We start from the raw sequence: 226,793 nt of genomic DNA on the forward strand, positions 1-226,793 counted from the left end.
TTGTAGAGTTCGAAGGGACCTAGTAAGGCCACCAATAATAATCGTTGCAAGAATCTAAATTATTCAGCATAAAATGGAGTGAAAATTCAAAGCAGCAAAAGCTATTGTGATTACATTTCATCAAATCACATCTATAAATATTAAAACTCTGCTCGTCTGTTTGTAACTTTGAGTACAACAGTGTAACATAGGGCAACAATTTTTGAATCAAGGTATCTAAAATTGGCTAACTTAAAGAATGCGTCCAAAATTCGGGACCCATTAGCCCTATGGGATTTAATTTTCAAGGATAGCACTATAGCATTAGCACTTAGACTTATATACCGCTGTATATTACTTTACAGCCCTCTCTAAGTGGTTTATAGAGTCAGCATATATGGCTCCCAACAATCTGGGTCTTCATTTTACCCACATCGGAAGGATGGAAAGCTGAGTCAATCTTTAGCCTTTGGGGATTTGAACTGCCAAATTGCCAGCAGCCAGCAGAAGTAGCCTGCAGTAATGCATTCTGACACTGCGCCATCACAACTCTTGTATTGTTTGTATTGGCAAAGTTGTGGCCACCACAGCACTACAGTGCTACCTACTGTACCATATTGCCGGGGACAGGTGATCATCTTTTCTGATTTCCCCGCCAGTTTCTCACAAGCAAAGTTAACGGAAAAGCCAGCAGGAAGTTGAAGGAAGTGTATCAAAGGCCTTTTGAAAATGTCAGCAAGATGACGTCTCCTTTACAGTTGTAAAGTTGAGGATCACTTATTCAATGATGCACATGCATTCCAAAAATCATAAGCACTCATAAAACTAGAGCTAGCAGTGACTGATGAGGAAAGAAATGTTGGAAACCTGGTAAATAATTCAATGAAGCTGCTAATGTAGTGTGCATCCAGTATCTTGGAGTCTTAGTGGACAACCAGCTAAACATGAGCCAGCAGTGTGCAGCCGCCGCCAAAAAAGCTAATGCAATCCTAAGTTGTATTAACAGAGGGATACAGTCAAGATCAAGGGAAGTACTAATACCACTCTACAAAGCCTTAGTAAGACCACACCTAGAGTACTGCATCCAGTTTTGCTCACCACATTATAAAGAAGATGTTGAGACTCTAGAAAAAGTACAGAGAAGAGCAACCCCGATGATTAGGGGACTGGAGGCTAAAACATACAACGAACGGTTACAGGAACTGGGCATGGCTGGTCTAGTGAAGAGAAGGACCAGGGGAGACATGATAGCAGTCTTCCAATATGCTGCCACAGAGAGGAAGGGGTCAAGCTATTTACTAAAGTGCCTAAGGAATAATGGATGGAAACTGAACAAGGAGAAATTTAACTTGGAAATAAGGAGAAATTTTCTGACAGTGAGAACAATCAACCAATGAAACAGAAGTTGCCCTCGGAAGTTGTGGGAGCGCCATCACTTGAGACTTTCAAGAAGAGATGGGACTGCCATTTGTCAGAAATGGTGTAGGGTCTCCCGCTTGGGCGGGGGGGTTGGACTAGATGACCTACAAGGTTCCTTCCAACTCTGATTATCTGTATCTCTCTGTATCTGTATCTATTTTTTTGACATCCTGGGTCTTGTGCATGCCAAAACATTTAGACCCAGAGAAAGTTTCCCCCCCATGCCATCACTCTGCTAAATGCATAATTCACACAGTGCCGTCCTATGCCTAAGGACAGAGGTGTCAAACTCAATTTCATTGAGAGCCTCATCAGGTTTATGTTTGACCTTGGGGCCCAGGTGGGCGTGGCCAAGGTGGGCATAGCCAGCTCAACATCACTCATGTCAGAGAGGCCTGTGGTGGCCCGAGCGCTATGTCAGCAAAAATGGAGCTCGGGAGGGCCGTATGTGGCCCTCCCAAGCTCCATTTTCACTGGCAGAGTGTTGCAGGAGGCCATCCCAGCCGAAAATGAAGCTTGGGCCCCAGTTCCGCTTTTGCTGGCAGAGGCACCACGGACCGGTCCTTCACTGTTTCCAGGGTGGCCCCGTGGGCCAGATCTAAGCACCCCGTGGGCAGGATCCGGCCCGTGGGCCTTGAGTTTGACACTCCTGCCTAAGAATATCTAACCATGTAGTAGTACTGTAGTACTATTATCCTCATCATCTTTCTTATTCCATACTCCTTATGTACTACACTTTGTTGGTTGTATCTTACGATTTATGATTGTATATTATGATTTATTACTTTGTTCTTTGTATGTACACTGAGAGCTTATATACCTCAATTTCCTTGTGAGTCCAATCACAACACATATGGAGATACATACAGAGTTGGCTGGCCAGCAGGCGAAGAGGATGCTGGACTAAATACGACAGGGGTCCGACTCATCGGAGCACCGTTTATGCTCTATATGTTCTAAACTTCCAAAAAAGCAATCATCATTTTCCCCCTACACTTTAATAATAATTCATCAGAAATTAACATAATTAATATTGGCACCCCACACTTCACATTAGACCAAAGTCTACCAAAATGAATCCATTGACTCAATCTTCCTAAATACAAGGAAGTTGCAACCAAACCATATTTCCATGGGCCGAAAACTCCAAGGTTGCCATCTCTCATTCAAGTCCCACCCATTTCAGATTTCTCACTGAGGGCATTGTAACGGTATTACAGTATTTTCCAAATATCATCCCCCTCATTTGCCCTTTTGCCATCAGCTAGACCTTTTTTGGCTTTGGTGCACAATGGTACATTGTGGGCATGAGAGGCTATTCTTGAAAAAGTCATACAGAGCCGTTTTTGTCCCTTCTCTGCCTCGTTGCCCTTTCGATTTTAAAAAGCTAATGGGGGAAAATCCGCGCCCTCTTTCCATAGATTGTAATTTATTTTTATTTAAAGATGTATTTAAAAAAAAAACTTTAATGCAGTACTAAGCTGCATCAACCAAAGGATAGTTTCAAGATCATGTGAAGTGATAGTCCCACTTTATACCGCACTGGTGAGACTACCTCCTTCAGTTCTGGTCACTGTGATACAAAAAGATATTGAGGCTTTAAAAAGAGTGTAAAAAAGAACAAAAATGATAGAGGCTAAACCGTACATGAACAATTGAGGGAACTAGGTGTATCTAGTTTAATGAAAAAAAGGACTGGGCTATGATCGCAGTTGTTAGGGATAACATTGGTTACCTAACTTAGTTTGAATAAAAATAATATATAAACTATGTTAGTGAGTTTAAGTGTATGTATCACTTTAAACTGTAAACCAAGTTTTTGGGTGCGGTTGTAAAATCACCATAAGAGGGAGCAAGAGAGCTCACTGTTTGCCCTGGCTTTTACTGGAATGCTGACAATGATGAATTGATGGTGATAACTGCGTGTTTGCTGAAAGAAGAAAAGGGGTTTGATTTTTTCTTCATATCTCTGACTGCAAAAGAGATATATCACCGGACTGATTGATTGTAAGTTTAATGAACTCTTTTTCAACACTGGACTTTGCAAACTGAATAACCCCCGGACTGACTGAACTTAGTGTATGATATATGGACTGTTTTGACTATGCTATAACTCTTGCTGGAATAAAAACTATTTAACTTGCACAGTGTATCTGTCTTACTGAGTGTAAGCTACAACAACGTTTTATCTCACACATATCTGCCTGTCTGCTAGACTGCCGTTGCACGTTCTCCTAGGGTGTATATCCCTAACAGCAGTCTTCCAGCACTTGGGGGGTTTATCACAGAGAAGATAGAGTAAACTTATTCTCCAAAGCACCTGAGGGCAGGACAAGAAGTCATGGATGGAAGACCGTTAGAGAGAGATCCAACCTAGAACTGAGGAAAAATGTCTTGATGGTGAGAACAATTTATCAGTGGAATGCCTTTCCTCCAGAAGTTGAGGGTGCTCCATCACTGGAACTTTTTAAGAAGAGATTGGACAGTCATTTGTCACCTTTTAGGGGAAACGGGAATACGCATGCACCGAAAAGGCACCAAATGCCGAAATTCGCATGCAGGCGCGCGCACCAGAAAGAAGGAAGAGCAGCTCCCGAGCATGCATGTGTACCGGCCACCTGGTCCTCTGGCTTCTAATGCGCATGCACGCATGAAGACCAATTGGCTGACCAGTTGCTAATGCACATGCACACACTGGCCAACCGGTCTTCGTGTGCGCATGCGTGTTAGAAATCGGAAGAGCAGGTGGCTGGCGCACATGTGTGCGCAAAGACCAGCTGGCTGGCATGCGCTGGAACCCGGAAGAGCAACAGGCGACGGCTGGCATGCCTCTGTGTGCCACTTCCGGCATGCGTGGCATAGGTTCGCCATCACGGGTCTCCTGTTTAAGCAGTGGGTTGGATTAGCAGAGCTCCCAGGTCCTTTCCAATTCCATTATTATATGTACCACATGGCTGTCCAGTGTGAACTGCGACTCTAGTCAGTGTACAGTAAATCAAAAGTAGAGCAAGATAAGAAATTTCATTGAATTCATTAATTCAATGGTTCTCAACTTTTTCTTCACCTTGGAACCCATTTAAATATCTTTTGTGGCCAAGGACCCCCAAGTCTTAACTCAAGATTTGAATCATAACTTTTCTTCAAGCCTTTGTGACCCCCGTGATGATATCACACACACCCCGGGGTCTATGGACCACAGGTTGAGAACCACTGCATTAACTGATATATCTATGACCAAGATTCATACTTCCCTCTAGACAGAACTCATCCTGGGCCCAACACCTAAAGGCCAGGTTTTTATTGCTTTTCTGAAAGCCAACAGGGTCAAAACCAAGTTTGTCACTCAAGAGGTTAGGCAGCACAATGGGAATATCATTGTCTCCCTGATCTATGTTAATTCTGTACAGTTTATGAACAGGTCTTCTTGTTACATAACAAAGTCTATTCTGTTTGTTTTATTTTCCTTAGAAATAAGGTGGGTGACAAACTGATTTTCAAACACTGACAGTTTTTTAGACACTGAAAAAGACCAGAGGCCTATCTGTCAAGACTCAAATCCTGATTCCACACACACACACACACACACACACGGTAAAAACAGAATCACAGGATCCTGTGTGAGTTTTAGCCTATTTCCATATTCATTTGAGCAGGATAAGAAAGGTAATTTTCAGAGCAAGAATTGCCACAAAACTTGCAAGAATGATGGTCCAGCTAAATGTGCAAGATGGAGGCTTTTAATCTTAAGAACAATGAATGAAAAGATTTTCCTAAGGAGCAACTTCAGTCCAAGAGATTCTTCTTCAAACTGCTAGAATGAAGCCATCTTCCTGGCTTTGTCTTTGGCCAAAAATAAGTCATTATAGATACGTTTCTGGTAGTAGCCAACATATCAGCAGATGGGCCAGGATCTGTATCTTTCCACGTTCATACAGCATGTTGTTATGTGCCAAGAGTCTCACTTGAGCATGTTGGTTTTAAATTTAGGTCCTCCAACTCTCAACCTATCCAGGATCCACCAGATAATGTAAAGGAGATCGGATCTTTCAGCCATATCCTCCTTTAATATTATTCCTTGCTCAACGGTCTCCTTCCTCCATCTTCTAATTTGATTTAGTTCTTGTGTGCCCTCAAGAATATTTGTTTTTGCCATATAGCTGCTCCTAGATCTGAGCTGGTGGGCTTGGGGCATATGTTCATTCAGAGTATGTTGAAAATCATTCTCTAGTTTAGTTCTCTTGGCATCTGCTGCTACTTCTCTCCTCCTCTTAGGTGTGGAAATGCCAGCGAGACGATGTATTTTCCCCACTGGTGTAGGTTTGAGACAACCTGTTACTAAGAGTACTGCTTCCTTAGCAGACTTCAGTTTAATGCATGATAATAAATTTGAGAATTATCTGCAGAACTTCTTAAATGTTCAATGTACGCACACACATATATCATAAAATATTTTATTGAAAATATCTGCATTTGATACTTAGGGACGATTCACCTCCTGGTCAGTATCTTTTCTCACTTTTACCATCAGGCAGAAGACACAGAAGTATAGCCAGCCAGCCAAGTAGGTTTAAAAACAGCTTTTATTCATGGGCTGTCAGATTCCTAAATACAACTACAATCACTCCATGCATACATGGAAACATATGACTGGTTTCTCCCTATAAGGACCATTTTCTGTATTATTTATGTTGTGTATTTTTCTTATGGATAGCACCAGCAAGAGCAAAATCAATTCCATTGTATATATGTATAATGACAATAAAGGTTATTATTATTATTTGCAAAATAAAGGGGGGTTAGTCTTGAGATTAGATTCCAAGGCAATTCATGCTCCAAATAGTTTGCAACAGCATAAACAATTGCAACTTTTGTACAAGGGAAAGAACAGTTGGCTTGCCAAACATAAGTTTCCTCTGATGGCTTGCACACATCATTTGAATCATACTAGTGTAGTTTGCTCAGGTACCAGCTATTAGGTTGTACAAATCCAGAAATTGTGGTTTATTAATAGCATAGAGTATAAACCAATTCAAATACAATCCAGCTTGATTAAACAATGCCTTAGCAACATGACTTAGCATCTCAATTTTTCCCTTTTGCCTTCATCAAGTTCCATTTCTAGATGTGGTTGTTTATTTTACACCATGTTTTCTGCATTCCTGAATTCTGAAACAGGATTCACTTTTCTTTGACATTTCAGTAAATTCCTAATAGTGACTTTTGTCAGGACACCAAACAAGGACACTTAAGAATCTCAATCCTAAGTGATTTTCCTACTGATGGCAAATCCGTTCCTTGATCCAGACCACAATTTTAAAATGATCTGGATATAAACCAGGAGTGGTATTCAGCAGGTTCTGACCAGTTCTGGAAAACTGGTAGCAGAAATTTTCAGTAGTTCGGAGAACCGGCAAATACCATCTCTGACTGGAGATTTTACAGTATTCTTCCCCTGCCACACCCACCAAGCCACGCCCACAGAACCGATAGTAAAAAAAAAAATTGAATCGCACCACTGATATAAACACAGACACGAGACACCCACCATAAACTGGCAAGACTGAACTTTGTAGCTGCAAACACAGAAGAGACCATGATTTTTGATGCTTGATATGGATTTAGAATCTAGTTTCTAGGAATCTAGAACAGTGCTCTCCTTTCTATGCAGATGAGGATGAAAGCAAATGTTTGTTAAGGAACCATAGTCAATGGAAGAATTATTTTGCATACTGAGGTGTTCCACTGAAAAAGAATTAAAACTGGCAATAGTGCTCTTACCAATATTTAGGGAAGTATCTAGCAGCTAGTAAGAATTTAGCAAATATTGTAATCTTATCAGCTAATGGCAGTGCTCCTTGAATGACCATTTGGTCAGTTACAGCATATTTTAAAGGACTGTAAGCATTAAAGAACAGAAAACTCCACTAAACTCAAAAGAATTTGAGGGTTGTGAATTAGTCAATAAACCATGTTTAAATAAATCATAGTTTAGCATAGTCTGTGAACTGGTTCACTAGTTGCATTCATATGTACAGTAGACCAGAATGTTAAAACGACAGTTTAGAATAGAATAGAATAAAATAGAATAGAATAGAATAGAATTCTTTATTGGCCAAGTGGGATTAGAAACACAAGGAATTTGTTTCAGGTGTGTAAGCTCTCAATATGCATACAAGAATAGTGACAAGCAACAAGTTATCGTAACTTTATTGAACAAACCAGTGTTTTTCTCAGTGCAACATGCTAAATCATTTTGAGAATGACATGCTAAAAACAAAGTTATGTTATCATGTAATATATGAACCAGACTATGTAATTTAAATTTGGTCCAATCTTTTCAAGACCAGACCCTTTCCTGCTAAATGCTTGCTATTTTTAATTTTAAAATTTACAACAAAAGAAAACAAAACAACCCCACCCCCAACTTTCAATCAACTCATGGACACATATACCAGTTTGTTATAGAGATTAAGGAGACCGTTAAGACATGGAAATCATCTGGGTGACTTTGGGCCAGTCACTCTCTCTCAGCTCAACCCACCTTGCAGGGATGTTGGCTTGTTGTGGAGAAAATAAGAGGAGTGTTCTGTGGGTTTACTCTCATAAGTTATTTATTAGAATAATAAACATGGGATTAAAAAAAGTCACTCCATTTTCTTAGCCTAATGTAAGCAAAATAAAATAACCCGAGATTGTGAAACTTGCTCTATGGAATATTATAAGTGGAAAGCAATAGAAACAGCCATCAAGAAAGGTGGATATAAAAATGACCTTGTTTATGTAAAGTTAAAGAAAGAAAGAAAGAAAGAAAGAAAGAAAGAAAGAAAGAAAGAAAGAAAGAAAGAAAGAAAGAAAGAAAGAAAGAAAGAAAGAAAGAAAGAAAGAAAGAAAGAAAGAGAGAGAGAGAGAGAGGAATGGATGGAAGGAATGGATGGAAGAAGAGGAAGGAAGGAATTAAAAGAGACAGAGAGAAAGGAAGGAAGGGTGGGAAGGAATGGATGGAAGAAAGGAAGGAAAAGAAAGGAGAGGGAGGAGAGAGAGAGAGACCCTTTTCTTCTCCCTGTAACCCCATAGGGAAAAAAAGGAGCACAATCTTCTGCAGGTTTCCTTAGAACTAAATCTCCTACATTTTGTAAACTTTTAAAGAACTTTGTCCTGGAACGGAATGCAGATGGTTGTTTTCCACCCCTTCCCGGCCTGAGATATATATATGTATATATTTCCCCTCCTTTCCTGCTTAATTTTTTGGGGGACTATATGCCCCAGAGTTACGGATGCCCTTCGTCTGGACCTTTTCTGATTGCGGGGATGGGCTTAATACACCCACCCCCGGCTCAAACCCCTTCTCAAAATATCTATATACACCAACGTTGAAGTCGAAGCCGGTCGAGGCTAAGCTTGGCGCGTAAACTGAGGAGGCCGAGGGGCTGGGCGCGGCAGGAGCCAACAGGGAAGGCCTTGCGGTTGGCTTAGTAACCCAAGAGCAACTCGGCTCGCCAGGGCCCCAGCGTGGGGCGGGCCAAGCGGGCGGGTAGAGAAGGGCTGCCGGGCGAGCCTGTGTCAGCAGCTTCCCCGCTGCCAGGGAGGCGCGAGCGAGTGGCGGCGGCGGCGGCGGCGGAGCCGGCTCCCAACCCTCCAAGAAGGCGCGCTTGCAGCCAGCCCAGGCGGAGAGCTCAAGAGGAGCCCGGCTGCAGGGAGGGCGAAGGAAAGCAGGGGGGGGGAGGCTTCTCATTCGGACCCTCCCCGCCTGCTTGCTTGTTTCTTAAGGAGCCCCGGCCGGCTTTGCAAGGAAGGGAGGCGGGGAGGCGAGAACGAGGAGGCTGGGCTGAGGGTGGGGTGGTGGTGGTGGGGGGAGAAGAAGCGGTTCTTGTTTCTTGCAAGCCGGGCGAGGGGGGCGTCGGAGCCGCCGCCAGGAGATGTTGCCGCCGCCCCCGCTGCCCCTCCGCTCCCAGCACTCGTGCGCGGCTTCCAGCTAACCTCGTCGCGGGGACTGGCGGGGAGCATTCCCACCAACACGCGTGTTCCCGGCACAGGGGTCGTCGTCTCCCGGCTGGTAAGTGACGTCTGCGGCTTGTAATGTATGTCTTTCGCCGGGTGGGTGAAGGATGGCAGAGGGGCGCTGGGAGGGGGGAGAGGAAGAGGCCTTTGTGTGCAACACTTGCGGGTCGTGTGTGTGTGTGTGTGTGTGTGTGTACGCGCACGTGCAGTAGGGATGTACCCGAATAGTTAACACCGCTGCTCCCAGTTCTTGGGACTTTTCAATGGGCTTTGAAGTCCCTTGCGCTGTTTTCTTGGTTTGCAAGAGTTCTGCAAGCTTTGAAAAGTTTCTGGGTTTTAATGCAAATTCGACTTTGAGGTTTTTTTTTGTTTTTTGTTTTACCAGTCAGACGACGGGTAGATCTTTATAGAAATGCGCTATTGTGAAAAGGGCAAAAAAAAAAAAAAAATTGTGATTGGGTGTCCATGCCTTATTTTACTGTGACAGAGAGAGTCGAAAATCTTTTTCTTAATTTTTTTCCTTATCTTTCCTCACTTCTTCTTTCCTTCCCCCACTCCCCACTTGTGCTGCTTTTCGATTTACTTTGTATTTTGCATTGTATAATTATAATTCAATGGAAAATGTGGACTGGAAAAGTTTCCAGGGGTTGAGTTTCATCCCTGTCTCCCTCCTTTCCAATTCCCACGGGATGGAACACACATATACACACACATACACACACACCCTATTTTTTTTTAAGTTATTGGAAATTAAAAGGGATGGGTTTTTTTTTTTTTTTTTTGGAAAGCATAAAACTGGGAGTGTCTTCAGACAGGTCCAGGGATCTCCAACCTTGGCAACTTCAGCAAAGTTGGCTGGGGAATTCTGGGAATTGAAGGCTTAAAAGTTGCCAAGGTTGGAGACCTCTGGGTTGGACTGTGCCTTCCAAAGTCCTCATCTGGAGAACATCAAGATGTGGGGGGGAAGGTTGTAATACAGGGTGCACGTCCAAGCCAAATGGTAGTAAATGGGATGGGCTCTTCTCTGCCATGGGAAAACCGTAAGAACCTCTCATAAGGGTGTTTGTTGTTTTGACAATGTGAAATGCACTGCTGTGCTGACCTGCCCGGGGTGAAAGTGTGCATGCATAATTCTGTCTCCCGGCTGTCCTAAGGGTTTCAGAGGTCAAGGTAAGGAGAAAGGCACTGCCTGCCTCTATTTGGAAAAAAGGCTGGTTACGTGCCTGTAAAATTGCAAATAAAACTGTTTTGCTATGCTCTAAGGAAGCTTTGGTGAAGATGAAAGTAAGACAGAGGTGAGGATGGAATTTCAAAGCCACTTTTACTTTCCTGATTCATTTTTTGGTGATCAGCCCTTCTGGGTTGAAATGGTTGTGGAAATGCGAGAGAAGGAAAGAAACAATCCTAACTATTTTGCTGTTGTTGTTGTTTTGACCTCTTTCCTGTGCGAAAACCTCAGGACTCTTGGGGGAACAGCTTTGCAAAGCAGCAAATGCAAATACAAAATTTTTTTGGAAAGCAACTTAAACATGCACAGTTCAGTTCTTTTTTTAAAATATTTTTTTTATTTTGAATACAAATAATACAAACATAGTACATATCCATCGAAATACCCCCAAAAAAAGGAAAAAAAGGAAAAATACAAATATTACAGTGCACCCCACCCCCAGAGACCATTTATATTTATATTTCTTTTTCTATAACAATTAAAAGATATACAATATATTCCAATTGTGCCCTTATCCCCTCCAAAACAATATATATTCCTGAGTAGCTTTATTCCCTTTGCCTTCCACCAACCCTGTTTTTATAAAATCCCCCCATATTTCGTTATAATTGTTTGCTTTAATCATTTAATTTCTGTTAATTTATCATTTGTTGCCATACTCCAAATTTTATTATGCCACTCATTTCTTTGAATATCCCAATTTCGTCCCCAATATTTAGCCATCACTAAATCTAGCTGCCATGATCAAATTTACAATCAATTCCTTTTTTGTTTCATTTATATCATGGTTCAGTTCTTGGGAGAGACCAGGATGTCCCAACTTTTGTTGAGGGAATGGATTCTCAGGATGTTGACATGTGTGATTCAGTCCACTTTGTGATCTTGTTGAAGTTGGTTAAGAAATGGAAGAGAGCAGAATAGTGCAGGGATAATAGTAAAAGCGGAGGAAAAGAAAACTTATTGGAGATAATACCCTGGTTTGATATTTCTCTTAATTCCAGTCAACACCTCTACAAAACTTTCCCGCACTGGTGAAGGTGTCATTCTTTTTAAAAGAAATGCTTAAAACAACAAAGGCAGTGACTTCACAAGAAAACTGCCAAGAGCTTCTCTCTGTACTGGTTTGGTTTGTTGGGCATAAAAAAGGGATAACCGGTTTTCTGTGCTGGGTGGATCGCAAGCATCCAAACTCTCAGCTGCAGCTCTTTGGGGAGTAAATATACTGCTTTTCTTCTGTGGTTGAAATAGGATATGAATATTGCTTGCAGCATAATGAGGTTTATTGGAGAGAAAAGGAAACAATTTCCAAGTGGAATTTTGACCATTTGTATCTGGAAAAAAAATGCAAAGTGTGCTTGTTGCAATATAAGGAGAGAGGGTACTTTGGAGTGGCCACAAAATGAGAAGGAGAAAACCCTCTGGAATATATACTTCAATTAAGAAGTGTTTTCATGCTACTGGTGAAATTATACTCTAATATTCTTTTTTCACAGGGTTTACTGATTTTGATAATCATCAGTATGAGTCCCAAAAACTATAATACACACAAGCCTACACCTTCATCCCAGCCATTACCTTTTATTGTATCTTTCTTGTGTGTATCTTGTATCTTGTATTGTATCTTTCTTGTGTGTATTTTGTATCTTGTATTGTATCTTTCTTGTGTGTATTATTGATTAGCCACTAGGCCACATCAAAATTTAGAATATAAAACAGAACATTCATAAAAGCCTATGTAAAGATGGAATAAAAGAAACAGATTAAATAATAAGAATAAAGCAAAGAATATAAATCATATTTCTGTGTCATCCCTGCAATTTATCCCAATCAGACTCACATATGGAGATCTCAACTGAATTGATTTATTCAAATAAAGAGTCGTATTACATATGATTTTTGAATTCAGACCATATACAAAATATGTTTTAATATAAGGATCCCAATAGGTTGTTTTGTGTAATTATGGTCTAAGGCCGTGATGGCGAACCTGTGGCATGCGTGCCAGAAGTGGCATGCAGAGCCATTTCTGCCGGTACACGAGCCGTCACCCGGAATAGATCCACTGCACATGCGCACACACTACCCACCAGCCAGCTGATTGTCGGGTATCTGCTGCGTACACATGGGGGGCAGGACGTGCATGGGAGATGCAGATGCGCAGGGCGGCAGGGGTCACGCACGCATGCGCAGGGGCAGGGGTTTGCACGTACATTGTATTATGGCACTTTTGGCACGCGACGACAAAAAGGTTAGCCATCACTGGTCTAAGGTATTGATTCATTTCTTTTATTTATTATTGACATTCAAATAATATGTGTGTTTTGTCTCCTGCCTCGGAAGTTCAGCAAAATAGGTAGTCCTCAACTTACGACCGCAATTGAGCTCAAAATTTATGTTAAGTGAGAAATTTGTTAAGTCAATTTTGCCCCATTTTACAACTTTCCCTGCCTCATTTGTTAAATGAATCACTGCAGTTGTTAAATTAGTATCATGGTGGTTAAGTGAATCTAGTTTCTCCATTGACTTTGCTTGTCAGAAGGTCGCAAAAGTGGATCATATGACCTCAGGACACTAAATCCGTCATAAATGTGACTCAGTTGTCATACTCCCAAATGTAAATCATGTGACCAAAAGGACACTGCAATGGTTGTAAGTGTTTCGGTGTCATCGTAACTTTAAACAGTCACTAAATGAATTGTAAGTCGAGGACTACCTGTACTAGTATGTTTCCATATTTAACCATTATGCCCAACTCATTACCTTTTAGAGATCATTTGTGCCTTTTAAGTCAGAGCTGCAAAAATAGTGACCCATTTTTCTTAGTTTGGGGCCCTCAAGGAACTAAATTAATATCTTAAATATCTGCAAATCTTAAGCCTTCCATTTCATTCCTTAATTTGCTCCCAAGGTATCAGAAATCTTGATCCCCAACCACATCCTCTGCTAGTTGCCCAGAGAGTAAAAGCAACGTAAGGAAATTTTCCAATCTCTCCTTGGTTCCAGCACCAGTGTCCTAGTTTTGTCCTCTTTTCCCCTCAAACTTTCTGGAGTAGAATTTTGGAGCCTGCTACTCAAATCTTTACATACAATCTCCTGCACATTCCTGGCAAGAAGAACACCGTTTTTGATATTCTCTTCCCTAACTCTTTAACTACTCACCCTTGCAGGATGTATAAAACTAACATTACTATACCGTATAAAACATTACTGTTTTGGAAAGCATACTAAAAGCACGTTATGAGCCAGGGTAAATGCTGTGAAAAGGTCCTGTCCAAAATGATGATGATGTTTCTGTTCAACATTTCCATTTCAGCATGATGTAAATACTGAGAAATCTTATGGTCTGGTAGTAGTGGGAAAGGTTGCCAAGGACTTTAGCATTATAGTAAGCTGCTTTATCTTAGGTGAGATCATCGGTCCATCTGTCTTGTCACGGTTTGCCTTCCCATTTGCCTACCTGCTGATTCTTGGAGATGGGATGTAGGACAAATTCAGAATAACCTCATGTGGCACTTGAAAGGGTTTCCCTTTTCCTCCAAAGCTTTTCCTCCAATAATTGCTCCCAGTCTTGTCCTGCCTGAATTGCCTTCCTGCAGCAGAAACAATTCATTCACTTTCTCTTGTTTTCCATGTACAGAAAAAGAAATGTGGAAGAAATAGCTATGGTTCAGGAGAATTTGAAGGTTTGCCTCTTGGAAGTGTTTGAGTAGAGTAGGGAGAAGCTGGACATGGTATTAGAATCTGATCAATTGTTTAGATTCCATAAGACCTCCAAATATAGAACGGTTGTTCAGCTGTAATAATAGGCCACATAACCAAGAGATGTGGATTGCAAATACGTGTCAACTCTGTCCCAACCTGGCTGCAAACACAGTGTGGGATTCAATGACACAAGCTGCAAACCTAGAAGTTTCCATCTCACTGGTTCATCTTCCAGTGAATACTATGTTGTTCTGTTCTTGATAATTATCTGGTTTTTTAAAAAATGTCTTCTTTAACACATCATATAAAAGAACAAACTGATGCAAAACTTTGGGAAATTATTGAGAAAAATTATTGGAAGCAAATTAAATCAAAGGATCCTTAACGTTGGGTTGAAAGTTGGCATGTTAGTTTGAGAAAGACACTTCAAAAGAGATTCTGTCTGCCAGCATTTTTCTCCATTTAGAATTTATCAGAAGGTCTTATGTCCTTCATTTAGGGTGGAATCAAGACATGGTTTTGTTTCACTACAGGAATTAAATGTGCACAAGAAAACTAGAGTTAATGTGTTAACTCTAATGTGTTAATGAATTATGCTTCAACTATTCACTATACCTTTCCGATACACCTGCTTGTGATTTACTAACCATCTTTGTAGACTGGAACCCTTTCATTTTCATGGTCAATTAGTTCAGTTGATTATATTTCTTAACACAAGCTCAGCTCCATTTGTGTTTACCTGCTGAAAATACTGTTCTGTCAATTTGACTGATGAAGAGGACTCTGGTTCGTGTCACATTAAACCTGTTAATCTTTCTGGTATCCTGAGGCTCCTTAGTAGGGACTTCAATTTAACTTCCTAAGTCTTTTATGCATTCCACGACTATCCTAGTATTATACAGATGTTTCACAAGGTATGAAAGACAGGCAGATGCCAGTTCCTAAACACATGAGAAGTCCTTCCATTCAACTTTATTCATTTTTTTCCTAGAAAGGAAACAATAACAAATCACAATCCTCTCTGGATCAAAAATATGGTTACTTCAAGTCTTAGAGAAGGAGTAAAAGGAGAATTGGGGGTTAGATGACCTTGCTAGCAAATAGATCCTATGAGCTCTGAGCTCACTTTGAAATAATCCAGTTGAGGTTAAATGACTTATTTACATATAAATGCGTGTCATAAAGCCTCTTGGTCAAAGGTCCAGGTAATCCAGTATTTTTAGCCAGGCATTTTGGAAACCCACAAGCAGAACTTAGATATAATTTGGTATTTGTTGCAAAAAAAGGCCAACTATTAAAGAGGATGACCAAAAGGTTTTTATCAATAAGATTTCAACATATATTTCCTTTGATGCATAAAAATCTTTTTTAGGCATTACTTTCCTCTGAATGAGACCCTCCCTAATATGAACATTTGAAATTTAATTATTTTAATAGCAATTGCTAAAAATGAAAAATTCTCCAGGAGATAAAAGTTGCAAAGGACAAGCAGCACTTTGCATAGTCTAACATGCTTTGATGAAGGGTTGGTGTCACACAAGTTTTAGAACAAGTGATTTAGGATAAAATTATTCCCATAGAGCACCTTCGTTCATCACAAAAGTGGTGCCTTAAAATCAAACATGATTAGGGAAACTTGAATTACCTTTGGAGTTATAGTAAAAGTCAGCCTTCCAGCTTCTGTTGTGTTTCCAAAACCAGTCAGCCCTATTTAATCAAAAAGTGTGAGGAAGTCAATATAGTTGTTTGTTGTGTGGCATTGAGCAAGCCATATTGTTATTCAGGACTCAGATGGAGTTTTTAAAATCCATTCTGGCTAAGGGAATGCAGTGGGGATGAGCCACTATTTTGGATCTAGTTCTGCTTGATAAACCTGACATAAAAAAATAAAAAGTACATCCCACAGAGCTTAAGGAAGACTATTTTGAATGCATAAATAAAAGTTACAGTTACAGGTAATCCTTGGTTTACAATAGTTAATTTAGTGACCATTCAAAGTTACAACAGCACTGGAAAAAGTGACATATGACCGTTTTCCATACTTACAAAATCAAAATTCAGACATTTGGCAACTGACTCATATTTATAACGGTTGCAGTCTTTAACAACAGTGGCAAGAAAGGTCGTAAAATGGGGCAAAACTGACTTAACAAATGTCTCACTTAGCAACAGGAATTTTGGGCTCAAATGTGATCGTAAGTCGATTGTTTTTAAGCGTCTGGAAAAGAAAAGAAAATGTGTCTTCAAATACTTTTTTTAAAAAGAAACATTTCAGAGAAAGGGTTCATGGATGGTTAGGAAATAGCATTTATCTCCTCTGATAATGAGAAGGTTGCAGCTTAGATTGTAGCTTTACTGATGAATAGAGGTTAAATGCGATGCTGCAATATTTTTGATTTAGAATGGAGATGAGCGACCTGTCAATTTGAATGGCCACGTCTATGAATCGTATCGGCTTAATATTCTTTTTTGGTTTGTTCCATAGAGCAAGCAAGTAAGATGACAGAGAAAGTATGTCTCTTGGATACCAGTAGGTGATATTGTTTCCCTAGAAGGACTAAGTCATGCCCACCTTAAGAGACTTGGAGTGACAGGCACAGATTTTTGGAAGCAAGCATTTCCACAAGTAATCTAGCCCTGTGTTCTGTAAAGCTTTAAAGACAAACCAGCATCTTGAATTGCATCCAGAAACTGACTGGTAGCCAGTACAGTTTGAAAAGCAGCAGTCCCACATGGATGAACTCTGGCATACTCCATGTTGTTCACACTGCTGCATTCTAGACCAAGTGAAATTTCCAAATTGATGGAAGGGCATCCTTATGTAGAGCACATTGCAGTAGTGAGAAACGACTTAAGGATGAGGGACTTTGATCAGAGACTCTCAATCAAGTGCCCAGAATGAACATATGGGAAATCTATTTATGATTGCCACCAAATAAGTAAGAGTAAGAGTCATTAGTCCAAAAGGAAGCCAAGTGACCCACCAGTTCTGCCTGGGGAAGTTCTGTCCCTTGGGTGTCAAACTTGATTTCATTGAGAGCCACATCAGGGCTGAGTTTGGCCCCAGGGGGGGGCGGGTGGGTGTGGCCAGGGTGGGCATGGCCAGCTCAACATAACTCGTGTTGGGGAACTCCTCCCAGGCTTCATTTTTGACTGTGATGGCCTCCTGCAGTGCTCTGCCAGCAAAAATGGAGCTCAGGAGGGCTGCACACGCTGAAGGAGTACTGCAGGAGGAAGTCACAGCCAAAAACGGAGCTCGGTAGGATCACGTATAGTCCTCCCAAGCTCTGGTTTTGCTGGCAGAGCGCTGCAGGAGGCTGTCACAGCCGAAAACTGAGCTCAGTAGGGTCATGAGCAGTCCCCCCAAGCTCCGTTTTTTTCTGGCAGAGCACTGCAGGAGCCATCACAGCTGAAAACGGAGCTCGGGAGGGCCATGCATGGCCCTCCTGAGCTCCATTTTCGTAGGCAGAGGCACTGTGGCCCAGTTCACTGTTTCCAGGGTGGCTCTGTGGGCCAGATCTAAGTACCCCACAGGCCCTGATCTGGCCCTCAGGGTTTGAGTTTGACACCCCAGTTCTATCTCATCTAGCTTTAAAGATAGATACGCCCCAATATGAGGAAACCCCAAGCCCACAGCCCATCAGTCTTGTCAGGGTTGAAATTGTAACCTAGTTTACCCCATCGGGACATTTACCACTTCTGGGTATTGGGTAATAATAACCCTAATGGCCTCACTTGCATATTCTGTGGCAGAGGTTTATAATTAAATATCATTAGCCTACAGGTGATATCTTAGTCCCTGATAGCAAACATCCTTAGTGATTTCATGAAGATGTTTAATAGAAGTAGGGGGAGAGTTGAACCCCGAGACACTGCACACATCAGGGATCTAGGATTGAACTTCTCCTCCAACTGGTACTAACCATGACAAACCACTGCAAAAATGTGCTGCCCAACTCCCAACCCCTCTGGTATTCTGTCCAGAAGAACACCAGAGTCAGACGTGGTATTCAGCAGGTTCTGACATTTTGAGTAGTTTGGAGAACCGGCAAATGCCACCTCTGACTGGCCCCACCCCCATCTATTCTCTGCCTCCTGAGTCCCAGCTGATCGGCTGGGTCTTCTTTGGTTGCCCTGCACAGGAGAACGGAGCTGGAAAGCAGGTTAGTAGGGTGGGGAGGTAATGGAGATTTTGCAGTATATCCTTCCCCTGCCACGCCCAACAAGCCATGCTCAACAAGCCCCCCACGCCACACCCAACAAACCACGCCCACAGAACCGATAGTAAAAAAATTTGAATCCCACCGCTGACCAGAGTCAGTAATACTAAAAATGCTAACATATCCGTGAAGACAAGAGTGGACAAATCACCCCAGTCCCAAGTTCCGTAAAAGTCATTCACAAGTGCAATCAATGTGGTATTGATTGACCTACTGGAAACCTCGGGTTTCAATCTTTCCTAGTTAGTTAAATTCATATTTTATAGTTCAATTTTTTTTCCTTCTGTGAGTTTTTAATTGAAGCCTTAAGGCAATTTTGGGGAAATACAGTTTTTCAGTGGAATGTCATTAGCTTTGTGTAATTCTGAAACAAAGAATATTTACAGTATCTCTAATGTGTCTGTCTGTTTGTGTATCTGCCTCTACCTACCTACGTACCTACACATTTTATCTCCCTCCCTCTTCTATTAAATTATCTGAGTGTATTATTTAGTCACAGTCATATTTTTTCAGTATACTTTCTCTTATTCAGAGCTCATTTGGAGCACAGGTTCTCAAAAATTTGGACTCAGATTTTTAACACAGTCTTCATTGTTCCTACACCTTCTTATCCCTTGAGAGATACACCTAAACTCATACATTAAAACCACTCCTAACAAGAGTTTCATCTCTGCCATCATCTATAAACAGTTGGCCAGTTTTCTCGTTCTACAGGTATGGCAGCTGTAGTTTTCACCTCACCCATCACCCAAATTTCTTGTTTCTGTTCCCATTCACATTATGTTAATTTATTGCATATCATTACATATGTTGCCTAATCATATGGGAAGGAGTAAGAACCTGCGCATAATTGGAAAGTTTTAGATGTAAGCTCCTGGCACAATTGCTTCTCTCTCTCCTTCTCTCTTCTGTTAAGGAGATGGATGGCTTCTAAATTTGATAAATAAATAAAATTTCAGAAATAACATTTTGATTTCTTGATAATATTTTTATTATTCCTTTTCTTTAAAAAAAAAATCACTGTAGTACCATCAGAGAATTAAGATGTGTGTTGAGATCAGTATTTGAACAAGTCAAGTAGGAAATGAAACCTTACAGCAGGGGTCTTCAAACTTGACAGCTTTAAGACTTGTGGACTTCAACTCCCAGAATTTCTCCTCCAGTCATGTTAGCTCAGGAATTCTGGGAGTTGAAGTCCACAAGTCTTAAACTTGCCAAATTTGAAGACCTTTGCCTTACAGCCACAACCGATTGCTAATTAAAGCCACACTACTGAGATTGCTGCCTTAAATACAGTAGTTAGACATCAGCTTGACAATATAATTTTTACAATGTGTCTTTTCGGTTGGCCAAAAGTTTGTTGTTGACCCCTGAAGGGAAGCAGATGTTAAACCTCAGGTTGTACAAACCAGTAAACATGCAATTAAGGAGATGGACAACCAAGTGGGGAAGAATCTTAGACTTCTTGGGATTAGTTCAGTTCATAATGGATCCTACCTCAAAGACTCTTAATCTTCCTGAGATAAGAAGTTCAGTTCATAATGGATCCTACTTCATAGCCTCCTTTCATTGATTCCTTCCAAAGAGGAAACAGCAGTACAGGTCGTTCTCGACTTACAACAGTTCATTTAGTGACCGTTCAAAGTTACAGTGGCACTGAAAAATGTGACTTACGACCATTTTTCACACTTACGATCCTTGTAGCATTCCCCATGATCATGTGATCAAAATTCAGATGCTTGGCAGTTGACTCATACCTATGACCATTGCTATTATCCTGGGGTCACGTGATCCCCTTTTGCGACCTTCTGACAAGCAAACTCAATGGGGAGGCCAGATTCACTTAACAACCATGTTACTTGCTTATCAACTGTGGTGATTCACCTAACAGCTGTGGCAAGAAAGGTTGTAAAATGGGGCAAACTCAGTTAACAACAGGAAATTTGGGGCTCAGTTGTGGTTAAGTTGAGGACTCCCTGTACTAATGTTCATCCATCTCTGGCTATACAAGGTAGCCCAGTAGTCTGGTACAGCAAACACACATTTTTATCTCTAACTCACTACCAGGGAGTAGTAAAATCTGACACTTTTATTTTCTAAAAATTAGATATATCCCAGTAGAGGCAAGGCTTACCATCAAACTACATTATATTCCTAACAATTAGGAAACATGCAATTTTGGAATAAATGGAAGATGGTTTTATCGGGGGGGGGGGGTGTAATTTGGATGAAATTAAGAAAGTCTTACAGACCTGAACTGGGGCAATATGATATGGTCTTTCAAAAGTGATTGGCACAGTTGCAGTTTTGAACCTGCTTCTGGAAGACTTGAAAAATGAGAGAGCTAAGAGCATGTCTGAACTTGTTTAGCATTTGTATGAGGCTGTCCTGTTTGAAACGCATTCTGGATGGCTGGTCTGCCCATTTATTCAGCACAGGTGAACTTTTTATGAGCTGTACACTGAAAATAGACTCAAAGTCTAACTAGAAAAGATGTACTGGTTTTTTTTTTTTCTTGTTAAAAAAAATATTTTCTAGGTCTCTTAAGGTGGGGTAGATTGGACAATTTCACAAAGCACAAAGTTCTAGGTTGAATTTTTTTCTCTTGGATCGCAGAAAATCGTGACTCTGTGATTGTGTGATGAGCCGCGGTGGCGCAGTGGTTAGAGTGCAGTACTGCAGGCTACTTCTGCTGACTACCATCTGCCTGCAATTTGGCAGTTCAAATCCCACCAGGCTCAAGGTTGACTCAGCCTTCCATTCTTCCAAGGTCAGTAAAATGAGAACCCAGATTGCTGGGGGCAATAGGCTGACTCTGTAAACCGCTTAGAGAGGGCTGGAAAGCACTATAAAGCAATATATAAGTATAAGTGCTGGTGCTATTGAAGAAACTATTGAAGCATGATCTGGCAAAATTTCTGTAATATTATTGAATGTCCTATATATTAATAAGCCAGATAAGTTTGCTCTGAAAAAAAGGATTATGATGGTAATAAAAAAAAGCAAGCAGGCTCATTGGTGCGGAAGCTAAATTGGAAACTGGGACAAAGCTCCTGATATGGATTTCTTGTGCAGCCTAGGGAAGCTTTTCATCCAATACCGCACTGCTACAATTTTTCTGGGGGGGATCAGGGGAATGTTTGCTTAGAAGAGCTGCTTTTATATCCAAAGGCCAACAATCTTTCATCCCGTGGGAAATACATGGGAAACTAGAAGGCTATAGTATATTTTCCTATTTGAAAGTAGAACACATCTAGTATTTTTCATAAACTTGGATAAAGAATAATGGATGGAAACTGATCAAGGAGAGATTCAACCTGGAAATAAAGAGAAGTTTTCTGTCAATGAAAGTAATCAACCATGGAACAGCTTGCCTTCAGAAGTCATGGGAGCTTCAGCACTGGAGAATTTCAGGAAGAGATTGGACTGCCATCTGTCAGAAATGGTGTAGGGTCTCTTGCTTGGGTGGGTGGGGGGTTGGACTAGATGACCTACAAGGTACCTTCCAATCAGGGGTGTGATTCGACCAATGTAACAGCTGGTTCAGTGAGCACATGCTTTGCAAAAGTTGATCACGTGACCCCGGAATATTGCAGCGGTCATAAATATGAATCAGTTACCAAGTGTCCAAGTTTTGATCATGTGACATTAAAGATGCTACTGCAGTGGTCATAAGCGTGAAAAATGGTTGTAAGTTCATTTTTTAAAATTCAGTTGTCATTTCGAATGGTCATTGAATTCTGTTGCCCTCTTGGCTTCTGTTCTGTTTTGGTCACATTTTGGCTCCTAACAAGAAATATGTTGCTATTTTAACAACTGATGAATAACTCTGATTTTGTGCCAGAAATTGAACAAAAGTTATTTCGGGGAGCACCTTGGGTTTGCACGCAGTTATGTGCAGTGTTGAATCCCATTCTAAAAAGAAACGTTCCAAAAAGAGACATTTTAATGAAAATGACAGTTGTTGCATGTTATGTTCAGTTGCATTGTGAATAGTTTTATCCCTGAATTTATTTATGTGATTAAAGCCTGGTGCCACAGATAGTCCAGTGGACACCAAGGCTGTTGATTTTTGGCATATTCTCTGTCTCTATTTTAATATATTATTTTTTATGGATAGAGAAATTTGCTAATAATTTCCTTCTTTGTGATTATAATAGGACTGTTATCGAAAAACCTCCTGACAGGAATTTTCTCATGAGATCTACCAACAGGACTAGTTTTACAAACAGTGAATGAGACGTATGGAGCTAAGAAAAAGGAAAGCTAAGGAAAGTGCTATGAAAATACTAGCTTTTCTGAAGAAGGTGGTTTAAATTAGCCTCTAGATGAGATGGCTGGCATACAAATTAATTGGATGGATGACTGGATGGATGGACGGAAGGACTCCTTTTCAAAAGATTCATTTAAAATTTTACTTTTTCCCTAAGATCAAGAAGTGCAAGGGCAATCTAGTCCAATTGGCTTGCTTTAGTGATTATTGCAAAGTTGTTGGAATCTGTGCAATTTATGCATTTAAGTCTTCTAATGGTAACAGATGCTAAGGAATATTTTCCAAGAGTCCATTACTGGGGGGATTTTCCCCCTCCCAGTAATGGACAGTCTTTTTTAATGTTATGTTTTCTTTGATTTTTTTAGCAAATTGTATTTCTAATATATTATGCAATCCAGGAAATTTTATTAGAGGGAGTTCTCTGACACTTTTGGCCAAACATTTTGCTTTCAAAGTCTTATTTTGGGATGGTTGTCCCCATTCCATCGCATCACAACTTGGTAAACAACTCTCGTGGTTGTATGCTGTTGGAGCAGTTTGAGTGTGCAATCATCATCATCATCATCATCATAAAAAACTCTACTGGAGCCACAGTTGTTATTCCCCACTGGGGAAATAGGTTAAACAGTTCTGTGCTTGTCTATTCTTGTGCCTGGGAAAATGGTGCGAGTAGGAACACTTCAGACTGCAGGAGTTGGCCTAGCAGTTGAATGGCTATGATGCTTTGAGCAAGCATTATTTGACTTAGCCTATTATCACCCAGATTATAGGCACTGTGCTTTGCAACTCCTCATTTCTGCAGTGAAACTTGTTCCCATCTATTAATTCCACACTCCTCTGGAGACATTTTCTTCCTTGCTACCAGATCTCTTCGGCATGCAGGAGGTTGAACTTAGGTGTCCTTCATTGACAAAGGTATGGCAGAAATATGAAGATGAAATAACCCAGATGATTGGTATACAGAGGGTTGAAATTATATAAAAGTGATGGTGCCCTGTATGTAGTTAATTAGTGCATTTCCTTTGCACACATGTAACAGTGTGCAGATGGGCATTGTTTAGTTGAGGTAATAGAAAAAGGAAAGTTGGGAAAGATCATTGGTTGTTTTTTTCCATGGTATTCCTGAAGTTCCAGAAAAAGATGTCAGTCTGATTATAAAGAATCATGTTAGAGACTAAATGTGTCTTAAAAATGCTGAATTTTTGTATCGTGTGTATCTGAAATGTCTACAAATGACATCTTTTAGGTATCTGTTAAAATGGTCTCTTCATCCAAGTCTTCCCTGAATGCCAAAATAGTTTTGTTTTCTCCTTCATTTACATGTTTTCTACTGTTTTAATGTACTAGTTTCATTTTAATTACTTATGGTAAATCACTTTGAAATTTCTAATAGCTGTAACCTGTATATAAATGCTGTATATTTAGTTTGTAATAATACCCCTTTAGGGTAAAACTTTAGGATAAATAATATTAGAGTTTTTTTTCTTGATAGACATTTTATTCCTGCAAAAAACCATGGAAAATGAAAAGAAAATGAAAGAAGCAGTAAAATAAAAACTGGAATAATGGAGTCACCTGTGGTGAAATGGGCAGCAAATAAATTTAATAAACAAATAAATAATAATTAATAAATAATAAATTCATCTAACCCAATCTTTCCCAACCAAAGCCACTTTAGATATATAGACTTCAACTCTCAAAAGTCCACACCAGCGTAGCCAATGCTGAAGATTATGGGGATTGAAATCCATGCAGCCGGAGAGAACTCAAATTGGAGAACATTAATTCAATTCAACCTTTACTGTTTATAATTAATAATTGCCCTAATTTTATTTAAACATCTTTAATGAAGAGCACCCTACCATTTCCTGAGGCAATCTGCCTCAAAGCTGATCAGCACTTATAATTAGGAAATTGCTTCTAAAGTTTAACTAAAATTTATCCCTGAATTTTTTTACTTGAAGAACAACAAATTTGCTTCATTCTCTTATTTTTTTCCAACACGTTATTTGAACACAGTTATTTCTCTTCTCAGTCTTTTAATCTTAGACAATCAGACTTTTGTTGTTTTAGACAAAATAAATTCAACCTTTTCATTAAGCTTTGGTTTCTTGACATTCTAAATTCAAATTATTGACAATTTTGCTCTCTGGATATGACCACATGTGTACAAGGAATTTTATACTCTTCCCTGTTAAGGACGTACAAATTTTTAAAGTTTTAAATACAGTATATCCATACATGTCCTATTCACCTAGTCCTGGTATCTGTATGTATCTGTATCTATAAAGAATTATATTTTATGGGGAAGGAGACATTGTACAAATTCCAAAACTGCCTCAGCCAACACATGTCTGATTTAAAAAATGCTAAGTAGAGTCAGGCGTAGCTCGGACTTGGATGGATAGAAGATCATGAAAAAATCTTAGGTTTAGGTTGGAAGTAAAAAATCAAATCCTGAAGACACGAATGGCAAACCACTTACCTACTGTCACCTAGAAAACAAAAGGTTTACATCAATAACCAGGGTTTCAGCCCACGAATTAACCCAAGAGTACCGCAAATATATCCAGTTAAACCAAGTGCCTTCACTCAACTCATTCCCCCATGTTGTGAAAGCTACTTTTACTCAGGTTTCATTGTTTCTGTGACTGAGATCAATTGCTAGGGAGATCATTTCATGTCTGTGATTGAGATCAATTGCTAGGGAGATCTTACAAAAACATGGCTTCTCTAGACATTGTGTCCTGGCAATTTTAGTGTTCCCATACCCTGTCACATGGCCACACCTGGCCAATTTGTCTGAAGGACCATTTTCTTCTTCTAGAAAGAAAATAACCAAGATATTGATATCTGAGAGAATTGAAAACATGGCCTCTGATTAACCAAATGAGTCATCCAAGTTCTTATGGTTCTGGCATACAAAAGTAAATTGGTTAACTGGGAGAAAGAATGGCGAATTTGATTGTGTCATACAAACAAGGCAGTGTTTCCCCACCCAGTGATACATCAGTCCGTCTCTTGAAGCTGCAAAGATGAGCTTCCTCCATTGGGAAGTTTTGTGTTTGATGTGATCATGGGTAAAAAAAAAACCTCTACAAATAGTGATATAAGCCGTTGTTGATCAAAGAGAGTGAATCAGACTTGAGCCTGACAGGGTTGTACCAGGAAATAATTTTGAGGGTTTTTCCTGGGCAAAGTTCTAAAAAATGAAGTCTTTATTTTTCTTATTGACAACCTGTTTGTAGGTCCAGATAGATACTAATTTTACTCGAGCATGTTATTACTTGAGCTTATGGTTCAGTCTGAATCTGCCTTAGAAGCCCGGTGCTGATTGTGTATCATTTATGTTCAGAACTGTGAAAAACCAAAGCTGTCTTTGTATCATCAGTCTTATATTTTAGCATAAACCCAGTTCTTGGTAAGATTTTTATTTTATGCTGCTGTTTCTTTTTAAATAATGATTAATAATGTAACCCAGTTATTGTCAAATCGTCTTGTCTTCCTAGATTTACATGGTTTTATCTGGGGGCGTCAGGATTGAATTCAAGACCCTTTGCATGCAAAATTGACTCTTGCCTGTGAACTACGCCCCTTCCCAAAACATTGCACTGTTCGTATAGAAAGCGTGGAACTGTATCGTATCCTCTTGATGACACGCCCAATGTCATTTCAGAAGCACAAAAAGGACTTTGTATTAGTGGAATGAAAATAACAGTTCTATTCTTTCACAAGTAACTTTCTAAAAAGCTTCCCATTCCTATTATATTTTGTTGTGGCTTATCTAATGTGGCGGTGGTTCCCAACTTGAGGTCCGCAGACCCTTGGGGCCCCTGCGATATCATCGCAGGGGATCTGTGAAGGTTTGAAGAAACGTTATGATTTGAATTTTGAGTTAAGTCTTGCGGGTCCATAGCCATGGTCTGTGGCCACAAAAGATATTTAAAGGGGGTCCATGAGGAAGAGAACTGCTATAATATGGCATTATGGGGATTCTGTATTTTCTTATCGTTTGAGGAAGCTAAACATGATGGAGTCTTAAGCATCTGCTAGGTGGACCAGATGAAGGTGAGGCCAAGCATAAAGTAATTATCATCAAACTAAGCACAGTCTGGATATACAATGGACTTTTAATTAAGAAAGCCAATGCATATTATTAAGAAAAACCATTAACATATACATTTCTTCCTTACTTTTCCAGTATACCTTTGTCTTTGACTTCATTCCCCTCAATTTTCTGGAGGCATGTAAAGGAGAAATTGCTGAAACACCTGTACTTGGAAACTGTCTATCCACTGCTTATTACTCATCCTTAGATCTAGTTCACCTACATCTTAATTTCACTTATGTCAGGCCTGACCCAGCAATCATAGTGACATCAATTGCCATTGAGTTAGAAGTGTTTCTCCTCCATGCTGCATCGATAGCCCAGGATGGGATAGGATGGATTGACTCCTTCCTATGACGTCATTTAGCTGAGTCTGTACTAAGATATAAAAGCCAGCCCCTGGGAGAGACCCCAGCTTTTGACTCAGCTCCTTTCAGTCAGTAGCTGTGTCTCTGAAAGCTTCTGTTAGATAGCACTCACCAGCGATCTTCAGTACTTTTTCCTCACTTCAAGCAGCTCCCAGGGATCTGGGCAGCTGCTCTTCCAGGAGAGCAGGGTTCTCTCTTCTGCAACGTTGGGAGCAGCGTTACCAGAGCTCTGTGCAGGCAAGCTGGGCAGCGTCCGTAGACCTCCCCCACGCCTGCGGTTTTGAGTGATCGTAAAAACGTTTGGCAAACTGATAAGAGCACAAGCCAGCTGATTGTGTGGCTGGTTGCTGCGTTTTTCCCTTGCTGACTTCACTCGGGGCTCTAGATAGCCTAAGGAGCAATTCTTCGATCTTGGAGCCTGTTTCCTCTAGTCAGTGGCTATCTTGCATTGAAGCCTTCCACCACGAGGTGAGCGGCCATTTTGTAAGCCCGGGGGCCATTTATATCTTAAGGGGCTTAATAGAAAAATTTCTAAACAGCTTCTTTCCAATGCAAGAGCCTTTATTCTACAAATGGAGCAAGATAAGACTCAGGCAGAACTTTCCCCCCCAATGGAACAGTCTCTTAAGCCCAATAAGAGAAAAAGGCATAGGCAACGCACCCAATCAGTCCAGAGGGAGGTGGCTGCTAAAATCAAAGCTAAGGCTCTAGCCCCTAAAAAGGCAACTCAGGCTGAGTTGAGGGCAGAGGAGTGCAGGCATGCAGCCCTAGAGAGACAGTTCAACACAACTATTCAACAGAACGGAGTGCAACTACAGCATGTTTCAGGTGATACTCGTGGGCCCCAACCAAGCCTTCCCAGGGGAGGAGAAGTTATCTATGAGCCTTTCCATCCTCCATCCTGGTCTCCTGAGGCTCTTGCAGTACAATCATATCCTCAGAATCTAAGCAGATCTGGGCCAACAGGCTTCTGGGTCCTATGCTCTTCCTCCTCCCTCCAGGCCTCGAAGCTCTCCTCAATCTAGGCCTGAAGCCACCTTCACTCCTACAGCAGCAGGCCTTCTGCCTTCTGCCTCTACCTTTGAGCATAGACCAGGAGATATCCAAGATGTTGTCTCATTAACCATAAGGCAGGAATTGGCTGAAGGCTTCAACCTCTTGGCAAATTCTTTGGAATTGGCAAATTCTTCAACCTCTGGAAAGGGTTCAAGCCCTTCTCCCTTCTCAATCTATAGGTTCCTTGCCTCATCACCCTGATTTACACAGGCCCCAGGACCTCAGGGTCCATTCTTCTCTACCAGAATGGGAGGAGGTTGATGAGGAAGGAAGGCCTTCACCATCTGAACACAGTTACTCCTCTCGTTCAGAGTGTGAAGAGGGCGAGATTTTTGACCAAAATCTTTCAGAGGAAGAGGATTCTCGCCCAGAGCAGACATCCTCTGCATTGGTCTTCAAACCTACTCTCTTCAGGCCATAACTCAGCAAGGCCTTGGTCACTGCCAAGCTGTCGCCAGATGAAGTGGCTCCCGAGCCACAGGGAAATCCCTCTAGCCAAGGGGCTTCGCTCTTCTCCAAGCCTGTAGCACATGCAGAGGTTTTGCCTTCTCCCATTTTGTTCCTGGACATGGTCAAGGAACAGTGCACTTCTCCCTCGGCAGATCCTCGCCCATCTTCTCTGGATAAGTGTTTCTACAATGTCAACGCAGCTCTGGACAATGTCCTGGCAGTGCCTTCTATTGACATTCCAGTTCTGGCCTCGTTCTCATCTTCTGGCACTCCCATGGAGCCAGAAGATATCCTGAAACTGGATGATAAACGTTCCGAACAGACCCTCAAGCGTAATCACCAGGCCGCTGCAAGGAGACCCTGGTTTGCGGACCTGGTCAACCTATTGGTGGCTTCTCCTTGGAGGATCCCAGCTCATCTAATCTCCCTTCACCAGGGGGACCTGCTCCACCCAGAGCCCCAGTGGTTCAAGCTGACCGTGTGGCACTTGAGCGGCAGCGGCTAGAGGAGGCTGATCTTCCAGAAAGGGTCATCCTCACTATCCTGGCGTCTCGCAAACCTTCTACAAGGCACATCTATGATGCCACCTGGAAGGCTTTTTCCCGATGGTGCCTCAGGGAGGGTCTTTCTCCTGCTTCAGCCCAGTTGGCAGAAGTTCTTAGCTTCCTTCAGCATAGGCTGGAGAAAGGTTTGGCCCCTTACGCAGGCAGGTTGTGGCCCTCTCCTCGGTCATTTCATGGGATTCGCTTCCTTCCTTATCCCATCACTCTTCAGTCAGGAGGTTTTTGAAAGGGGCTTCCAGCCTGCACCCTCCGGTGGTTCACAGATATCCTTCCTGGGATCTTCATATGGTCCTTAATGCCCTTACAAATCCCCCCCTTTGAACCCCTTAGAACAGTGTCTCTCCATTTCCTGACTCTGAAGGTAGTGTTCCTTGTTGCCATCACTTCTGCCAGGAGGGTTTCCGAGCTTGCTGCTCTTTCCATCAGGCAGGACCTTTGTTCCTTTCACGATGATAGGGTTGTTCTTCGTCTGGACTCCTCATTTATTCAGAAGGTTAACACCTGGTTTCACAGGTCCCAGGACATTGTTTTGCCTGACTTCTGTCCTCTCCCGCACCATGACTTAGAGCGGCAGTGACACACGCTAGATGTAAGAAGGGCTCTTAGAATATACATGAAGCGCACTTCCTCATTCAGAAAGTCAGAAGCCATGTTTGTTTCCTTTTTTCCTTCTCACTTGGGGCACAAGGCCTCTTCTCCTACTATTAGCAGGTGGGTCAGGTCTTGTATTGAGCAGGCCTACAAAGCTGCGGCCCTTCCGGTTCCCCGAGGTCTGATGGCGCACTCTACCAGAAGCGTGGCCACTTCTGCTGCCTGGGCGACCCAAGCATCCTTGGAGGAGATTTGTCGTGCGGCCACGTGGACATCCCTGTCTCCTTTCATCAGACACTACCGTCTGGATGCCTTTGCCTCGGCGACTGCAGCCTTCGGCAGATGGGTGCTTCAACAAGTGGTTCCACAGTCGGTGTGATGAGCCGGACGAGGACCCGCCCGTGGACATGCAAGCTTTGGTATGTCCCATCCTGGGCTCACGATGCAGCATGGAGGAGAATGGCTGTTGGTAGAAGTTACCATGAACGCTCTTTCTACCTATGCTGTAAGAGAGACGAGCCCCTCCCTTGATTTGTCCGGAGAGGGTAAGACATATTTCTGTATTCATTTTGGGCTTTCAGAGACACCTTTCAGTCTGTCAAGTATCTTCGCCAAAGCTGGGGTCTCTCCCGGGGGCTGGCTTTTATATCTTAGTACAGACTCAGCTAAATGACGTCATAGGATGGAGTCAACCCATCCTATCCCATCTTGGGCTCTCTTGCAGCATAGATAGAAAGGGTGTTCATGGTAACTTCTACCAATGCCCATTCTTAGATACTTGTAGAACAAAACTGGAAACTTAATGATTGGTCCAAAGGCAGAGTTTGATCAATTCTGGGTTATAACCAGTGGTGGTATTCTACCGGTTCAGCCCGGTTCTGCTGAGCAGGTAGCGATGAACAGCGGAGACCAAACTGATCCTCTCCACCACTCTGCTGTTGGGTCCACCCGCCCACCCGGGCTCCAATACTCACCTTTATCCTCTGAATTTGAAGCGCAGCTGCTATGCATGGTACAGAAGACTGCCACGTGGCAGCTGCTGAAGTGTCCGGGATCGTGCAGGCTTGCAGGAGGTAAATAAGAATACCTCTGCGCCTGCACAAAGTGCACATTCGGCACTCACACACAAAGTGTGTGCAGGTGCGCAAAGCGTGCCCACCAAGCCACACCCACCAAACCGGTGGTAAAAATATTTGAATCCCACCACTGGTTATAACATACCTTCTCTTTGCTCTTTTACTATGATACATCTTCTAATTTACTCAAATAATTGCATCAAGGGCTTGAGTTACCACGTTATTCTCATAGTATACAAATAACATTGATGATTAGAAAATGAAAGAAAGTTCATCCTTCATGTGGCATTGTTGAACATTTCCTCAGCAATCTATTTGAGGCCCAGACTTTTTAAAAAATATAGAATGCTGTTATTTTAATTAGAATGCCTCTTGGGATAATCCACTTAAGAATGTGCATGAAAACGATAGTGGGGCAAAGTCAGGGGACTTGAGCAGCTTCCCAAAATTGGCTTTAAAAGACAGTCTGTGGAAACTGATAATTTCTATGTGATCCAAGCAACCCTATACTTGCTGTATTTAAGGTTATGAATGGATACAATTGTCCAAAATTTAATGTTCTAATCTAAATCACCGAATGCTATGTTCCTGTCTTGATGCGCCTGACCTTTACCATTTTTGTCCTTAATAATGAACGTGAAGATAATTTGTTTATAAAAGAGTGACTGATGGGCCATGTTGAATGTTGAATTCATCAACTACATAGAATCTCCTCTTACGCGGTATCTTTGGTGTTAGATAATTGTGTCCTCCGTACATCTATATCTACCTAAGGTTTACCTCAGGGAGCAGTGTCGCAGAGACAATCCAGATTACATAAATTATGCTGAATGATTGCTCGTGCCAAGGTTATCGGTTTCATATTTTCTTTCCTTGGTTCATTCAACTTGGTTCATTCAACTTGGTTCATTCAACTCTGCAGCTGTCAAATATTATCTGATTCCATAATATCATGAAACAAATTGGCTGATGGCTGGTGATTCATTGTGGTATAATGCCAAGTTTGGTGTGATTCTTGGTGGAAGCCTTAGATCCAGTCCCAGTTTTCAGTGCGTTAAGGATTGGCAAGAATTCTCAGAAATAATATCTGTTCCATGATCAGGTCCATCTACGCAGGCAAATGTGGATGATATGATAGTGTCAGGTAGAAGAATTTAGATTTGTTATGCACTGTAGAATATTTTGGGAACAAGCTGAACCAGTACAAGAGAAGATGGATTTCTCTTGTACTGAAATACAACCAGATTGCTGGCAGATAACATCAAAAAGGTAGCAGAGCAGCTGTTTATACAGTCTGTGAATCTCCCTCCCACAAAGCATTCAGAAGATAATTGAAAATAGTTTTATTCCATCAAGACATCAGGCCTAATTAAGGGTCACTGGCATCTATCTGGGGAGAGGGAAAGATGTATATATTATAATAATATATTATTATAATTGTTAATGTGTTCTTACCTGCCCAGAGTCTTCTACTGTGTAGGTTGTAAAACTGTAAATAATTGGTTTCTGAGAATGAGCATCCAGTTTGAAAAGCTATAGATATTTCAGGAAATACAGTTAGTCCTTGACTTACAACAGTTCATTTAGCGACAGTTCAAAGTTACAATGGCACTGACAAAAGGGGACTTATGATTGTTTTTCATAGTTACGACCTTTGCAGCATCCCCATGATCATGTGATCAAAATTCAGATGCTTGGCAACTGGTTCACACTTATGACCGTTGCTTTGTCCCAAGGTCACGTGATCCCCTTTTGCGACCTTCTGACAAGCAAAATCAATGGGGAAGCGAGATTCACTTAACAACCAGCTTACTCACTTATCAATTGCAGTGATTCACTTAACAAATGTGACAAGGAGTGTCATAAAATTGGACACAACTCACTTAAAAAATGTCTCACTCAACAACAGAAAAGTTGGGCTTAATTGTCACCGTAAATTGAGGACAAAGCTTAATGTTGCTAATGGGTTGCTTAGTGGTTGTCTTTGTTGAGACACAAAGTGGCTGTATAAAAGACGCATTCCAACAATATTTGAAAAAAATGCTTCTAGAATAAGAGGGCCTGATTAAGAAATAGAAAGCAAAGAGTGGAAATAAATGAACAATTGTCTCAGGGAATTACTCTAGGGAAGTTAGATCTTCAAAATTATTTTTCAGGGCAACAGTGAAGTTGTTTCAAGCTTTTAATGTTGTTCTCTTATTTTAATTTTTCTTTGTGCTTATTTTTTCTGCCTTGAAAATTCCTCCATCATAAAGTGTCTGATTTTTTATTTTTCTGTGCATTTCCTTAAATGTTTTTTTTAATTTAGGGAGGCAGAAAAGTATTCCTTCTGTTAGCAATTTACTAACATAATAAAATGGCAAAATAGCAAGGCCAGATAATTAAAATAAATCTAGCCAAGATCTGCAGAATAAAACTGAATTTTACGATAAATGATATCATAAGCTCTTAATATGGCTCTGCACTATATCCTACAACACCTTGAATCTCCAAATACCTACACAAGGGTCCTCTTTGTAGATTTCAGTTCTGTATTCAATACCATCATTCCTGACATTCTTCTAACTAAATTAAACCAGCTAGCGGTACCTGAATACACTTGCAAGTGGATTATAAGCTTCCAACAGACAGGAAGCAGCAGGTGAAGCTAGGCAGAACCATGGACATGACTGCATCTCAAATGATCCATCTGTTAAAATACTGAAGTATGCAGATGACAAAACAGTGATTGGTCTCATTCAAGACAACGATGAATCCTCATACAGACAGGAGGTTGTACAACTTGCCTCGTGGTATAACCAGAACAATCTGGAACTGAACACACTCAAAACTAGAAATGGTGGTAGACTTTAGAAGAAATCCTCCCATACTACCACCTCTTACAATACTAGACAACATAGTATCAACAGTAGAGACCTTCAAATTTCTAGGTTCTATTATATCACATGACCTAAAATGGATATCTAACATCAAAAACGTCATCAAAAAAGCACAACAAAGGATGTTCTTTCTGCGCCAACTCAGAAAGCTCAAACTGCCCAAAGAGCTGCTGATACAGTTCTACAGAGGAATTATTGAGTCTATCATCTGTACCTCTATAACTGTCTGGTTTGGTTCTGCAACCCAACAGGTCAGACACAGACTTCAGAGGATAACTGGGACTGCAGAAAAAAACAATTACTACCAACTTGCCTTCAATCGAGGACCTGTATACTGCATGAGTCAAAAAGAGGGCTGTGAAAATATTTATCGACCCCTCGCATCCAGGACGTAAACTGTTTCAACTCCTTCCCTCAAAATGACGCTATAGAGCACTGCACACCAGAACAACTAGACACAAGAACAGTTGTTCTGTTCTCTTGTTATGGTGGCACAGTGGTTAGAATGCAGTATTGCAAGCTAACTGTGCCCACAGTTTGGAGTTCAATCCTGATCGGCTCAAGGTTGACTCAGCCTTCCATCTTTCCAAGATCAGTAACTTGAGGACCCAGATTGTTGAGGGCATTAGGCGACTCTGTAAACTGCTTAGAGAGGGGCTGTAAAACACTGTGAAGTGGTACATAAGTCTAAGTCCTATTGCTAAAACCAGTGTTTGCCCAACCCTCAAAATAAAAGCTAGAGATGTAGACCTTCAACATAGTGGCATCATGCCACATATGCTATACTTGCCCTCACTCTGCAGACAATCATGCGTAGAAAACTGATGTTCAGAAGGTACTTTCTGAAAATCTAGATCAGGATTAAGTCATATCAACTCAGGGATAACAAAACATGGTCTTTCAGATACTATAGGGTTGAAATTCAGTCTACTTATATTGATCATTTATGGGTATTGGAGTTTAGCGATATCTGGATGGTTGGCAGTAAATTTATTAAATGCTTAATGAGAAAAAAATTATCAATTTCAGTGATTTTTTTTCTGGTAATGAAGACAAGTAGTACCAATATAATTGACAAGATTTCATGTTTATTTTACGTCTCATCTTAATATTTTACATAATCTAAATTTTGAATATCCTTTAGTTTGCTGTTTGATGCCTGCTTCCCTATCACCAGTGCAAAAAAAGAAAAGAAAAATTCCAATAATGCTTTGATTTACTCTGTTTTGCCTGTAAGATGGTTTACTTATAGTTTGAAGTAATGTGAATCCTTTTAACATTGTATTGTATTCTCTTGTATCTAATTTGCTCTCCTTCCAACATTTTTTTTTTTTTTGGCTTACCTATATTTTCAACTAAGGAGAAAATGCAAATACATATTCTGGGTTATACGGCTTTTTTTTTTCTCCTATTGTGGAAAAGCAAACCCTGGCTGAAATTCTTTTTCACTGAGGTAAAAAGTTCATAGCCTCTTCCAGATTTTAACCTTAAGGCAAATAAAATCCAATTTCTAGTCCAGGTAAAGGTTTCCCGGATCAATCATGTCCGTCTCTAGAGCACGATGCTCTTCTTTGTTTCTTGGCCAAGGGAGCCTGCATTGTCCGAAGACAATTTCCATAGTCATGTGGAAATGGTCCACATGGTTACACACCAAAGGCACACAGAATGCTCCCACCAAAGTGGTACCTATTAATCTACTTGCATTTGCATGTTTTGAAACTGCTAGATGGGCAGGAGCTGGAGCAAGTAATGGGAACTCACCCCTTTGTCTCGAATTCAGGCTGTCAGCTCTTCAGCTGACAAATTCAGCACCTTCAACCTCTGAGCCATCCATAGGAAATATGGTACAGAATAATTAAAAGGTACCAGATTCTTTCACCTTGTAATATGTCTACATTTTTATTAAGGAGTAAGTAGCAAACAGTGCCTTTTATAATTGTTTAACAAGAGATTTGTCTATGTGTGTGGGAGAAGACTTCACCCTTAAACCTGGGAGTAAATCAGCTTAAATACAGAAGGATTTACATCTGAGTCTGCTTCCCCTGAAACTAATGGATTTCAAGCATCCTCATCCTTCAGCTAGCATCCTCAATTGTCCTGATGGCTGAGGACAATGGGAGTTTTTAATCAAGGCATGTAGAGGGTCTTGTTTCACAGTAAGTATTACTGTCTGGCTGTTTATATTGTATGCAGTTTGCTATATATAATAACCTAGTATATTTGTTATGCAAAGTACAGGTGGTCCTTGACTTAAAACCACGATTGAACCCAAAATTTCTGTTACTAAGCAAGTTGTGAGTTTTGCTTCATATTATGACCTTTCTTGCAACAGTTGTTAACTGAATCACTGCAGTTTTTAAGTTGGTAACATGGTTGTTAAATGAATCTGCCTGCCTTGCTGACTTTGTTCATCAGAAGGTCACAAAAGGTGATCATATCACAGGTCAATTGCCAAGTGTCCGACTTTTGATCTTGTGACCATGGAGTTGCTACCATGGTTGTAAGCCTGAAAATCCGTCATAAGTCACTTTTTTCAGGCTGTTGTAACTTTGAAAGGTCACTAAATGAAAGGTTGTAAGTCAGGGACTACCTGTATGTTTGCTTTCATAATAGCCAATAATTTTGTTTTGTAGGAAAAGGTTCATTTTTTGCCCGAATTGTGGTTAACCTAATCTCTCCGCCTATTGTACCTTGATGAGTAGTAACTGGGAAATTTACTCATAGGGCTTTCTGCCATGTATCAGTCTCCTCATAGCTTTTTCCCTCCAAATTGACATAGCCATTTCAACACTATTAGATACTCTCTTCCTAGTAGTTAGTTTGAGAAACTTAGAAAGAAATAATTTTATCCTTTTTTATTTTTACCCCCCACCCTGTAGCTGGATGATTGTTTAGCTATGCACCTGTGTGTATAATACATTTCTTTGTCCAGAATTTATTTATTTGTGTGTGTGTGTGTGTGTATGTGTGTGTTTGTCAAACATGTACAAGATAACAAGTATAGGTATGAACATAAATGTGAACAAAGGAAGTAAATACAGATAAACGGGGACAGTAGGACAGGGACGGGAGGCATGCTGGTGTGCTTATGCACGCCCCTTTAAGGACCTCTTAAGAATGGGGTGAAGGTCCATAGTAGACATTTTGAGATTGAAGCTGTGAGGGTTTGAGGCTGTAACAACAGGTTCCCGTAGAGCATCCCAGGCATTGACCATTGTATTGCTGAAGCCATATTTTCTGCAATCGAGTTTGAAGCAGTTTACCTTGAGTTTGTATCGATTGTTTATCCATGTATTATTGTGGTTGAAGCTAAAGAAGTCATTGACAGGCAAGACATTGTAGCTTTCTAATTTCTAATAATATGAAAGGGTTTGTTATCTACACCCTGTGAAGTATTTCTTGAACTCTGATTTTTGGGTTGGCAATTCCCATAGGAATATTGCCCCATTTGGCATTTCATAGGAATGAGTGGGTCTCCACTTTTGAGGGGTTGCCTTATTTCTCCTCCATGTGTGTTCTTTCTTCCCCGCTACCATAACTCTGAAGTATATTCTGTGGTTCTGGTTTTTTGAAGTATAGAAATATTGTGAATACATGTAAGAGGTTGGGAAGAAGGTATTTTTCCCCCTTGGATATTTTATTTAATGAGTAGAAACAGGAAGGAGCAAAACATCCGCATTTCTTGTTTTCTTCCCTTTGGGTATAATGGCTGGTGTTAGGCCCTGAGGGATAAGAAAATTAATGTACATTTATTTTAATTATTTGCATGCCCTCTGGCCTGCTGGGCATCTCTAAACAATGTTTGAAAATCAAATGAAAAAAATATATATCTGGTGCTACAAATCACCAAAGATGGCTATATTGATGTGCTAGAAGCTGTGAGGTGTTCTTTAGCATCTGTTCTTTCATTTCAGTTGGTGGGAAATTGCTATGAGAAAAGGTGTATTGTTAACGTTCATGAAATGGGAACCTTCAATAAGTACTCATCAGTGTGCTTTAAGCAATGCTCTGTAATTGAATTTTTGATCGCCTGAGGAGTCCCTCCAATTGAACTTCACCACAAAAAAGCAGGTTGCTTTATGGTAATGACTATGTTGACCTGAAAACTGTGGATTCCTGGGCTGAAAAATGTGAAGATGATGGACTGGGAAGAGCCAAGAACAAAGTGATAGCAAACAACTAGTTGCATAGGAAAAAGGTTGCTGAACTAAGGACAAATTGGTGGATCACTCAGAAAGAAATTACTGCCCCATTTGGCATTTCATAAGAATGACTGGGTCCCATTTTTGATGTTTTTCAATAATGGACAATTTGTACAATGCGGGTCCTTCAAATGCTGCTTGCAGAAATGAAATAGGACTTTGCCAACAATTGTTGTCACATCATGAAAATGAAGCTAAAGAATTTCTTTACAGCATCAGGACAGCTGATGAAACATGGTCATATAATATATATAATAATGATCCAGAAACAAAGCCCATATACCATAGAATATAATCACAAAGCTTCATTTGCAAAAGATTATTGTTATTATGTGCAGGTAATTTATTTTTAGATTCACAGTTTAAGACCTGTGGAAATTTAATAATTCAAGTCCTAACGAAAGAACAACAAATTATTAAGGTAGTGTCTAAGATTGTATAGGCAGTTCCAAGCAGGGTGGAGATTTTTGTAAAATTAGGATGCTCTTGTTCTGATAAATTCAATATTTCTAGATATTAAGGAAGTCCTTTAGTATCACTCTGAGGGCTTAGATCATGATTGGTATAACAATAGATTTCTTTTTTCATAAGTGTTCAACTTTGATCTGCAAGTCCATATTATTATTACATACACAACACTGTGGAATCACAGCTGCCAGTTCTTTAGTTACCATTGGCTTTAATACGCACTGAGTTCTTCCAAAGTACCTAGGATATCATAATATATCAGTATAATATATGTGCAGATCCAAGTAATGGGGCCTTTTATAATTAGCAAATGAAATGTTGTCAATGCATAGATTACCTAAGTGCCATCCAAGAACATGTGTGTCAATAACCACTGGGACCACCAAGGCTGGTTATGCTATAATATTTAAAATTTTATTTTGATCTTGATATTTTCTGATCTTCTCCAAATCTTTTTCTTCCATTCTACTATATCTGCTGGTATTGCCTCATTAATTATTCACACTTTCTTCTTTTCAACCAGAGTTAAATCTGGTGGATTATGAGCCAAGACTTTATGAGGCTATATTTGGAAATCCCACAATATTTGAAGCTGCTCATTTTCAACTGCTCTTTCAACTCCTATGTTCTCACCAATTTTTCATTATTGACATATGATAATTTTAAGAGATATTCCGATGAATCATATTAGCAACTGTACTAACATCATTGTTCCTAATCAGTTTGTGTGATATTCTTGCATGAGCTGAGTATCTGATCTAGTGTTTCATCTGCTTGTTCACACAATTTGCACAGTGTATTATGGTTGGTTACATTATCAACATGATGATGATGATGATTCTTCAAAAAATTCAAAACCCAGGCTTTGGCAGGAATTATCACGGTTATAGTTTTTGCTTACAAATGGTGTTATTCACGTAGATCCCTTGAACCTGGCACTGCCTCATTATCAGAATACTACCTTGCAACACTCACAGTTTGCAAACAACTATAACACAAAGTTGCCACCCAAAAGGCCAGTGTGCTTGTTGGATCTCATCCCATCTGCCAAAAAGTCCAGACATTGGAGGAATAACTTCATCAGTATCTGCTGGTGAAGGGAAGCAGGACTGGGCTTGAAGCACAGAAGGAAGAGCAGCTACCAAGGCAAGGGTCAGATAAGAGAAGCTTGAGCCCAGGCCAAGAAAATAACATGAGAAAATATCTCTAATAAGCCCTTCCCTAGTTCATAAGAAAGTAAAGTGAGGGATGGGAGATTTGCATGATTCTGTTACTATAACTAATAAAAGTAATCTTTACCTAACAGGCCTGTCAAACTAGCGGTCGATGGGACAGATATGTCATGCGCAGGCCACACCTACCCAGGAAAAAAAACATCGCGATACCTCATTATCTGGCCCATGATACGATCAAGTTTGACAGTGCTATATAGCATTGATTTCTTAGTCTGGTCTAACTTGTTGAGCTGACATTGTAAGACTAAAATGAAGAGGTGGAAATGGCTGTCAGGCCCTGATTAAGGTTGTTAATTATATCTTCAATGAAAAGTGTGGAAGTTGTGATAACTTTAAGAAGCTTACCCATTGCTGGCAGAAGCATGTAATGAATAGTGGTGCTTCTGTGGAGAAATAAATACAGGTAACAAAAGAGCTCATCCCAAAGATTATTTTTCTTTCTTGTTGATTAAAATATCTCTTTATTTAAATTAAGTTCCGGAGGTGGAGGCACTGCATTTCCTTCAACGCTTGTAAAAATTAAAATCCATTTCATACAACCAAACTTACAAAACATATAAATCAGTACAAATATTTGATTGTGTTAAAATACAGAAAATATATAAACCAGTGGATTTGAGCAGTAAAGGAGTACCATCAGAAGTTGTACTGTGGTAAGAAGTAACCAAAAAGTATTTATTTCTAACAAAATCTAGCAAAATTCTAAAGTCAAAATTGAGATTATGACATAAACCAGCCATAGGCCCCAGGGCTTGTTGGTATACTGAATGCGATCCCAAAAAACCTTTCATGGCACATTGAAAATACAGCAAAAGGTAACAAAAAGTAGGGTGGTATGGTGGCTCAGTGGTTAAGACACTTGAGCTTGTCAGTTGGAAAGCTGACAGTCTGGGTTCAAGACCAGAGCACCACCAACAGGGTGCAGGTAAGATTACCAACCTTGATGCCAACCAAAACCAAGCATTTAATAGTGAGTGCCATACCATGTGCATTAATCAAACATGGCAAGAAAGTAGGGGCAAGCAGGCACAACACAGGTTATGTAGACAGTAAACACAGTGTCAGACATTAAGATCTCAAGTGCCTATATACAAATGCACAAAGTCTAGGGAACAAACAGGGTGAACTCGAACTACGAATACATGAAGGTAAATATGATATAGTTGGAATAACAGAAACTTGGTGGGATGAAACCCATGACTGGAACATACTGATAGAAGGATACAAACTATTCAAAAAAAACCCAGACCCCATAAAAGAGGAGATGTAGTTGCACTGTTTGTAAAGGACCACTATATTGCTACAGAAATGCATGAAACCAAAGATGAAAACCACCTAGAATGCATATGGGTCAATATAAAAGAAAAAAAGAATGACATGGCCATAGGTGTATATTATAGGCCACCCAATCAAGCAGAAAATATAGATGTCCTTTTTGCCAGCCAACTAACAAACATATGCAGGAAACACACAACAATAGTAATGGGAGACTTCAATTATCCTGATATCAATTGGAAAACTAATTCTGCACCAAGTGAGAAATCAAATAAGTTCCTAACCAACCTAGCTGAGAACTTTGTTGTCCAAAAGGTAGAGGGTGAAACTAGAGGGACAGTCATACTGGACTTAATTCTTACAAACAGAGAAGAAGTGATAGAGGGAGTTGAAACTGCAGGAACCTTGGGTGAGAGTGACCATGTCATACTAGAATTCAACATAACACAAACACAAGCAACAGAACATAATGACGCCAGAGTCTTGGATTTTAAAAGAGCTGATTTCAATAAACTCAGAGATAACTTGGGAAAGATTCCATGGATGAAAATCCTAAAGGGAAAACAACTCAAGAATCTTGGGAAACTCTAAAAAGTATGATCATAGAAGCCCAGACCAGCACAATACCACCGAGAAAGAAAAACAAGAAATCCCAAGAAGAAACCAGCATGGCTGCACAAAGATCTCTCTGGCAAATTGAAAGAAAAAAAGGACAAGTACAAAAAATGGAAAGAAGGACATACAACTAAGGCAGAATATCAGCAGATAGCCAGAATCCGCAAAGACAAAGTCAGGATAGCAAAGGCTCTGAACGAACAAAGACTTGCAGCAAAAGTCAAAGATAATAAAAAAAGTTTCTTCCAACATATAAATAACAAGAAAAAAATTAAGGAAACAGTCAATCCACTAATGAGAGAAGATGACAAGGAAGTAACAGGCAACAGAGAGAAAGCAGAGCAGCCTAACTCATTCTTTGCACATTCTTCACGCAAAAAGAAACTATAGCTCAACCCACCAAAAACAAAGCTGTAAAAGACAGACCAGAAATAAAAGTTAAAATAAGCAAAAAATAGTAAGAGAACACCTGTCTGATCTTGATGAAAACAAATCACAGGGGCCTGATGGATTACATCCCAGAGTTTTAAAGGAGCTGGCAGAGGTCATCTCAGAACCACTACACTGTATCAAAAATCCTGGAGCACCGGGGAACTGCCAGAGGACTGGAAAAGAGCTGATGTGGTTCCCATCTTCAAAAAAGGAGGGAAAAAAAACAGACCGAGGAAACTATAGACCAGTCAGCCTAACATCAATACCCGGGAAGATACTGGAAAAGATAATAAAAAAACAGATCTGCCAACATCTAGAAACAAGTAAAATAATAAGTAGCAGTCAGCACGGGTTTGTTAAAAACAGATCATGCCAAACCAATCTTATTTCATTCTTCAACACAGTGACTAAATTAGTAGACCAGCAAAATACTGTGGACATAATATATTTAGATTTCAGCAAGGCATTCGACAAAGTAGACCACAACCTACTTCTTAGTAAGCTAGAAAAAAGTGGAATAGATAGCACCACCACTAGATGGACTCACAACTGGCTGGCAAACCGTACTCAACGAGTAGTCCTTAAATAAGTCTACATGGAGGGAAGTAAGCAGTGGGGTGCCACAAGGTTCTATCTTAGCCCAGTACTCGTCAATATCTTCATTAACGACTTAGATGAGGGAATAGAAGGGGAACTTACCAAATTTGCAGATGATACTAAGCTGGCAGGAATAGCTAACACCCAAGAAGATAGGCTCAAGATCCAGATGGATCTTGACAGACTAGAACACTGGGCCATATCTAATAAAATGAAATTCATTATAGAAAAAAGTAAAGTCCTACACTTAGGCAAGAAAAACCAAAAGTATACATATAGACTGGGTGAAACCAGGCTCAATAGCAGTAACTGTGAGAGGGATCTTGGAGACTTAGTGGACAACCAGCTAAATAGGAGCCAGCAGTGTGCAGCAGCAGCCAAAAAACCTAATGCAATCCTAAGTTGTATTAACAGAGGGATACAATCAAGATCAAGGGAAGTATTAATACCACTCTATAAAGCCTTAGTAAGACCACACCTAGAGTACTGCATCCAGTTTTGTTCACCACACTATAAAAAAGATGTTGAGACTCTAGAAAAAGTACAGAGAAGAGCAACCAGGATGATTAGGGGACTGGAGGCTAAAACATACAACGAACGGTTGCAGAAACTGGGCTTGGCTAGTCTAGTAAAGAGAAGGACCAGGGGAGACATGATAGCGGTCTTCCAATATTTGAGGGGCTGCCACAGGGAGGAAGGGGTCAAGCTATTTTCTAAAGTGTCTGTAGGCCAGACAAGGAATAATGGATGGAAACTGAACAAGGAGAGATTTAACCTGGAAATAAGGAGAAACTTTCTAACAGTGAGAACAATCAACCAATGAAACAGCTTGCCCTCGGAAGTTGTGGGAGCGCCATCACTTGACACTTTCAAGAAGAGATTGGACTGCCATTTGTTAGAAATGGTGTAGGGTCTCCCACTTGGGCGAGGGGTTGGACTAGATGACCTAAGGTCCCTTCCAACTCTGATTATCTGTTTGATCTGTTTGTTCGAGCTCCCATTCTCGCCTCAGTTCCTGCTAGCTTAGCAGTTCAAAAGCAAAAAAAAAAATGTGAATAGATAAATATGTACCACTTCGGAGGTAGATAATAGCATTCCATATGTTCATGCCCTACCACATGACGATGGAAGCGCCTCTCAGACAATATAGGGGTCCCTTGGCTGAGTATTGGAGATGAGCACCGCCCCCTTGAGTCAGTCACAATGGGATAGGGGAAACCTACCTTTTAACAAAAGTCACAAAAACAAGAAATGTCCAGCATGGAGAATATTGTCATATGTTCTGCACGAGAGAAAAGATTCCATTCATGCTCGATGCAAAAAAAAAAAAAAAAAAAGACATCTTTTCAAGAAACAATTTGGAGAACTGCATAGAAGTTTTTTATGGTTGAACTTCTCTTTTCTATGTCCTCCTTTCTTTGAGAAAACCTATTTCTTTTGTGTAGACTATATCACTCTTTCTGCCAGTGAGTGACCCACTTGCATTCAGGATATGATTTACATTGCATAACCAGCTATATTATAAATACCAGATTTTTTAAATGTTCTTTCTCAGTAATATATAATCTAGACATAAGCACTAGGATAGCCCTAGGAACCCCTTTTGATGCCCATGAGGATTTCTATCTTCCTGACTATAATTTTTTAAATTAAAATAATGGGAAATTCATATACCAGTCTCTTGCGCATTCTTTAGGAACTAGCATACACCTGAGCTCTGCCCATATCTCATTCTTAATAAATAAAAATATTAGATGGTTGGTTGTTTATGGAGATTCTCGATCATTCAGGTCATGGTTGTGTGCTATTCTGCTCGTAAGTTTAATGGAGAGTGCAAAAAATAGAAAATAAAGAAAAAGTAAGAATATAGGAAATGAAAATAAATAATAAATAAATGACTTCTTCGTCACAACAAGTATAAATAATTTTAGTAACTTTATCACTCTCAAAGTACAACAGATGTCCTGTTCTTTCCATATCTCATCCCTTGTCTATAGAGAAATTCTTAAAGTCTCATCATTCCATCCTGGTCAGCAAAAGTCTGTTCAAGGCTACCAGAATAACAACGTATCTGTTTCAACCTGGATTAAATAAACTAATTGTATATTCCTTCCCTTTACTTTCTCTTCAAATAATGTCCTAATTTTCATTTTTTTTCTTTGTCCGTTCTCACAAAATTCTTTGACCCTCTAATAAGTATCTTTTGTATAGTCAATATAGCAAAGTTATCCAGGCCATTCTTTAGTTTGTTATTTCAATTTTAATTACTAAGAGATCAGTCACTTTCATTTGTATATCTGGTGGAGCATCTTTTTCATTCTTGTAGCCTGTCATTTTTAATTCCACTTTCAAATCCGTCTCAATCTTGTTCAGTAAAACTTGTTCTTCCTCCACTTTTAAATAGAAGACAATGGACTTCAAATTAGTTTTAAGGATGTCTGTCAATAGAGACTGACTATGTTTAAAATATGAACATATATTTGACATATTTTAAACATAGTCTGTCTCTAATGATAGACATCCTTAAAACTAATTTCTAAGTCCATTGTCCACAAATATTCTTCATTACAAGCAATATTAAACTCCATTCTGTATTAGTAAGTCAAATTTAAGTGTTGATCTTCTTCTTTAATTGTAATCTTTAATTGCTTCTGGTTCCCTCTAGTGTACAACCTTCAAACTTCCATTGTATAATTTTTTAAAGAATTCCAAACACCAGCATTTTCCCAGGGGAATTAATTTCAAAATCTTATTTCAAATTCATCTGGACCCTTAGTCCATTCTTAACTTTCCAAAATCAGCATTTTGCTGTTTGTTTATTTAAAAAAAAAGAATTTGTAAGTCCTTAAACATGTATTTAAAACTTATTTCACTAAAAATTTAAGTTTGGTGTACTAATTAAGGTACTGTCTTATAAACCAGGAGACTGTAAGTTCTAATCCCCTTTAGGTATGAAAGCTGACTGGGCCAGTTACTTACTCTCTCTTAGCCAAATCCACCTTACTGTGGCGAAAATAGTAGGAGGGAGTGTTGTAAATGTTCACTTCATTCAGTTATTTATAAAGTAATAAAGGCAGAATAAAAGAAAAATCTAAATAAAAATAAATAAACTCATCCACTAAATGTTATAAAATTTGTTGATCCAAAGATTCTTAATAGTAAAAAAGCAGTTAAGTAATTTCCAAAAGTCATTAAAAATGAGGCTTTAGGAAACCATACATTCATATAGGCTACATTATGACTGTGAACTAATTGTTATTCCTCCATTCCCAGCTGCTTGATTCATAAGTCAAAAAAATAAAAATCTCAGTTCTTGTGTATTCACAAGGAGCAGCTACCTAGAATGCATCTGGGTAATCTCACAATCTCTCCTTTTTCCAGGGAGGTTTTACTGGCCAGAATTCACTGTTTGGTGGCCGTTCTCTGCCACAATGTTGTCCCCGTTCCTTCATGGACATCTAGTTTGCCATGAATCCTCACTAGAAATCAAAAAAAGATTCAAAAACATATTTAAATTAAATCATGGGTTAGTTGCAATCCTTATAAGAGGAGTGAACAAAATCTGAGGCTTGCAAATCTCTTCCTTTTTCTTCTTTATCATTGAGATTAAGCAACTAGAGCCTATAATTATAAAGCTAATTCTTTAAAACTGGACTTGAATGGAGTTGAGTAGTTTTTTCACACAAAAATCTACTTTTGGTTACTCCCTGCTTTGTAAATTTCAGTAGATTGTTGTGGGATTTGAGTGTTTTCATGATACTTTTATTTGGAACCTTGCTGGAACCTTTGCCAAACTACAGAAAATCATCTATGTTGGTTCACTATAATTCTTGTCCACTCTTACTTTATGATAGCCATTATGATGGGCTGGAGGATAAGACTTGGCACAGGATTCTTATTGCTTTAGTGCCAAATGAGAGACCTGCATAAAGTTATAGGTTAATCATAGACTAGTCTTCTAGTCAACTCTCTTAATTCCTTTGAAAGACTAGGTAATTATGAGAATTGATATAAAGTACCTAATCTGCAAAGGGTGACACTAAACTAAACCAGTTTGTCAGTTATCTTGGAAGGCAATAGCTAATTTTGTGAATTTGCTCTTTCATTTATGCATAAATCTATACCTAAAATTATATGCTACTATATTTAAAAACAGTTCTTAATATATAAGAACTTCTTTGTCTTTTTAAATATCACTGCATATCCTATATATATACACACAATGGAAATCACAACTGAGATGGGGAAGAAACAGTAAATTGGACTCAGCTGAACAAAACAATGAGAAGACCAAAGCAGAGGTGTTATTCAGCAGGTTCTGACCAGTTCTGGAGAACTGGATGGTGGGGAATTGGAAGAATTCAGTTAGAGCTGAAGAAGCTTCTTGGATGAGAAGCAAAACGTCTTCAAAGAAAAACAAAGAAAGTCCAGTTGCCTCTTGAAAAAGCACCTTTGGGACAACCGTGACCTGGATGACTGAGAATCTCCATAGACAATGAGAAGACCAGCATCCAATACCAGATAATTTTGGAAATCTGGAAACAGACTATTATTCTGTCTTTGTGCTTATATGTGAAGTACTTTTTCTGACTCATGTTCTTATATGCTTATGATTTTTAATTTGGTGAAATTATGACTCAATCTTTTGAATGGGGTTGAAGTTAACCTCAACTCCTGGTGTTTTCAACCATCCATCCATCACATTTTCTTGGCAGACGTATAGAACTGGCTTGGCATTGCCATATTGTGAGATGGTTTTCCAGCTTCACAGTCTAATCCACCCCTGAGGGTCTTCCATCCAAGGAGTAAGGAGTTCAACCCTCCTTAGTTTCTAAACCAGGTGCTGTCATTTGTTGAGACTCTTCTTTGGATTTGGCTTAGAGCATGTTTTGCAAACAACATTTAGAAAGCAATCTTTTGACTACAATTGAGCCCACAATTTCTGTTGCTAAGCAAAACAATTGTTAAGTGAGTGTTGACCAATTTTACAACTTTTATTTGTTGTTGTTCAGTGAATCACTTACAGCTGTAAGTACTAAGTGTAAGTTAGTAACATGGTTGTTAAGTGAACCTGGCTCCCCCATTGATTTGCTGTTCAGAAGGTTGCAAAAAGTGATCCCAAGACACTGCAACCATCATAAATACGAGCCAGTTACCAAGAGTCTAAATTGTGAGCATGGGAATGGTTGAAAGGATGAAAAATGGTCATAAGTCTTTTTTTTTCCCCCAGTGCTGTTGTAACTTCAATAACTAAACGAATGATTGTAAGATGAGGCCTACCTGTTTATATGCAGCTCTAACTCAACTGTAGGTTTTTTCCATTTATGTTATGGGTGAAAATATGGTGTGTGTTACTATCTCCTTGATGCCTTCTTCCCAAGTCAGTAAATGCTACTACAGGCCTTCCATGTCTTTACGGTAACTATAGAACATTTAGTAGTATAACAACTCTGGAATGTTTTTCTCTCGGTGCCAGTATGATAGGCATCAGAGAGAAGGGTGATTAGAGTTCTACTTGAGACATTTGTTTGGTGAACCCTTGGGCTATTTGCAGATACCACGATGCCTTTAAATTTATGCCTCCTTATGCCTTTAAATTCTCCTTGTCACTAATGAGGGTGAAAATTTCAGATATGTCTGCAGGATTACTCTCTCAAGCTAGTTGCAACTTGCAAAGTGAGCTGTTCTGTGTAAGATAATTTTATACGTGTCATGTTGAAAGGACTGGTTGGTAGCTTGGGTTCCCTTGCATAAGGGAAGAGTTGATTCCACAATCTTATTCCGTCTGGCAGCATAACCCAAGTTGTTTTAAAAGGCATGTGGATTCTTGATGCCAAGCTGTCTTTGCCCTTAAAACCTCAGTCAGATTTCTAGGGATCCCTGTTATTGACAATGGCAACCTTTTCCCAACGGACCTTGAAACGATTCGTACAGCTTGATCTGTCCTTCAGAAAAATCTCAATTCTTAATGCACCAGGAAAAAAGAGGGAAGAAAGCTTTTGAACGGGGCTGAAACAGCTGTGTGATCTTAAGTCTGCAGTCTCTGTAAATGCTTCAACAGATTAAATGGGTAGGAAAGTCCGTTCTTAATTGTTACGGATTTATAAGAATCCGTAATATTCTGTTATCAGGTAGAAGAAGTGAGTCAAGGCCAGGCACTTAATCTTCCTTGGAGGCATACAGAATTTTTTTCCTAGGAAGCTGATTCATCATAGGTCATCAGTGGGATACACACAGACCATTCAGGGAAATAAATATCTTATCACGGACAGCAATCGGTTTTTGACTGGGAGGCACATTCCGAATTCTGAGGTCATGCCAAGTATCCAAAATGGCTGCCATGGGGAAGTTGGGAGTTTACAAAGTAGTTATCAACAAAGCAACTATTTACTAAGAAGTGGGACGTCTCTACCAATTTGCCAGCATCCAAATGCTTTCTACCATCCTTTTTTCCCCCCTGAACAAGTAGGGTTTTTAAAAAATTCCTCTGGTTTACAGCTAACTATCTTTTGAAGAATACTGTGTTTGGGGTGCTTAGAAATCTTCTATATACACTGCTCAAAAAAATAAAGGGAACACTTAAACAACACAATGTAACTCCAAGTCAATCACACTTCTGTGAAATCAAACTGTCCACTTAGGTAGCAACACTGATTGACAATCAATTTCACATGCTGTTGTGCAAATGGAATAGACAACAGGTGGAAAGCAGAGGCAGTTAGCAAGACATCCCCAATAAAGGAGTGGTTCTGCAGGTGGTGACCACAGACCACTTCTCAGTTCCTATGCTTTCTGGCTAATGGTTTGGTCACTTTTGAATGCTGGCAGTGCTTTCACTCTAGTGGTAGCATGAGACGGAGTCTACAACCCACACAAGTGGCTCAGGTAGCGCAGCTCATCCAGGATGGCACATCAATGCGAGCTGTGGCAAGAAGGTTTGCTGTGTCTGTCAGTGTAGTGTCCAGAGCATGGAGGCGCTACCAGGACACAGGCCAGTACATCAGGAGATGTGGAGGAGGCTGAAGGAGGGCAATAACCCAGCATCAGGACTGCTACCTCTGCCTTTGTGCAAGGAGGGACAGGAGGAACACTGCCAGAGCTCTGCAAAATGACCTCCAGCAGGCCACAAAGGTGCATGTGGGTGCTCAAACGGTCAGAAATAGATTCCATGAGGGTGGTATGAGGGCCCAACGTCCACAGGTGGGGGTTGTGCAGGACGTTTGGCATTTGCCAGAGAACGCCAAGATTGGCAAATTCACCACTGGCGCCCTGTGCTCTTCACAGATGAAAGCAGGTTCACATTGAGCACATGTGACAGACGTGACAGGGTCTGGAGATGCCGTAGAGAACGTTTTGCTGCCTGCAACATCCTCCAGCATGACTGGTTTGGCAGTGGGTCAGTAATGATGTGGGGTGGCATTTCTTTAGGGGGCCACACAGCCTTCCATGTGCTCGCCAGAGGTAGCCTGACGGCCATTAGGTACCAAGATGAGATCCTCAGACCCCTTGTGAAACCATATGCTGGTGCGATTGGCCCTGGGTTCCTCCTAATGCACAACAATGCTAGACCTCATGTGGCTGGAGTGTGTCAGCAGTTCCTGCAAGACGAAGGCATTGATGCTATGGACTGGCCCGCCTGTTCCCCAGACCTGAATCCAATTGAGCCCATCTGAGACATCATGTCTCGCTCCATCCACCAACGCCACATTGCACCACAGACTGTCCAGGAGTTGGGGGATGCTTTAGTCAGGTGTGGGAGGAGATCCCTCAGGAGACCATCCGCCACCTCATCAGGAGCATGCCCAGGCATTGTAGGGAGGTCATACAGGCACGTGGAGGCCACACACACTACTGAGCCTCATTTTGACTTGTTTTAAGGACATTACATCAAAGTTGGATCAGCCTGTAGTGTTTTTTTCCACTTTAATTTTGAGTGTAACTCCAAATCCAGACCTCCATGGGTTGCTAAATTTGATTTCCATTGATAATTTTTGTGTGATTTTGTTGTCAGAACATTCAACTATGTAATGAACAAAGTATTTAATAAGAATATTTCATTCATTCAGATCTAGGATGTCTTATTTTTGTGTTCCCTTTATTTTTTTGAGCAGTGTATATAAAAGTGAAATACCACATATCTTCACAAAATCTCCAGGACTGTAAAGCCTACAGATTTGAAATGTGGCATGTATGTTCCTCTTGGCTTCTAGGTGCTCACTAAGAAAGGATTTTTCAAAATGACCATCAGAGCATTAATATTTCATGTATTATTATTAACACGCTCTGATGCTAAGGAGTTCTACTTCCCCTCCCCACCTGAAAAGAAATCTGTTCCAAATGCAAAACACAAGCAGAGGAGTTTCAGTTTTAGTTTCACAGCAGCAACTAGCTTTAGTACAGAACAGTTGAGCTAAGCCACGCCCAGGCTCCTTGCTGTCTCCTTGCTCATACAGCAAATACTGTTTCAGTTTCTAAGCAGCCCTCAACTCTCTCACACACGGACAGGATGCTAGCTTGATGAATACTGATGGATGCTGGTAGGCAGAGGCAGAATTTTCCCCCCTTATTTTCCTCCCCAAAAACTAAGCCCGATCACATAGTTTCATAGCAAAGCACGGCTAGTATATAAGAAAATAACAGTTATTCTGGTCTTAGCAACCATTAGAAACTCCAATAGACCTACTGGAGGGTACTTACAACCTGGATTCAAAGCTCTGATGGTCAAGGCCTCCCCTGTAGTTGCTTAGTTTGGACACTCAGAATAAGGCTGCATTTATAGCCACTTGCAGCATCGCCACAGTCACATGACCATGTTTTTAAGTGATTTTGCTGAAAACTGGCATTTACTTCTGGCTTTTGGCAAAAATGTGGCTGTAGGAAACCATTGGTTTGCTTAACAATCATGGATTCATTTAATGACCAGCACAAAAAAAAAAAGCTTCATGTGAGAAACTTGCTTAACGACCATCATGAGTTTACGTCATGATGGGTAGACCCCATTATGGGTCTCTGTAATTTATTTAAAATATAGATGGAACGGAGAAGCTGATGGACACTATATTTTTTAGATACAGTGGCAGCATGTTGCCAGTCTCTAGTCTGTTTTTCAGATCTAAGTGTCTTCCCATTGACCTAACCAGACACACACATACACACACACACACACACACACACACTTATTTATTTATTTATTTATTTGGCTTGTTTGCCACCCATCTCTTACCTAGAGGCAAGTTGCACAACAATCTGATGAAATAAGAAATAGCTCATAAAATTTTTGCCTTTCAATCATGTTAGTTGCTCTAAAATGTTGCTAACAGACTCCTGGTTTTTGGCTACTGTAAAGCTTTCTTCCCACAATGACATTAGTTTGAGTAATTCCATGGAATATAAAATGACAGTAGCAAAGGATACTAGGCCTTCTAATTGCAATTTCAGTATTTTACACAAAATTGGTTTCTTGTTAAACAGTATTGTGACTTTGAATTGGCAGTGAGCTACGATCAGTTAGAAATGAAGTGAAACCACTGTTTTTGTCGTCCAGAAATCCTCACATCTAGAGAGCGAGCAGATGGGAGAAAATAGAATATTTTTTAAGTGCTTGTGGCATATTAAAAGAAAGCTTTGCTACATGGATGAATCAAGCTCGTTTCGTTCAAATCTCAGTTATGAGCAGAATCAAGAAAGGGTTGTGTGATTAAATATTATTAAACAAACGACATCCTTGTCATAATTATTTATTGACCATTGACAGTTATTAACGCTAGTAAAGAAATAGTAATAACTCTTCAGGCCATCCATTTATTTAAAAAACAGCTACTGGTGATTATGAATGAAATTCTGCTCATCACTTTTATTGATTAATGAGGTTTATTATTAATTCTATTATATATAATTTTAAAAAGTAAGGTGGTAAGGAGCAGATAACACATCTAACAGAACAAGTTATATGGAGAAGACTGTTAGCTGGCCTATTTTTACATTCATACCTAAGAATGGAATCCATCTCTTAATATAAAGAACATGAATCAAGAATTGTAATTATTTAAGGACCATTCTTGCTAACAGGGATTACAGTACAATACAAACCTTTATTACACTCATAGCTGTGCATAAGAGGGATATAATACAGACAATTAATTTAAAGAGTATTTCACTTGTTATGAGTAATTTGTATTATGATAGCTTTAGTTAATCATTTATTAACTTTGTTTTTTATTTTTAATATTTTATCCCATTTTATAGATGTAGTTTTTAAAATGTGTTTATCCAGTTCTATATTTTTTAACATGTTTTTTTTTAACTTTGTGTACTAGGTTTTAAAATTATTGTTTTAATAGATCACTTATGCTAGTTTACAATGGTAATAAAGATTTGTATTAAGGAATTAAGCTTCCTTCTCATGTTTATCTATCAGGCCTCAGCAAGGAAAATAGCTGAATTCATCCTCTGAAGAAGGGTGTGTTGCAAATCTCTCTTTCTCTCTCTCTTTTTTTCTTTAAAAGGTTTGATTGCCATTTGTGCAATGGGAGATTGGTTTGGTTTCACAGGATACATCAGAGAAACAAGTTCAGCTGGTTGAATCTGGGAAGGGAAGAAAAAGAGGTGTGGTTTGTGGAGGAGAAAAAATATCCATTGTGAAATCAGTTTGGTGTGAAAGATTAAATGATACACCAAGCAGAAAACTTGGTGAATTTTGACAGGCAAAAGTTGAGCCATTACTTGGAGTCACCTCACTATAACATTTAAAGCATTCAGAGTCTGTTTACATAATAGTCAAGGAAACTAGCTGATACAGACAGATTAACAGAGTTGGAAGGAACCTCGTAGGTCATCTAGTCCAGGGGTCGCCAACCTTTTGGACCTCAGGGACCACCAAACTCATAATTTTAAATCCTGCGGACCACTAATATGAATTTTGACTAATGGTGGCTTGCTGACGTTTTCCCACGGTCTCTGCAGAAAGCAGCAGAGACCCTGGGAAAATCCCCCAAAAAGTCTGCAGGAAAATTCTCCACCCATTTTCCTACCAATCGATCATTCCTTATTTGAGATCACAGGATACCGTCTCCAGCTCTGTTCTCAGGCGGGGAGAGAGAGAGAGAGAGAGAGAGAGACTTTTGGCTTCATACAAGGAAAGCAGCAGAAGTCTTTCTTTCTCTCCCCCAAATTCCACCAGAAATGAGTCTTTGTGGGGATAACATTTCTCTGCAGACCACCAAAATTTTCTCATGGACCACCAGTGGTCCCTGGCTCACTGGTTGGCGACCACTGATCTAGTCCAACCCCCCGCCCAAAGCAGATCCTACACCATTTTTGACAGAGGGCAGACTAGTCTCTTCTTGAAAGCTTCCAGTGATGAAGCTCCCACAACTTCTGAATAAAAGCAGTTCCATTGGTTGATTATGTTTTCTGTCAGAAAATTTCTCCTTATTTCCAGGTTGAATCTCTCCTTGATCAGTTTCCATCCATTATTCCTTGTCTGGCCTTCGGGTGCCTTGATAAGTAGCATGACCCCTTCCTCTCTGTGGCAGCCCCTCAAATATTAGAAAACTGCTATCATGTCTCTTCCGAGCCTTCTCTTCACTAGACTAGCCATGCCCAGTTTCTGCAGCCATTCATCGTATGTTTTAGCCTCCAGTCCACTAATCATCCTGGTTGCTCTTCTCTCCACTTTTTCTAGAGTCTCAACATCTTTTTTATAGTGTGGTGACCAAAACTGGATGCAGTATTCTAGGTGTGGTCTTACTAAGGCTTTATAGAGTAGTATCAGTACCTCACATGATCTTGATTGTATCCCTCTGTTAATGCAATTTAGGATTGCATTGGCTTTTTTGGCTGTCATTGCCCACCATTGGCTCATATTTAATTGGTTGTCCACTAAGTCTCCAAGATCCTTCTCACAGTTACTGCTGTTAAGCCTGGTTTCACTCAGTCTGTGTTTGACAAATGGTGAAAGGATTTCTTTTGCTACTCTCATGGCATGGAATGTCTGGATTAAGGACCTTTTCAACCCTCCATTCATTACAAAAGCAGTAATCCAGTGGTTCTTGGTATAACTAAGGAAAAGATAACAAGATGGTAATAACTAGTTTTAGATTTTAGATTGGAGAACATCTTTCAAAATTGAAAGATTAATTGTACAGTGCAAAAAATGTTTTTTTGTTGCTTTCAAGAGCAGAACTCAGTGGGCAGCATAAATATGGGTGACTCTGGAAGTTTCTAAAAGTAGGACCCAATGCAGGTGATACTAAGCTGGCAGGAATAGCTAACACCCAAGAAGACAGGTTCAAGATCCGGATGGATCTTGACAGACTAGAACACTGGGCCAAATCTAACAAAATGAAATTCAATGTAGAGAAAAATAAAGTCCTACACTTAGGCAAGAAAAACCAAAAATATACATATAGACTGGGTGAAACCAGGCTCAAAAGCAGTAACTTGCTATTGAGCCTGGTTTCTTGATTGCGAGGGATCTTGGAGTCAGCCAAAAAAGCTAATGCAATCCTAAATTTCATTAACAGAGGGATACTATCAAGATCACGAATAGTATTCCTCTAGATTCACCCCACACAGGAACCAGCTCAAAAACCCATGAGTCTAATTCTCCCAGGAACACCCATCAGTTTTGAAGTCAAAAGACAAGTCTACGATCCGAACACAAAGCACCAAACCCAAAGGTTTAAGGTGATCTTTTCTTTTATATACACTGAGAGCATTTGCACCAAGACAAATTCCTTGTGTGTCCAACGACACTTGGCCAATAAAGAATTCTATTCTATTCTATTCTTTCTCTTCCTCACCTTCCTTCCTCTTTTTGTATTCTTTAATTGCATCTTTTTTGTGTTTACTTCTAACTATCTGCCCGCTTTTTGTTCCTTATGGTCTTCATACTCTTTCTAAAGCCGTATATTTTGTATTGTTTGGGAACTAAGCTAAACTACATTTGCTATGAGATGTGTAAAAACAATAAATCTCCTCTTTTGAAATAAACAAGTGTGGACTTTTTTTACCCAGGGTAAAACCCATGTGATCATAACATATTTTTTGAGCAACAAATCCTGTTATTGGCATCGTTGGTTCTTCTGGCATTCCGCAAGATTTGGCGGTTCCCCACTACGATCATCCTGCTTTAATCATTTCCTCATGTGCCACAGTCCTGCTGTAAACTACTTATCCAGCAATAATTAGCTTTGGGAAGGAATTCCTGCTGACACCAGCAAAATCTTTCTTCCTCTGGCTAATAACAGTCTGGGTAGCATACACATTTCTGAAAGGATTATAGTGGATAGGGAAAAAAGTAGTCTAACCCAACATGCCTTGCTCCTAATCTTGTTCATTTCCTTTCCACTGCATCCTTTTAAAAAGTGCATGTAAAATTTTCACATACAATTAATATTGCATACAGTTTGGCCCCGGACATTTTTCTAGGAATCATTTCATTACCTTTCTTACAGTAGCCATTCAGCCTTTTTATTAGATTTTCTGTGTAGTTTGACTTCCCCTGATTTTACTTGCCTTTCATGGGATATCCAAATGTCAGCTAATTTCTGGAATCCTGAAACCATGTTACATTACAGCATCACAGTGCCTGTCTTCGTTTAAATATCCTGGAAGGAACAGGGAAATTTGTGTATCTATGGGGCGGGGGGCTCAGTGGCTAAGACGTTAAGCTTGTCGATCAGAAAGGTTGGCGGTTCGAATCCCTAGCACCACGTAACAGAGTGAGCTCCCGTTACTCGTCCCAGTTTCTGCCAATCTAGCAGCTTGAAAGCATGTAAAAATACAAGTAGAAAAACAGGACAACTTTGGTGGGAAGGTAACAGCATTCCGTGCACCTTCAGCGTTTAGTCATGCCGGCCACATAACCACGGAGACGTCTTTGGACAGCACTGGCTGTTTGGCCTTGTAACAGAGATGAGCACCACCTCCCTAGAGCTGGAAACGACTAGCACGTATGTGCAAGGGGAACCTTTACCTTAACCTTATGGGGCGGGGGACGGGGGGGGAATAGAATACAATTTCATGACATATTTGTGGATTTGACAATGATGAACTTGTGCTTTGGAGATCAGAAAAAGTATGACTGCAATATTCTGAGGAACATTATAAAGATAACACTCTCTTCTCATTGTGCAGAGTCTGATTGATTTAGGAGTATAAGAATGGGATCATACCAGTGGTGAGATTCAATTTTTTTTACTACCGGTTCTGCGTGCGTGGTTCTGCGTGCGTGGTTCTGCGTGCATGGCAGGGGAAGGATATTGTAAAATCTCCAGTCAGAGGCGGGATTTGCCGGTTTTCTGAACTACTCAAAATTTCCGCTACCGGTTCTCCAGAACTGGTCAGGACCTGCTGAATACCACCTCTGGATCATACTATCCTCCTCCATTTTCAAGTCACTTTTGCCCTTCAATTTTCCAACGTTTTCCTTGTTTTTTCTCCAACAGCATCTGTAATAGCCGAGATTATATTCTACTATCTGTATGTGTTTCTTTCCTTGAATTTACTATCGGAGCAAATAAAACATTGTCAAAGTAAATTTATGGATTAAAATGAAAGGTTCTTAAGAAACCACTGGCACTGTCAATTTGATGTTTTTATCTCCCAGACATCTGTACCGCTACGTAGTTCTTTCTGCAGGTCTACATCTGTGACACACAATTCTTGGCAGTTCATATTGATGGGATTACAACTAAGTATGAAACTGCTTCAGGCATTTTTAGTGAGCTCGAATTTTTAAACAGAAGCTTTTACGTGTATTTTGTTACATGAGCTTAACCTTTTATGTTGAGAAATACCAGAATAGCAGGATCCAGCCCCACAGATTCAGACAGATTAGATAGAAGCCTCTCACTCCCAAACTTGTGTAAAAAAACAGAAATGTACCTTCAAGTGCGGTTGTGTCAGTTTTTACAGAAGCCACTGCAATAACGTTTTCAATGTTGTGTTCCATTTTTTTTAGAATATCCGAATCTTTTCAGTATTTCACAGTTACAGGACATGCTGAATTCTCATTGGACTGTTTTGGATTCTCTATCCCTTTTACAATATGTTTTGATTTTTTTAAAAGTCCATGTTTACGCTTATTCTTCTCCTAATCCTTTTGGCATTTCTTTCTGACTCCTGTCATTATGTAAGAAACTCAGCTAATTTTACTGTGAGCATATAAAGTTGAAGTCCATTAAGATAATTTTTCCATTTACATTTCATTAGTTGTTTAAAAACTTGTATTACATGTGATAGGATATCTTCTATCATATGCATATATATTTTTCTTCTAGTTGTATGGATTGGGGATTTCTTATATACCCACAGGGTCTTTCTTCTCTGTATATGTATATGTTTCTTCAACATATAACTACAAAGATACATTTACAAAAGTGTATGATAGAAAATGATGTACAGGTACTCATCAGCTTATGACCACTAATTCAGTGTCCTTTCAAACTTATGATAGTATTGAAAAAATGGCAGTTACAATGGGTCCTCAGAGTTCTGGGTGTTGTAATGTGCCCACAGTAACATGAGTGTGAACCATGTCCTGCTTCTGGTTTCAAATATACATAATACGTGGGGTGAATATAGAAATTAGCAGTTTACTCAAGGTCAAGGAGGTAATGGCAGACAAGGAATGTAAACCAAAACAGAGTCTCTGAAAAAATAAGCTTACCTGAATGGCTTTGCTTTTAACAGGAACATGCAGAAGAATAGTCCCAACCCAGTCCAAATTTCAAGAGCCATGTCAAGAGTTGTTAGCCAGTCCAAGAGATCAGAATTTCACAAGCAGAAGCCTCACAAATGTTACATAAGACCCAGAGATCAGAAGGTTGATTTCAAGAAGAATCGTAGATCAGGCCTAGCGCTTAAATCATACTGCAGATTTGTGATAATCATAATATTATTCTTATAGTTTCTGAACTTATGTGAGAGCTTTGATGGGAGAAAGACTAAATATATATGTAATGATTATAAATTTATTGTGGAAGTAAGGCGAGTTGGAGTTACAGTTGTGTCCATCAAAATGACTGTTGCCTTAGAACAGAGGTATCAAACTCGATTTCATTGAGGGCCGCATCAGTGTTGTGTTTGACCTCATGGGGGGGCGGGGTGAACGTGGGCAGCTTGATGTCATTTGTGTTGGGGTGCCTGTGGGTGGCCTGAGCGCTCTGCCAGTGAAAACGGGCTCCTGAGTTCCGTTTTCGGCTATGACGGCCTCCTACAACCCTCTGCCAGCGAAAACAGCCCTCCCAAACTCTGTTTTTTTCTGGCAGAGGCACCACAGGCTGGTCCTTTGCTGTTTCCAGGGCAGCCCTGCGGGCCAGATCTAAGCACCCCATGGGCTGGATCCAGCTCTCAGGCCTTGAGTTTGACACCCCTGCCTTAGAGTATAATTTGTCCTACATTTAGTACAAATGATGAATGGAAAGAAAGTACTGAAGCCTTCTTGAACAGGGATTGTCTTGTTTTGCTTTCTCAGATAAAATGCATGTGTCATTAGCTGAAGCCCTGGAAGTTCGGGGTGGACCACTACAGGAAGAAGAAATATGGGCTGTGCTGAATCAAAGTGCTGAAAGCCTTCAAGAGTTACTCCGAAAAGGTAAGGCCTAGATTTTAGCTTTAAGGTGGGTGTGTTGGAGTAAGTCCGCATGGGATGGAAAATAAAGGATAGAAAATTTGAATAAGTGATCCAACGTATGGACATGGTTATGGTTAAGATTAGGGTTCAACTTAACTGTTACCTGCAAAATTTAAATTCCTTCTTAAATGGAGAAGAAATATGCCAGCTACATCCATCATCTCAGTAACTATGTATTAACCAAGATTTGGAATAGAACAAATTCCTCTGACCATGTTGATAGCATTCTTTCTGATTATCTGAGACCTTGTTTTGGCTTTAACTTCATTGATTCCTACCACACATGGTCACTTTACAGGGAGTGCAGCACCTGCATGTCAAAAAGAGGGCTTGTTTTTTTTTTGTTTTTTTTTTAATGAAATAGGGAATGTTTAAGGAAGAAGTTTGGATTATCATTTAGGAGACAAGTTCATTTAACTTACCACTGGTTGAAGACCTGAGTATATTAGAGAACATGGAGAAGGTCAAGGGATGAACTAGTAGCTTTTAGTTCCGGCTTTTTAAAAAGGTGCATTGAAAAACAAAAACAAAAACCAAGGTTGTACATTCCCATATAAAGCTTTTGGAAATCTGACATACCGATGACACTTTTTGGAACACTTTCAAGAAGCAAAGCCTAAAGCAACCACACCTCCTTCTTTAAACTTTGTAATGTAAAACGTAGATTCAGAGGTCAAATTCTTGTATTCTTTCTGTCTTCTCCACGCCCCTGCCCAAAACTGAAACCCCATAACTTCATCATCTTCTATCTGAATGTAGAGGTGAAACGTTGAGGAATCTGTTCCTTGTGCATATAAACACAACTGTGAACATTAGAGCAGAGTAGAGCAGAGCAGAGCAGAACAGAACAGAACAGAACAGAACTCAATTCATTATTGGCTGAGTGTAATTGGATACACAAGGAATTTGTCTCTGGTGCATAAGCTCTCAGTGTACATACAAGCAACATAAATTTTGTTTTGTGAACTGAGCAAATATACAAAATTAATTTCCAGTTGAAAGTTTTATTCCTCATTTTTTTAAACTTTATGCTAATTTCTCTATTAAAAGTTGGCATTGTGCTGGCTATTGTACCTGCTTTGGAAGGAAAGTTTGGAAGGAAAGTTTTGGAAGGAAATCAACTGCCTCGATCTCATCTTCTGCAATAGTTTGAATTTAATTTACGGAATATAAACTAAAGAACCCTTTTCCAGTAGTGACCACAATATGATTGACTTTTGTCTCAACATACGTCCACACAAAAATCACCACAATGATGTAATCCCCAATTGTAACTTCAAAAAAGGCAACTATGATCTTATAGACAACGACCTCTCATCCCTTGATTGGCAATCTCTATTCACTGGATGCAATACCGTTGAAGACCATTACAACATATTTTTACTTGAAGTCAAAAGAGTCATCAAACTATATGTTCCAACAACAACTCCCAAAACAAAACAAAAAAGCAGATTATCCATATCAATAAGGAAACTTCAATCCAAAAAGAGATCACTCTGGCGGAAAAACAAATCTGGTCACGTTGCCAATTTCAAAAACCGATACAAAAATTTATGCCACCAGATAAAGACCGAATGCACCAATTATCACATTAAACAAGAGGAAAACCTTCTAAGCACCAATTCCACCCGTGCTTTTTACAATTTTGTAAACAACAAACTAAAAGACTCAAGGTCCATCCCTCCCTTGATAGGACCTGATGGTAAAGACTGCAACGACGACACCATTAAAGCCAACATCTTTAACACATTCTTCGGCTCAGTATTTGTAAACAGCAATGGATCATGCCCAGTATTTCCTAGCTGAACCACAGAAAAAAGGGAGACCCAAGCCTAGTTGAAAATTACAGGCCAATCTCCTTATGCTGCGTCACCTGTAAAGTCATGGAATCAATTATTAACCAATCCATCATCCTCCACTTAGAGACAAACAACCTACTCTCCAATAAACAATTTGGTTTCAGAAAAAAAACTATCCTGTAATCTGCAACTCTTACACTGCAAAAACATATGGACGACACAACTCGACCAAGGCAAAGCAATAGACGCAATCTACATAGACTTCTGTAAAGCCTTTGATTCAGTGGTACACGACAAACTACTCCTAAAAATAAAATCCTATGGTATCTCTGGACAACTGAATAACTGGATAGAAGCATTCCTGTCAAACAGACAACAAATGGTCAAAATCGGGAGCGTCCTATCAAATCCAGTACCTGTCAATAGTGGTGTCCCCAGGGCAGTGTTCTAGGACCAACTCTCTTCATACTCTCTACATAAACGACCTCTGTGATCATATTAAGAGCAATTGCGTTCTCTTCGCTGATGATGTAAAGCTGTTCAATACCACAGACAATACTGCTACCCTACAAAAAGATCTTGACTATGTATCTGAATGGTCAAACAAATGGCAACTTCAAATCTCAACAAATAAATGCTCTGTCCTACATATTGGCAAAAAAAATCAGAAAATAAAATACAAGCTGAATAGCCAAGATCTTGTTGATGACCCAAGCTCTGTAAAGGACCTTGGAATACTCACCTCTAATGATCTAAGTGCTAGAGCCCACTGCAACTACATAGCCAAAAAGGCATTAAGAGTTGTTAACCTAATCCTACGTAGCTTTTTCTCTGGTAATATCACACTACTAACCAGAGCATACAAAACATTTGCTAGACCAATACTCAAATACAGTTCATCAGTCTGGAACCCTCATTACGTATCTGATATTAACACAATTGAGAAAGTCCAGAAATATTTCACAAGAAGAGTTCTCCACTCTTCTACTCGTTGTAGAATACCTTATGCCACCAGACTTGAAATTCTAGAACTTGAAAACCTTGAATTACGCCGTCTTCGGTCTGACTTAAACATGGTATATAAAATCATACATTGCAATGTCCTACCTGTCAATGAATACTTCAGCTTCAACCATAACAACACAAGAGCACACAATAGATACAAACTCAAAGTAAACCGCACCAAACTTGATTGCAGGAAATACGACTTCAGCAATAGAGTGGTCAATGTCTGGAATACTCTACCCGACTCTGTAGTCTCTTCCCCAAACCCCAAAAACTTTAACCTTAGACTGTCTACTATTGACCTCACCCCTTTCCTAAGAGGTCTGTAGGGGCGTGCATAAAGCGCACCAACGTGCCTACCGTCCCTGTCCTATTGTTTCTCTTATTCTTTTATTTTTCTTATATGTACCCATTTCATGTATTCACAACTATGTATACACTTATACTTATTATCTTGTAAACAATTGGCAAATCAAATAAATAAATAAATAAATAAAAATAATATTTAGAAATATTTCTCTAGGCTGTAGCGAGGAGAGGTAGAGTAATCATATTGTATAACACAGAGGTCCCGACCTTTCCTGCCTGGCAGAGGGGAGGGGAGGTGGGATGGTTCTGTTACCTGACATTTCCTTTGAAATTCCCCCTCTGATAAGATCCAGCAGGAATGACATGTTCCAGATCCTCTCAATTAAGCAATGTCATTTTAAGGATCAGGTGATGTGCCATCCCTGTTGCTGCATTGCCCTAGGGATTAGCATTTCCCCCGGAGATTCAGAGGCCCTGACTTTCATAAAACCCTGAAGACCTGGTTTTCTTCCAGGCACTGGGTCAATTGGTTTTGTGAATCTGATTGGATTGTTTTTTAGGATTGCTGAATTGCCTCTGACATAATTGTTTTATGCCTTAATATATATTTCAATAGGGTTTTTTTTTTAATCGTGTTATTTCGGTTTATCCTTACGCCATCCTGAGTTGGAAATCAAAAGGCTGGCTATATTCAGTAAATAGATTAAATAAATAAATAGCCAAGTGCACCTCAAAGTTATCTTTCTCTAGGAGAATTTCATACAATTCCGATTTGATTTGTCTCAAGCTTTGTTGCTTTGCTTCCTAAATCCAGAATTTTCAACACCCAAAGCAGTATTCGATTGACAGGAATGTCTCTTGAGTAGATATGCCAAGATTTAATATGTAGTGCACATGAGTAAATTCAGAGTATAGGCCACAAATCCTTTCCTTAAAACTTTTAAATGGCTCTCAGAGAAGTTATTTTCATCATAGTTTGGACATATACGCTTAGAGATCTCTAGCAGGCATCATTATTTGTAGCAAATAAGGTGATGGGCCAACTTCTTCAGGTGTTTCTGAGACCTGCTCTTGAGTTAATAAAACAGTTGCTTATTGCTCTCTTCAAAGATTCAAGAGATAAGAATAAAATCAGTCCTGGCTCTTGGTATGGTTCACAGGCAGCACCTCACAACACTGAGATTTTGACATATTTGATGTTCATAATTATAGTTATGGCTTCTTGCCCAGTATTGATGGTTTATGTCAAATTGAATTGATTTGTCCCTTTTTCACTGAGATGAAGCTAGATGTTTTGCATCTTTTGCTGTTAACAGGAAAACAGTTTTATTGCATGATTGAGTGAAGCAAAATCAGTTATGCCTTTAGTTTTAGAAATTATAAAAGTAGGCCTCTAATTCTTTTTAAATGAGAAAGTGTCTCAGGCATTGATTTTTTTCCCCCGTCCTGGTTGGTGCTCAGCCATGAACCTCTTAAGGTATTTTGGCCATTCAGCTTCTATTCTTTCATCTATAAGTGAGATTTCTAGGTAGCTTCTTTGGAATGACTGCCCGAGATCTTAAATCACCTTTTCCAGCCAGGTGTTTTCCAATTATGATTGACCTCAGAAGTTGTGGGAGCGTCATCACTTGAGACTTTCAAGAAGAGATTGGACTACCATTTGTCAGAAATAGTGCAGAGTCTCCCACTTGGGCGGAGTGGTGGTGGACTAGATGACCTACAAGGTCCCTTCCAATTCTGATTATCTGTTATGATGAAGAATTCCAGCTCTCATAAGGCTTGGAAATGGCTAGAACAGGGGTGCAAACTCAAGGCCCAGGGGCCGGATCTGACCCATGGGGCTGCCCTGGAAACAGCGAAGGACCGGCCCGTGGTGCCTCTGCCAGGAAAAATGGAGCTCAAGAGGGTTGCATGCAACCCTCCTGAGCTTCTTTTTCAGTAGCAGAGTTGCAAGAGGCTGTCGCAACCAAAAACAGAACTCAGGAGTTTAATTTTGCTGGCAGAGCACTCAGGCCACCACAGATGCCCCCGACATGAGTGATGTCGAGGTGGCCGTGCCCACCCTGGACCCCCATGGTCAAACACAACCCTGATGTATCCATCAATGAAATTGAGTTGGACACCCCTGGTCTAGAAACTCTCAACTTCAATTAATATCCAGTCAGTTTTAATTAATTAGCATATTTGGAGATTGAACAATCTTCCTTAACCACCCTGTGGACAGACATCATTAATTCAGAAAGGATTATTTTTGGTGGCGCAGTGGTTAGAATGCAGTACTGCGGGCTACTTCTGCTGCCTGCCAGCAATTCAATTCTAACCAGCTCAAGGGTGACTCAGCCTTCCATCCTTCCGAGGTGGGTAAAATGAGGACTCAGATTGTTGGGGGCAATAGGCCGACTCTGTAAACTGCTTAGAGAGGGCCGTAAAGCACTGTGAAGTGGTATATAAATCTAATTGCTCTTGCTGTTATTATAAGGGTGCCCTCAGGGAAGGCAACTTCAAAATGGCGGGCTCCACTGGGTAGTCAAAAAAAACCCCTCCTCTTTACATCCATGTGATGTTATGAAAGACTGTAGATCTGGTCTTGTGAAACGGGAAGAGAGTAATGCAGTGTTAAAGGAGGGGGAGTGGCAGTTGTGAAAAAGTAAAAAGTGTGAGAAAGGAACTCAAATCTATCCCCGACGTGTTTCTGTTGGGCATAACATGAAACAGAAAGAAACTTTGACAGGCTTTCAAGGTTCTATAAAAATACAGGTAATCCTTGACTTATGACCATAACTAGGAGTGGAGCTTTCATCATTAAGTGATTCAGTTGGGTAGATCTGAAATGCCTCTCCTGGGTTAATCTTGGTTATTCCTATTTGTAAGTTTCTGCTTTAGCACTTGTCATTCAAAGCATGTAGACTTCATCTTTTATTCTTGTACTGCATGGAGTTGCATGCTGAATCTTGCATTCTTCTACCATCTGAGGTCACAAACAACAAGTATTTCCAGGTCTTTTGCATGTAATGAGTTTCTGTATATGTAGAAAAGTGGCCTTCCCTTTTCATTGAATTTTTAATCATTTCTAAACTGGGTAAGTAAAACATGTTGAAGCTGGTTACTTTATAAAATGGTATCTGTCTCTAAAGTTTGTAAGATCGATTGCAAGATCTGATGGGTATAAAGCTTCAGTCACAGTCCTTTATTCATAGTGAACAAGAAAATCCAATTAAACTGAGACAGTTAAGACTAAAGTAACAATCGTCTAACCCAGTGGTGTCAAACTTGATTTCATTGAGAGCTGCATCAAGGTTGTCTTTCAGGGGTCACCAACCTTTTGGACCTCAGGAACCCCCAAACTCATAATTTTAAATTCCGCGGACCAGAGACCCTGGGAAAATCCCAAAAATAGTCTACAGGAAAATTCTCCACCCCATTTTCCTACCGATCAATCATTCTTTATTTGGGATCGCAGGATACTGTCTCCAGCTCTGTTCTCGGGGAGAGAGAGAGAGACTTTTGGCTTCATGCAAGGAAAGCAGCAGAAGCAGCAGAAGTCCACCAGAATGGTGCAGCCTCTTGGAACAGGATGCCTATCAGGGTCCCAAAGACTCATTTCTGGCAGAGTTTGCGGGAGAGAAAGAAAGACTTTTGCTGCTTTCCTTGCGTGCAGCCAAAAGCAGAAGAAGAAAGAAATGGAAAGAAGCAGCCTGGTGGCCAGGCCAGGTGCATGGGGCGAGTGGGGCAAGTTCCCCCCTCTGTCCTTTCCCCCCTCCCCTCACTATCTTGTGTTGTTCACAATGCAAGCGACGCAAGCCTTGTGTTCCTGCAGGCCATCTGGGTGGCGCAGCCTTATGTTCCCGTGCAGCCTGGATTAATTGCTTTGGGGGTGACATTTCTCTGCGGACCACCAAAATTTTCTCGTGGACCGCCAGTGGTCCCTGGCCCACTGGTTGGTGACCACTGTTGTGTTTGACCTCTGGGGGGGGGGCGTGGGGGCATGGCCAGCTTGACATCACTCGGGGGGCGCCTGTGGTGGCCTGAGCGTTCTGCCAGTGAAAACGGGCTCCTGAGCTCTGTTTTCAGCTGTGATGGCCTCCTGCAACCCTCTGCCCATGAAAACGGAGCTCAGAACGGCCGCACACAACTCTCCCGAGCTCTGTTTTTGCTGACAGAGGCACCACAAGCCATTCCTCTAGTGTTTCCAGGGTGGCTCTATGGGCCAGATCTAAACATCCCATGGGCCAGATTTGGCCTGCGGGCCTTGAGTTTGATACCCATAATCTAACCAATCTGGTGCTTCATGTGTGTTGAATTTCAACTCCCTCTACAGTAGAACCTCTGGTCGCAAATGCTTCCATTCACGACCAAATCGGGTGATGACCAAATTTTTTTACTTCTGATCATGAATGGGTGCTCAAGTGGCGACTAAACAGCCGTGGCAATTTGTCCTTCCACGCCGCACCTTTTCTTTTTCTTTTTTTTACGCACATGAAGTTTCAGTGACAAACAAATTGGGTGACGACTGAATTCATGGAATGGATTATGGTCGTCACCTGAGGTTCTACTGTATTCTGAGGCACATTCAATAATCAAGCATCATCCTGGCTGGAGTTAATGGGGTTTGATATAGCACATCTAGAAGCATCAGATTGGAGAATGCTGCCATAATCCTTTGTTTGAAAGTAAGCCTTATGGATCTCATGGGAATGTATTCTGGGTTATGCCTTGTAAACCCAAAGGAGCTTTTTTCCAAAAGGCAACTGGATTTTCTTGTTTTTTCCCCTTTGAAAACATTTCACTTCTCATCCAAGCAGATTCTTCAGTTATCAACTTGGATGAGAAGTGAAAAGTTATGAACCGAAGAAGCTTCTTGGATGAGGAGTGAAACATTTTTAAGGAAAAAAACCAAGAAAATCCAGTTACCTTTTAGAAAAAGCAGCTTTGGGACAAACTGTGACCTGGGTGATTGAGAATGTCCATAGACAATGCCTTGCAAAGTATAGTAAATATAGAGGCTGAACTGGAAATTGCTTGCTACTTGAAGCTAAGTAAGTGTGGATCTGATCAGTCCTTTGGAAAGAAGATCAGCAGAAATCCTGATAAAATTAAGAATAAAAGCATAATAATTAATACGTTCATAAAAACATGCAGTGCAGTGTTCAGGAATGGGTAGTGTTGGAAAAATTACAGGAAACATTTAGCTTAGTAGCATTAATATTATAATCTATTTATAATATTACTTAGAATAAGGAGATAAAGGTAATCTTATGTTGGCCACTAGTAACCATCAAACAGATCTTTTAGGAATTGAAAAGTTTCCTCTGTTCATTAGGTTCATATAATTGCTGGTATCAACAACATAGTCAAATGATATTGCATATCTAACCATTAGTCACAAACTACAGTATATATTTTTGTGACATTTTGAGTGATATCAAATCAGTGCATAATCATTACAGTTGAAGTTTTTACAATTAGATAGAAGATACTAGGGCCATGATGGCGAACCTATGGCATGCGTACCAGAAGTGGCACACAGTACCCTCTCTCCGGGCACGCCAGCCATCGCCCGTTGCTCTTCCGGGTTCCAGTGCTCCCGCCCACGGGCACCCGAGAGCTGGTCTTCCAGTTTCCGGTGCTCCCCTGTGCTTGCACATGCTCCCGTTTTGGCACTTGGTGCCGAAAAGATTTGCCAACACTGTACTAGGATATTTTTCCTCTCATGAAAAATAAGATTCTGTCCTATATACTACATATCTAGTAGAGCAGAGAGATTTGGGCAACCAAGATCTAATTAAGGAATGGAATAATAAAATAGAGTTGGTCATGTTTTATTCAAGTTTTATTTTATTTTTTAGCTCAAATGATCTAGTTTGGATTGTTTCAAAGTTTATTTCTTTGGGATGAGTCCAATCTCAACTCAGTAAACAATCTAGTACATTTAAATGTGTATCAAGATGCACAATTGCCTTTAGCAGTGGGCAGATGATGAATTACCCTTGGCCATAAGGAAGCTAACAATAATGGCATAATTTTGGTATATAAATCATATTTGCAATTCTCTCAATTAAAAATACATTGGTAAAATAGTTAAATGATACCAAACTTGTTGAAAACTTTTCAGTCAAACAAACCAACTTAAATTAAGTTCTGTCAGTATTTCTAATGAATAGATATATGAAGTTAGATATGAATGGGGAAAAGAAAGATATGAATCTATGAAAATATATGATGAAAACTATTGGAGAACCACTATCTCAGAGGGCTCAAGCGGGAAATTAGTCTGGAATCATTATATAAATACAAGAGGGTTGACACCCACCCCAATGCCTTTGAACCTTATTAAGTCTTTCTCAGGCAAAAGTCTGAGGAGATTCCTGTACAATAGGCATAGAACAATAAAGTAGCAAATCCAGCGTATCCAATGGGTAGGAGCTATTTTGCTTTTTTTCTGCTGGAAAACCTGTTACCCAATTAGATATTTGTAGCAACTACAGCTTTTTTTTGCACCTTCCCACCCACTCAGCCTCTTATGGAGACAACAGCTAAGGATTGTAGTCTATTGATCTGATGAACTCTCTATGTGTTTTGATTACGTGCCTTCAAATTGGTGTAAATTTTTAGTACCCAAGCAATTTTCTCCAGGATAAATACTGCATGTACTTAAGCCATTGTAAATGAATTTACTTATAAATGACACACCACAACCTTTCTCATCATTATTAATTGCACTATCATTTCAATAGTAAACATAATCCTCCTCCTCCTCTTCTCCTCCTCCTCCTCCTCTTCTTCTTCCTCCTCCTCCTCCTCCTCCTCCTCCTCCTCCTCCTCCTTCTTCTTCTTCTTCTTCTTCTCTTCTTCTTCTTCTTCTTCTTCTTCTTCTTCTTCTTCTTCTTCTTCTTCTTCTCCTCTTCTTCTTCTTCTTCTTCTTCTTCTTCTTCTTCTTCTTCTTCTTCTTCTTCTTCTCCTCCTCCTTCTTCTTCTTCTCCTCCTCCTCCTCCTCCTCCTCCTCCTCCTCCTCCTCTTCTTCTCTTCTCTTCTTCTCTTCTCCTCTTCTTCTTCTTCTTCTTCCTTCTTCCTCCTCCTCCTCTCCTCTTCTTCTTCCTCCTCCTCCTCTTCTCTTTCCTCCTCCTCTTCTTCTTCCTCCTCCTCCTCTTCCTCCTGCTCCTCCTTCTCCTCTTCTTTTTTCCCCCAGAATAGCATTTCAGAATAGCAGTGTATTGCTTCTATAAAAGAGACTATTTAAAAACAAAACAAAGGAAACCAAGCTGCCTAGTTTTGGTTTCTGCCATTCTACTCTTATGTTCTTTTGACCAAGCAGCATAGTTCTAGATATAGGTCATCAATCTGCCGAAAATGATACAGAACTGACCAGCTGCCATATAAAAAAATAAAATCCAGTGGTCCTGGAAAGAAGTTTAAAACGTTCTCTTTTTGGGGGGGTGGGGGGGGGGAAGGCTTGAACATTAGAGGTGGGGAGAGAGAAAAGGAATTGAGATTTGTTCCACTTTAAGATGAGATCTTCCTGAGAAACAAAAGTGGGACTCTCTTTGTGGACGAAAGAGTTGTTGTTTTTTATGATTGGGAGAATCCAAATGGCAAAGCATTCATCTTGACCTCAGACACTTCTGAGGGTGTGGTGAGGCAAAGTACAAAAAAACCCAACCAGATGGTTTTTCAGACATATTACAAAAGAAACATCCAATGCTTAATAAGGCTTAGCTGGGTTAAAAAGCACCACTGTCTTGTCGTGTCTGTAACCGTAATAGGGAAAAGGAACAGTGGGGTGGTTCTTCCAAGGGAGAGTCTGGGGAAGAAACTCAGCTCTGGACAAGAGGCCAGGAAATGGAGGAGGAGACGAGAATCTGGCAGGAAAATACCAGTGCTGGGCCAGGAACATAAACTATGGTTATGGCAACTTGCAAATCATTCCTTTGTTTGAGATTGCTTATTAGTTTATTAGCCCAGAATGAATTTGCTGATGGGAGATTATAGTTGGAACATAACCTTTTTTTTTATTTAGTTAACAAAAATTGGAGAAGATCCCTTGTGTGTGTTTTCTCTCTCTTTCTTTCTCTCTCTCGCCCACTCCTTCTCCCTCTCCCTTCTTCCCTCTCTCTCTCTTTCTCTCTCTCTCTCACACACACACAAACGCTAAGGCAAGGAAGCTTGTGGGATACAAATATTTGTGTACCCCGTAGAGATTTCTGAGCTTTTGAAAAAGTAGGTGGTAAGGCCTCTTCATATAAATGAGTAAGAAATATGTGTTTCAGTGCTTCGCCGTAGCGAATGGAGACCAATAATGCCCACAGAAGGCTCTATCCAAGTTTGTTCTCCTATCCGGTAACTTTCTCTATATACGAGAATGTTCACTTTGCTGATTATGCCTTGATTTCATGCAAGTCTCCATCTCAGACTCCGTATGAGTAAATTATGAAAGAGTTGGTTTTCATGCTACTTCCCCCGCCTTGTCTTTCACATTTTTCCTATTAAGATTCTTTGTAGTTGTTTCTCAAAAAACTTGGCACTCGGTTGTGTTTATTTGGCTGATTTTAGTTTGGCAAGCAGAAGAAACCTCACAGTGCAACTGCTGGATCTCTGAATCCCCAAAAGCTTTTGTTGTCTTTGTTGTTTCTGCCAGGTGTATTTAAAAAACAAAACCAAATCCACGTCTGTATGCAGTTTTTCGTAGCCTTTAAAATATTTTCCTCCAGTATGTCTTGCAGATACTGGTTTCGTGTACCCTTTTTCTTTTTAGATGAATGGCCATGGTCCAGTCAAAGTGCTATAATGCCATTTTCAACACAGTTTTGACATATGCTTATGGAGGGGCAGAACAGACCCTAAGTGCATTACGGCAAAGAGTTTATTTTATTTTGTGGCCTCCCTTTGTTGCTTCACAATCATCTCTGCATTTGCTGAGTAGGCTCGGGTCCAAACCATCCTCAAATTTGAAGAAATGTTTACAGGGGAAAACAGAATACTTTTAACATACTTTGCGGATTTACTTAGATGCCCCTTTTACAAACTATCATCCCAAAGGCCTAGAATTCTATAACCTTTCCATCTCTGCTTGTTCGAGAGAACAAAGGGACTTCATTAGTGTGTGTGTGTGTGTGTGTGTGTGTGTGTATTGACAATAATTGAGTCAAGCAGGCATAGACTTTCCTGTAGTGGGCCCATTTGAAATTTGGAAGCATATATGAACTGGCAAGTCATTTTTGTGAACAAAGATGGTATGCAGGACTGGAATTTGTTTTTTGCTGTGTGTTGTCGTATGTTTTAAATAAAAATAAAATGAAAAAAAAAACAGTTACATATTAGGTTGAGTTGGATGAGTGAGGGCACTGGATGATTCTTTTTGGTAGCCCCTGTAGAAAACTTATTTGATTTCAGGAGTAGGTTTCAATTTATTAAATTATGTTACGGATGCACCTTTTGATGATTAGTACTGTCCTGAAAAGACAACTTGGGCCATAAAATCTAGCCAAATATATAGACAAGCCTGAGTTTGCCAAAAAAACAAATTGAGGTTTGAGGCTATTTGATTCTCTTTGGCGTTTACCCTAATGTTAAATTGTACTTTCACACGGTGTTAGAAATATCAAATGTGTAGCAAGTCCTTTCACGTGAAAAGAACATTTTAAAAACACTGGTCTTATTTGTTTGCTTCAGGGTTCAATTTCATTGAGGGCCATATCAGGGATGTGTTTGACCTCGGAGAGCCGGAGTGGGCGTGGCCAGCATGACATCATTTGTGTCAATGGGCGACTGTGCTGGCCCGAGTGCTCTGCCAGCAAAAACGGGCTCCCGAGCTCCATTTTCGGCTGCAACAGCCTCCTGCAGCCCTCTGCCAGTGAAAACTGAGCTGGGGGAGGGTCATGCACAGCCCTCATGAGCTCCATTTTCGGCTGGGACAGCATCCTGCAACCCTCTGCCAGGGAAAACGGAGCTGGGGGGGGGGGTCATGCATGGCTCTCCCAAGCTCCATTTTCACTGGCAGAAGCACCGCAGGCCGATCCTTTGCTGTTTCCAGGGTGGCCACGTGGGCCAGATCTAAGCATCCCGCAGGCCAAATTCAGCCCTCAGACCTTGAGTTTGACACCCCTGGTTTACTTTTATCCTTCTTACCTACAATTTGGCATCCTACTCAACATAGGCTACTTCTTTAAAACAGCAAAAATGTATTAAGTTGTACAACAGTAGTTTGAACGTATGCATGTACCTCAGTGAAGTGATGTGGTTTTACCACTAAATGAGCATCCTGTTGTGTAATGCTCCTCGGGCAGCAAATTGACTTGCCTCACTGCTCTGATTCCGATTAATTGATTTAAAAGCATTAAATGACCTACCACAGAGGTGAAACAAAAGTTATTTTTATAAACATTTTTGGAAAAATATAAAGGTCAGCAGTAAGTTCTATCTTAAAAGTGCTATTTCCTTTTTCCTCAGATACAGGAACATGGTTAGTATCAAGCAGTCTACAAGTACAAATTGTACTTGTACAGTTTTTGCAATATATTAGATGCAGATGATTAATTATCTCAGAGACATACCATACCTAAAACCACAGAAGAGAACATAAAAACATCAGAAAACTCAGAGAAATCAACAGCTACCCCCAGTTAAATTACCTAATCTCAGATGACTTTATAAAGTTTTTACTTCCTGGCAGAAATTAAAAGTTGCTTAGTGGGTATTCGTAAAGAGGATATTTCCTAAGAGTTTCATACATTATTAAAGGTAACACATACGTGCTAGTCCTTTCCAGCTCTAGGGGGTGGTGCTCATTTCCATTACAAAGCCGAGCCAGCGTCTCGGTAGGTCATGTGGCCGGCATGACTAAACGCCATTTACCTTCCCACCAAAGTGGTCCCTCTTTTTCTACTTGCATTTTCCCATGCTTTTGAACTGCTAGGTTGGCAGAAGCTGGGACAAGTAATGGGAGCTCACTCCATTACATGGCACAAGGGATTCGAATCGCCAAACTGGCAACCTTTCTGATTGACAAGTTCAGCGTCATAGCCACTGAGCCACAACATCCCTTCATACATTATTACCTAGGATTAAAATGTTCTTATGAGCCAAGCAGTAGAGGTTTGATATCATTTGAAAGCCTTTGTGTGCAGGGTTGCCAGATCGCAGTTTGCCTCTGCGGCCAAACTCAAGTCAAAATACGGCCAAATTCGGCCAAATTATTTTTTGCGCATGCAGGAAGGAAGGAGAGCGCCAGAGGACACGCTTGTCCTCCTTTTGCTCATGGTGACGCGCATGCGCGAGGGAAGGAGAGCTCGGGATGGGTGGGGAAGCCGAGGGGCGTGGCGTTGGAACGAGCCGTAATAGGAATGGGTGTGGTGTTGATGGAGGAGGAGCCGCCCCTGCTCAGGTCACAGGTGGGAAGGGGGCGTGGTCGGGCGCCAAGGTCCCGAAGGGGTGTGTGACGGGAGTTGAGAGGAAGCGGGCGTGTCGGAGAACTGAGAGGACGCGCTTGTCCTCCTTTTGCTCATGGTGACGCGCATGCGCAAGGGAAGGAGAGATCTGGCCGATTTCACAGCCAAGCAACTTTCGTACGGCCAAATTTCCGGCCAAATAAATTTGGCCGGAGACATCATTTTTTTCACGGCCAAGCAGATAGAAATACGGCCAGATTTCTCGAATTTGGCCGGAAAAACGGCCAGATGGCAACCCTGTTTGTGTGTAAATGCAGAAAGAACAACCCTTTTCTAAAAGATCACAATATACAACTAATCCTTGACTTACAACCATTTGTTTAGTGGCTGAAATTTCAACAGCTCTGAAAAAAGTGACTTATAACCATTTTTCACACTGATTGCCTTTGCATGGTCACGTGATCAAAATTTGGCTGTTTGGCAACTGGCAGGTATTTATGACAGTTGCAGTGTCCTGGAGTTATGTGATAATCTTTGGCAACCTGACAAGCAAAATCAATGGGGAAGTCAGATTCCCTTAACCAACTGCGTTACTAATTTAACAGCTGCAGGGATTCATTTAACAACTGTGGCAAGAAAGGTTGTAAAATGGGGTTAACTCACTTAGGAACCGTCTTGCTTGGCAACAGAAATTTTGGGCTCATTTGTGGTCATAATTTGAGAACTACCTGTAGTTGTGTAGTTGCCTGGGAAAAGAGATTCATCACAACATGATGTAGAAATTGCAACCAACACAGTATTTCCAATTTCAGGTTCTTTGCATTCATTATGATTCTGACTACAACAGCAGAGTCAACCAGTGCTATGATAGAGTTTCTTGTACGTGGTTCAGGAGGCAGAAGATGGAACTTTCTCCTCTTGCTATGAAATGGTTTACATCTGGCTATGACCATTTCCCAGTCAATTAATCATATATAACCTATGAGCCAAACTTGATCTTCTCAGTACAAACCATCTGTTCGATTAAAATTCAAGGATATTGAAAAGATCTCTGCTGAATCAGAGTAAAAAAACAATGTCTGGTTTAGCATTTTGTTCCCCCAGTGAATGTGTCAAGTCTTACAAGAGGTCCACAGCTGGAATATAAATGAATTACTAACGTCTTAGTGGTTTTCTCCAGGAACTTGTATTTAGACATCTACTTCTTCTGAAACTTGGCATGGGGTAAAATTCCTCTAAGGCAGCTGATCTTATTCTGATTCTGTCCATTTGCTTTAAAGCCATTCAAGTTGGCTACCAATTCATTTATGATAGTAAATTTCGTTCTTGAACCACGTATTGTGTTAAAAAGTAGCTTTGTTTGTTCTGATTCTGCCATCAATTATCTCCTTTTGATGGCCCAAGATTCTGTATTATGAAAGGAAGAAACTTTTGGCATGTCTCAACAATGGATCATATCATTCCTCTAATACAATCAGGCACAGGATAATCCTTAGAAAAACTTATATGCCTCGTAAATAATGTTTGGTGAGTTCTATGCAAAGAGATTTTATTATTACAAGAATAGCCATTTTTCATGGTAGAATGTTGCCTGTCTTGAAAGGTCAAATGTAGGCTGCATTATTTTAGCGTTCGCTTTTCTTTATAGCAATATTATTCATGGAACATGAATGGTAGTTCTTTCTTTCTTCTTCCCATATATCTCCATTGCTCCATCAATTAAATTCTTTGTTTTAGCAAAGAACATCTCAGAAGCACCATTGTTATTATTTTTAATTAGTAAGTCAGTTTTAATCAATTTAATCCCTAAGATGATTAAATATGTAATTGAAAGCTACTGTATTAAATGCATATTATCTACCTTGTTAATGAAGAAATCTATGGCTATTATTTACTGAAGACAAATAAGCTGACTTGGATCAATGACCTGATTTATAAATAAGGGTACAAGACTCTAAAATCTAAGGATTTTAGAAGTTATCCTAATTCACTTTACGTCCAAATGAGCAAAAATTCCAGACTTTTGTAGAATTCTAGGTAAAACGAAACACAATTTCTTTAAATGTGTGAACTGAAATAAATATGGGTGGCATATAGATGTATGCGTCCTGAAAAAGGGAAGAATTTATCATCAAAACAGATTATTAGATGGTTACATGGGCAGCATTCCCCACCATCCAGTCAGAGCTGAAGATGCTTCTTGGATGAGAAGCGAAACATCTTCCAAGAAAAAACAAAGTCCAGTTGCTCCCTGAAAAAGCATTTTTGGGATAACCATGACCTAGATAACTGAGGAGACTTTTTGCTATGCAATTTGGGATGGACACCCTTTGAATAGTGTGGGAGTATGAACGGATTTTAAAAATAAATTGCAAACTACAGGAACCATTTGCACTACTCAGGTGACCCTGAGGACACAGACAAACCTCCAAGTGGCCTCAAGGATTCTTTAAAAGAATGCAAATGACCAGCTGTCTGCAAGGAATATAAATCCTTCCATTCCCCACTATTCTGTCAGAGCGGAAGAAGGTTCTTGGATGAGAAGCAAAATATCTTCAAAGAAAAAACATACACTAAAGTCCAGTTATCTCCTGAAAAAGCACCTCTGGGACAACCATGACCTGGATGATGGAAAATCTCTACAGACTTATGGGCAGCATATCAATTTATAAATAAATAAATTTTAATCCAACCCTTCTTGTCAGGGGGTGGTGGTGGAATTAACCGGTGCCAATTTAGTGCTGACTGTTAATTGATGAGATTCCTGTGTCTAGGCATGAGCAATAAATCAGTTTAACTGGAGCTTAACATGTGGTCTTGATTCTTCACGCCTGACAGAGATCTACTTATTAGATCTAGTTTTAACTTTAAAATTTAGCATGCTGAAGAATCTACAGAAGTTTCCAGATCCTGCATTATAGGCCATATCCCATTATTTTGACCTGATTCCATTGTTGTTGATGTATCAGAAATTATTATCAGAATTTGGATTCAAAGAAGCCAAATGGGTTTGTTGGATGGGTGTTGAAAAATGAATAAGTCCTGAAATTTTTGGTAGTGAATCATTGGTCTACGTTTTGGATATGTCTTTTTTTATTTTAATTTACCCTGTCTCTGTTGAATGAATACATAAAAGGAATCTTGATCCTGCTGTTTGAATTGCTAATTAGATCTTTCTGTTTTCCAAATACAGCTGATCCAACTGCTCTGGGCTTTCTCATATCTCCATGGTCTCTTCTGCTGCTTCCATCTGGCAGCGTATCGTTTACGGATAAAAATGTTTCTAATCAGGATCTGCAAGCCTTTACCGAACCAGGAGCTCTCCAAAATCAGTCACTGTTATCGATTTCTGATGTTGAAAAGGTACAGCATTCTCCCTCCTAATGCATTTCTTTAGACCGCACTTAGAAAAATGAGGAAACAAGGAAAATATAGGGGTTACACCAGGGGTTTTCAAACTGCTTTGGAATTTGTTAAGGCTGTGGAATTTGTTAAAAATTAATTTCTTATAACCCTTGATCAAGATGTAATGCTCTAGTAATAGAAAATTGACTGAGTGTGTGTTAATTTTTTTTGCCATCAGTCAAAAACAGCAACAACAACATGGAACACCAACAAGTTCTCACACAAAACCCAGTTGGACAATCCTGCCTCTTACCTTACTTTTTCTTCTTCTGTTAAGATCTGTTTTATATAGGAGTAGCCATCATACACAAGAGTGAAACTCAAACTCTGAAAACCCTCTTCCATGCTAAGCATAGAGGAGAAATTTGTTTAGTTAATTTTAGACTGTGACCATCTAATATCTCTTATTGAACGAATGCATAAATTAAAAAACATGTTATTCAAAATATAATGTCCTTCAAAGGCTGCGGTATAGTTTTCCAACATTGAAAAATGTATTTTAAGAAAATGTCTATAAAATGAACTTATTTATGAAAGCAATGCACAGTTGGCATAACGGTATATACAACACAAAATGTTTGCATAATTGTTTATGCACAATTCCCTAAAATAGGGAACATTTTGCATTTATTTCTTTGGAGAAATATGCAGTTACAGTAAATGCATATAGAATTTAGAACAGATTTTAAAGGGATTTTAAAATCTTTTCATGTTCAACTAAATTTGAGAGAATTACAAAAATAAGAAGCTGAGAAATGTAGGGGCATATACCCTTAAATAAAAATAAAAAATTGAAAGAAATTGAAACTATATAGTGCCCAAAACTACCTTAGGTAATGTAAAGAGACATTTCAAATGAAACAGTAGAAACTTTACAAGTAACCAGGATTTGTCTGAAAACATGCCATTTTTATGAAGATCTGTTGACAATTTTGTTACAGCTTTTAATTCTACTTGTGATACAATTGTAAAGAAAGTTAGATTTGTATTTTGAATAAGAACAATTCACAACCTTTAATCTGTTTCCTTTCATATTATATGACTGTGGGAAGTAGGGTGATGTGCATGCCCCAAATTTTCCCATCATTATTTCAAGCTTCAGGATAAAGTGTCAGCCATGTGAGGTTCTCCAGATAAGAACCACACTAGGGAATACTAGCTCTAACCTTATTGTAAGGTTATAGTAAGAGAATCTTGCAAATCTGAAAGCAGATTTGTCTCTCCTTGCCTTTACTAGGTAGGATCCCTTCTGAGAAGTTTGCCATACTCCTATTGCTTCCATGGGCTCAGCTGCCTCTTATCTAAATCTTGTTTAGTCTGCAGCTTTTCTTTCTATTTCCCAAAGTCATTCCTACACTCACTCCTCCTCCTCCTCCTCCTCCTCCTCCTCCTCCTCCTCCTCCTCCTCCTCCTCCTCCTCCTCCTCCTCCTCCTCCTCCTCCTCCTCCTCCTCCTCCTCCTCCTCCTCCTCCTCTTCTTCTTCTTCTTCTTCTTCTTCTTCTTCTTCTTCTTCTTCTTCTTCTTCTTCTTCTTCTTCTTCTTCTTCTTCTTCTTCTTCTTCTTCTTCTTCTTCTTCTTTTTCTTCTCTTCCTCCTTCTCCTTTTTGTCCTCCTCCTCCTCCTTCTCCTTCTCCTTTTCCTCCTTCTCCTTTTCATTCTCCTCCTCCTCCTCCTCCTTGTGCCATATCCATCATTGGACATTGGTGATCATGTCGGCGATCCTATTTTTATCAACAGCCGCACGAAAAAGTGCTGCTGAGTTTTGTCCAAACCAGTTCCTTAGATTTTGAAACCATGATGTTCTCCTTCTGCCTGGACCTCGTCTGCCTTCAATCTTTCCTTGGAGGATTAAGTGAAGTGTGCCATTTTTTCTTGGGTGTTGCATCACATGTCCAAAATAGTCTAACTTTCAGTTTTTAATGGTTTTGATGATATCCCTTGGCTTTCCCAGGTGGCTTATCACCTCTTCATTTCTGATTTTGTCAACCCAGCTTATACATCACAGCCGCCTGTAAATCCACATTTCAAATGCTTCTAGTCCCGTGATGGCGAACCTATGGCACGTGTGCCAGAAGTGGCATTCAGAGCCATAACTGCCAGCATGTGAGCCCTCGTCCAGAGCAGGTCTACTGCGCATGTGCGTGCCACCCACCCGGCAGCTGATTGTCGGGTATCTGGTGCACATGCGTGGGGGCGCGGGAGATGCATGCACAGAGACTCATGGTGCTCAGGGGGGGTTGTGCGTACATGCACAGAGACGCGTGGCGGGCACAGGGGGGGGTCGCATGCACAGGGGGCATGGGGAGGGACCCCTTTGCATTGCTTTCTGGGTACTGGCATGCGAGCGCACAAGCCCGCACGCAATTATCAGCACAGGAGCGCAAAAAAGTTAGCCGCCACTGTTCTAGACTCTTCAAGTGGCTTTCTCTCAGAGACCAACTCTCCGCTCTGTAGAGCAGGATAGAAAGGATGTAACATACCTTCGTATGTTATCTGTCTTTTTGTACCATCAATGTAGCTTGTGTTTGAAAATCTTTCTCCATTATCTTAATATATGCTGTTATGGAAAAGTAAATTGAATTTAATTGCATGCAGAAAGGTAGTCCTTGAGATAACAGTTCATTTAGTGGCCGTTTGAAGTTACAACGGCACAGAAAAAAGTGACATGACAGTTTTTCACACTTAAAGACTGTTGTGGTATCCCTATGGTCACGTGATTTAAAATCAGATGCTTGGCAACTGACTCATAGTTATGACGGTTGCAGTGTCCTGCGATCAAGTGATCACTTTTCACGACCTTCTGACAAGCAAAATCATTGGGGAAGCCAGATTCACTTTACAACCATGTTATTAACTTAACAACTGCAGGGATTCACTTCACAACAGTGGCAAAAAAGGTCATAAAATGGGACAAAACTCATTTAACAAATGTCTCACTTAGCAACAGAAATTCTGGGCTCAACTGTGGTCATAAATTGAGGGCTACCTATATATTATTTATTTAAGATATGTGCTTATATTGTTCTGAGATTTGGGAATCCACATACAAATATATTTAATTAATCATGAAAATGTGTAAATTTGTGTGACAGTATTTGTAAGGCAAGCTTGTCATTTGTAACAAGCAGTCCTCATCATATAATTTTTATAAGCTTAGGTCATGGCTAGGATGTGGAACATCCATAATGCAGATTAAGTTCTGTGTTTTTAGTGTGGCTGTTCCACGAGCAACATAGGCAGGTTTTGATAGCCAAGCCATAATTTGATCATTACATGCCAACTAAACCTTTAACTGGGCAAATTACATGTACATTTCCATTCCTTGTCTTTCATTTATTTGCATATTTTTCCACTGAAGTAGAAGTAGAATTTTTTTCTAACACTTTCCCAACAGTTTGCAAATTAAGATAAAATCACTATTCTAAGACAGAAATTTTTGTTTTGGCAAAATTAATACTTCATCTTCAAGCAAACTGTATTTTGCACTTAGTTTTTTTCCAGTGAAAAAATAGATTTCAGCAGAAAAATATGCTTATATGTAGATGTGTGTACCTTATACATAGACATGTATGTGTATATACATATGTCTGTGTGTGTTTCAATTTTTTATCAAATAATCTTTCAGTAGAAGTCTGCTTTATTTTCAGCTTTTCTCTTGAAATCTGAGCGTGTCCCACAAAAATGCTAGCCACTAAAACCAATTCCCATTTATAATCACCTCCAGAAACACAATGACAGGGTTGCATGAGTCTTTTGGTTAGATTCCATCTCCAAACCAAAGAAATTGTGTACTTGGATATTTTTCTGGCAGACTGCCAGTCAGACAAAAGAATGTATTTTTGGTCACTCTCTAAATTAGAACGGAAAGATAATAGGTTTTAAAATTAGTAAGTTTCTTGCTCCAGAAAAGAGAAAGATTTTTTTTTAAATGAAAACATTTGTGTAAGAACACGTTTTGTGCAGCAGCTGTTTCACATGATCCAATACGCATGTAGTTAGAAATCTGGGTGCCTTTTCAGAAACACTCAAATTTTTTTGTCTATTTCAGCCCTGTCATAAATAAATTCCTTCCTAGAATGTTTGCTACAACATGAATTCCATTGGTATCATTTTGGCTGTGTTGTGTTGCAGGTCCACATTTACTCTCTTGGAATGACCCTTTATTGGGGTGCTGACTATGATGTTCCAGAAAGCCAGGTAAGTAATGGAAAAATAAGATAAGTAGTTTATGATACAGAAACTGAGGACCCAATAATGCCTTACTAAGTTAACACACTTTTTTCCTCCTGTGGTACAAAGCAGCAGATCAGATTACTGAAGAAAAGGAGAAGGTGGAAAAACAACAATTAGTGTTTCTCCTGACCTTTGAACTCTTGAATAGAAATGGGAAGGACTGATTCCAAGCCTGGAAGTGGTTAAGGAAAGAAGGATGAGTCTATTAAAGAATAAGAGGAAAGGATTTCTTTAAAAGTGATATGGCTTCCAAGGAACAAAGAGATTGGAAATATAGCTGTCTAGATACATGATAGGGTGTGCTATTAAGGCAGGAGCTAATCACCTACTTTCAAACTTGACAGTGAAATACGGTATCTAAATTTAAATACTATGCATGCATAAAAATATTACAAGCTCATAAACATATCAGTTAAGGATACACCCGGAAGGGTTTGAATGAGAAGAATATAAATGTATACATATATTGTGTTTTTCCAGCAGAAAACACAAAGATCAGTTAGTAATTCCAGAAAAAATATTATGTAGTTCCAATGAGTATGAGAGCTGTCCTTTAATTGTAAACTCAGTTTCCTACAGATGTCCAGGCTATTTGTATCCTTACTTCTGGTCCTCTTTTTATAATGTTTCTGTATTATAGCATAGTATATCTTAAGAAAGCTCAAATTCATATACCATACTTGATTGTTCCAATTATCAACTGATAACTTCCATGGAAAAATAGTTCAGCTAGAAAATATTTGGATTTCCTAATAGGAAGATCAGTTACTGATGGAATTTGTGAATTGTTTGCAGCAGAGGTGTCAAACTCATATCATCACATCGTAGTCAGGCGATGTATCGAGTTTTTTTTCCCCTTTGCTAAACCGGGGGTGGGCGTGGCCAGCATGTGACGCATCTGGCCGCGGGCCATGAGTTTGACACCCCAGCTTAACAGGATATGTTCAAAAAGTCTATTAGGGATATTTTTAGTTGGCTTCTTACATGGAATAGCAATTAACCAGGTGGTTAATTTCCACCAATTCTATGGTTCTTGTGAGTTCACAATTGTTGTAAAGATTAGATTCAGCTAAGATTTATGGATTTTACCTTGCTGTGTTTTTTTGGTTGCTGGTCTTTATGAATTGCCAAGACCCACTGAGGTGAACCTCAAATTAGTTTTCTTCAAGTAAATAATCACCATAAACAGACCCCTTCCTGTCACCTATTCTTACCTAAGCACTTTTTCAGTAGAGACAACTTATACTTTCAGCTGACACTTGACTAAAGGCAAAATACTTTGTGAGAATCAGTGTTGAATTATTATTCAAGAACAGTTTTACTGAAAAATTTGTAACTGGGATTTGCTTAATGGCAAAGTATGTATTTGCACATGGAAATTGCCAAATTCAGTTTCTGGTATCTCAGATTAAAAGAATTAAGTAACAGAAGATAGGAAAGATTCCTGTGTAAAAAATTCTAAGAATTTCTGCTAGTGTACAGGTCAAGAATAGACAACTTTGTGACTGTTACATGCAACTTTACTGGTTAAATGCACTGATGTCTAGTACTATAAGTAAACTTTATATATTAATATATAGTGCTTATTAGTCTCTCTCCACCTGAGCTACAAAAATCTGACACAACATAACAGCAAAACTAGTTTTCTGAATTTCTTTACTTCTGTCTAACAGTCTGATGTATATTTGCAGCCAAGCTATAGTAGCCCTACTCCATCCTTATTTAATAGAATATAAATGACTAATTTTTGGATTTTAATTTTTGTAACAAAAATCTTAGTAATGTACATAAATAGCGCTGTTTCAGTGCCCATTGCAACAGATTGATTGATTGATTGATTGATTATATGCTATTAAATCACTGTTACACATAGAAGATGATCAAAACAGAGTGTACATGTGGAATTATGACCTTAAATTACAAAAGACAGACTTGGTTAGAAATTATAAACAACTTAGGAGCTAGTTGAACAATGGAATCCATTACCTAGGATAACACTGAATGTGTTCAATGAAACTCATTGAATTTAAAGCTGTTAACTCTTTTTAAATACAACTTTCAGTTATGTTGAGAATGGAGAGAGATTTCAAAATTCTCTTAAACTAATTTGGTTGAGTGTTGTCTTCCTCAGTCCGATGACTTCCAGATATCTTGGACTAGATGAGGGAAGTTGAAAACAATATATCTCAGCACACAATTGGGAAGGTTTCGACGAAATGTATGAAAGGGAGAAAGAAAATCAGACAAGGAGAGACTAATTGGATTTTTTAAATTATACATGTATTTTTTTTTAACTTCAGCCAATCAAACTTGGAGATCATCTGAACAGCATCCTTCTTGGTATGTGTGAAGATACTGTTTATGCCCGTGTGTCTGTACGGACTGTTCTTGATGCCTGCAGTGCTCACATACGGAACAGCAACTGTGCACCTTCTTTCTCATATGTAAAACAGTTAGTCAAACTGGTTCTGGGGAGTGTGCCTGGGGTAAGTGTTTACATTTCCTTCTATCTCCTGGATGGAGTTATTGAAAAGTTTGCCTTTCATTCTGAGGATTTTAAGGGACTTAAATTGGCAAGCCATTAAATTATGGTACAGACAATGAAAACACTGCCAGTTAACTTTAAAACCCCTTTCAAGAGCCAAGGTAAATAATTCTAATTAATATGAGCTAGTCCTGTCAACATTCTGACCAAATTCCCCCTTTATTTATGTTAAGAATCTATCACATTCCATCAGTAGGCTTTAATTTCTTTCAGTTCCTTCTTGAATCTTGCAGTTAGTATCTTTTTCCTTTCCTTTTTAATCATACGTTCTGCAAAGATGTGAGACTCTGGGAAAGAACTTGGCAGAAGCTGCGATTAGAGCCCCACCTTTCAGATAAGAGGTTGTTCTTACAGGTTTTGGCCGTGAATCACTGCTGTTCTGCACAACTGGTTTCTCACACCTTTCCAAATCACTCTGCCCTGGAAGTTCACCTGCTCATTTTAGTCTACTGAATGTGTGGTTAAAGGAATGTCCCCAAGAATAACATTTTTCTATTAAGTTGTTTGTAGGAGAATGACAGGCAGAGCTTGGAAGTGGAGTTAAGAGAGGAATCAGCCTAGAGCAGGGGTGTCAAACTCAAGGCCCGCAGGCCAGATTCAGCCCATGGGGTTGCTTAGACCTGGCCCACAGGGCCACCCTGGAAACAGTGAAGGACCAGCCCGTGGAGCTCCATTTTCGCTGGAAAAGCGCTTGGGCCACCACAGGCCCTCCCGACACAAGTTATGTCAAACTGGCCAAGCCCACCCTAGCCATGCCCCCTGGTCCCCACCCCCCACCCCAAGGTAAAATGCAACCTTGATGTGTAGCCCTCAATAAAATCAAGTTTGACACACCTGGCTTGGAGTCATTACATTTCCACAAGTGATCTAAATTCAGTCCATCTTGAATTCCATTAACTCTTATCTAGCGCCAATTTAGTACCGACCATTAGTGGATGAGATTCTTTGGGCATGGAAAATAAATCAGCTTATCTTGTGGTCCTGATTCTTTGCGCCTGACATCAACAAAGCAAATCACACTTATATGTTCCTGTTATTGATTTAATTTGTTATATTACAGCATGCAATATACAAAACAGTTAAAATGCCCACATTAAAAAGGACACATAATGTATTTACATAAATTAAGCAAAAGCCACAACATAATGTCATATTAATAAAATAGCTAACAAAATCCCATTCCAGATGGTGAACAGTCTCTCCCCGAGACCATCCAAAAGAATGTAGTTTTTACTACTTTCTGGAGGACCAATCCCAAGGACATCAGATTAGCTTCTAGAGCAGGGGTTTCAAACTCAAGGCCTGCGGGGTGCTTATATCTGGCCTGCAGGGCCACCCTGGAAACAATGAAGGACTGGCCCATGGTGCTTCTGCCAGTAAAAATGGAGCTCGGAAGGGCCGCCAAGCTCCATTTTCACTGGCAGAGGGTCGCAGGAGGCTGTTGCAGCTGAAAATGGAGGTATGGAGCTCATTTTCAGTGCCAGAGCGCTCGGGCCCCCACAGGCGCCCCTGACATGAGTGACACTGAGCTGGCCACTCCCCCTGGCCACGCCCTCCCTCCCAGGTCAAACACAACCCTGATGGGGCCCTCAATGAAATCGAGTTTGACACCCCTGTTCTAGAGAGTGACTGTTCCAGATTTTAGAAGCCAGGATTGAAAACCAGCACCTTCTGTAGCACAAATGGTTTTTACTGGGAGTATCTTTTCAGGTAGCTAGGCTCTGATAGAAGGCAGTCCTTTAAGTGGTGGTCCTTAATAAGTCAAAAGCAGCACTTTGAATTATACCCAGAAGGTCTGTTTACATAATTCATTGGTTCTCACAGACCTGTTAATTGCTATATAACACTTTCTTTAGATTTATATCTGCAAAAGTCACTGAAGTTAAGTATCCTCTCTTTCAGTTGCATTGGAAACATGCATCTAATATGATCAGATGTATTGCTTTCTGTTTGCTTAATTAGAAAATTAAATTAATTTGATTTCTAAATTAATGTAATTTAGAAACTTACTCATTCCAAAGTGCAGTCATAGCTCTGGCATTGTAATAGGAAAGTTACATTCTTTGTCACATGGTACACAGAAGCGTGTCATCCTGAGAGTAAACACAAGTTGTGTCCTTCCAGTATTCAATGTTACCCTTCAGTTTGGGTTCCTCAGTAGCAAATCATCGTTTTTGTTGCTCGATAATTCAATCATCATTTTAATTTAGACTCTATTTTAATTTATTTTTATATTCTGTTTTAAATTCAAATTTTGTCAATTCAGAGTAGAAAGGCAGGGAGTGATTAAATGAATGAACAATAAATAATAGGTGTTAGCTCCAAAGTGTGTTCTTTGCCAGTTTGTTCATTTTTTAACCTTTTTATATTTCTTTCGGAGACTCAGGACAACTTTCTTAGTGGTCTCCTCTTTATGCTCAGTTCTTCAGTCAGAACTGAAGAAGCTTCTTGAATAAGAAGCAAAATGTCTTCAAGGAAAAATAAAGACCAAGTTGTCTTTTGAAAAAGCACATTTGGAATACAATTTAGGAAGGAGTGCAAAAGGAAGGCAGACTGTGGCTAAATTTACTTAAGCTAAGCTACAAACCAGGCTCACTGGTTGAGGCAAACCATAGGTCAGGAAAAATTCTGCTGTTGCACAAGCCATGATGGCTAAGGCACTGCACAAATCATATACCTGTGGATATGTGGATACTGAAGAATAGTTTCATTAGGCTACCTGAGTTTTAACCGTTTTAAGCAGCAAGGATCTTCAAACTTGACAAGTTTATGACATGCAGACTTCATCCCCCAGATTTCCTGAGCTACCATGACTGGAGGAGGAATTCTGGGAGTTGAAGTCCACAATCTTAAAGCTGTCAAGTTTGAAGACCCCTGGTTTTAAGTTTCTACTTTCAGTGGATGGAAGAGGGTTCGTCTATTGAGTTTATGCTAGTCTGGCTTTTTCAGTTCTTCATTTTCTTCCTTTTTTTGTTGCAATAGGTAGACCAGCTTTATTGCACAGGTGAGAAAAAGCTTCACACAGACAAGAGCCAGGCCATTCGAGAGAGGCTGAGAGGAAAACGACTTCCCACAGGTAAAGGTTTATTTACAAAAGAAGGAAACATTAATGGAGTGTAAATATGGTTGGTATTTAATCTTCCGCCTCCCAGATTAATCCCATTAAAATAGCAGAGCTCCTCCTTATGTTATAACCAGCATCCTAATAAATGGCCTGATGATACGGTAACAATCTGAACATAACGGAAAGTAGGAACCATGAGTTGCGAAGAATTGGCCATAAAGCATGTTTATTGTTTTTCAGGGAGATAGCTTAGGAACAAAATAGATGAGATTTTTTTCTGATATGTTTTGTTAAGATAAAAATGGCCTGTGGAAAAGACAAGATAACCTTTTCTTTCACAGTTAAAAAGGTAAATGATGCCTTTACCCACCCACCCATGTCCAATTCTAGGGGGGCAAATAATTAATAGGAAGAAAGAATGAACATAAAAAGTAGGTAGAAAATTCTAGGGCTTTTTCAATTCTACTCTATTGCAATATATGTTGTTGCTACTCCATTGTTATTCTTTTGTATACCACCTGGAGCCACTTGGGTGAGATGGGTGAGATAGAAATGTAATGAATTCGTCTTTGGTGTAGCTTCATGGAGATCCATTATTTGCCTAAAACAGCTGTTGTGTTAATTTTTAACGTGGCAAAACCAACTTATTAAGAATATAGCTTTTGCTGTTTTCTTGAATTTTTAGTGGCGTCTTCCTTTACAGGCTAACTTAAGATACAGAGTCATATAGCTTCTACTATCCAAATCCTCAATAGCCATTTGATAATGTTTTCTTTTTATCTTCATATCCCCCAACCCCAAAATATTGAGAATATTTTTTAACCCTGAATTTGTAGTAATATGAATCCTCACCCTAAAGCTACATAAAAGGAAAATCAAACGAATTGCTTACTTACACATACCACCTATTTCCTTCATATTTTATATATTAATTTGGATATCTATCTATCTATCTATCTATCTATCTATCTATCTATCTATCTATCTATCTATCTATCTATCTATCATAATGTAACAAGACTTTAAGATAAATTAAAATGGCATGTCCTAAATCACTATTTCCCAAACTTGCAATTCTTAAGAAGTGTGGAATTCAACTTCCAATATTTCCCTAGCCAGCATGTTTTTTCTGAAGAAAATAAAAAAGAATCAATATAAACAATTTTCATGAGCTGAAAGTGAAAAATGCTGAAATGTTAGCAGAGAAAAACTTGATAACTTTCATTAACTTCATTGTGATTAGTCTAATGAAATTGAGAATATGAGATTTTTTTTATCATTGGTTGTTGCTAACCTGTAATGTGATTTATTAAGTGTTAGATAACAGCCTCAGCTGTTGATAGGTTTCCCAGTTGAGACATTATCAATAAAGCTATATTTGTCTCTTGGGCAGAATTTAATTTTGTCCTTCTAATGTATCCTTGGACTCTTTCCTATTTGGTGCAATATGAAAATGAGCAGATTATATTTCTCTGAAACACTATTTATTATGAAGAAGCCATCAGAATGAGATTAGGAATGCCAGGTGCAATGTGGTACTGCTTGAATAAATTCAAATGTGAGCTGGTCCATTTAAATACTTTGTGGAAAACTTTGATACTTTAATGTTGACATTAAAAGATCAAGAAGCAAAGCAAAGAAAGTTGAGTTGGTCCACAGGAAGGAAGGAAGGAAGGAAGGAAGGAAGGAAGGAAGGAAGGAAGGAAGGAAGGAAGGAAGGAAGGAAGGAAGGAAGGAAGGAAGGAAGGAAGGAAGGAAGGAAGGAAGGAAGGAAGGAAGGAAGGAAGGAAGGAAGGAAGGAAGGAAGGAAGGAAGGAAGGAAGGAAGGAAGGAAGGAAGGAAGGAAGGAAGGAAGGAAGGAAGGAAGGAAGGAAGGAAGGAAGGAAGGAAGGAAGGAAGGAAGGAAGGAAGGAAGGAAGGAAGGAAGGAAGGAAGGAAGGAAGGAAGGAAGGAAGGAAGGAAGGAAGGAAGGAAGGAAGGAAGGAAGGAAGGAAGGAAGGAATTAGCATTTAGCATTTTAAAGCCTGTGTTCATTTAACATTTTAAAGCCTGTGTTTTAAAGCCTGTGTTCTTCATGATAAAAACATGATAAAAATGTCATAATTAAAGAGAATATTATTTTAGATGCTACAGATGAACAGAAGCAATGTAATTTCTTTTGAATGCGCACATTTATTTTCACTGTTTTGATATTCAGCTGGTTAGAACCTAACTTAACTAAAAAGAAAACCTACCTGTAAGAGGAGTGTATATTCAATCCAATTCTAGAAAAAATGACAATTAAGAAGGGTTTAACTATAGCCATATCCAAGAGAGATTCTTCTCATTCTCATTCCAGGAAGAATGACTGATGCACCAGCTGGTTACCTAGCCCCACTTTCTCAGCAAACCACGCTTAACAAAGGGCTTAGTAAGTCAATGGAGTTCTTGTCAACCAGTAACTCACCTGGTGAAAAGGAATTTTCTCAAAATATTGCCTCTGATTACAATTCTGTCCATGAAGACAGTACAGATAGTTGCTGTCCTTACCGATTCAGAGCTTCCAACCAGGAAAAGAAAGCCAACAGTGATCCCAAACGCAAAGTATGGGCTTCTTCCTCTGATTTGTTGTGCGCAACTCACAAAGTCACAGAGGGGGACTATGTCACAGATTCTCCTAAGCACCATCATCAAGGCAGAACCATTTCAGGGCGGACTTCAGGAGCTCCCATAAACAAAGAAGGCAGATATTCTGATGGGAGCATAGCCCTTGATATATTTGGCCCTCAAAAACTTGACCAAATGCTTCACGTATCAGAGACCTCAACATCGGCAGCCTTATTATGTGCCTTTGACAGGATCAAAGAGAAGCAGAAGAAATTGCAGTTGCTGAGGGAAGCCATGAATGTAGAAGGTCAGTAGATTTTTCTGCATATTATAGTTGACATGTGGCATCCTTCACATTGTGAAAATGACATATGTTTGTGTGAGAGAGACATTTCCTATATTACATATTTGGTACTAGAAAAGGTAAAGGTTTCTTCTATCCAGTCGTTTCTGGGCTGGTGCTCATCTCCGTTTCTTAGTCAAGGGAGGCAGCCTTGTCCAAAGGCGTTGCCATGGTCATGTGGCCTGCATCACCTTCCCACCAAAGTTTATGATTCTCCTGCCAAAGTGGTACCTATTTGCCTACTCACATTTGCATGCTTTTGAACTGTTAGGTGGGGAGGAACTGAGGCAAGTAACGGAAGCTCATCCCATTGTACAGCACTCAGGTCTCGAACCTGGACTGTTAGTTGAGAAGCTCAGTGTCTTTAACCACTGAGCCACTGTACCCACTTAGTGGAAGGTATCTAAGAAAAAATAAAATCAGTTTTTAGAGGACGTGAATCCATCAGGATTATATTCTGGTTATATTCTGTTTTTTCTCCGTGATTCCTTTAATCTTTCAGCTTCATCAAGTTAACTAAGTATGACCTTGCAGAGGTTTCCAGATTGCAGTTCCTGTTAGACAAAGTAGAGAGACCTATGATTTGGGGTGGCAGGATTTCAAGTGTTGCAGAAATCTTAAGTTAAAAATGCTTACGTTTAGATACAATCTAGTTGAAAGACCATTTGCAAACATTGTATTCAATGCTTTGAATTCAACTTTGGGGGCTGTGTGGAGACTCTGGAGTAGCATGAACAAAAGCTTAGCTCTTGACACTGCCACTGGAATTTCAGAACTTCATCTAAACTCATGCAGCGAACAGCAGTTTTCCCCAGCTGATAATTCAACCAAGAAATGAAGAATAGCTTCCCAAGAACACAAAAGCTCAAATAAGTAGGTATTGTAGAATATATGTGTAACTGTCAGAAAAGCAAGTATTGTGTATCAAATACAAGCTCCATTTATAATAAAATTAATACTTAAAATTCTTGTGCCCAAAGAACAGAAAAGCATAAAAATGTTCTTTTTCTAGTTTCCAGCTGCCTCCCTTTTTGTTAACAGACAGATTTGGCATTAGGTTATTTACTTTTGACCATGTGAGAATTACCACATAATAATTCCAAATAATGACATTTCCTGTCATTCTGACATCAGCATCTGACATTAAAAGTGCAGTTAGTTTTACAATTACCTAAACTTTATTTAAAACAACCGCAAGAACAATTTCTGTTACAGCATTCTCAATAAAAATAAGATCGGCTTGTATTGTTTCAGATGGATCCCAAAGCATAATTGTACAAAATTCAAGTGTTTCCATTCTTACAAAGCAACATGTTGAAGCCAGAAATCAAAATGTAATAATTATCTTCTATAATACTTCTGTTCTATAAGGTTATCATAGAGAGCTACCTCAGAAGCTAAATTCAGCCCACAGAGATTCAGAATTGATCATGTTTTCACTGATTAACTTAACCTCAATGTCTTCAATGACTTCCCCCCCATAATTCTATGCTTATCTGCAACCACATGCCTCTCAGGTTGACCATCCCATGTTCTGATAAATGAATACATAAATAAAACCTGATGAGTGTTGCTTCTTTCCATTGCCTATCCTCGTTCAGGGGTAGTAGGTAGAGCTTGATGTTCTCAGAGTTAAGTCAATGCTGTAACATCACCGTGATCTTCTTTGTATCGTGATAATAATTTGAGACACATCGTACATTAGATCCAGGATTTAGCTAAACAGGATGCACAAGCTGTCATTACTGTGCTAATTACCTCTTCTGAATCTTTCATGCAAGCTTCACAATGCCCAATTACATCTGTAATTGCTGTCTTTCTATATGAAAATAATTCATGGTTAAACTTATAACATTATAATAATTACTTCTCTACAGCAGGGAATAATAAACAACTATTACTTTTTTAGCCTAACCATTCCCTGATCTTCACCAATAATTTAAATGTTTTAATTCTGTTTTATTTTAGAAGATAAATTCTCGGTTTCACAACAAGTTTGTGGTTTTTTTGCATGAGCAAACTTGACACTATATATTGCTTACCAAGCAATATTTTTTCTCATTAAATCCAGTGATTATTAGATCTGATTTAATGTGGTTTGGGCAGCTGTAACTTCAGACTTGGAATGTAATATATGGCTTACTGAACAAGCTGGCAAGATTGGAGGCTGTTGCTTCAGTTGTGTGGGAAGGATTTGGTTTGAGAGAAGAGAAGAACCTCTCATAGTTCCACATCTCGGAAATTTTATATGATTTTGGCCCCCTTGTAATATGACATTTATCATTAGAATGGATTTTTATAATATTGTAAATAACTTTATAACATTTAAAAATAACACCATTACTATGTTTTATGAACATATTTTTCTTCTTCCAGAATGTAAATAAACAAATGATTTAAAGCTTCATTAACTTAGCTATAAAGGAAATACATCTAAATTACAGTCAAAAGGAACCATTCTTCAAATTTGTTAGACTTGGATTGTAGACTGAGGGTCCAGATGGATTTAAAATGGGATTTTGCAATTAATTACAAGAATCCCTCCCATGGGAAAATGTTTTTGTTTTGAATTCTTAAAAGTAACATAAGATTTTAAAAATTGGACATTGAAGAGAAGTAGAAGTAAACTAAAAGCCATAATTAAAGAACACTTAAATTTGGACATATTGAAAGATATTTCTGAACAATGGACCCACAAGTTAATTTTAAAGAGCCTACCTCTCTAGATAGACTGTGTTTAAAAGATGTTATAGAAATAGGGATAAGTATTACCTGACAAGATTTAAAATGGATTTAAAAAGGACTGGCTGGAAGAGTGACATACAAAATAAATTGGGTAAAGTCTTAATAATTAATATACATATGATAAACCAAGAGAATGACCTGGGTAATTTTCATATTCATACTTCATATATGATTTACAGCAGAGGCTTGTTAAAACTTTGAGGAATTTTGTGAGAAGAAGAAACAAAAAAATTGAAAAGAAAATCTAGGACATTATTTGAAGGGAGTAAAAATCAAAATTGTTAGAAATAAAAGGACGAAATATAAAGTTGGTTTATTTGAAAAATTGAAATATATACTTGGTTGTCTCTGGTAACCCATAATGTACTTTTGCTGATATCAGGACTGAAACGATAACGTTTTTAGAATTTGTTTATAGATAAGAGATAGAATATGGGAAGAATAAATCATTGCTATATTTTAAGAGAAATTGTTTCTACTTGTTTCAATGAAGGCAAAAAATAATTATTTATTTTTCTTTACTATTTTTTCTATTTTTTGCACATCCTATATTTTTTTCTTCCTTTTCAGTTTATATTTATTTTTAATTGTTTCAATTGTAATTTTAAATACAATTACTATAAAAAGAAAGTGAGGGAAGGGATAAACATTTTTGCAAAGGATCTTTCCATTCCTTCGTTATTTCTAAGTGCCTCTGAACCTAAAATTCTCGTTCTAATCAGGTTTGAGAATGCATTATCATTTCCTAAGGCTTCTGAAAATTGATTAACTTTATAGGTAGGCAGCCTATATCACAAATTATTTTTTACAGAAAAATATTTTTTCCATCAAAGACACTCAATATTTTAGCACATGGCAGAAATCATAGTTTGCATTTCCAAACATAATGTTAGGGATACCAATTTGGGCCAATGTTCCTTCCTAGTTTTCGTTTAACTAGATAGTGAAATGCAGACATTATTTATGAAAAGATCACTCTGGGAAATATTTCCCATTTTGTACAGTGCATTATAACCCATGGAGTTCAGAAACAGTTTTCAGCACCACTAATAATGGGATGTACAATGCAACCCTCTACCTACCAGGAAAAATTATGCACTCCTGTTGTGGAAGAAAGTCAGTGACTGCATTAAACCCTTGATAAGCTTTGTTCTCTTCTGTTTCTTTACAATTCTTTCAGAGCACGTACAAAAATATAAATCTCACCATAGTGATGTATGCAGCACTGACAGTGAGGGCCAATCATTCATTTCTTCTGAGACAGATTTTAGACAAGGTAAGAATTATGTGGTAATTGGCCTTCAGTTGGTAGACTATCTGTGCTAGAAATGAGGCTCCATTGCCATCGGTGATGCTGGCAGTATTATTTTTTTTCATCTCTAAAGACGGTTTTCCATGGTTGCTGCTTAAGAATGGATGTAGATATAGTATATAGAAAGAGAAAAAGGCAGAAAGAGAAAAAATTAAATTGTTCTTTCGTCTTTCTCAAGCCATGCTTAATATTTTTGGGAATCTGAGATTGGCAGTAGATTGAATGATAACACAAATGTGAGGCTTCATTGTTATTATTTTATTTTTATACTGCTATTTCTTTCGGACGAGATCAGAGCAATTTACAAGAAAGGAGTACCAGTAGGGCTAAATAAAATTGTCATGATAAAATCAACAATTCTTAAAAATGATAAGTTCAAAAAATACAGCTCTGTGATTTAAAAAATCTGTCAGTGGGAAATCTAAAATATAATCATCTTTTAACAATCCCATAATCCCTTGCGGTGTGGAGTCTTGGCAAATGAACGGAGCTAAGTGTTTATTGGCCAGATGCCCTTCCTGTCACCAATGCAGAGTTTTGTTCAGTAGAGATATTTCCATTGTGCGCAGAGAAAGAAATATCTGCCTCTACCTAGGATCAAACTCACACCCCCTAAGGCAAGAGCTCCACCTCTAGGTCACCACACCACTAGATAATCTAAAATATAATCTGGTCCTTAAATTGACTGGTATCCTATAAATATCTGGGCAGAGATGAAAGTGAAATTGCTAGGCAACTGTCCCCTGATGTACTGGCATTGAAAAGGCTTTCCCATCTGATCTTGCCTCCATCTACTGGAGGATGATGTTTTATATATCCTAAAGCTCTAGCGTATGAACTGCTTTAACTTTCGCCTGTTAGCTTGCAAGCAGACTATCCAGTGCTTTCAGTCATTTAGCCACCTCACTTCACAGAAGACCAATTGTGTTCTGCCCTTGTGAATCATCTTCAAGGGCTGCCTCCTGCAGAGTGTATTGCTGTTCTGTTCTGACCCTGAGGGTTAGATCATGGATTACTGAGGCTACAGGTAAAAATCAAGAGCATCCCCAGTTACAAAATTCTCATCTATTAAAGCACTGTGCCTTAATCTTAGCAACTTTAAGGTGGTGTGGCCTCCAACTCTCAGAATTCCTTAGCCAGCATGCTGAGAAGAATTATTAGAGTATTAGAGGACAGAATGGTGAAGTTGCTCTCTGTTGCCATCTCCAGCAACTCCTAGAATGCTTTCCATCATCACTTTTTTCACCCTATTTTGAATAGATAGACATAATTTCAAATGAAACGTTGCAACTATGTTGTTTTCTAAGAATATCTACACATACTATATAGTGTGCATCCTCACAATATTCATTGAAAATGAATATTGAAAATGAATACGATTCTGGAAGCTAGCCTTTTGAAGCATGACCTTTTGAAGCCTGAGCCCTGGTAGTGCAGTGGCTACCTGCAGTTTGGCAGTTCAAATCTCACCAGACTCAAGGTTGGCTCAGCCTTCCATCCTTCCGAGGTCAGTAAAATGAGGACCCAGATTGTTGGGGGAAATAGGCTGACTCTGTAAACGGCTTAGAGAGGTCTGTAAAGCACTTGTTCAGACCCAAACTTTGTTCCAAGGAAACAAACACGACACAGAGGTAACAGCAAAACCTTTTAATGATTCTTTACGAATTCCGTTCCTTCATGGTTAAAAGGCTGTTTCAAATGAATTGATAAGAACGAGCCTTACCAAGGTTGTGCAAGGCTGTCAAGAATGCTAGATAAAGTTACTAAGAAATATTTTCAACACAAAGAAATACTTTCGACACCAATCAAGATATTCCGAACGTTCACAAGGCTTGAGTGCAAAAAATTCTTTGTTTCCTGTTTCTCAGCTGGCTTTTATCTCTTAACGGAGGGGCCATTACCTTACTCCCAAGTCACTTGTGCTGCTGCAGCTGCTCTTTCCTTCGAGCAGCCCTGCGCACACCCGTGCTGGGCACAGGCTCCTCAGGGACCTCTTCATCACTGCTGCCAGCCTCCACAATCTTCAAAGGCAGCATTCCACTCCCTGATGGTCCTGGCCCCATCCCTGCATCACACGCAGGCCCCTCGTCTGAGTCCTCACTCTCCGAGACCTCAGCCGTCCGTACCTGCTGCCGGAGAACCATAACACCACTGTAAAGTGGTATATAAGCCTAAGTGCTATTGCTATTTCCCTACCTTTCTCTTTAATTAAAATAAAATAAAATAAAAATTATGAAAACATAAAAGTTACTGGTGCCAAAAAAAGGTATCCATGGGTATTTTGATGGACATGAGTGGCATGTTACCAATATCTATTGGGTACTACATACTATTATTGGACAAAATTCTTGTAAATCTGCTGCAGATATCTTTTAAGATCTACGAAAAGATATAACTCTGTTTCTTTATTACTCTTTTCCTAGAATTTTGTTTGTTTGTTTCTTGAGATAAACAGTGTCCCATCCGGAAGTGCAGTTAGCCCACATTTCAATGTTTCTTGGTTAATAAAGTTTCTGTTTCCGTAGAAAAAGAGGGAATATTTCTAAGAACCACCAGATTTTTTTTTATCTTGCCACTGTGGACATAACAGTGTGAGTGGTCCCTTCAAAAGTAACTTTTTTCATCAGTGAATATTTATGTGCCAATAAAATATCCTCATCCAGCCTTAAATCATGATTTTTCTTCTTTTTCAAGTGCCAATGAGGAGGTATGAAGCTCTGAAAGATGAGTCCAGTGGTTCTTCCTTAAGAATAGATGATACCTCTTCATCAGGTCAAAAACCAGGACAAAGATCAAGGTAAAAAAAGAAAAGATGCAGAGTTAAAATGTTAACAGTTCATCTCCCGATCTACCGGCGTGGTTCATAATTGAATGCCTTTATATAAATAACCAAACTCTTCGAAAAAAGCTACTTAGATATTTATCCAAAAGAAGGATGATTTCCCTCTCAAAAGAAGGTGGATTTAAGCCAATCATTCACTTTCCCTAGCTGATCTTCCCAATATTTCCAACTCCAGCTGAAGCCAATTCTGAAAACCGTCCCTTCCCCCAAATGTTAGCAAAAACCAGGAAGAGCAGCTCCCAGCACGCACACATGCACCGGCCACCTGGTCTTTTAGCTTCTAACGTGCATGTGCATGCGAAGACCAGCTGGCCGGCACATGCATGTACTTTAGAAACCGGAAGACCAGGTGGCTGGCCAGTTTCTCTTGCACATGCGCGCTGACCTTGGTGCATGCGTGCGCACCAGCCACCTGGTCTTCATGCACACATACCTGTTAGAAACTGGAAGACCAGGTGGCTGGCTGGTTTCTAATGCACATGCACGCTGGGAGGCTGGTCTTCAAATGGACACATGTGCCAGCCAGGTGATCTTCGTGCATGCATGCATGTTAGAAATGGGAAGATCAGATGGCCTGTGCACTCCAGGAGCTGCTCTTACATTTTTTGGCACTCCCTCAAGTGCAAAGACCAGCTGGCCGGTGCGCATGCGCATACAAAGACCAGCTGGCCAGCGCATGCCAGAACCCGGAAGAGCAACGGTTGACAGCTGGTGTGCCTGGAGAGATGGCTCTGCGTGTCACTTCTGGGTAAAGGTCATTCTATATAATAATTGACTAATGGGTGGCTTCAAGCAAGTCCAATTTGCATTCCTAATATTTTAAGACTAATTTCAGATCTTGCTTGTTGTAGAATGGAGAGTAAGCAGAAGAACCCAGCCTTTTCTATTATGCACAGTTTCCATGTGAAACTCTTATTGCTTCTTGCTATCCAGTCTTTAATTGAGGATATATTATATATTATTTGCCTATGAGAGATATGCAAATAGTTTGTTTTGGGCAGTAAAGAGAAAGAAGAAAAACAGGAGCCAGAATGCGTTAGGACTGAGACTGAGAGATTCCAGTTCAAGTCCATCCACAATCCCCATCATGTCCTGCAAGGCTTGCAAACTCAAGAAAAAGAACCTCATGGATTTCCTGCATAACTTATCCCTGTAATTAAGGCAGAATTCTTCTAACTCTTTCTTATTCTTTCCTCCCCCCTTTGGACTTAAACATCTTATACAATATGTAATGACCTTGTTTCCTCCCTTAACTGTCTTGCTGTTTCTCTCTGGTCCTGAGATCCATAGGGGGGGTCTGAGGCCCCCAACTTTTTGGGCACCAGGGATCGGTTCCCTGGAGAGAGGTTTTTCCATGGACCGGAGGGGGCGTGGTTTCAAATGCTGCCTGCATCCCATGGATGGGGCTTCACTTGTTTGCGCGGCCCAGTTTCTGGCATGCCACTGCCCAGTGCCATGGCTGTTGTGGTGGGGAAATTAGAGGAGGGAAGGATGTGTACAGGTAGTTCTCGACTTACGACGATCATTGAGCCCAAAATTTATGTTGCTAAGCAAGACCTTTCTTGCTACAGTTGCCAGGTATTGTTCTGACCCAGGCTTCGTCCAAATTAAGGAAACACAAGCTGAGTGTAAAATCAAACCTATTTTAATGCAACGCTGGGAATTTCTTGCATTCCCAGCCAAAACTCATTAGACACAATTCTCTGAGATAAGCTCACGTCTTTCAGGGTTGTAGAAGGCTGCCAAGAAACAGAAGTCCAATTACTAGATTATAAATCGACAGAAGTTCCAGCAAAGACAAACCAGAGTTCACAGGGCTTCAATGAGGAATCAGAATCTAATGAATTTCTTTGCTTCCTGCAAAGAGCACATCACCAAAGGCTGACTTTTATCTCTTGTGGGAGGGGCAATCACCTTTCAGCCTTACTCCCGAGTTGCCTCCTCTGCTTCAGCTGCTCTCTCCTTCTAACAGCCCTGCGCACATGCGTACTGGGAACAGGCTCCCCAGGGTCCTCTGCTTTGCTACTGCTAGGCTCCAAAGGCAGCACCCCACTCTCAGATGGTCCTGGCCCCATCTCTGCATCGGATGCAGGACCCTCGTCCCAAGTCCTCACCAGACTCCCTGACTGATTCTCTTTCGTCCTCACTGTCTGATACCTCTGCCGTCTGCACCATCTGCCGGCAAACCACAACAGGTATCTTACGACCTGGCAACTGTAGATACAGTTGCCAGGTATCTTTACGCCCTTTCTTGCTACAGTTGCCAGGTATCCAAATTTTTATCATGTGACCATGGGGACGCTGCAATGGTCGTAAGTATGAAAAATAGTCATAGGTCACTTTTTTTAATGACTTATGACCTTCGAATGGTTATAAGCTGAGGACTATGTTGCTGGAAGCTGCTGGAAGAAAGATGGAATATACACATAGCAAAGAAATATATTCAATATTTGATATTGATATAGTCTATAACTTACAGTACTAGATTGGTTTGTAGCCTGCCACAGAAAGGTATGAATTTCTTTCAGGACTCCAGGTAGGAGATTCTACCAGACAAATGTGTTATATTTCCCAACTTTTTTCACGGTTAAGAAATGTGTCTCACTATCTCTCCTGCATTGGCTTTGCTCAGACTTGAAGTGCTCCTTGTTCCGCCAGTCTGAGGTAGAGACTACGGCAGAAATATTTGTGACTCATTCCCTAAGAAATGTGTGGGAGCGCAAGGATTTGTCTGCAACAGAATAGAGAACATTTATTCAGCCTACTTCCCTTCCTCTCAACCCCTACAATGAATACCCTTGCCAGATGACAGAAATAAAATACATGCCTGGAATGGGGAGGGCATTCCCAGGAGCCATAGATCACCTGTCCCAAATATTAGAGGCGAGCTAGGACCAATCTATCCTATGATAATTGCTCTGTCACAGCTTATTCACTCTGTTCCTTGCCAGCTTCTCTTCAAGTCTGCAGTGCTGTCAGGCTCCTGCTGTCAGGACTGTCTTTGCATTTGAACCTTGTGTTGGCAGCTTTGGGTTTCGAGCCAAGTCAAAATAAAAGTAAGATCCTAATTATGAATGCACACTCACAGTTTTGCGTGCAGCGTTGTTGCTAAAAGTTTTTGAGTACCCAATGCAAATTTACATCCATTGCTAAGGCCGCTTCTGAAATGAGGCTTTATTTCTAGAGCCCTCTCTGCAAACAAGACCATTTACCAATCTGAAATTTTGTACCGTATTCCTGGCTCCTGTGACACACTATAGCAGGGGTGGGCAAACTTTTTGGCTTGGGGGCCTCATTGACTTTTAAAATTTGACAGACGGGCCGGGTCAGCACAAGATACGATACATATAAAAAACTGTATTTGTTAACAGTTCCCCTTTTCAAAGCGAGGGGAGGAAAGAGTTTTGTTTTTTAAGCGGGAGAGACGCTTGCTGTACACGGGGTAGGAAAAATAACTATTTTTTTCTCCGAGACACCCTCCAAAACTCAAGTTTGGCGTCATAGTTAAATTCGCAGAACATGGATAGATAGATAGATAGATAGATAGATAGATAGATAGATAGATAGATAGATGATAGATAGATAGATAGACAGATTCTTCCGCTACGAATAAACGACTGTGTGTGTGTGTGTGTGTGTGTGTGTGTGTGTGTGTATGTATGTATGTATGTATGTATGTATGTATGAATGTACCCCTCAGTTTACACAAGTTGGCCACTTATAAGATAAAAATAAATAAACGCCCACCCCCAAAACATAACTCCTCCGGTGCCCACGGATAAACTGTGAACCACCAATTAGTAGCAGGGCTGACCCTTCCTCTTGAACCAACGTCTAATTGGGGGAGCAGACTGCCTTCAGTCTCTTGCGAGAAACTGCTGGCTAACCCTGCAAACCGCTTGCCAAGGTGTGTGTGGGGGCTTTCGCCTGCCTTTCCCCCCGCCCACCCAGCGCCCATCCTGCCGCTGCTTTTGCCGTTAAACCGCGAGTCCTCCCGGGCGCTTGGGAAGCTGGCTTGGCAGAAAACATCTGCGCGCCTCTCCCAGGACCTGCCCGCTCCGCCCAGCCAGGACGTCCACCACCGAGCGCGCCGGTCCGGCTGCGAGGTCCCGGCACTGGCACGCTGAGGGCGCCGCTGTTCTCTCCCATCTTACCACAGGGGAAGGCCGTGGAGGGAGGTGTGAAGTGCCTGCTGGTGCTCGGGTCTACGGGAATACGCATCACAACAGAGGGCATTAGGGGAGGAAGGAGGCGGCGGAGCTGCTCATGTTGCTGCTGCTGCTGCTGGCCGAGAGGCGAGGAAAGTTGCGCCCAGGGTGCAGCGAGCCAGATGCCCAAGAGCGCATGGCGGGCCGCTCCGAAGCCGGGCGCAGGAGAAACTGCCCCAGGCCCCCCTGTGCAGGTCGGGCCCTCGCCGCCACTGCCAGTCCTGGCCGCTCCGGCCGCCAGTCGCTCCTTGGGGCGCAGCTCTTCCCGTGGCCTCGTTGCGCTTCTCGTGCTCCTCGCCGCCGCTGGTGCTCGGGGCTCAGGCGCCTCGGTGGAGGGGATTCCCGGGACCAAGAGATCTGAGCCGCCGCTGCAGTTTCGATGCGCCTCCTCCCGCCGCTCGGCTTCGCCGTCCTGTGGCGCTGGGTTCCAGAGCACAGCCCCAAGGTCTGCCGGCCGCGGTGGGGAGCCAGGAGCTGCTCAGTGGGCGGTTGGCCGAACCCCAGAGCGCTCCTTTGGTGCCACCTCCCGCGCCCCCTTCCAAATCAAACGCGGCTCAGGCGAAATCAAGCTGGGCTCTGTTGGTGGCGGCCACGAGGCCAGCGCTCGGGATCCTTCTCCCGCAGTCACGACGGAGGGGTGGGGAGAGGCGAGCCAGCAGCATCCTGCGCTCCTCCTGGCTCGGCGGCTTCTCTCCCGCGAAGAGACTGCGGTGAGACCTCAACAGGTTTCAACTCTCTTCGCTCCGCCGGGCTCCTGCCCCCGCTTCCTGCTCCGCCTGACAAGCCCGCCAGGCGCCCTGCTCGCTCTCCGCCGCCCGCCCTCCCACCTCAACCGCCTCCTCTCGACGCTGCGTCTGAAAGCAGCCGAAAAGTGGCGCGGTTACATACGGACCAATCTTCAGCGGGCCGGATTAAAAAGACCAACGGGCCGGATGTGGCCCACGGGCCGTAGTTTGCCCACCCCTGCACTATAGGATTCCTGCAAGTCTTCACAAAATGAGCCAGTTCATTTCCAGTTCTGCTCACGCTCTTAAGGAAACACCCGAGAGATAGTTTTGCTACAATTCCTGTGGAGCTTTAGGGTAGGTCATTTGTACATGTGGTTCTTGACTTACGGCCACAATTGAGCCCAAGATTTATGTTGCTAAGCGAGACATTTGTTAAGTGAGTTTTGCCCCGTTTTACAATCTTCCTTGCCACAGTTGTTAAGTGAACCGTTGCAGTGGGTTAAGTTAGTAACGTGGTTGTTAAGTGAATCTGGCTTCCCTTTTCACTTTGCTGATTGGAAAATCACAAAAGTTGATCGCATGGCACACACACACACAGGAACTTTGCAACTGTCATAAATGTGGGTCAGTTGCCAACTGTCTGAATTTTGATCATGTGACCATGGGGGGATGCTTCAACTGTCATAAATATGAAAAATGGTCAAAAGTCGGTTTTCTCAGTGCTGTTGAACGATCTCTGAATGAACTGTTGTAAGTCGAAGACTATCTGTATTGGTAAAAGTTCCTATTTCCCTCTGTAATTTCCACATTCCATTTGTCCTGAAGTCATGGGTCGGTAGCATCTTTCCACCACTTCCCCATGCTTTCAGAGACTTTGGGAGTCAGCCTTTGCATGGTCCTGCAAAAAAAACAACACAGAAAAGTGTTGGCAAGGACAGAGGACAAGTTGTATGCTAGTTGTGGCCTTGTTTTTTTTGCTTCCTCAGCGGGCAGCAGAGTAGAGTTTCTGTTCTCTTTCTCGGTTCTTCTCAGCCCTAGAGAGGGTTGGTGAAGAATCTCAGACAATATAGCAAAGGTTCTACCAAGTCAACATCAACAATTATGTGGATGTGACATAGATATCATTATTGAAAGGATGTTAGATATTCATCCAGTGTTCCGATATCTCAGGGGCTGCCCCAAAGAAGAGGGAGTCAAGCTATTCTCCAAAGCACCTGAGGGCAGGACAAGAAGCAATAGGTGGAAACTAATCAAGGAAAGAACCAAGGAGAAATTTCCTGATAGTGGGAATAATTAATCAGTGGAACAACTTGCCTCCAGCAATTGTGAATGCAACTCTGGAAGTTTTTAAGAAGAGATTGGACAACCATTTGTCTGAAATGGTATAAGGTTTCCTGCCTTAAGCACGGGGTTGGATTAGAAGACCTCCAAGGTTCCTTCCAACTCCATTATTCTGTTTAAGTGAATGTCCAGGTTCAAGACTGAAGCTGATTTGATTTAACCTGCATATAGCTACAATCACAGCTTATGTTCAGTTAATGTGATTACTCACAATGCATTTAAAAACCTAATTAAACACAATAATTCAGGTGCCTTTCATCATTAAACACAACCTTTCCGCTTGTATGCAAGATTTGGAAGAAATGCTTTTGGATTCAAGAGTTCGGACCACAGATTTGGGCATGAATACTTTTCCAGGTTTGGTGTGTGGTTCTTTTGGTTCTTGCCTGAGCAGGTGGTCCAAGGTTCCTTTCAACTCTGTTATTCTACTCTACTCTACTCTACTCTACTCTACTCTACTCTACTCTACTCTACTCTACTCTACTCTACTCTATCCAAATTTTGATCATATGATCCTGTTGTGATGGTTGTAAGTGTGAGATCTGGTCGTAAGTCTCTTTTTCAGTGCTGTTGTAACTCTGAAAGGCTGCTGAACAAAACAGTTGTAAGTTGAAAACCACCTGTACCAACTTTACAAATTAACCAGTAAAATAAGCAAAATCCCCTTTCAAATATCATGGATTAAAGCCAAATCAACCAGCACTAAAAGTTCCTTTCAAGTTGCTGTAATAAGCTTTTGAATTCTTTTTAAAGAGAATTGTCCTTGATTGGTACAAGCCAAGTAAAACAGAAAAAACCAAACTGAGACAGAGATGGAGGGGGGAACCCCTCTAGAAAAAGTACAGAGAAGAGCAACCAGGATGATTAAGGGACTGGAGACTAAAACATATGAAAAACGGTTACATGAACTGGGCATGGCTAGTCTAGTGAAGAGAAGGACCAGGGGAGATGTGATAGCAGTGTTCCAATATTTGAGAGGCTGCCACAGAGAAGAAGGGGTCAAGCTGTTTTCCAAGGCACCCAAAGGCCACACAAGGAATAATGGATGGAAACTGAACAAGGAGAGATTTAACCTGGAAACAAGGAGAAACTTTCTGACAGTGAGAACAATCAACCAATGGGACAGAAATTGCCTTTGGAAGTTGTGGGAGCTTCATCACTTGAGACATTCAAGAAGAGATTGGACTGCCATTTGTCAGAAATGGTGTAAGGTCTCCCGCTTGGGCGGGTGGTGGTGGTGGACTAGATGACCTACAAGGTCCCTTCCAACTCTGATTATCTGTTATGTGTTTGTCTTTTAGCCTTGTGACTCCTTTTAGAGAAAACTGTATGGTGGGGTGTGGAGGAGGGTTGCATTGTGTAAAAAAGCGGGAATATTATCAGTGTGGTAAATTTCAAGATGTTGACATCTCTGTGCCAACATAAATAGCTTTAAGCAAAGGAGACTGCCGGGGTCTATTTTTTCTGCCCTAACATGCTGCACCTCCTTCTGTTATAAATCTTCCCACCCTTTATCCACCCACAGGAAACTGACATACTGGCTGCAACCTTTATTCCAATTCTTAATCATTTCTTTGCCATTCAGCTTCAAGACAACTGCAGCTTATGCTTCTCCTTTCACACCTTGCAACAGAAGGTTATTTCTGTCTTGCTCCAGTTCACGTAGTCTGAGATAAGATCAGCTTATCAGAAATGCACAGAAATGTTCTATTCATAAGTCACCATATAATATTCACCGTACCCCTGGGCCTCAACTGATTTAATAATCCCACGAAGGCCATTGTGCGAAAACAACTTTACAAGCCATATTGGAAAAAATCAAGGAATAGGGGAGGTGGGGGAAATGAAACCAAACAAATTAGTTTGGAATTGTGTGGAATATATCCCTCAGCTGTTAGCCATTTGCAAATTCATAAAAAAAATGACACTCAAGCAATATATTTTTAAATTTAGGTTATTCAGGCGTGCCTTCAGCATTACATGTAATTCATACAAATACATATTATAATACTTTTTAGTTTCAGGCTCAAGACTTCTCGGGCCATTTATGAAATGGAAATATTAGTTATACATGTATACATAAAATATTAGATGTAATCCCTTGGCTCACTGTAGGTTTTTTAAAGGCAATTTTCTGGAGGGGAGGAGGAGAGGAAGAGGACTATGTTAAATTAGAAGGCAGATAAAAATGTACATATCTAATTGTATGATGTAAAGGTTTTCTTACAGTTCATTTTTCATGTTAAATTGAGGCTCTTTCTTAACAAAGCATCTTTCTCCACCTTTATACAATTCAGATATATTATCGAATATAGCTAATGAGGTCCAAAATGTGGTGGATGTTTTAAAATATTTATTTATTTAGCTTGCATGACTGATTTGGGCAATCCATGTGGATATATTAACATAATATTACTGATTTGGGCAATCCATGTGGATATATTAGCATAATAGGTTAATAATATTAAGTATATTACTCTAAAATGCAAAGCCCCAACAGGCAGGTCTGCTCTACCTTAGTGTAATGGGCTGTGAGAATAACTTGGGAGACAGGAGGAAGAGCTGTAGCCAAGGCAGTGGTGGGAGAAGAGTCATGTGATCACCTTTTGTGGTCTTATGACAAGCAAAGTCAATGAGGAAGCCAGATTCATTTAACAGCTGCAGTGATTCACTTAACAAATGTGGCAAGAAAGGTCGTAAAATTCACTTAACAACTGTCTCATTTAGCAACAGAAATTTTGGGTTCAATTATGGTTGTAAGTCAAGGATTACCTGTATTGCACTCACTGATGACAGAACCAGCAATATATAGCTGGCAGAACCTGGTGCTCTTTCTCAGTTTAAATCCTTCTTGAAGCATAGGACTAGCATTTTCTCTACAACCAATCCTTTTTTTCCCCAAGCAGAAGTTTACTATTTTTTTTCAAAAGAACACTAAATGCATATTTGAAATGCTGTCTTAGCACTTTTCCAGAGAAGCGTTAAACCTACTTCCATAAGGAGACTATGTAAGATCTGACAAGCATTTGGTCAGTCCACTGTCAAAAGCCATTGTGGAAACTCCTGCAGCCAAAGCCAAAATAACTACTGAGGGCAGATCTCAAATCTTTGACTTCATCATCCACCACATCACAAGCAAAGCAATGATAGATCATGTCCAAAGCTAAAATCCTGCTGGGAAAAGAGGAAAAACACAACTTTAACCTAAAGAAGGGTTTAAATTGCCTCAAATGTGATGCTGAGGGCAAAATCTGGGTTAAAAAACATGGCATAAAATGATTACTAAGCATTTTTGTACTGTGATTGGAGGGGCATAATTATCTTTTCAGTCTAATATCCTCCCTTTTTCTACAAATCTGAGGAAACAGGCCCTTAACCATCATAACTTAACATATCACTCCTTTTTTTAAACTGTCAGGTTTCAGTGCTGAATCGTGGATTTTTGCATGTGTGTAAAGTGGAGAAAATCTGAACATGCAAAGATTCTTTTTCTGCAACAGACTAAAGTTATATGCCCAGACAAGGGGTGTCAAACTCAAGGCCCTCGGCCTGGATCCGGCCCACGGGGTTCTTAGATCTGGCCTGCGAGGCCACTCTGGAAATAGCAAAGGACCAGCCCACAGTGCCTCTGCCAGCGAAAACAGAGCTCGGGCTGCAGGAGGCCGTTATGGCCATAAACGGCCCTCCCGGGCTCCATTTTTGCTAGCAGAGGGCTACAGGAAGATCCACTGAGCCCCGCCCAGGCCACCACAGGTGCCCCATGACACGAGTGACATCAAGCTGGCCATGCCCACCCCAGTCACACTCACCCCAGCCATGGCCCCCCGGCCCCCCGAGGTCAAACACAACCCTGATGTGGGCCTCAATGAAATTGAGTTTGACACCCCTGGCCCAGTGTGATTAATTTTTTAAATATATATTTGTATTATTGTGGCTTGCTGCATTGTCAGCCAGATGGTGAGACTGGATTTGGCATTTTTATCCACCTGTTGAGTCTTTCTTAGGATCCTGGGATAGGCAGATGTTTTTTGGTGGTGTGAAAGGTATGGCCTGCAGGATGTAAGATGTTCCAAGTAAAACTGCTTTTTCCAATTGATTGATAATCGTTTTGTTAATGCTGATGGCACTCAAATGGTGCCCCAGATTGTTTGGGATTGCACCCAAGGCACCTGTTACTATTGGTACAGTCTTTGCCACAGTCGTTCTACTTCTATTTTCAGGTCTTTTTATTTTTCTCCAGTTCTCTCTCTTCTGCTCTTTATTCAAACATGTGAAATGACAACCGCCAGGTCTTGCAATTGATATTGGCCTTCAAAAACATCAAATTCTTCCCAAGAAATTAGGATGTTGTAATGAATTGGTGTAACATATGTGTGGATCCAATTAGTGTGAATTATTATTATGGTTGGTCATATAGTCAGCCAGATGTTTAGACTGGATTTGGCATTTTTGTCCACCTATCAAGTCCTCCCCAAGGATCTGGGATAGGCCAGTATTGTTGTTTAATAATGTGAAAAGTATCATTGCAGAGTGTAAGGCGTTCTAAGTAAAGTTGCCTTTTGCAATTGACTGATTTTATTAATGCCAATGGTGTTCAAGTAGTGCTCCAGTTGTTTTAGGATAATACGCCTGATTACCGTATATACTCGAGTATAAGTCGACCCGAATGTAAGCCGAGGCACCTCATTTTACACAAAAAACTGGGAAAACTTATTGACTCGAGTATAAGCCGAGGGTGGGAAATGCAGCAGCTACTGGTAAATTTCAAAAATAAAAATAATTAATTTGGGAAACGATCTCACTATCATGAAAGGTTTAATTGATTCACTAACCCAAAAGAAGAAGATGATGATGACAGCGGGAGGCAGGAGTCACTCTCTTCCCCTCCCTCGGAGGCCCCCTGAGTCAGGAGTCACTACTGCCGGCGCGGCCCCAGTCCCGCCGCCTCGGGAAGGGAAAGGCAAAGCGCTTTTTGCCTTTCCCTTCCCGGCTGGGGCTGTTGGGAGTCGCTGCCGCCGGAGGCCGCGACTCCACACCATTTTTTTTTTCAGAGGGGAATCTGACTCGAGTATAAGCCGAGAGGGATTTTTTCAGCACAAAAAATGGGCTGAAAAACTAGGCTTATACTCGAGTATATACAGTACTATTGATACTATCTTTGTTTTCTATTGCCACAGTTGTTCTACTTCTGTTTGAAGGTCTTTGTATTTTGTGATTTTTTCTCAATTTTTTTCTCTTCTGCTTTTCTCCAGGTTCTGCAATCAGTGGTGGGATTCAATTTTTTTTACTACCAGTTCTATGGGCATGGCTTGGTGGGCGTGGCAGGGGAAGGATACTGTAAAATCTCCAGTCAGAGGTGGTATTTGCCGGTTCTCCGAACTACTCAAAATTTCCACTACCAGTTCTCCAGAACTGGTCAGAACCTGCTGAATACCACCTCTGTCTGCAATGTCTACTAACCAGACTTTTTTTTGGGGGGGGGGGGTCTGTTATTGTTTGCCCACCCAATTGTTGGGCAACTGCCAGCTAGGCTGGAATGAGGGGTCAAATGGGGGCCCAGCTTGGAATCATGGCACAGCCACGTTTTATCTTCCCCAAGATCCATGAAGCCTTACCGGGGGTGTTTCCAGAGAAAGAGAGTCTGGAGAGATTTTTATAACATAAGTAGAGACAATAAAGATGCTTATTCTAGCTGTTTATGGCTGGCCCTGTTTGCTTGCTTGCCCTTGACACAAATAATAATATTATTAGGCTGTGGGGGGAAATAATCAATGTAAGAAATAAAGGATAATTGTATAAGGTAAACTTTGGTTAATGGCAACGTGCTGAAGAAACTTCTGCTTAAAATATTCATGTCCCAAAAGCAATTGGTCTCTGGGATATTTCATTCTGTAGGTTAAATTTGTACTGTGTTATTCGGATATTTTGTCTTTCTGCTCGCTAAACTTTTGCTTCACTTTTTATTCTGCATTACCTAATTCATTCCTTAGCCTTGGTAGTAACAGTATATGCAACAACGCTTCAGTAAGTACAAGAGACAAATATTTCTTCTGCATATACTCATTTTCCAGCTGAGTGATAATCATGCCAGCACCAAGTTAATAAGTAATTTCTGTATCCTGATTTAAGGAAGCAAACCAAGAAGTTCAGGGGTTGAGTTGCATTTGTAGAATGACCTAAAACCCTAATCAAGTAAAGGAAGGCTTTTGAGAGATTTTAGAAGTTAAAATTTCATGTTTAAATAGAAGGAACTCCCATATATTAATTAACTTAGAACCACAGAAGGGATAATTAACAACTTCTTCTTCTTCTTCTTCTTCTTCTTCTTCTTCTTCTTCTTCTTCTTCTTCTTCTTCTTCTTCTTCTTCTTCTTCTTCTTCTTCTTCTTCTTCTTCTTCTTCTTCTTCTTCTTCTTCTTCTTCTTCTTCTTCTTCTTCTTCTTCTTCTTCTTCTTCTTCTTCTTCTTCTTCTTCTTCTTCTTCTCCTTTTCCCCCCTCCTCCTCCTCCTCCTCTCCTGGAGTAGCCATCATAACAGCAGATAATTAGTTTCATTTTTAGTTTAACTCTGTATATATGTTGCAGTGAGAAAAGCCACATGTACAGCTATGGAATTCATGGCATGGGTTTTGTAACTTCTTAAACCACCAGAAGTTGAAATATTGCATCTCTCATCCCAACTCTAAAAAGCCTTTGGCTCAGGATATGGAAGGTACACCTCTTCTTACTAAGCAAAGACACTTAGGATCTGCCTTTGATCAACTAAGGAGTTGAAGGAAGGTTAAAAAAAAAAAAAAGGTTCTTTTCCCCATATTTATCTCATTTCCAATGTTACTTTGTTCCTTAAAATGAAGGAAAAATTTCCTGCCTGTTAGATGTGGGCAATGGAACAATCTATCTGCAGGCTTGTGAGATCTCCATTTCTGGAAGTTTTTAAGAAGGGCTAGACAGCTTCCTCTCAAAGATAGTTTAATTGGCTTTCCTGCACATTGTCAAGGCTTGAACTAGATAATTTGTATGGTCTCATTCAACTCCACAGTTCTGTGAATCTATGTCTATAAGCTGAGTTTCCTATTAAACTCTGCTACAGAACCATTCATTCATTGTCGCGGCAATCCGTTCCCTTTCCTTTTCATCCACAGACAGTATGAAGCAACTCCTGAAGACAACCTGTTGAGCCAAGAAGTGATGTTGAAGCGCCAGGAGGAGGAGATGATGCAACTGCAAGCTAAAATGGCTCTCCGGCAGTCTCGGCTCAGCCTCTATCCTGGAGACATAGTGAGGCCGGCTGTGCTTGATATGACAAAGGATCCACTTAGAGAAATTGCTTTGGAAACAGCCATGACCCAAAGGAAGCTAAGGGTAATGTTAAGACAATGGTGGGCCAAGGGTTGCATCTTTTAAAAAAGCACTGTGCTAAGCAGACTGGAGAGGTTAACACATTTACTCTCCTTCCTTCCTTCCTTCCTTCCTTCCTTCCTTCCTTCCTTCCTTCCTTCCTTCCTTCCTCCCTCCCTCCCTCCCTCCCTCCCTCCCTCCCTCCCTCCCTCCCTTCTATCCTCCTTCCCTCACTATATAGCAATGTTTTGCTTTTAGCAATTGATTGACAAATTTCAGTGGTCCAGTTTTGGCCAGTCCCAGAAGTCCCAAACAATGATTAGAAACGGATGTGAGTTAGTTGCCAACTCTTATTTTAAGTGGTTGAGCAATACACTTGGCTGAACACAAATTAATTCTTTATAAAGGTGGACAGTCATTTCTAACAATACTTCAGTCTGTTCTGGTGTTAGCACGTATATTTTGTGTCCATGCTCGGAATAAAATGTGTTCATATGGTATGTATATTTGTGTGTGTGTGTGTGTGTGTGTGTGTGTGTGTGTGTGTATTTATATTTCATGGTTAATGTTTTGATAAGCCATTAAAGCCATTCTGTCTCAGAAAATGTTATCCCTATGGAGAGTCTTGAGCTTCTTACTACATGCCCCAACAGTAGCAGAGATAGTTTAAGCAAGTGTACCTAATCTATAGTGTCTAGTTTTGACACTAACATCGTGACCAATAGGAAAACAGTGACTCAATATCCTGGAATGTTTCCTGCTAATGCTGTTGACCTTTTTCAGATCTCTCCAATACAGTTAGGTTGCTCCTCTGACATTGCATATGTTTTAGAAAGACCTGTGTTTTTTTAAAAAAATAATTAATTATTTAATTAGAATGTTCTAATTCTGATTAAATTCTATTTAATTAAATATTCTAATCAACATTCTAATATGAACTCTAATTATTGTTAATATTCTAATTGATATTCTAAAATTCAGTTACAGTTTTATGTGTGTATCAAGTTTTCATGGCAGGAGAAATTTTTCCTGGTATATCATTATGCCATGGGAACACCATTCTCATTTGTCTCGCTAGCTTTTATCAAGAATTAAAAGTTATTAATAGAAAATCCAGCAAATCCTGAATGGCCTTTGTACTAGCCTGCAGAATAGACCCATATTTTTGTTCCTATGTATTAAAAATTTGAGATAATGTACAGGAAGGAAAATACAGGGTCCATCCTTCCTTGTCATGACAAAAGATGGCTGCTTGAATGACTATTGGTGTTTCTGTATTTCCTCATCCTGATGCTTATGTTGGGATTACAATTTCCAGAATTCCAAGATAAATTCTTGGGATGGGAATTTATAAAGGAACAGTAATTTTCCCAACCAATCTGGAAAGCAACAGGTTTCGCCAGGCAACTATTTAATTAGACAAACAACATTTATTTGTTTAATGTACAGAATGTTTATCTAATGGAGTCCTAGAAATGAATAAATTGGTTAAGTGTACTAAACTTCATTTGGAAGAGCTCTTTTCAGTTCTCATTTCCCTCTGTAATAACTATGGGCTTTATTCTTGTCTTCAGTTACTTATCAGTTTTTGGTGGCATGAATGCTGAATGCTAAAATAAGTTTCTCTAATTTGCAGAATTTCTTTGGTCCTGAGTTCGTAAAAACTACTATTGAACCCTTTACCTCCTTGGACCTGCCAAAATCAATTTTGGTAAGACCTTTGTTGTAAATGTACTATCAGTAAGTAGCATATAGCAATGATCTGATGGTATGGTGTGTGATGTAATGATCTTTGTGTTTTTCTTCTCCTATAAAATCTTTCCTATACTCTTAATTTGCTTGATTTCTTTTAGTGCAGGGGTGTCAAACTTGCGTCGTCACGGAGTCATCATGTGACGTATCAGGGTTTTCCCCTTCGCTAAACCGGGCGGGGGCGGGGCCAGCACGTGACGCATTTGGGCCATGAGTTTGACACTCCTGTCTTAGTGGATTCTTTGCCCTTTTTTTAGACAATCATTGGTTTAACTTTCTCTGAATGTTAAGCTCCACATGCAATATTTATCTGATAAGTTGTGTGACAATCACCATGAGCTTTCAACACCAGCTCTAGAGATTGGGAAGTTTGGTTTGTCTATCATATTGTCCAATTCAGATAACTCCCTTCCCTTGCCTTTCCTGTTTAAATTATATTTATTCTATTAAACTACTTTGCAGTTTGTTTCATGAGGATGATACAATTTTGTGCTGGGTTACAACTTTCTGTTTCACTTCCGACTACATAACTGATCCTTCATCCCCAGTGTCAGAATTTTCCTCTTTGTGTAGATTCATGTTTTCTTTGACGTTGTTAATAATGCAAGGAGGTTTTTTTTTAATGGGGGCTCTCTTCTTGTAGGAGATTATTAAATTATCAACCTGTAGTCTTGCAATACCGTATGGTAATACATTTTTTAACAAAAATTCCGAAGTTTGGGTCTGTGTCACTCCGACATAACTAGCTTGCTTTTTACATAATTTTTAGTACTTTGAAGTTAATGGAATTTGGAATTTTTTAATGGTGTTTCTATAATGCAGGTGATCTATGTGGTTACTGCTTCCCTTTCATCACACATTCTGTCGTAGCAGAAGCTATGTGGTGCATTTTTTATAAATCATGTTTTCTGACAGCAAGGTAACTGAAATAGAGTCATGATATCATTTAGTTGAACATTTGTTGGGTATTTGAGTATCATTTAGTTGAACATTAGTTGAGTATTTGAATAACTGACAGTGCCTTGGTCATATCCTCCTGCATATATTTAAGAAAAAGAATGTGGCAAGCAAAACTGCATATAGTTCTAGTTGATATAAATTCCACATTGCAGTATTGTATGTCTCTGTGTGTAATTTTATTTTCAAAAAATTAAATTTGATATTCCCCTCACTTCCCATTTCCTCTGTGATATTAGAAAAGTGGATATTTGTTTTTTAAAACTGATGCTTTTGACAATATATGGCCCTATGTGTATACAATTTTGTGTCATTTTTGACAGTCTGTGTTTGTTTGTTTTTTGAAAATCAGAACAAAAAAGGGAAGAATGAAGACAATCGCCGAAAAGTCAACATCATGCTTTTAAGTAGCCAAAGACTAGAACTGACTTGTGATACTAAGACCGTATGCAAAGACGTATTTGATATGGTGGTCGCCCATCTTGGTTTAATGGAGCATCACTTGTTTGGGTTAGCTTCTTTAAAAGGTGAGAAAAAATATTGCATTACCCTGGATATTTTTCATTTGATATCAAATGGTAACTGCTGTGTATGAATGAGTCATTACTGACCACGAAAATAAATTCCATATTTTCCTGGAAACAAACTAGCCTCTATAACAGAGATATGCAAATTCATCTTTCTTTCTAAATTTGTTTCCCGTCATAGAGACAGCTAGTTTGAATTGGAACAGGTTTGTAGGGAAAGGGGGATAATTATTATTATTTCCCATGCCATTTTCTTAATTAAAAATCCCCTGCTATTTGTCCTCATAGCAAAAACCATGCATGCCCATGTTACCACTCAAAATAGCATTTTCAGAAGAATTTTCAGTGGGGAAAATGGAAGAATGGCTTGGAAGAATGGTTTTTTTTCCTTCTTTGCCCCCATGTGAAATCTGGCAAAATATCCTGATCCAGATATTGTGGAAAGAATATTGTATAACCTAGAACTAAGGAGAAATTTCCTGACAGTTAGAACAAGTAATATAGGAGGCAACTGGGTGGGGAATATTTAGTTTAGTTTAGTTTATTGTCATTGCACTTCATACAACAAAATTAAATACCATCTTCAGTGTACATTATGACTGTGAAAACAAAACAAAACACACATCCTTCACATTCTATACATTGAACTGAAAACCCCTGATATTGCATTAATATTGCACTATACAGTAGGATTCAATATAGTTACTGCCCTGGGATAGAAGCTGTTTTTCAGCCTATTTGTCCTTGTTGTTATTATCCTGTACCGTCTGCCAGATGGTAATAGTTCAAAAGAATATGTAAGTAAATCTTCCCTAACCTGGGAATCCTTCAGTATGTGGACTTCATCTCCAAGAATTCCCCAGCTAGCAGATCAATCCTGAGGGTTCCAGGAAATAACCATCGCATGCATTAAGGGATGGCTCATTTGGGCCTCAGACAGCCATTAGAAAACTTTTACTTTTACTTCATCACCAGTAATACATAAGTATAGACAGGAATCTGTCCCTGCTCTGGCTCTCAGAAATTCTTAAATTATCCACTTTGCTTTGTTTTCCACATTGATTAAGAGAATCAGCTGATAGCTTAATCGTAGATGCAGCTGTTCACAGTTAAATTCCTCCAATGGAGGCTGATTTCCCTCCGTTGAACAAATAGAATCACATGTTTGGGAGACGACTTGTGGATATATCAGCAAAGCAGAGCAACTGAGCTGCGATGTCTTATGGATGTTCTATGTTGATTTATCTTTTGATGACAGAAAATGAGTACTTCTTCATCGATCCAGAGCTAAAGCTAACTAAAGTAGCCCCCGATGGCTGGAAAGAAGAACCCAAGAAAAGGAACAAAAACACAGTAAACTTCATCTTGTACTTCCGGATTAAGTTCTTTGTGGATGACATTAGTCTGATTCAGTGAGTATATTTGGGTTGTGTTTTAAAATCATTCTTCTCCCATGTCCACATGCTCCCAAGCAGTCTTGCTTTTCTACAAGTCAGACATAATCATGACCATCCTGTTCTAGTTTCTATTCTTTAGTGGGATAGAAGGGGAAGGGTAACAAATGGATGATCCCAAACTGCTCTTCTCTTAACAATATCCTGTCAGGAATTTCATATAGGCAATAGTGGTGGAATAGCTAAATATTTCTCTGCCAGCCCAATGTATTTTCATGCTGATTATTTATTGCTATTACATTTGAATCATCTACCACAGGGGTGTCAAATCAAAGCCCATGGGCCAGGTGTGGCCCACAGGGTGCTTAGATCTGGCCTGTGGGTCCACCCTGGAAACAGTGAAGGACTGACCTGCGATGCCTCTGCTAGCGCATGTGGCTCACCCGAGCTCCATTTTCGCTGGCAGAGGGTAGCAGGAGGCCGCCTAGCCAAAAATGGAGCTTGGGAGCCCGCTTTTGCTGGCAGAGCGCTCACAAGTGATGTTGAGCTGGCCACGCCCACCCCGGCCATAGCCCCCATGGCTCCCTGAAGTCAAACACAACCCTGATGCGGCTCTCAATGAAATTGAGTTTGACACTCCTGATCTACCAGGTAGAATTAAAAACCCAGTTCTTTTTTTTTTTAAAAAAAAAACAAGTTTTATTAATTTTTAAAACACACAAATTATCATTATTCATTACATGTTTAAACCTTTTTCCCTTGTAAATTTAACAAGTCAGATAAATTATGATTCTGTTTTAAACCATTTCCATATAATATACCAAAACCTCTTATTCAATTTCTCTTTACTTCTCTTTACTCTTATTCAATATCATTATTATTATTTCATCTGTTTCTTTCTGACTTAGTTACCATTATTCTCATTCTATATTTCTACAAGTTTTTACCAATTCTCCCCCCAAAAAAGACATATACACACAACACACAAAACATAAAAAAATATCTTTTGGAAAGTAACTTGGACCCAGGTGTCTCTCTCTTCATGGACTTCAATTATATTCATGCTCATCTTACATATCATTACTTATTTTATTTACCATTCTAAGCCTTCTATATTAACTTCTCCACATATTTCACACTTCTTAATTCTACCTTAATTAATCATCTTAGTTTAAATCATTATATTTGTATCTTTTGTCCATTTTTTATCATCCCTTTGTCTCATCCCTTATGAAAAAAAAGAAAATCAGTTTCTCCTGAAATCATTAATCAGAGTATGATGCCTTTCTATCTCCCCCTAAGTTAATCAAATTAATCTTTAAAATAATATCTAATACCCAATCAGATTTTGCTTGGTACATTCTATCTAACTAATACATCCAACACAATTAAGTGCATAATTAGAGAATAAATCCAAATATTAAAAAGAAATACTATAATAAAAATTTCATAATAACATCCATACCATAATTTTATTAAACTCTTTAATTAAAACAATATTCTAAACCCCTCCTATTATTAAGTTTTAAAACCAATCATTTTTAAACATTTTAACATTTTAATCTCTTATCAACTCTTAAACCATTGCAATACTACCATCTCATCTTATGTACCTTGCAAAATCTTTTTACTTTATCCATTATCCATAAAAAATTCCTTTTTTTCCATTTAATTTCAAAACGTTGTAGCTTTTCTCCACCTTTTCCCTTTCTTTCTTTTCCCAACAAACCTTTCTACCCCCCCTTCTTCTAGCCTCTGCCTTACCGGCTTCCCTTCTCTGTCGTATTTCTTTTCCCCTTTGTTTACAATCATCATATTGGTTTTGCACTTTATTTTTCCCTTTCTTAAATGTTTTTTTTAGATCTTAAGTCCTTAAATCCTTTAGTTTTCTTCTTTTCTCTTCTTTTCTTTTCTTTCTCTCTTCTTTTTTTCTGGATCAAATTCTGAGATTCATTAAAGATGGCTCCTTCATTTCTTTCTTGTTCCTCTGCTGTCTTCATCTGTTGTAATTTTTGTTGATAATTAGTAAGCGCCATTTCTAAGAAAAGGAAAGCTTCTTCCACACCATTTCTTAGTTCCTCAACAGAAAGAGCCATTATAAATCTTTTCTTTTCTTTTCTCCTTCTTTCTTCTTACAACAACCAGAATATTCAAAAGAAAATAAAAAAGATAAAACAGTCCCAAAGTTATCAATCAGTCCAAACCAAGGCAGAGTTCTCACTTTCTCCTTCTGGGGTGATATCAATCAAAGAGAAAGAAAGTCCAAATCTGTTTAAAGTCTTGTTACAATATATTCTAGTCTTCAAATCCTTAAGGCATCTGCTCCAACAAATCTTAGCATACAAATATTTTCTTTTTAATCCTCTCTCTTCCCACTCATCGCTTAAAACCAATTTCCACCTAAAAAAATAGGTTTCTTAATATCCAGTTATTTATTCCGTAGGAAAAGAGGGAAAGCTATCCTTTCAGCACCTTCAAGCAGCCGCTTTTTTCCTCTTCTGGCAGGTATTATTCAGAAAATCATACTTTTCAGGAATTTTATTAAATATGTCTTAGAGTCCTAGGAGCCAAGAAAAACTTTCTCCTCTCAATCACTTTCTCCACTTCCTCCTGCGCATTCTTACCCGGCTGCCAGCTTCTTTGTGGCGGCCATTACGGACCGCCGCTGCACGTCCTGGGAAAAGGGGTTCTGCCGGCCAGGGAGGGGGTCTGCAGCACCCCCAAACCCTTCTCCGGATCCCCCTACCTTCAGCTGCCCCTGCAGGGCAGCCTAGCTCCGTACCCGGCTGGGTCGGAGCCCCAAAAACGGCTAGCGCGGCAGGGATCGCGCAGCTTCGCAAATCCCTGCCGCTCGCGAAGCCGACAAACCGGAAGTCCCCTAAAAACCCAGTTCTGATCTGGAGAGTCTAGCCAGACTAATCTCTCTTGGGAAACACGATTATAAAATGAAGGTTGTTCCAAGTTTTTCAAAGTGGCATCATGGAAACCTGGAATTGTTGAACTTACCTTATGTTTGTTATGTGCTTTGAACATCCTGCAGTGCTGTAGAAATTACCTGTTACATGACCTTGATTCATTAATTGATTCATTTGTTGATTCATTCATTCATTCATTCATGTAATTTATAACTTAGGTTTCTGCTCAAACATGCACTATGGTATCAAACCGAATGTAAAAACATAATATAAAGGCTGAGACATAAAATGAAAACTAAAATCAATTAATGTTTAAACTCCTGGCAAAAGAACCCCTCTCACATAATGCATTCAACCTGTTCCCCCATGATCCAGTTAACCGTGTCATACAAAAGGGCTTTTGTATAAACGGGAATTGTCGCCTTGAGCTCTTCTGCATGCAGTTGTTATTTCCGCCTCCCATGACCTGTTTATTTCTTTTTTTCTTGATTTGCTCCAGGCACACGCTGACATACCATCAGTACTACCTGCAGTTAAGGAAAGATCTTCTAGAAGAGAAGATACACTGTGATGACGAAACAGCCTTATTGCTGGCCTCCTTAGCCCTCCAGGCGGAATATGGAGATTACCAAGATGAAGTAAGGATATTTTTTTCATTTGTTGGCAACCTCTCAATTCTATGCTTATTTTATAGTTTAAAGCATCTCAGTTGGTTTGGCTGCTACTTAAATGTCAAGGTTCAGTAGATGTGCAGTTGGGAAGCAGAGGATAAGAATTCAAAGGTTTTCCAAATTGAATTGGTTTGTAGCCATAGAACTCAGATCAATATCTTCTCCCAGTTAGGGTCTTGAAGCCAAAGTAATCCAGTTTTACGGAACAAATGTAATGGTAAAAGGACTGGAAGGCTTCCTGTTTATGTCATAAGAAAATATTAACTAAACATTAATGCACTAATTTAACTAATAATGAGGCAACTATTTCTCAAACTTCTGATTTCAGTCCATTTTTTGACATTCATTCAAGAAGCCGGTAACACAATGTTAAAGTTTCTGGTCCATATAAAGTAATAACTATTAAAACCATCATCATGTCACAGTTGCAAAAGCTCTCATAATGTCACTGAAAGTTCTTCAGATTCAGAGCATCTGGAAGAACATTCAGAGCAAGCAATGAAGCCTGACACTCCTAACCTTACTTTATACTAATAGTTAAAAATATTTTCTCTCTAAAGGAGGATATTTGTAGCTCAGGGTTGAAATGAGGGCTTGTTGGGGCTCTCTGAGCTTTTTTTGTTTTCTTGAAGACATTTCTTACCCAAACTAGGTAACCTGATGCACTTATGATGTTACCTAGTTAGGGTAATGAAGCGTCTGCAAAAAAACAAGCAAGTTCAGAGAGCACCAAGGACCCTTCAAAATGTTGTCTTTTGCATGCAATGCCCAGGACATGGACTTGTACAGAAATTCTCCAAATGATCTTTTTCAGATGAATGAAAGTTCTAAACACACCTGAGGCAGACACAGAGTAAAGTTTTGTGAATAAGAGTCATAAATAGAGATGTCCATTCAGAGATTTAGCCTTCTCGCTCTGTTGAGGATAGTTTAAATTTTAAATTCATCCATACACTCTGAAAATAGGAGTATCTTACCTGTACAAGTTATGCTTTAAGTGATGGTCTATATAGCCAAGCGTGTGGATTCTGGACCTGCCCTGAACATGATTTAAGAAATTTCTAAATCTGAATTAAATATTTGTGCCTGCCATCATGCACATACTCAAGTAGATGTGCTTTTGTTTTCCTGCTTCATTTAATTCTAACTACCACAACGATATACAAAGGAACTCACCAAGCATGGAAGATTCATAACTGCCTTGATGACTGGTTCAGAGAATACTAGCTATTGATAAGTATTTTGTCTGCAATCTCCATTTAGTTACATCTGTCGTTTGATTTGCTAACTTTCTAGCCAGAGAAAAGGTAAACACTGACTAGAAAAAAGCCTTTCCAAAGGCCACAAGCATCCTGATTCTGTCATCAGGGTATATTAAATTTTTCTGCAAATAGTATAAATACAAAAACATGTCAGAAGAAAAATGATTTCTATAATAGCTCCAGTAAAGTACACTCAGGAAGTTTTGCCAACTATTAACAGATGTGAACAGTTGAAGGAAGACATCAGCCATGCTGCTTAAATGTAGAACAAACATTGTACATGATGGTCTATTAGTAGAAGACATATTTATTCATTGCAGCATACCAACATCTATTTATTTACTGATTCAAGTAATAAATTGTGCATTCTGTTGAGCCTTTTTAACATCCCTGCAGTCAGTGTAAAAAATAAGTTCTTAAAAAGTCTATGCTTGCAATTTTCAGAAAGATCCGATCACTTTTTGATATCTGGATCTTATTTAATGTTATAATCATTATCTAGGAGTGATGATTGAAAATAGAACATAGAATAACAAGACTGGAAGAGACCTTGTGTGATGACTCAGGGTGTGGCACAAAAATAACAAAGGCACAAAAGTAGATAAATTCCTTTTAATACCTCCAACTTGGCCCCCAATGTCCAGTTATCCTCGGCTGGAGATCAAACAGACTACAAAGGGAAGAAATGCAGTCCAAACCCAAAGTACAGATAAATTAGAAATAAAAAAACCAACACAAACCACGCTGAAGTACACGACACGCCAGGATAATAAATTGCAGACTTCCAAAAGATAATGAAGCACACACAGTTGGGAGGACACCAAAACCTAGATAAGCTCGACAAAAATAAAGCACGCTTTGCTTCCAGCAACTTTGCCATGCACAGTTTGTCCTTTTAAACAGTCTTCCCAGCTGCAACCCATGAAGGGGATCAGGGCCCTTTCCTCCCCCATAAACCACGTTGCTCCCTTCTCCGTTCTTCCCTGCGTGCCCTAGGATGAAGAGGGGGTGGCCCTGGGTCTTCCTCTGAATGCCCAACCGGACTGTGCCCTTCCCCCGTTTCTTCCGGAGCCACACTCCCACTCCTTGTCAGCTGCTCAATCTCCCCTTCAGAATCAGACTCCAACAAGGGCATGATACCTTGGAGGTCTTCTAGTACAACCTTCACCCCTCCCCCCACTTGAACAGAAGACCTGACATACTATTTTGGGACAAATAATTGATAGAAAGGTTTTGGCAGTGGTATGGAGAACACCAAGGTAGCTGTCTCATATTCTGCATCACTTGTGATTATACTACTCAACCATTATTGAACTGGCATAGCATTCAGTTACAGGTAGCTGGGATCAGGACTATGGCTTACAGTGTTACTCTGGTGCTTCTGCTTGCAGATACATGGCTTATCCTACTTCAGAACAGAACACTATTTGCCGGCAAGAGTGATAGAGAATCTGGAGCTACCTAATGTGAAAGAAGAATTGCCAAAGCTGCATAGCACCTATGCAGGTGCTTCTGAAAACGAAGCTGAAATAGAATTTCTGAAGGTTAGAAATTCTGTGTGTTTTCATAAAAGGTTTTCCTATCCTAATGAAAGGGGGCGGGGGAAGCCAACTGGATCTTAAACCTCTTTCAGGAAAGCTGGGAACCCTCCAAATTAACAGGGCTCGGAACATGCATCTGTAATAATTGGTGACGATGTGCTTGTGTACAAGTTGTTGGCCACCCTCTCCTATAGTTTGCAGTTGACAAGGGGTCTCATATATATATTTATTCATTAAGATCTCATTATAAATATTGAGCGCACAAGCCCTCTTTTTCCACAACACGTGGAACAGTGGAGATAGTACTGCTTTTTCGAATGCTAAAAAGGGGTCAGTTGACTTCATCAGTTAATTATAGTTAAAGTAAAACTAGGTCAAAAACAGGGTAAGCTAACCTTATCTAGTTAAATCATGTCACAGAAACACTTAAACCCAGTCTGTTATTCCCTTTTGCCTATTTGGTTCTCTAACCAATAGATAAAGGAAAAAGGCAAATAAAAATGCACAAGTCGCAATGAATTTATCCGAGACTGGCAACATGGAATTCATTTCCCAAATGCTCATTGGCCAAAGTTTAGCGTAAGCCATATTTATCATTGCCTATCTGGTCAATGGATGGAAACTTTGTAGTGTGTTTTCATCCAGGTAGCACAACATCATAAAGAACTGAGTGACACCATATAGTTGGCTCAACAAAGAAAAAGAATCTATGGAGATTCTCAGTCATCCAGGTCATGGTTGCCCCAAGGGTGCTTTTTTCAAGAGACAACTGGACCTTCTGGTTTTTCTTGGAAGATGTTTCGCTTCTCATTCAAGAAGCTTCTTAAGTTCTCTAAAGAAGCTTCTTGGATGAGAAGCAAACATCTTCAAAGAAAAAACAGAAAGTCCAGTTGCCTCTTGAAAAAAGCACCTTTGGGACCGATTCATAATGTTGAAGTGGGAAGATTTCAGATTAACACGTTGGTGGAGATTCTCAATCATCCAAGTCTTGGTTGTCCCAAAAGTGCTTTTTCCAAAAAATAACAGTCCAGTTGCCTTTTGGAAAAAGCACCTTTCAGATCAAGTTTCTCTACTTGAATGCCTGAAGGCATCTCCATGTTTTAAACATTCTCCTGTCTATTTGAGCATAGTCCCCACTGTCATGTCCCCAAAGAGAAGACAAAATAACTAGACATTGCTGCCCCTTTTTTCTACTACTTTTCATTGCATACTAGGAGAGGACAAATAAACAGCCAGAGGAATCAAGGGGAACATCCCAAGACTAGGGACATGGCTGTGGGGATGTGGTCCATCAACAGCTACCCAAGAATTTCAGTCCCTAGCATTAGCCCTCCATTTTTAACTTTCTCAATATGGGGAGAGTTGTCCCATATTGGTTCTATCTAACGGGCTGTTATTCGTTAAAGGTTGGCTGCTGCAGCTTACAACTAAAAGCCATATAGAATCTCCAGAACCATCTTCTGGTCCTCAGAACTTCCTTTGATCAGGATTATTGAAAGTTAAAACAGGATACTTTCCCATCATTTTGTTGCAGGAAATCTGCCAAGGTTTTACCGTAAACCTAAAATAAGTTCAAGACTACGGTATCTAAAAGAAAATAGCAAGGAATAAGTAAATCCAAGTGATAACAGAAAATCCTTAAAAAGGTAAAAGGTTCCCCTCGCACATACGTGCTAGTTGTTTCCGGCTCTAGGGGGTAGTGATCATCTCTGTTACAAAGCCAAAGAGCCAGCGCTATCCAAAGATATCTCCGTGGTCATGTAGCCAGCATGACTAAACGCCGAAGGTGCACGGAACACTGTTACCTTCCCACCAAAGTGGTCCCTATTTTTCCACTTGCATTTTTACATGCTTTCGAACTGCTAGGTTGGCAGAAGCTGGGAAAAGTAACAAGAGCTCACTCCATTACAGGGTACTGGGGATTCGAACCGCCGAACTGCCAACCTTCCTGATCGACAAGCTCAGCGTCTTAGCCACTGCGTCCCTTTTCAGAAAATCCTTAAACCAGCCCAATTGTAGAAAAGGTCCTACACAATTTGCCTCATTGCCCTGCAAACTGCTGCATGCCCCAAAATATTTAAATCTGGCTCTCAGTTACTAAAAGGTTGCACAATCTTCTTTATCGAATCTAGAAATTAAGAAATAAAATGTGTAGCCCACTCCATTGTAATGTAAACTTCAAAGGCAACCTGTGATTGGAGCAGAACTAGTACCCTGTACTGTAAAACCAATCTGAAAAAATCATTTTGATCTCACGGTGTTCTCAAAATAAGCACCATGCATTTTTTCTCTCTCCCACTCTCTGACTTCTTCTCTCCTGTTTGGTAGATTTGCCAAAGACTGACAGATTATGGTGTCCATTTTCATCGTGTGCTGCCAGAGAAAAAATCTCAGACTGGAATTCTGCTAGGAATTTGCTCCAAAGGAGTTCTTATTTTTGAAGTTCACAACGGCACCCGAATGCCTGTCCTTCGTTTCCCGTGGAGAGAAACAAAGAAAATTTCCTTCAGTGTATGTTGGTCATTTGTGTGTGTGTGTGTGTAGAATGGCAGACTGGATCATGAAAGGCCTTTCCTCTCTTTCTCCCCACTCCAGCTGAGTTACCTACGGTATTAAAACAATGACGTGCCAAAAATAACAAAGAACCAGGATGATACAAGATGCTCCATAGTGTGCAGTAAATATGTTAGTAATAAAAACCAGATGATTCAAACCGTGATGAAGAAGCCCATTTTCAGGAGAGGAGAAATTTTTGCCAGGGCTGCTAGCTATTTGGACAGAATATGGTTCCATCTAAAAAAAATCTCATCAAGCAAAGTCAGTAATGGAGAAAGCACACCATGTGTTCCTTCTAAGATTGTCCCATTCGGGAATGTAGATACCTCAATTTTCTAATGTCAAAAATCATTGCTCAAATGTCATTGCTCATTGCAATGCAAATGTAGGCATTGGCCTTCTTAGTATACAGATAGGACAGCACTCCAGAGGGTTAAAGTCATTGCCCAGAGGATCATTGGTTGCCTTCTCCCCTCTTTGGAAGAGCTTTATAGCTCCTGCTGCCTTAAGAAAGTTCAAAACATTCTCAAAGATCCATCTCATCCTGGGCACCCTTTTTTGAACTAATACCATCTGGCAGACGGTACAGAATAATACAAACAAGGACAAATAGGCTGAAAAACAGCTTCTATCCCAGGGCAGTCGCTCTTTTGAATTCTGCTGTATAGTGCATATTAATGCAATATCGGGGGTTTTCAGTTCAATTGTATAGAATGTGAAGGACGTGTGTTTTGGTTTTTATTTTTATAGTTATAATGTACACTGAAGATGGCGTTTAATTTCATCGTACGAAGTGCAATGACAATAAAGTAAACTAAACGAAACTATGTAAATTTCTGCATAAAGTGCAGTAGTGTACTTTAAGAACTTCTGCTTTTCTTGAATATATAAAACACAATTAAACTAATATCAAACATACTTTAAAGAGCAGGGACATGATCCCTGGAAACATAGTTTAGTATATTTTTTAACAAGTCAGGTGGGCAAAGGTTTAAATAGAATAGTTCTTACATTTTCCCTAATTTACAGTTTCAGGTAACTAATATAAAAACAGTTCTTTAAGATTGCCTGGAATTGTACTTCTAATACATCTGTAGGTTGACTAAGAAATTTCATGTAGGTTTCACTTAGGTAACATTCTATAAAATGATTTGTACAGGTAGTCCTTGACTTATGACCACAATTGGTACCAGAATTTCTGGTGTGAAGGAAGTCAAATGTTAAGTGAACCATACCCAATGTTATGACTATTTTGCTACAGTTGTTAAATGAATCACTGCAGTTGTTCAGTAAAACACATGGTCATAAATGAACCCAACTTCCTCCATTGACTTTGCTAGTTGGAAACTGGCTGGGAAGATTAGAAATGGCCATCACATGAGCCCAGCATGTTTCAACCATCGTAAATATATGCTGGTTCTAAAGCTCAAATTTTGATCACATGACCATGGGGATGCTGCAATGGCCCTAAACATGAGGACCAGTCATAAATCATGCTTTAGCAAATATCATTGCAGCCGCTAAATAACTGGTTATAAATGGAGGACTACCTATATGGATAAAGCCATACAAATAGCATCTACTATTCCTAAGCATGCTCTGTACAGAACTGTGCTAATTGCAAATGTTTGTACCTTGTTCTGAATTGTAAAGATGATTGTCTATTGCCTAGCAGCATCCTTGGCTATGCTGACATGAGTGGGTGATGGATTGAGTGTTGGGCTTCTTTGTGGTGTGGTCTCTTCCGTAGGGAGGCGGCCACATTAGATTAGCTCAAATCTGGAAGTAGATGCGTTTCCGTACTTCAAACAGCCTTGTTTTAGCCCAGCATAACTACCAGGGGTGGGTTTCTACCGGTTCTGTCCACCTCTGTAGAAACAGGAGCTCTGAAGAGCAGCAGACATAGAACCGGTTTTATCTCTGCTGGTGTTTTTGCCCACCCGCCCACCTGGGCTCTTACCTGACCTTTATTTCCTGCTTTTTCAACTTCAGCTGCCATGCAAGGCACAGCTGCAGTTTAAAAAGCAGGGGAAAAGGGCTTTTTCAAAGGCTGCTTCTCTGCACGCAGCGTGCTGATGACGATTTACAGGCGCGCGCCAGCAGCGTTCAGGGAAGCACATCGTAAATCACCGAACCTCATAAATCACCGAACTGGTAGTTAACCCTGTCGGATCCCACCCCTGACGACTACTTAAACATTTTCAAAACATCCAAATTACGTATTTTTGCACACTGAGCAAAAACATTTAATTCCCCAGGCATGAGTGCACACAAGAATTTGATACCTCGGGTTTTCCTGCAATCAGTATTTTCAATGCATGCTCAAGCTTGATTGCTTTGTCTCTGCAAAGCAATTTCTTCCATTTGAACAATGTATCTTCCTCAAACTGGAAACCAGGTCCTTTTCCCCATGTAATATTCTATATTTGTCCTATTGCAGAAAAGAAAGATAACGCTGCAGAACACATCTGATGGTATAAAGCACACCTTCCAGACAGATACAACCAAAACCTGCCAGTACTTGTTACAGCTCTGCTCTGCTCAGCACAAATTCCAGCTCCAGATGAAAACCAGGCAAAGCAACCAGGATGCTCAGGAAATTGGTAAGAAACAGCAGCTGTGCATCTGTTATGACTGCAGTTTTCCTGGACCTAATTACACAGAGTTAATCTACGGCGGGGGTGTCAAACTCAAGGCCCGCAGGGCGGATCTTGCCCGAGGGTGCTTAGATCTGGCCCGTGGGGCTGGTCTGGAAATAGCAAAGGACCAGCCTGGGGTGCCTCTGCTAGTGAATACAAGGGGTGCCCCCCCCCGTGCCCCATTTTGGTCAGCAGAGTGCTGCAGGAGGCATCTGTCTCATCTGCCATCTGTCCAGAGGTGGTTATTCAGCAGGTTCTGACCAGTTCTGGAGAACCGGTAACGGAAATTTTGAGTAGTTCGGAGAACCGGCAAATAACCACCTCTGACTGGCCCTGCCCCCATCTATTCTCTGCCTCCCAAGTCCCGGTGATCGGCTGGGTCTTTTGTTGCCCTGCACAGGAGAATGGAGCTGGAAAGCAGATTAGTGGGGTGGGGAGGAAATGGGGATTTTACAGTATCCTTCCCCTGTCACGCCCACCAAGCCACACCCACAGAACCAGCAGTATAAAAATTTGAATCCCACCACTGAATCTGTCCAATCTCCCACCCACCCCCAGCCAGGCCTACAGAGGACAACTACAGTGCTGATCCGGCCCTCGAATAAATCCAGTTTGACACCTCTGACCTACCTAAGGGATTCTGATTGGAGAGAGCAGGTTCCAAGGGGGGCAGGAAGTGCGAGGCCTCACAAGGCTCTGCCCTCTGTTCCATTTAACAACCCATATGATTGCTTAACAACTGCAATGGGAGCAGCAGGAATTGAAGTCATTGAATGACGCAATCCCTTGGGCGCCTCACTTAAAAACTGTCACGTCTTGAGACAGTAATGGACAGGCTGCATTACGGCTGTATGTCAAGGACTATATCGTCTCGAGCTGTGCATTTTTATCGGAAGAAAGAAATTCAGGTAGTCCTCGGCTTAGTGGCCACAGTAGAGGCCAAAATCTCTGTTGCTAAGCGAGAAAGTTGTTCAGGGAGTTTTAACCTGTTTTACAACTTTTCCTGCCACTGTTGTTAAGTGAATCTGGCTTCCCCGTTGACTTGGCTTGTCAGAAGGTGATCATATGACCATTATAAATATAAATCAGTTATCAAGCATGTGAATTTTGATCATGCAACCACAGGGTTCCTGCAGCAGTCATAAGTGTGAAAAATGCTCATAAGTCATGTTTGTCAGTGCCATTTTCATCTTGAACAGTCATTAAATCATTAAATCAATTATTGTAAGTCAAGGGCTGCCTGTACAGAACAGTATTTTCTGTCGAATTATATATCTAGTAGTGTTTTGTCTTTTATCAGTGGTAGATCAGACAACATCAAATAGTTTGAGAAAATTATTTCAGCAAGACAAAATAAGATTTTATAGGTTTGTGATTCCCCAACTATGATTTAAAAATCATTTTTTCATTCCAAAATAAATATTTAAATACCGATCATTATTTTACTTTGTTCATTCCTATTAGAATTTTATTGAAATAAATATATGACCTAAAATAGGTCTGAGTTTTGTTTGTGTAATCATTTACCCCAAATAAGAATTCCCCGAATCCCCTCACTTTTTCACATGTTCAAAGGGTGAAGCAAAGAGATTTAGATGAGATGAAAAGAGGTTAAATAAAATTGAGTGCTATTTCCCTTTCACCTTCAGATTAACCACATGCTGAAGTAGTGATTTGTTTCCAAACACGTATTCTGTTTTTTTTCCTTCTTCACTGAACAATACAAAATGACATCTATGGACTCTCCAGGTGGTCTAACCATTAACCAGACTAGACCTGCTGAACTTGAGAACAGCCATTGTAAAACAAACCTTGCCAGAGTCAAACTGCCTACAGTCAAACTGTTGCTACATCTAATCCAATAGTGTCAATCAACTGTCAGCAGCTTTGCAGAGCCTCGGGCTAGGATCTTTTCCCGCTGTGCTATCAGGAAATGCCAGGGAGTGCATGTGACACTTGAAACATACAAACATCTTCTCAGCTCTCAGTTGAGTTGTAATTCCTCTCTGTAAGACTTATTCTTAAAATATGCATGACATATTTCTGGAAAGTAGACACTTGCGAAACCAAAATTGCTTGACACAGCAATGTCTGGCAAGGTTGTAAAAAGATTAGGGGAGCTGAAATCCACCATTTCTGGATAGTATCTATTGGGAAAGTAACCCTAGTCCCAGAAGACTAGGTAATGACTGACTTCCGGTGGTGTCCTCCTCGCTGATGGACTGGAGACCATGATCGTCCACAGCTTTGATATGTGCTCTCCCATCGGAGGACCCTGATCATCTGCATTTGGGGCCAGAACCACCCTGTAGGGATGGTGAAGAAGGGGGAGACCGCCAGCTGGGTTGAGGGGAGCCGCATCTCTCCTCCCTGGCTAGGCATTTTACTACCCTCCGAAGACGGCTGTAGCGGTGGTCAAACATGGCCACCCTGAAGAAGAAGAGCTGACCGGGACAAAGATTGTGCAGGAGCGGTGAAAAAGGGGACAGAATGAAATTAGGCTAACCAGGCACAACATTTAAACAAAAGGTACCCTGGAATTAAAATCCTAAGAAATTTTTAAGAGAGATAATAAAAGCGGAGACCAGAGAAAGTGAAGAAAAAAAAAATGACAGCTGAAAGTGGCTTTGAACTTTGAAAGGAGGAAGCCAGAAGAAGATATCTGTTTAAATTGGATAAATATATGTTTTTGGCACTAAATAGACATAATTAAAGGTGAACTTGAACGTGTCAAAACAAAAAATAAATGTAGCAGCAATTGATACAAATAAGTGAAACTTTGTTACAACAAAATAAGAGACCCTGGAAAGTGGAAATACTGAACATTAAAACAAAAGAAAGAAGCAGGAAGAAATTACCTTGGGATTGTTTGGTGATTTTGGCATAAACTTAAACTTATGGATATTGGACTATTTAATGAATTTGGAAAAAACCTAAAGAGGAATTAATAAAAGCTGATCATTGGAAATAAATTCTAAAGACATTTGGTCCTGCCTTACAATTTTTAGAAATGGAGATTTTAAAGTATGAAGAACAACAAGAAGTGCCAGAAGAGGAGAAGCTGATTAAAGAAGAAGCCATCTTAAATGAATAATTGGAGCAACGAATATTAAAGTGAAGGGGGGAAAGAACGGGAATTAAAACTTGGAGATTTGAGGAGGCAATTAAAAAGGGGAATGTTTTGAAAACCAAACAAAGTAAAAGGAAACAGCAGAAAAGGGAATCCCAGAAGGAAGTTTTAAAGAGGGAGGGGGATAAAAACTGGAGTAAGAAAAGGAGGGAAAAAAGAAGGAAAAAAGAAGTAATAAGACAAAGAACCAGGAAATAAAGAAATATGGAAATCAAACAAAAATGTAAATAAATTGTTTATTCAAAAGACATAGAGATAATGGTTAAATAAGGACTAAGAAAGGGGATTCTGCAAGGTGATGAGGTGTAGTATAAATGTATTTGAAGTAATAAATTATCTAGAAAGTAGGAAAATATAGATTTTTAAAATGGAAAGATTGGAACTGATACTTTTTTGTTATTAGAATGCTTGTTTTTTTATTAAACTATATATAGAGATAAATGGAATAAATGTGAAAAAAGAGAAACTATGATGAGCTTATTAACTATGTTTAATGAATTTAAGTATATAGTTGAAATGAATTATGAAGATTGCTGTAATGAAATTAATATCAGTTTTTATGATTAATTGAATAGATTATTTTTTCTTTTTGAAATTATAAATGATGTGATGTAACTGAAGGGGAAAGTGCCATGCAGAATCTGACGTAAACGGTATATGTATTAAGTAATTGTTAGGAGATTATTGTCATTAATTCTTAAGATGATAATTAAAAAACTAAAAGATTATTGGGATTTAAAGAGGAACTAATTAAATGATATAGAAAGTATAGGGGTGGCACATTCTAATTGGTAATTGTGGGGGGGAAATTTTTGAAATGTTTGAATTGAGATGGAATTTTTGAAATGATGAAATAAGAATACACGATGAAATTGCAAACCTGACAGATAAAAGTATAAAGTAAAATGAAGATGAAGATATGAGAATTATTTAAAGTTAAAAGAAATAGGTTAAGAAATGAATTGAAAATATATAAAATAAGTTTGAGGAAAGTATTTGAAAAAATTAATAGAAAATATGTAATGATAAGATATGAAATTAAATGTGAAAGATGAATATGTAATTAAGGTCATGTTTGTATGGAAATGTGAGATGAGATGTTATTGAAATGTGGAAAAATATAATAAAACTTTTTTACAAAAAAAAAAATGACTAGGTAATGACCTGCTGGATCAAGTCCACTTTTTTCTGAACCTAGAACCAAACGAACATATGACATTTTGTACCTGAAAAATGTCAGTATTCAATGAATGATTGATATAGATAACCCTTGGCATTCAGCCATCACTAACTGTTGGCACATATTGGTAGAGTACATATACATGCTAAAAATAGAATAGAATAGAATAGAATAGAATAGAATAGAATAGAATAGAATAGAATAGAATAGAATAGAATAGTTTATTCTTTATTGGCCAAGTGTGATTGGACACCCCAGAAATTTGTCTTCAGTGCATAAACTCTCAGTGTACATGAAAGATATAAGTAATAAATCATGTTCATAGTCATCATAAACACTTTCATCATGAATCATAAGATGCAACACTTAGTGACAGTCATAGGATACTAAATAAGCAATTAAAATCATACTAGAAAACTAAATAAAACAATATAAATCATAAAGATACAAGCAACAAGGTTATAGTCATAAGTAGAAAAGGAGATAGGTAATAGGAAGGTTGAGAAGAAGAATAGTAATACATTCTTAGTAAATAGTTTGACAGTATTGTGGGAATTAGTTGTTTAGCAGAGTGGTGGTATGTGGGGGGGGGATTTTCCTTGTGTCTAGTTGTTCTGGTGTGCAGTACCCTTTAATGTTGTTTTGAGGGTAGAAGTTGAAACAATTTATGTCCAGGATGTGAGGGGTCTCACATCCTGGACATAAATTGTCCAGAATAATATCATAAGTAATATATATAAGTATTATAAGTAATATCAAGATAGTATAAGTAAAAGGAGTCCCTGCAGATTTTACTCACCTGGAGCTCACCTGATGCTTGGGTTTTGAACCTGGGTTGCCAGCTTTCCAGCCGACAAGTTCAGCATCCTAACCCCTGGGCCAACGCAATACTGCTAAGACAGTACAAATAAGAAAATTTCCAGACATAATTTGTAATGGCTGATTAACTAACAAAGAAATAGTAGCTCAGATAAAAAGTTTAGCTTTGCATGTGCCTCCCTCTTTCCTACAAAAAACACACAGCCCAGGGAACAAGATAATATAGCAATATCACACAGACCAGTGGTGTCATAAACTGAAGGCCGAATTCGGCCCGCGGGATTCTTAGATCTGGCCCATGGGGCTGGCCTGGAAACAGCAAAGGACAAGTCCAAGGTGCCTCTGCAAGCGAAAACGGAGCTCACGTCCCCTTTTCTGCTGCGACGGCCTGCTGCGTGTGGCCCCTCTGGGCTCCTTTTCATTGGCAGAGGGTTGCAGGAGGATGTCCAGGCCGAAATAGGGCAAAGCGGGGGCACATGCAGCCCCCCCAGCTATGTTTTTGCTGGCAGAGGGCTATCAAAACAAACTAAAAAGAAAAAGAAATGTTTCCCCTTTTGCATTTGAGCATGCAAGAAGGGGCAGGAAAGGAGAAAGGGAAAGAGGAAAGAAAAAGAAAAGGAAAGAGCAAGAGAACAAGGAAGGAAAAATAAGGAAAGAGGGGTAGGAAGAAGAAAAGAGAAGGAAGAGGGAGGGAGGGAAGGAAGGAGATTATAATGAGAGTGAGGGAGGGTCTGAGGAAAGTCCTGCCCCTTGCAACTTGATCCTATGTATCTGCTCTGAAATTTTAGTTTTAGCCAAGTGCTGCTTACCGTAAAATGTGCTGTGCCATAAACTGTATTAATGTATTAATGTATTAATTTCAACCCAGGCCGTTGTTCAGAACCAATTTAGAGGCAGGGGTTGCAGGAGTTAGATTGCTGAAAATATATCAGGTGAAAACTTTTGATTAACAGTTGTTGTTTTAGCAGCATTGGCAAGCCACTTTGTGATGCTTCGCATCATAATTTCTGGAACCTGAAAAATGACAGCCTTTCACTTTATAAGCTGTTGAAGGATTTAAGAACTTCAACAAGTTCATCCTTGCCAACAATACATTAAAGGTTTTCCCACACATTTTTAAGTAGGATACTAAAATGTATGGTATTTTCATTCAACTTACTCCTTTTATATAAAACAATATTCCACAATGCTTTCAGTGGTGCAGGGGTCTCCAACCTTGGCAACTTTAAGACTTATGGACTTCAATTCCCAGAGTTCCTCAGCGGCAAAGTCCTCAAGTCTTAAAGCTGCCAAGGTTGGAGACCCCTGCTCTAATATCCTGCATTCACAGGAAAAGTTGGGAAAACACTCAGAGATGTATCTGCCTTCAAAGTAGCACAGCACTAATATATGGTGTATATTACTAGCAGAGTTCTTCATTTTAGTGTGCTGTGGGCAGGCATTGAAGCTCTGTGAAGGGCTGGCTTTTTGGTCGCTATCTAGATCTCTTCTGATTTGTCTGTTTAAATGACCGATACTTCATTTGTTTTATGTATGGCATGCATAAACCAATTCCATCTCCTTGCAGAAAGAGCTTCCCTGCGGAGTCTCAGCCTCCATCCAGATTCCGTGAAAGGATTTAACATGGGACGGGCCATCAGTACCAACAGCCTGGCCAGCAGTACGTTGAACAGGCTCGCCGTGCGGCCGTCGACAGTACAAGCAGAGATTCTCAAAAGACTCTCCTACTCGGAATTGTCCCTTTTCCAGCCTGCCCAAGGCTATTCCCAAGACAAAAACGAGAAGACGTCGTGGGAGGAAAGGCCCAAAATTATGAGCAAGTCTTTCCATGACTTGACCCAGAGTCAGGTGTTGGTCAGCCCCCTTCGGAAAAATTTTGTCACCGCTGGGAGTGCCTCATCCCGGAAAATGGAGGAATTGATGGAGAAGATCTTTCAAACAGCGCCAAAATCTGATCCCGAATCAGTAGTTGGAGGAGCAAAACTCAACAAGTAAGGATGTTTCTTAGGGATGGATTTTAACATGGCCGCCTTCACAGTAGTTGCTGAAAAAGTCTATTCTTCAGAGGATACAAAGATGGTTGCTCCTAGGTGTAGTATGCATAGTTCTGAGCCTCGTGGTAGGATTTCAAGCATTATTTTTTACTTTGGTGTAGTTTTAGACTCCTTTACTTAATATAAATTAGCGTTTGCATTATAATTTAAGAGTTTGATTAAATGTAAGCTATAACAGCAATAGCACTTAGACTTATATACTGATGTATAGTGCTTTACAGCCCTCTCTAAGCAGTTTATAGAGTCAACCTATTGCCCCCAACAATCTGGGTCCTCGTTTTACTGACCTCGGAAGGATGGAAGGCTGAGCCAACGTGGAGTTAATATGATACATTCTTTTACAAATATATTTTCAAATATATACAAATATATTTTATCCTAAATTTCATTTGTCTATTATCTCCACTGGTCTTCAACTGCAATAAATCGAATCGAAATGAGTTGATTTCAAGGGGATATCTGAGGAAATAAATTATATGTGAGAAAAATTTCTTTGCAAAATACTGGCAGTCCTCAACTTACAACCAAAATTTTTCTGGTGTTAAGTGAATTTTGCCCCATTTTAATGTCCTTTCTTGCCACAGTGGTTAAGTCAATCATTGTAGTTGTTTAGTTAGTAACATGTTAAGTGAACCTGGCTTCCCCATTGACTCTGCTGGTCAGAAGGCAATCACATGACCCTGGGACACTGAAACCATTATAAAAATGAATCCGCTGCCAAGCACCTGAATTTTGATCACTTAACCATCAGGTTGCTGCAACTGTCGTAAGTGTGAAAACAGTCATAAGTCACTTTTTTCAGTGTAACTTTCAATGGTCACTAAATGAACTGTTATAAGTCAAGGACTGCCTGTACTTGCAATGGAACCCTGGTAAACATTTTTGAGGAGCCTGTCCTGGTGGAAGTGGTAGCATTTAAATATATTGTGTGTTAACTGGAAATTAGTTATAGATCCTTTTTTTAGGAAGGACAATTAACTGCAGATATTGAACACAATCCAAATCTTTTATGGATATAAAAGCAGGAGTCTGTAAACTGTATTAAACAGCTGGCATTGTTAGGCCAAGGGCAAGGAAAGTTTCCTTTTTAGATTCATTTTTAAATAATAAGTTAGACGTTGAGCACTTCTGCAGAACTATAAAACCACCCATTTGTGGCTGAAATTTTCCTGATGTAGGAACAGGAGCCACTGTGGGGAAGCAAGAACTGCATTCATATATACATTGCAGGATCCATTTTCATTCCACCATACTAAAAAACTTCTTTTTGTGACTGCTTTTCATATTATTTTTTCCATGTGCTTTGCTTCCATGCACATAAAACGAACTTACCCACATTTCACAGATCTCTGCCAGCATGTTCTTTGGTGTGAGGTATGCATTTTTTATGCCAGTTTTCTGTTTTGTGTACCATATATTAGCTTGTATCTTTATTTTATTACATTTTCCTTTCTCCTCTTCTGCTTTCTATTTTCTTCACTGTTTTTCCCCCCACCCCTGTTTCTTCAACCATTTTTTTAGTTCACACTCTCATGCAGGTTTAAATGCCAGCCTAAAAAGAAAGAAAAATGAATCTGATTCTTCATCCATGGCAGAAGATGCAGGCCAAGCCTTTGTAATAGGTCAGCATTGTTTGCTTGAGTCCAATGGTACTGTGCAATTTAGAATCCTAAATGAGTTTCTAGATGGCTATTAATAACTGATATATACTGTACGTTGTGCATTTGTTCTGAGCTATTTGGGAGAATGCTAATGTTATTGAATGCTTTGTTTCTTCATTTATTTATTTTTTGAACCAAGAAAAAGAAACCGATGAGAATCCCTAAAGTATCACAGCTCTTTCTTACAAAAGGAAGACAATCAAATCAAAGTGACAAAATTTATTACAGTGGTAATTTTTGTGGTCTTCTTATATTTTAGCCCCATTGTTTGTTCCCTTAGCTCCGTAATGGGGAACCTATGCCACACATGCCAGAAGTGGCATACAGAGCCATCTCTCCGGGCACACAAGCCATCACCCATTGCCCTTCCAGGTTCCGGTGCACCAGCCAACTGGTCTTCACATGTGCCGGAGTCCTGGAAATGTGTGCGCTGGGAAGATGATGTGCACCAGCCAGCTGACATTAACGCACACATGTGTGCCAGAAACCAGAAGACCAGATGGCCGGTGCGCATGCGTGTGCCGGAAACCAAAAGAGCAGCCAACTCTGCTCTTCCGGTTTCCAGCACATGCACACGCTCCCGTTTCAGCACTCAGTGGTGAAAAGGTTCACCAACACTGCCTTAGCTTCTCTTTGCTACAATAAATATGAAGGCTCCGGCCTGCTTATGGGGCTGTTGTAAAAGATAAAAAGATGATATAGATATAAAAATAGGTATGTCTTTACTAAACACCCTTCCATATCACTGCTAATTACAGAGAACCTTGATGCACCTATCTTAAATAAGATTTCAGAATAAACATGGAGTAAAATCAAATCCAGAATATATGTACAAAAAGTCTGTGGATAGGAGAAATTGATGGCTGCAGAAGGACAAAATTAAACATTTTAAAGGTTAAAAACTTGCTTGAGAATGGGTAGTTATTGCACCAGATAGAAGAAACCATGGAGAAAGAAAGCTCTAGTTCTAGATCTTGATGAAAGCATTCTAACTAAATATTAACATTGTAACTCCAGCTATTAAGAGTAGCCTACATCAGCCTGCTGCTTTGCAGATATGCAAAAAAATCCCCATCATTCTTTGTTATTAATATCAAATGCCATAATTTCTTAAGGTAATGGGACTTCTACACATCAAGAGTGCTCTTGGATATGACAACATGCAAAAAAGTGTCATGGGTTTCTGCAGCGAAGCAAAGGGTTCAAATTGTAAATTGCACCATAATACAAACTGCTTGATTGTTGTTGTTGTTTTGTACTGAAGTTGTAACCTTGTACCCAAGTACTGTAGATAAGGATCAGAGCTGGTATAATGAGGTTATGAAACATTCTGCCATTTTCTTGCTCTGGACATCTCTGAGAAATGAGTTGTCCTAAGAGTGAAAAAACAAAATTGTCCCTCTTTTGACATGCCCCAATCCTAAAATGGGAAACTCTACGAAAACATAAAATAGAGTGTTCAAGTTTTTAAGGTTCCATGTATTGCAGTCAAGCTTGGTTCATTTATTACTTGCATGCTTTGTCTTGGGTAAGAATGACTCAATTTATTGTATTATTAATATTTAATATATTTTTGTTTAATATTTTATATAGAAAAAAGATATTTAATTTCTACAAATCTATTCTGAAAATGTCAGTGTAGAGTTGAAGTTTATCATTAATTCCTTTTGAATTTTGGGAAGAGTCAGATTTAATTATATAATGAAATGAAGCTTGATTTTTATGGCACTACACTCTTAAGAAATAAAATTTGTCTCATATTTCAGCATTTTTTTTTAATGTGCTGTTCCTTTGGTCTGCAGATGGTCTCCAAACAGAAAAGAATATACCGGTAGTGTCTTTACCAGAAAGGGAGATCAACTTGATCAATTTGAAAAAAGATGAAAAATATGGCTTAGGTAAATAGATGTTACTTTAAGAATTACATATAAATGCAGAAATCAAAAGAGCAAGTGGATCACATAGTGTATTGAAATGAGGTTTTCACTGTCAGAACTGTCCCTGAGATTTAAGTCATTAATACAAACTTATTGCTGTGATGACACAAAATATATTTTTTCCTTTCAAAAGAAGTTGATGTTTATGTACAGTATGTATGTAATCTTCCCACTCTGACTGACTCAGGATGGTGTGCACAAGGAAACAGACAAAATCATCTTGATAAATAAAAAACGCAGTAACAATATCATAAGAATTATAGTACACTAGTTCAAAATTAGTACAAATTAAAAAGCATTTAAGAAGTGGGCCTGCATTCTAGCAATCAATGAAGCAATCTCAAAGTAGGTTGGAATAGTTGCATTTTGCCCAAATAGTTGCATTTTGCCCAAATAGTTGCATTTTGCCCAAATAGTTGCATTTTGTTTTTGTTTGTTTGTTTAGTATTTCTCATCACAATCATAAATAGATCCTTGGTAGCTCAGACAATAATATAATCCCAAATGATAAAAAAAATACTCTACATACAGAGCCAAAAAATTAGGTCAGTGCACAAACACTGTCCAGAAAATGTCCATCTTCCGGTGTTTCCAGAAAGCCAATAATGTTGGAGTTAATCAACCCCCCACGAGAGAGCATTCTAGAGGTGCGTCCCCAATATGGAAAAATGGTGCCCCTAGTCTTCATTTCCTTCCCCAACCTCCAAAATTGGAGGGCCAACAACTGCTTCGATCACACAATCAGAGCAGTAGGGCTGAGTCCAATGGAAAGATACAGTTGTATATTTTGTAAAGTTAAAGCTTCCAAGTCATCTTCAAGAAGGATGATGCAGTAGTCCAGTCATCAAATTATGATTTTTGTTCTTTTCATTGAGAAATTTGAAAATTATGTTATTCCGATTTTCCCTAATCAGGGCTTCTTCCTACTGTTGTGAAATTAGAAATTATAATTTCTATCATTTCTGGCATCTGGATTCTGTTAAAGGAAATTGAGAGTTATGTTCTAAAAATCATCTGGATTAGAGGTGGCTGTTCATATCATGTTTTGAACAGTAAAGCAGTGATGATTGGCTTGTACCCAACACTAAAGATCTCTAATATATTTTGCAATTGGAATTTATATTCGGCCTTTTATGATCAAAAACTTCCATAAGCATGTCTAATAACTGGTATAAGCAATATTTGAACAGTCCAGTCCAGTACTACATAGAAAGGTGATGTCTCAGATAATTTCCTCTGTTCTTTCAATCATTATCCAAACAAGTCCTAAATTATTCTTAGATACCACCTGATAGTGATTATTATTACATTTGGTGGTGGTTTCCACAGTTCTATGATGTACAAAGAGCTAATATGTAACAAACCCAGCAATCCGGAGCCAATAAAATTAGAATCCAGATGTTTCAGTCTAGACATTCCCTTGTGTGGTATCTTCCAAATGTGTTTTGAATGCATCTTTCTAAAATTCTTGGCCCAAGTGTGGACTATGTAGTCTCTGGGTAACAGAAGAGCTCTGCATTGGGGAAGACAAGTATAGAGATCAACACTGCCCACTCATGCAGGAATTCCCTGCTAAGACAGTTCAACTGTGATCCATTTTAGTCTTAAGATATTTGAGGCCATTGTTTTACCCAGAAAAAAATATCGTGGCAAATCACCAGTAATAAATCAGCAAGCAATTGGTTTGTACAATATTGCTATGAGTAACCAAAAAGTTATTTTTAACAGGGTTTGAGATAACTGGCGGGGAGAAAACTGGAAAATTTGATCTCGGAATTTTTATCCATTCAGTCACTCCTGGAGGACCAGCTGATTTGCAAGGATCATTAAAACCAGGTGATGTCCCATGAAATATAGGAATTGACTAACCCTTTGGTTCTTCTTTTAAAATCAAGACAGAAGGATGAAAGCTGCATAGTTTTAATATTTTAATATATTTTAATTATTTTTCTATTTGTTTTATAACCTTTCACCCAGAATTGCCTTATAGGGGAGATGGGTGCCATAAAAATTTCAGGGGGGCGGAGGGAGGGAGGGAGAGGGAGGGAGGGAGGGGGAGAGAGAGAGAGGGAGGGAGGGAGGGAGAGAGAGAGGGAGGGAGAGAGAGAGAGAGAGAGAAAATAAAATTAACTGAATGTTTCATATTAAAACTTCCAGTGTCATCTCTGGTAATATTTTTAGCACATAACTTTAAACAATTGGTTATTTGTTTGAAATATATATTGAAAGATGCAGATAATGATAGTGATAAAGATACAGAGACAAGATAGAAACAGAGATTGATGCAGAGATCAAGATTGAGATATATTAATAAATACTAGGATTATTATAGCTCTAAATCACTTTACCAATTACTTGATTCATGGTGATATGGTTAGAAAAAGAATGAGAGAATATTTGTAAGATAAAAAGAAATGAGAATTGAACTATTTAAGTCCGTAGTCATGTCTTTGTCAAAGTTTTCCATTATATTCTTAGAGCATGGAACTTTTACTTTGACCTCATAAAAATCTTCATTCTGGCCTACTGGATATTTTGGGCTATAAAGATTGAAGGTGATTTTTTTTCTAATAATTTATTTGTATATCTTCAAATATTGAAGTTATTTAAACTGCCAGCGGACTCTTTTTTCATTTGTTAGAATGCTCATTTGGACTTTATAAGTTTCCACACTAAAGAGAATAGAGTTTATTGTTAGTAGGGTAAAATGAGGTTGTACAATGAGCCAGAACACCCAGTTATATGGAGAACGTTGGCTGCTGCCTGAGGCAATCTGCGCTCTGATTGGTTGCTGTGGGTGTGGAGAGGCAGTTTCCGTTTTTCCCCGCCTTTTTTCTTCTGTGTAAACCTGTGTGCCCTGAAGATTTACCTCATGATATAGTGATGTGCCTGACTACCTTGTTTGTTGTATATATAGATGTAAAATATTTTTATTTATATCAAACTACAAGTTCATGTCAGCATCTCTGACTCCATTTGGACCCCTGCTGGGCAATTCCCCGACACACCAATATGTTAAAATGAACTCCAGCTTGCAGAGTTGGTGAATCTCTTCTGGAAACACTGAACACTAGTAATCTGCAAGATAGATTGTATACTACTCATTCTTTCAAGCTCTACCATTCTTTGTCAAATTCTGTGATAAAAAATGACAATGTCTTTAGAAGGACACAAAGTCTATAGAGATTCTAAGTCATCCAGGACATGGTTGTCCCAAAGATGCTTTTTTCAAGAGGCAATTGGATGGACTTTCTTGTTTTTTTCTTTGAGGACGTTTCGCTTCTCATCCAAGAAGCTTCTTCTTCTGGGTCATTGAAATGTCTTCAAAGAAAAAATAAAGTCCAGTTGCCTCCTGAAAAAAGCACTTTTGGGACAACCATGACCTGGACGACTGAGAATCTTTACAGACTTTTAACTATACAATTTGGGATGAAAATACTTTGAATGGTCTGGGAGTAGGAATGGATTTCCAGAGAAAAAACTTGCAGACTACAGGAACCAGGAGCACCACTCAGGTGACCCTGACGACACAAATAAACTTCCAAGTGCTTCAACAACCCTCTAAAAGGATGCAAATAACCAGTTGTCGGTAAGGAATATAAATCCTTCCATTCCCCACTATCCTGTCAGAGCTGAAGAAGCTTCTTAGATGAGAAACAAAACTTCTTCAAAGAAAAAACAAGAAAGCCCAGTTGCCTGTAGAAGGACACATTCTACTAGTCTCATAAAGAGGCGTCATTCTGATATACCAAATACTGGTCCTGGTAACTATACTTTTGGAACTCTTATTCTATATAAGATTGGAGAATTTCAACTTCTTATAAGGGAAATTAATCATGTATATATTATTTTTTCTGTTACTAATGTGTGTAATACATTTCATAATGAGTTTACCATGTTTTGCTACTCCAGTTTAATAACATTCATGCTTGGAAGAATGTTTCCTTGCACAATGCAATGAATGGTAAACTTTGGAAATATCAGTAGAGGATATAGTATGTTTTAGAAACATCTATTCTGGGTTGTTAATTTCTGATTTAATCCATCTATGTAGGAGATCGTCTAATTTCAGTAAACAACGTGAGTTTGGAAGGGGTCAGCCATCCTGCAGCTTTAGAAATTATTGAGCATGCTCCAGAAAATGTGACCCTTGTTGTTTCTCAACCTAAGGATGGGTCAGTTAAAGGTATTTCCCAAAATAAAACTTTTTTTCCAGGTTAACAATTCATATATAGTAACCTGCAATTCTTTCTCTTCTGTTCAGTATTTTGCTTTTTCCAGATGCTTTTCTGTACAAGTGTGCTTAAATAAGCCACTATTAGCACTATGCACAGCTTTGGCTTAGAAAAAATAGTGCAGGGACATAGCACCTACCTGTTCAGGTAATCCTTGAGTTACCCAGTGGTAAGATGGGCAGCCAATAATTTTGATAATAAAATAAAATAAATAACTATAATGTAGTCTGCTCATTATGATGTAAGTCATAATGGTCATAAAACATGATTGACCTGATTTTTATGACTTTTTGGCGGTGGTAGAAATAGCAATAGCACTTAGACTTATATATCGCTTCAGAGTGCTTTTAGAGCCCTCTCTAAGCATTTTACAGAGTCAGCCTATTGCTCCCAACAATCTGGGTCCTCATTTTACCCACCTCGGAAGGATGGAAGGCTGAGTCAACCTTGAGCCTGGTGAGATTCGATCTGCCAAATTTCAGGCAGCCAGCAGTCAGCAGAAGTAGCCTGCAGTACTGCACTCTAACCACTGTGCCACCAAGGCTCATTCAATGAATACAATGGTTGTGAGAATACCAGTCATCAGTGAGAATGCTGCCATTGTTAAGTGAACCCAGTGTTCACTATGGCACAATTTTGCCAAACACTGGAAGTAAGTGCCAATTTTCGACAAATCTCTCATAAGCTGCAATCATGTGATATTGAGCACCCAAAATGTCTGATCATCAGATCATCAGTTCCCTTTTTCAGGTAAGTCAGTCACTAAACAACCAGTTGTAAGTTGAGACGTTCCTGTAACTCCAAAAGCAGCTATCTCTTGATAAGCTTGTGTAGCTGTCCTGCACAGCTATTAACGATTGCTGGAAAAGACAGGCTTGCTTTAATGAATTTCAAGCAAGTGCAATATTTATACCCCCATCTGTCCTGAAGTCCCTTTTTCTGTTCAAAAGCACTGTACAGCCTTTGTTACCATTTCTATAGGTAGGCCCTTAGCTATAGGTTCTACAGTATAAATCTTGACAATTAACAACTGACATAATCAACTGATAAAATCAGTTCCTAATGGAAAATTAGAGGGGGGGAAAGAACAAGATCATTCTGAAAGGACAGTCGGGATGAATAACTTCTTTCAAGGTGATGGAATCATTCTGTTATTGTTTTTTTTTCTTTGTATATCCAAATACTTGAACTCATCTCTATGCTCAGATGACGAGGGTAGGGATGTGGGATTGCCAGGGCAGGTTGTAATAATTTGAAACATACAATAAAATTCAAAATAGAAGAAGAATGGAATTAATAAAAGTGGAAAAACAAACACCTAGAACTACAGCAACTAAAATCTTCATATCAAGACAAAATAGACAAGATGGATCAAATTATTTTCATAGCCAGCTGAAATGCCATTAAGAAAAAAGTCCCATGTGCTTTCTAAGCATGAAAGACCTCTATAGATTTGGAGTAAAATTAATACTGAAATTCTCTGGTTTTCCAAATTTCTGGTAGTTCTAATTTATATTTGTTTTCAGACTTATAAATTCTCTTATTGACCCTTCCTTTTAGAATGAAGATTTTGGACTCAAAAACTAAAGCATGGGTAGAATTTATTTGGCTGATTCAGAGATATGTGCAAATGTATACATTTCTATTTCATATAGTCCCTTACCCTCATGCAAGATATAATTATCCTGGATTAATTATTACAGTGAATCAACAAATAATGGCTAGCAGGACCAGAGGAAAAAAACTTAAACCAAACCAAGTCATGATTTAGGATCTTCTATTACTAATAACCATAGTTCCCTAGTTAGACTAAAACTGAGAGCTTTGGTTAACAATTTCAGGAAATAATAAATCCTGTGTTTCCCTGAAAATAAGACCCTGTCTTATAGTTTTTTTGCCACCAAAAAAGGCACCAGGTCTTATTTTGGTGAGATGTCATCCACTGACTAACCTCACATGAGCCCCCCTGCCCGGCCTCCTTTTCGCTGTCAGAGGCCTTCATGAACTTCTTCTTTTGCAACCGGCAAGGCTTTCCTAAGAGCCTCTGCAGTGGATAACAGAGCTCTGGATTGATCCGGAGCTTTGTTATCGGCTACAGAGGCCTTCAAGAAAGCCTTGCCAGTCTTGCCGGCTGCAGAAGAAATGGGCCGGCAAGGCAGGTGTTGGGGTGTGCGAGGCCTGACTACAACTGTCCAAAGGTAAGTAGTAGGGCAGCTCCATCCCCACCCTAGCTTAATTTTTACCCGTGCACTCTGGAGTGGGCGTGATCTTAATTAGGGTTTACTTTGTGGGTAGGGCTTATATTGGGCACACATGTAAAAAATCAAGCTAGGACTTACTTTCAGGATAGGTCATCTTTTCGGGGAAACAGGATAGAATAACAAGATGTGCATAGAGAGGAAAACCAATATATTGGCTGAGGAATTCTGGGAGGCAACGCCCACCCATCTTAAAAGTTGCTGTAGTTAAGAAATACTGATCTCTGTCACATATGTGTCTTTACAGGTGATAATAACTTCATTATTGGTGTTTCCATTTATCCTTAGGAACATCCAGTCTCCTAAGAAAGGGATATTTTAAAAAATCTTCCTTGATGGCAGACCATGAGGCTGAGTCCTCTTCAGAGGAGCAGAACTGGCCAGTGAGTCACTGGAGACCCAACTCCGGAAGCTTATCCGGCATTTGCTCGAGCAAATGGGGTGGGAGTCTCAGCTCCCAAGACTCCAGGACTGAGAGTGCTAGCCTGTCCCAGAGCCAAACCAACCACAGCTTTGGCCACCATGTCAATGACCAGCAGGAATTGCAACGTTGCAGTAATCCTCTCCTGGGCCCTCCCAAATGCAGTGAGAGGAATGGATCTTCTTCAGAGGCCAACCTGATCAAAAGCAAGCTGACTGGCATGGCAGAGACCCCTGACTATTCTGACCGAGGAGATTCTGACATGGATGAAGCCACTTACTCCAGCAGCCAGGAGCAAACTGCATTGAAAAAGGTAATGTTCATTTCAGTTGTACGGCTTTCCCTCTAACCCAGGGGTCTTCAAACTTGACAGCTTTAAGACTTGTGGACTTCAACTCCCAGAATTCCTCTTCCAGTCACGTTAGCTCAGGAATTCTGGGAGTTGAAGTCCACAAGTCTTAAACTTGCCAAGTTTGAAGACCCTTGCTAGCCCCAAAGACCCAATGTTTATTAGAGCAGATTTGTTATGGTGAAAGGAAATAGTGTGCAGGGTGTTATGTACCAGTGTACTGTTGGCTAATTGCTCATGCTCTTAAGTTAACATTTGTGGTCAAGGTTTTCTCAAGGTAAAATACATGGTTCATATTATCGCTAGAGAGAGGGGAAGGGAAGGAGAGAGAGAGAGAGAAGGAAGGAAGAAAGAAAGGAAAAAGGAAGGAAGGAAGGAAGGAAGGAAGGAAGGAAGGAAAGAAAGAAAGAAAGAAAGAAAGAAAGAAAGAAAGAAAGAAAGAAAGAAAGAAAGAAAGAAAGAAAGAAAGAAAGAAAGAAAGGAAAGAAAGAAAGAAAGAAAGAAAGAAAGAAAGAAAGAAAGAAAGAAAGAAAGAAAGAAAGAGAAAAGAAAATGAAGGAGAGAGATTTACTTATTTACACCAACCTGGTTAATATTTAGACAGAAAACATTTTGGTAGTGACAATGGTTTTATGAGTTATTGTTAGGGTTATCAGATCTCTACCATAAAACCTCCAGAGATAGTCTGTTGTTGTTTTTTTGCAGATCTGATAGCCTAATTTATTGTGATGAATTTGGCTCCTAAAGATTTATTTATGCGACTTTTTGTTCTTTGATCCTTGACTTGCTGCAGCTCTCTGAGTTGTCTGTAATGATTTCTGTGTTCACAAATTGGTGGCTTTTCGCTTGTACTGAAAGCTATAAATAGCCAATTCACTGCCAGCAGCAAACTCGCATAAGAAGGTTGCTGGTATGAGAAGTCATCCAGCTCAATCCTCAAGAGAATTGGAGAGAAGCAAAGGGGGAAAGAATAAAGGACATTAAGAGGGAGAGAATCAACTTTATTGCCTGGCAACCACCATCTCACAAATGGGTCCGACTCAAAAGGATTTTTTTTCTGGATGGGTTGAAACACCACACTTCAGATACAAATTATATTAAAAATTATAGTGGATTGTTTTACCATAATTTCTTAGCTGAGCTACAGTGAAACGTTTAGTAAGGCTTTTGAGTGGACAGGAGTTGTGTATCTCTGCCCTAAACCATAGTGACAGGGTTCATATAATACACTTAAGGCAAAGCCAGTCCCACCATTTTTGTCTTAGCACGGTATGTGAATCTAGCCACAAGCCACAATCTAGCAAATTCTAGGCTACCAATTTTAGAGTAACCACCTTGACTTGCAAAACTCCAGGAGACAAGTGATATAGAAAAATTGCCTCTGTGTAAAAATGTTCAGACTTTTGCAGGAGTGTAATTTAAACTAATCAATTTTCCTGAATAATTCATGTAAATTATTTTCTAGTCAGATCACAGGTGATTGCAACAATCTGAAATTCTTCACAACATGCATGTGATGACATCATGATACAAATCCTATTCTACATACTTTTCTCTTTGATGTGAGTATGTAAGTAGCGGTATTTGCATCATGTCATCACATACATCTTGTCACTTGTCCTTGTTCCTTCTCCCAGATCTAAGTCAGGTGATTAACTTTCTGACCACATGATGTTATGTTGAACATCTGTCCATGTGTGGTGGAATTGAGTCCAGATTCTCAGGAAGAGAGGGTGTATTCCAGAGGAGCAAGAGACAGTTCAGATACTTTGTGTGAAAAAAAGAGGGTAAAGATGGCTTCTCTCCAATAGTTCCCACAGCATAAGCTTTATGGGGGTGTTAGCATGTTTTAGTTTGGCAGGATTCTGCTTGTGGATGAGGAGTAATATTAAAAAATCCACTTAGAAGAATCACAATGTGTCTTTCTTGGTTTTTGGAGTGTGACACTATGTGATTATAGCATGCTAAACTGTTTAGCAAAGTTTTCCTCACCTGCACAAGTATTGGCATATTGATTCCTTTGTTATAAAAATTAGTTTGTGTAAATGCATTGGCCACTGTATCCCAAACATCTTATCTTTATTTATCACATATAGATGTGGGTACATATGCTTATACTGGGGTGAATATGCTTATATTTGATTATATTGCTCTTTTGATATATATCATTGTGTTCTATGTATGTGGGATTTTTTTTTTTCTATTTCATTCCCTTCATTATCTCAGTACAGATAATCCTTGTCCAGCAACTGCTTCATTTAGCAACCATTCACAGTTGATGAAAAAATAACTTTGCCATGGGCTACTTGTAAATTCATTATCATACATTATTTTTAACAGGGTAACCTTTTTGCCTTTTTTTTCTTCTTATATAAAGGAACCTTCTTTGGTGAATTTCTTCAGCTCCGTGAATTCTAAAATGCCTCTTAAACCTGGAGATATCTTTGAAGTCAAACTGGTCAAAAATGAGAATGGCTTGGGCATAAGTGTTACGGTACTGTTTGACAAGGTTTTAAGCTGATTTATCTTTTTTTCTCCGCTCAAAGTCACCTGTTCAAATTTATGATTTACAGAGAAGCAGTGGACTTGAAAGAGACACTTGTCGAGTACTTTCTTGTTGCTAATCTTTATCTTTCTTAACCACTCTGCAGTTTTGCTAACCTGGGTATAGTTAAAAGATCTGTGCAGGGCAACTGAATACATAAAAACAAATCAGTTTTATGCAGGACTTTTTTCTCTCCCGCAAATAGCAAAACTTAATAAATGCAAGCAGTGTAGACTTCAGCCATCAACAGACACATAGACATAAACAATATTTACATTCATTCCAAAGAGACAATCAAGAAGCCAGAAGGGAACAAAAAGACCAAAATACTTCCTCTCCAACAATCAACTGCCAGATAAGCAGAGATTAACACCACAATTACCGTGATTCCCCAAAAATAAGACTGAGTCTTATATTATTTTTTGCTCTAAAAGATGCATTAGGGCTTATTTTCCAGTTAGGTCTTAATCTCATGGAAACACTGTAATAATAGACCATCAATCAAGTAAACAATGCCCTAATCAAGGAATTACCAATTCAGACTAACAAGCTAACAGTAAACAGCAGCCTAATCAAGCAACCACCAAGACCACTCCCACCAATACTGACAGGGCAAGCTACTAGTGTATAAACAGAGAGCAAACCCTACTCCTTTCTTTCACTGATGATGTTACCTAGTCAGGTAATGAAATGTTTTCAAGGAAAAAAAAACAAGCTCATAGAGAGCATTAAGGACACACATACCCCCGTGTAGACTTTGTAATGTGCATCTTTAAAAACACACACATATATATACACTGCTCAAAAAAATAAAGGGAACACAAAAATAAGACATCCTAGATCTGAATGAATGAAATATTCTTATTAAATACTTTGTTCATTACATAGTTGAATGTGTTGACAACAAAATCACACAAAAATTATCAATGGAAATCAAATTTAGCACCCATGGAGGTCTGGATTTGGAGTTACACTCAAAATTAAAATGGAAAAAAACACTACAGGCTGATCCAACTTTGATGTAATGTCCTTAAAACAAGTCAAAATGAGGCTCAGTGGTGTGTGTGGCCTCCACGTGCCTGTATGACCTCCCTACAATGCCTGTGCATGCTCCTGATGAGGTGGCGGATGGTCTCCTGGGGGATCTCCTCCCACACCTGGACTAAAGCATCCCCCACCTCCTGGACAGTCTGTGGTGCAATGTGGCATTGGTGGATGGAGAGAGACATGATGTCTCAGATGTGCTCAATTGGATTCAGGTCTGGAGAACAGGCGGGCCAGTCCATAGCATCAATGCCTTCGTCTTGCAGGAACTGCTGACACACTCCAGCCACATGAGGTCTAGCATTGTCGTGCATTAGGAGGAACTCAGGGCCAACCGCACCAGCATATGGTCTCACAAGGGGTCTGAGGATCTCATCTTGGTACCTAATGGCAGTCAGGCTACCTCTGGCGAGCACATGGAGGGTTGTGCGGCCCCCTAAAGAAATGCTACTCCACACCATTACTGACCCACTTCCAAACCGGTCATGCTGGAGGATGTTGCAGGCAGCAAAACATTCTCCACGGCATCTCCAGACCCTGTCACGTCTGTCACATGTGCTCAGTGTGAACCTGCTTTCATCTGTGAAGAGCACAGGACGCCAGTGGTGAATTTGCCCATCTTGGTGTTCTCTGGCAAATGCCAAATGTCCTGCACGGTGTTGGGCTGTAAACACAACCCCCACCTGTGGACATCGGGCCCTCATACCACCCTCATGGAGTCTGACCGTTTCTGACCATTTGAGCAGCCACATGCACATTTGTGGCCTGCTGGAGGTCATTTTGCAGGGCTCTGGCAGTGCTCCTCCTGTCCCTCCTTGCACAAAGGTGGAGGTAGCGGTCCTGATGCTGGGTTGTTGCCCTCCTACGGCCTCCTCCATGTCTCCTGATGTACTGGCCTGTCTCCTGGTAGCGCCTCCATGCTCTGGACACTATGCTGACAGACACAGCAAACCTTCTTGTCACAGCTCACAGCTCATGCCGTCCTGGATGAACTGCACTACCTGAGCCACTTGTGTGGGTTGTAGACTCCATCTCATGCTACCACTAGAGTGAAAGCACCGCCAGCATTCAAAAGTGACCAAACCATCAGCCAGAAAGCATAAGAACTGAGAAGTGATCTGTGGTCACCACCTGCAGAACCACTCCTTTATTGGGGATGTCTTGCTAACTGCCTCTGTTTTCCACCTATTGTCTATTCCATTTGCACAACAGCATGTGAAATTGATTGTCAGTCAGTGTTGCTACCTAAGTGGACAGTTTGATTTCACAGAAGTGTGATTGACTTGGAGTTACATTGTGTTGTTTAAGTGTTCCCTTTATTTTTTTGAGCAGTGTATATGGGGATATGGGTATACATGCATACACACCCTTCCAATCACTGATTGGAGATGAGAGTAGCTTCATGTCTCTGATGGTCCTCTTCCTGTCAGATCCTACATTTTTTTCCTTTCTGTGATCAGACTTTCATCCTCAGTTGCAAACATCTCCGCCTCCATCCTACTCCCATCTTACTTGCTTCTTGTGCCATCCCCAATATAGACAATAGCCAGGGAAGACATTCCCCATTCTTTTTCTACCCTAAAGAAAGTGGCAAGGGAAGGTTTTAAGTTTTCTGCTAGCTTTTGCCTTCTTCCATTGGCCAACTGTCTGGCTCCGTAAAAGAGCTGAGCACAGCAATAGAGAGTATTGTGCGGTGCAGCAAAACCGCTGACAAGGAAATAACAGGCAAAGGCAGTGACCCCCATGGAAGGCTGTAGACATTATTATTTTAATTGAAAAACTGTTTCTGCATAATAAATAAAATAGCATTCCTGTACATGCAAAGAAGCTTTAAAATAGCAAGGGAGGGGGGATGTGTCACAGAAAGGAACAAGGTACATCCAGAATCGTGTAGTAAGTTAAGACAAATCAAAAGTAGGTAACAGAGGCAATAAATATTTGAAGCCAAGATGAAGGTTTATAATAAAAATGTGTGTTTAGAGTGAATGCATCTGCTTTCTAAATGCTGGAAATACCAATTTGCCCAGGATAAAGCAAACAAGTATAGTCTTATAGCACCTTGGAGGTTAATCTTTATGGCAATGGGAACTGTAATTAACTTCCCCAAATGTTGGCAAGTATGTATATATACATGGCAATAAGAATAAGGGAGAAAATAGCAGTGCAACGCTAGAAAGGCAGCCTAAGAGGATTCAGTTAAACAATGAAAAATAAATAGTGCCATCGTAGTTTACAAAGGACATACTAATTTGCAAAACGGGTCAGAATTTCCATTTGCTTATGTGTGACATCCTTGTTCTTCGCTAGTGTGACTTTCCCCGCATACAGAACTAACTTAATTTACATGGAGATTATGCTCATGATTACAGTCTCCTAACAGATTGCTCAACTTTTCATCCCTGCAGTAAATCCATCGAGACCTGTAAGTTATTTATCCAGGTTTACAGTGTTTTTTAAGGACAGGTTGTTGGCACCCTGGCAAGAAAACAAAAGAAGCTAAATGAATTTTTCAGGCATCCCAGGAGTGCCTTCTAGTGATCAGAAAGCAGAATATCCGCAATATGTTATTTCTGTTGATACATAATCAACGTCAAAGATTCATTGATTACAATGCAGAGAGCTTTAAACTTTTTAAAAATATTATATCATTCCACTTTGTCTTTCTTGGCATGCAGGAAGTTTTTTATATGGCATTTCTGGCCTTCCATGTTATTTTATTGTATTTCATTTTGTATTTGATGGAGCTATAAGGCACTGCGTGCCAAAACAACTAGACACAGGGACAGATTTTCCTCTTCTGCAGTTGCCCTTATAAACATCGAATTCTCTCAGTGCTGCCTAATGTCTGTGTATATTAACCAATGTAGTTTCGCTGTAGTATTATTTTGTATCCTTATTATCTTATTTACTTCTCCTTTTATTGGTATTATTATTCTGTTGTTTTGCATGCACACTGAGTGTTTCTGTACTGGAGACAAATTTCTTGTGTGTCTAATCACACTTGGCCAAATAAAATATTTAATTAAATTCAGTTCAATTTGTTTCCAGTTTTAGAAAATGATAACCAACTTATTTTAGAAGTATGCACTCACTCAGGGGTGGGATTCTACCGGTTCTGTCTACTTCTGTAGAACCGGTTGCTCTGAAAAACAGCAAACAGAGAGCATACATAGAACCAGTTCTATGTCTGCCGCTGTTTTGGCCCACCCGCCCACCGGGGCTCTTACCTGACCTTCATTTCCTGCTTTTTCAACCCCAGCTGCTTTGCACGACAAAGCTGCGGTTGAAAAAGCAGGAAAAAAGTGCTTTTTCAACTGCTGCACACCTGTGTGCAGTGCTGCTCAGCTGTCCAGGCAGCTAGATGACGACGATATACACGCGCGAACCGGTAGTTACACCGGTCAGATCCCACCCCTGCACTCACTGTGTGTAGTACTAGACAGTGTCTCTTGAAAGGAAGTTCGAGAAGGTGATGCATGATGATAGCTTCTAACATTTACTGCTGCTTTTAAGTGTAGGGAACTGCTGTATTAATGCCTTTTTATATCTGTAGGGTGGCGTGAACACCAGTGTAAAGTATGGAGGACTTTATGTGAAGGCAATCATTCCTAAGGGAGCAGCTGAAGCTGATGGTAGGATTCAGAAAGGTGAGTGTTAGGTATAACATTGATACCAAATATGGTTTGGGTGAATAAATATATAAAACTTAGATATCATGGTTTAAGTGATTATCACTTTAAGCAAAATGCAGCAGGCAATTAGCCGATTAAGGGTGCGGTTAGAAGTTACAATATAAGGAAGCATTAGAAGCTGGAAAGCTGTCTGTTACTGTAACTGTGTGCTGCTGCGACTAACTGTGTGCTGCTGCGACTAACTGTGATTACTGACTGTGAGTGCCTGTGACTGAACTGTTATTGTTTGCTACTGTTTGCTGATTTACTGCGTAATTCTACTGAATATCCAGCGTTTGTTTCTCTGGAGAGTGAAACCGGAGAAGGAGAAGATATCTTTATCGGCTGATAAAGATATTGCAAGGACTCTTAACTTGGACTATACTAGTGAGTCTTACTGGATGGAAATACTGTGAATGACTTAATGGACTGAATGACAATGCTTAAACTCTAACTGGATTAAAAAACTATTTAAACTACAAACAGTGTTTGTGTTCAGTGTGTGTATACTCTGGGGCCCTTCCGCTCTCCTTTGGCTTCCTGGCTTGACTACTGCTGCAATACTCTTCTAGGGTTAATCTCCAAAACCCTAACAATGGTTATGGGCCCAGCAGCATAGTCTAACTAACCAGGATATAGCAGAGAGAGTTGGTGTGAGTTGCACATTACTGTAAAAACAAACTGTTTTAATTAGTTTAAAATAGTCAAAATATCTGAAGAGTAATGGCACAAGTAAATTTGTCACAACTGTCCATGATATCCAGGCTGGATGGAACAAACTATGTTTCATGGTCAATGAAATGTAGTTTACTTCTACGCAGAGAAGGTTTGTGGGACATTATAGCAAACCCACCAGATGTGAGTAGATGGGATCCTGCTAATGATGATGATAACGAAAAGTTACAAGACTTTAAACTGAAGAATGAGCAGGCTTTATGCATCATAGGACTGACTCTCTGTGATCAGCAGCTTGTCCATATTCGTGGAGAAGAAAATGCTGCAAACTGCTGGGAGAACCTCAGGAAGATTTATGTTCGGGACAGTGTAGGAGCACATATAAATCTTACACGGAAGCTTTTTCGAACGCATCTTCAGAGGAATGGAGATATGTTAGTTCATTTAAACTGTATGAAGAGCATTTTTCAAGATTTGCAAGAAAAAGAGCTTATATTTAATGAACTGCAACAAGTCTACATAATATTATCTTCATTAGATCAAAGCTATGATGACTATGTGACTTCGTTAGAGGTATTGCCAAAGAAAGCCTCTCATTAACCGAGATTACAGGCAGGCTACTAGAAGAAGCCAGAAGAAGGCGTGAGCGTGACGAGCTGAGAGAAGATAAGAAAGAAGAGAAATTATCTTCAAAGATTGAAAGAAACCAGCAAAGCAAAGTAAAGCACCGGAAGAAGAGAATTTATCTTCAACGGCATACACAATTGAAAAGTGTTTTAATTGTGGAGGCAGAGGACATTTGGCAAGGTTCTGCAAAAGAGAAAAAGCCAGAATGTAAAAAAGCCAAAGAAAGCATTTGAACTAGCCACGTTTAGCAACTCTGATGTGAAGAATAATTTATGGGTGGTTGACAGTGGCGCATCCCACTGCATCACAAGAGATAAGACAAAATTTATAAAAATGTCTACAAGCTCTCAACATATATCTCTTGCTAACGGCTGGAACCTGAAAGCGAAAGGTCAAGGTTTTGCACGTTGTCCGTACATAAACCAGGATATAAAAATGTTGTATGTACCGCAACTAAAGTTTAATTTGCTTTCAGTAAGGGTATTAGATAAATTAGGTTATGTAATTACTTTTAAAGATAATAATTGCATAATTGAAAAAGATAACAAAAGGGTAACTGCAGCTTTAAATGGAACATTATATGTCTTAGATAATAGTAAGAAAGGGGAGGCACAAACTGTATTTAATAATATAAAGCCTCATGATGAATGTATCCATTTATTGCATAGGCGTTTGGGGCATGTAAATTTTAAAATGCTAAAGCGTACAGTTGAGTTATCTGAAGGAATAAGGTTAAAACCTTGTGATAAATATTTGCGTTGTAATGTTTGCTGTGAAGATAAGAGCAAAGTATTGCCTGCAAATAGGCTAAATGGTTTCAAAACAAAAGAACCTTTAGAAGTAGTATTTGCAGACATAATAGGTCCAAAGAAACCCAGTATGGGAGGTGCTAGATATATACTGAGCATTATGGACCATTATTCTAGATATGGGTTTTGCTATTTAATGAAAAGCAAAACTGAAACATATCAACATTTTTCAATTGGCTTAGGTTTGCTGAAAGAAAGTCTAAGCGGCAACTGATAACCCTGGTGACAGATAATGGTACGGAATTTATTAATAACAAATTCCAGAACAGACTTAAGGTAGCTGGAATAGAGCATAAGAAGTCTGCTCCATACAGGCCAGAACATAACGCTTTTATTGAAAGAAGAGGCCAAACACTACAGGCAATGATTAGAACAATGTTAAATGATTCTGGGTTACCTGATTCTTTGTGGGGGGAGGCTACAATGTGTGCTAATAACATATTGAACAACGTTGTTAATACAACAACAGGTGAAATACCATTTACCAGGTGGCATGGCAGGAAACCTGACCTAAGTTACCTGCACACATTTGGTGCACCAGCATGGGTGCATATTCCTGCACAACTCAGAAAAAAGGGCAACATAGAGCTAAAAGATTTTTCTTCGTTGGTTATCAGGCAAACCATAGGGCATATAGATTTTGGGAGAAAGGCACATCTAAAGTGTTATGTAGTGCTAGTGCCCAATTTCTAGAACATGAAGGATGGGAGAAATTAGAACAGGATGCCAATAAAGATGTAATTATTGAATCCTATAGAAATCCCATTAGTTATCCCTGTAACTTTAAAAATAAAGTAAAGAGAAAAATACAGGATGAGATAGTGCCCATAAAGGAAGAAACAGATTCAATAGCTGAACAGGATGAGGAAGATGAACAGGTAGTAGTTCAACAAAGTCCTCCTGTAAGCCCTGTAATTCCCAGAAGAACTACACGTGTATCTAGACCGCCTGATAGGTACCAGGCTAACACAGTGTGCCAGATTAATCAAGTTCCTAATTCTGTTGAAGAAATTAAAAAGTATCCTACTAAGGAAAAAGAAAGATGGTATGCAGCAATGAATAAGGAACTGAATTCATTAAGTGATATGAAGGTGTATGAAAATGCCAAATTACCTGTAGAAATGAAATCCATTGGCTGCAAATGGATATTTAAGGTAAAAATAGATAAAGATGGTAATTTAATCCATAAGGCAAGGTTAGTAGCCCAAGGTTTTAGGCAGAATGCTAATGACTATGATGAGGTGTTTGCACCTAGTCTTAAGGCAGCAACCTTGAGAGCAGCTTTAGTGTGGGCAGCTAGTAAAAACTATATAGTTAACCATCTAGATGTGGAAACTGCTTACTTGCACGCCCCATTAAAACATACTATTTATATGAAAAAACCTGTTGGTATTAAAAGTGAAAATAAGAATAATAATGATTGTTGGTTGTTAAAGAAAAGCCTCTATGGTCTTAAACAATCAGGCTATGAATGGAACCAGTATATTGTAAAGGAACTAGACAATATAGGATTTAAAGCTGGTTTAGCCGATCCATGTCTGTTTAAGAGGGAGACAAATGGGAAAGTATCATTATTATTACTATTCACAGATGACATTGCATTGATAACTGAAACTAATGATGAAGCAAATAAAATAATAGCATCATTAGGAAAGAGAATAAAGATCAAGCAATTAGGGGAGATAAAGAAGTATCTCGGTTTGAATATAAAGAAAACACGGAAAGGTTTTAAGATATCTCAGGAAGATAAGATAAGCAAATTGCTAAAAGATTACAAGATGGAGCTTTGTAAGCCAGCTAAGACTCCAATGAGTCAGGAGTTTAGCAACACTGATGAACAAAGCCCTGAGTTTGATAAGGTGATTTATCAATCTTTAATTGGTAGTTTGAGTTATATTAGTAATTGGTCTAGACCAGATATTTCGTACTGCGTGAATCAGTTGGCTAGATTCAATTCTGCACCATGTGAAAGACACTGGATTGCAGCTAAGAGGATATTAAGATATCTTAAAAAGACAATGAATTATTCATTGTATTTAGAACCAAAGGGTGATTTAATTTTGAGTGCTTATGCAGATGCTAGCTTTGCATCAGAAAGAGACACTAGAAAGTCGACTTCAGGAACAGCCATAATGCTGGGTAATACATTAATAGGCTGGAAGTCAATAAGACAACAGCATATAAGTTTGTCTACTATGGAGGCAGAATTCTCCTGTTTATCTTTGTTATGTACAGAATTAATAATGTATAAACAAATGTTAATTGATATAGGTATAACTGTAGATTATCCTATAATTATACATGAAGATAATCAGGCAGCAATTCAAATGGCCACAAATATTGGAGTAAAAACAAGGAGCAAGCATACAGATCTAAGATACCTAAACGTGAGACAATCTGTAAGAAGTAAGATGATTCAGCTAGAGTACTGTATGTCGGAGGACAATTTAGCTGATAATTTTACTAAAGCCCAAGGTGCCAGTAAGCACCAGGAGAGTTGTGAAAAATATGGGATAAGATTGTAAAGGTATTATATATTTATTTCACCCAAAAGGGGAGTATGTTAGGTATAACATTGATACCAAATATGGTTTGGGTGAATAAATATATAAAACTTAGATATCATGGTTTAAGTGATTATCACTTTAAGCAAAATGCAGCAGGCAATTAGCCGATTAAGGGTGCGGTTAGAAGTTACAATATAAGGAAGCATTAGAAGCTGGAAAGCTGTCTGTTACTGTAACTGTGTGCTGCTGCGACTAACTGTGTGCTGCTGCGACTAACTGTGATTACTGACTGTGAGTGCCTGTGACTGAACTGTTATTGTTTGCTACTGTTTGCTGATTTACTGCGTAATTCTACTGAATATCCAGCGTTTGTTTCTCTGGAGAGTGAAACCGGAGAAGGAGAAGATATCTTTATCGGCTGATAAAGATATTGCAAGGACTCTTAACTTGGACTATACTAGTGAGTCTTACTGGATGGAAATACTGTGAATGACTTAATGGACTGAATGACAATGCTTAAACTCTAACTGGATTAAAAAACTATTTAAACTACAAACAGTGTTTGTGTTCAGTGTGTGTATACTCTGGGGCCCTTCCGCTCTCCTTTGGCTTCCTGGCTTGACTACTGCTGCAATACTCTTCTAGGGGTTAATCTCCAAAACCCTAACAGTGAGTATCAAGGTAATTCGGCTGCTGAAAGTATCAAAATGTGGAAGGCTTAGGCTTTCAAAAAAGATGCCTTAGTAGGCAGAAAGTAGACAAAATGGGGTCACAAGGCCAAATGTCTTCTCCTTGCCCTATCCCTTAGAGTATCAGAAACAAAGGGGAATTGGATAATGAGCTCTTAATTTCATTATAATTGACAAACTTCACATTATCCATGTTTAAAGAGTATGATGGTTCAGTGGCTTAATAATGCTGGAGATAGGCTTTACTCCAGCGGTTTGAGTCCTAGCACTACGTGGCAGGGTGAGCTCCCATCACTCGCCTCAGCTTTTGCCCTCCTAGCAGCTTAAAAGCATGTTCTATGCAAGTAGATAAATAGGTACCACTTTGGTGGGAAGACGAGCCGGTGCTTCGTGAATCCTGCTAGTGCTGGACCTTCCCAGTAACAACACCCTTTTGAGAAGTGGCTTTGGTGGAGGGAGAGGGCCCTGGATGACATTGCAGGAAAGCCACTCATCTTTCTTTCTGGTGTGGAGCTAGCTCACCCTCCTGTATAGCACTATGAATAGTACGCGACTGTGAACCAAACATGGTTAGCTGTCTTAGGCAGCCAAACTACCATTCTGTATTAGCATTGTACTAATTGTACTATATTAACCTCCTGTCTAATGTGACATCACCATAAGATGGATGGATGGATGGATGGATGGAGAGAGAGAGAGAGAGAGATGATAGATAGATAGATAGATAGATAGATAGATAGATAGATAGATAGATAGATAGATAGATAGATAGATAGATAGATAGTCAGTCCACGTTTCAGAATTCTGGCATATGTTTCTCTAGCGTTATACAATTCTGTGGATTCTGCCAGGAGGACTATCACAGATTGCAGAATCACACCTCCCTGTCTCATTTGAAGGTCTTTAACACAACTATTCAGACAACAAAATGGAAAATTTGCCTGCTTATTTATTAAATTGATTTATTAAATTTGTTTGCAGCCCATCCAAGTACCAAGAATAAGCATACTTTCATAGATTGACATCTCTGGGTGGCTTACAACATTAAAATGAAACCATAAATATATGAATAAATATATAAAATCACATTAAAATTACAATAAAATGCAAGTTAATGCTATTATTCTTTTTTTATATATAAAATTTTTATTTGGGTTTTCACAAAACATAATACAAGTAAAATTTCTTTTTTTTTAGGAAAAGTATGGTCCCAGGTTATCACTTCTCCATACAGACACAAATTCAATTTCATATTCATCTTTGTGTTTTATTCCCTATCTTATTACTATTTTTAACATTTTCTCAATAATTTTCCCTTCCCTTAATTTTCTCAATCTTACTTTTAATTATCTCATTCCTTTCTAAATTCAATTATATATATCTTTTTCTAAGTTTCAATATCTTTCTAGTCATCATAGTTATACTTTTGTCTGTCCTGTTTCAATTTCATAGTTTTTTTTTCTCATTAAACAAAATTTTCCCCTGTAGTTACTAATTGGAGTATGACACCTTTGTATCTTTTAATTTTTACCCATTTAACTCTTATTTAAACTTCAGTTTATGCAATTATAACATTTAATATAACACATAACTTCCAGTCAAAATCTGCTTGGTACATTCTTAAAATACGCACTAAGTTCTTAAAGAATATATATATATATATATATATATATATATATATATATATATATATATATATATATATATATATATGGATCTTTGGTTATTCGGGTTTTCTCCCGCGTAAGATTGGAAGTATCTAGGCAACGTTTCTATGAAGTCTCATTCATCATCTTCAGGCTTCTGTCTTCGGCTCTGTGCTTCTCAGAGTGATGTGAGCTTGCAGCTGCTTCTTCCTTTTAACTGCTAGTGGGGTGTGACTTGATTGGTTGGGGGCTTGGCTGTGTTCTGATTGGGTGGGGGTGTGTTCTCATTGGTTGGGGGTTTGGCTGTGTTCTGATTGGGTGGGGGGTTGGCCATGTTCTGATTGGCTGGAGGTGTGTTCTGTTCAGGTGGGGGCTTGGTTGTGCTCAGGTTGGTCTTAGTTACTGGGGGATTTGAGCTGGTGAGCTGTGATCTTGCTGTTTGGCTTCGAGTTCGTGGTCGTGCTGCATCTTCATGGTGGGGGTCAGTTCGCTTCATGTATGGCTCAGGGGGGGTTGAAGTGACTTATGAAAAACTTGAAGTCCAAAGAGCTTCCATTTTATGTGACCTCGCATTCCTATGCAACTGCCGAGATCAAAATTTAATTCCCACAAGCTTCTAATTGAAATTCCACACCAACACAGCAGCCACCAAACGCATCCTAAAAAGAACAGAATTGGCCCTAATTAGAAATGAACTTCACACAAAAAGATTTCTCCTAGACCAAATCAACAAAGATCTCCTCACACTTCACCTCAGACTCAGCAACAAGATTCACCCCTTACTTTGGGACAAATCCAAACAACTCGCTGTCTGGAGAGCCGAAACACAGACCACCCTCAAGACAGACACACACACCAACAAACTCAGAAAACTACAACAACGCCAGAAACCAACTCCTCCCCCCTCACAGCCACACATGAAACAAACAGTGCACAACATCTCAGACAAGATCCTCACCGAAGCCGAAACCAAGGTCCTTTCAAAAGGATTCAACTTTGCTGTCGTTCCCAAACACATCCCCACAGAAACCATCATATGCGGAGTTGAAACCAGCATGACCAAAACCAACCCTGATGATGCTAATAGAATCAGACTCGAAATCACCAACATCCTCTGCACTAGCAAACCACCCAAAAGCAACTTATCCAAAGAAGAACAAACTGCACTACGTAACCTGAAAGAAGACACCAGCATAATAATCCTACCAGCAGACAAGGGCAAGCGCGACAGTGGTTATGAACACATCTGACTACCAAACCCAAGTTAACCAACCTACTCCTAGACCCCACATACAAACCCCTAAAGACAGACCCCACCACCTACCTAGAAAAAACCACCAGATCCAAAATAAAAGCCTCCCCCATCAGTGAAGAAATCCAGCAAAGAATCATACCCAGAGAGAAATCATCCAGATGCCCGAAGCTTTATGGTCTCCCAAGATACACAAAGAAGGAACTCCACTTAGACCAATAGTCAGCTCCATAGGCTCACCTCTACAAAACCTAGCCAAATTTCTCGCCAAACAACTACAGCCCTATGCAGAATCCATCAACTCACATGTAAGAAACTCATTCCAGTTCATCGAGATCATAAAGAAACAAAACTTACAACCCAGCGACCTACTAGTGAGCTTGATGTCATATCCCTCTTCACCCAAGTGCCAATAAAAGAAGCCTTAACAGCCATCCAAAACAAATACAACCCCCCAGCACATCCTAGATCTGACCAACCACTGTCTATCCAATACATACTTCACCTACAACGGACAAAAATACAAACAAATAGAAGGAGCACCCATGGGATCACCCTCTCACCTGTCATCGCAAACCTCTACATGGAACACTTTGAAACACAAGCTCTAGAAAAATATGATCACAAACCCAAACTCTGGCTCAGATACGTAGATGACACCTTCATAATCTGGCCACACGGGAAAGAAAAACTGAACAACTTCCTCACACACCTCAACAGCCTACACCCCAAAATACAATTCACCATGGAAACAGAAGCTAACAATCAACTTCCCTTCCTAGATGTCTTGGTATACAAAAACCCAATGGCTCCCTAGGACACACCATCTACCAGAAGAAAACACATACAAACCGCTATCTACATGCACTCTCACACCACCACCCAGCACAGATCAATTCCGTAGCTGAGACACTCATCTCCAGAACAAAATGCTTAGCTGATGAACAACACCTAAAAACCGAACTAAACACTCTCACCAACGTACTACAAGCCAATGGATTCCAAAGAAAGAAGATTACCCACCTAATCCAAAAAGAAACCCCAACCAAAATCCAAGACAGAGAACAAGAGAAGCGGCAAAGCCCTCCTCCCATATATAAAAGGCACTACAGACAAAATCAGCAAGATCCTCCAAAAATACAACATTAAAACAGCATTCTGCACAAACAGAAAAATATCCACCATCCTAAGAAACCCTAAAGACAAAATCGAGTTAGAAAACCAAGGAGTATACGAAATCCTTGCACCGCCTGTCCCACCACATACATTGGACAAACTAACAGGAGAATAAATGCACGCGTTGAAGAACATAAGAACTCAATCAAAAAAGAAGAACCGACCTCTTCCCTGGTCCAACACCTCAAAGCCACAGGACATGAGATTGACTTTAAAAATACCAGAACTATCGCCAAAACCGAACACTTCAACAACAGAATAATCAGAGAAGCCATAGAGATAGAAAAACGCCCACACAGCATGAATAAAAGAGATGACACCTCCCGCTTACCAGCCATTTGGAAACCCGCCCTCATGAACAGGCAGTACCTAACATGATGAATGACACCAGACCCACACCCACGAGGGCCACACAAGATGCCACCACCACACTTCCACGTAAAAAGCAGACTCACACCCACACAGAAGATGAGACACGACCACAGACCAGAAGCCGCACTGCAGCTGCATCACTACCCACTTCAACCCCCTGAGCCATACATGAAGCGAACTGACCCCCACCATGAAGATGCAGCACGACCACGAACTCGAAGCCAAACAGCAAGATCACAGCTCACCAGCTCAAATCCCCCAGTAACTAAGACCAACCTGAGCACAACCAAGCCCCCACCTGAACAGAACACACCTCCAGCCCATCAGAACATGGCCAACCCCCAACCAATCAGAACACAGCCAAACCCCAACCAATGAGAACACACCCCACCCAATCAGAACACAGCCAAGCCCCCAACCAATCAAGTCACACCCCCACTAGCAGTTAAAAGGAAGAAGCAGCTGCAAGCTCACATCACTCTGAGAAGCACAGAGCCGAAGACAGAAGCCTGAAGATGATGAATGAGACTTCATCGAAACGTTGCCTAGATACTTCCAATCTTACGCGGGAGAAAACCCGAATAACCAAAGATCCACATACAAATACCCGAGAACCTCAGAAAACAAACACACACACACACACACACACACACACACACACACACACACACACACATATATATATATATATATAAAACAATGATAAATAAAATATCTATTCTATTCCTATTCAGCTCTATCATTAATGTTAGTTATAATCTTTGACATCTTTAACATTACTTTTCAATAGGATATCATACTTCTAGGAACACTTATAATATTTCCATACTTTTTTCATTTTTCTTTCATATTCCTCTTCACTTAATTTTTTTTAACACATTTATAATAATTAAAATGTTCCCCTCCTTTCCTAATTTCATTCTCTTTATTTCATTTATTTATTAAACATTCCATTACATGGAAGTATTTTACATGGAAGTATTTTATCTATCATTTTAATCACACTTGTTTCATATTTTCAAAGTTCATTTCTATTTCTAATATAACAATACTATCTTATGTACCTTGCAGAATCCCCCTTTCAATTCAGTTTTCACCCATTATCTCTGTGTCTTATATGTTTTTCCTGTTTCTCTATGTCAGAGGTCTCATTCTCGCTGCCCACAGGCCAATTGCAGCCCACAGGACGATATCCTGTGGCCCCCACCGTGATATGAAAGTATAATATTAGTGCAGCCCGCAGGGGGAATGGACCTCTGAAGGAAGTCCCGCCCGCCGTTCCTCTCGTGGCTGACATTCGGTGCTAGGCTAAGCTACACCGACTTCATGCACACTACACTTGTAACAACAGTGTGGCGGATGACGAACAGTCCGGTAGCAGTCGCCTTTTTTTGTGGTCGCCATTCCGGTACTTTCTACCATCAACAAATGCCACGATCAAACGCAGAGAAAGGCGACTGCTACCGGGCTGTTCGTCATCCGCCGCGCTGTTGTGACAAGTAGAAGCGGAAATGACATCATGCGTTGAGACGTTCTGCGTCGCTAGCTGGCTAAACACTTCTATGAAACGTGGAACAAGAGCGACGCCAAGTGGAATAAACTAAATTTTGTCACACCCTCATCATGTCTTTGTCAAAGCCAAAGCCTGCAGTGAAGAGAAAGATAGGTGACGAGCACAGACAATTTCAGCAAAGGTGGGAGACGCAGTATTTCTTTGTTGAGCACAGGGGCATCCCGACATGCCTTATTTGCGCTGAAAAAGTTGCAGTGCACAAGGAATACAACCTGAAACGTCATTATTCAACTAAACATGCTCAGGAATGTGCAAAATATCAGGTGGATGAGAGAGCCAACTGGGTTGCCAGCCTTAAAACATGTCTAGTGGGGCAACAAGATTTCTTCAAGAAAGCAACCAAAGAGAATGCTGCAGCAGTCAAAGCTAGCTATATGGTTAGTGAGATGATTGCTAAGGCGGGAAAACCATTCACAGAGGGTGAGTTTGTAAAAAAATGCACATTACAGGCTGCAAGTATAGTTTGTCCGGAAAAGAAAAGTCAGTTCAGCAACATCAGCCTTTCTGCCAACACAGTGGCAGAGCGCATTTCTGACCTGTCAAGTGACATTTATCAACTGTGTGAGAAAGCCAGATGTTTTGATGCATATTCAGTTGCTCTTGATGAGAGCACAGACATAACTGACACTGCTCAGCTCACAATTTATGTCCATGGTGTTGATTGCAATTTTGAAGTGACAGAGGAGTTGCTCAGACTAATTCCAATGCATGGCCAGACCACTGCTCATGAGACATTTTGCCAGCTGTGTGATGCCATTGAGAATGCCGGTTTGCCATGGAATAGGTTTGTTGGAATAACAACCGACGGAGCGCCATCAATGACGGGGAGGAAAAATGGACTGGTGGCACTTGTTCAGAGAAAACTTGAGGAGGAGGGTGTAGAAGAGGCTATTGCTGTGCACTGCATTATCCATCAGCAGGCCCTTTGCAGCAAATGCCTGAAGTGTGACAACGTGATGTCTGTTGTTGTGAAATGCATCAACCACATCAGATCCAGGGGCTTAAAGCACAGGAGGTTCCGTGCTTTTTTAGAGGAAATGGAGTCAGAATATGAAGATGTGCTCTATTTCACCGAGGTACGTTGGCTCAGCAGGGGAAATGTCTTGAAAAGATTTTTTGAACTGAGAGAAGAAGTGAAAGCCTTCATGGAGAAGGATGGGATGGCTGTTCCCGAGTTGAATGATCAGAAATGGCTCATGGACTTAGCTTTTCTTGTCGACATCACACATGAACTGAATGTACTGAACAAGAAGTTACAAGGCCAGGGGCAGCTTGTCAGTGCTGCCTATGACAACGTGAGAGCATTCTCCACAAAACTTGTGTTATGGAAAGCCCAGCTCTCAGACAAACCTTTGCCATTTCCCAGCATGCAAGGCACTTGTGGATGCAGGCACACCATTCAGTGGTGAGAAGTATGTTGATGCTATTTTGAAGCTACAGAAGGAATTTGATCACAGATTTGCAGACTTCAAGATGCACAGAGCCACTTTTCAAATTTTTGCAGACCCCTTCACCTTTGATGTGCAAGATGCCCCTCCTGTGCTTCAAATGGAGCTTATTGACCTGCAATGCAACTCTGACCTCAAGGCCAAATTTAGGGAGGTGAATGGAAAAGCAGACAAGCATGGGCAATTTTTGAGATAATTGCCCCCCAGCTTCCCTGAGCTTTCCCGAATGTTCAAGCGGACCATGTGCCTTTTTAGGAGCACATATTTGTGCGAAAAGTTCTTCTCCACCCTGAACTTTAACAAGTCCAAGTACAGGTCCAGACTTACTGATGATCATCTTCAAGCCATACTGAGGGTCTCAAGTGCCTCCTCTCTCAAGCCAAATGTGGCTCAGATATGTGAGAGGAAGCGTTGTCAAGTCTCTGGCAGCAAGGAGTAAGCTGGAGAAGCCATGTTCTGAGGAACTGTTCATGATCTTCATTCAATGTTCCATTCATGTGTTCAGGACAGTTCATGTATTGGAGAAATCATTAACTGTTGATGACATTTGAGGATATTTTTTTAACAACGTTTTTTGTGGAATCCCTTATGCGGCCCAGCCTCACCCAGACTCTGCCTCCAGCGGCCCCCAGGTAAATTGAGTTTGAGACCCCTGCTCTATGTCCTGATTCTGTCCTTTATATAATTCTTTTCCTTTCCCTCTTCTCCCTCTTCTTCTCCCTTCCCTTTTTGACCCCTTCTCTCTCTAATTCTGATTCTCTCTTCTGTAATCCTCTCTTCTGTTTCTTCCTAATGTTATAATTACTTTTCAAACTATTCTTTTTTTGAGTTGTTTTTTCAGATCTTAAATTTTTCACTCTCTTTCCCCCTTTTCCTTTCTTTTCCCCACATAGAAATACTTGGTCATTGAAGATGGCTTCTTCTTTGTCCCGCCCTTCTTGTTCTACAGGCATTTCTTGTTTCTCATAGTTCAGGATCTCCATTTCTAAAAATTGAAATACGAAGCCAAAAGAACCTCTTCCTTCTTGTGCATCTTATTTCTGTTTTTTAATTTCCATTCTCAATTCTTCCAAGAGTGATACCATTTTAAAAACGTTTAAACAACCACCCAATTGATTTTAGTCCTTTAGATCCAATAGCCAAAAATCCAAAAATCACGAAGTAATCCAAATAATCCAAAACTGTTTCTTCTTGCTTCTTTTTTCCACTTTCTCTTCCTGGGATTCTCTTCTCTTGTTACAAAGTTTCAGTTAAAATGTATCTTTTAGGAATCTTGTTAAAGTTTCACTGTTCATTCCTTTCACTTCCAGGTGGACTCCTCCCTTTTTCCAGATCCTACCCTTTTGTTTTTTTCCTTCTTTTAAAAGTTTTTGAGAATCCAGAAACCTTTATTATCCATTTGACATTTTATTTTCAGCTTAAATACCTGTTAATGTCAAAGTGGATTTTTGCCGATTTCTTGCTTAAATCTCTTAGTTGTCAATATAGGGAAGAAAAGGGGAAAAAAACCAAATCCTTTCCCTTCCCCCTCTCATTCGCAGCTTCAAAGTCTTCTTTGGGAACAATGTTGTTCTTTATAATTCAAATTCCAGGGTATCTTGTATTATTGTTTTTCCAGTTCGACCCGATCAGCCCAAAACTTTCTCTTCTTATCTTCCTCCTGCACATTCTTTTCCAGTCGAGTTCTTCTTTGAGGTGGCCATTTCTGACCACTGCTGCAATCGCCTTCGGGAAAGAGAGTAATGGCCAGCTGGGGAGGAGAGATGCGGTTCTGCTCGACCTTGCTGGCAGTCTCCCCCCTCTTCACCACCTCTATGGTATGGCTTAGCCCCAAAACCAGCCAGCTCGGGTTCCTCCAGCAGCGAGCACAGATCGAAACTGCGCACAGTCGCAGATTTTGGTCTGTCGCTGAAGAAGCTCAAACCGGATCCCTTGTTAATGCTATTATTCATCATAGATAGTCAGAGGGACCACAGCCTAGCGGTAGAGGATCTGAGGTGCATCCAAAAGGTTCCACATCAAATTTCTACGTAGGTGTAGAAAAATTCTACCTGAAAGAGTCACTCCTAGTCAGAAAGGACAATTCTCATGTAAATAGCATTTCTGTGAAAGGCAGCTTCAAATAGAGACCATAGCTCTGGAAGATCCCATGGTTTGAACATAGTCTGTCCTAGATTAAGCCATCTGACACTCTGGAAAGCTACTGCCACTCATTTGAGTTTGATAAATCAGTGCTTCAAGTTAGCTTCAGCAATGTTTCTAAAAAAAAATCTTAAGTATTCAAATTTTACATTATTGGAACCATTTGGGATTATCATAATTATATCTGCTTGTAAATATAGCTACCAAATTTGGCCTGCTTATACCTGGTTGAACAATAGATGACAGCAAAGCAGTGAAGTTTTCTGTTTCCTGCCCATTTTGCTACTATCTAGTGGTGGTTTGAAGTTTTGCAGTCCAGCTTTGATTATGAGGGTTCAGATTCAGAAGTACTCTTGATCTGTAAATGCCTTATTCAGATAAATGGCTATTGAATTAGATAAAAGATTGTGGCAGACCTACCTCTTTGCTTCTTTTTATTGTTATAAATATCTCTTGTTGGCTGTTAGGTGACCGAGTGCTTTCTGTTAATGGGATCACATTGGAAGGAGCAACACATAAACAGGCTGTGGAAATCATGAGAAATACTGGCCAGGTAGGAAATGACAGTCTTCTTGACTTTGGGCACTTTACATTATTATAATCCCAGGAACAAACAAGAAACCATATTGAAACTTATCCTCAGTCATATCAGCAATGCTTACTCTAGTTCCCCTTGAAAAGGCAATTCTATTTAAAATATATATCTGTGTATGAGCACAAAGCTTGGCTGATAATTCAAAGACTCCCACTGATTTACCAGTTTGATTCAAAGAGTGAATCAGTTGAATCAGCCATCTGACTGAAGTCTTGCTTAACTTTGGTGTTTTTAGGTAGTCATCTCCAGAACTGTTTACAGGTTGTCCTTGATTTATGATCACAATTGGGAGCAGAATTTCCATTGCTAAGTCAAGTGGTTGTTAAGTGAGTTGCACCTGAATTTACAACCATTTTGCCATGGTTGTTAAATGAATCAATATGTGCACTGGTTAGACAGTATATAGTTAGTTTAGGAATGAGAGCTGCTCCCTTAAGGGAAATGTAGTTAATGTCTCTTGGGAGATGTAGTTCATGTCACATGGTCACATCTGTAATCCTTATTGGTCACTGAATTGATCTCTGGTTGGACTGGGGGAGTTTTTGGGCATTCTTACCTGGACCCCAACATCATGCTGGAGTTTTCCTTTGCTATTATGCTATGGGATGAAGATAACCATCTTTTCACGCTCTTGAGGCAACTATTAAGGCAAAGATTGGACATTAGATGCATCTCAACATAATTGTAAATTATATCTTGAGGATACCTGATATAATCCAATAAATTATCTTTGTATGGAAGCCTTTGTAGTGTTGGACTGCTTGTCCCAAGCTATCCCAGAAGTGTGGGGTTTGAAAATATGGTTATTAAGCAAATCTAGCTTCCCCCATTAACTTTGCTTGTGGGTAGCTGGCTGAGAAGTTTTGACAAGGGTGATCACATGATCCCTGAAACATTGCAACTATTGTAATACATGCCAACCACCCAAATTTTTCCACCACCCAAACCATTCAATGCTTTTTACCTCTTATGGCAATGGGAAGTGTTCCTGTTGTTTGGAATTATGGAACAGACAGAGAGAATCTCAATGTCCTCACTTTTTAACCATTTTCAATTAATTCTGTAGGTTGGCCATCATACCTAAGAACTGTCTGATTATTAAAGCCCCACCTAATTGTGGTTCCCTCTGCAGGAGGTTCATCTAGTACTAGAAAAGGGCCAACTTCCAGCAGCCAGAATCCATGCTCCCACGACATCACAGTGCACACCTACAAACAATCCCGGTCATAGTACGCTCTTAGAAAAACCTGTGAAGAAGACTTCAAGTGCCAGAGAATACAACTTTGTCACTGATGGTGAGATTCTGTCCAAATACAACTGAAGCCTTAAAGGAAAGATAAGAACTAAGGTTTGGTTGGAGCAATAACAGTCTAATACAGTGGTGGCTATCCTTTTTTGGCTCCTTTGCCAAAATTATTTTTATTATTATTAATAACAAAATTATTATTTTATTATGCGCGCGCTTGTGCACGTGTACTCATGTGCCAGCACCCAGAAGGCAATATGCGTGCGCCCCACGTCCCCTGCGCATGCATGCGCAATTCCCCACCCTCTTACCTGCACTTTGCCTCCCAGCTGATTTTTGGCTGGTTTGAGGCCTTTTTCAGCCTCCCAGGCTTGAGGAAAGCCTCTGCAGCCTGAAAAATAGGCCCGTTTCATCACTTCCGGTATTTCCAGAAATACAGGAAATGATGAAACGGGCCTATTTTTCAGGCTGCAGAGGCTTTCCTCAAACCTGGGAGGCTGAAAAAGGCCTCAAACCAGCCAAAAATCAGCTGGGAGGTGCGCGCATGTGCAGTGAGGTAAGTTTGCCTGCGGCTCGCGTGCCGGCACAAATGGCTCTGCGTGTCACCTGGGCATGCGTGCCATAGGTTCACCATCACAGGTCTAATATAAGTCGTAATGTGGTTTGTTTCATTCTGGCTTAGCCTGTTGTACAAAATCTATTTGCAGTTTATTGAAAAAAAGCTACAAAGCAAATAAGGAGTGAAGACTAGTTATGCATCCGATCCAAAAAGGGGGTCAGTCACCGACTGGATCCTGCAACATTATTCTGGGACACATATATTAGCCTTCATTCGTGTTTCATACTTACACTCTGCATCACTACTGCTGAACCAGATTGTCTACTCTATTGCCAGCCTGCCGTCTTCAAATTGAACTCTGTTAAATAAATAAATAGATGTTTGCATTTATTGTTTTAAACATTATTGCTTTTATTGGAACGGTGTTACGCCTGCTCCACTGGGACAAAGAATGGCCTAAAAACAAAATAAACAATGCTTCAAACAACAGATTAAATCATAATCTATTTTTCACTGCACATCTATAAACTATTTCTTAGCTCCTGCATTTTTTATCTGTCCAGGAATCCTAATACTATTTTCAGATGGATCTCACTCTCCCAAGATTTTTATGAAATGTTTAAAAAAAATGTCCTGTTTTCATCCTGTTGCAGCAACTGCATACATTCAAGGTTACACACCAAACATTGTTCAACTTTCTGATTATTACAGATACACTTTAGCTGCTCAGATTCAAGACCTAGGATGAGTGTGTACAGATGAACTGTCAGCATCTCCAGGTGTGCAGTAACTTGGTTCATTTCCTTTTTCAGACAATACATTTGAAGTGAAACTCGTGAAAAACAGTTCTGGCCTAGGCTTCAGCTTCTGCCGTGAAGATAGCGTCTCCCCAGAACAGCCGGGTTCCAGTATAGTCAGGGTGAAAAAGCTCTTTCCGGGACAACCAGCTGCAGAGAGTGGGCAGATTGAGGTCGGAGATGTCATCCTGAAAGTCAATGGTTCTTCTCTAAAAGGATTATCTCAGCAGGTTAGTGCCTTCTACTCTGAGGGTGAAGATTCATTCTCTGAGCTTGTGGGTTGGTTTGCGAACATTTCATTATCGGGCTAAGTAACATCTTCAGCAGAGTTTAGGGGATGTCAGCAGTGGTGGGATTCAATTTTTTTTTACTACCAGTTCTATGGGCATGGCTTGGTGGGCGTGGCAGGGGAAGGATACTGTAAAATCTCCAGTCAGAGGTGATATTTGCCAGTTCTCCAAACTACTCAAAATTTCCGCTACTGGTTTTCCAGAACTGGTCAGAACTTGCTGAATACCACCTCTGGATGTCAATGTCCGTGTTCTTCCATTTATAAGGGCTTCTTGTGGTCAGTAGGTCTTGTGATTGGTCATCTGTAGGTATGTCAAGTGAGGGTCTTGTAATGTGATGGGTAAGGCGTGAGTCATCCAAGGGTGGGATTCTACCGTTTTGGACCAGTTCAGATGAATCCCTTACTCCGAAGATCAGACTGCTCTTTCCTGTGCTTTATTTCCTTTGTTTAGAGCACAGCTGATTTGCGTGTCAGAGTGGTTTGCCACGCCTCAGCTGTTTTATTCACAGGACTGCTGTAGAAGGTAAGTATTAAAGCTTTTCTAAGTACAAAGCGCGCAATCATCGAACTGGTTGTTATACTGGTGGAATCCCACCCTTGGATTCATCTGTGGGGGTCTTATGATAGGGAGGTTACATCAGGTGAGAGTCAGTGGGAGGTGACCACACGAAGCCCTCATAAACAGAAAAACAGCCTGGTGATGAAACATTTGGAGACCACAAGCTAAGAGAATGAACTTTCATCCTACACCTGAGCTACAGATATTCGCCACTATTGCAAACCTTCTACCGTGTCTTGGAATCAGTCTTTGAAGTCTGTATGGTTCATTCAAAGTTCAAGTGCGGCCTTCAGCCCAAAAACATTCTGTATGTTCTAATGTTTTGCCCTTTAGGAAGTCATCTCAGCTCTCAGGGGAACATCCCCTGAAGTCACCCTTCTCCTGTGCAGGCCGCTTCCTGGAATATTACCAGAGATTGATCCTACATTATTGGTAAGAATTAAGAAGTATACTTGGGTTTTTGTGAAAACAGGGTCAAAACAGTTTCCAAAGATTTAACCTTTGCATGCTCACCCCGAAAATATAAAAGTAAAAGTTTCCCTTGTCCAGTCATGTTCAATTCTAGGCAGCAATCCTCATCTCTGTTTCTTAATGTTGTCCAAAGACACTTCCATAATGGCATGTGATAACACGCTTTTCCCTGAAAAAGGCAATGATTCGGATCGCGATGTAAGCTCTGAATGCTGCTGGATGGGATCAGGACACAAATAATCTCTCGTGCTCTCTCGCTCCTCCACCAGCACAGGAAGAAACTGCTTCAAGAGCGGCTTCCTCCTCCCACCCCACCGCCCCCCCCCCCCCGCCGCAGTTCGTTCGCTGCTGCCTGCCTAATGGTTGAATCGAACAGCTTCGCGGTAAAAAAAGTTATTATTCTCAGCGTTCAAACAACCAGAAAAGGCAGGCAGGCAGAATTAATTTTTCCTGAAATTTCCTTAAATGAAGATGCGTGTTATGCCGGTGTTATACCATATAATAATAATAATAATAATAATAATAATAATAATAATAATAATAATAATAATAATAAACCTTTTACTGAGAGTATTTACACCAAGACAAATTCCTTGTGTGTCCAATCACACTTGGCCAATAAAGTATTCTATTCCATTCTATTCTATTCTATATGCCAAGACTCACAGAATCTGTTCCTACCAGAGGGATTCCTATTTATCTACTTGCATTTGCATGCTTTTGAACTGCTAGGTGGGCAGGAGCTGAGACAAGAATGGGAGCTTACCCAGCCATGCGATACTTGGGTCTCGAACCCGGAGTGTCAGCTTTCCAACTGACAAACACAGCGTCTTTAACCGCTGAGCCATCACGCCCATTCCCAAAAGTATATTCTGGCTAATATGTCAGAGACAAGACCTATCTCCTGCTCTATAGAAGGTTACCTTCAGTGATGGGTTTAGTCATAAGATAAAGAAAATATAGCTTAGGACTTCCCAAAATTTCAGATTTTTGAGAATTGTATGTGGCTAAAATACCTTTGTATGTGTTAAAGGCTATATCTATTCTATCTATATATCTATCTTTCATCTATCTATCTATCTATCTATCTATCTATCTATCTATCTATCTATCTGTCTATCTATCTATCTATCTATCTATCTTTTGGTACACACCTTTATAGACCTTTTGTATAACTTTTTAACAAGAGATCTCTTAAGTTTTACAAACAGCCCTTGACTTAATAACTGTAATTAAGCCTGGAATTACAGTTGCAACTCATGCCAGTCATTTATATCAGGGGTCCCCAAACCCCAGTCCATGGACAGGCACCGGTCCGTGGCATGCCAGAAACCGGGCCATACAAACAAGCCAAGTCCCATCCATGGGATGCAGGCAGCATGCGAAACTACGCCCCCTCCAGTCCATGGAAAAACTAATCTCCCCACAACTGGTAGCTGGTGCCCAAAAGATGGGTGGAGGGGCTGAATTACATTATTAATTCCAGGAAGGAACAGAAAACCAGTTTCTGCACCATATTCAAATTCATCCTGTGCTTAGTTCTGTGTCAGCATTCCAGGGAAAATCAGTAACTGTCAGTAACTCCAAGACAAGCATAATCTCAGAAGTACTTTGATTAGAATAGCACCTGGCACATTCTGTGGAATTCTGAAACTAAAAGTTTCCCTGGACTTCCCACAATGTCCCAACCTACAAACCATCCCCTTTTTATTCATCATCAGACCACATGAACCAATCCCAAAGTAAGTTCCAATTCTTTCTGCGCCACACTCTTTAACCTTGAACTAACAAAAGAATTATATTTTGTCTACTAAAAGCTACTCAATTAACAGCAACCCCCTCCCACTTTCTACAGCTATGTGGCAATGATGAATCATGATTCCATAGCTGACATTCTGATTGTACCCATTTACTAGGCACAGGCAATTATTGCCAGAAGAAATCTAGCAATATGGCTTTCCTGATTTATTTATTTTTTAAAGTTGCTGTGGCCATTAAGCGAATCACTATGGCTGTTAAGTGAATCCACAGTTGTAAGCAAACCCATTGTCCGCAAACCCTGGTTTTCAGCAAAAAAAAAAAATTGTCATAAATTGTGATCACGTGACCATGGGACATTATAAATGGCCGTAAATGCAGGCTGGTTGCCGAGCACCCAAAATGTGATCGCTTGACCTCAGGGGGAGTGGGTGAACATCATAACTTTGAATCTGGGTCATAAGTATGCCTTTGAGGGGCATTTGCCATTTTGTCAAACAATTATTTTCTTACGCTTATTCTAGACCCCCATCCATTCCCCACCAAAAATATTCCCCAAAGCGAGCAGAGAAAACCTGCCTCCCCCTAATGGAGAGCCAGAAGATAGTTCTGATGAAAATGAAACCATTGACCAAAGCAAGAAGATCAGGTCCCCTTCTCGGAGAGACAGCTACAGCGACAGCAGTGGGAGCGGCGGGGAGGAAATCATCACAAATCCAGCCAACCCAAAGTGGAATTCTGCTTTGTATCAAACCCCAAGCCAATCAGCACCTCAAGCGCCTAGTCCTTATGAGACACCCAGCAAGCAAAAGGAAGCAATCCATGCAGCGTTTTGCTCTCCTCATGAGTCATCTAGGAGGCAAGAAATGGAGAACAGGCATGTTTCATTGGTTGACTTCACAGCATGTGGTCTTGCTTGTGTTTTATTTGTCCTTTTGTGTGATTCTGAGCCATGTTAGACTTACTGAAGGCAACTGGCAGGTTCTATGTGTCTTCTTTGTCCATTTATCAAAATAGTGAATTTTGATTGAATTTATTGCATCAACAAGCATGTTTGTTGTTAGCAAAATGTTTCTAGCCATTGTCTAATACACTTTTCTTCCAGTTCATTTCTGATAATGCAAATGCAGTGAACTAAGAGAAAAGTCTTTGGGCTAAATAATGAGAGATAGAATGGAAAACTGCTTTCGCCACACTTCTCTGGGGAAAATTATGCCCTTTTTCTCCCATATAGAGATAATCACGGTGGGTTAATTGGGATGAAGTGTCCTGAAAGCCTTATTTCAAAGCTGAAAGTTTAATTTAATACAATTAATAAATACCTCTTCAGCTGGCAACTCTTATCAACTCTGTCAGTGACTTTGGAAATAATCTTTTTCCTCCCTTTTCTGTCTTGTAGCAACCCTCCCTCCCCTCTGATAATGGAATTGTCACCAATATCAAACCAAAGAACCATCACACTTAATTTTACAGAAGAAAAATTCAGCTCTTCTACCTCTGACTTCACATCTCCACAAGGCAGACTGGCACCTCTTTTCAATCAGGTTGAAAAACATGCAGATGAATATGAACCAGTAATTCCCTACTTTTTTTCCTGATTGATTGTGGGTATGGGTATGGGTAAATTGCACAAATTCAACAAAATACAGGTTACTTAACTGCTGCTGAAAAGCTGACTATGGAATTCTGGGAGTTTAAGTTCATATATCTTAAAGTGGCCAACATTGAGAAATGCTGGTCTGGCCAATAGCCATGGAGTTCCCAGATGGTTCTCCATCCAGTTGTTAACCATACCAATCTTTCTTTGCTTCTAAGACCAACCTGGTTTGACTATGAGTGGACTATGAGTTGACTATGACTACGAGCTCTCTTTTTGTCAGTGTTAATTTGAAATAGGGGAGGAAAGAATTCTATAGTCTTGTAATAAGAATGTTAACTCTTTTATATGGAGGACAAAAGTCAAAGAGAAACTTGGTAGAATGAATAGAAATGGGAATGGAGTGAACAGTCAAAAGCTAAACTGATGAAGATGGAAACATAAAGTTTCATTCATCTTTAATCCTAAAAATGTCGGTGTAGAACTTTTTTATTTGAAGAGAATCTGTTTTTTCAAGCAGAAATTTGAAACTTGATGTCTCCAACCACATTGATGAATTGGTCCCTGGGAAAGTACCCCAACATCCTGATTTGCATACTTACAAATAAGTACACTTTGTGCTGGTTTTCCCCTCCTTGCAGTAAGTTGCTGATGGTGCAGTAGGAAGATGGAAGGCTTTAAATGTCTACAAAAACAAAAGGAAAGAAAGAAGAAAAAGCATCGGACATCAGAAACAAAACAATAATAGTAAATATTAGAAGGTAGAAAAAACAGAAACGAATAAAATATGTTCCATCAGAGAGACAGAATTATGTGAAGGTGCTGTTAAAGCTAAGCTAAAAGCCAGCGTGATTTAAGTAGGAAACTAGGACAAGGGAAGCCCAGCTGAAATTCCCACCTCCTACTTGAAGTTCATTGCATAATATTGAATTATGCATCATTCCTTAGTTCATGCCAAATTATTTGATCCAATTGTTGGGTGGATAAGCTGCACAAAAGAGAAATTCTGTTCACTGACTGAAGTTTTTGAAAAGATGGCAAGGTATAAAGTCTCTTCTTAAAAATAAATGGCTATGTTTCATGAAGGCTGTCAGTTCACAAGTAATAAATTAAGCTACAAATGTTTCTTGTAGGATCAAGATACCCATCCAGAAAGATAATTGTCTACTGCATCACTGCTATTTATTATGCTGGCTTATCAGTCCTCCTGGTGTAGATATAACACCAGGCCTATAAAATTCACCTTAAGCTATCAAGACTGAACATCTTCAAGAAGTATCACAAGAATCTTTAAAACAGAATTATTTTGACAATACAAGTGAAGCATGCCTTCAGTTTTAATCTTAAAAACTTGTTCTTTGTGGGTTGAAAGATGCCTGGAGGGGATAACACCACCATAGACTGAGATGATGCTGAAGCAGCAAATTCTGTAGAATGTCTCTCAGAAGTAAATTGAAGGACATGGTAGGTCCTTGAAGTTAACATTGATGTGGAAAGTCAAAATCAACACAGAAGACCCATGACTATCTTCCAGATGCAACAAAGGGCATCCATCACTGATTTTCCTATGTTTTATTTTTATTTACTGGAGGAAGACAACAATAGGAATTTCTTTCCTTGCCATTAACATACTACTAAATGGAAGTCTCAGAGGTGCTTTTTCAAAGGTGTTTTCTTTGAAGACGTTTCGCTTCTCATCCAAGAAGCTTTATGAGTTCTGAAGAAGTGAAGAAGCTTCTTGGATGAAAAGTGAAATGTCTTGAAGGAAATACAAAGTCCAGTTGCTTTTTGAAAAAGCACCTTTGGGTCAACAATGGACTGGATGACTGAGAATCTCTGTATAGATATTCAATAGCAACAGCACTTAGACTTGTATATCGCTTCACAGTGCTTTACAGCCCTATCTAAGCCGTTTACAGAGGCAGCCTCTTGCCCCCAACAATCTGGGTCCTCATTTTACCCACCTTGGAAGAGTGGAAGGCGGAGTCAACCTTGAGCCTGGTGAGATTTGAACTGCCAAATTTCAGGCAGCCGTCAGGCAGCAAAAATAGCCTGTAGTACTTCATTCTAACAACTGCACCACAGAGTAGAAGTAGTTCATTTTTTGAATAAGTTAAATTACCTTTATTGAAAAAATAGAAGGAAGAAAGCTATGCAGCTAAACGAAACTTTGGGAAGGAAGATTTAAATCAGTGATGTTTTTGACTCTGTCTGCATCAACATTGTCTAATATTCTGATCAGATTTAGAATCTCCCTGCATAACTGCTTTTAGCTAACAGCAAAAACAGTTTTGGATCTGAACTTTCCATCTTATTTATCTTTTCCATTTTTTAAAAAAAGTCTGAAAGAAAATACCTAGGCATAAGCTGTTTTTCCTATACCCACATATAGATTTTATGTAAACCACCTGTGCAGGTATTGACTAAGCTGTATTATCTCCTCTTTTATGTTTTCCTGCGTGATGCATATTAGATGCTAGATGTATAAAGCACCATTGTGCTTTTCAGTCTGGTATATAATAAAAGTCTCTTGCTCTTTAGGAAGTGGAACTCCATGTAGTTCTAACAAAATCCGAGAAAGGTAGCCTTGGCTTCACCGTGACAAAAGGCAGTGATAATACCGGCTGTTACATCCATGATGTGGTACAAGATCCTGCCAAAAGCGATGGGCGCTTGCGACCTGGAGATCGTCTAATCAAAGTGAGGAACATTTTCACCTCTAAAACATATAAAAACTGTACAAGAGAAAAGGATTTGTAGCAGTGGTGGGATTCAAATTTTTTTACTGGGGTTCTGTGGGTGGGCGTGGCTTAGAAGGCATGGCAGGGAAAGGATACTGTAAAATCTTCATTCCCTCCCCACTCCACTAACCTGCTTTCCGGCTCCATTCTCCTATGCAGTACAACAAAAGAAGACCCAGCCGATCAGCTGGGACTCAGGAGGCAGAGAATAGATGGGGCCGGGGCCAGTCAGAGGTGGTATTTGCCGGTTCTCAGAACTACTCGAAATTTCCACTACTAGTTCTCTAGAACTGGTCAGAACCTGCTGAATCCCACCTCTGATTTGGAGGCAATAGGTGGGGTCCTAAGCTCTTTAGGTTATGCAAATATGGATTATGCAAATAACCTGGACCTCACCAACTCAAAATTGTTGTTTGATAGCCTTTTTCTTAAGTGCGCATCTGCTTGAGAACTATTGGAATGGTTTTTTTGCAATGGCTTTAACTGGTGGTGATTATTATTGTTTATTAAGCTAGTATCCTATCAACCTAACTTGTTTTCCCCTTCCATTCAATCATACCCGATTCTCTGAGACTGCCTAGACAAGTTCCCGCAGGTTGTTTTGGCAATGTTTTTCAGAAGTGGTTTTGCCATTGCCTCCTTCCTGGGGCTTAGAGGAAAGTGTCTGGCCCAAGGTCACCAGGCTGGCTTTGTGCCTCGGGCAGAAGTAGAACTCAGGATCTCCCAGCTTCTAGCCTGGGCCATAACTTCTACACCAAACTGGTTCTCTATATGAGTATAACCTTGTGTTATAAGACACAATGAGTATCTTTAATGCTGTGAATGATTTGGTGAACGCTTCTTGGTTTCAATTATTATTTTTTCTTCATTCTTCATTTGTGTTTTCTTTCTTCTTCATCAGTTAACAATCATTTTTATAGTTTACAAATATCTATTGACTTCTTTGAATTAAAATTGATATAAGCCCCACATCTTTTCATCTCTCTCTCTTTCTTTATCTTTCCCTCTCTGTCTGTCCCTCTCTCTCTCTCTCTCTCTCTCTCTCTCTCTGTCTCTCCCTTTCTCCATCTGTCTCTCTCTCTGTCCCTTCTTTCTCTCTGTCTCTGTCTCTCCCTCTCTGTCTCTCTGTCTCTCTCTGTCCCTTCTTTCTCTCTCTCTCTGTCTCTGTCTCTCCTCTGTCTGTCTCTCTCTCTCTCTTCTCTCTCTCTCTCTCTCTCTCTGTCCCTTCTTTCTCTCCCTCTCTGTCTTCTCTCTCCTCTCTCTCTCTCTCTGTCCCTTCTTTCTCTGTCTCTCTGTCTCTGTCTCTCCTCTCTCTCTGTCTCTCTCTCTCTCTGTCTCTCTCTCTCTCTCTGTCCCTTCTTTCTCTCTCTCTGTCTCTGTCTCTCCCTCTGTCTGTCTCTCTCTCTCTCTCTCTCTCTCTCTCTCTCTGTCCCTTCTTTCTCTCCCTCTCTGTCTGTCTCTCTCTCTCTCTCTCTCTCTCTCTCTGTCCCTTCTTTCTCTGTCTCTCTGTCTCTGTCTCTCCTCTCTCTCTGTCTCTCTCTCTCTCTGTCTCTCTCTCTCTCTCTGTCCCTTCTTCTCTCTCCCTCTGTCTGTCTCTCCCTCTCTGTCTGTCTCTCTCTCTCTCTCTCTCTCTCTCTCTCTGTCCCTTCTTTCTCTCTCTCTCTGTCTCTGTCTCTCCCTCTCTGTCTGTCTCTCTCTCTCTCTGTCTCTCTCTCTCTCTCTGTTTCTTTCTGTCTCTGTCTCTCCCTCTCTCCATCTGTCTCTTTCTTTCTTTCTTTCTTTCTTTCTTTCTTTCTTTCTTTCTTTCTTTCTTTCTTTCTTTCTTTCTTTCTTTCTTTCTTTCTTTCTTTCTTTCTTTCTGTCTTTCTCCGATATTCACCTCTGCAGGTTAATGAGACAGACGTTACTAATATGAGCCACACAGATGCAGTCACTTTTCTCCGAGCTGCTCCAAAGATGGTCATGCTGGTGCTTGGACGTGTCCTGGAACAACCTAAGATCCCTATATTTCCCCATCTGTTGCCTGACATTAGCCTTACCTGCTCTCAAGAAGAATTAGGTAACCCCACATTTCATCATGCTATCTTTGGGGGTTCCCCTTTTGTTGCCTTTAAAGTTCTACCTTTGCAGCTGTGTTTTTCTCCCTTTCTTCCAGGTATTTCCCTTGCTGGTGGTCATGATAGTCTTTATCAAGTGTTATATATCAGTGATATAAGCCCCAAATCTGCTGCAGCCCTGGAGGGAACACTTCGTATTCTGGATATCATCCATTATATTAATGGGATCAGCAGTCAGGGATTGAGTTTGAAAGAAGCCAAGAGGGCCTTGGAAATAGCTCTTCCGAATGTGATCCTGAAAGCAACAAGGTATTCCCTGGAATGCCTACCTGTGCAATTGGTCTGATTCAGTCTCACCTTTATTCCAGGATGTGACCAATGGCCTGATTGTACTAAGCGAAGTTTGCATGTTGTTCATTTGCTAAGTCTATGTCTGGCTCCTCATGACCCCATGGAGCACAGCACGCCAGGCCCTCCTATCCTCCACTGGCCAAACTCATGTTCACTGCTAAATGTCTCTGGAGATTCTCAGTCATCCACATCATGGTTGTGACTCAAAGGTGTTTTTCAAACTAGAACAGCATAGAATTCTTTATTGGCCAAGTGTGTTTGAACACACAAGGAATTTGTTTCCTGTGCATAAGCTTTCAGTGTACACACAAGCAACAAGTGATAGAAATAGGAATAGGAATAGAAAAAATCAAATAGAAATAGAACAGAATAGAATAGAATAGAATAGAATAGAATAGAATAGAATAGAATAGAATAGAATTCTTTATTGGCCAAGTGTGTTTGGACACACAAGGAATTTGTCTCCTGTGCATAAGCTTTCAGTGTACACACAAGCAACAAGTGACAGAATTGAATTGAATTGAATTCTTTATTGGACAAGTGTGATTGGACCCACAAGGAATTTGTCTTGGTGCAAAAGCTCACAGTGTACATAAAAGAAAAGATACATTCATCAAGAGACAAGAATCATAAGGTATAACACATAATAATAGTCATAGCATTAAGCAATCAAATCATACTAGGAAACAGTCAATATAAATCGTAAGGATACAAGTGACAAAGTTACAGTCATACAGTCACAAGTGGGAGGGGATGGCCGATAAGGAGTGTTGAGAAGATTAATAGTAATAGTACAGACTTTTAAATAGTTGGACAGTGTTGAGGGAATTATTTATTTAGCAGAGTGATGGCATTCAGAAAAAAACTGTCTTTGTGTCTAGTTGTTCTGGTGTGCAGTGCTCTGTAGATTATGATAAATCATAATCATATAAAAATACATTCATCCTAAATCATAAGATACAACACTCAGTGATAATCAGGATACTAAATAAGCAATTAACATGAATCATACTGGGATACTAAATAAAACAATATAAATCGTAAGATACAAGCAACAAAATTATAGTCATAAAAAGATAAGGAAATAGATAATAGGAAAAATGAGAAGGATAATAGTAATACAGCCCTATTATAGGTATGTTGACAGTGTTGTGGGAATTACTTGTTTAGCAGAGTAATGGCACGGGGTGGGTGGGGGAAACTGTCCTTGTGTCTAGTTATCTTGGCATGCAATGCCCTATAGCGTCATTTTGAGAGAAGTAATTGAAACAGTATATGTTCAAGATGTGAGGGGTCTGTAGATATCTTGAGGAAGACATTTTGTTTCTCAACCAAGAAGCTGACTGAACTGAAGAAGCTTCTTGGATGAGAAGTGAAACGTCTTCCTCATAATTGCCCTGCTGCCTTTTGACAAATCACCTTTGAGTCATATTCACTACGTTGATGACATTATCTAACTATCTTATCTTCTGCCATCCCCTTATTCTTTTGCCTTCAATATTCCCTAGCATCAGGGTCTTTTGCAGTGAGTCCTCTTTTCTCATTTGGTGGCCAAAGTATATCAGCTAAAGTTGCTTAGCCATTAATTATTAATTAATCCATACTCTGCTGGGATTATTTATTACACTAAATAATAGAACACGATTCATTCCGTCCAAGACAAGATGCAATTTGCTCACTATCAAAAAATTATTTGGGTCCTTGTACTTGTGATCAATGTCTGTCCATGGAAATCAATGCTGCTTACATTATATTTCTAGTAATTAATGGCATTTTAAGTATGAACTAGATAAAATTCGATCTGTTGTTCTAAACATGCGGAGCTACTCCTGAAAAAAAAATTAAGCCACTGATGGTTTAGCCTTGAGACTTGGAAATTATCAGGTGAAACTTTACAAGGCTGGCGAGGTTAAAAAATAGCAATCACTTGGATTTCTCAAAAGGTTTTTACTGCTAGTAGGGCAATGAAGCTGAATCTTGAAAGCCTACCAATGTAATTGTCCCAAACAATTAATACCATGTGTATTTAAGGCAAAGTAATACTGAATCTCTTTCTCGTGGTTCCCTGTTCCTGAATCTCTTCTCTAATGGACCTATTTCCTTCATTAACTCCTTGTGTTCCCTGTTAGGCATTCCATGCAGGGGTGGGCTTCAAAAATTTTAGCAAAGGGTTCTCTGCCCAATTGCTGGGTTGGCATGGTCATAGCAGGCATGGCCTAGTTGGCCTCCTGCACCACAGCGGGGTGAGGTGTTTTTGCCCTTCCCGGGCTCCGGAAGCTTTCCTCAAGCTTCCAGGAGGGCAAAGATGACCTCCCGGGCTCCTGAGGCTCTCTGGAAGCCGGAAACGGGCCCATTTTCGGCCTTCCTGAACTTCCGAGAGGCCCGTTTTTCCCCTCCCTGAGCCTCTGTACGCACCCTGCACATACCTGCATTCAAAACGTGCTGCGTGGGGACTCCAGGGAGGAGTGGGGTAGGGTGGGTGGGGCCATCTAGGAGTGGGATTTGGGGGTTCTCTGAACTGCACAGAATCTTAGCTAGGGGCTCTCCCGAACCCCTGAGAACCCCCAGCAGCCCACTCCTGATTCAATGCCACTAGGTTACTTCTGACAGTACCCATGTCTTATGAATAGTTGGTTGAAATGTCACTTGTCTTAAACATATTCGGGGGGTAAAATCCATTTGTATCCTAGGCAAAAGCTGAATGTAAAGCTTTTTCTTTTTGATTTCAGAGATGGCCACCCAGTATTTCCAAAAGCTAAAGAACATGAATTCATTGGTCTGAAATCGATCAAACAGAATGGTAAGGGCATAATTTAGAATACGTTGACTTCCTCTGCAGAATAATATCCTAAGGATATTAATGATTTTCAAAAGAATGTCATACTGAGTTTAATAGAACTCCTTTGCCAATATAAATAATTACTCAATAAGTTTGATCTGAATGAGAGTTTGGGGTTAGGGAGCAGACATATTTCAAACATTTGACAATGTTTATTTGATCCCTGAAGGAAACAATATAATTTTCAATGCCAGATTGTTTTGTCTGTTATTATAAAGTTAAAAATAATAACAAACCAATCTTGTTTTCTCGCCTGCCTTCTTTTTTTAAAGGCCATTTTCAGGGAGAACCTGGTAGCAAAACAGAAAAGGTACCTGATATCTGCAAAGTAAGTAATCAAGAACGTTATTTATATAATTTGCACTTACAAAACATGAAGCACAATGATGAATTTTAAGATTATAAAATTACAGTCAAAAGCACTTCAAAGAAATACACTGAACACCATTAAAAGCAAAATAAGACGGCACATTTAGAAAGCTCTGGATTATAGAGCTCATTCGGGTTTATAGTTAACCAGCTTGTTGCTTTCTATGATGAGTAAAGAATGACTAGGTATAATTAACTGGAAAAGAGAGAAATATTTCATTGCTACGATCAGTCAGAAGGAAATTACTGATAGTCCTTGACCACAATCAAGCCCAAAATTTCTGTTGCTGAGTGAGACATTTGTTAAGTGAATTTTGTTCCATTTTATGACTTTCCTTGCCATATTTATTACATCACTGCAGTTATTAAGTTAGTAACACAGTTGTTAAGTAAATCTGGTTTTCCATCGACTTTGCTAGTCAGAAGTTGCAAAAGGTGATCACATGACTTCAGGACACTGCAAGCATCACAAATGCAAGCCAGTTGCCAAGTGTCTGAATTTTGATCATAGGGATGCTACAACGGTTGTAAGCGTGAAAAATGGTCATAAGTGACTTTTTTCAGTGTAATTTCGAACGGTCACTAAACGAACTATTGTAAGTCGAGGACTGCCTATACATGTTGCTCATCTGTGAAATTAAGAGAAAGGATGTGCTTACATCTGAAGGAAATATGGAGATAATAAGCTGAATGATCTTTTGGGTTGGAATTGAATTCATGCAGTGAAATGTAGATTTAATCATGAATGAAAAGGCTACTAAATGTACATGAAAGCAGAAATCTATCCATTGGTAGTTATTGCATGTTATACGTCTAGTGTATGCTGATAATAAGTTTGGGAAGAAAAGTGTGCCACACTCTGATTTAATGTGATTCAGAAATATATATTGTTATATGATAAGAATGGGTGAGTGAGAACAAGACAAAAATGTACAAAAAAGTAATTGAGCTATGAATGAGAATGGTCACAGCATCTGCTTAAAAATTATTGTTTTAGGATACGTAATTTAATCATAAATTCATTAGTTCATACAAATGGCAGTGGAATAAATCAAAAACCATAACTGTTCTTGGTTTTTATAATGAAAGATAGAGGGAATTAGTGGTGGATATAGTGAGATAAGAGGCTTGGTACGTGGATAAATCAGTTTTTGGAAATTACAAGAATAGATCTTAGAAAAAAAAATAGACATAACTCTACAAAGAAGTAGAGAAAAAATGTGAAGGGGGAAAAATTGTAGGAAGAGAAAGTATGACTCCTGTATACAAAAGAAAATAATGACTGGAATAAATAAATAGAAAACAGACATAAAAGGGTGTGGAAACTTCTTGGAACACAATGCAAAGAGTTATGTTGCAAAATGCCACGTGTGTGTGTGTGTGTGTGTGTGTGTGTGTGTGTGTGTGTATAATGATTGGATGTGAAAAATCTCATACAAAAGAAAGTTGCAAAATGAGGAATAAAGATATTATATAATTGTATAACATACAGTAACATAACATATAGAAAGTAAAAAGATAATTGTCAAATAAGATAAATGTGCACCTTGGTAGAATGTTAGTAAAGATAGGAAAATGGATGGATAAATAGCAACAGCATTTAAACTTACATACATACCGCTTTACAGTACTTTACAGCCCTCTCTGCTCGGTTTGGATACACCGACACAATTTTCAGGATTTAAGTCACCCATTTAATGCTCAGCTCATGCAAGTAGCTATGTCTTATTTCAGTCACACATGGGGCTCTGAAAAGAGACATAGCTGCTTTAAAGAGGTTCTGCATTTACAGGCTCTTCCCAACTCTGGTAGTTCTTAGGGTTTAATTGAGATTTTTTTGAAAGCAAGCTAATGGATCTTCTAAATCCTTCTCATTGTGGGAGCAATTAATCCTATATCTCAAAGAATTTTTCAGTTTAAAAAACCTTAATTTGTCTCGGTTCTTCTTAGATTAATGGCGAAACAAACAGCAGTCTCCAACTGAGAAGTCTAACCCAGGATCCTATCTCTAAAGAAATATCTCCAAGTGATACCATTTTCCAGGCCTCAGATTTTCACAACTATAACAACAACAAAGGTAATGACACTGAGATAAGATTGTCTATTTTTCTAAGTCTTCAGAGTTTTCTGGAATAGCACCCAGATTATACAGCCTGTTTGGTATAATGATTAAAATGCTAACCTAGAAACTGGGAGACAGTGAATTCTAGTCCTGTGGCTTTGGACCAGTCACTCTTTCTCAGACAAGTCACCTCACAAGGTGGTTGTTGTGGGGAAAAAGAAGAGGAAGGAATATTACTGTATATTTGGTTCCCTCCTTGAGTTACTTATAAAGGTTTGGATAAAAATATAATAAATAAACTGATGAGAATGATACTGTTTTTGAAGGATTCATCCTGTATTAATGTATGTTGTCGCTATAAATTTTTAATTATATGCATATAGTTATATGCATTAACTTTGGTACTGCAGACAGTGTCAGCTTGGGTATCAACCATATGTGCAAACTTCAATTCCCAGAATTCTCAGTGATGGTCATGCTTGCTAAGAATTCTAGGGATAGAAGTTTAATCATCTCTTACGAAATTTGCACCTGGAGAGGCAGGGGGAGCGGGAATTTTGGTGACGCAGAGCTTTCTCAGAGAGAGGCCCAAATTAAGAGACTAACCCCGGGCTGAATGGCAGAGGGGAGAAGGGGTTCGGGGCAGCAGCACCCTAGAATCTCTCAAGATGTATCTAGTAGGGTAGAAAGTTATAGCGTTAGTTTGACAAGGCGCTGTCCATTGGGTGTAAGCAAATAAAAGGATTAAACTTAATTGGATCTCTTTGTATCTCGTCTTTGGGCCAAGGCCTGACATAGTCACCCTAGGATGATGTAATACAAAACTCACACATAGCACATCAGAAAAATAGATCCATTCCCAAGAGAAAATCACACTCAATCCTTAACTGAAATTTTTTGAATTAACTTGATTTCTCCCCAGCAATAATATTAATGTTAAAGTTTTCTTTAAAGCAGAAGTCCAAGATGAAGATTCTTATGATGAGGATGATCACAATCAAGTTATTCAATATCTTTTAGATGTTGTCGATGAAGAAGCTCAGAATCTGCTAAATCGTAATAATTCTGCATCTGAGACCCATCATGCAGGTACGGTTAAGTTAAAATCTCAGAAAAACCAGGTTATAAGGTCTGCACACCATAAAGTATGAACAATTCCAAATTGATGTGATTTTGCAATATTAATTTTTCTGAGAGTGGAGCATTTATCAGATCATTAATATATATGGAGCAGATGTCTTCTCAATGCTAATTTGGTTTGCAAAAATGTTAAATTCTTGGGAAGCATTTTTTTAGTATTTGTGATGACTAGAGCCCGCGTTGCTTAAAGAAATCTTTGTTTTAAGTTCTTTGTCTTCAAACAGCTGTAACCCTTTGTCAATTAGTACTTCAATTACAGATGGGAAGGTCCAATTTAAAAACAATTCTGGGAAAGGAACAAAATTAATGTATATTGGAAATGTTCTGCACACCCTTTTTTACTCTTGAGAGAAAAAGGCTTTTTGGTAATGGTGTCTTAATTTTGAAGTATCCTTCTATTGGGAGTTTAAGAAACTAAGTTTCAATAGTCGTTTTGAGTTTCTGTGGTTTCTTGCCACAGTGTGTACTTGATCCTTTAAGGCAGTGGTCCCCAACCTTTTTGTACCAGGGACCAGTTTCACGCAGAAACACTTTTTCAAGGACCGGGGGGGAGTCCGAGTTTGGTGGTTTGCTTGCAGACGTTTCATTACCTGACTAGGTAACATCTGATGTTGTTACCTAATCGGGTAATAAAGCGTCTGCCAGCAAACCACCAAGTTCAGGAGCGCCAATGCCTCCTCATTGCAACCCTGAGCGACAGATATTCTCTTCTATTGGGACATTTAAAACGGAGGGTTTCAGCTGCAGATTCAGGAACTGCGCCGGGCTGAGGAGCGCCTTCAAAACTGAGCGCTGGGCGGCGGCCCACGGCTGTCTCCGCGGCTCAGGACAAGTCCCTGCAGGACGGCTGAGAAGCCCGCCTCTCAGCCCTGCCTCCCTCAGCCTCATCTCTCAGGTGTCTCCCTCCCTCCTCAGCCTCATCCCTCAGGTGTCTGCCTCGTTCCTCTCTCAGTCGCTCTCTCGCTCCTCCACTAGCCCAGGAAGAAACTGCTTCAAAGAAGCCGGCAGGGTGGCTTTTCTCTCAGTGCAGCTCCTCCGAGCGCCCGTTCACCCCCACCCCGCTGCCTGCGGTTCAATCCCAGTGCTCCGTTCTGCCTGCCTGCCTGCCTTCGTTTCTGGTTGTTTCGGAGCAGCTTCGGCTGAGAAAAAGAGGCGAATAGTTATTATTCTCAGCCGAAGCTGCTCCGAAACAACCAGAAAGCGAAGGCAGGCAAGCAGGCAGAACGGAGCACTGGATTGAACCTGGATTGATTGGCGGTGGGGTGGGGTGAACGGGCGCTCGGGAGCTGCGCCGACAGGAAAAGCCACCCTGCCGGCTTCTTTGAAGCAGTTTCTTCCTGGGCTGGTGGAGGAGCGAGAGAGCGACTGAGAGAGGAATGAGGCGGGAGGAAACCGAAGCCGCTGAGCCGGAGAGCAGGACAGGCTTTGGTTGCTTCCTCCTCCCCTTCTTTCATTTGTGTCCTTGATCCCTGATCCCAGCAGCATTCACCAGAAGGCGAAGAAAGCCGCCATTTTTATTTTATTTTTATTTTTATTTTCTTTGCGGCGGTGCAAAGTGATCCACAGACCGGTACGGTCCACGTCCCAGTGGTTGGGGACCCCTGCTTTAAGGTACTTGAAGGGACTTTTGACTGAGATTTCAGTTGTTCAGTTGTGCAACTTGATGCATGGAAGTGTACAAACAAATTGTTGTTTTTCATATTGTCCTCTTGCTTTTGCACTTTTTGTTTTGTCTTTTTTTATCACAAAAAACCCTTCAAGGAACAAATGGGCAGCCTTCAGCTTCTCTGGCAGTGTGCAGCTTCTAAAATCCCCCAGGATTGTCCTGTTGCAAAGCTTGTGGCAAACTGTTGACTAACAACAAATAATTTCCATGTTTTTTCAGCGGGGACCAAATGGATTAAGTCTCCCAAAATAGCCCCCCACAATCCTACCAATATTGTCCCTGTTCATTTTCCCAGTTCATCCCTCAGACATAATTGGGAGTGACTTTCCGAATTTCCAGGCCTTTGTTATTTTACAACAGATGGGTATGCATGGTCCAGCTGCACTTTTTACGTTGGCGATTTTTCCTACAGTGTGTTTCTCTTTCTGCAGAGACAAATGGGAAACTTTTGGAAGAGAAATCAGAGGACACAGACTATGATGGGTCATCTTTGCCTGAAGATTTTTCAGAGGTATCATAATTATTATTTTTAACCCAGCTTTCTCCTTGACTTCGTTGGCTGACCTCTCATCCTATCCAATGTAGGATGAGCTAAATGTGTGTTTGATATTTAAAAAACAGTCCTCAACCGAGTCCTATCTCACTGTGCCTCATAAAACAAAACAAAAAGCCAAACAAAAAAGAAAAATAGGTACCTAAACAGACAGACAGAAAAACAGACACCAAAGTCCTTAATTAATCAAAACCCTCATCCTCACTTCTTTATATTCCAATGGATAAGTACTTTGTAAATAATGCCGAAAGACAATCTCATCCATCACATAATTAAGACTACCACAGAATGTAAAATGAAGACCTAATAAAATTATTCCCATTAATTTGTCTTTAGTAAAGTCAAATTCTAACCATAACTTCTTTATATCTCCAGTCAAAACATAACCTGTATAACTCTAATATAAATATAACACTCTTGATGGAACAACTGTTACGATATGTACAGAATAACCCTTGAGTAATAAGGATATGCACATGGAAACGTTTATGAGAGTAGTTATGAATATTCAGCCACACACAGATACGCTGAATTGAGTTAAAGTTTACTTTAAGCAATAGCAGAGTCCAATAAACAGTCCAGGTCGTATACGTTTAACAGTCCAAAGAATATCCAATTACAAAATCTTCTTACTGGGTGCCTTTGTCATTTACAGCAAACAAAGATATCAAAGTATAAGCACAGCATAAATACAACAGAGAACCTTAGATAGCGACAGAATGTCAGAGAGACAGAATATCAGAGAGAGAGAATGTCAGAGAGAGCAAGCTATGATCTCTAGCTCCCTCTTATGGTAATTTGCAATATAATCAACCAATCGGAATATAGTATAAATCAATACAGTGATTTTGTCTTAAAGCTACAAACATACATTTTTGGTTTATTTTTTGCCAACCCAACTAATTGGTGGACAGATTCCTAACAACAACCTCCTGCAAAACGGTCCTACAAGACCAAAAGATACATTGGGGGAGTTGTCTATTCATCATATAATTGAGCCCGGAATTACAAGTAGTACATTGTTGCGGTCGTAAGGCAAAGCATTATGTGACTGGACCTGATTTTTATTTTTAGTTTGTGATGGTCATTAAGCAAATTGATTTTATCAAATGGATGGGGTTTTTTGCCAGAAACGAGAGGCAATTCGCTAAAACTCAGCAAATCCTCCCCCACCCCCGAAAGCATGGTCACATGACTGCAGGACACTGCAAACAGCCATAAAGATGGTTCTGTTTCCAAGAGCCAAAATGTGATCATGTAATAGCAGGGGAGGTGAAGCCATTGTAACTTTAAAAACAGGTTGTAAGTAGCTTTTAGGGTAATAGGTTCATTGTAACTTTGAACAGTTGTTATAAGTGGAGATTTATCGATATGCAAATAGGCTATATAATTAAAACATTAACAATCTTCCAGCAACATGTCAGGTTGGCTGAAATTTCACTAAAATCTATTGCAGAAAAGCAGAGAAATTTCTTATAGTCTGGAAAACGTCATCAAAAAAGCACAACAAAGAATGTTCTTTCCGCGCCAACTCAGAAAGATCAAACTGCCCAAGAAGCTGCTGATACAGTTCTACAGAGGAATTATTGAGTCTATCATCTGTACCTCTATAACTGTCTGGTTTGGTTCTGCAACCCAACAGGACAGACACAGACTTCAGAGGATAATTAGGACTGCAGAAAAAACAATTACTACCAACCTGCCTTCAATCAAGGACCTGTATTCTGCACGAGTCAAAAAGAAGGCTGTGAAAATATCTGCAGACCCCTCACATCCAGGACATAAACTGTTTCAACTCCTTCCCTCAAAACGACGCTATAGAGCACTGCACACCAGAACAACTAGACACAAGGACAGTTTTTTTCCGAACGCCATCACTCTGCTAAACAAATAATTTCCTCAACATTGTCCAACCATTTACAAAGTCTGCACTACTATTACTATTAACCTTCCCATCATTCCTTATCACCCATCCCCTCCCACTTATGATTGTATGACTGTATCTTTGTCGCTTGGATCCTTACGACGTATATGGACTGTTTCCTAGTATGATTTAATTGCTTATTGTACCCTATGACTATTATTAAGTGTTGTACCTGATGATTCTTGACTCTTAACGAATGTATCTTTTCTTTTATGTACACTGAGAGCATCTGCACCAAGACAAATTCCTTGTGTATCCAATCACACTTGGCCAATAAAGAATTTAATTCTATCTATTATATAAAAAGGTTCTCTCTCCCTTGTTTGGTCTGTAGTTGATTGCAAACTCTTTCTAATCTGCCTTTTCCCTTAGCAGACCCAAATAAATGGCTGTGAAGAACATTGCAATGGCAACAGGATGTATGGACGGTGAGTCCTTTCCTTGGGAATGAACATAAACGTTTATAATGGGAGTGCTAGGTTATACCTTTCGGAAATACCCAGGAAACTACAGAGATTTTGAACACAAATTGTAAAAAGCTCCCAAAAAGAATGGGACAGTGATGATTTTGTTTTGTTTTTTGCTCACGAGATCATCAACTGAAGCCTTTCCCAAATCTTAACTATGATTACTCTATTTCCAAGACATATTCGTTTTAAAAAATTCCTACCACTTATTCATCTCTTCCAGTTTGTGGCAAAATCTTTACCTATACTAACCAACCAGGCTCAATAGTGGACTGTTTTTCTTCACTGTTCCAATATTTACTCGATGGTCACAAACCAAAACAGTATAAACTTCTTGAAATCAATGAGCTTGAACATGCTTACCTGTCTTGGATTATTGCCTTCTCAGTAAGAAATCAGGATTTAGCAGCAGCAATCCATTCACTAAAATGAGATGTAGTGCTTTTAATATCAATAATTGAGGTGATGGATTTATTTTACTGGATTTCAGATAGCAGGCTACAGGACTCAGCTTTCTCCTGCTATTTTTAGGCTGTTCTTTATTTCTCATGTCCTTACATGAAACATCCAGTAGGGTGATCTGTTAGAACAGGACTGTGAAACTGGCGGCCCACGGGCCCGATATGTCACGCACAGACCATGCCCACCCCGGCTTCACAAAGGCAAAAAATGTGATATGACAAGCGCAGGCCCATGACGTAATCGAGTTTGACACCCATGCGTTAGAATGTAGGTGAGATATCTTTTTCAAAAAAAATGAGGGGAAAAACCCATCATTTATACCCATCATTCTGATTAAGAAAATAATTTCATTGTACTTTGTCGCCTCTGTCAATTAAAATTATTATTGTCTTTTGGGAGAGAAATGTCTATTTTTTGTCTCAGAAGAATGTATTTTTCATATATTTTTTTCAGATTACCTCAGCAACCTGTGATGGCTCAGGCAGATGATGATGACATTACCTGGGGAAGTGAGGAGTTGCCCATTGAATCAATAAACCAGCCACAGTCTGTTAAAGGTAGGCAGCCATTACTGTATCCTCCAAATGGACAGCTGCTAAAATCCCAACATTTGTCATTTTTTAATGTCAGTTAGTCCTGGAAACAGTAATATTGATAGTAACAAACTAGATTTCTAGTTTTAGAGTTTTCAAAAAAATAATTTTCATCTCCACCTGGCAGTAGAATCCCTGAGGATTAATTCCTTTCATATTCAGGAACTATCTGGAACTCTCTATCTAGGAAGTTACCTTAAATCAACTATTGTCGTCTTCAAAGTTGATTTCTCTGATCAGAAAGAGGGACGCTCCAAAATATCAGCAAGATCAGGACAGAGAACTATGAAACGATGAAACAAATTAATTTGGATTTGATGTACATTTAAATGTCATTAGTGACTCCAATCACTTTTCAAATATTTAGTCTCCTTTCTGTTGTTGGTGTTAAAAATTATTTGTTGACAATTTGGAGGTTTCTTGAGAATTCCTCCCAAGTTGTGACTTACTGCAGCTCACAAGTGTTTGGGCAAGTGGACTCTTCCCAGCCTATTGCTTGACCATACAATGTATTGAGGCAGGAAAAATCTTCATGTCAAGTTTGTGATCCTCCTGTGTCTTGTAATGGTTGCTCACAACCGAAGTGTCATTTGAGGCAAGACTTGAGGCATGGAACTTTAAAAGCTGGAAGAAATGTAGGTCTACCTATCTAGATTCCCACTGCCAATGAGAGGCAGACAATTATTGAAAGTTAAGATAATTTAGAACTGTTCTGTTGCCACTAAGTGGTATTTTTCTGGGCAACTAACATAACTTTAATCATCATCATTTAATGACCCCATAGTTCCTTGTGGGCAATTGAATAGAGCTAGCAAAGTGTTTACCGGCCAGATGCCCTTCCTGTCACCAATTCAGAGTTTTGCTCAGTACATATATATTGTCATTGTGCCCAGAGAGAGAAATATCTTCCTCTACCTAGGATCGAACTCACAGCCTCCTGATTGTGAGGCAAGAACTCCACCTCTAGGCCACCACATCATTCCTACTTAATATAATTTTAATAGGACTGGAAAAACTCTGGATGACTGCTCTCACTCTTTTGCCATTCAAGCTAGCTCAAAGCTCTAGTTTGCATAAGGGAAATGTTCCATTATTCTGGGGTAAATCTCCTAAAATGATGGACAGAAAGAGGTTTGCTTACAATATTCACAACAAGGCTGCCAGAATCAATTGGCTGGTGACAAAACACCCAATTATTGCATGAAGAGTTTCCTGTATCTCCTGCTTCCATCTAGTGGTTGCCCAAATGTTGGTAGCTCAGATGCGGTAACTCTATGTTTACAAAAGGCCAACTAATTAGACAGGTCCTTCCTTAAATTGGCCAATTATGTCCTTTCAATTTATGGACGTAATTGAGGGTTTTCATTGTGAAAGAGAGAGGAATAGGATTGTAATAGATCAGTTGTGGAAAGAAACAACTTTTTTTGTAAGTATGAAATAGGTTTTTAGGTGGTGTTGTAAATTGAATGAAAATCCAAGTGTCATGGTAAGGGTTAAGCATTGAATGTAAAAGTTTAATGTTCAGGAGTTGTTTACCACTTGGGTTATTTATGGGAGCCTTTATAAAGGTTGTCATCATAGTATGTTTTGATCAGCCTCTGACAGCCTGCAAATTATATCATGGTGACCACAGTTGCTATAGTTCATAAGTTAGCAGCATCGAAAGGAGTTTTTATGTGGATTTTTATCGACACCAATACATCTATCTACTTTCTGTTCCAGACTGCCCATTAATCACCAATGAAGAACTTGCTGCTCTTCCAGTAGTCCAATTTTTTCCTTCGGGCAACTACACAGGATCCAAATTAAAATCAACTATTCAGAAGTTACGGGGTGTGTTAGAACAAGGGGTCCCATCTAAGGAAATTGAGGTGAGCGGAACTTCTGTAAAGCCAACCCTGAAAATAGGAATAAACAAATAGTATATATTACGGTTGTGTGACTGCAGGGCACTGCAAAGAGCCATAAACGCATACGGTCAAGTGACTGTGAGAGACGCACAGATGTTGGTGTCAACTCAAAAATATTTCTCAGGTCTTTTAGAGTTGACAGCAGAAAGGGATTGGAGGAAGTAGTGCATTCCTAAAATGCTTTCATAGATAATGGCTAGGCGGGCCGAAGCTTCTGGAGTGCAAGATTATTACTGGAGAGCACGATTGATGACTCTTGGCTATGGATGTGTCCCATTGGAGAATATACATCCAGGGGGTTGGGGGAAGACCAGGGTCAAGGGTGAGATGAATGATGTGTCTCAGAGTCGGCTGCACCCAGGTAGAGCTGTTATGTTCACTCCTAATAAATCTTGTTTGTTTTTTTTAACTCTGAGAAACGTGGGTAGAGACTCATGATTTGAATGAGGGTGGATGCCGGAGCCCTGACAGTAGGAACTTCAAATTTGGCCCATATATCACATTTTGCAGGTCCATCATAATTTTGGAAGGTTGCTAAGGTCCAATCCTAAGTCAAGGACTACCTGTATAAGAGTATATTTGTAGCTCAGACGTGGTAATGGGGATGTTGGCTAGCTGGGTAATGGAACATCTGGAAGCAAACCACCAAGAAAATTCCACCATTTTCTTCACTTCCTTTGTTCATCTCAATCTGTGCTAAGAAAGTTCACATGCATGTTTAAGTCTAATTTCCTCCCCCCCCCCCTTGTCAAATTCTTTACATCTGTACACAACTTCATTTAAAAAAATACAGGTAGTCCTTGACTTACATCCATTTGTTTAGTAACCATTCAAAGTTACAACAGCACTGAAAAAAGTGACATGGCCGTTTTTCACACCACCGTTGCAACATTTCATAACATCACGTGATCAAAATTGGGATGCTTGGCAACTGGTTCATATATATGACGGTGGCAATGTCCCGTATGATCCCCTTTTGCGACCTTCGGACAAGCCAAGTCAATGGGGAAGCCAGATTCACTTTACAACCATGTTACTAATCTAGCAATTGCAGTGATTCACGTGTCATAAAATGGGGCAAAACTCATTTAACAGCTGTCAGAAAATTTGGGCTCTTTTGCAGTCGTAAGACAAGGACTACCTTTAATTTGGTGCCAACAGAAACCCAATTTTCCATGAATATCAGTTTGACCAAGGGATCTGTTGAGCACAAACAAGATGTCCATAAGTACCAGGGTTCTTGTAGGGTTTACCTGACACTAGAGAAATAAGAATATTGTTGAAATTATTCAGTCATTTTATAAAATATCAATTATTTTCTATACTTGCTACTCCCCTAAACGATCCCATGTTTTACTGCCATCATTGTTTCCATGGTTCTTTGTCATTTATACCTTGCTTAATTATTTAATTGCAAGCTCTATTCATGAGAGTGTTAATCTAAAGCTGTAGTTGAATAATCTAATTGTTCATTATCAAGCTATTAAACTAAACCTTATCTCACACTTCAAATCTCTCGGCCATATGTGTTGATCTGGGTGATATAGACCATATATAATGCAATATATTCTTCTTTAAAGGCAAAAGAAGACTTAAACAATTTTTCATTCAGTTAAGAATACTTTGTCATTACAGAGTCTTCATGATTTAAAGCCACTGGATCAATGTTTGGTTGGCCAAACGAAGGAAAACAGAAAGAAGAATAGATATAAGAACATTCTGCCTTGTAAGTTTTGACTTCCAAAAGGCCGCTTATTATTTAATTTATTCTTCTTAATTCTTGTAGTCATTAATGACTGCCTTTGAGACAGCAACAGATGGAATATTTATGTCAGAAGATTACCTGTAGAAGTGTGGCTGATTTCTCTTAGAAAATTAAGCCTTTTTTAAAAAAAAAAACATACTTTGTTGCACAAGTGGTCATATTAATTCTTTGGTTTAATATAGTAGTGTCATATTTTGAGGATAGTCACACGGGGGAATAATTCAGCAGGAATTATATCCTAGGGAAATAATAATAATGTAGCAGTCAGTGATATTATTCATAGCTATAAACTTTACATCTAGTTTTATTTCGTAATTGCACATATTTAAGTGGAAGCAAGCTTAAAATCTCCCATAGTCCATGTGTGTGTGTGCGCGCGCGCATGCGCATACGCCTTTGAGTCCATTTTAACTCCTGGTGATTGCATAGAGAAATCCCTGACAAGGTTTTTCAGAAATGGTTTGCCATTGCCTCCTTCCAAGGGCTGAGACAGAGTGACTGGCCCCAGGTCACCCAGCTGGTTTTGTGCTTATGGTAGAACTAGAATTCACAATCTCCTGGTTTCTAGCCCAGCGCCTTGATCACTACACCAAACTGGTTCTCATAGTTAAGATAGAGGGCTGGAAATAATATTATGGCTAAATAGATAAGTACATGGAATTGAAATGTTAGCATATTCGCCACACTTTTCTTTTGTCCTCTGTTTCTTTCCTCTTCTTTTTTGGTTTTACCTTCAAATTACAAGCTGCTGCTGGTATGTGGTATAATTCTATCCTTATTGCTCAGTTGATAATAATAGTGACAATTAATGAAGACCATGTCCTTCTCTCTTGGGAACTGCAGATGACACCACAAGGGTGCTTCTTGGGCCTGAAGGCGGCTATATCAATGCCAGTTTTATCCGGATGCTGGTGGGGACAAAGGAATATCTTTACATTGCATGCCAAGGACCCCTCCCTAATACGGTGGCTGACTTCTGGCAAATGGCTTGGGAACAGAAATGCACTCTTATAGCCATGATGACCCAGGAAGTAGAAGGAGAAAAGGTCAAATGTCAGCGGTACTGGCCCAACGCTCTTGGCAAAACCACAATGGTCAACGATAGCCTCCGTCTTTCTCTGGTTCAGCTGCAGGAACTCAAAGGTTTCATCATTAGAATCATGGAACTTGAGGACATTCAGGTAAGACTCTTTGTCTTGAGGGTGGTTTTATGGGCGAACCAGCCTGAGAAATCAGAGGGGGTGAAAAACTCGCTTCTGCTCATCTTTCTTGTTTCTATGGATCCAAAGTTTAGAATTAGAATTAGAATCGGAATAGAGCTGGAAGGGACCTTGGAGATCTTCTAGTCCAGCCCCCATGTTCAAGCAGGAGATCCTATACCATCCCAGACAAGTGATTGTCCAGTCGCTACTTAAAAACCTCCAGTGATGAAGCATCCACAACATCTGAAGGCAAAGTTGTTCCCCTGGTTAATTGTCCTCACTATTAAGACATTTTTCCTCAATTCCAGGTTGCTTCTCTCCTTGATTAGTTGTCAGTCTTGATTAGTTGTCCATCAACTTGCCATTGGGGACAAAGGATTCAGACAGGATTCAATTTGCATAGGGTTGTTGAAAATAAATGCAAAAATGCATGAAATACTATAGTCCTCGACTTATGGCCACAATTGAGGCCAAAAAAAATTATGTTACTAAGCGAGACATTTGTTCCTTGAGTTTTGCTCCATTTTACGACCTTTCTTGACAACTTTGTCAAGTAAATCACTGCAGTTGTTAAGTTAGTAACACAGTTGTTAAGTGAATCTGGCTTCCTCACTGACTTTGCTTATCAGAAGGTCACCAAAGGTGAACATATGACCCCAAGACACTGCAATAGTCATAAATATGAGTCAATTGCCAAGCATCTGAATTTTGATCATGTGACCATGGGGAGGCTGCAGTGGTCATAAGTGTGAAAATGGTCATAAGTCACTTTTTTCAATACTGTTGTAACTTCAAACTGTCACTCAATCAACTGTTGTAAGTCAAGGACTATCTGTTGAAGTGTTTAATGTTTAAAGAACAAAATATTAAACAATTATGATGAGCCAAGATCTTACCTGCAAATCAAGAGGTATTGAAAAGCTTTAGCAAACTTCTAGAGTTTAGCCAAGTTTGATTGTATTTTGGACATCTGTAGTATAGGTACCGGTAGTCCTCAACTTGCAACCATTCATTTAAAGGTGGTTGAAAGTTATGGCGGCCTCAGAAAAACTGACTTAAGACCTGTACTCGCACTTATGACCATTGCACCACCCCCAAGGTCACGTGATCACGATTGGGTTGCTTAGCAACTGCCCCACATTTATGAGTTGGGAGTCCTGGGCTCATGTGAAGTTTTGCGGATTTCCAGCCAGAAAAATGAAAAGCTGGATTTGTTTAATGACTGCATGGTTTACTTAATGACTGTGTGATTCACTTAATGTCCCTTATAAAAATGATTGTGAAATGTAACTTATGATTGCAATGACTTATGATGGAAATTCCGCTCCCAGTTGTGGTCGTAAGTGGAGGACTACCGTTATTACAATGCTTGCAGTCTTCCAATCTGTCTCTTGAGGAGATTTCATTTGCTAAACCTACCATTAATCTTTAACAACTGCTAGACCCTAAAATTTCTGCTTTGCGCATGGTAATCTTTCCCCATTGTTGAAACAAAGGGCCCTCTGACTAATATCAATCATGTTACGTTTCCCATGGTTCTACATAAGAGTGATCTGGAACCATTCTAGGCTGAAGCTAGCTAAGAATTTGGGGAGCTGAGTCGCCATATATCTGGAAGATGCTAAGTTGAAAGAAAGTGTAATGAAGAAAAGAGAACTTGGCTATGGATTGGATTTTTTTTTAAAGTTCGATTAGGCTGTTCATCATTGTTGTGATATTCATTCACTTCAGGATACTTGATAGTGTTGTGATTAGCCGGCAGCAGGTGCGGACGGCTGAGGAGAGCGAGGACTCAGCTATAAACTTTACATCCAGGACCATTAGGGAGTGGACTGCTGCCTTCAGAGATTGTGGGGGCTGGCAGCAGCGATGAGGAGCTTCCCGAGGAGCCTGTGCCAAGTGTGCATGTGCGCAGGATTGCTTGTAGGAAAGAGCAGCTACAACAGCACAGGCGACTCAGGAGTAAGGCTACAAGGTAATGGCCTCTCCTTCAAGAAGCTAAAAGCCAGCTGTGAAAGGAACGTACTTTGCAGAAGGCAAAGACGTTTTGAAACTCCAGCCTCGTGGACGTTCCAGTATCCTGAGTTTGTATTTGAAGATTCTTGTATTGCAAATTATTTCTTGTCTGTTATCTTTCGGCAAGTCTTGCACAGTTTGGCAAGGCTTGTGCTTATCACAGCTAATTATTTTGTAAAAGCATTACAAGGTTTCTGTTCATTTTGGATTGTGTGTGATTTGTTGGACAAGGATGTGGGTCAGAACAGATGGTCTTAATTTTACTGTATGTGTTCTTTGAATTTCAAATCTACAGACAGGTGAACTCCGGCATATTTCCCATTTAAACTTTACTGCTTGGCCAGATCATGACACACCATCTCAACCAGATGATTTGATAACTTTCATCTCCTACATGAGGCACATCCACAAATCAGGACCCATCATTACTCACTGCAGTGCAGGCATTGGGCGATCAGGCACGCTTATCTGCCTTGACGTGGTCCTGGGCTTAATCAGCCAAGACCTCAAGGTGAGTAAACCTACATGAATCTTCCTCCAACCCTTCAAACAAAGATTTGTAATTCACGAAATTCTAGGTGGCCATCTATGGGAATTCTGGTCATCCAAACCCATCTGAAGAATTCCAAATTGGGATTATCTTAATTAATCTTACAATAGATAATTGAGTAGTTTATTGATATACATCTGGCTCATCACACTTTAGTCTGTTCTTAAAATCTCCATTGGCTGCACAGTACAATTTTAATATATTATCCATGATAAATTTTTCAGAAGTTTTTGATTTTATTAGTATAAGCTCCTTGTCTTCTGAGATTCCTTGTCCCAACATTGGAGTAATATGCAAATCAGAATGCAGATTTTAAAAGATAGGAATATTCATAGCTTCATCAGAAGGTGGCACCAAATGCAGACAAAGTTCTTGCAACTGAGGTTTCCTGCATCTATTGGGATGCAAGCCACAAAGAAAAGAGAGTAAAGTTGGACATTCACCATAAAAACTTTCCAGGAGGATGTTTTTCCTCTCTTCCTGCCAACATTTCTCAACAGCTTTTTTCATCAGCTTTTTCCTGCAAGCTTTATTAGAAGAAAAAGCTGAAGAGAAAGATTCTGGGAGAAGAGGAAAAAGTATGGAAACGAGTTGAGCATTCACCTGCCCTCTCTACCCTGCTTTGTGAAGGCCAAGAGTTATATTTAGTGCTGAGCATCAATTGTAACCTTTCCATAAAAATTTAACAACATGCAATTTAAATTGGGTGTCTTTTTTTTTTCACAGTTTGATATCTCCGAAGTGGTGCGGCTGATGCGTTTGCAAAGACATGGCATGGTGCAAACTGAGGTATATTTATCCTAAATTGCAACACATGGTCTTGCTTCTCAGGTTTTCTAATTTCTTAACATGTCCCAACAAGACTCCTGGGAAATGAAAGCAAAGGAAAAAATGGATAATGTATTTATTTTATTGGATTTCTGTATTTCTTAGTACCTGAGACTCTCTGGATAGTTTTATAATCATGGAAATTAAAAATAAAACCAATCATGGAATGAAACTTTACAAAGTGAGGGCAGTAAGAAGGCAAACCAACATAAAAGCAAATTGCAGTTCCGAGATCTATAAAATGCTGAGTTAAAAAAAAAATCAGAAAAAAATGTCTTCATATTACATTGTAAAATGAGTAACAATGGGGCAAGAGGAATGACTAAAAAAACAGAGCTGTGTAAAACACAGTTGATTCTGTCTCAGCTTTTTAAAGCAGCCATGTCTGCATTACAAAAGATGTAGCTGCTTTAACCTGCTTTGCACTAACCTGCTTTGCAAAGCACTTGTTTTCAAATATTCTGCGTAATTTAAAAATAATTATTTATATATCATATTTAGAAAACATCCAGAGTCGTTCTATCAGGAAGATGGGCAGTTTCTAAATACGAAATATTAAATAAATAAATGTTTATATTTAACTCCCTCCGAAGGAAAGAGTGAAATTCTGAAGATAAAAATTAAGTGATGAAAAGGAAGTTTCAGCGTGCAAATTTCTCACATTTCCTTCTCTGTGACATTTTTAAAGAATATTCCTGGGACTATACAGTTTTTTTGAGATTTGAAACTGCTTGCACTATTGCAGCCAGGAGATTTTTATATATTGGCTACCCATACATTTTGCAACCTCTCATGAAATACATCCAAAAGACGCAATCCATCTTTTGCTGAGGATGACGAATATTGTGTAAGGAAGGGTGGGAATCTGTTAAGCAGAATTTTCTGTATCACAGCCAAAACGTGCTTGTGTTCTGTATTTGTATTCTGTGAGAATATGCAATAATTCCTTCCTTTTACAGGACCAATACATTTTCTGCTATCAAGTTATCTTGTATGTCCTAAGACGTCTTCAAGCAGAAGAACAGCAAAGAAACAGCTAAAATATTGTGCCAAGTATACATTTAAAAATACGCCCTTGGATACTTAGGGTGTCTTCACATTAGAGATTGAAGCTGGTTTAATATTTGTACTTTTTCCATGGGAGATGTGGATCAACGAAAGAGAAAAAGAATTGTGAGTGACAGCTGCTTGCGCACACTTTCTTCAAACTGCAGTTCCCAAGATTCTTTGATTATAAACAGCTTTTGCCAATATTATTCCAGTTCCAGTCTCAATTAAGCATCAGGTACCACCAAGCAAGGTTCCCTCTTTTACATAGATATGGGCACTTAAGCATCACTTATATACATTTATATTTAATTGTGCTGCATTTTTGCAGCTTTTTCAAATCGTTGAAAGTAAATGACATGTTAAAAACATTTTTAACATATATCCATGCTTCTTGCAGATTATTTTCCAGTTACTTATATAATGTGGAAACTATTTTGGGGGAGGGGAATAAAACAGTATTTTATCCTGATGGATTTTCTTACTGTACATTTTTATTTGGCTGTTTTTCAAGTGTGTTTATAACAGAGCTATCTTTTTCCAACAATTGTAATATTGTAGAGATTTCTATAGAAAATACTTGAAATCAGTATTTAAGCTTTACTTACTCGTGTATGGGAAAATAGCAATTATTTACTGTATCACACGTTACAATGTTTATATAAAGGCTTGTGTATATATTTATATACTTTTACAAAAAAAAGGTGAATTATCAAATATCTAAACTTCTAACTGCTGAAACAATTCCCCGGTGTAAATAAAAAGTCACTTTTTAAAATATGTCATGTAATAATTCTGTTTTGTGTCCAATATATCTGCTTGTTTTCAGCTTCAGCTTCTACCCTTATTTTCAAGAAAATTTCAGTTCAAATGAATTCCATACTTGTTTTCAAACTGTCTGAATTCTACAAAACTTTAGACATAGCTATGGAATCAATCATCCCTCATTTTTTACACTGCTTGCTATGTGATTTATAGCTCTTGAAATACCACTAGTAATTGGCTGCAGTCTGTTATATTTTTTTCCTATGTACAGAAACACGTGTTTTTTTAGATTTAGAATACTTTATTGGCCAAGTGTGATTGGACACACAAGGAATTTGTCTTGGTGTAAATACATAAAAGAAAAGATACATTTGTCAAGATACATTCGAGAATCATAAGGTACGAATCTTAATTATAGTCATAGGGTACAATAAGCAATCAAATCATACTAAGAAACAGTCAATATAAATCGTAAGGATACAAGCAACAAAGTTACAGTCATACAGTCACAAGTGGGAGGGGATGGGTGATAAGGAGTGATGACAAGATTAACAGTAATAGTGCAGACTTTGTAATAGTTGAATAGGGTTGAGGGAATTATTTGTTTAGCAGAGTGATGGTGTTCGGGGAAAAACTGTCCTTGTGTCTAGTTGTTCTGGTGTGCAATGCTCTATAGCGTCGTTTTGAGGGTAGGAGTTGAAACTGTTTATGTTCGGGATGTGAGGGGACTGTAAATATTTTCACAGCCCTCTTTTTGACTCGTGCAGTATACAGGTCCTCGATTTTCAGACAAAGGACGGATGCTCAGTTATCCACCATTTCTATTACTTAAGGAATGCTATGGGGCCAAAATATGATACAAAAAAGTCCAAAAGAACTAAGTGGAGCTAGTTCAAGTTTCTTGGAACAGATATTTCTAATATGGGTGATGCCATCTTGCCATGAGCAGAACATCTTGTGGACTATAAACAAACCTTCTCCAGCTGATATTAATAGAAATGGAAGTCTTAATCTGACACATTCTTGGTCCTTATAATATTCATACATGAAATTAGACCCAGTAAATTACAAGCAACAATGCAGATCTTAGGGTCTGGGATTATATTATGTTTCGGGTTTTTTTTTATTGTAGCTTACAAATGAAATAAATGTTCCATATCCAGAGGGAACATGCTAGGCTTTTGAAAGAAAAATAACACAAAGCATTTTGACATCAAGGCAAATAGATTTATTGCTGCAAAGCTTGGAGGCTGCGATTGGCATGAGTGCAATAATAAATTTGTTATGTATTGTAAGTATCCAAAGACACTTTGTTATAATTAGAATATGTCATCTTCAGAGCTATACTCTAGTATAAACAAATTTCCATGAGTCCTATCTTCATTTTCAGACAAGTGTACATCCACAGCTGAGGAATACCTTATCAACCAAGCAAACAGTCAAACTGGATTTATATAGTTTATTCTTATAGATTAACATGATTCTCTCCCTCTCTTCGTGTCTGTGTGTTTCTAGAAGTAAGAGACAGGAACATACTTGGTTCAAAAACAGATGCTCCTTAATTAAAAAGAGAAGACAGTATTGTTTTAAAATATATTCAATACATATATTCAATTGAAAGAGCCTTGCATTTTTACACGCTCCAATCTCATATGTTTTATTTTAGCCAGAAACAGAGTCCAAAAGCTTCTGCTTCTGCTTTTAAGTTAATCAATTTAAATTATAACTTTTTGTTGTTCTTACAGGGATCTGAGCCATAATACAAAATCTTCTGCTTTTGTAGAAGCAGAATGTTTCCGGTGTTGTAAAATACTTAAAAACCAAGTTATTCCCAGAAATCTATGGTGAATGATAGGATATCCACTTGGAGTGATTTTATAGCATTCATAGTTTTAGAATTTTGTAGTTTTCTTCTTACAATTGATGTTTTATTTTAAATATTTGTTGTACTGTAAACACAATACAATATTGTGTTGTATGGACAATCAGTACAATAAATCATTTTTTTTCAACCTTTGCTTCTTGAAGATGTATGGACCAATGAAACAAACAATGTTTAAAAAGTTATATTTATGTAGTTACCTACCAAGCACATTTAATTATATTAAAGATACCAAAATACCTTTATAATCCCCAAGGCACGTCACACCTTTTGTGCATTCTAATGTTTGGAAATTGAATGTTGAAAAATTTGACACAGCCAACTTCAACTTCCAGACTTTCCCAGCCAGCCATGTTGGCTGAGGAATTCTGGGAGTTGGTCCACCCTCTTTCAAGTGGCCAACATTGAGAAACATCACAATAAATAAATGTATGGGCTCATCCATCGTGGCATAACATTTTGAATGAGGCCACCATAATTTATTCAACAATCATGACTAAATATCCTGATTATATTCACTTTTTGTCTGATGTTGGATAAAAGATTGCTATTCATCCTGGTTTGATGAAATGTGCCAATTTCAAGTCATGGTCAGCTTGTTATCACAAATCGTAATTAAACTGCATTTTTAGGAATCAGGGAATGTTGCTAAACAGAGTTTAATTGAAATTCAATTAAAGCTTTCATCTACTTCTTGGATGTGGCAGAATAAGCTTGGGAACTCAAGAATTGAGGGTATATAAGACCAGAAACCAACGTCTCATGCCTTCCTCCTATAGAGAACCTTTAGGAATTAATTGCCTGTTTTCTTCCTGTTTCTTCCTGTTATTTAATAACAGAATAGAATAGAATAGAATAGAATAGAATAGAATAGAATAGAATAGAATAGAATAGAATAGAATAGAATAACAGAGTTGGAAGGGACCTTGGAGGTCTTCTAGTCCAACCCCCTGCTTAGGCAGGAAACCCTATGCCATTTCAGACAAATGGTTGTCCAATCTCTTCTTTAAAACTTCCAGGGTTGGAGCATTTACAACTTCTGGAGGCAAGTTGTTCCACTGATTCATTGTTCTAACTGTCAAGAAATTTCTCCTTATTTCTAGGTTGCTTCTCTCCTTGTTTAGTTTCCATCCATTGCCTCTTGTCCTGCCCTCGGGAGGTGCTTCTCTTCTTTGTGGCAGCCCCTGAGATATTGGAAGACTGCTCTCATGTCACCCCTAGCCCTTCTTTGTTAGTGGATACATATGAACATATTACAGTTGCAGGAAACCATTTTGCTAGCCTGCTTGTGTTCATTCTGCTATTATGTTGATTCGATCACAGGCTGGATCACAGTTACTCAGAGAAATACACGACAAATACATGTACAGTGGTAAGCAAGTTCTAGTTAAAACCACTAGGGGGCAGTGGTCTTCTCTCCAAAAAGATCTTGCTTTTTAGTTCAATCTGTCCATCCCATGAAATCTTGCGTTGGAGTTCAGATTTCTCAAGCCTCTGGCGTTCCAAAATCCTCTCGGTTTCTAATGCTGCAATGCAGAAAATTGCAAAAGATAAATCAAAGCATAAAGTTTTAGGAACTACCTTTTTTGGTCTAGTGGTAATCTATTTATCCCTCTCAAATGTTGACCAAGCAGGCAGTCGCTAATTGAGTTGAAAACCCTAACTCAAATTTAGAGTTAAAACTCATTTTAGCTGGAAAGCTAAACTATTAAGATTATACTGTGCATCGAAGACAGTGTTTTCCAAACTTTAAAATAAGTGGACTTCAACTCCCAGAATTCTCTCAGCATGAATTCTGGGATGTCCACACTTCTTAAAATTGTCAAGTTTTAAAAACACTGTGTCGCTTAGAGTCAGGTAAATATTCCGTGGACTTTAAAAGGAGAGGTGTGACATTAAAATAGGAAGTATCTATTTCTTATCAATGGAAAAAAGGCAAAATTTTAACCCTTGTCACTTAAGGTATAACAGCTTCAATCAATGGAATGACAAAAACGTGCCAGTCATCATCTTATTCTTTATTATTTCTCTTTTTGTAAGTTTATTTATATTAGACTTGCCTTCTATCTTGTTTGCTTTTATTGTGAGCCACCCAGAGTCAGTCTGTACTGTATTTGGGTGGTGGCTAAATTGAATTAATTAATCCTGGGTGAGAGAAGCTATTATCTTCACTTGCTTTCTTCATGCTCTTCCCTGCCTACCAGGCTGCAAGAAATCATACAACTCTTTTTTGCCAAAAGCCTGAACTTGCAATCAGCCTTTAGACCTTAAACTGAGGAACACTGCTGGCCTCTTCTTACTGAAGATAGATTGTTGATGTGGGTGTTGTGTAACCTTAAGGCCACAAATGACCCTTAAGTCACTTTTCTGCAGCTCCGGCACTCTTCTGTCAATTTCTTCCCTTTTTACCAAACAGAAAACTTCTTGATACAGTAGAACAAGATCAATATCTTTAGAACATGGCTATGGAGATCCTCATTCATCCAGGTCACGGTTGTCCCAAAGGTGCTTTTTCAGGAAGCAACTGGGCTTTCTTGCTTTCCTTTGAAGACGTTTTGCTTCTCATCCAAGAAGCTTCTTTGGCTCTGACTGGATGGTGGGGAATGGAAGGATTAATACTCCTTGTCGACAGCTGATCCTCTGCATTCTTTTTAGAGAGCCGTTGAGGCCACTTGGAGGTTTATCTGTGTCCAAAGGGTCACCTGAGTGGTGCAAATGGGGGTGGGGCCTTCTTGGCTTCAGGATGAAAAGACACAGGGCAGAAAGCATCCTGCAGCCGAAAAGGCTCCACACATATTTGCATTACTCAGGTGACCCAGAGGACACAGGCAAACCTCCAAGTGGCCTCAAGGGCTCTCTAAAAGAATGCAAATGACCAGCTGTCCGCAAGGAGTATAAATCCTTCCATTCCCCATCATTCAGTCAGAGCTGAAGAAGCTTCTTGGATGAGAAGCGAAACATCTTCAAAGAAAAACAAGAACGTCCAGTTGCCCCCTGAAAAAGCACCTTTGGGACATCCAGAACATGACTTTTCCTCACCTGAGGAACCATCTTATTCCCATCACATCAACCCAACCCAACCAATTAGGAAGAGAAAGTATATGATGGGCCACATCATTAAAGATTTCAACTGTTGGGGTCCCGGAACAGTGTCTTCTCTACTGTTGCACCTGCCCTCTGGAATATTTATTTGTTTGTTTGATTTGATTTGATTTGTCAATCGCTTACAAAATAATAGGTATAGGTATACACATGAGTAAGAATACAGGAAACAGGTACAAATAAATGGGGACAATAGGACAGGGATGGTAGGCGCGATGGTGCACTTATGCACGCCTCTTACAGACCTCTTAGGAATGGAGTGAGGTCAATAGTGGATAGTTTAAGGGTTAGAGGAGTGGGGGTTAGAGGATGTAACAACAGAGTCAGGTAGTGCGTTCCAGGCACTGACCACTCTGTTGCCGAAGTCATACTTTCTGCAATCAAGCTTGGAGCTGTTTACATTGAGTTTGTATCTGTTGTGTGCTCTTGTATTATTGCAGTTGAAGCTGAAGTAGTCATTGACTGGTAGGACATGGTAGCAGATAATTTTGTGTGCCACGCTTAAGTCTAACCATAGGCAGCATAATTCAAGGTTGTCCAAGCCCAAAATTTCAAGCCTGGTGACATAGGGTATTCTGTTGCAAAGCAGAGGTGTGGTCTTACTAAGGCTTACTAAAGCTTCTTGGATGAGAAGCGAAATGTCTTTAAGGAAAAACAAGCCAGGTTGCCTTTTTCAAAAGCACCTTTGAAACCACCAAAGGTGTTCCACACTTCACCTATCTACTTACTGCCTATTTCTAAAATGGACAGATCTCCTATTTTGCTTTATTCGGTGCTGGAAAGGCCATTAGTAACCCTTTAGTATTCTGTTGCTATCCTCCCACCCAGAAGTGAGGCGTCCCCCCCCCCATTCTCCTAAACTTTCAAAAGAATCAGGGGGACTTGGTTTTGCCACTTCACGTGGAGCTCACCGAGGGGCATGCAACCCTGTGGGTGGTTAGTACTTTGTAGCCCCTCTCTCCCTTTTGATTTTTAATTTAATTTTATCCTTGTTTTACCTGGCTCCTTATATTGAGGTATTGTATCTTTTATGTTTTTATGCATTTAATTGTACATTGCCTAGAGTCATGTATTTGTGAGATAAATTAAAAAAAACGTGAGAGCTCCTGCCTCTGTACATCAATGCTATTGCCTTCTTGGAGTCTGTAACCCAGGGGTGTCAAACTCAAGGCCCAAGGGCGAGATCTGGCCCACAGGATGCTTAGATCTGGCCCATGGGGCCACCCTGGAAACATCAAAGAACCAGCCCGCGGTGCCTCTGCTAGCGAAAATGGAGCTCGTGAGGGCATGCTCCCGTCCAAGCTACATTTTTGCTGGCAGAGGGTTGCAGGAGACCATTGCAGCCAAAAACGGAGCTCGGGAGCCCGTTTTCACTGGCAGAACGCTTGGGCCACCACAGGCGCCCCCCCCCCGACACGAGTGACATCATGCTGGCCACACCCTGGCTACACCCACCCCGGCCCCTTGAGGTCAAACAAACTACCCTGATACGGCCCTCAAATTGAGTTTGACACCCTTGCAGTAACCCATCACCCACCTCCTAAATACACCGACTTACATTGTACAGAAGGGGCTTGGACTTTCAAAATAGTTGTCACGTGCCGCAGCTTGAAAGGGGAACCCCAGCAGATGTCAAAATGAAGAGGGTTGGTTATTTTTTCCTTAAAAGCTTTTGAGAAACGTTTTGTAAGCTCAGCAAATTCAACGCGATCATGCCTGCAAAATTAACAGTAAGAGTTAGTAATAACTTAGGGAAACACCAAAGTTAATGGCTAAGAGTCCATGCCCTCCCCTCATGAAGGGCCTGCCACAAAGAAGAAGGGCATCAAGCTATTCTCCAAAGCACCTGAGGGCAGGACAAGAAGCAAAAGGTGGAAATTAATCAAGAAGAGAAGCAACCTAGAATTAAGGAGAAATTGGGTCTTCTGGTACAAGAGCAAGAAATCACATGGGAGAGAAAAGAAGAAGAAACATAATTGGTTCATCTCATGATCATCTTCTTTTCCCTTGGCTAATTTCAAACCCAGATTCCTACCGCCCAATATCTTTCAGGGTAAACCCTCACCAATTTGCTACAAAACTATGTGATCGGACTTAGTTTTGGGGGAGGAAAATAAGGGGGGGAAATTCTGCCTCTGCCTACCAGCATCCATCAGTATTCATCTGGCTAGCGTCCTGTCAGTGTATGAGAGAGTTGAGGGCTGTTTGGAAACTGAAACAGTATTTGCTGTGTGAGAAGAAAGACAGCAAAGAGCCTGGGCATGGCTTAGCTCAACTGTTCTGTACTAAAGCTAGTTGCTGCTATGAAACTAAAACTGAAACTCCTCTGCTTGTGTTTTGCATTTGGAACAGATTTCTTTTCAGGTGGGGAGGGGGAGTAGAACTCCTTAGCATCAGAGCGTGTTAATAGTAATGTAGGAAATACTAATGCTCTGATGGTCATTTCGAAAAATCCTTTCTTAGTGAGCTAGAAGCCAAGAGGAACATATGTGCCAAATTTCAAGTTTGTAGGCTTTATGGCTCCGTGAAGGGGAAAAATTCCGCAAGTTTTAAGTTTTAGCTCCACGAAGGGGAAAAGCATCGCAAAACATCACGTGACAGCAACGTGATACCACGAGTTTGACACCCGTGGTCTAGGCCATCTAACCATTGAAGCGCAGCATTGTTTATATTTTTTAAAAATCAGATATTGGACCAGTATTGGACCACTCAACATACAAAGCTGGTCATGATGAGATCTAACAGTTTGACGTGGGATCTCACAGTCACACGAAGGGGAGGATACTATGCCCCCATTTATACAGAGAGTTCCAACAGACACTGAGGTGCAAATCCTATTCAGGATTGTTTGTTGCTGATATACCGTATTTATCGGCGTATAACACGCACTTTTTCCCCCTGAAAATAGGGGGCAAATGATGTATGCGTGTTATACGCCGATATAATGTTAAGAAGCCTTCGGTGAATGCTGCTGGGATCGGGGATCAAGGACACAAATGAAAGAAGGGGAGGGAGGAAGCAACCGAAGCCTGTCCTTCTCTCTGGGTCAGCTCTCTCAGTCGCTCTCTCGCTCCTCCACCAGCACAGGAAGAAACTGCTTCAAAGAAGCGGGGGGCTTTTCCTGTCGCCGCAGCTTCCCTGAAGCGCCCGTTTCTCCCCACCCCACCCCGTCCGCCTCGCCCGCCCGCCCGCAGTGCTCCGTTCTGCCTGCCTGCCTGCCTTCGTTAATGGTTGAATCGGAACAGCTTCGGCTGAGTAAAGAGGCGAATAGTTATTATTCTCAGCGAAGCTGCTCCCAAACAACCAGAAACTAAGGCAGGCAGGCAGAATTTTTTTTAATTTTTTTCCTGAAATTTCCCTCTTAAAATGAAGATGCGTGTTATACGCCTGTGCGTGTTATACGCCGATAAATCGATAATTCAAAGCTGGCTCCTTTTTTGTGGGGTCATTTATATGTCTTCCTATGTCTGGGCATTCAGCGACCCAGATGGCTTTCCATTGAGGATCAATGTTAAAGTTGTTGGGCAAATGTTGTATAAGTGCCAGTGGGGACTTCTTGAATTTGAGTCTTCCAGCTAATAAATGAAGAAAATCAGGATGCATAAGTAAGAGTGAGTTGCTCATAATTTTTTTTGGTATTTTCCGCCTTCTGTATTCTCTTACTAGTGCATCTTGCCTTCATAAAGCTGGTGGTGCTATAGGGTTGCAATGGTATTTTAAAGCAAAATAATAATAATCCCCACCTCCATTATATTTCTAAAACATGATAAGAAATACATACACTGTATAAGGGCTGGCTTTCAAAAGAGATGTGACTTTCTTCTTCCTGTGTAAGTCATATTCCATTGCAGACAAATGGGGTTGTCTTCTTTGCACACACAAATTAGAAGTAGTTGTCTTTACCTGGGCATGGAAAGTACATCAAATGTTTAGTCCTGGATTTTAGCACCATGTTCTAGATGCCTTGATTCAAGAAGCAGATTTGGAATGATTATGAAATACAAGATTATACCCTGTTTCCCTGAAAATATAACCTGCCCTGAAAGTAAGTCCTAGTTTGATTTTTACACATGCACCCAATATAAGCCCTATTCCCAAAATAAGCCCTAATTAAGATCCCACCCACTCCAGAGTGCACAGGTAAAAATTAAGCTAGGGTGGGGATGTGGGGGATGGAGCTGCCCTACTACTTACCTTTGGACAGTTGTAACCAGGCCTTGCACACCCTGATGCCTGCCTTGCTGGCCCATTTCTTCTGAGGCTGGCAAGGCTTTCTTGAAGGCCTCTGTAGCTGATAACAAAGCTCTGGATCAATCTGGAGCTCTATTATCAGCTGCAGAGGCCTTCAGGAAAGCCTTGCCGGCCTCAGAAGAAGACATTCCTGAAGGCTTCTGACAGCGAAAAGGAGGCCAGGGGCAACACACGCAAGTGAGGTTAGTGGATGACATCTCCCGAAAATAAGACCTGGTGCTTTATTTGGTGGCAAAAATATATATAAGACAGGGTCTTATTTTCGAGAAAACATGGGTAATTGGATTTAAATAAACAATGGGCCCAAGGATAGCAAATTCATAAATGTCCCATAGAACAGGGGTCCCCAACCACAAGGCCCCAGACCGGTACTGGTCCGTGGATCATTTTGTACCGGGCCGCTTATTTTGCTTGGGCCCCACCATCTTGTTTCGACGGCGCTTGAGAAAGTGCTTCCAGGTGAGCTTGTCGGTCGTCGGTTGGAAAGTGGTATTTGGGTGCTGAAGGAATCCTCGCACCTTAGTTTCGTCAAAGGGGGGGCCGGCTTCGAACGAAGAGCCGTCCTGATGGCGGTGGAGTCTCGCGTTACTCAGGAGGAGATTAAGAAAGAGCCCTAAAAGCCCATCGACCGTGAGAAGGTACAAAGGAGGAGTTGAAGGTGGCGGGGAGAAGCGGGGGACGGCTGGCCGGCCGGTCACTCGGCTCGCCTTGCCTTGGTTGTGCGTGCTGATGCCGGTACCGTGGATCGGTCCGTGGATTGTACCGGTCCGTGGTACAAAAAAGGTTGGGGACCACTGCCATAGAAGTCCTGCATATATTTATCCATAAACATATGCAGTCAGTGTGAATGTCTATGGAAATTCTCAGCCATCCAGGTCACAATTGTCCCAAAGATGCTTCTTCAAAAGGCAATTGGACTTTCCTTGAAGACATTTTTTTTGCTTCTCATCCAAGAAACTTCTTCAGTACCAGATCCAGAAGCATTCAGGAGACTTCTGAAGAACTGAAGGCACTTCTTGGATGAGAAGCAAAACATCTTCAAGGAAAAACCAAGAAAGTCCAGTTGCCTTTTGAAGAAGTGTGGATTTACTGCTGAAGAATAAGTTTAGAATTGTTGCCTTAATATCAGTTATAAATCCAGGCTATAAAGGCATTCGTTGCCCAAATCCTCCCAGCTACATATTTGATCCTTTTTATAATAATCCTATTAATCTTTAAAAATCATTCTTTGATTTTTAAAAATAACTTTGTTTTCTCTCCTGATCCTTTTTATAATAATCCTATTAATCTTTAAAAGTCATTCTTTGATTTTTAAAAATAACTTTGTTTTCTCCCACTTACTTGCCAGTTGGTGCAGACAACAATTGTTACTTATATTTTCATAATGCGACTGCTGCCTTTCTAAATCTCCAGAAAAAACATTTGTAATTCTTGTTTCCCCTTTCAGAAATCCAATGGATATGAGCCTACTGGGAATTGCTTTTTACTTAACCCATAATGATTGCCCCTAGGCACATAACTATTTGTCTCTGACATTTCTCACACATTTGCTACTGATGCAATAAAGAGCATTATAAAGCATCATTAGCATTTCTGGCTGAACACAAGTACATGGAGCAGGCTGAGGGTATTATTTTCTTCCCTATAAAACTATTTTATCACTTTGGTGCATAGGGAATCTTAACTTTAGAGGGCAGGAAGGTTGCTGAAAATTTTGGGTATTTCCTGTCCTAAGCAAAATATTTCTCAGACATCCACAGGGAAAATCTGGCCCACTCCCAATGTTACTGCCATAGATCTGTGGCCTGTTCCAAAACAAAGCATCAGCCACCCAGGGTCGTTTCAGCAGTGAAATGGGTGGCATATGCATTTAATAAATAAACTCCAGAGGATCAGAGGTGGTATTCAGCAGGTTCTGACCAGTTCTGGAGAACCGGTAGCAGAAATTTTGAGTAGTTTGGAGAACTGGCAAATCCTACCTCTGACTGGCCCCACCAACCCCATCTATTCTCTGCCTCCCGAATCCCAGCTGATCGGCTGGGTCTTCTTTGGTTGCCCTGCACAGGAGAACGGAGCTGGAAAGCAGGTTAGTGGGATGGGGAGGGAATGGAGATTTTGCAGTATCCTTCCCTTGCCACGCCCACCAAGCCATGCCCACAGAACTGGTAGTAAAAAAAATTGAATCCCACCACTGCAGAGGATGCAAAAAAGCACAAAGACTTTCTGTAAGCATATCTGTAAGCATACTGATCTCCATAGACAACAGACTGAGAATCTAAAAAAAACCCATTAAATCAGATTATGCCCTTATTCTATCATTACAACATGGGTTAAGAGACAATTTTTACACTGATTCAGAGGGCCCTAATTGGCTAAGTGTTTTTTTAATGAGAATGCTGAATACAGTCCAAAAAAAGTTGAATGAGTCAAGAAGTCTACACACATACATACACACACACAAAGTTTTGCACATCCCACAGGTGTTTCTGCTAGAGAGAGAAAAAAGTGAAAATTTAATAATGTAAATTTTTTTTCCATACCCACCTCTTATAATTCCATGAAATTCTTCCTCTGTTCAGAAGTTTTCAGAAGTAAAGTTGACCTTTTAGCACGCACCCCCTTTCAGGGTATTTTCTAGATAATTTAAAAGGCCAATCCTCCAAGAAATTATAGTATTCAGAAATCAGGAATGGGAAGCTCTACAGTTGCTAAGTTGAGGTTGTAAACAAGAGTTCTCCAAAAATTGAAGGCAAAACTCCATCTAGTGGTGTCGTGTTTCAACGGCAACATTTAGTAATGATAGATAATGAAGAAATGTTTGTGGTCTTGACCGACTGTATTAAACCAGTGCTTTTTAAATTTGGCAACTTTAAGATGTATGGACTTCAACGTTTCAGTGCTGACTGGGGAATTCTGGGAGTTGAAGTCCAACCTTTGTAAAGTTGCCAAGTTTGGAAAAAGAACCACTAAATTCTAATCTGAGCTGCTTTGGTGTCTTGTGGTAAACTCAGATACAGTCGTTGCGACAAGCAGTCCTCAACTTACAATCATTTGTTTAGTGACTGATTGAAGTTACAATGCCACTGAAAAAGTGCCTTACAATTGTTTAGTCCTTGCACTTAACAATAGTTGCAGCATCCCCACTGTCAGGCGATGTCAAAATATGACAACTGTCATGTATTTTACAATTTTACAATGGCTGCAGTGATTGAGGATCATGTGATCACCATTTGCAACCTTCCCCGTCAGCAAAGTTGAGCCGGGGGGCGGGGGGCGCTGCAGATTTGCTTAATGACTAATACAGTTCATTTAATAACCACAGGAATTCATTTAACAACTATGGCAAAAAAATAATAATTATAAAATCTGATTTGACTCACTTAACAACTGTCCTGCTTAGCAATGGAAATTCTGGTCCCAGTTGTAGTTGTAAGTTGAGGACTACCTGCAAATGCCTTGGTCTAACTTTGGTAATACATTCATTGTGGCCGGCATGACATCATGGAGCGTTGTTACCTTCCCACTGAAATGGTGCCTATTTATCTACTCACATTTGCATGCTTTCAAACTGCTAGGTTGGCAGGAGCTGGAGCGAAGATGGGAGCTCACCCCATTGCATGGAGCTGGGGGTCTTGAATTCAGGTTACCGACGTTCCAGCCAGCAAGCCTAGCATCTTAACCACTGAGCTACCGCATCACTTTACTTCATAAGAATAAGGAATCCAAAAGTAAGAGGGAAATGGCAGATGGAAAGGGAGAGAGGGGGGGTGGGATAAGAAACAGAATGTAAGGTTTTGTAGGTATCGTCATAATTTCTTCTGTTTCCGTAGCCAAGAATGTGATGGTTAGGGAATAGATGGCTTCTGAACACTCCTGTTCATTTGTGCCTATCAGCTTCAATTGTTTCACGCTGAGCTCTCCCGTTTAACCAAGCACTTAAGTGATGAATCACTTCCTTTTGCTCATTTTAAAGGCGGCCCCCAAATCATTATAATTAGACTACATCGATGCTGTTTGGAGTAGATGCAGTTTGCAACAAGCAGAGAGATTTCTATTCAGAGAAAGTACAGTAATCCAGGGGTGGGATTCAACTGGTACGGACCGGTTTGAGTAAACCGGTAGTTCCGGCAATCAGTTGGACCCGTCCACCCACCCCTGCCCTAATCTGTCCTTTATTTCCGTGTTTTGAAGCCCAGCTGATCAGCTGTTCTACTCCCCGGGCCTGCAGCAGAAGGTAAGTTTTAGCTGAAAATTGGCTGTTTCTAAAACGTTGCACGTGTGCTCACCAAACCAGTTGTTGAATCCCACCACTGCAGTAATCCCATCGTCAGGGCTCTGGTAGTTACCCCCATTTAAATTACGAGTCTCTAGCCGGATTTTCAAAGCTTAAAGAAGATTTATTAGGAGTAAACATGCCAGCGGTGCCTGGGTGTAACCGACTCTGAGACACATCATTCATTGTCACCCTTGACCCTGGTTTTCCCCCACCCCCTGGGTGTATCATAATTAATATTCTCCAATAGGATACCTCCATAGCCAAGAGTCATCAATCATATGCTCCAGTTGGAATTTTGCGGAACTTTCCAGTGTCTTTCTCCCCACTTGGAACTAAACCAGATGGGTATTTCCAGGGGTGGGCCTCAAAAATTTTAGCAAAGGGTTCTGCCTGATTGCTGGGTAGGTGTGGCCTAGTTGGCCTCCTGCACCACGGCAGCAGAGGGGGCATTTTTGCCCTCCGCAGGCTCCAGAGGCTCTTTGGAAGCCAGAAATGGAGCCATTTCCACCGTTCCCGAACTTCCAGGAGGCCCGTTTTTTGCCCTCCCTGAGCTTCCGCATGTACTCTGCACTTACCTGCATCCAAAACAGGCCACGTGGGGACTCCAGGGATGGAAGGGGATGGGTGGGGCCAGCCAGGAGTGGGATTTGGGGGTTTTCTGCACAGAATCTTAGCTAGGGGCTCTCCAGAATCCCACCGAACCTTCAGCAGTCCACCACCGGATATTTCTTCCAACGCTGCCTTTTATCTTTCATTGTTTTTTTATTCTACATGTTGTCCTTGACTTGCAACCACAATTGGGACAAGGATTTCCATTGCTAAGCAGAGCAGCTGTTAAGTGAATCATAGCAGATTTTATTACCTTTTTTTGCTCTGGTTGTTCCTTGAATTGCTGCAGTTGTTGAGTGAATCACATGACTGTTGAGTGAATTTGGCTTCCTACGTTGATTTTGGTTGTCAGAAGCTGGCTGGGAAGATTGCAAATGGTGATCACATGACCCCAGGGCCCTGCCAGCGTCATAAACAGATGCCAAGTGTCCGAATTTTGATCACATTGCATGGGGATGCTATGATGGTCATAATTGCGAGGACCAGCCCTAAGTAAAAAAAAATCAGTGCCACTGTAATTACAGTAGTCCTCGACTTACAACAGTTCATCTAGTGATTGTTCAAAGTTATGACGACACTGAAAAAAATGACTTATGACCGTTTTTCACAGTTCTGACCTTTGAAGCATCCTCATGGTCACAAGATCAAAATTCGGGTGCTTGGCAACTGGTTCACATTTATGACGGTCGCTGTGTCCCAGGATCATGTCATCCCCTTTTCCAATCTTCTGACAAGCAAAGTCAATTGGGGAAGCCAGATCAATTAACAACCGGGTTACTAACTTAACAACTGCAGTGATTCACTTACCAACTGCAGAATTTACGTCACAACCATGGAAAAAAAGGTAATAAGAAGGTAGTCCTCAATTTATGACCGGGCACTTAGTCACTGTTTGAAATAATGAAAGACTCCAACACTGGAATTTTTTAAGAAGAGATTGAACAACTATTTGTCTGAAATGGAAAGGGTTTCCTGCCTTAGCAGGGGGTTGGACTAGAAGACCTCCAAGGTCCTTCCAACTCTGTTATTCTATTCTATTCTATTCTATTCTATTCTATTCTATTCTGTTCTGTTCTGTTCTGTTCTGTTCTATTCTATTCTACTCTACTCTACTCTACTCTACTCCATTTCATTCCATTCTATTCTACTCTACTCTACTCTGCTCTACTCTACTCTACTCCATTTCATTCCATTCTATTCTACTCTACTCTACTCTGCTCTATTCTACTCTACTCCATTTCATTCCATTCTATTCTACTCTACTCTACTCTGCTCTACTCTACTCTACTCCATTTCATTTCATTCTATTCTACTCTACTCTACTCTGCTCTATTCTACTCTACTCCATTTCATTCCATTCTATTCTACACACACACCCACACCCCAAAAAAGTTACTTGCAATCTGGTTCTGAGGTCCCGACAGCTGGACCCCTGTGACTGCATTTTGGCACTCAACAGACAGTCTACATTCATGGCCATTTGTGGTATCCTGTGCGCACATGACTGTTATGCCTTTTTATTTTCTGGATACGAGCATATTTCCAACAAAAAAAAAAAACACACCGCTAACAAAAAATGGGTTTGTTTAACGACTACCCCAAAAAATGTCGTAAAAATGGATCTGGTCCTATAGTTACTCCCTTTGCAACTGTCCTGACTTATGACCATAACTGCCGATTCAATAACAGTTGCAAGTCAAAGACATAACTCTAAAATAAAACAACCTTAATGTAATGTTCCAGTAAATGATGGTCTCTGAATAGCCATAGAAAAATATTTCACCGATGTGTAACCATAATCTGTCTACACATTATTGAAGTTAACACACTGAGCTCTGGAGTTAGAAGATTCATCGTGGTGGCAGCCCATTCTGTTCCTCCTGCTGATTCTAGTGTCCTGTTTTTCATCTCAGCAGTCATTGTCCCAAAGCCAAAGAATGTCCTCAGTTTGTAGTGTTATTTCCCCCGCTAAAGTTATTTCTTTTGCAAAAGTACAACTGCCTGCTGATACATCCTGCTGGCAATGGTGTGTGATGTAATTTGGGCTTCATGAATAATTCCGTGGCCTCTGAGCACTGGAAATAGAGAAGAGCGATGCCCTTGAGTTAAGCTAGGGCACCAATGGTTGCTTTGCAAGGCAGGCAGCCAGTTATACCCACAATATTTTCTTCCATTTGTATTGGAACAAGATCACTGTCTTGCTTTGTCCCCACGTCCACAGGGGGTTGTTGTTTGGCAGCAAAGTTCGCTGCCATGCCTGCAGACAGACAGCCTGAGGTGGAGAAAGGTTGGTTACGGAGGAACAAAATGTTCACCAGATGCCTCCCTTTCAACCTTGCCAGCCAGATCTTTAAGCAAGCCAAGAACTGGGTTTATTTAGTTTTCGGTGTTATTCCAGAAAAGGAACAGCATTGGCCGAAGCAGCTGGGAAGGCAGAGTTAAATTCCAAAGGAACGACATACTTGAATAACTTTACTAAACTGAGGGAGCACCCAGCATTCAATTATGGATTCCACAGTTGATTTGTCTCGAAATATTGCTTCCTTCCAGCATTTCTTCTTTGCAGCTGCCAAGAAATAAAGCTGTCAAGAGCAAAAAAGTTGAAACGTGGAGGTAGAAAATGTCAGAAGGGTATAAAGCTTGGTGGGTTTGATTCCACTTGAAGATCACAATCGGGCTAAAAAAAAAAAAGTGGGAGTTTCATTTTTGAAGTGATTTCTTAATTTGCAAGGAGGCTCTCTCCTCGAGAACTTGGAATAGGTAATCTATTTATTAATAGCTAAGCCATTTGACATTAAAAAAAAAAAACTTACAACAATTTGCAACTTCCCATCAGACATGGTGACTAGAAGCCGGAAAAGGCGACTGAGGGAAGAAAAGAGACATTATTATGCATCTATAGGAGATGTTGTTGTTGGAGGGAATAGAAAAGACGTCATGATTTCTCACGTACTGTACACTGGCAAGATTTGATTCAATTTGATCTTCATCCCACCATTATTATTTTTATAAATAACTCAAGATGGCAAGTGTACCAAATACTCCTTCCTCCTCCTATTTTCTCCACAACAACACCTCTGTGTGGTGAGTTGGGCCAAGAAAAGAACCCCCAGCTCAACATCACCCAACCAGTTTTCATGCCTACCATAATGCTAGAGCTCACAGTCTCCTGGTTCCTAGGCCAGCACCTTAATCCCTAGACCAGTGGTGGCTAACCTTTTTGGGCTCCTGTGCCAAAAATTTTGTGCGTGCTTGCGCACTCATGTGCCAGCACTCAGAAGGCAAATGCCCGCATGCCCCCAGCCCCTGTGCATGCGCGCACAATCCCCCCGCCCCCTTACCTGGACTGTGCCTCACAGCTGATTTTCGGCCGGTTTGAGGGGGTTTTTTGGCTTCCCAGAAGCTTGAAAAAACCCTCTGCAGGCTTTGCAGGATGAATAATAGGCCTGTTTTGTCACTTCCAGTATGACAGGAAGTGATAAAATGTGCTTATTATTCATCCTGCAAAGCCTGCAGAGGGTTTTTTTAAGCCTCTGGGAGGCCGAAAAATCTGAAAAATCTGATGTGAGGCGCGTACATGCGCAGTGAGGTAAGTTTACCTGTAGCTTGCGTGCCGGCACAAATGCCTCTGTGTGCCACCTGTGACACGCGTGCCATAGGTTCGCCATCATGGCCCTAGACCAAACTAGCTGTCTCAAGTCTTGTGGGCTCCATCTGATTTTCTGTATTTTTGACTGACAGCAATTTTCCAGAACGACTAACCGCAACATTCCCAGTGCCAATGAAAAGGATTTTCAAAATAACAAATGTTTAAAGTTTCCTGAGGTGTGGAGTGGGTTTAAATTGCACTAGGGCTGCTGCCAAAGCTTGCTGTGAAGAATAAACAAACAAGTTTATTAAATTCCTTGTTTAGGGGAATATAAATTCCAGCTGTTTGAAATCAAGACAATTTCCATTCTTTCTCACAAACACAGGGTTGTGTGTGTGTGTGTGTGTTGGGTGAAAACTGAACAAAAATGAATTCAGCAAGCAAACTTTCTTTTAACAAAGCTGGATGTCATTGAAGCTATGAATATTTTAAATAGTATTGGAGATGTGTTTTAATTTCTTTTTTCAAATCCTGCTCAGTTATCACCAATTAGGGAAATTGTAGAATTCTTCTGTTCCTGACAGTGAGAATAATTAATCAGTGGAATGATTTACCTTCAAAAATGTGGGAACTCCATTATTGGAGATTTTCAAGACACTGGCCAACCATTTTTCTAGAATGATATAAGGTCTCCTCAGCAGGGGGTTGGACTAGAAGACCTCCAAGGTCCCTTCCAATCTCATTATTCTATATTCTATGATTGAATGACCAACAAAGATATTCCTTGTTAAAAGAATAGCATAAATAAGCAATAGTAGAATAATAGGAAACAACCAGAAGTATCATTTGAGCTGATTCATTGGGAGATTTATAAAAGCAAACTTTGTGGAAAAGAAATGAACTTGCCAGAAATTTTGGGAACTTGTGCAATTATGCAATGGGAATGTCACACCACTGAAGAGCTGGGAGCCAAGCCAACCGTGAAATGATGCTTAAGTGTTCCTATACTTTCTTCACCACAGACCTGTGATTAAAATACTGATCAGGTCTTTAAACTACCCAATCCGATTTTGCTTGGTACATTCTAACTGAATAATACATCTAAAACAATTAAATACATAGTTAAGCAATAGATTTAAATATTAAAAACAAAATACTATAATGAAAGTTTTATAATAACATCAATACCATAATCTTAATAAACTCTTTAATTAAAGTTTAATATTCTAAATCTCCCCTCATATTATATTTTCAAACCAATCATTATTAACATTCCAACATTTTAATCTCTTATCAACTCTCAAGCCATTTAAATTTTCTATTTCTGATACAATACTACAATATCATCTTATGTACCTTGCAAAATCTTTTGAAGAAATTATACTTATCCTTTATCCCTAAAAAAATTTCTTTTTTCTCATTTAATTTCAAAACTTTGTAGCTTTTCTCCACCTTTTCCCTTTCTTTCTTCCCCCAACAAACCTTTCTAGCCCCCTTCTTCTAGCCTCTGCCTTACTGGCTTCCTTCTCTGTTGTATTCCTCTTCCCTTTTGTTTACCATCCTTATATTGATTTTGCACCTTGTTTTTCCCTTTCTTAAATGTTTTTTTAAATCTTAAGTCCTTTATTTCTCTTCTTTTTCCTCTTCCTTCCCTCTTGGTCGAGTTCTGAGATTTATTAAAGATGGCTTCCTCTCTTTGTTCTTCTTCTGCTGTCTTCATCTGTTGCAATGTTTGTTGATAATTAATAAGCGCCATTTCTAAAAAAAAGGAAGGCTTCTTTCAAACCAGCTTTACCATTTTGTTTTGCTTGCTCATAATCTTTTCTCAGTTCCTCGATAGAAGAAGCCATTATAAATCTTTTCTTTTCTTTTCTCTTACAACAGCCAGAATATTCCAAAGGAAAAATAAGACAATCCCAAAGTTCTCAGTCAGTCCAAACCAAGACAGAGTTCCCACTCTCTCCTCCTGGGGTAGTATCAATTAAAGAAAAAGAAAGTCCAAATCTGTTTCTTAAAATCTTATTGCAATATATTTTAGTCTTTCAATCCTTAAGGCATCTCCTCCAACAAGGTCTTAGCATACAAATATATTTTTTTAGTCCTCTCTTTTCCCACTCACCGCTTAGAGCCAGTTTTCACCTAAAAAAATAGGTTTCTTAATGTTCACTTTTATTCCGTAAAAAGAGGGTAAGCTATCCTTTCAGCACCATTAAACTGCCGCTTTTTTCCTCTTCTCAAAGGTATCATTCAGAAAGTCATACTTTTCAGGAATTTTGTTAAATATGTCTTAGAGTCCTAGGAACCAAGAAAGACTTCTCCTCTCAAGCACTTTCTCCACTTCCTCCTGCGCATTCTTACCCGGCTGCCAGCTTCTTTGTGGCGGCCATTACGGACTGCCGCTGCACCGTCCTGGGAAAAGGGGGTTCTGCCGGCCGGGAGGGGTCTGCAACACCCCCAAACCCTTCTCCGGATCCCCTACCTTCAGCTGCCCCTGCAGGGCAGCCTAGCTCCGCACCCGTCTGGGTCGGAGCCCCAAAAACGGCTAGCGTGGCAGGGATCGCGCAGCTTTGCAAACCCTGCCGCCGCGAAGCCGACAAACCGGAAACTACGGATTGGGTAGTTTAAAGATTAATTTGATTAATTTAGTGGGGAGATAGAAAGGCATCATACTCTGATTAGTGATTTCAGGAGAAATTTCTTTCTTTTAAAAGGAATGAGACAAAGGTATAATAGAGAATGGACAAAAGATATAAATATAATGACTCAAATTAAGATGATTAATTAAGATAGAATCAAGAAGAGTGAAATATGTGGAGAAGTTAATATAGAAGACTTAGAATGGTAAATAAAATAAGTAATGATATGTAAGATGAGCCTGAATATAATTGAAGTCCATGAAAAGAGAGATACCTGGGTCCAAGTTACTTTCCAAAAAGATCTTTTTATGTTTTGTGTGTTGTGTGATTATGTTGTTTTTTTGGGGGAAATTAATAAAACCTTGTAGAAATATAGAATGAGAATAATGGTAACTAAGTCAGAAAGAAGTAGATGAAATAATAATAATAAAATTGAATAAGAGTGAAGAGAAATAAAGGGAAATTGGATAAGAGGTTTTTGTATGTTTATATGGAAATGGTTTAAAACAGAATTATAGTTTATCTGACTTGTTAAATTTATAATGGAAAAAGGTTTAAACATGTAATGGATAATGATGACTTGTGTGTTTTGAAAATCAATAAAACTTGTTTTAAAAAATAAAAATAAAAAAATACTGATCAGGTTTGCACACCAAGCTAAGCCATGGGGATTTGTTACTGATTTGGTTTTGAACTCATGTTTCATGCAAACTCGACCCATGTAGACTTACAGGCAAGGTCTAATGGCTTAGTCAACATGGAGCTACAAAACTGTGACTTATCAAACCATAATTAAAACACGAAGTCATGGGGAGTGGGAAGTCAGTTATTGGATCAGAGAAGTTATAACTTCTGCGGCTTCTTATAGTCACATCTGTGCTTCTTCAACCTAGTATCAAGAACCCTGATAATTTCTAACTGGCAAAATTTTGTGATGATTAAGAACCATAGGAAGTGAAAGACGGTACATTCTGATTGGGGAAGGCAGCCTTAAAAGGTTCATTTGCCTCATGACTATAAGACTGTATCTCTAACATGGACATCTTAGATTACTCAACATCCTGATTATTAGAATCCATATTAGGTGGGTAGGACATGTCATCAGCATGGATGACCTCTGTATGCCCCAGCAGTTGTTGTCTAGTCTGGGAACAGACCTCAAGGTTGACTCTGCAAGCACTACTAAGACACTGAGGGAAAACACTGAAATATTTTGGGAAATATTAAAAAAGGCAGAATATTATATTACCCTAAAGGAGAAACATGCTCTTGGAAAGCAGCCCCCACCTTTCTTAATGGCCCCAGCTGTACTGGGCCAGCTTATCTACAAGACAAAAGATCTTCAGCTCCAGGGTGATGGGATTAAGACATAACCCTCTATGACATTATAGGATTAACCCCTAGCAGCAGAGCTCACTGCATTGCACAATCTCCTAAAGACATTGCATTAGCCAAGCTTCAACCAAACCTGGGAGCTCAGACAACCTCAGCTATGACCCCTGCGCAGCCCTATGGGAGTCTGGCAGCAGCCAATAGAATACATGTTCTTGCACAGGAACAGGAAGCTCAAGTTCAAAGCCCAAGAGAAGGTATAAAAGTCACCCACTCTTAACTCCATGGGGGCAGTTGCACCAGAACCATGTGCTTGGTGGTTCTGCTTCATCATTAAACCACCTTTCCAATGATCCTCCATGTTTCCAGTGTCTTCCTCCTGGCTTGGAATTAAACCAGATGGGTATTTCACCATGACATCTAACCAAGGGAACTTCAAGCTTGCAATTGCTGACAGAACCCTCTGGCAAACTCTGTGTTATGATGCCTCCACCAGCTTTGAAGACAAGTGCCACCAAAACCATGAATGGCATCAGTGTCACAGACCAACATCCACAGTTATTACAAGAATAGACTTTCAACGGCCCTGTTGTGCTAGACTTTGGGCTTCAAGATGAGGACTGCAAGGTCACCTATGTATCCACACATGGACTGCAAATCAGTGTGTCTTCTAACCTAAAGGACTTCCACAATTACCATTTTTTAACCTTACATTAACTGGATTCACACATTGCAGGAGCCATGGTTTGCTTTAAACTATGTTTGCATAAGCCATTGTACTAAATCACAAATTGTGACCAAACCAAAACGATGGAAAACTTCCAACAATGAATCCATCCATTCATTGTGCACATTTGATCTTAAAACTATCCTTTTCTGATATAAATAATTTGCATACCTATCTTCCCTTCTTCCTGATTATCGTGATGATTTTTTAAAAATCTGTTCAAGAGCCAGGTTAGTGTGGAGAAGAGGATTTCCCCCCCAAAAGTTTTGGATAGCTAAAGCTCTGAAATATCATTTTGCCTTTCTTGGAAACAATAGATTATTATCATTTCTTTTTCCCAAGGTTAGTTTGTTTTTGGTATCGCGATCAGTTTGTGAAAAATCTGTCCCTGGGCAACAGGTGTTGTCTTCTCAAACTTCCTTCCTAGCTCCCATTTTTCCATACTGCTGGTGTTTATGAAAACCCCAGGGTGAAATGGCAAAAATAATATTAAGCCTGATACATTTTTACAGGGGTAGAATATATTCATTCAAGACAGAAAACACAATTGGATGGATTTTAAGTCTTTTTAATATGATGCTAAGTAAGAATAATAGTTCCTATATCTCACCATGGATTGTGCTCAAACAAGATGTCAAAATTATGCAAGCTTGTCACATGGCGAAGATGAGAATTTATAGCTCAAAGAAGACAGAGATTGTTACTTATATATTTGCAACCTAAAAACAACCTAACTAACATAGATGAGATCCAGGATAGAGCCTATGTTAAATTATAATATACTCATGTTATATTAAATGTTAACATCTGAAAATTACAGCAAAAATATCTAAAACTATTCAAATCAACCAAATAATATCTAAAATTTAAATAAGTTATAGCTACAAGAAAATGCATTGCAAGGTTCAACAAAATTTCATTATATTGTTTTCATTATTTCTTTTAGTGTTTGCATTTTTAGGGGATATTAAGATTCTTTAAAGGGAGGGGTGATAGGAAAAAATATATAGGAACCCCTGGTCTACATGAAGATGAGCCAATGTTGATGAATATATATATATATATGGCATTCAGCTTTGTTCGGGTATTTTCCCACGTCATAGTAGTTGTGCTTTTAAAGTTGTAGCGACGTTTCGGCAGAATCTCATCTGCCATCATCAGGCTTCTGTATAGGTGAATGCCATACATGTAAGTACCCGCGAAAACTTAAAAACACACACACACACACACATATATATATGTGTGTGTGTGTGTGTGTGTGTTTGTGTGTGTGTGTGTGTGATGTGTATGTATATGTATATTTCATAAACATTTTAAATACTGTGTGTGTGTGTGTATGTGTGGTATTCAGCTTTGTTCGGGTATTTTCCCACGTCATTATAGTTGTGCTTTTAAAGTTGTAGCAACGTTTCGGCAGAATCTCATCTGCCATCATCAGGCTTCTGTATTGTGTTAGTCTGTGTGTCAGACTTCCACAGCCGTTTCAGTTTTAAATTTGGGGCTAGCCTACTGCTGTGCCAGAATGTTTTCTTCATCCTGATTGGTTGGGAGTCTTGGTCTGTGTTTATTGGTCTTGGAGTTTGCTGTGTTCTGCTTGATTGGTGTTTCTAATACCTTCTGTCTGTTTTGTGGCTTTTTTTGTCTTGATTGGCTGGCAACATTGTGTTCCTGTATTGGAGGCTTTTAGTGCAGCTTGGCTCTGAGTAAATGGATGGCTATCATTTATTAGGAAGCTAGGTTTCATCTGGGTGCCTGGTTGGGGTGTGTTTGAGCTGGAGGTATGTGGGGGGGATCTGTTTGTGCCCAGGTGTTTGCCTGGCTTGTGGTGTGGAGATTTTTTTGTTTGTGAGTGCAGGCTTCCAAATAATTGACAGTCTGGTGGAATCATCTCTTCTATTCACGCTTTCAGGTCTTTTTTCAATCTCTGTCGCTTCTCTGATAATTCTGTGGCTGGGGTTTTCTATAGTGGCTAGGGTTTTGGTGCCATTGAAGTTGATGCTATGACCTGTGGCTTCCATGTGCTGGACTAGTGAGGAAGTGTGTTCCAGCTTTTTGACTGCATTTTTGTGTTCATCCAGGCGGGTACTTATTCTTCTATTGGTCTGTCCAATGTATGTGGCAGGGCATGATGCACATGGGACTTCGTATATGCCTTGGTTTTCCAGGTCAATTTTATCTTTGGGGTTTCTTAGGATGGCTGCTATTTTTCTGTCTGTTTTGA

General features: G+C 39.8%; 2 protein-coding genes across 13 annotated transcripts; one reads left to right on the forward strand and one right to left on the reverse strand.

The window, feature by feature from the left end:
• Nucleotides 1-8,909: 8,909 nt before the first annotated feature.
• PTPN13 (protein tyrosine phosphatase non-receptor type 13) lies at nucleotides 8,910-202,183 on the forward strand. 11 transcript variants are annotated; one of them, XM_087962816.1, is made up of 47 exons: nucleotides 8,910-9,451; nucleotides 59,215-59,334; nucleotides 77,061-77,230; nucleotides 81,403-81,468; nucleotides 83,805-83,990; nucleotides 87,032-87,125; nucleotides 89,452-90,006; nucleotides 93,968-94,063; nucleotides 96,794-96,896; nucleotides 110,358-110,577; nucleotides 112,190-112,264; nucleotides 113,615-113,789; nucleotides 115,048-115,201; nucleotides 118,598-118,736; nucleotides 121,423-121,575; nucleotides 123,901-124,083; nucleotides 126,569-126,731; nucleotides 133,464-133,887; nucleotides 135,472-135,572; nucleotides 137,414-137,509; nucleotides 139,277-139,384; nucleotides 141,603-141,734; nucleotides 144,330-144,775; nucleotides 147,189-147,320; nucleotides 151,954-152,047; nucleotides 167,455-167,540; nucleotides 168,715-168,877; nucleotides 170,200-170,414; nucleotides 171,369-171,467; nucleotides 173,789-174,141; nucleotides 174,664-174,838; nucleotides 177,403-177,561; nucleotides 179,490-179,661; nucleotides 179,758-179,968; nucleotides 182,740-182,810; nucleotides 183,122-183,177; nucleotides 185,169-185,295; nucleotides 186,235-186,369; nucleotides 188,518-188,597; nucleotides 190,936-190,991; nucleotides 191,946-192,049; nucleotides 193,808-193,956; nucleotides 195,631-195,721; nucleotides 196,604-196,941; nucleotides 199,274-199,489; nucleotides 200,255-200,317; nucleotides 201,316-202,183. In XM_087962816.1, the coding sequence occupies exons 2-47, from the start codon at nucleotides 59,220-59,222 to the stop codon at nucleotides 201,394-201,396; spliced, it is 7,380 nt and encodes a 2,459-aa protein (XP_087818942.1). In that variant the 5' UTR covers nucleotides 8,910-9,451; nucleotides 59,215-59,219; the 3' UTR covers nucleotides 201,397-202,183. The 11 variants fall into 11 exon arrangements, with proteins under 11 accessions (XP_087818942.1, XP_087818944.1, XP_087818943.1 ...); XM_087962818.1 differs by having other exon boundaries at nucleotides 190,939-190,991; XM_087962817.1 differs by having other exon boundaries at nucleotides 186,238-186,369.
• Nucleotides 202,184-203,373: 1,190 nt separating this feature from the next.
• On the reverse strand, nucleotides 203,374-214,115 carry C4H4orf36 (chromosome 4 C4orf36 homolog). 2 transcript variants are annotated; one of them, XM_087962835.1, is made up of 4 exons: nucleotides 213,948-214,115; nucleotides 210,934-211,055; nucleotides 208,711-208,868; nucleotides 203,374-205,576 (listed from the first exon to the last, which is right to left on the reverse strand). In XM_087962835.1, the coding sequence occupies exons 2-4, from the start codon at nucleotides 210,996-210,998 to the stop codon at nucleotides 205,434-205,436; spliced, it is 366 nt and encodes a 121-aa protein (XP_087818961.1). In that variant the 5' UTR covers nucleotides 210,999-211,055; nucleotides 213,948-214,115; the 3' UTR covers nucleotides 203,374-205,433. The 2 variants fall into 2 exon arrangements, with proteins under 2 accessions (XP_087818961.1, XP_026543713.1); XM_026687928.2 differs by having other exon boundaries at nucleotides 210,934-211,049; nucleotides 213,944-214,115.
• Between the last annotated feature and the right edge of the window lie 12,678 nt (nucleotides 214,116-226,793).

The sequence above is a fragment of the Notechis scutatus genome, chromosome 4, assembly GCF_049901735.1.
Source record: "Notechis scutatus isolate UNSWTSFEM ecotype Mainland chromosome 4, rNotScu1.2, whole genome shotgun sequence".
Classification (NCBI taxonomy): domain Eukaryota; kingdom Metazoa; phylum Chordata; class Lepidosauria; order Squamata; family Elapidae; genus Notechis; species Notechis scutatus.

Coding starts and splice junctions, on each gene's coding strand:
- PTPN13 (XM_087962816.1), top strand. CDS start 59,220: ATGCATGTGTCATTAGCTGAAGCCCTGGAAGTTCGGGGTGGACCACTA. Junction 171,468..173,788: donor AGATTGATCCTACATTATTG/GTAAGAATTAAG, acceptor CGCTTATTCTAG/ACCCCCATCCATTCCCCACC. Junction 200,318..201,315: donor ATGGCATGGTGCAAACTGAG/GTATATTTATCC, acceptor TTCCTTTTACAG/GACCAATACATTTTCTGCTA.
- C4H4orf36 (XM_087962835.1), bottom strand. CDS start 210,998: ATGGAATATGACTTACACAGGAAGAAGAAAGTCACATCTCTTTTGAAA. Junction 208,869..210,933: donor AAAGCCAGCCCTTATACAGT/GTATGTATTTCT, acceptor TTAATTTTGCAG/GCATGATCGCGTTGAATTTG. Junction 205,577..208,710: donor CCAAGCCCCTTCTGTACAAT/GTAAGTCGGTGT, acceptor TCTGCATTGCAG/CATTAGAAACCGAGAGGATT.